General features: G+C 40.3%; 2 protein-coding genes and 2 pseudogenes across 12 annotated transcripts; 3 read left to right on the top strand and 1 right to left on the bottom strand.

Annotated features, from left to right (window-relative positions):
* Nucleotides 1–7,894: 7,894 nt before the first annotated feature.
* LOC114697313 lies at nucleotides 7,895–8,592 on the top strand (annotated as a pseudogene).
* Nucleotides 8,593–21,464: 12,872 nt separating this feature from the next.
* Nucleotides 21,465–127,033, top strand: Rictor (RPTOR independent companion of MTOR complex 2). Of its 9 annotated transcripts, XM_037209412.1 has the most exons (40): nucleotides 21,465–21,570; nucleotides 21,780–21,827; nucleotides 56,956–57,053; nucleotides 64,784–64,848; nucleotides 65,852–65,983; nucleotides 70,270–70,333; nucleotides 74,915–75,041; nucleotides 78,269–78,438; nucleotides 82,308–82,375; nucleotides 83,201–83,268; nucleotides 86,421–86,503; nucleotides 87,723–87,810; nucleotides 88,572–88,662; nucleotides 88,756–88,822; nucleotides 88,944–89,024; nucleotides 90,936–91,036; nucleotides 92,695–92,860; nucleotides 93,489–93,590; nucleotides 93,716–93,762; nucleotides 95,181–95,316; nucleotides 96,209–96,408; nucleotides 96,778–96,904; nucleotides 97,413–97,577; nucleotides 97,741–97,817; nucleotides 98,752–98,830; nucleotides 103,489–103,598; nucleotides 104,023–104,110; nucleotides 104,855–104,947; nucleotides 105,377–105,483; nucleotides 105,836–106,065; nucleotides 108,013–108,087; nucleotides 108,343–109,021; nucleotides 109,298–109,369; nucleotides 111,192–111,372; nucleotides 112,453–112,534; nucleotides 113,408–113,641; nucleotides 120,460–120,627; nucleotides 120,924–121,047; nucleotides 122,381–122,519; nucleotides 122,654–127,033. In XM_037209412.1, exons 1-40 carry the CDS (start codon nucleotides 21,522–21,524, stop codon nucleotides 122,726–122,728), a joined length of 4,956 nt encoding a protein of 1,651 aa, XP_037065307.1. In that variant the 5' UTR covers nucleotides 21,465–21,521; the 3' UTR covers nucleotides 122,729–127,033. The 9 variants fall into 9 exon arrangements, 7 of the variants coding, with proteins under 7 accessions (XP_037065307.1, XP_037065305.1, XP_037065303.1 ...); XM_037209410.1 differs by having other exon boundaries at nucleotides 108,013–109,021; nucleotides 113,522–113,641; XM_037209408.1 differs by having other exon boundaries at nucleotides 108,013–109,021.
* LOC114697367 lies at nucleotides 97,052–97,203 on the top strand (annotated as a pseudogene).
* A 4,048-nt stretch (nucleotides 127,034–131,081) lies between the features above and the next one.
* Nucleotides 131,082–192,177, bottom strand: Osmr (oncostatin M receptor). Of its 3 annotated transcripts, none has more exons than XM_037209407.1 (18): nucleotides 191,702–192,177; nucleotides 179,674–179,758; nucleotides 171,034–171,203; nucleotides 165,621–165,792; nucleotides 162,556–162,834; nucleotides 161,061–161,196; nucleotides 160,252–160,403; nucleotides 152,885–153,027; nucleotides 152,098–152,251; nucleotides 148,854–148,930; nucleotides 147,345–147,570; nucleotides 144,763–144,939; nucleotides 143,656–143,760; nucleotides 141,635–141,805; nucleotides 140,540–140,713; nucleotides 134,487–134,568; nucleotides 133,978–134,050; nucleotides 131,082–133,387 (listed from the first exon to the last, which is right to left on the bottom strand). In XM_037209407.1, exons 2-18 carry the CDS (start codon nucleotides 179,744–179,746, stop codon nucleotides 132,830–132,832), a joined length of 2,922 nt encoding a protein of 973 aa, XP_037065302.1. In that variant the 5' UTR covers nucleotides 179,747–179,758; nucleotides 191,702–192,177; the 3' UTR covers nucleotides 131,082–132,829. The 3 variants fall into 3 exon arrangements, with proteins under 3 accessions (XP_037065302.1, XP_028731432.1, XP_028731433.1); XM_028875599.2 differs by having other exon boundaries at nucleotides 144,763–144,942; nucleotides 191,702–192,176; XM_028875600.2 differs by having other exon boundaries at nucleotides 144,763–144,942; nucleotides 179,674–179,754; nucleotides 191,702–192,176.
* Nucleotides 192,178–212,945: the final 20,768 nt, after the last annotated feature.

The raw sequence follows: 212,945 nt of genomic DNA, 5'->3' as shown, positions 1-212,945 counted from the left end.
TAGACATTTGCCATTCAGCTCTCCAAGATGCCCCTTCCCAACCTTCTTGCTACTGTTGTGTGCCCTTTGAGCCTAACCTTTATCAGCTCCCTCCAGAGGGTCACTTGACATCTAGCTTCTAGTATCACATGTCCCATGGAGAACAACAGTGGTCTACAAGAGATACAGAGAGTGAGGGTTCTTCAGAATCTTTCTGGAGGAGTCTCCGTAGCTGCTTGTGTCCTTGCTCCCCTGAAGTTCCAGCTCACTCAGACAGACCTCTCCACATGGTACTGGCTGTCTGATTTCGTTGCTTCCCCCTCATCTGGCTCCTCCAGGATTGCAGATGCACACAGGAAGTGTCAGTTGAAGGAAATCCCTCTTTAGTTTATAGTTTCCGTACACTGTCTATCCACTTTGAAACAAGCGCTTTACTTTTTTTCCCTCAGACATCTCAGTTTGAGCTAACCATTTGTTTTCCGCCTAAGCTCCAGGGATACATGACTCCGTTATAACAGTGTATGAGTCCCATGTCACTAAGGTTTTCCAGAATCTAGATAGAAAGCCAGTTTCCATGTTTCTTAGTCATGAAAGAAGCAATTAGAGAATATATTATAGGAAAAATGGGCATTAAAAAGTAAAATTATGGATTCTGGAATGATGGCTCTGTGGTTACAAGCACTTATTGCCCTTCCAAAGGGCCCAGCTTCAGTTTCTAGCATCACATTGCATGGGTTACAACTGCCTTCAATTCTAGCTCCAAAGGACCTGGCAACCTCTGCTGGCCTTTTTGGATGTCTGAACTCATATGCACACACCTACACACATAATGAAAAATAAAAAAACCTATTTTTAAAAGTAATATTGGTGTTCTTATGCTCTTCGATGTCTAAGACATTGCAAATGCCATGGCCTGAAACCAAGTAGAATTCACATATCTTTAATCCAAGCATTCAGAGGTAGGATCTCTGTGAGTTCAAGGCCAGCCTGGTCTACATAGTGAGTTCCAGTATAGCCAGGGATACAACAGAGAGACAATGTCTCAAAAAAAAATTCTAAAATATAACTGTGGTTTGAGACATGTCCAATTGAGCATAGTACTCAGTAGCTAATGGCCAGGTTCTTACCAATGAAGAGCAAATAAATGACTTCTATGACACCAGTGTCAATCCCTTCACCTCAGGCCTTTGAAATGGGCCTTTGAGATATTGTGATAATTTTCAAAAAACTTTCTAATAAGTTAGTGAGTTTTATTTAGACACATAAGCTACATCTTCCTTTTTAACTCGATGATCTCAATACACCTACAATCAAATGTGAAAGCATTTCCCTATGCTAGCAGCACTTCTTAAAGTAACCCTTTCTAAAGTTAGGGTAGAATCCAGTTGTAATGCTTTAGCTAGTACAATGTGCTTTCCGAGCCCCACCCTAAGTGGGAGAAGCTATGTCGGGTGAAGCACTGAAATCCTATAACCTCCCACACACCTCAAGGGACCAGAGTTTTCTAATTTTTAATATGTAAAGATCTCAAAGAGACGTACTAAGCTACAGCAGTTACCTAACCCTCGAGATATAAATAAATATGCAATGCTAGAAAACCAGATCTCACAGTAATAATAGACACATAAAGCTTATTGTATATTCATTTAGAAGAGAAACAACAGAAAGAAATCTCTTCTACTTGGAGAAGTAGACAGTAGGAAAAAGTCTTGGGGTGTATTGGTTATTTTTCTTGTTGCTATAAAAGTATCTAACAAAAGCAATTTAAGGAAGAAAGATTTATTTGGACTTCTTGTGGGGTATTCACCAGAGAAGACTGTTCCAACATGAGTTTAAGCCAATAGACAGTCTTTATTAGCCAGACAGAGACTACATTGGATGCTGGAGATGATACCAGTGTAGCCTTGAGCCTTTCTCGGGGTGAGCTTGAAGCACAAAAACCATTTTCTGGGTTGACATACTTCAGTTAACAAGAACAGTTAACCTGAAGTGGAACTATAGAGGCCAAAAGGAAGTGTTAGTACAGTTAGAGACTTCCCCAGAACTATGGACTTTGATAGATTAGGCCCTTGTTTTTGTTTTAGCAGGGGGTACTATGTGCTGATTTTATGGCCTGAATAGTACTTCTATCATGGAGTCAGTTGTGCTGAGGTCTGGGCCCTGTTACAGACTCACAGTTTGAAGGTGTAATCCACCATGGTAGGAAAGACATAGCTGCAAGGGAGTTAGTTGTTCAGATTTAATCTGTGATCAAGAAGAAGGAGAAAGAGATGAATCTTATTCTCCCTAAAATTTCCCCTGCCAAACTAAATAGCCTATTACTTTTAAATTCGGCCTGACTCGAGTTCAGAGGAGATGCAAAGAATTAAGTCATATTCCTTGCTACAGTATAATATGAATGGTCCTTAGTTCAGGAATATAATGTGAATGGCCCCTAGTCTTGTTCCTGATAGAGTCCTTTTCAATGACTGCGATCAAGAAACAGAAAGATACGGATGCTGGTGCCCAGCTCACTTCCTCTCCTTTTTATTCCGTCTGAGACCCCAGCCTACGGAATGAGGCCAAATTTAGGGTTAGTCATCCCACCCAATACAGACACTCTCTCACATACAGAGGGAGTCTAGATCCTGCTGAGTTCAAGATCAATGGTAATCAATCATCGGTCAGTATCTTAGTTCAAGCTTGTACTGGCTGGTTTTGTGTCAACTGGAGTCATCAGAGCTAGAGTCATCAGAGGAAGGAGCCTCAGGTGAGGAAATGCCTTCATGAGACCGAGCATTTTCTCAATTAGTGAGAGTTGGGGAGGGCCCAGCCCATGGTAGGTGGTTCCATCCTGAGCTGGCAGTCCTGGGTTTTATAAGAAAGCAGGCTGAGCAAGCGATGGGAAGCAAACCAGTAAGAAACACCCCTCTATAGCTTCTGCATCCGCTTCTGCATCCACTTCTGCATCAGATCCTGCCCTGTTTGAGTTCCTGTCCTGACTTCCTTCAGTAATGAACGGTAATATGGAAGTGTAAGCTGAATAAACCCTTTTCTCCCCAACTTGCTTTTTGGTCATGGTGTTTCATCGCAGCAATGAACTTTGTCTTAGTTGGGTTAGATAACCCTAACTAAGACAAAGCTGCCGTAATAAAGCACCATAGACACTGAGTGTCATATCTACCATAAATATTTCGCATGGTTCTAGACATAGGAAGTCCAATATCAGGGTACCAGTATGGGTGGATTCTAGAGAACCTCTCTTTCAGGTTGCCCACTGCCAACTTCTCCTGTGTCTTTTTTAGCAGAGCTCTCTCTCTCTCTCTCTCTCTCTCTCTCTCTCTCTCTCTCTCTCTCTCTCTCTCTCTCTCTCTCTCTCCTCATAAAACCTCTAATCCCATCTGTCAAGATTCCACCTTCATGACCTAGCCATTTCCCAAAGGCCCCGTCTCCAAACACCATCATGGTTCGGATTCTAGTTCCACATCAAAGTTTGTGGAGGAGCATTCAATCCATACCAGTCAGGTTCCTCAGAAGCAGGGTTTAATGCAGAGTTTCTGTGACAGTTTTCTTGAGAGAGTACTCTCGGGAAAAATTTCCAAGAATCAGGAAACAGGGGACACAAGGAAGAAGCTGAACAAACTTATATGAGTTCAGCTAAAGCTCAGCGTCAGCCTTGTCCCGGAGCAAGAACAGCACTGACTAGGCCACCCTGAGCTCAGGGAGCTGGGAGTGTGTTTGCTCCATCTTAGTCACTGGCTGGTGGAGGCTCTTCTCTCCACCCTCAGTTCCTACGGACCACTTGGTGGCACTGCTCTTTTGGGCTCCATACACATCTCTGGAATATTTGCAGGTGCAACAGACTTAGCAGCCAAGTCATACATACAGTCATACAGCTGAGGGATAGGATAGGTTCTGCTGGGGACACCGGCGATAGGCCAGGGACAATCATCAGGAATAAGTCTGCAAATGTCTGCAGGGATAGTGATTCACTGAGAATGAATGGGGCATAAAAGTGTGTGTTTCATGGACCAGACCTTATAGCCAGCCCTCTCTACATCACGTACGTGGCTTGAGTAGGTCCTGTCAGCATCCTTAATCACTTCAGCTGCAACATCACCTAAGTAACAGAATCAGGGCTGAGTCCATTGCGGGGCACTCTCAGTTGAACTCTTCACCCAAACACAGACCCAAATTACTTTTAAAACACAAGGCTCTGCTGGATGTGGCGCTATAATTCCTGCGCTCGGAAGACTGAGACAGGAGAATTAAGAGTTTGAGCCCAATTTCAGAGCTCTGGTAAAACCCATCTATCTAAAAAAAGCTCAAAAGTCATAAATCAAAACATAAAAAAATTAAAAATGTACACAAAAGCAAGTAAACAACAAAGTGCGTAAGCCTTTAGCTAAGTGTGGAGGAGGCACCTACAGTGCCAGCCGCTTACTCACAAGGCTGAGGCAAGAGGCAGTCACTCAAGCTTAGAAGCGTGAAACCAGCCTAGGCAACATGGCAAGATCCTGTCTCAAGACATAACACAGTTACGGGGCAGGGACAAACAAACAAATAACAGCAAAGCCCTATGGAAGGGTCTGGGGCATAAATATTCCCCAGTGACCTTGAAAAATCACCTGAGCTGCAACTAGCCATCCTACTTTCTGGCTTTGTCACCTTTGGACCCCAGGGGATCCCACCCCCCTTTTTCTGTGAGATCAGCTATGCATTTAAAGAAAAGCATATGGTCCCTATGGTGGTTTTAATGAAAATAATTCTATAGGCTCATATGCTTGAATACTTGGTCCCCAGTTGGTGGAACTGTTTGGGGAAGATGAGAGGAGGTGTACCACTGGGGGTGAGTTTGGAGGTTTCAAAAGCCTACATAATTCCCAGTTAGTGTGCTCTCTCTCTCTCTCTCTCTCTCTCTCTCTCTCTCTCTCTCTCTCTCTCTCTCTCTCTCATTCATGCTATAGATCAGATGTAAGCTCTCAGCTACTGCTCCAGGGCCATGCCTGCCTGCCTGCTGCCATGCTCTTTGCCATGATGGTCATGGACTCTACTACCCTCCGGAACTGTGAGTCTCAATTCAATGCTTTCTTTTTTGTAAGTTGCCTTGGTCTCTTCACAGCAGTAGAAATGTAAATAAGCTGGTCTCCTATCCTGAATTAATAGGGTTTTTTGTTTGTTGTTTGTTATTTATAGCCCAAAGTCTTTTAGGTAACATTTCCACCAAAGAACACAATTTGGAAGTCTGAATGGCTCCTTGTCTTAGTGCTTATCTCATGGGTGTTTAACTTGGCAACTCGGACAAGACCATAACCATCCATCATGGTCTTTCTGACCATATGAAACTAGAATAAGATGCAAGCATGGCCTTCTTATACTCATTGTTTTGATACGTCTAGATCTGTTTTCTAGATGGAATAAGTTAATTTTATGGACCCTTTTAAAAGTAATAATGTTGCTTCAATAATATTTTTAAAACTGACGTCCATTTTCCATGGAAATAAAATAAAGGGCAATTTTCAAACAGATCAAGCTTCACCAGGAGTAAAAATCAAAAAGGAAAAAAAAACCAATTATTTATGAAAGACATAAAAAACAAGGCAGGGCTCTAACACAAGAACATAGCAAATTACCATTTATGCTATGAGCTTTAGATTCATCAAAAGAACCTGATATTTCTTTACTTACTCTAAGATGAAACACATTTGAAAAAAAATTTTAAATAGCCCTCATTTTTTAATAAAGGTATTTTAGGGCTTATTCCACTAGTATTGGATAAGGTCCATAGGCAAGGAGCTAGGTACAAAATCCTTGCAGAAACTGCAGCTGTGTCCTGGCCCCTGTGTCTCCTGGTCACCAGAATGCGCTTTAGTGGTTTAAACTTCTTGAAGCAGCTTTGGAGTTCGTCCCATCCTGCCAGAAACTAAGGTGCAAAGGAACTTCCCAACTGCCACACATGCACAGTCTCATTCTCAAAAAAAAAAAAACAAAAAAACATTGACTGCATAATAATATCCTTTGCACTATGGTTGAGACTCAACCACAGTCCCACTGGGCTTTTCAAGATGATCATGGGAAGAGGGTCATCTCACCTCATGAATATTCTACAAAGGTCATAAATATTCATAAAATGTATTTAAAATCCATACCACAATACACAGTGGGCTGCCAGCTCCCTCCCTCCATCCCCACATCTGAGTGAACCCTCTCCAATCTCCATCCAGAGTAGAGTATACTATCCTTTGCTTTGCTAAATGAACTCCTGCTTCAAGCATCTGTGTCTCCGCTGAATCCTTTCCTTAAAGAAGACAAGAAGCAAAAACACAGACATAAACAAAACAACAGAAAAGGCTGGTCCAGCAGATAAAGGCCCTTGTCTCCAAATCAGACAGCCTGAGTGCAACCCCTTGAGCCCAAATGGTAGAAGGAAAGAACAAACTGTTCTCTGCCCTCCACAGGTATGATGGCATACATGTGTGCCCATTTGTGTGAGTGCATGCACACAAAATAAATAAGTAAATGTAAAAAGAAAAAGAGATGAGAACTAAGCAGAGCCCTTTGCCTGGTAACAGCACCCATGTGGGAAGGTATTGTCAAAGAAGAGACATTGCTTCTCATATTATCACTAGATCACGGTTGAGCCCCTCATTTTTTATGCCTATGCCCCAGCCTCCTTTTGGGCTAACAGTGACTGAACTCATGATGTGTGTGGTTTACCAACATATCTGCCCTGCAAAGAGTTGGTTTTAATCACAGTGCGCATGAGAAGGGCAGCTACAGACATTGTTGCTTCAACCTTTCTTGAAATAACTAAATTCTGTCTCCTAGCCTTTGTAGGCAGACAAGAAGGTACAAGACTAATATGTGTCTCCTGAACATGATGTACCCTTCATAACTTTCAGGAAAAATGAGTGACATCTGGCAAATGGTTGCAACTTAGTGGGTATATAATCATCCCTGTGAAGACTGATGGATATGTTAGTTATCTTTAAGCAACTGTGATGATTAATCTTAATTGTCCACTTGAGCTCTAGAGTCAACGTGGAATGGAGCTTCTATGAGAGAAGCCTGTGGGTGTGCCTGAGAAGGAGCTTCTCGACTGAGTTCACGGAAGGGAGAAGATATTCTAAGTGTGGGCAGTTCCGTGAGCTCGGTCCTGGATGGCATACAATGGAGAGGGAGAACTGAGCACAGAAGCAGCCACAGTCCTGTTCCTTAACTGCAGGTGGAATGTGACCCGACTAAAGCTCCTGCCCCTCTGACCTTCCCACAATGATGGACGACAACGTCAAACGGAGAGGAAATCAATCCCTTCTTCCTAAGTTGCTTTTGTTGGGATATTTTCAACACAGCCATGAGAAAATTAGCTAACATAGCATCCAATCACTTTTCCTATGTCTACTTTAAGTTTGGCAATAAAACACCTGTTAAGGCTCTGTAGAAAAACAAGTTACAAACACAGGCCTGAGACCATTAAGTACTGTTGGGAAAGCTAGCTTGGGACTGGGGTGAGGCCTTGAATTTAGAGAGAATTGTAATAGAATATTATTTCAAGGTGTGTTACTTTTGTTTATGTTGCATTTGTTTAGCTCTGTGAAGCTGTGTTACTGTGCCTGTCTAAAACACTTGATGATCTAATAAAGAACTGGCCAATAGCAAGGCAGGAGAAAGAATAGGCGGGGCTAGCAAAGAGAGATGGAGGAGTGAAAGGAAGAAAGAGCTAGGAGCCAGAGAAGGAGGAAGACTCCAGGGGCCAGCCACCCAGCTACACAGCAAGCCACAGAGTAAGATTTACAGAAGCAGGAGGATGGGAAAAGCCCAGAGGCAAAAGGTAGACAGAATAAGTTAAAAAAAAGCTTGCAAGAAAGAAGCCATTGAGTTCCATAGAGACAGTGGCGGGGCCAGCACAGCCGGACAGGCACTGGGCGACTCTGCCTCTCGGAAGAAAATCAACTAAACATGGGCAAAGGAGATCCTAAGAAGCCGAGAGGCAAAATGTCCTCATATGCATTCTTTGTGCAAACTTGCCAGGAGGAACACAAGAAGAAGCACCCAGATGCTTCTGTCAACTTCTCAGAGTTCTCGAAGAAGTGCTCAGAAAGGTGGAAGACCATGTCTGCTAAAGAAAAGGGGAAATTTGAAGACATGGCAAAGGCTGACAAGGCTCGTTATGAGGGCGAAATGAAAATCTACACCCCCCCCCCCTGCAAAGGGGAGACCAAAAAAGAAGTTCAAGGACCCCAATGCACCCAAGAGGCCTCCTTCTTGTTCTATTCTGAGTATCGCCCCAAAATCAAAGGAGAGCACCCCGGCTTGTCCATCGGGGATATGGCGAAGAAGCTGGGGGAGATGTGGAACAACACCACTGTGGACGACAGGCAGCCCTGTGAGGAGAAGGCTGCCGAGCTGAAGGAGAAGCACGAGAAGGATATTGATGCCTACAGAGCTAAGGGAAAACCTGATGCGGCGAAGAAGGGGGTCGTCAAGGCTGAAAAGAGCAAGAAAAAGAAGGGAGAAGAAGATGAGGAGGAGGATGAAGAGGATGAGGAAGAGGAGGAAGAAGAGGAAGACGAAGATGAAGAAGATGATGATGATGAATAAGTTGGTTCTAGCGCAGTTTTTTTCTTGTCTATAAAGCATTTAACCCCCCTGTACACAACAAGGCTCGTTATGAGGGCGAAATGAAAATCTACACCCCCCGCAAAGGGGAGACCAAAAAGAAGTTCAAGGACCCCAATGCACCCAAGAGGCATTTTAAAGAAAAAAATTGAAATGTAAGGCTGTGTAAGATTTGTTTTTAAACTGTACAGTGTCTTTTTTTTTTTTTTGTATAGTTAACACACTACCGAATGTGTCTTTAGATAGTCCTGTCCTGGTGGTATTCTCAATAGCCACTAACCTTGGCTGGTACAGTTTGGGGGCTGTAAATTAGCATGGAAATTTAAAGCAGGTTCTTGTTGGTGCACAGCACACATTAGTTACATATGGGGACGGTAGGAGTTTTTTGTCTGTTTGTTTTTATTTTTTTGTTTTTGTTTTATTTTTTTCATCTTCAGTTGTCTCTGATGCAGCTTATTACGAAGATAATTGTTGTTCTGTTAACTGAATACCACTCTGTAATTGCAAAAAAAAAAAATGCAGCTGTTTTGTTGACATTCTGAATGCTTCTAAGTAAATACAATTTTTTTTTATTAAAAAAAAAGAAAGAAAGAAAGAAAGAAGCAAGCTAAGGCATTCATAATTGAGAATAAGCCTCTGTGAGTGATTTATTTGGGAGCTGGATGGCAGCCCCCCCCCAAAAAAAAAGAATAAACCCAACTAACAACAGAGAATTCTGAAACCTTTTCCAGAACAAATAAGCATCACTACGCTCAAATCCATTGTATGAACAATATGATTTGCGAACATTTGCTACTCTCTGGAAGTTTGGAATTTGGGATTTGGGTACATACTAGGTCCACATAGAATCAGCCCTCAATTAAAAAAAAAAACACTTGGACACTAAGTCTCTAACAAGCTTCCCTAGTCAGTTCAATTTCACATGTGTCACAAACCATTGCTGGGGACATGACACATAACCCTACTTCCAAACTTACTCTATGCTACAGATTCCATCCAGAGGGAAGAAGGATGGAAGTGAGCATTCACTCCTCCTTTTAAGGACATTTCCTGGAAGATTCAGGCCATCATGCATCTTTACTATCCCAGTGATTAGAAAATAGTTAGTTGACCACACCCACATGCAAGAAAGGCTAGTAAATACACTGTATACTATTGATAGCATAAACTCAGCTAAAAAGGAAACATATATCATCCAAGGATGGAAATTGGCTATTGGAGGTAATTTTTGCTTAAGAAGAAAAGTTATTGCAGATATTGCAGTTATTGCAGAGATCTCATTAAGATGATATAATTGGAGACCAGGTCTGAAATCATTAACTATAATTCACTAATATGACATCTTTGCACAACAGAAGATTAACAAGACAGTCTGCTCATTGCTTCATTGAAAACAAGCCAGGTATTGGTAGTGTCATATTACCATAATCTACCCAAAAAATAGCTAGGCATGTCTTTTTTTTTTTTCTTTCTTTTTTTGAGTGTCTTAGTTTGAGTTTTTATTGCTGTGAAGAGACACCATGACCACAGCAACTCTTATAAAGAAAACATTTAATTGTGGGGACTTACCATTTCAGAGGTTCTGAAATGGGGAACCTCTTTATTATCATGATGGGGAGCATGGCAGTGAGCAGGCAGACGTGGTGCTGGAGCTGAGAGTCCTACATCTTGCAGGCAACAGGAAGTCAACTGACAGTCACACTGAGGGAAACTTGAGCAAAAGAGACCTCAAAGCCTGCCCTCCCCCCCCCCACACACAGTGATGATATACTTCCTCCAACAAGGCCATACCTACTCCAACAAGCCCCTTCCTTTGGGGACCATTTTCTTTCAAACCACCACATTGAGATAGGGTTTCTCTGTGTGGGTTTGGAGCCTGTCCTGTATGTAGACCTGGATGACCTCACACTCACAGAGGCCAGCCTGCCTCTGCCTCCTCCTGAGTGCTGGGATTAAAGGCGTGCGCCACCACACCGTCTTAGCACTCAGGAGGCAGAGGCAAGAAGCCTCAGGAGTTCAAGGCCATCCTTAGCTAAGTAAGGGATTGGAGTATGGCTTGGGTTATGAGATCTTGTCTCAGGAAAAAAAAAAAAAACCCTCAAAACAACAAAACAATAATAGGTCGTGACACAAGAAAGAGGACCATGAGAGGAGAAGGAGAGATCTTAAGTGGGAGGAGGAGATGGTGGAATGCTTGTAACATGCTCATGCTGGGACTCCTCTTCTGCCTCATACCGTGCCTTCTGTTCATGAGTTTCCCCCCCTGCTCTTTACTCTCTTCTTGTCTTTTTCTGGAGACTGGCTTATCTCTTCATTGATGGAACTGATCCTAGCCTCCCCTTACTCACAGGCAAATTCTACACACCATTGCTTCTCTGTGACTGCTTAGCCTTATATTTTTTTTCTTCATATTTCATGAAATTTGAAATTGATCAGATATCTAACGTTTCCCTCAAAACAACAGATGAGATATGAAGTAGGGTGGTTTGAATGAGAATGCATATATATATATATATATATATATATTGTCTCAGAAATGTTTCTCATATGCAACATCATGATGATTTTCTACTGTTTTCTTTTAGACATTTGTAGTTTTAGGTTTATAATCCATTTTGATGCCATTTTTGTATAAGGTCTAAGGTATAGATCAATATCCATTTATTGTAGATGGAAATCCAGTTGATCCAGCACCAGTTGTTGAAAAGCTTCTCTTTGCAATAGATTGCTTTTAGCTGGGCGGTGGTGGAACATGTCTTTAATCCCAGCACTTGAGAGGCAGAGGCAGGTGAATCTTTGTGAGTTTGAGGCCAGCGTGGTCTACAGAGTGAGTTCCAGGACAGGCTCCAAAAAGCTACACAGAGAAACCCTGTCTCGAAAAAACAAACAAACAAAAAAACAAAACAAAACAAAAAATACATTGCCTTGTCATATTAATCAAAATGTAATGGCATACAACTTTTTTCTGAGATTTTTATTTCTGTGCTATTAATTTATGTGTCTTTCCTTTCTCTGAAAATGTCTGGTAGCTTTAAATAAGTCTTTAAATCAGGGATTGTGAGCTCTCTAAATTTATTTTTCTTTGGCACTGTGCTGGCTGTCACAGAAACTTTCCCTTTATCTACATGAGAGTCATTTGATATATCTATTAGATAACTTGAGAGCAAGCTTTGGCATTTTCTATCTTTCAGTGAGTTGACTCATTTCATTTAAGAAGTCAAATTCATTGGCACAAAATTAATATTTCCTTCCTTGCTTTTAGTATTTGTTATAATATCCCATGTTTCATGCCTGATGTTTTTAATCAATAATGTTTTTCTTTATTTTCTTGAACAGTCTGGCTATAGGTTTATCAATTTTAGTTGTGTTTTTTTTTTTTTTTCAGAGAAAGTGTTTTTTTTTCCCAGAGCTGAGGACCGAACCCAGGGCCTTGTGCTTGCTAGGCAAGCACTCTACCACTGAGCTAAATCCCCAACCCCAAGATATTTTTTAAAAATTATGTGTATGGGGGTGTGTGGGGATGAGGATGTGAGTGCAGATGCCCCTGGAGCCTAGAGGAGTCAGGTCCCAGCAGAGCTGGGCTTACAGGTGGCAGTGAGGTACCCAGTCTGGGTGTTGGGACCCAACCTGGGCAAGTGCAGTGCCCACTCCTAACAGCTGACCCATCACCCAGCCCCGGGTAAACAGATTCTGACTTTACTGTTTTCCTCTTCTCAATTTCTACAATTAATTTCCTTTTGCTTGACTTTGTTTCAATTTTCTGTTCTTTCCCTGACATAGAAGCATAAACCATTGGTTTTAGACTTTTCTTCTTGGAAAAAAAAATGCATTGCACTATCTAATGCTCAGATCCATCCCGACAATTTTGGTATGCTATATTTTTATTTATATGTAATCCCAAACATGCTCTACTATACTCATTTACCTACTTTATTTTATGTTATTTGGGTGCTTTTGCTGTTTAACTTTTACAACCTGGGAATGTGTCAGGCTTCAAAAATACCATTGATTGCTAATTTAACGTTGTTGTTACAGGGAACACACGTGTATTTATTATTATTCCAATTTCCTAAAGTTTGTTTTATAGTCCAAGTTACTCTCTGCCTCGGTGAGCAGTGTCCGTGTGTTCAAAAGGAATGTGTGGTCATTCTCTGCCAGATTGTCCTCTAAATGTCATTTAGCCACATGGCTGATAAGGTTGTTCCTGTTTTCTATGCTCCGTGTCTTAGTTACTTTCCTATGGCTGTGCTAGAACACTGCAACAAAGGTAACTTATTAAAGAGAGCATTTAGTTGGCTTTACGGTTTCAGTGGGTTCGAGTCCATGATGGTAGAGTGAAGGCATGGAGACAAGAACCACTGAGAGCTCACATCTGGAACCTCCAAGCAGAAGGCAGACAGCCGTGGGTACTGCACTGTGGCTTTGAGGCCTCAAAGTCTGCCCCCAGTGACACACCTCCTGAACCTTCTCAAACAGTTCCACCAACTGGGGAGCAAGCATTCAAATATATGAGTCTGTAGGGGCCATTTTTTTTCATACACCACCACACTTTGATTTTTAAACTGTTTTTATGGATTACTGGGACAGGGGCATCGACATTTTCAGCCTACTGGATATTTGTCTCTACTTCTTGGCGTTTTTATTATTTTGTGATTTGGAGGCTTTTATTACTGCACATACATTTGGATTGGCTATGTCTCCTTAGTGAACTGATCGTCTTACTAACATAATCATTTCTCCCTGTCCCTCATCATTGTTCTTCTGATTTGTCTGATATTAATGTAGTCATAGTATCCTTCATTTGATTACTGTTTTTACAGTGTATCTATCCCCTTATGTTCATTTTTAAACTAACATGAATTAATTGTAAATATTAATAAGGTCCAGGGTAGTATTTCAATACAAACATACTACATGGACTGATTAAATCCAGCTTTTCTTTATCTACTGTCCATTTGATCCCTTCCTGATCTCTAGTAATCACTATTCTGGATTTAAAATAAAATTATAGGACTGGAAGATGTGGCTCATAACAGCATGTGCTGCTCAATTATAAGTATATACACTCACACAGACACATATATCCAAACATACACATACACACACACACACACACAAAATTAAATTAAAATGCCAGGTGATGGTGGCACACACCTTCAATTCCTGCAATCAGGAGGCAGAGGCTGAGTTCAAGGACAGCAGCAGGTTCCAGGACAGCCAGTGCTACCCAGAGAAACCCTGTCTTGAAAAAAAAAATTAAATTAAAATTAAAAACAAACCATATCATTTTCATGTAGATCACAAATCATTGACTGTTATTTTCTTGGAACAAATTCTTTTTGTTGTTGTTGTTTATTCTTTTGTTTTTAATCCCAACCAAAGTGTCCTTGTCCCCTCCCAACCCCACACACACCCAGTTCCTCTCCACCACCTCCCCACCCCCACCCACTCCTCTTCCTCTGTTTCTCTTCAGAAAAGAGCAGGCCTCCCATAGATATCAACCAGCCATGGTATATCAAGTTGTAGTGAGACTAAGCACCTCCTCTTCTGTTAAGGCTAGAGGAAGCAATCCAGTAGAACAATTTTTTTTTTAACATGGCGATTTACCTTCCCTGCCCCCAAACACACCAACATATTAGATCTTAAAAATCCTTCAAAAACATATATAATAGTAAACCATGCCAAGCTTCCCAGAGCCCTGCCTAAAGCTTTTTAAAGTTTAAATTCGAGTAAATAAGCAAGAGGGTGTCCATGTGCAGATTTCTGAGTCTCTGTCACAGTAGAAGTCCCTCATCCCTGGTACCCTGCTCATCAAACATAAAAGGTCTCATTATCGTTAAACTTTGGTCATTTTAGTTCCTAGCCAGTGAACCTGCTGTTGTGTTAGTTTCCACAGCTTTGTGCTGTGTTTAAAAAAGAAAAATCCCAGGCAGAAAGCCAGAGAGAATGTGGATCACTTTGTTTCTTTTATCTCAAGGTTGCAGTATCCATTGTCCAAACCTAACAACAGTTGCTTTGCATTTCTATCTCGATTAGCAGTTCTGCACTGTGGGAAGGACAGTCCAATACTCCTCCATCATGGATGGAGTAAAAAAAAAAAAAAAATCATTTCACTGTCCAATGGATACTTTATATTCTGTTTCTATAGTCAATACCTAAAGTCCAATATCACTCAACTTTACCTATAAATTGTCCTAGAAATGATACAATTCTGTCAGTTCTGTCCTTCAATTCTTATTTGTGGTGATTTCCCTGTGATTTCGATAATGTTAGGATATTAACTTTTCTTTATTGAATCATGATATGTGATGACTCAATTTTTCAGTAAATGCCAGACGACTTGTCTCCCAAAAGAATTTGTAGTTGCTGCTGATGAAGGGAAGGGTTTGCTAACAACCTGGGTTCATTTTGGTGCACCTCCTAATTCTGAACTCAATGGAGAGTTGGGCTCTTCTGCTTTGTGTTCTACCTTAGTCCTCTCTCAGCCATGCCAATGGTATTTCCCCTCTGGACCCCCACTTGCCGATTTTCCTCTTTCTATTTGGTTACTGTTCTTTACTCTAAGTTTAATGTACTGTGCACCCCACTTCCCGATGAAGACCAACCCCAGACTTTTCGCTTCCCACGAAAGCACTGTACCACTGAGCTATGTATCTTCAATCCTTTATTAGGTTTTATGTTTTTTGTTTTGTTTTGTTTTTATTGTGGAGGACTTTTGAGAAGGGTCTTATGCCTCCTTCCTCCAAGCAAGAAAAAGTAAACTATTGATATTATGCAGATTCACAATTTATCTGGTGTTTGATTAGCAGGTTAAATTAGTATAAGTTATTCTGAGGTGGAGAAGAATTAGGGATTCTATAGTTCCCAGGAGTGCCCAGGGAAGTCTTCCACTTTTGCATATGCCCATATAATAAGGTAAGTGAATTTACGGAGACTGTTATAAACTGTGCGTCACAAAATGTCTACATGGTCTAAAAACAGTCTTACAGAGCCAGATGTGGTGGTCCATGCTGTAATCCCAGCACTCAAGAGGCTGAGACAGAAGAAATACAGATGCAAAATCAGCCTGGGTTACATAGAACCTAACAAACAAAACACACACACACACACACACACACACACACACACACACACACACACCAAAAAAAGAAAAAACCTTGCAAAGAAGCTATTAAGTATATAACAAAAACTATGAAAGCACAGCACAGAGTTTCCATAGCAGACAAGTCTGATGGTTCTGATTTTAGTATTTTAAGAGCTTTCTTATAAGAAAAAAAAAAAAGCAGCCAGGTAGTGGTGGAATACACCTTTAATCCCAGCATTCTGGAGGCAGGTGGATCTCTGTGAGTTCAAGACCAACCTAGTCTACAGAGTGAGTTCCAGGATAGCCAAGGCTACAAAGAGAAACCCTGTCTCAAAAAACAAAAACCAAACCAAACCAAACCAAACCAAAAACCAAAAAAAAAAAAAAAAAAAAAAAAAAAAAAAAAAAAAAAAAAAAAAAAAAAAAACCAAAACAAAGAAAAGAAAAGAAAAAGAAAAAAGCAAAAAAAGAAAAAAGGAAGGAAAAAGAACACAAGAGCAATAATGGCGCAGTTAGCAATGGTAACAGACCTTAGAGCAATTAACAAAGTAATTCAGCCAATGGGCTCTCTACAATCTGGAATTCCTTTGCCTACTCTGTTACCAAAACAGAGTTTGGTTGACTGTTCAATATGCTGAGCATTTAACTGTTAGCTGTGTCTAAAGAAAGACTGAAATTATTACCATTATGTGAAATAAGAATTTATCCTATTTCATTACCCACTATTACTCAACTCTTCAGTATAAATTGACCCATGAAATGTTAACCAATGATACTACAAAGCTAGCTGATTAGTAAAAACATTTTTAACCATCAGCAGATTATGATCATAATATCTGTATGTTTTTAGTCATGTCAGAAGTTGCAGAATATTGACTTCAGTGCTTTCCAAAAAGAAATTTTTCTTTCTAGCCATCGACAGAAAGTCACATTATCTTCAGGGAATATAGTGGTATGTCTTGCTACAATTAAAAAAAAAAAGTTGCTGAAGCAAACACAGAAACAAAAGATCTGTTGGTGAGCTGAAATGCAGCTCCACTGATAAAGGAAGGCAGAGAATATCTAGCAGTTATGGAAGTTTTGCCGTGCAGTTGGCCAGAAGCATAGCTGCTTGGAAACACGACAGCTTATGGTATCAGCTAGAATTCTCTTTAGTACCAAAATATCTAAGTAATTCCTCCCCGAATCCCCGTGTCATCCAAGTAAAAAAGTATCAAAGGACATGTATCCTTATCAGCAAACAGGTGCCTTCATAAGAGCAATGCTCTATGAACGTCAATAAAGCAGCTCCTGTGGATGAAATTTTAAAAGAGATTCCAACAGAAGTATAGAGAGTGTTTAACCTCTGATTATTTTGTCGATACAAGACCCTCATCACAGTTTAATTTCTTCACAGTTTGAGATTAGAAGAAGGGGAAGGACTATAAAAATATTTTGTTTCATGCAAACATTTGGAGTCCTCTGTCCCTTGATGGCTAGTGGCTTCCAAAAGCATGCCACCTATCTGATTTTTAAAATTTATACTTTCCCTTCTGGACAAATGTGGCAACAATAACTAAGCACATTTTTGCTTTCAATAGACTTGGGTCAGGGCAAGAACATTTATATTTCACAGTGCAGTTTTTTTTTTTTCTAAAACGATTAAAATAGAAACATGTCACATAGTTTTACATATTTTCACTCTTACAAATGATGGAAATAGAATTTTCCTTTCTGTGTAAATATCTTTCAGATGAATTGTTCTGAAACCATGCTGTTATCTTTTGCTGAAAATTTCTAAATGTTCTTTCTTCTAGTTTCTTGGGGAAACTAGTCAAAACCAAAGAAAATGGACATTGATTAGTGAAATTACTTTTTGAAAATCTTGGTATAAATTCTGATGAAACTGGAAAATAAGGGTTAGAATTTAAAAACTTCAGTCAATAGAATAGTTTTCTACCATTAGCTTTAATTGTTGTGAGGTTTTATTTTTTATTAAATTTCATTTTTAAAACCAGACTTTTGAATTACTGTATCACAAGGTTCAACAAGAAATATAGAATGGTCCTATTGCTACCATCTCTACTATTAGTAAAGCAGTAAATTTTAATAATTTTTAACTTTATATTTTATTTTTAATTTAATAAAAGGTAAATATATACGTATTGGGATACATGTGTGAATGCTTTTCTTTTTATTGACAGTGATAAAAATTTCAGTATGTTTAGTACTAACCAATAATTAGTATTATAAACAAAAGTTTGTGATTTGACTTTAAAACAGCCAAGAAAATTTCTCTAATTTTCCTTACAAAAGATTATTTAAGTAAAAAATTGTTTTAGCATAAAGTAAGAAAAAGAAAAATGTCACTCAGCTCCCCATAGTCACTATTGAAATCACAGTGTAGATGCTTCTAGATGATGTAATGAATGCACATCTATTTCCCTTTCATCAACAGAAGCTTATCCTCCATTTAAAACTGTTTCTGTAGGGGGCCCTTATGCCTTACAGAATTATTTAAAATAAGATTTAAATAATTTTTGGACAGAGTAAAAATGTAAAGGAATTCTCCAAGTGTGTAAATCATCCTTAAATCTAACTTTGTTTTGATGTGATCCAAGACTGCTCTCCACAAGCCACCTGGAGAAGGATGGTAACACTGGTCTCACAGACTCCACTATTTGTCATTTTAATTGTCTTTATCTAGATAGTAAATGTGTGGCTTGACAACAAAGAGAAGTTATCAAGGAACAGTCTCACCAAACTTTGTGGTTTTCGGCTTGATTTATCTTCATATGGCCTATGTAGCCAAGCAGCTAGAATAAGGGAACCAAGAGTTTGGCAAGGAAGCTTTTGTTTCTGTTCAGCACTGTAACTGTGCCTCAGAGTGAGAAAACATAGTTTTAGAATTATTAGCTCTGTGCAAAAAGATAGAGAACTGAACCCAGACAGTGACTCTCAGTGGAGTCATGGTATCTTCAAATTCAAGTAAGCTGTCATTTAGAGGTGTGGTCTTGGACTCCATCTCATGTAACATTTTTTTATGAATGACTAATATTAGAAAAAAATTCATTGACACAATAAACGAAACCTAACTGGGAAATGAAAACTAAGAAGAGGAAGTCATATTCACAGTGACTAGATCAGAATCAAAATAAAATTACAGAAGTAGTAAGATGTAAACAAAATGAGTAAGTCTTTGGGGTGGGTCAAAACAAGGGAAAAAAACAAGTTTCAAGGGAAACTTTTAACAAATAGCACAAAAAACAATCAGCTTGAAAAAACAGAGCCTATGTTCTGGGGTCAACTATAATTGATATTATTTAGAAACCAAAACTAATATATAATGTACCAAAAATTCCCCATTCCTAGTTGAGTGCCAATGCAAACATTTAGACCTTGTTTTTTTGATCAGAAATGCTATCCACTTTAAGAATACATGTGAAGAACATAACTCACGTAAATGGCTGAAGTAGTAAAAGGAAACAAACAGTATCATTCATTGCTAAATTGAAAGATGAGTGTGTGTGTGTGTGTGTGTGTGTGTGTGTGTGTGTGTGTGTGTGTTTTCTCCCTCCTTGAAGAGATAGAGTAAATAATACTGGTCTTCAAAGAACACACAGTTACAAAGATAATAGATTCAGAAGTTCCTCAACTAAAATGGATCAGTTGTACTTACTTTTGGGAAATACTGAACAAGAAAAGGAAGTTAAAACAGGTTAGGAAATAATTTAAAATAGGTGAGGATAAACAATAGCACTAAAAGGATCATTTGAAAATCTGGTAGAATTTTCATTGACAGATTTCTACTCTTTTGTTTTTAGTGATGGTGATGTAGGAAGGGATGAAAGATAAAATTTTAAATGTCCTGGCCAGACCTCAAGCTTTGTGGTTGTCGCCTGAGTCAGGAAATAGAGTAAATAGCTTCCACTGAGACTTGAAAGCTATAAAAAAGGAAGCAAGCTTGCTATTATCAAAGCTTGTACTGATAGTGTCAGGAAATATTTCTTTAGAGCACTTATAACTGTGTTAGATCCTTAAATCTAAGTGCAGCAGCAGATGCCAGAATGCAGACCTCATACTGAGGAACCTGGAATGTGTAGTCGTGGGATAGTCCCCAAGAAAGCAGCGATCCGAGTTCATTTTCCTGATGTTCTTTTATTTTTCTTTTAAAAACTTGTACTTCAACAACTGTCCTCGGTCAACTATCATTTAAAAGGTGTAGGTGACCTAGCAAGAACAAAAAAGGCAGGTGTGATCCCACAATTGGAGAGAGGAATAGCAGTTCACATTCGGATACACACCTTGGATTTTTTTCTACATACATGTATGTAAAACTACCTTACAATGGATCCTTTTAATTTTATATGTATTTCAAACATTTATTAATACAGGAAATTTGTAATAGCTTACCTAGTATCATAAATGATTAGTACAGTGGATCAACAGTTATTTTAAATGCTACTACATTTGCATAAATTGCACCTTTGGGCTTTTGTTTGCAATTATTCACTCTTATGAACAAGGGGAGTTTCTCCAATATTTTTCTTTTCCTTGGTGTTTTTGGAGGGATTATGTTTTTGTTTGCTTGTTTTGTTTTTATTTAGAACATTATAACAGTGAAGGAACCGAAGGTGTTTACTCCTCCAACAGATATTTTGGTTTTGACATTTGTAGTACAAGAGAAAAGGTAAGATAAGATCTCCACTTTCACCTAACTTTTAAGTCTGGAGTAGAGAGATGAGGAATTCGAGGAGACAAAAACACCCTCATTTAAGTAAGCTAGTTTAAGAGAGTTGTGGGTTCAGGGCTAAATGAGTACGTAACAAACCGCTTCCAGAAACCCGTACAACTAATAATTGTTACTTGTATGCATTAACACAAACAAACCTATCCACGAGGACGTCTGCATTAGCCAGTGATGGAGGAGTAACAGAAAACCAGGACGGGGCGCCCAACCTCCTCCCCGGGGCTCCAGGCGGGAAGGAAACCCTCCTCGGGGCCTCCTGGCGCTGGCGCACACGCCCGGGAACGGTCCCGCGCCGGGACGACCGCCCTGCACGCCCGCTTCTGCACTCCTTACACGTCCGATCCCAGGCGGCCCGAGAGCAAACCTCCTCCATCCGGTCGCCTGCTCTCGGGAAAGCCTCCCGGCCCGCCGAGGGCGGCTTCGCCTAAGATCAAGCGCGGAGCCGCTGAGCTCCACGGTCAGAAGCGTGGGTGGCCAACAAACTTTGCTACGTGTGTGCACTTGGGAGAACCACCGCGGTTCTGGGAAGGGATCAAAGCGACCTTCCTAAACCGTGCGCAGCGCTTCTCCCCCCCAACCCCGCCCGCCCCAACCCCCTTTTTATGTTAAAGAAAAATCATTCTAGCCGATGAGTCAGGAAACGGGCTTTAAAGCCACCGCGGGGAGTGCAGCGGGGAGGAGTTCAGCAGGTGGCCAGCCGCCCGCATCCCCCGCCACCGCCGCCGCGCCCGCGCGCTCTCCCGCGCGCGCTCGCCGAGGTCCGGTCCCCATCAATGGGAATCCCCCGTGGGAAAACGCGCCTCCCACCACGCCTGCGCTCGCACGCGTCCGGCCCGGGTCTCCGCGCGCCCCGGGGGGCTGCCGCCGCGTCCCACCCCGGGTCCGCCGCCGCGTGGCTCGCTCCACGCCCGCGGCCGAGTCTCCGTGCCGAGGGCGGGGGCGCTGCCGCGGCTTGGCGGGGGCGGGGGGGGGAAGGAGAGGAGGGAGCGGAGGTGGCGGGCGCGGGAGGGGAGGGGAGGGGAGGGAGACGGGGAGACGACGGGGGCCGGGAGCGGCGCGGCGCGCGGGGAGGGGAAGGGGTTCTCGCGCGATTGGGCGAGGTTTCCGGTGTTGTGACTGAAACCCGTCAATATGGCGGCGATCGGCCGCGGCCGCTCTCTGAAGAACCTCCGAATACGAGGTAAAGCCCGCCGCCGCCGCCGCCGCCTCGCTGCCCTCGCTGCCCTCGCTGTCCCCCCTCCGCGCTCTCGGTGGCCGCCGCCGCCGCGGTGCTCGGGCCTGCCCCGCGGGGCCTTGGGGTGAGGCGGGTGGGGGACGAGCTGGGTCCCGGGCGCCGGCGGCCTGCGATGCTTCCTAACTGGGGTGTTTGTGTGTGTCTGTTTCGCGCAGGGCGGAATGACAGCGGCGAGGAGAACGTCCCGCTGGATCTGACCCGAGGTAACGCGGGGCGCGTAAGCCGGGGAGGCGCGGGATCGGGAGCGGGGTCGGGGGTTCGGGGGCGGGCCGGCCGGGGAAGCGACCCGCGCGGGGGCAGCGAGGGGCCCAGCCCGCGCCCATCCCCCTGCCCCGCGCCCGCTTCCCCCCGGGCTGAGCCCCTCCGGGGCCTCGGGCGGCTGCGGGAGCGCTGGGCGCGGGGCAGGACCTGAGCGCAGCCGGAGAGACCCGGGGCTCTCCGGACGGACACCCCTCCAACCCCCGCCACACGCCGGACCGTTCTTGCTCCTCTCACCGCTCCCGGGCCTCCCCGAATCCCGGGGGCGGCCCGGGAGGTGTAGCGCGGGGTGGGGGGTGGAGGGGGGAGGTAGACGTTGTTATTTAGGTTACTGGAGGATGTTGGAGGGAAGAGCGACCACATCCTGCCCTCCCCGTCCCCCGGAGCAGATGGCTGGACCGGCTGGGTTCTTGCTGACTGCTTTTCTCCGGGTCGCGCGGTCCTCCGGCGGACCCGGAGCTTTTTGCTAACTCGGCGGTGCAATGGGAGAGAGCCGCTGTGGACTGACTGCTGCTAAGCGTCTTGGTTTATGCTGTGTGTGTGTCCCTGCTGCTTGCTTCCCTTTCTCCCGGGCCCGCTGGGTCTGGAGTTGGCTAGAGACCGCCCCCTCACTCTGCCGCAGGTTCATTGTGTACCGTCTGCAGTGGCGTTGGGTTTGTTTACACCTTCTCTGCAGGCAGGGCAAGCCCCGGTTATGTTTTTAAGAACTATATCCGCCGAACGATCGGCGTCGCTTTTTCTTCGGTCACCGGCCACCGTACTGGTGGTGTTCGTTCCACAGTATTTCGCTGAAGCATTAGTAGTTACATGCAAGAGTCTTTTCTCTTCCTCCATAAACAGGATTTGGTCTACAGATTTCAACGGTCATATTCCACAGCGCTGTAGTTTAGAGCGTAACTGAGTAGTTCTGCTGTACAGAATCACTTTTTGAGATCCGTGAAGCGCCTTAGGAAGTTTAAAAAAAAAAAAAGTCGTAAACGTTCTACAGACCTGAGTTTGTTGTTGCTGTTGTTGTTTTACCTTGTATTGTAACTCAAGTATTTGGTGATTGTGAGGTTTAGGGGATCCATCTCTGTATTGACGGCATAATTCATTCTTAGTTTTGTTTCAGTTTTTGTATTGTTAGGGCTCCTGTGTAGGCTGAAAGACCAGTTTTGATTTAGTTGCATGAGTACATATTTACTATTTAGTATTTGGTTCTGATAGTTCAGGAAGTTAAGTTTTGAGTAAACAAGTCCGTTCAAAGGCAGAAACTTTTCAAAGATACAGTGCAGTGGTGTGTAAGTCCTGGAAATGGCAATTAATTAATTCAGTGATTTGGAACATTTTTTTCCCCAGGGGCTGGGTTTGAGAATCAGCTTAGAAAAAGATCAGACTTTTGGCATTTATTTTTTTTTTTGCAAATTTGTAAACTTAATATAACGTAGACATGAAAAATTTATACAAAGTAGGTTTTCCAGAAAGCGTTCTAATGAGGATCATAATACAGACCTGTGATTTAGCATTGCACTTTTCTAACTATGTAGTAGGTCAGTGATTTAATTTGTATATAAGCAATTGGGTGGAAAAAGCACTTAGGTAAACTTGAGCCTACTACGTACAGCAAAAACTTGCTTGGGTGTGGTGTTAGAAATAAATTGGAATTGTAGTTTGTTGACTTTGTTATTAAGCTCCTTTATATACTTACTTTTGTGGTTGGTGTCAAAATTTGGGAGTGTATTATTAAAAATCAATTCTCTGAGACTTCAGTAAATATCTATATAATATAGCTTTCCAGGATTATATAAAATGCTCAGAAAATGTTTTACTTGCCCAGATAAAATGTACTAGGGTTCCAAATAAGTATACATAGCTGGTTGACAAGCTGATTATAAAAAGGAGTTAGATTGACTGTATGGTGAAACTATTGACTAGAGAAAGGGTTATTTTGATGAACATTTCATTGTTCCAAGGCTTGTGGATCATGCATGAAGAAAGTTCATGAAGAATTAAACTTTGGTAATAATTTGAGACTGGTGAGGCAGTCTGGGTTGCAGCTGAGGGACAGCTGCTTGTGGATTGGATTACAGTTTGGAAAAAGATAAAGTTTGAGCAACCAGATTTTTGTTTGGCTTCATGCTGCGGCAGTGTTTGCTCTGATTCCAGTTGTTCTGAGAAGTTCGTTGTGTAGGTGGACAACCATGCTCATTGTACATAGAGGTTATGGTCATAGTAATCCCTAAAGGAGACAGCCATGTATAGTTAGAGTGCTGTTTTAAAGTCAAATAATTCTGGATCGTAATCTCGGGGCAACAGTAGTTGGGGGATTTGGGACAAGTTGTTTGACCTTGCTTCCCTCCTGGTTTCTTCAACTGGGAAAAAGAAAATGACTTTAAAGTGTTAGTAAGAATGTAAAAGGTAAATGAAGGTGGCTCTTAATTACTCAGCATAAAATTTTGTAGTTTATGAGTACTGTTTAGTGTTAGTTGCTTCCTAGCATTGTGAAGCTGGGATTCTGTAAGTCATACTTTAAAAAAGCATGGCAAGTGATTGTGTGTTTGCATGTACATGGGCAAGTGCAGAGGCATGTGTGTGCATGTATGTGGGCAAGTGCAGAGGCACATGTGTGCATGTGTGTGGAAGCCAGAGGACAGCCTAGGGAGCTGCCCCTCAGGAGCACTTTTTTTTACATGGTTTCTGGGTATTGAATTCCTTATGCTTCCGGATAGCACTTCTCTGACACAGCTGTTTCCCCAAGCCCCAAATTATTGTTTTGAATATTACAAATTCATTCAAAGAATCACAGAATTCCTTTTTAGATAATCTGCTTTATTAATTGGGTGGATCTAAAATGGAGTATTTGATGATAATATGTTTTTGAAAAAAAAAAAAGATATTTTTCATTTCAGAAGAGATCTCCAGCCAAGCAAGGTAGTCCATGATGGTAATATCAGCATTTAGGAAGTTGAGACAGGATTGTGAATTGGAGGCCAGCCTGGGTGAGCTACATGAGAACTGCCTCAAAAAAAAAAAAAAAAAAAAAAAAAAAATTCCAACTAAGTTTAACCAAAGTACAGTTTGTTTGTACTTAGGATTAGGTATAACATTGTATTTTGTGAACCTTAGAAATGTTCTTAGTTACAATGATTGACTGTATTCAGAGTCTCCTGAGGTCCAGAAGATTTTGGTTTGGGTACTGGTGTTTTATTGCTGTTGCTCAGACAGAATGCCTCTATTAAAAATTGTTGATGGATTCATTTTGATCTAGGAACCCATTTAGTAAATCTTAAAGTTATTAGTAATTCTTGCTTTCAGTTTTGTTCAGAAACCTACTCTACTTAATTTGTGAAAGTCCCCAATTTGCTACTGATACCATTAAATACTCCCTATATTTCACACCGAAATATGTTTTTTAAACAAATGCAAACACCCAAATGTTTCCTTTAGCTACTTCCACAGCAAGCATAACCTTTTTCTTTTCTTTCTTTTTTTTTTTTTTAATAGTGCATCCTTTTCTGGTACTGACTCAGACTTGAAAAGACACAGTGTTCTTTCAGAGTAAGACCCTGTTAATGTAGTGTTCAAAATTATTCCCAGAAAATGGACAATTCTGTATTAGTATTCAGAAGAGCAGGAAGGCTATCTGAAATAGTGTGAATTTGAACATTTTTTGTTTTCTAATTTCCCTTAGTTGGGAGGTTAATCATTTGTTTAATTGCTCACTTGAGTTAAATCAAACAAACATTGATAGAAATCTATTCTGTATCAGAAACTGAATTAGATGCTGGAGGAGTAGGAATGAGGAGGATGTTGTTCCCTTTGAAGAGTTTAGTGGAGCTGACATAAAGGAGTGATTGTGGTTCGGAACAGTAAGTACAGACTGTGCAAGGAGCAGAATTAGTGCAACAGCAGTCAGAGGAGAATGTGATTATCTGGTGGTGGATTGGTGACCAGAGACGCCTCCTAAAGGGTACACTTCTCATAGAAACGGTGGCACCGTGGAAGGAAATGTGGGCTGTCTGGAGAATAAACCACACTTTTGGAAAGGGAAAGTCAGTAGATAGAGCTGTGTAGAAGGCTCCTAATAGAATCAGAGAAGTGAAGAAGGAGTAGACCAGGGCTTTAGCTACAGAAATGGAAACAGAGAGATACAGAAGAGTGAGGAAATCAGCTGATTTGCGTTCTCCCATTGAAAAGCGACTTTTTAATTGTTAAACACCACCCCCACTCTTCCACCCCCATTTTGGAGAAGTCTTGCTGTATATCCCTAGCTGGCTTGGTACTGACTAGTACTGGTCTAGGCTAGCTTTGAACTTGGAGTAGTCCTCCTGCTTTGGCCTCAGTGCTGGGATTACAAGCATGTGCTAGCACAGCTTTATTAACAGACCTGAACTCTGAATTCCCTCATCACTTCAGACTTACTTTTGCCTAGGGTCAGACTGCACAGCATCTGTTCCTTTCCAGGAGCGACTATACTCTTGGTAAGATTTCCTTCAGGAGTCTGTGTGGAACTGTTTTCCTTTACTTTTGTTTCTTCCTGTCAACTCAGTCTCCACATGCTCAGCAAACGTTTGCTGTCCCTTCTCTAGTGGATGTGGGCCGAGGCTGAAGACAGAAAGAGAAGATTGGAAATGTTACTTTTCGGAAGACTTTAGGCGGATTAGTTTATCTTCATTCCACAGTGTCTTCGTTACCTTGGCTCTCCCCTGTAGTGCAGATGCATGCATGTGAACGGCCTCTAGCAAAACTCACTGACATTTGAATTTCTACAGTCTACTTCTGCTATGACTACTGTATTACTAATGTTGTGTCAGGTACTAAAGTATCTCCGTTTTCGCCAACTGTTTGCTATGTTCATCCTAATTCAAAGAATAAAAGCTTTGAAGTTCTAAAGCAATGAGACTTAGATGTACTTCAACCAGTGTCGTAGGGCCAGTGAGTGTTGTCTCTCTAATAATCCCTTTAAAGTTAGAATGTGTAAAGCTTTGCATCTGAAAGTGTGTCTACTTTCTGACTTAGAGGAACTACCAGTGTCTTCTGTTGTTCAAACTATAGACCAGCTCTTCATCCATTTAGTGCTGTTGACAAACTGCTTCAAGTTGCCTTTGAAATATCTGTTTGACAGTCTGTTCCCTGTTGAGTAACACAAAGACTTTATTTCTGGTTTTACCTCTTCTTTCCTGCTGTACTACAACCAGAATCATTTTCTTATAAATGCAGATTTGATTTTTGTCATCCATTTAAAATTAAACAACAGCAAAATGAGGTTTACTTTTGCTTCCAGAATAAAGTCCAAATTCCTTAGCTTGGCATCCAAGGCCCTTTATAATTTATTTATGTATTTTCTTCTGTGCTGCTACAGCTGTAATAGTCAAGGTCTGTCTTCCTGTTTGCATAGCTCCAGTGTGTGGCACACTCCTTCGTGCACAGAACACTTCTCATAGGAAATTAGGGTTAGTTTACTGGTCTAAAGCACTGACTCTCCCTCCATTCCTCTTCTTTCTCCTTGTAAACTATGTCTCTATTTGAGAGTACTTGCCTGAGTCAGAGAAAAATGCTGTTCCTTAAGTGTGGCACGTAATTTTATATTTACTTATGCAGTTTCCTTTACCTGAGAATGCATTCCCAATACTCTGTCAGTAAAAATCCTAAATCTTTCAGGTTAAGGGATAGAACTGAAGGACCTTGCACATGCTAGCAAAGAACTTTATCACTGAGCTTGTTCCCAACCCCTGAAGTGATGTTTTGAGTGAAAGAATGGAGAAGGAAATGAGCAAAAGTAATGTAATGCTATATTATTAAAGAGAACAGAGTAAAATAATGCTTTGAAGTTGCAATCCTGTGGGGCAACCAAATCGGTAGTGCTATAAAATAGAGAAGTCTTTCTGCAGGGGACAGTTATGAGTTCAGTAGGGTTTTAAATTTCATGTGATTGATGACACCAGCTACGTGGAAGAAGTACTATACCAAATGTTGGAGTGGATGTCTAGTAGTTGTTACTTTGAATTTAGTATTTTTTGTGTAGGGTGTTGGGAGAATGGAGACACAAACACACATGCACACACACACAAAGTGTGCGTTGGGATTAAGTATAGGAGCTTACATCTGCTAAGCATGTTCACTACTGCTGAACTCTTTTCCCCCCTCTCCTACATGGAGAGTTAAAGATTTGAGCATTCCAAGACAATGTGATAAGACTGCATATCATAGGAGCCTTAAGAAGAGGCCAAGGGGTGAAAATGAAGGTTATAATCTAGGAGCATTTTTCAGTTGAAGAGGCTGAAATCTATAGTGTTGAAGTGGGGTTTGTGGACCTTAGTTCTGCTCTGAATGTGAGACTGGTTTGGGCAGGGTGACTGACCTCCGGGCTTCAGTTACCTTTCCTCTGAGATGCACACTACTTTTGCATACAGCACTTTCACCTGCCGTCTGTGTGATTCTCAGATCAGCTGGTGAAAGGTTAAAACGAGGGCACTCAGAGCCTTGTTAAAATCATGGGGGGAGATATAGTCCCACACATCATAGTGAATAAGTGTTGGAGTGATGGTGTTTCATAGCCCTTTGTATGTTTGTTACGTTCAAGTGACCCATTGCTGTGACTGGCCCCCTGCCTCCCAGGTCTCAAGCTCCAGAAAATAGGACTGTGAAAAGCACAATGGGGCAAGTAAATGAATTGCATGCCTGTGTTTCTAGCCAGCCCATCTAATTACGGTCTACTTTCTCCTGCACTTAGAAAAGTGATGATAGGAGAGTGTGAAATCTATATTCCTAATACTTGTTTTTATGTGTAGTTTGGGAAGATTACATGTTCTTTTTCCCTCTAGGAGGTTTTTAGCATAATTTTTATTTCCTGAGCAAATGACTCTCAGAATAACGGAGAAAGGCAAACAGGTTAAAATGCTTATTAGGTAACCAGTACATGAATGATCAAAAGGTAACTGTTAAACTTTTTGGATCATTCATTGTTTTGATATTGTTGTACTTTTTTTTGTTAGTGTGGCCAGGTTAAGCAGAATTGCCCCCTGAAAGTTATATCGGTACAACAATTATGTGTGCCAGCTAAAAATAACATTCATATGTTCAGTAAAATGGGGTCAACAAAGAATCTAAACATGAGTGCATTCTTCATGTCCCTATGAGTCGTCCACCTAGACTTGTGCACTGTGCCCTGCACCTAGTAATGATGAAATTGCTATAACATTGAGAGTATGCTGAGACCTAAATGTACCCGTTTCAGGAGCCAGGTGAATAGAATAACAGACACTTTAAGAAGACTTCATAAACCCAAATTAACTTGTATTTGAAAAGCTTATCTTAAATGTCTTCCATTTTTGACTTCAGTATACTGAAGAAACTGGATGTATAATGGTTTTCTTGCTGTCATCTTGTGCCACCACAGCAAGCTTGAGGCAGTTTCAAAATCAAAACAAATTTGAGAACTAATTTTTTTTTTTCAAGATAGGGTTTCTCTATATAATAGCTCTGGCTGTCCTGGAACTCAGTTTGTAGACCAGGCTGGCCTTGAACTCACAGAAATCCACCTGTCTCTGCCTCCTGAGTGCTGGGATTAAAGGTCTGTGCCACCATGACTGGCTGAGAAGTAAAATCATACTGGCAAGTCATTCATTCACTATTTCAGATAGTATTGGGGGAGGTTGCTGACAAGTGTTTTCCTTTTTAAATGTTGAGGACTGATTATATTTTAAGCTTAGGCTTGTTTGGCCTTTGAAAGTAATGCTGGACTCGACTGAGAGATTTGAAGCATACTGTGAAATAATTGCATACTTGTGACGATGAGTATGCAATTGCTCACATTCCAAGCTCAGTCACAAGTGACTTTTCTCCCGTGACTGTGTAGTGCATATGGCTTTCCTCTTCATTAATATGTTATTGACAGAGGGTAGTGTGCACGTTCAGGGGGCTCTGTAAGTTTAGCAAACTCAATTCGAAAGAGATGGCAACCTGGAAATGAGAGATGAAAGTAGGGTAGCTAGTGCTTTTGTTATTTTCTACACTGAAATGACCATTTTCCGATCTCAGAATTTAAGCATATGAACTACCAATGAGATAGATGATATGAAATTAATATCCTGAAGGGCTGGCAAGATGGCTTAATGGATGAAGGCACTTGACTTGCTGACAAGCCTGAGTTCCATCTTTGGAACTCACATGAAAGAAGGAGAAGACTCATCCCAGTAATTTGTCCCTTGGTCTCCACAGTGTGCTGTAGCATGCACATGTACCACTCCCAACATACAAAATAAATAAATGAATGAATGAATGAATGAATGAATAAATGAATAAATAAATAAATGCATGTAAGAGACATTTATCTTGAAATATCAATGTTTCATTGTGAATTCCAGCGACTGCTTAGCCCTATTGGATGGTAAATAATATTTGGTGAATCAGGGTACTGCTGTATTAGGGTACCAAAACAAGACTTGGATTGTCACTTGCAGAGATTTTAGTCATCTTGCTCTGAATCCAGTACAATTTCATGTGTTTCTCATACTGAATAGAGAGTGAAGAGGCACAGGAACTGTAAACAAAGGAGATTGCCAAGTAACTTAGTTACTTAAAAAGGAGCAGTTTGCCAGAGAAAGGGATACTTAACTGCTTTAAATGTGGGCATGTATATATTTTTTCAGCAGTTATATAGATCTAGAAAATCACATCTTAAAATAGTAGTGCTAATTATTTCCGTGCTCAGTCCATCCCTAGTGTATTAAAACTTTTAATTGCCCTGTTCCCCCGCCCCCACTAATAATCCTCTGATGTACTCCCTAACATTGTACCATCCCCACCACCTGCCTCCTGCTAGTGGGAGGGGGAGAGAAAAAGTGAGAGTTGTATGGAGAGAGACTTCAGTGCTGGAAAGATTTTGGGTGATAGGAGCTCCAGCATTGAGCTGTGTTGTAGATTCTGTGTGTGGCCAGGGGACAATAGAATATTGTAAACGTTCTATTCCCCATACATCTTGTAAGAGGTGGTTGTGTTCTTTTAAGTCACATTTGTCTCCTGTGATGCTGGGTTAACGTGGTGGTGGTGGAGTGACCGAATACTGGAGCTGTTGGATACACTCTGTCAGGTGATTGTTCATGCTTAAGAAGTTTCATATGTATATGGGATTCTTAGATACAATTTTAGTTATTTTTGATGAATTAAATTTAAGAGTACATTAGCATTAAAATAGTTGTTATTATATGTATTTTATTCCCGCCTTTGCCATTTTTTCTTTCTGATAGGAGAATTTGGTGTCAACTGTTTTAGCTTTGTTTCCTCCCTGGCAAAAAGAGAGAAATTACTTGGAAAAAAGAAAAAGCTCTTGGTTTTTAAAAGGCAACAAAAATATATTGAGAGCCTGGGTTAAAACCACTGACAGTTGCTTTTATTGTTTCTTCTCATAGTTTGTTTTTAATTCTGTGTTTCATTATTGAGGATTTTTTCACATAAATCAGTAATTGTTTTCATATTATAAAAGTACCACATAGAAGCCGGGCGTTGGTGGCGCACGCCTTTAATCACAGCACTCGGGAGGCAGAGGCAGGCGGATCTCTGTGAGTTCGAGGCCAGCCTGGGCTACCAAGTGAGTCCCAGGAAAGGCGCAAAGCTACACAGAGAAACCCTGTCTCGAAAAAACAAAACAAAACAAAACAAAAACAACAAAAAAAAAAGTACCACATAGAAAAAACATAATTTCTTTTTTCTTTTTTTGAGATAGGAGCTAACCTCAAACAGACTTCTGACTCAGTATCCTAAGTGTTGGCATACAGGTGTACATCACATGTAGCTTTATGTTGCAAACAAATACATATATTTCCATGAAATGTATGGATTGGGGTAAGGTATGTCTTATCTATGAACCTCAAGTTTATTTAGTTTTTGTGATATTGGGACTTGAACCCATGACCTTGTACTTGGTAAGCAGTCTACTACTGAGCTACATGCCTAGTCTTTTTGTTTGTTTGTTTTGTTTCTCTGTGTAGCCCTGGCTGCCCTGGAACTCAACTTTGTAGACCAGGCTGGCCTTGAATTCACAGAGATCTGTCTGCCTCTGCCTCCTAGAGTGCTGGGATTAAAGACACACCACACCAGCACCCCCCACCTTTTTTTAAAGCATGCATATTTTATTGATAGTAGACACATGTTCATACATATTAATTTCTCCTTGGTCTTCTAAGGTATACATTACTTATATAATGCCATCTAGTCATAATATGTAGGTTAAATGCCAAAACCATTCTGAACTGATAAGAGGAAACTTACATCTGAAAAGTGAAACACAGACAAGGAATTTCAAAACAAGGAAGATGGAGAGGTGGCTCAATGGTTAAAAGCACTGGCTGCTCTTGCAGAGGACTCAGGCTTAGTTCCTCACACCCACACAACAGCTCACAAGCATCTATAACTCCAGTTCCAGGGGATGTGACACTTTTCTGGCCTGTGCAGGCACCAAGCATACATACACACAGTGCATGTATATACATGCAGACAAAACAGTCAAACACATAAAAATAAATCTTTGGCAAGATGAAAGTTGAACCTTGGATCTCTGAATAAGCATGAGGGTTCTATTACTCCTCCTGAGTACCTTCAGTTTCTAGCTGTGGCTATATACCCATGAAGAGCATTGTGAATAATTGATAGTCAGTGTATGGGAGAAAAATTCACAGAAAAGCCATTTCTCTTCATAAAGGGCTCTGATGAGACAAGATCAATGAGTATACGAATGCCACTAGAAGAACAGCTTGTTAAAAACCGTGCATAGATTTTCCGGAAGTTCCCCCTTCCCCCAAGCACTGAAGCTGTCAGATCATGCAGACCCTCACACTTGAAGGGGAGGACTTGTCACTGACTGTGCTGGGAGATCACTGGAGGAAAGAAGACTCAGAGGGTGGTGACCAGGGCAGGAGGTATCCCATGACAGGAGAGGAGAAGCAAACCCAGACTTGTAAACAGTCATTTCCACAGGTGGGGCTTCACCTTATTCGTAGTCTAGTCTGGCTTCCTCCTTGACCTTTGCACCTTGCTGTGTCCTTCACTTCATTCCTGCCTGCTTAGATACGAAGTCATTGTCTCTGTCTCAGCTCATCCCAGTGCCCTTTCCTTTGATCCAGACAGGTAACCAAGTATGGCTTCGAGGCAGTCAGATCTGCTTTTTGGAAAATGAAGCATGACCCTTGCTTGGACACTTCTCCCAGTAACCTTGATATATCTGCCCCCCTACCGTGTTTGGTAGAGAGAGGGGGCTCTTGTATACTATTCTAGAACATTATTTGTCCACATAGACAAATGAGAATGCATTTTCAACTTGCAGAGTTTGAGCTTCACTTCTGGCTACTACCAAATCAAAGCTAGAATTATTTCTTCAATCCCAGTACTTGGGAGCCAGAGCAGGAAGGAAAGTTCAAAGCCAGCCTCACTATATAACAAGTTGTAGGCCAAATTGGATTTTACTACTGAAGTTAGGGTGTATATTACCTACAGAAAGGGGGGAAAAGAGAAAATAAAAAACAGGAACATTTTATTATCTGCCACTCGCACCCCATTTTAATTTTTTTTATTTTTTATTTAAAGGAGGAATCTGAAAGTCATGCATGTAAAGCAGAGGCTCCCCTGTGATACTCTTCAAAGGAAAGAGACCAGTGTCTGTAGTAGTTCGTGTTCCTCACCTGTGGAGTTCAGGTTTCTGCAGTTCTTCAGTGTCACTCCTTATAGAAACTGTACTGTGCAGGATCTAGGCATTCTCGGTCCTCTGGAGTGAAATTGGTGACTGTGTTTTGGAATGTCTTCGGGTCCACAGAGGTTCCCTTTTTTTCTCTCTCTCTCTCTCTCTCTCTTTCTCTCTCTCTTTCTTCTTTCCTTCTTTCTTCCTTCCTTTTCTTTCTTTCTTTCTTTCTTTCTTTCTTTCTTTCTTTCTTTCTTTCTTTCTTTCTTTCTCTTCCCTTCTTTTTCTTTCTCTCTTTCGTCTTTTTCTTTCTCTCTCTTCCTTTCTTTCTCTCTCATTCTTTCTCTTTCTCTTTCTATCTCTCTCTCTTTCTCTCTCTCTCTTTTTTTTTTTTTCGAGACAGGGTTTCTCTGTGTAGCTTTGCGCCTTTCCTGGAATTCACTTGGTAGCCCAGGCTGGCCTCGAACTCACAAAGATCCACCTACCTCTGCCTCCCAGGTGCTGGGATTAAAGGTGTGCGCGCCACCACCGCCCGGCCTCTTTCTCTTTCTTTCCTTCTTTCTTTCTCTCTCTCTCTCTTTCTTCCTCCCTCCCTCCCTCCCTCCCTCCCTCCCTCCCTCCCTCCCTTCCTTTCTTTTTCTCCTGTGCTTGGAAACAACACAGAGGAATTTGAAATTACTGTGCTTCTGTGGGATGTCTTTCTGTATACTGTGAATATGTGTTGCTCTGATTGGTTGATAAATAAAGCTATATTGGCCTATGGCAAGGCAGCTTAGAGGCAGGCAGGAAATACAAGCAGATGGACAGGAAGAAGAAAAGAAAGAAAGAAGAGACATCAGCCACTGCCAGGAGAAGCAAGACGTGAAAGTACTGGTAAGCCACGGCCATGTGGCAACTTACAGATTACTAGAAATGGTTTAAGTTATAGGAGATAACTAGCAAGAAGCCTGAGCCGTTAGACCATAAGTTTGTAAGTAAAATAAGCCTCTGTACTTGTCTGAGCAGCTGTGGGATGGGTGGAACACAGGAAAACTTCTGACTACATTGTGCACCCTGATTTTCTGGGTGTTTCAGGTTTTCTGTGTGTATCTACCAGCACTGTGGTGGGGGGGTGTCTAAAGACCATATCTAGTTTGTAAATTTTTTATTATTTTTAAATTTGTGTATGTGAGTACATGTGAGCACAGGTACATGCATAAATCAGAAGTGTTGGATTCCCTGGAGTTAAAGGTAAACCACCTGAAAGTGGATGCTAGGATTCAAACTTAGGTCTTCTGGATAAGCAGTACATGTTCTTACCTACTGAGCCATTCTCCAATCCTCCATTTCTTTTTCAAATTCTTATTTTTGAGACAAGATATCCTTTGCTATGTTGCCCAAACTGGCTTTGAATTTATAATCTTCCTTCTCCAGTATCTTGAATAGCTGGAATTATAGACAAACAGTGACATGCCTGACATCTAATGTTTATTTTTAAGCATGCTTAAGAGAGATTTGTTTGGTAGATGGATTGATTGAGACCAGGTCTCTTGTAGAACTCTTGATTCTCTTGCCTCCTCCCAGGTGCTAGGATTAATGGTATATGCTACCACACTCAGCTGGTACATGTTTATAAATCATTTTATTAATCTTCCATCTTAAATCAGGAGTCTGCTTTAAAATGTTTTGACAATCCATCATTATGAAATCCTTTCATTGCATAGGCTATTCATAGAGTTTATTTCTTTGTTCATAAAACTTCATATTAAATGAGCTAGAATTATGTAAGTAATTTCTGGTTAATAGCTTTAGTTATTTCTGTTAAGTAAATGAATTAAGGCTTTGTTTTATTTATACATAAAAAGTAGTAGTTGTAATACTCAACTACTCTACAATTTCAGTGAGACTCTTAACCCATTTTCTCTTGTCTCAGACCAGTTGACCATTGAGTATTTGCTGAATATTGGTTATGTTCTAATTGGCATTGTTCTAATTGCTTAGTGTACAAGGCAGTGCTGGTGATTAGAGGAAATAGCAGAAGCAAATTAATGTTATGTATTGGGAACTGAGGGGAGGATTACTAGTTGGGTCTTATACGTGCCTAGGAATTATGTCCTAGTATACTTAGGTGACTGCAGAGGAAATGAGGCAGTGAATAACTGGCTCAAAAGGTCACGTTGGTATTGAGAGAGGAATGATATTTGAATACCTTTATTGTTTCTCATGCATTTAACCTTTTACCATCTTTCTTTTTTTAAAGATTTATTTATTTATTTATTTATTTATTTATTTATTTATTTATTTATTTATTATGTATTCAGCATGTATGCCTGCAGGCCAGAAGAGGGCACCAAATCTCATTACAGACAGTTGTGAGCCACCATGTGGTTGCTGGGAATTGAACTCAGGACCTCTGGAAGAGCAGTCAGTGCTCTTAACCTCTGAGCCACCTCTCCAGCCCCCTTTACCATCTTTCTAGAATTAACACTAGGGATAATAGAAGATAGATCATAACACTGGTTAGAGTATGGATTTGGAGCCCTTTGGAAGTAAATTACATTTTAGCTTTCCCCCTTAATATTTTCTCCTTAACCATTCCATCCTTATGGATATCACTTTGTTTTGGGGTGGGGACAAGACAGTTCTTTGCAGCCCCTTTGATTTTGTATGTGTTGCTTCATTTCTTTTGTTACTCTACAGTACAGTTGTTTGTGTATTTAGCAGACTTAGTTTTTTCAGATTTTCACTTTGTAGAATGGTGAGATTATAAAACTGGATGTTCAATGTTATTATATGTAAAATAAGAAAAGTAGGTTGTAATTATAAAGAATAAAAGGGGCCTGATGCTGTGTTTGAATAAGAATGGACCCCCTAGGCTCGTATATTGAATGCTTAGTCACCAGGGAGTGGCACTATTTGAAAGGATTAAAAGGATTAGGAGGAAGTGTGTCACTGGGGGTGGGCTTTGAGGTCAGGGTCTCTCCCCCTCCTTCTCTCTCTCTCTCTCCCCCTCCCCCTCTCCCCCTCTCCCTCTCTCCATCTCTCCCCCTCTCCCCCTCTCCCCCTCTCCGTCTCTCCGTCTCTCCGTCTCTCCCTCTCCCTCTCCCTCTCCTTCTCTCTGCCTGTGGCTTGGGATATAGCTCTCATCCGCTGTTCTAGCACCTGCCTGTCTGCTTCCTGCCATGATGATAATGGACTAAACCTCTGAAACTGTAAGCGAGTCCCCAATTAAATGCTTTCTTTTGTAAGAGTTACGTTAGTCATGGTGTTTTTTCACAGCAGTAGAAAGAGACCAAGACAGATGTCAAAAACACATGATTTGTACTGAATACACTTGTTGATGGTATGCACTTGGAGTATGTAGGGCAAATCCTTTCCCTTTGGGAGGTTCAGTGATTGTATGTTCTAAAATAAAGACACAGTCTGACATGGTGACACACGCCTTTAATCCCAGCACTTGGCTGGTGTGTGTGGGGGGCAGAGGCAGGTGGATCACTGAGTTCTAGGCCAGCCTTGGCTACATAGTGAGACTTTCTCAAAAGTTAGAACAAACAAACCAATAATAGACTGATTACCAGGGAGAAAAGGTGTTGCAACTCTTAGAAGAATAGGTGTATTACTAGAGATGAGTGAATACCTAGTAAGGTTTAGCAATTTACGTACTCTATCCAAGAAGGACCAGGGGATGGGAGATGTAGGCCACTTTAGAGTAAGAGTACATCCTTACAGGGGAAGCAGTGGTCCTGAAGGATGATAGTGGCTTGATGCAAAGTTTTTCTGCGTTCTGAGTGTGATGGTGCCAGTGTTGGCCTGCCTTCCTGCTTGTTTTTTAGTCCACTGCTCAGTTCTCCATTAGATATCTGAAGGGGTGGTTGCATGTGTCCTGGAGGAGTCAGCCTTTAAGAGAGGCAAACATCAAAGAAAATCCTTCACTCATCAAAGAAAATCCTTCACTCATTTGCTGCTTGTCAGGTGCGCTCATCTGAGTGTAAAGCTGCATACTTTGGAGTATCATTTTCTGATCCTCTACAGATTTTATTTATAAAAATTTGTTTAGAGCCGGGCAGTGGTGGCGCACGCCTTTAATCCCAGCACCTGGGAGGCAGAGGCAGGCAGATCTTTGTGAATTCGAGGCCAGCCTGGGCTACCAAGTGAGTTCCAGGAAAGGCGCAAAGCTACACAAAGAAACCCTGTCTCGAAAAAACCAAAAAAGAAAAAAAAAAAATTGTTTAGTTCTTTTACATCCTGGTATATGCTGGTTGTGCTCCCACTTACTGCCTCATAACATAGTTTGAAATAGGTGAAGTATATGTTGATACAGAGTTGCTGTTAATGTTTGAATATGGACCATAGGAGTACATGTAGACAGGAAAGAGCAAAAATATGACTCCCAGACAAAATAAAGTCTCCTGCTGTAACTGTACTGTTTGGAGGATCTTTAGTATGTATAACTGTGGAGTCCGGCAAGTGAAGAAGTGAAGATTTGACTCTTGATTCTACCTCAGTAAGGTTGTAGCTTTGGGCAAGTTGCCTTTTCTAAACATGTTTCTTTTCTTTTTTTTTTTTTCTTTTTTCCTCTCGGAGCAGAGGACTGAACCCAGGGCCTTGTGCTTGCTAGGCAAGCGCTCTACCACTGAGCTAAATCCCCAACCCCACCTGTTTCTTCATTAACATTAGAGACTGAGACTAATTTGAGGAGTGAACTGTTTGTAAAATATTATAGTTTTGGCACATAAATACTAATCTAGAGTAGACTGTAGATTTTCTTATTGACTAATCAATAAATGCAAAAGAGATGACCATTTCTGGAAAAAAAACCCCAAATGACATAATTTCAATTTTGAATAGGTAGAATTAATTAAATCAAGAGGAAATAGGGTGTGAATAAAGTCATGAAACACAACTGAAGGAGGATGGTAGGATAGAGAACTGACCCTCCTGTGACAATGAATCTTTACTTTAGTAGACTTGTAATAGGTTTTAGCCAATTAATATATTTCAGTATGTCATCCTGCACTGGAACACACACACACACACACACACACACACACACACACACACACACACACATTTTTTTAAGTGACTGTAAAGAAAAAGGATCAGTTTGCGTAGAAAGTTAAATAATTAGAATTTCATCATACCCCAATAAAATTGGTAGGCTGATATTTCTGTAGAGAAAAAGGAAAGATAATAAACAATATTTTGTTCTTAAGTCAGTAGTACCCTCATGTGGCACTGGTTGTGGTACACTCTGTCATACTGGCATTGAGACAGGAGGATTAGAAATACCAGGCCAACCTGGGCTACATAGTAATACCCTGTCTTTTCCCCAAATTGTATGTTTCTTTGGAAGTAACAATATATGCTAGCATTAGACAGTTGTAATTGCTCATCAAAGTTGAAAAGTTAAGAGCAGAAAGTAAAGATGCTTCTCCTTAAAAGCTCATACATGATTAAACATCTTATCTGATTCTCTTTCTTAAGATTGCAAAGGGATCATCCTAATTGTCTTTCTTACCATATTCCTTCCAGGAAATCATAAAATAATGTCAGATGGCTCCCACTCTCTCCCTCCATTGGTTTTTCAAGACAGTCTCATCCTGTAGCCTGGGCTGGTTTCAGACTTGTAGCCACCCAAGGGCTGCGATTGCAGGTGAATCAAGCCTAGTGATTTTTTTTTCATGATTTCTAATAGACATATTAGAACTTTATGAAAAGGAAAATGTCTAAAGTTGCATTGGTAGTTAACAATGTCTTGTATTCTGTTCATTTATTTTCTTGTTTCTTCCTATGTCTTTCATTGACTTCTGTTTCTCTTTTGCCAGTTTTTATTTTTCTGGTGTCTCTAATAGAATATTCTATAGAGACTGATTGCATTTTTTCCTTAGCAATATTTGATAGTACTTATCACTGGTTTACAGTAAATTTAAATTAGTTTTCTGTAACCATTCATTATTCTCTTCAAGTTGGTGATGTGAAAGTTGGTGGTTAAGATTTTGCTGGCTAGCATTTGATACCTGTTAGAACCAAGTATTTCATAGATAACTAAACATTTGAGACAATTTGTCAGGGCATGGGTAATTTGTCTTTTAGAATAAAGAAAAAATTCTTTATTTGGTCATGCAAAAGCAATAGATTAAGTGTGCAAATGAAACAAAACATTGAACTACACTGTAGGTAAGCTTCCATTTGAGTGCATAGAATTCTAAATGCTGATAGTTCGACCATGCGTGCATCCCTGCCTGATTTCCTTTCTCTCTTACCCTCCCTCCTCTTTCTTTCCTTTTTTTCCCCAAGACAGAGTTTCTCTGTGTTCCCCTGGCTGTTTTGGAACTGGCTATGAAGACCAGGCTAGCCTTGAATTGAGAGATCCACCTCTCGAGTTCTGGAATTAAAGGCATGCACCACCATGTAGTCTCAAATGTTTATGCTTGGATTTCCCTGATGGTCGAAACAGTAACCTTGAAAGATCCTTGCTGTTTGTGAGTCTGTAGTACATTGAACAAGTGTAAATGCAATATAGATTATTAGCCCAAAGGACAATTGTTTTTAGGGATGAATTTTAAGTGATAGATGCTGTTAAGAATGACACAGTGCAGTTATTTATTTACTCACTTACTTATTTATTTTGGTTTTTCGGGACAGGGTTTCTCTGTGTAGTTTTGGTGCCTGTCCTGGATCTCGCTCTGTAGACCAGACTGGCCTTGAACTCTCAGAGATCCGCCTGGCTCTGCCTTCCCAATGCTGGGATTAAAGGCATGTGCCACCACCGTGCGGCATTAAATCTATTTTTAACCACTGTATTATTTTGAGATAATGATACTATTTGCTCTAGTGTGTAGTTGTTGTCGGTGGCATAGAGTTTAATGTCCAGCATAATCAGAACTTGGTCGCAAACAGTATTTTAATTAATAAGACAGTAACAGTGTGGAAGACTTATCAAGTACTACTGTATTTTAATTGATATTCCAGAAATCACATACTTTGAAGTAGATGTTCCTCCTATGCAGGGCCAGTGGAGATCAGGTACTTCATCCAGTGATGTTGCTGCTGTCAGACCCTTTAAAGATTCTGCTTGGGTAGGGTCGATGGCACTGGTAGAGTGCTTGCCTAGCATGTCCTGGGTTCCCCCTCTCCTACCACCAAATAAACAAATTTCCAAAAACTACTTTTGAAGAATACTAAAGGGTATTTTTAAAAAATTGTTGTTTGGATTGTCTTTTGGAGATGAACTTTGGGATGGTTAAGTATAATTTGGGTCCAAATTTGAAAAACCAGTTTGTTAACTAATTAACTATTATAAAACAAATACATTAAGTATCTCTATTTAGTACCATATTGAATACTGAGATATGAATGTAAGACAGACAATTTTGTTTTAAATAGCTAGCACTCTGATGACTGCCATTACAGACTGGTCCCTGGTTATCCCTAAGACCATTTTCTGTAATAGCTATTTTCACATTCTGTTTTCATTCTTATTTGCTGTTTGGTAAAATGGCTTCCTTATCATTTCTAATATTTTCTTCGTAGAACATATGTACCTTGATTATACTATCTGGATCATTGATAACAACTTTCTCCCTTACTTCACTTAATTTTATTTGCCATGATAGGCAAAGGAGCCTATCTGCATCTCTTTTTATTTTTTTCTATTGTTGATTTTTTTCTCCTCCCCCTCCTCTGCCTTCCCTCCTTTCCTTTTTTCTCACTCTTCTTACCTCCCCTATCTTTTTTCTTTTTTTCCTTCTTTTCTCTTTGCTTGGCTGGGATTGAACCTAGGACTTCACAGATGGTAGGCAAATGTTCTACCACTGGACTATAACACATCTTGTTCATAGTCCTTGCCATTGGTGCCATTAGAGTGTGTACTTACTGTTTGTTTTCTTGCAATGGGGATTTTGTGAGTATAAGTATAAGTATTGCTTTGCTCATTATTGCATGCTGTATGTGCCTAATAAATATTTATTGACTGAGTAAAAGTGACCATCAGATTTATGTTCAGTTTGAGGGCTTCAGAATAGTTTTGTATTGCTTACAATATCTTAATTATGTAGTTAAGTACACCAAACTTAATGATTTAAAATTACTAAGTATCTTATTCTCACTTTTTTTCGTATTTCTCATCTGGGTTAAGAGCAGTACTTTAATTGGGCCAAATCAGATGCCCTGAAGCCATCTTATCCTTGTTTCTTGTCCTTGTGGATGGTGGTACTGATTTCTGTTTCTGAAATACTTTTAAAGTCTGGTGCTTTGTATCTGCTGCCATACTTTACTCAGGGCCTTGTTTCTGTTGGATGATTGGATAGTTTTATAACAACTCCTCCATAAGTTCTATCTTTTCCCAACCTCTTCTCTTTCCTGCAGCAAACACATTTTCTGAAAAGTCAATAGTAACTTCCCAAATGGGGTAAGTTCTTGCTTTGGGATTTAATAGTATATGTTACCTTATGCTATGCTTTAATTTATTCACATGTCTATCTTACTAATCAAAATTAGCAAATATTTATTGACATTTTACTGTGCCCTGGACACTGATCTTTGACTGTGCCTGATTCAATGATGACAGAATGAGTCCCTGTTCTTGAGGGACACAAACTGTAAACGTGTGAACATGGAATTTTAGCTACTGTTAAATTTGGCATGTGGAAGAATGTTGATTGATGGCTGGGAAAGAGAGGCTGAGAACTGCGCTTTGAGGTGTAGTATTTAGGAGACACTTCCAAATAGAAGCAGCAACTAGTACAAATTCCCAGAGATAGGGAACAACTGGAAAGGCTGCTGATGAATGTAATGAATGAGAGGGAGAGCGGAGGTATGTGAGATCAGAGGAGAGAGGCAGACAAGTATTAGCTTGGGTGAGATGATTGAGGGAGTCATGTGATCAGACTTAGAATGATCACTGTTTGGAGAAATGAATGTGCCCTTGGAACAGTGTACCAGGCCTTTTCTTTTGGGTCACCAGCCAGCTCCCAAATCATGACATGGAAACTTCTTATTAGCTTTGAATGCTCAGTCTAGCTCAGGCTCATTCTGGCTAGTTCTTTTAACTTAAATTAATCTGTTTTTCCTTATCTACCCTTTGCCTCGGGGCTTTTTACTTTTTCTTTCTTCTGTATATCTTCCTGCTGCTTCTGTCTGGCTGTCTGACATCTCCCTCATTCTCTCCTCCTCCTCCTCCTATTTTTTCTCTATCCCTGTCAGCCCCCACCTATCCTTTTCCTGTCTAGCTATTGGCTCTTCAGCTTTATTAGGCCAATCAGGTGCCTTAGGAAGGCAAGGTGAAGTAAATGTAATACATCTTTACGTAATTAAACAAATGCAGCATAAACAAAAGTAACACACACCTTTACACAGTTAAAGTAATATTCTGCAGCATAAACAAATATAACATATCTTTGCGTAGTTAAAATAATATTCCACAACGGAGCAGTTTCTTGATAGACACATATCACTAAATTAATACTAATTGAAAGAATTAATCCATTTATTTTGATCACAAGACAGGTATGATTTTTCAGTTTGAATCATTTGAGACATGTATTGTCTTTCAAGAAAACAAATCAAAATGGATTTGGTGTAATGATGGATGAATTAGTAAGCTATGGATTTGTAAACTAATTTTAATATTTTAAACGATCAAGGAATACCTGAAACATTATTTCAGTGAGGTTTTTCTGTTGTAGGTAGAAATGCTACATTCATTCCTTTACTCATTCATGTATTCAGGTAGTTACTGCATAGAATACCATAGACAGAGTATTCTGCCAGATTCTGGTTGAGGTTAGAAGATAGTGCTGACCATACTCAAGATTGTATATAACTTTTATAGAAGTAATTGTGAAAGACTAGTTAGGCTAGGTGACAAAGCAGGGGGCATGAAGGGCATTGGCTGGCTCGCTTGCTCTCCTTCTATTACAATCTATCCATGTGAGTCTATTAAATGGGTAACAGAATTTACTAAGATATAAATTGAGGAAATATACTCACAAATACAGACTAGAGTAGACAGCAGAAGTCTTCCTCTGATCTGATCAGGAACGAATCCACCTCTCAGGCAGGAGCAGGGAGAAGGGGCATGTGACCCTTCTCCAACTCCTCATAAGAGGTCACATACGTCGGCAGGAAGCACTGCCTCCTTTGGGCTGTATAGCCCAAGGTGATGGGCAGAGCAAATGACTACATCCCCCCCATCTTGGCTCCCACTCAAGGAGATGACGTTCTGTGTCACCCAGAGCCATCCAACCTATCCATCTACCATGTAGAGTTCTCTGTCCTTTGAAGGCAAAAGTATTGTGATGTGATGCTGTCTTAATGGCGGTAGCTGTGGTATGTGTGTGTGTGTGTACATGTGGATGTGTGACTTTCCCAGTAGTCCCTCCATGACGACAAACATTCCCCCACAAATCACAGGGAAAGCCAAGGATAAATATTGTCACTCCGGAGTACATTTTTAACAATAAAATAGTGTCAATGCAAAAAAAAAAAAAAAAGGGGGGGGGTTGGGGATTTAGCTCAGTGGTAGAGCGCTTGCCTAGCAAGCGCAAGGCCCTGGGTTCGGTTCTCAGCTCCAGAAAAAAAAAAAGAAAGAAAGAAAGAAAGAAAATTTTCCCAGGTACACAAAATCACACATGCACACGTGCACGCAAAACACACACACACACACACACACACACCACAGAGAGAGGCATGCACCTGAAAAGTCTGGTTTTATTCACATGATCTCTCTTGCTGTGTTGCTGCTGCTAGGTGCTTTCTAGATATTGAAATTAGCCTTGGGAATATGGTAAAATAGGCCAAAAAGAAGTTGATGAAATCATTGCTTTTATAGTCTTAACTTTTTTATTATGTCTATAAGTCCAGAATAATTCTTTCTTGCTCTTGGCAGTCCTGCTTGTCCCACGACTGCTCCCACCTCAGACCTGTCCTACGGTCACTGCTGACTGCTGTACTGAAGTAGAGCTGTTTGCTTGGAGGCCATGCAGAATAGTTCATACACAGTCTGAAGGAAATCCTTGTCATTCATTTCACATGTTTTATTTCTGTGTGGGAAAAAGCTCCAGATTTATAATGTGGTAATAGTAATTATATAGGCTCATGATCACTTTACAACCTTGGAAACCCCAGGTCTCTGAAAAAAATTTTTCTCAATTAATAACCTGATAAAACCTGATCTGACTTAAACTTACTGGTTTTGAGTCTGACTAGAATTTTATTATTAATGTTGATCTCCTGTAGTTATCTAGTTCCATGTTTCATCTCAAACAGAAAATTATACTTTGTGAATAAGCAAGGCTGTTCCTAATACTATTTTGGAATACTCTGATAAATTACATTTTAGAATAATAAATGAATTTTAAAACCTGTGTAATTACTAAAATTCAGATGAGAGATTACAGACAACAGTAAGTATGGGAAACAAATGTGTCAAAAGCACTGTCAGAATATATACACGTAGAAATGTTAGCAGCATTTCTTAGTTACTTTTCTATTGCTGTGATAAACACCATGACCAAGGCAACTTAGAGAAGGAAGGATTTATTTGGAGCATATGGTTCCAGAGGGATAGCAGTCCATCACCATCATGACAGGGGCTGTGGCAGCATGTTGGCCAGCATGGGCACTCGAGCAGCAACTGAGAGCTCACATCTTGATTCACAAACAGAAAGCCAACTGGAAATCAGGCTGCTTTTGTGACCTCAGAGTCTGCCCCAGTGAGACATACTTCCTCAACAAGGCCGTACCTCCTAAGATTGTTCATATAATACCACCAGCTAGGGACCAAGTATTTAAATGCTTGAGATTATGGGAGACATCTCATTTAAACCACCACACAGTATATCATGTTCTAACCTCCTATACTTGGAAGGTATACCTAGAAATGTTTCATAGTGATTCTATTTGTAATAGCCCAAAACTTTTGGATTGCTAAAATTTTGGATTTTTTATTATTAAAGCCATGAAGTTGTTAGGAATGTCCAAGTGAAATGTAAGAGAGAAAAACAATAATTTTGAAATATATGGACCAACTTGCATTCATACTATACAAATTAATTTTGAATTACACTTTTGTTTTTTTACTGATTTAAGACTGTCATGAAAAGGCTTTTTACCTGTTTCCTTTTAATCCTTGGGGCTTGAGATTAGCCAATATATTTTTGTTGTGATGCTTTTGAGCATGCTATGTCTTCTTTGATGTACATTAATGATTATGCTTACCCAAAAGACATCAGCTGGATACTAAATAGGAAAGCATCTACAAGGCGTTTATCAGAACTTAGAGTATGAAAACAAGACATAAATTATGATTGCAGGCTTATTAACGATGATGAGGATATATGGAGTAAGGTGTGTGTCAGTGAGACTTACAAACTTACATGCATAGATGTAAATAGACTCTATAGAGCCCAGAAGTTCCACTAGTCATATTACATAAGAAAAGACATTTTAGAAAGCTTTTTTTTTTTCTTTTAGGATGAATTACTTTGATCATGTTTTTTTTTTTTTTTTTCAAATTAAAGTTGGCAGATCCTGCAACTTACATACCTGAGATATATTTCTTTAATTGAAGATACAGTTAAAAATTGAAGTTTCATGGCATTGTTCCCCTCCATGTTAGAATTAATCTTCTTGTTATTAGAATTTGTGGAGACAGTTCGAAGAGAACTCTGAAGGCAGAGGCTAGGACTTGAGACCATGGCAAAGAATATGGGCCAGGAGGAGGGGAGTATAAGCCTTTAAGAGAGGAACACTTGGGGCAGTGAAGAAATAGGTGTGAAAAGAACTCCAGGAGAGATGTATGTAAGTAGCATTTCCAGTACAGTAAAGTCGGGGTCTTGAAGAGCTAAGGGGAAATGGAGTGGAATATTATTTTAAGGTATGTTACTTTTGTTTAGCTCTGTGAGACTGTGTTACTGTGCCTGCCTTAAACACCTGATGGTCTAATAAAGAACTGGCCCATAGCAGGGCAGGAGAAAGGAGAGGTGGGGCTGGCAGGAAGAGAGAATATATAGAGGGAGAAATCTGGGAGAAGGAAAAAAGAAGAGGTGCCGGAAGGACTCCAGAGGCTAGCCACCCAGCTACAAAACGAGCAACGGAGTAAGAGTAGGGTTTACAGACCTAAGAGAACGGGAAGAGCCCAGAGGCAAAAGGTAGATGGGAGAATTTAAAGTTAAGGAAAGCTGGCGAGAAAGAAGCCAAGGTAAGGCTGGGCATTCCTAAGTAAGAATGTCTCCCTGTGTATTTGTTTGAGAGCTGGATGGCAGACCCCCAAAAAAGCCAGAAACAACCAACAGGGAAAAGCCAGCAAGCAGCCTTTGAGCTGAATAGATAAGGAACTTGAGAGTTGCTTCAGCAGACTGGGCAGAGAGTGGTTGATAAAGTTTAGGAGCTGAAGAGGAAAGAAGTCATTGCGTCCATGTGTGAGTGCAGCAAAGAGTGATGTTTCAAATGAAACATTGTAAAAAGAGATTTAAAAGTCAAAGAGACTGAAAATCTGTGAGAAAGTGAATAATTAATACAAGTGTAAGAATGAGAGTAAATTAGGAACCAAGAATACATGGAAATAATAGTAGACTATAGCATGGTAACATTTTTCAGGTTTCAAACCATACTCAGATGAAGTAGAGCTGAGGTGTATTTGTATCTCCAGTCTGTTACTAGTTTTTGAGAGTGATGCTCCTCCTACATTCATAGATGCCACTTGTAAGACACATGGTTTGAGTGCAGCTTTGTTTCATAGAGAAAAACAAACGTGAAAGTGGGTGTATATATACAAGATGTGCAAAAAGCCCCTAAGTGATTCTAGTAGAATTAGAATTAGTTTCATTAGGTGTAGAATTAATTTCATTTTCGGGGTGTATATCACAGTTAATTGTTTCTGCTTTTAGACACAAATGTTCTATTCTTTCATGGGGTTCATTTAAATTGTGAGTTATTTCAAAGGCAAACAATTTTTCTCTTATAATAAAGGGTTCCTAATTAGGGGACTGTGGACGCCTAATTACTTTACAATTATCATTGTGAGATATAATAGGTTGCCACAGAAATGATAGCAGGACATGCAGTAATTGGAATCCTTAAGCAAAAATTGCATTTTTTTTCCATGAGAAAAAAAAGCATTAAAACTAGTGTCTTACCAGCATTTTTTGAATGACAGCCACTTCTGTAGCCTGAAAATTGGCCTTTGTAAATTTCTTAGTGTATACTTGAGCATAAAATAAAAGTACTTTGTGGGGTTTGGTTCAATTCTGTTATAGTTGTCTTTGTTTTGTTTTTAAACTGGGTCTCATGTAGCTCAGGATGATTGGAACTCACTGTGTAGCGAAGGTTGATCTTAAACACCCACGCCTTCATTGCCCAAGTTCTGAGATTATAGGCATGTGCCACCATACCTGGGGACAATTCATCTTTTTTTTTTTTTTTTTACAGGGATTTACTCAGTAAATACTAAGTACTTTAGAGTACTTAGGTGACTGTACTCATTCTCCTTTACTTTTTTTTTTTTTTTTTTTTTTTTTTGGTTTTTCGAGACAGGGTTTCTCTGTGTAGCTTTGCGCCTTTCCTGGAACTCACTTGGTAGCCCAGGCTGGCCTTGAACTCACAGAGATCCTCCTGGCTCTGCCTCCCGAGTGCTGGGATTAAAGGCGTGCGCCACCACCGCCCAGCGTCTCCTTTACTTTTATTATGACCAGAAGGAGTCAAAATTTAAGAAAGGTCTCAATTATTTTTTCATCCATTCAGCACTCTTTCTGCCTTAAATACCTGTGCCAGAAATGCTACTAAATTCACTACTTACTGTGTAAAAACAGAAAAGTATGGAATGATTGGAGGATTGCCTTACATGAGAGATTTGGCTCAGTTCTTCAGGTAACTCTAACTTGAGACTGAGTTAAAGAAGGGTCAAGGATCTGGTGTGTGTGTGTGTGTGTGTGTGTGTGTGTGTGTGTGTGTGTGTGTACAAGTGTGTTACTTACAAGGAGAACATTGGTATCTTTCTCTTTTCCTTATTTTTTTTTGAGACAAGGTCTTTTCATCTATTCTACTAGGCTGGCTGGTCAGTGGCCTCCAGGGTTCACTTGTCTTCTTCCTGCCCTCAAGATCTGGGATGACAGACACATCTGCCACACCTGGCTTTTGTGTAGATTGTACTGGAGATCCAAACTAAGGTCCTCCTGCTTGCATGGCAGGTGCCAATTCAGCCATCTCTTCAGGCCCAGGAGTGTGGTATTCTGAGGGAGATATAAAGCAAAATTTTTAGTCATTTTCTTTTTATATTCCTAGGAACTGCTATTTAAAAAACAATTGGATTTGACAAATTTGAGCAAATGAGGCCCATTACATTGTTAATTATGTTAAATAGATTTGTTCTTATCTGAAGATATGAAGCTTTTTCGGTGTTGGGAGAATTTTATTTCAGATTTTGTTGCCTCTTAATTTAGAAAATGGATGAACTTTGAAGTAGTATGATTACTTTCATTGTTCCTTTTTTACATACACACTGCAACTGTCATTATAACTAATAAGGTTAGTTTCTGTTCTGTTGTAAATTCTTATATTTTAATATTCATAGTTCTGACCAGAAATCTTATTTTTGTTTTGTTATATAAGTGCCAGATTGTAAAAAGCCAATTTAGAGTAACACATTCCTGTGTACTGTAAATAGAGAATAGTAGTCACTGGTATCTGACAATATAACACAACCATATTCTCATTCTTGTTTTTAACTGCTTACTTATCATCAGTGTTCAGATCTGTGAATCTTTATACATTGTCCCATTCACCAATGAAACCAGAAACCAGTAGCCAGTCCAGGAAACAAAGCTTGATGCATTTTATTTTTTCTGAATTTATTTATGGTAATATATGCACTTTCTAAAACTTAGTGACTAGTGATGCTAACCCCTTATATTTTTAGATATTTGTTCCTGTTTCTTTGTTTGTTGCTTGCTTGTTTTCTGAGATGAGGTGTTTTTATTTTTGTTCAAACTGTTTCATTTTAGACAGTTTCTTAGTGTGTGACTCAAGCTGATCTTGAACCCACTATGTAGCTTAGATTGGATTCTGAATGCATCTAGCCCTCCTTCTCTGTCTCCCAAGTGCTACGATTACAGGTATGTGCCACTTGGCTTCCTGTGATTTTTATTTTATTATATTTTTATGTATGGATGTTTTGCCTTAATGTACTTTTGTACACCATGTGTGTACCTGGTACCTCTGGAGGCCAGGAAAGGGAGTTGGATCCTCTGGGACTGGAGTTACAGAAAGTTGTGAGCCATCATGTGGGTTTTGGGAATTGGATCCAGTTAGAAGTGCTCCTAACTGCTGAGTCATCTCTTCAGCCCTCTGTGGTATCTTTTTTTCCCTGTAAACTAATGTTTCTTTTTATAATTATTTCTTTTATGTTTTGAGAGTATATCTTTCCTCTTCTCTCTCCCTTCCTCTAAACCTGCCCATGTACCCCTTTTTTCTCTTTTAGACTCATTCTTGTTTATATATAGTCTCCAGCAATTGATCAAATGCAGTTTCTGTTTTCCACCGGTTAAGATGTGTGACTCCCTCGATTCATGGCATTGTCTCTGGTCTTGAGGTGATGAAGGCTCTCCTTTTGCCCTTACCTCTCTTAGGAATTCAAGAGGGATTGTTGGATTTTCATTCTCTTAGCTTTTACTGGGAAAGCAGTGTGGCCACTTAAAACTCCATATATATGGAACCAGTATTTATGTAATTTATTTTTAATTTGGCTCCCAACCAAGTATTTAGAAATACTGTAACTCAATAAACTAACTTACCTGCAATTATGATTGTAGGCTTTTTTTACTCTTTTCCATCCCTGTATTTATAATGTGAGAGGAATTCAAAGGTTATTACTGCTAGTTTTGCTTGAGAGAAAACATTGTTTTCAGTATGCAAGGTTATTCTGCCTTCTAAATGCTGATACCAGAAGAAACACATCAAAATTAATAATGATAAACTTTTGGAATTAGTATCAGATTTTGGCAAATAGTATAATAAATTTTCTACTTCTCTGTCCAAAGATGGACTAGGGCATATCTGGCAAGTGCTGACTTTCCTCACACTAGTTGTGTTTTAGCAACATTAGAAGGCTTCCAGGGTGCTCTCATTGGTTCAGATCATTTCTTTACTAAGTTGTATAACTCTTTGAAATTAATAATTGTTAGACTCTCAGAATCTGTTAGAGAGATGGTTTGAAGAATTCCTTCTCGATATCTGATGCACAGTTTGCAAAGAAACTGCCATATGCCTTTAGCCATTTAAATTTGTCCACAGGATAATGGATAATATTGAAGACATAGGAACATGCTGCTACCATAAGGTTAAATTAAAAATTAGCCCTTTTGTGGGGCTGGAGAGATGGCTCAGAGGTTAAGAGCACTGGCTGCTCTTCCAGAGGTCCTGAGTTCAATTCCCAGCAACCACAGGTGGCTCACAGCCATCTATAATGTGATCTGGTGCCCTCTTCTGGCATGGAGGCATGCATGCAGGAAGAACACTGTACATGTAATAAATCTTTAAAAAAAAAAAAAAAAGATTAGGCTTTTGTTACTTCTGCCATCATTTATATTGAGGTAGAAGAGTTGAAGTGTAATGGTGGAATAAAAAGAAGGAATGATTATCAGAAAATTTGAAAGTGGGCAGAGTGCAGCTCTGGTCATTTGAAGGTGAGAGATCAGGTAAAGGAATAAGCAAAAATAACCTTTTAGGAGAAAGTTTTCTGTGTGGTGGGAAATGTCTTAATGAACTAGAACCACCCAGTTTGCATCTAATTCCTTCTGCCTCTTTAGAGCCATTGTAAACAAGCTTGGTCTATAATTAACTAAAATATTTACTGTTGCTGAACAATTACAGATTGAGAAGATACAATTAGAAAATTGTTTTAGAATTCTGGTCAGCCTCCAACCCTTGAAAAAAAGTCTTACTAATAATTTAATTAAAAGGAGCCCATGAATGTCTGGAGCTTTGCATAGCGCCTTGAACATTAGAAATACTAGGAGACACTAAAGCCTTCTTTAGGTCTTTGCTACCTTGTGCATTATTGTGTTACCTTCCTTATTTATAAACCACTTTCCACATCCCTGCACTTTTATTTTACTCTTGTTTCATGGGGCTACGAGAAGGAGTAAAACATGTAGTACTTAGAATTAATATATGAGCAGACATATAAATACCGTTAGGTCCCCCACCCCCCACTATGATTTCTTTTACCAAATAACAGCCTAGTTTTATCAAAAATAATGAATTCCTACTTCCTCTGCCCTTTTCCTCCTTCCACGTGTCCTCCCTCTGAAACTCCTTTCCCTTGGTCTTAGCTTTTCCCCTCTGTCAGCAGCGTCTCTGTAGCCTAGGCATGTCTCAGCCTTGCAGCAATCCTGCCTTAGCCTACCAGTGGTTGCAGTTTCTAGGCGTGAGTCACCATGATCAGCTGTTCTGTAATACAGACAATAATTCTTGAAAACCTATGTGATCAAGACTGTACTTGGCCTTTGATGTAGTTGTAAATATGTTACTGACCTTGTGAGACTTGAAAGCCTTTCTAAATCCTTATGTGTAAATGCTCGCCTGGTTTCTTACTCTCATTTGTATTGGAAACAGCATATACAGATAATGCTCTAATACATGGAACAACTCCAAAATAGTGAGTTTAGGTAAAAAGAATGTTGAGAAATTAAAAGCAGGGTAAACTGTAGGATGGTAGATTAAGAATTGAATCTTTAAAGTATTCTAGATGCTGTTGAATATAGTCAAGGATATAGTTAATGACAGCACCGGGGTCTGCTCACTTACCCTGTTCAGCACCATTAAATTTATGTTATGTATTCTTCTAACACATACATCTCTTTAGAGGTTTGTTTGAAGTTTTATTATGTAATAACTTTTAGATTAGATTTATTCATATAATTACTATATTCATAGAAGCAAGTATTCCTTGCCTATTAAATAAATGATTTCAAATCATTCACACTAAATAGAAAAAGAATATTATTATTTTCTAATGCTCATACAGCATTGTGATTTTACTATTTCTGTATGTGCTGTATAATCACTAATACAGCTCTGAAAGGTAATTGTTTCTACTTTAAATATGAGCAAATCTTGGATCATGAAAGTAATGCATCAAAGTACTCTGTAATAAAATCCATTAATTTAAAAAGTCATGAATGAAACATTTGCTTGGACTAACCACATAATTTTCACATGATTGGTCCATAAAAGTTGTTATTGCTAAGCAAATAACTTTTAATTACAGTATTTATGGAGTAGCCGTTACTATTTTCTACTGTAGATAAAAGATGGATTCCTGTGAAGTTAAGTGATTTAACCAAGACTACATGGTTTGTAAGTGCATAAGCTAAATTTGAATATAGTTTGTTTTTATTCCAAAGTTCATTTAAAAATAAAATTTGTTATGCATTTATTGATAGATAAAATATTAGCATAGTTAATTGCAGCAAGTTATAATAGAGTGTAAAACAATTTAAAAATTAAATGTTTAGTTGTATATAAACATTTATAGGTGTTTATGTGAGAATACATGGAGAATTGAGCAAATGAATGAAGTACAAATGAATGACTTGTCTTGTTTATTATTTTCTCTTAGTGGTTTTGTGGATCTGTTCACAGAGAGAGAGAAAGAGAAAGAGTATACAGAACCAAGGGTAACTGAATTATTTGTTTTGTTTAGTTATCCTTGGTTTTGTTAGTTTAATTCAGTCAGTTTTGGTTTCTTAAGTATAGATTGAGCTTTCCTAATCTGGAAATTACCACATTTGACCTTGTGACAGATTCTAGTCAAAACACAGGTAGTGGTACATGATAATCTTTATACTGTGTGAATAAGGTGTGTATGACATAAGTGGATTTCAGGGCTCTCCTCCTAAAGAGATCTCATTTTATTATATGCATGTATTCTAGAATCTGATGACATCTGAAATCCAGGCTACTTCAGGTCCCAGGTATTTCAGATGAGGATATTCAGTCTGGAATATGTTTATGGCACAGAAAGAACTTTGTGCTATAATTCACACAAAGCAGAATGTATGTGTCTTAGTTAGGGTTTCTAGTTCTGTGACAAAACACCATGACCAAAAGTAACTTGGGGAAGAATGGGTTTATTTCAGTTTATAGTTCCACATCACAGTCTGTCATCAAGTAGTCAGGGCAGGAACTCAAGGCAGGAATAGATGCAGAGGCACTAGAGGAATGTTACTTACTGAATTGCTCCTCTTGGCTTGCTCATTCTGCTTTCTTTTATCAACAAGGACCACCAGCCTAGGGATGGCCCCATCCACAGTGAGCTGAGCCCTCCCATATCAATCATTAATCAAGAAAATGCTCCACAGGCTTGTACAGGCCAATCTGGTAGAAGGCGTTTTCTCCATGGAGTGTCCCTCAGATGACTCTAGATGCTGTCGGTCTGACACAGAACTAGCCAGCACAGTACCTGTTTGAAGTATATTGGTGTGCACCACCAGTCAGACACAGATTTCCATCCCTAACCCTAACCTTTCTGTCTGTTTTCTATTGGTTACTTCATCTCTCAGCAGCCACCATTATTTTACTTCATGCTTTAACTCTGTGTGACTGGGGTGGCACAGTGTGGACGTTGTCTGCTGGCTTCTTGTAAGATTTTGAGACTGATCTGTATTGACCTAGGTGTTTATTTTTGTTGGTTAGTAGTTCAGTGTCTAACTACACTATAATATAGTAGTGGAATGGAACTTCTGGATCAGAGTTATAGTAGCAGTGTAACTTTTTATATTCCCTCCAACAGTGAGTGTATAAGGGCTTTAATGTCCTCTTTCTCTCTAGCATTTGGTGGTGCCAGACTTTTCTATTTTTTTTTTATCTTTTTTAAGTGATTACTCCTTTATATTCATTTTGTTTCCTCAGTTCTTGTTTTGGCTTAGTGCCTGGCCAACTGGATAGGGCCTTATGTTTGAGGCTTCCAGAAGAGCTGTGAGATGATATTTTGGTTCATAAGACACCTATCCAGTGTTTCTGTTTCATGGCAGTTTGGACTAAAACACAAAACCATTTTTACTTATTTACATACCAAGAAATTTTATGATCTACAAAGTCTACTTTGGCTTTTATCTGAGACTTCTACAGGAAAAGCTGGCCAAAACCGAGTCCAACAGGGAAAGAAGAAACTAGATATTTCTCATTTGGTTACCAGGGAATCTTTGACCCAATATAAGTTAGTGTTCCCTGATTGCAACATTGTAGCATGTGAGTGTTAGATAGTATCTCAGGATCTGAAAAGGCCTTTTTACTGTTTTTAGCTGGCTTGGGAAGTAACATGGTATCTAGGGGAACTGTGTTTTCTGCAACTATTTACAGAGAAACTGAACTTCTATAGTTTGAGGCCCTTGTTGAATGCAGCCCTTCTCCCTCTTATTTGGGAAGTATGTGTATGAGAGATCTGACTTTTGTACACGATGTGTCCCTAGTGCCTGAGATGGAACCTGAGAAGAGTGAGCTCTCAGTTGATTCTTGTTGATGAGTGAAGGGGGGGGGGGTATTTCACTCTTTACAGCAGATGGCACTTTTACAATGTCAACGGTTTCAACCTAGAAAGCTTGGGATGCCCCTCTCTAAAGCATTCCTCTTAAATCTTCATCCTGAGAGCTTGTTAGGTAGGAGTAACTTGTCACTTGAATTCTTTGGATCCTAACGTTTTTATGGACTTTCCTCTTTGACTCTGAAAACTGCATAGGTTCTAAATTATACTATCTTAAAGGTTGTTATAAAATTTTGTCATCTCTCAGACATTGTTAAATGATTAACGTGTTTTCCTCCCTCATTCTTTATAGATAGAATTTAGAACAACAGAGTGGTATTTCAGAGCATCAGCAGTGACCTACATCAGGCCTTTATCATTTGTTTAAGGATCTGATCTTACTTAAAGCTAGGCTTTCATTCTACTTTTAAAGTAGATGTGTAAGTCACTATTACGGCCCATTGCCAGCCCACTTAAAACTAAATTGAATTTATAAGAGGTGAAGGTAGAAATGAAGGGGATGATTTTATCAGTTTTTGGTACTGTGCTTATTGGGGTATCAGCACTCTCATAGCCAGTACCAAATATTAGAGTGAAGTGAGGTACAGTAGAAGCTAAATGCAGAGCAGGACAGTTTCATTTTGTAAGGAGAACACTAATTATAACAAATAGTTGAGGTTTTTTTTTTTTTTAAAATTTCAAATGAAGTCACAATGGCTGTTAAACTAAACTATGAACAAAATTATAATGTAATTAAAGATTCTGTTTTTAGGACAAGATGTTAAAAATATTAGTAGCTTGAGAAATTGTGTTGTTTTCAATGGATTGATAAACCACTGCAGAACGCTATCTGGCCATTGGCCTGTTCTTGTAAAGCAAGTGAACTGTGATAAGTTTTTCTACTCTTAGGCTTTCAGTGGATTTTTATTATTGTGTATGCACTTGGATGTGTATGCTACAGCATACATGTGGAGGTCAGAAGACAGGTTTGTGAAGTTCGTTTTCTCCTACCTTTACATGGCGTTGGGGACCAGACTGAGGGCAACAGGCTTGGTTACCTGCTGAGCCATCTTGCTGGCCCTCTTTTAGCAGTATTGAGCAATTTAATTATGAAATGTCTTTGTCTAATTTCTTCATGTTCCCTCTGCTTGGAATCTTGAATTTACTGATTTACTGTTTGTATTAAATTGGTACCATGCACTTCATGTAACATGGTGCTTTTTAACCTTGCTGTAAGGAAGGGCACTCTTCCTCCAGGGTTGCTCCTGATCCGTGGCTTATTTCCTCACACTCCTGCAGTGATTGTTGCTCTGCAGACTGTCCCTCAAGCCCTTTGCCAGGTCTTCAGTGTTCCTTTTCTGGGCAGTGTCTTTTTCTAGTAATTCACTGTCTTTGGACTCTTAGCTTCGTGTCTTTAACTCAGTTTGCCTAGATTTCCCCTCCCTGTTACAGTGCCTGGAAACATTTAAGGCAGTTAGCCAGTACAAGTGTAGGGCTACAAGTGTAGGGCATGCATGGGTGTCTCTCAGTTTTCAGGGACCATTGTTCTTTATTGCATATGTCTAATGTTGTGAAAATGATACCTAAAAATGTTTCATCTTATGCTTTGGCTAATTAAAGCTGGACAGTGTACTTAGTTTCTGTTGCTACCTAACAACCAAAATGAAAGTTGTTATGTTGAGATTTATGATTTTGTGGTTGAATAATTCCAGGTGATACACAATGTTGAACAATAGGTATATGTGAGGGCAGTGGGAATGTCAGGGAATTGAACTTTGAAGTCAACTAAATTTGTGAATTTTGGGGTGAAGGGTTAGACTATACACTGAGAACCAACATCATGGAGGTTTGACACAGCATATTTTCTGTGTTTGATTACATTAATCCTTTTAAACATATTAAATTGTTTTGTATTTTTTACCAGAACCTTCTGATAACTTAAGGGAAATTCTCCAAAATGTGGCCAAATTGCAAGGGGTATCAAATATGAGAAAGTTGGGCCATCTGAATAACTTCACTAAGGTAAGTAGCTTGAAACTATACTGTCACACTTTTTCTTGACTCGGTAAACATTTCCTAATGATCACTAAGAAGAAATTTTTGAATACCAACTTACTGAATTATTGAATTATTTTTTTTCTGATTTTTCTCATTGATTTCATCCTGTTTTAAGTTTCTATACCAGAGTTTTAATTGTAATATTTTAGATGGATAAGTCATTTTTCATTTTAAGTATGAGCTTTCGTTGTAACTAGCATTTGTTTTACTATTAAGTATAGCTTTAGCTGTTGGCGTTAATGGTGCTAATGTTGTGCAGGGTAAACTTCTTTCTTAAAACCTCATAAGCCATGGAGAGAGGGAGCTAGTGATGTGATCTTTTCATCATGTGAATGCCACACACCATGCTTACTCTCTGACATCATCTCACTAGATACAGCAGTGTGTATAGCAGACTGATGATGAATATAATCTTAGTGTTCTATTTTTAAGACAGACAGCATGTTCACAATTTAAAGACTGCCTTCTAAAGATCATGAGAATGTTAGGCTCTTTCCATTTAAAATTTTTTAATGAGAGCATCTTTATTTGATATTTTTTAAAAACAATTTAAGGTATGTGTGTGTGTGTGTGTGTGTGTGTGTGTGTTAATTATAAAATGTGAAAATGGTATAAAGATTTTATAGGACAGAGTGAAATCTTTCTCTCATTTGCTACCCTTCCCCCTCCAAAGCACTCTTCCCTTTTTCCAGAGGTTATGGCTAGAAAGTACTGACCATTTTTCTGGTAACAAACAAAAATATGTGAATATGTTTATGTGAGTGTTTTTGTTTATATTATAAGAAGTAAACAAAGTGTTTTATAAAATGCTCCATTTTATTTACAATTTATTATGTATATACATTGTATTTTTAGGTGAGTTTAAGATAAAAATGTGTATAAATACAGGTTAGTATGTGCCTGTCTATGTATATTTATTTGCAGCTTACATTTCTTTTCACATTGCAGTATACCATAAAATGCTTTCCTTCTAAATATACCATTCTAATTTTATATTTGTCTCTGTGTCTGTATGTGTAAATTACCTTCTACGAGTTAGGCTTGGTGGTGCATCTGTAATCCCAGCTACTTTGAAGGTTGAGGCAAAAGGATCTCAAGGCTTAGGGCTAGTGAGATGGCTGACTCAGTGGGTAAAGGCATTGGTGCTGAGCCTAATGGCCTGAGTTCAGTCCTAGGGAACCACATGGTGAAAGGGGAGAACTGACTCCTGCAAATTGTCCTCTGACTTCCACACACTTACTGGTGGCACGTGTGTGTTCACACATCTACACACATCCTATAAGTAAATGAGAACATATACATGTAATTCAAACTCAAAGGTCTGTCTGGGCACTTAGGTCACTTTGTAACTGTCTTACAAAGTTAAAGAGTAGGGAAGGGGTGCCTGGAGTGTAGCTCTTGCCTAGCATGAGGAGACTCTAGGTCCAGTTCCACAAAACAATAAGGAAGGGCTGGAGGGATGGACTTAGTTACTATCTATTACTGTGGTGAAACACCATGACCAAGGCAACTTCTAGAAGAAAGAGCTTTTGGGGAGTTTAGGATTACAGAGGGTTACAAGTCTATGCATCTGTGGGGATATGAGTCTGTCTATCTCTGTCAGGGCAGCAAACAGCAGGCATATTGACTGCAGCAGCAACTGAGAGTTCACATCTCAGAACTGCAAACAGGAAGCAGAGGGCCCTAACTCTAAATGATTTAAGGCTTTTGAAACCTCAGAGTCGGCCCACAGTGACATACTTCCTCCATCAAGGCTCCTAATCCAAATAACCACCAACTGGGGACCAAGTATTCAAATGCCCGAGATTTGTGGGGGACATCTCATTCAAATCATCACATGTGGCTCATTGATTAAGAGCACTATTCTTCGAGAGGACTCAAGTTTGGCTCCCATCACCCATGTGTAAGCCTATAGCCTTCTGTAATTCCAGTTCCAGCGAATCATACCCACTTCTGGTCTCTGCAGGCACCAGACATGCAAGTGGGACATACACATGCATTCAGGCACAGCATTCACATACATTATCTAAATAAATAAATAAATAAATAAATAAATAAATAAATTCCCTTTACGACTATACTATAGAATTCTACTGTGTGTAATAAAAAATTTTTAAAGTTTGAGTTATTCTGTGTTCCTGTAAGATAGAGCAGATATTCATTTAACTCTGGTTCTAATTTATTATTATACATTAAAAAATTGGCCATGATAGTAAGCATCATAGAAATATTTCTATTCATTGCTGGAGAAATGCCTCAATGTTAAGAGCATGTGCAGCTCTTCCAGAGAATCAGGGTTTAGTTCCCAGCACCTGAGTCATGTGGCTCATAACCATCTGTAACTTCAGACCCAAGGGAACTAAAGCCTCTGGTCTCCACAGGCCATTGCAGATATGCATGTGCAGATGCATGCACCCTCATGTGATTAGAAGTCATAAAAATCAATTTCAAATTTTAAACATTTTTTAATAGGAAAGCTTACATTCCCTGGGAGATGATTTGCAAGTGTGTCTTGACCTTTTCCGAGGTAGCGCTTAGTGACTATTGTGGTGATTATGTGAGGAAGTCATAGTGATCTGCTAAAACTAAAACAGGTTGGTGCACCAATGATGGGCATGGATTTTTATATGCAAGGAAGCCAGTGACTTGTTTATGAGAAGATTATACGTTTCTAATGTAGTTGAATGGTATTAATTTTATTATAAGTAGGTGACTAATTTAACAAACCTAAATTAACTTGACTAAAATTTCATTTTCTTAATAACTATGAAGAGAAAATGTTAGGTCCTGGTTTCAGGCAAAACCATCCATGTTGAAAATGTCACTGATTCTTTTTGTTTTTTTCTCTTTTTGTTTTAGATTCACTAAAATTCATACATGTGTATGGTGTTTACGTGAATTTATGTATGTGCACCATGTGTGTGCTTTTTGCCTGCAGATGACCAGAAGGGGGCATCAGATTACCTGGAACTGAAGTTCCAGACGGTTGTGAGCTACCATGTGGCTGCCGTGAATTGAACTCAGGTCCTCCACTAGAGCAGCACGTGCTCTTAATTGCTGAGACATTCCTCCAGCCTTAACCCACCCATACCCCACTTCTTGGTATTAGGCTGTAGAATAATCACACAAAATAACTCCCAAACCAGCGCCAGCTTGTTCCCTCTTCATTTCTTGTGTGTGTATATGTGCATGTGTTTCAGTTTTAGATGCTTCCGTATGATTAAGTTGTATCATCTTTACCGGCTTTCAGTCTTAAAGGGAAAGGGTAGCCTTCTGGGGAGGGCAAGGGAACTAGTAGAAACTAGGAGAGCAATGGGAGAGGTGACTGAGGAAGAACCAAGTATGACATGTAAGTGTGAAAATAACCAGTTACTTTGTATGCTGCTTGATAAATTAATTTATAATGAAAAATGAAAATAAAGCTTAGATTTTTTTTAACTAAGAAGTATTTTATTTTTTTTTCTCATGATTATAAATGGCAAGGTATTAATAATGACTGTATATGGTACTTTCATTAGAATTTTGTGTCCAAATTTTAAATTTTTTGAGATCATGATACTATTACATCATTTGTTCCCTTTCTTCCCTTCAAGCCTTCCCATGTGGTCAAGCAATCCTCCTAATGCAGCCTTGCTGGGTAAAGCAAGCTCAGATCTCACTAGGAAACCTTTGTGGGCTCCACAGACTTTACAATTTTTCTCCATTTTATATTATAAGCATCTATATTAACTTTCCAAATGAAGTTATTCTGAATTGTCCTCCCTAAATGTTCTAAGTTCTAGTCTTTAGGAACTTAAAATAGGAATATATTTGGGGATTAGGACCCTTAGAACAGTAAGTGAGGGAAAATGATGAAATAATGCAGTATGACTGCTGCCCTTAGAAGAGATGAAGACACAGATGTGTACGGAGGAAAGACACAAGAAGATGCAAACATCCATCTGCAAAGCCAAAGAGAAAGCCCTTTACAAGACAGTACTTCTGCCCATATCATCTAGACTCTGGGTCTGTAAATCACAAGAAAGAAAGTTTCTGTTGTTTTGGGGGCACTGGCAAACTGTAAGAGAGTCTTAATTTTCTATATTTGCTGAAGTCTCTTCTTGTGAAAATAGAGTCCCATGTAGCCCAGGCTGTAGCACCCATAGAGACTTCCTGCCTCTGCCTCCCAAGTACTGGGATTACAGGTGTGCTACTACCATGCTTTATTATTAAAAATTAATAGCATAGATATAATCCTTATAAATCTACAAAAGTAGATTTTGTTTCTGATGTTCTTTCCAAAGTTTGCAAAGTATTTTTAGTTATATCCTCTTGTAAATATTTTTTGACTTAATATGTTACCTTCACTTTTAGGTATATAGTTGACTTTTTAAGGTACAGAATATTTTCCTATGGTCTTAAAACTTTAAAAAAAATCTTAATCGTTTTACAGATATATGTATTTATTTAAAAATTGTTCTTTAGTTTTAAGTACTTGGAGAATTATATGTTAAAACAAATTAAAGAAAAAATTCTTATTCTTTTGAAAACCTTGTTGTGGAATATTAGTTTAAGATGTGTTATTCGTTTATGCTGTGAAATATTTGTTTAATGATGCAAAAATGTGCTGCATTCTTTTATGTTAATTTGCTTAACTCTGTAAAGCTGTGTTATTTCCCCTGCCTCAAACACCTGATTGGTCTGATAAAGAGCTGAACAGCCAGCAGCTAAGCAGGAGAAAGGATAGGTGGGCTGACATACAGAGAGAATAAATAGGAGGAGAAATCTAGAAGAGAAGGAGGGAACTAGAAAAGGAGAAGGAGAGGAGGACTTCAGGGCCAGCCACACAGCCACACAGCCAGCCACTGAGTAAGAAGGGAAGAAAGACATATAGAATAAAGAAAGGTAAAAGCCGAGAGGCCAAATGTATTTAAAGAGGAACGGGAATTTAAGTTAGAAAAGCTGTCTAGAAACGAGCCAAACTAAGGCTGGGCATTCATAAGTAAGAATAAATCTCCATGTCTTTGTTTGGGAGCTGGGTGGCTGGCCCCCAAAGAGTAAAATGAAACAAAACAAACAAACAAAAAACCAACCTCAAACCTGAAACCTCTCTCCATCACATTGCCAACTTAAGGATTCTATAATAATGCAGTCACTAAGAATAGCTATTCTGTTTCTATCTTCACCTATTCTATTTTGAACTTGAAATTTTTTTTTTCCCTGGGAGTCTACCTTATCCTTTCTTTTCTATCTGTGAAGAAATTGTGAGGGCGTTTTGCACGTGTGCTGCTGCAGGAATAGTAAACTTGTCAGCTTGTTCTTAGGGGCTGTTCTTTTCACAATAACTGATACCAAGATCACCTAGGGTTTTACCTTTCTGGCATCATAATGTGGAAGATTAATAACACTTTGGAGACCTTTTTGAGTTATTAGTATTAAAGAATTTACTTTCTCTTTAACCTGTTTCAGTTAGTCCCAATATATATGAGGAAGTTTTATTCAACTTCTGAGTAGAAACCAGTTTGCAAATTTCAGTCCTATATTAGAACCACATGTAGCTCGTAAACCAGTGTTCTCAATAACAATAACCAAAGCAGTTTTGAAGACAGCAAACTACTTGGCATCAAGAGGTACAAGGGCCAAAGTTGCAGAGAGGAGACTCTAGAGAAGCAAGCTTCCTTTTCTGAATCTTATACTCATGGAATTCTTGCTGTCATGCATTGTGGATGGAACCTGAGGGCCAAGGGTAACCCTGAAGAGTACTGTAGGTGGAGGATAGAAAAGACAGCTCCAGGAGGTCCGCCTTGTGTGGTTGTTGAGTCCTTGGGCAATTTAAGAAGAGAAAAATACATTATCTAAAATTAAAAATTTCTAGATGTGCATAGTGCAGTGTTTCTCAAGCTTCCTAAATATGTGACCCCTTAACAGTTCCTCATGTTGTGGTGAACCCCAACCATAAAATTATTTTCTTTGTTACTTCATAACAGTAATTTGCTACTGTTATGAATCATAATGTAAATACCTGATAGGCAGATAGTCTTAGGCAACCCCTGTGAAAGAGTCATTCAATCCCAAGAGGGGTTGCAACTCATAGTCTGAGAATCACTCCTATAGTAGAAGATAAACATATTAGAAGATGGAGTCAATAGAAAATATGCAACAATTGAAATAAGAGAAATTGGAAAAAAATGAAAAGATGACTTAATGAAGGTGTGACATGCATATACCCAGATTACCAGAAGAAAAGAATAGAATTGGACAGAGTGATTTGAAGAGATAATATGTGGGATGTCAAAACAACAACAAACTGATAAAATACTCAACACTAGAGAGCCACATGTAGTTTTTGTTTTTTTTTTCCAAAACAGAGTTTCTCTGTGCAGCCCTGGCTGTCCTGGAACTCACTCTGTAGACCAGGCTGGCCTTGAACTCAGAGATCCGCCTGCTTCTGCCTCCCCAGTGCTGGGATATAAGGTATGCAACATCACTGCCCAGCCTTTTATCTTTTGTAATATGCACTGGTGTTTTGCCTGAATGTATATCTGTATGGGAGTGTCAGGTACCCTGGGACTGGAGTTACAGACAGTTGTGAGCTGCCATGTGGTTGCTGGGAATTGAACCCAGGTTTCTGGAAGAATAGTCAGTGCTCTTAACCACAGAGCCATCTCTCCAGCCTGCAAAGTTTTATTTATCTTAAGATAGATACAAAGGAAACTAGCTGAACAAATCAAAGTAACACTGCTGAAGACCAGTGATGAGAGAGAAAATCTTTGTAAGAGTTTGAGGAAAAAGGACTTGTTTCCAAAGAGCAGACAGCAAAACTTAACCAAGTGACATGAAACTTTAGGAAGAGAATAGCAGCTAACCTAAACTTCAGTATAGTCACCAAATTAGCATCAAAAATGAAAATAAAATCCTTTCCAGACAAATAGAAACATGGAGAATTGTTAACTACTAACCTAGGCCAAAATCTGGTCAAACACCAGGAAAAGATGTCAACAGTAACAACAGCTTTTGACCAATGGGAAAAAAGGTGACATTCAGGAAGAACAATGAAGAGTGAATATAGGTGTGAATATAAATTATTGACTTTGTATAGATTGAGAACAATCACCAGTTAACAGTAGTGATAGCTGATGCATCTTGAAAGATAAAAAGAGAAACTTATGGGAGTGAGGGCTAAGGGTAAATGAAGTCAAGTACTGTGAGCTCCCAACATTGAGGATGTGGTGAAGAAATCACGAGGTAGAGTAATCAGTAATGCTTGGAAACACAGTGGCAACCACTGAGAGTGGTGAATAAAACGTTGAGAAAGACAGAATGAGAGACAGCAATTAAAAATGGAAAGGAGAGCCAGGCCGTGGTGGTGCACACCTTTAATCCCAGCACTCAGGAGGCAGAGCCAGGTGTGATCTCTGAGTTTGAGGCCAGCCTGGGCTACAAAGTGAGTTCTAGGACAGGCACCAAAGCTATACAGAGAAACCCTGTCTCAAAAAACAAAACAAAACAAAACAAAAACAAAGGGAAGAAGAGTTAAATCTAAAATTGTGGTTAATGAAAGTAAGATGATAGAAATAATGCAGCATATTTTTATAATAAAATTAGATTTTTCAGAAATTTATTAAAGAAAAATACCCTATTTTGAGCCTAAATTGTGCACATAGATATGTAAATCTGATTCATATGCAAGGTATTTTTCTGTTTCTTCTAAACAGCTTCTTTGTGATATTGGCCATAGTGAAGAAAAATTGGGCTTTAATTATGAAGACATCATAATTTGGTAAGTTTAGTTCAGTCTTCTCTCCCTTATTTTAGCAGTTTCCATTGTAAAAATTTAAAGTAAAGGTAGGATAATGGCAACACATGCTTAATTCTGTAGAAATGGTAGTTGGCCAGAAGAAAAAAAATCAGGATCTTCAGTGACTTTGTTGTGTTGGAAGCCTTAGTTGAGCTTTTGTGATTGCTGGATACAAAGAACTAGTTACTGTTCAAAATGTCTGGACTTCTTTAAAGGTTAAATTTAAAAATTAAATTTGTAGACTGAACTTCTCTCACTCTTCCCAGGAATAATATGAACCAATAAATCTAGATTTTACTAAAGAAAATCTGTACCTATTGCAAATTTGTTGTATGCTAATAGTTATTGATCAGGCAGCTTCATTACTGTTTGATGTTCTTAAAAGTTAAGATTACTAGTAATGTGTGTTTGCTACTGTTAAAGATCTTGTTATTGGTTTAAACTAATCTTCCTTTGGAACTTGTGGAAGCACAGATACAAATAAAGGATACATTGTAGAAACATAGCTGAAGATAGACTTGGAGAAGATTCTAAGGGATCTCCTTATAGTTTTACAGTGTGCCAGAACAGGATTAAAAGTCAACATTGGCTGTATAAGTGAGACTGTTTGGTGCCAGAATGGGTTAACATCATTAAGTGAAATTCTTTACTTTGGAGTAGTTTTTTGTTTTGTTTTATGCAATTAACCATACATAGCTGAAAGTTTGGGATATCCTCAGCTGAGGAAGAAGTTGATCTGGGTGAATGCTCCAAAGTCTGAGACTTTGTTAGTTATCTCAAGTGTTCAAAAGTTTGGCGCTCTAGATTTTCAGATGAGAGATGATACTCCGTTTGGCATAGCCTTGAAAGTAGTCCCAGTTTAAAAACACCAGGAATGAGAAATACTTCTCATCCCAAGCATTTCAGATGAGGGCAACGTAAACTATACTGATACCTCTGTATGTCTTTCTCATAATAACAAAACTTTTTGTTTGTTTTCATGCAGTTTGCGCTTAGCTTTATTAAACGAAGCAAAGGAAGTGAGAGCAGCTGGGTTGCGAGCGCTGCGCTATCTCATCCAAGATTCCAGTATTCTGCAGAAGGTGCTAAAATTGAAAGTGGACTATTTAATAGCTAGGTAATTCTCATAGAATGGCTTATGTTTCATATGTTTTTAAGGTTTTGTGTAGAGTTTTAGCATAGTATCAAATGTGTACAGATTTTTTATGTGAAGTTTGATAATGTTTCCAAACATACAGGATCATGTAAGACTAAGGGCATTTTTAGCATACCAGGGAGGCAATTGTAAAATAGTTTGTTCCTTGTAGACAAGTTTGCTAGCCCTTGCATTTCACATTATATATTAATATATATCTAATCAACATACCTAAGTGTACATCAGTTATTTTTTTCTTATCTGTAAGCTTCTTCCAAGTTGATAGACTTTTTGTCTTTTCAATGTAGTTTTGCTATGTAATATTTAAAGATTAGAACACAATGTTATCTGTTAATTCAGGAATAGTGTTCAGTGTTGAGTTACTTGAAAGAAGCTGCCTGAAATTTTTGTGCAACTCTGAGGCTCTCATTTCTTACAAGCGTGTATACAAATAGGAATGTTGGAACGTGATGCCTGTGTTTAGCCTTGGGAGATATTGGTGTATGAATTTTTTTAAGAAATGGCACTAATACTTAGGAGGCCTTGACTGGTTTGTGGGTTTTATTTGTATTTACTAGATTTCGGTGGTTGTTCTTGTTTTTTTAATGTTGTAGGTTTGTTTATTTATTTATGTTGTTTTGTTTTGACGGGGTCTCATTACATGTACCTGCCTGGCTTCAAACTTAAAATTCTCCTGCCTCAACCTCTTGAGTGCTAAAGTTTCAGACATGTACCAACATATGTGCTTAGATTTTATAATGGTATCAATGATTAATGTCATTAATCTTTTTCTTTACTGTTTTTAGCTGCTAATATTTAGAAAAATAGGGCATGTTGTCTTCTTCCATTGCACTAGTTTGCAGATTGTATTATCCTATGTACATAAGCATTAATGGCAAATGATGACTTATTTCTTCCAATACTTTTAACCTCCTTACTCTTGCTTTACCACATTGCTGAGAACTTTACTGAATTGAAATCTTCCTGAGTTCAGGTGGAAAGTGTTTCGTATTCCAGTGTAGCTTTCTGTAGCTGTTTGGTAAATTACCTGTGTTCTTGCATTGTTGCAGTAAATACCATTTCCTCATGATAACTTGTCGTTTTTATATAAACTGAAGGCGTTGGCCTTTATTTTTCAGTTCTAGGAAACAACTGAGTTGTTGCCCTCTTTATTCTTTGAACAATACTATGCAAATCTTGTGAGTTGTGTTAGTGTTTTCCTCTACATGGTAAGAATAAACCAGTGGATCTTACAGGGTTGGATTTTTTTTTTTTTTATTTTTAATTGTGTTTTACTTTCTTTAGTGGGTACAAGCACCATGCTGTATCGGCTATTTGTCTGTTTGGAACTCGCTAAGGCTTGGTTTTGAGCTCAGCCTTTGGTAATCTTGAGAAGTCTGTCTTCTTAATACTGCTTTTTCCTGAGTGCTGATCCTGGAAGTGCCAGCCTTTCTCTTGCACATTTCCTTGACATATCTTTTATGGGGTTTATATATTCAAGCTTGTTAACTTGTACATGTGGTGTTTTGTCATATCTGTTCTCTGTCTTTTTCTTTTTCTCTCTTTGTGGTTTTTCTTCAGTTTTGTGATTTCAAGACAAGGTCCCAGGTAGCTCAGGCTGGGCTTGATTCTGGTTCTCCTACCTCTTACCTTCTAAGGCCTGGGGTTGCAGGTAGCCACCGCACACAGCTGGCTTCTTGAATTTATATTTGATTAGTTGGTTTGCTTTTAATGACCAGGGTCCTTTTTCAAGAGTGTCTCAGTTCTGAAGTCTTTTCTTTTATAGGAGTTGCTCTGGAGGTTGTTTTCCATCCCTGCTGTGTTCAAGGCTGCCGTTCTTCCTACCAGCAGAGCAGTGTAGCCCACCTTCTGCACTTTGCTGCTTTTTGTTTCTTGTTACAACTTAACCCCTTACATGTTGATTAGCTCTACCAGGAGTTGATTGATTGATTGATTGTGATATTTTGCCTGCATATATGTATGTGCACTGTGTCCCTGCCTGGCACCTCTAGAGGTCAGAAGAAGGCACCAGAACCTCTAGAACTGGAGTTACTGATGGCTACAATCCACCATGTGGGTGCCAATAACTGAACTTGGGTCCTTTGCAAGAGCAGCAAGAGCTTTTAACCACTGAGCCACCTCTCGAGCCCCGTCTATTAGTTATTTTTCAGTGTGTGTACGTTGGTATCTTCTGCCTGTTTTATAGTGCCAGTCTCTTCTTTCTGCTACTTTTGCTCCCATCACTCTGTGGGGCTGTAAAGGTTTTGTGTGTTATATTCTACCTTTCCAGGGCACTGCATATGCACTATGTTGAATCATCTTTAATATCACCCATTATTGTACTTTTGTCTGGCACCCTTACTGTAGTTTTCAACCTTTGCTGGCTTTTGTTTGTTTATTTTTATAGTTTAAGGCTTACTTTTTACTTTTATTCCACTCTATCCTACCAGTAAGTCAGTCTCTTTAATGTTTTGTTTCAGTTATTGCCTTATGATTTATTTTACTCTTTAAAAATTAGTTTCTGCTTTATTTCCCCATCTTTCTATTTTTATGAATATACTAACCATAACCATAGTTTTTTGGAAGTCTGACAATTCTTAATATGTAAACACTTGTATTCTTCTTTCTGTTGTCAATGTCTTTTGATTTGGAGTTCTTGGAACTTTTGTTTGGTTATTTGTTTTAAATCATGGCTCATAACAACCATTAGTGTTTAAAATTGCCAGCACTGTATCATGTTTTCATTTTCCTTTGAAGAGAGTTTTATTCTAGAGTCTTACCTGATTGCATTGAGTATATTAAACTAGTTTAGGTTTTGCTAATGTCCAAGGAAGTAATTATTTGGAGTCTGAACCTAAAGTGCAGGCATTTAGCTGAGCTGCCTCCTTGGCCAACTGCAGCCCAAGCATCTTTCTTAGTCATGTATTTAGTGGCATCTCTGCTCTGTACCACGCTTCTCAGAGAAGGTTTTTACTTGGCCTCTAGGAGCCTATTCTGCCCTTACATGACACACAACCTGACAAGTGTTTTGGTGAGAATACCCCATGCAGATTTTTAAGATCGTATTCCTGTCCTGTCCTCCTTTGGGCTCTTATCTGCCCTCTAGTTAAAATTCTTACCTGCCTTACATGCGGGGCTGACAAATGTTCCTAGTGGAAAAAGCCTGCTTGAATGTGGAGCTCCTTATGTTTCTCTTTTCAGGCTTATTCTCCATTTCCTTTTAGTAGTAGTTGTCCAAAGAAAGTTTTTCAGTCTTTATGGTTGGCTTTGGCAGGAGGATTGGATATGATCCAAGCTTCATGGTAATAGCCAAAAATGTAAATCTCATCTGCATGATTGTGTGTGTGTGTGTGTGTGTGTGTGTGTGTGTGTGTGTGTGTGTGTTTTGCTGGACTTGAAAAAGCAGCCATTCTAGTTCTCCCTCACTTTTTAGTTATATTTAGACAAAACAGGAATGCTTTTGAATAGTAACTTACCTACCTATATGAAATATTGGTTAAAATACTGAACTGCCTAATATAAGTATTTGAAAAATAATTTTGTTATGTAAAACCAATTAATTTTTCAAATTTTATAATTTATTACATTTTACAAGGCGATGTCAACTAAATGATAATTTGATCAAATGTTTTTGAAGGGAATTCTGAATTCAAATTATTTAGTAAAATAGAATTCTTTTTTCTTTTCTTTTCTTTTTTTTTTTTTTTTTTTTTTGAGACAGGACCTCACTGTATAATTCTGGCTGTCCTGGAACTCACTTTGTGGACCAGGCTGGCCTCCAACTCACAAGAGATCCACCTGTCTCTGCTTCCCAAGTGCTGGGATTAAAGGTGTACCACTATGCCAGGCTAAAATAGGAGTCTTACATTGAATAAGATAGTCATTATAGACATAGTTTAAACCTGGATTAAAATAACAAACTAAAACAAGATGAAAATATTTTCATATATATAGTTTATATATATATATATTACTGTGATTTTTTTTAATCAGGTAGGTAAAATTTTTCAATATGTCTGTAATACTTTGCTCTGTATGTTGTGATTCTTTATAGATGCTTTTTTTCCTTTGATATTTTAACTGATGTTTCTGGTAACACTTATCACTAGACACATGTAATTAAATATTTGCTGTTACTAGGAAAGCATGTACTATAGTTTTTGAAGTTTTAATTCACTGTATTGGATTACGAAGATAAATCTGACTTAATATTCTGTGAGGTTTTGTTACATAGGATTTCACAATGACTGGTGTTTTGTATTATTTAGGTGCATTGACATCCAGCAGAGCAATGAGGTGGAGAGGACACAAGCACTTCGCTTAGTCAGAAAGGTATGCGCCATGAGTGAGAGCATAAGGGCAAATGGGTGCCTCCGTGGGAAGTGCTTCCCCAGTTACATGATCGTGGGATGTTTTTATTAAAGTTTGAAAATTAAACATTTCAGTTTTCTTATGAATTTGTATGAAGTAAGTAGATCTGTTGAACATCGTGATAAGTATGAATACTTGTGTAATTAGTCTATGTGATTGAGGATAGCTTCTTAGAAAATGATCATGCCGAGGAGTATTTCTGTCTATAGTGGACATGTGAATGTAATTACTGCTTTGTTGTTAGGGAAAGGATAGTTGCCCCCAACCGTATCATCCCTTCAGTGTGTGGTTCTTCCTAGCTAGTTGTATAAATATCCCAAACAGGAGCTCACTGCTTTCAAGATAAATTTGTACACAGCCTATGGGAACTTGGAATAAACTATTTGGGTGGATAGCTTTGCTATATAAAATGCCACAGTTTAAGCTGAGGAAAGGATTTGATTAAAGGCAATCCACAAAGCTTCTGGTTTTCCTTTACAGGTTTCTCTTTCAGTTGTTAATGATGTGATGTTCTTGTGACTACCCAGGAAAGTGAAGAGAAAGTAAATTTGATTGAGACACATCTCTCCAGCCCAGGTTTCACTCTTTAAGCGAGACTGTGCTTAAACTCCTGGAGATCCTCTGGCTAGCTCCTAAGTGCTAAGATTATAGTCGTGAGCCGTCATTGCTATCATGTACATGTTAAAATTTAATATATAAAGAGGTCCATAAAATTAAACTCTTAAAAATAATTCAATGGCAATATAACACAGAGACAGTTGGTTTTCAGTGTCTCTGGAGATGTAGAATCATTAGTGTCTGGTATTACTTAAAAATGCAATAGTCAGAAAATTACCAGTACTTGATATTAACTATAGGCTAAGTGAAGGAACTACAGTGTTTGGTTTCTCCTTCATTTAGCTGAAAGTGCTAAGAGTAAAGCATATTTGATGAATAAATGTTCTTTATGGGCCATAGAAACTATTCCTTTTCTTAGTACTTTTAGCATCAGAGGTATGTGTTTCCTTTCTCAATAATACCCAGCTACTGAAACCATTCAGGTGTGTCTGTTCTTTCTCTTCAGTTGCACTCAATCTTGTCTCCTCAGGTTCTCTCCTTGAACCTGGAGCTTCTCTTTTCAACTAGACTGGCTTGCCAATAAAATCCAGAGAGCCACCTTTTTTGGAACTCAGCATGAGAATGGGCTCTATTGCACCATATAGCATGGTTGCTAGGGATCCAAACTCAGGACCTTATGCTTGCATAGTAGGCTTTTTACCGACTGAGCTATCTTTTCAGTTCCCCCTAAAGTTAATTTTTTAACAATGTATTGACTTGCCTTGATTGTGTGTATGTTCGTGTGTGTGTGTGTGTGTGTGTGTGTGTGTGTACACTGTGGCACACAGGAGGCTATCAGAGGGCATCTTGCAAGAGTGAGTTTTCTTCATCCGCTGTGTGGGTCCCAGGGTGTGAACTCAGGTATTCAGGCTTAGCTGCAACCACCTTTACCTGCTAAGCCATCTCACTGCTTCATTAATTTTTTTTTTCAAATGTTTATCTTATTATTACTTTGTTAGTTTTTAAGATAATTACTCAGGCTTTTTATATGCATTAAAACGTTTGAAAACCTAGCGTCTTCTGGCTTTAAGGTAACTTAGTCCACGAGTAATTAAGGAACACTTACGTTTCTTTCCCTTTTCTTTTACCTATCTCATTTATTTGAAGGGATTCTATTTGGGTTTTTCTTCAGTGTCTCTGTCTTTACTCTTTCCGTTCTGGTTTTGTTATACATATCTTCTATATAGTTTTGCCACCGGTCAACTGTTCCTACTCTTTTCTTTTTCTCATTTAAATTCTACTTAGGACTGGCAAGATGATGGCCCAGTCAATAGAGTACTTATTGCACAAACATTAGGACCAGAGTTCAGATCTCCAGTAAAAAGTTGAATATAGTGGCTTGCATGTGTAATCCCCATGCTGGAGAATGGGTAAGGCAGATCCCTGTGGTTCTTGGCTGGCCAGTTTAGCTGAGTCAGTGAGCTCCAGGTTCAGTGAGAGACCCTGTCTCAAACCAGAAGATGGAGAGTAACTGAGAGAAACATTCATCATAGGCCTCTGGTTTCCACATACTGGGACATGTACACATATACATACCCATGCACACACACAATACAATATACTCTACTTCTTACGATGTGAATTTATCATTGCTATATTCATATGGGATTTCTTTATTCATAAAATAGGAATTAATACTGTCAGGAATTAATACTAGTGTTTTCTTTTCTTTGTACTTGTAAGGCTTTCATTTGGTGGAATCACATGCCCTTGATATACTATCCTACTAGATAGTGGGATAGCCAGAGTAGGAACCCAGTGTCCAGATATCTAAGGCTACATTGACTAGTGAGTGTTAAGGACAACCTGCTTGCCTTGGTCCTTTCAACCATTTCTGTCTTAAGCTGTCATCTTACAACACCATACATGTAGGCAAAGAACCACCATTCTCACAGTGACTGTTTGCTTCTCATTTCATTTCCTCCTCTTTCTACCCTCAATTAACCTTCCGGTCACAGCACAAATTTCAGCTGTTTGTCTTAGAGCACTGTTGTGTAACTGCTTGTGTCAGTTGTGCAGATTTATTGCCTAGTCTTGATCCTCACTCTATATGTCTGTTTGTGCCAGAAAAGATGGTTGTAATAGTGGCCACAAAGTATAAAACATTTTATGGCTTTTCCTTTATTGAGTATTCATAGATCAGTGAGGAAAGCATCCTTTGATCCCATTGACTTTAAGAATCTCTCTACGTGCATCTCCCTGGAAAATGCAAACCATGATTTCATTTATAAAAATTTAATTCTATGTCTTTGGTCCATAGTATAATCTATTGAATAGATAAGTGTATGTTTAGTAGATATATATAAGATTTGTAGAGTAGAATTTCTTACTGTACTTGAAATTGTTGCAACTATTTCATTGTTTACATCTTCACTTTCCTATAAGCAATCTCATTCAAAAAGGATTGATGTGCCGGGCGGTGGTGGCGCACGCCTTTAATCCCAGCACTCGGGAGGCAGAGCCAGGCGGATCTCTGTGAGATCGAGGCCAGCCTGGGCTACCAAGTGAGTCCCAGGAAAGGCGCAAAGCTACACAGAGAAACCCTGTCTCGAAAAAAACCAAAAAAAAAAAAAAAAAAAAGGATTGATTTGTCAAAGAATATACTTTATTACTTAGTAGTCTATCTAATTTGGAAAACTAAATTGTCATAGCTCTTTAAGACTATATCACATGAATTTTGTTATTTGGGTAATTCCTTTAGATTTTTCTTAATTTTTAAAATTTACGTGTATATGTGTGTAGAGGGCAGGTGCTATGTGCACATGGTTGCAGATACAGACGTCAGAGGTGCCGGATCCCCCTGGAGTTAAGAGTTACAGGCGATTGCTATCCACAATGGATCTTAGGAAATGAGTTTGGGTTCTCTGGAAGAGGAGCTATACTTGTAACTCCTGATCCATCTTCCAGTTCTTTGGTGGAAGTTTTCTTAGGAACATAAGAACTATGTGTAACATACTAATGCACCAGTAAAAATTAAAATATAAACTAGGAGAGGCCTAGATTCCTTCGCCCCAGGGTAGAAGATCTCAGATTGTTCCTTTGGTTCTCATAACCTTACCTGAGTGTCTTGTTTTAGTCATCTTGTACCCCATGTCAGAACACAAATTTTAATTCTTCTAATAGGTTTCTAACTCCAGTAACATCCAGAAGTTACTTTTCTCTCTGTCAAAATCTTCTCTTCTTTTCCTACCCTAGGGTGTTATTTTGAAATAGTTTATCTACCAGATAGTTTATATTAAACAGTATTTTGTCACCTGCTTGATTTTTCTTCCTGCTTTTTAAGTCAAAGGTAGACACTCTTGCCCTATTTCCAGAATTGCAGTTAATGAGATTGCCAATTTAACCTTTGATTTGAGGTTCACACAGAGTTTTATCACAAGGTTTATATACATATGGTCTATCTCAGAATTTTTCACATATTAAAAGATTCTGGATTAGTCAATCTACCTTTTGGCATAGCAACAAGTAACAGTAGCTAAAGATTATTGAGTGGATGGAGTTCAAGTCAGTTTGGTCAGGAGGGAGGAGCCGAGGTGGCAGGGACATGGTGGTGATGGAGCATCTCAGTTGGATGTCCACCACCGTCTGTGTCACTGAGTGACATTGTGGACACTGAGGAGTGTGCAAGATGCTGCTCCTATCTACTCAGGAGGGACTTAGAATCTTAGAAACAGTCTTGTTTAGCAACTAGTTTAGTTGTAAATTATGGGGGAAAAAACCAGAAATATTTCCATAGTAATTATTGTTAATATTTACTGTTAGTTCTAATAATAGCAATCCTTACAGTTAAAACAATACTTTGGGATGTCCATACAAAACTGAATGTTAAAATTGGTGCCTCGGCCTTGTGAGAATTTGTGCCCCTAACTATCTCTCTCTGAATAAAGTAAAATTTACAGTGTACTAAAAAGTAAATGACTTACCTTGTGATCTTCTCTGTTACAGATGATTACTGTGAATGCTTCCTTGTTTCCTAGTTCTGTGGCCAACTCATTAATTGCAGTTGGAAATGATGGACTTCAAGAGAGAGACAGAATGGTCCGGGCATGCATTGCCATTATCTGTGAACTAGGTCAGAATTTTCTTGAAGTAATGAAGTGTTTTATAAAGTACACATAACATTCCCTAATGTCTTTACAAGAAAAATGCTTTAATTATTGCTACAAAAATAAGAAAATGTTCATTTCTGAAAGGAAAGTAGAAAACGTGTTATTTAACAATTCAAAATTCATATTATTGTATATATTTTCAGATTATTCATCATGAAATTTGATTGATACTATATCTTGATATGGTTTGAAGTAATAGTCTCTACAGTGCAAAAAATGAATTTTAATAAACCCCCTTTTTATTACAGACCAGAGATTAGAGTGAAAAAAGGGAGAGTGAAAACACGAATGCATGTTTATCTGGGCATTGGAAGGAAAGTAGATCATACACAGATTTTAGTAGCTGGCGTTTACTATAAGGAACCAAAAAAAAAAAGACTGTTGGCAGATCAAACAAGCAAAATACCCCATATAAAGTAAAAGAGTAAATACAAGTAATCTCCACATGCCCACATGGCTAATTTGAAAAGTTCAACTTCATTTATTGTCAGTGGAATATAATTTTAAGTAATAATAAGATGATGATTTTTTTCCTATTACCAAAAGTATAAATTGTGGAAATTATATTTCTTCTTGGATAGTAAATAAATTAATAAAGTTTTAAGTTTCAAAAAAGAAGAACCACTCTACCACTGAAGACTCAAAAAAACTGCCTGTAATACCTGGTGTAGAAAGAAGATCAGAAATATGATTGGGATTGCTAAGAAAATTGTAAAATTTTACAATATAACCATGTATTGGATACCTAGAAAATTATATTGATTGATGTGTATCATAAAGTAAAGCAAAATATAAATGGATAAGCAAACCCGAGTAGGAAAGAAGGGAAATACCCAACAGCTCCACAGGCAGAGTGAAAACAATTCCAAAATTAACAGAAAAAAATTTAACATAATATGCTTGGAAAAAAAAAAAAAACAAACGAGTTTTTAAAATCAATGTTAGTACCCAGTTGCATGTCAGTAGATCACGTGCTGGATCAAAGCCACAGACGTGATTACAAATACTGGTGAAATTATTGGCTCTGAAAAAGCTGACCGATGGACATTTGTAAAATAATAAAGGAGCACGTCATTCCATCTAGGAACATTTAGATAATTAGAAGGCTACTCCATTGATAGTCTAGATGGAAGTCATAAACGTTTTATGGACAAAAACTTTTGCTATATGCCAATGCTTGGCATACCTGAAAAGCTATACTTCAGGTAATGTAATGTGTAGTTCTAAAGTGGTATTGAAAACAGAGAAGGAACTAATCTTAAATTTTGTCATTCACACAACTGAAGAAACCATGAGAACAATTTTTGTAAAGAGTCACGGAAGAGAAAGAAAAGTTCTTATTAAATCAACACTTGGTGTTAACCTTTTTTCATGGGCATGCATGATGTATGTGTGTGCGCATACATGTGAAGGCCAGAGGTCGATATTTGTTACCGTCTTTAGTCACTTTGTACCTTACATTTTGAGACAACACTCTTAGTAAACATTGTAAATTAATACATGAAGTTTAAATACTGGAAAATAGCTAGCTGTCACTCTAAACATATATTGACAAAACTGAATCAAGTGAAGAAATGACCTATGTGATTACTACTATGGAATTATGGGAAAATTTAAATTTGATGTTTTTCAAAAGTAATCAGAATAGAATAGACAAAATCAGAATAGAATAAACACATCAGAGATGTGTAGGAAATAGGGTGATGTGTGTGAAGGAGATACCTTTGAGTGTGTCAAATTGAGTTTCAAGAAGGTACAACTGGGGACACAGGATAAGAATAGCGACGACAGTGCAGGGGGCGGGGGGGGGGAGCATATTGGAACTCCTAACAGTTCAGTTCTATGTTGAGCAGGCTTGGGCAGTCAGTGTAACTGTTTGCATATCACTGACCCATACCATTCAGATCTGTGCACTGTGTTTCTGAGTGATTTCATCTAACTTTAGAACACAGGAGGAAACCTAATTCTAAAATCATTCAGGAGAATAAACATGACAGATAAAACTATAGAAACATTTTGAAAAAAAAAAAGTGGAGGAGAAAGGAAACTTTCTTTTCATACCTTTTTTTTTTTTGTCCCCCGAGACAGGGTTTCTCTGTGTAGTTTTGGTGTCTGCCCTGGATCTTGCTCTGTAGACCAGGCTGGCCTTGAACTCACAGAGATCCCCCTGCCTCTGCCTCCTGAGTGCTGGGATTAAAGGCATGTGCCACCACTGCCCAGCCTCATACCATGTTTAAGAACTAATTAACATCACTCTTATTTTTTAAGAGAAAAACTTTTTAAAAGTTGCAGATCGTATTTTGAAAAACATGTTGGCATATCATTAAGAATAAAAGCCAAAGCTAGGCATGATAACACATACCTGTCATCTCAGCCCTTGAGAGACAGAACCAGTAAGATACCAAATTCAAAGCCAGCTTGCAAATATAGCAAGACTGTCTCCAAAAAAGGAAGAAAAAAGTATAAAAATCAGTGTGAGAAACATGCTAGGATAATTAGTAAAGTATTTGTGGGGAAAATTGAGTTTGCTATCTCAATGAACCTCAACATCATGACAGATTGAAACAAAGGTAACTTAAGTCATTAAGATGGACACGTGTTGGGCCACATGGCGATAAGACACCTGTAATACCAGCACTCAGGACACAGACAGAATCGTGCAAGACAGGCTGCCTGAGCTCTGTGCTGACTTCCAGGCACTGTTTCCAAAACAAGTTCCACAGCAAAAAGCACAGCCTACATGCAAGGAACAGTGTTGGTCTTCAAAGTAAGAGAGTTTTTCATCTTTAAGTTACAAAGGGGTGTGTGTATGTTTGCACTCAATGTGTACCTTTTTTTTTTTTTAATAAAAGTTAATATACATCATTTGAAACAAATTTTGAAACAACAAATCCTATAAATTATTTGAAAAATCACTAAGGGGCTAATGTCTCCACAGTAAAATGAACTTTGAAATTGAAGAAAAATATTCAGTAAAATATGTCTAAAGAATATGACAAAATTGTTCAAAGACATTTCAAAACTCAGGCTTGTGGAAAAGATAGTGAATGATTCTTAGTTGATATCTTTTACTTGTAAATATAGTTAATAAGAAAGTTTTCAAATCCAAGAGGAAACTTAAGATTTAAGTACAAGTGTAGGTCTTAAATACTTAGTACTATGAATATAATTAGTTTTTCTTTCATTGTAGCACTTCAGAACCCAGAGGTGGTAGCCCTTCGAGGCGGACTAAACACCATCCTGAAAAATGTGATTGATTGCCAGTTAAGTCGAATAAATGAGGCTCTCATTACTACAATTTTGCACCTTCTTAATCATCCAAAGACCCGACAGTATGTGCGAGCTGATGTAGAATTAGAGGTACGCACTTTTAGTGTTTCTAATTTAAAATACAGTTCTTAAAAAATTGAGCCGGGTGGTGGTGGCGCACGCCTTTAATCCCAGCACTCGGGAGGCAGAGGCAGGCGGATCTCTGTGAGTTCGAGGCCAGCCTGGGCTCTCAAGTGAGTTCCAGGAAAGGCGCAAAGCTACACAGAGAAACCCTGTCTCGAAAAACCAAAAAATAAAAAAATAAAAATGTTGCTACCAAGAAGATTTCAGCAACATGCAAAATAGTCCATTTTGTATTAGCCCTAAGAAATTTCCTGAACAAACTAAAGGATGAATGAGATTACACTAAGACATGTGCCTGTATTAGAAATTCATTGTGTTAATATTGTCTATCTTCTGCTAACTATGTTCTGTTTGTTCATTAAACAATACAAAACTTTTTCTAACATAACTACTTTGGGGGCTGAAGAGATGGTTCAGAGGGTAAAACCCTTAACATGTAACCTGACAGCAGCCTGAGTTTGGTTCCGGGACCCACATGAAAGCTGGACTTGGTGTGGCTCAATCCTGTGATCCCAGCACTCCTGGAAAAACATAAGAACTGTCTGGAAGCTTCTGTGGGGAAACTCAGGGGCAGAAACAGCAAGAAGAAGTCTGCCTCAGAAATAAGGTGGGAGGGAGAACAGATCATAGCATGTGTGCACCCATACATCACATATCCCCCCCACACACACACATACACACATACATACTAAATAACGCAAAAGAGAAGAAAACCACTTTGTTTGGCACTATCTGTAATGAATGTATTTTTTTAAAACATGAATATATCTTTAAACAATATGTCACGTGTAAAGTATTTTGCTAATTGAGGTGGAATTTGTATCGTTATCTAAAATAGTAAGGCTACTATATACTTATTATAAGGCGGTATTAACTGAGGATGGCGGCAGCTGGTTATAATCCTAGCATTCATGAGGCAGAGGAGGAATAATGGACTTAGAGGCCAGCCAGGGCTGCTAGTGAGACTGCATTGGAAGGACAGAGCAGCTATCAACCAGTCAGAGCATAGCCCTTTGTTTTGAATATAGCACATTGTTGTTTGTTGAAGATAGCATCCAAAATAAGTTTAAATCAAGGATTTAAGTATAAAATTATCTGTGACTTAAAATGTTTATCATTTTCTAATTATCCTCACCATTTTAGGAAAGGTGCCTTATAAATGTTGTGGTTCTGATTTTATTAGGATCCCACCCCCACCCCCACCCCTCGTGATGGGGTCTTGCTATGATCCCTGGGCTGGTCTCCAGATTGTAGGCTCTGCCTCAGCCCTTCATGTAGGTGGACTATAGGCAGCACCAACATTCTTGGCATTAGGACTACTTTTAAGAACATTACAGATCATAAAACTTCATCAGATTATCATTACTAACGAATATAATAAGCACATTAGTCTCTTAGTGATTTTTAAATGTATTATTCATTGGAGTCTTCTGCCAATGGATATTATTGATCTTTCATAGGATGCTTAGCCTTAATTTTTATCAAGTAGAATAATTAATATTAAAAATTAAAGATTTCATATTTAAAATGGGATGACTCGAAGGTAGTAGCATAGATTCTTTAATTCCATACATTATAAAGCAAACTAGCAAACCTTTACGTAAATGAAAATAGCCTACAAAGACTATGGTAGATTTTTGAATGAACTGTCTTTTGTGCTTACATCATAAATGTCTTTCATATTCTCCCTTAGTAAGATGTCACCCTGGTTTTCAAAGTTAAAAAATTATTTTGAAAGTTAAATGTTCTAAATAACAAATCTTTTTTTTTTTTTTTTTTTTTTTTTTTGGTTTTTCGAGCAGGGTTTCTCTGTGTAGCTTTGCGCCTTTCCTGGAGCTCACTTGGTAGCCCAGGCTGGCCTTGAACTCACAGAGATCTGCCTGACTCTGCCTCCCGAGTGCTGGGATTAAAGGCGTGCGCCACCAACGCCCGGCCCTAAATAACAAATCTTAACAATAGTAACTGCAGTACTTGGCAACCATATAAGCTTACATTTACTTACATATATTTTCTCTATATTCTGCTCTATTTAAATGAGTTGCATAGTTCTTCACATGTAATAAATACTGGCTTCCTTGGCTGTTTATCACTGTCTTCTGTCTTCACCACCATGTCTTCATTGTGGAATCAGTTCAGAGAATGTATTCATTTTATTTATCATATGGACTTTGTTTTCATTCTAAATCAATACCTGTTTTCTATAAAGAACTACTTATAGTACTCTTGTCTCTGCTGCCAGACATCACCTTCCTCTGTTAAAAATAGATGTGCGGTTAACTTAAAGTTTTGTGTCGCAATTTTTAGTTTACCCTAGTATTCATTTGCAGTGAATTTACACAAGTTCTTATGTAAGAGCTTACATTTTTCCTGGACAATTGCTAGTCAGAGTATGTTGGTAGGGGAAATTCACATATGCTTGAGATTAGAAAAATCAAGAGCTTTTGGTGAGTGTGTAGTGCTAAAATAACAAACTGGATAATTTGTAACTAATCCCTTGTTCTTAACATTTACCAGATTCTCAAAGTTGTCAGAATAGATAATGGTCTCAGTTTAAACATAAAAAATAAGTCTTAAAAACATCATTCTTGGGATGGTACATGCCATTAACCTAATACTTGGGAGACAGAGGCAAGCAGATCTCTGAGTTCTAGACCACCCTGGTCTACATAGTGAATTCCAGATCAACCAAGGTTATCTGGAGTGAGACCTTGTCTTTAAAAAAGAGACAGAGAGAGAGAGAGAGAGAGAGAGAGGAGGAGAGGGGGAGGGAGGGAGGGAGGGAGGGAGGGAGGAAGGGAGGAAGGAAGGAAGGAAGAGGAAGAAAGAAAGAAAAAGAAATATCCAATTCTTGGGACTGGAAAGATGGTTCAGTGGTTAAGACCACTCTCTGCTCTTCGAGGAGATCCCAGTTTGAATCCTATGTACCCACCAGGCAAACAGCTCACAGTCTTGTGTAACTCCAAATCCAGTGAGATCTATCTCCTCTGGCCTCTGTGGACACCTACACTCATGTGTGTGCACTTAAATACACATAATTAAAAATAATAAAAAGAAATATTTTTAAAATCCCATTCTCATTGTTAAGGACTAAATAAAGATACCTACATTCTGTTGTAAACCAGTAGCTTTCTGAGACATGGAAACCAAACTGCCAGCTCTCATTAGACCAAGGAATTAGAATTTCGTTGTGGGCAAGGAGATGTCAATAGGAAACTGAAAGAAGATCAATAAAAATAACCAGAGTAAATCACGATGGGGGTGAGTAGCACAGGACACAGCACATGAGACAAAGCATGTCTGGGAAGAGAAGATTGGCAGAAGCAAGGATCCAGAGAAACAATGACTGAGATTTAGTTTCTAGATTTAACTACGTTTTGCAAATAGAACATAAAAGAAAGTAAGTTATTAGACATTCCTTTTTAAGACTGCTAAGTCCAGATCACGTAAACTCTGAAGAGCAACTTGAGAAGAAAAAACTGACAGAAAGACACGTTGCTTCAAAGAACAAATCTGACAGCTGATTCCTAACAGAAGAAATGGAAACGCATACTTGGTCGGGAGCATCACATTGAGTGCTGAAGGAAGACGACTGCCAGCCCAGTCCAGAATCACTCATGTCTGTGTCTGTTTTGTTTTAGATGCATATCATACCTTAGTTTATGAATTAAAAATTCAGTTTGTACCTCAAAGTACGCCACAGTTTTAAAATGAATTTGAAGAACAAATGTCTTAAAGTTAATCCACTTAAAGATATAGAGAACTGGAATTTTGTGTTATAGAAAAAAATGCTTTTTATAATAAAAATTCTTTGTGCTTCTCTTTCCTTTTCTAATTAGCGAATTTTAGCACCCTATACTGATTTCCACTACAGACACAGTCCGGATACAGCTGAAGGACAGCTCAAGTAAGTACCGTGGTTTCCGCTAGGGCGGGAGGGTGTGCGTCTATTTTGTGCCGTTTACACTGCTTATGTACAGAGCTAGGGCAGTGGGAGTAGAAGTGAATGTCCTGTCTCACAGCTTACGGTGTACTTCTCAGAGTTACACGGTACAAGTGCAAGGAAAGCCTTGTGAAACTTTACCGTTCATTCGTCATCTCCAAAGTACCACAGTGCTGGGTTCCTCCTAGTAACTGTTTGGTGACTGCAGGTTCCTGAGCCTGCTGTGTAGAAAAGCTGAAGAGAGTGCAGGTTGACAGCTCCCTCGGCAGGCTCGTGGTTCCAGAGCATCCCTGCCCCATGGCTGCTTTCTCAGCTGCCTGTGCTCTGCTGCTCATTGAAGCACATCGAAGTAGTTTTCAGGAGGTCAAGATTCACAACTTAGTTATAAATCATGGTGTGGATTTTGTTTCTGTTTATTGATTTATTTAGTTTTGCCTTACTGTGTTATCTCTGGCTAGCCAGGAACCTGCTATGTAACCCAGTCAGTCCTTGAACCTGCAGCAATTCTCTTGTCTATCTCCTAAGTGCCGAGGTCACAGGTGTGCGCTGGCACAGGTGTACACTGCCACACGTGGCTTATGTTGTCAATTTAAAATTGAAGATCAGTTTATTCTAATAGTTGAGTAATAGGCTTTAGAGTAACCTGGTCTTTTTAAAACTTCTTGTTTTGATTTCAAGTATAAACACTTAACATTAATGATAGATTTTCCTCTGATACATTACCAGCGAAAACTTACCTCATTTTAAATCTTGTGTCTTCACTAATTCCCCACCCCAACCCTCCAACAGAGAAGACAGAGAAGCACGATTTCTAGCCAGTAAAATGGGAATCATTGCAACATTCCGCTCATGGGCAGGTAGGTTCATATGTTGCTCAGTGATGTCAAAGAATAAGCCTTACTTAGTTTTTCAAGTGTTTAATTGTTGTAGCATCTAATTTAAATACAAATGTAGTTTTACATTTATGGTATTATAACCAAGGAGATTTACACAAAATGATTAAAACACAGTGAAGAAAGTTTATAATAAGTAGGATATTGCATTCTGTATATACACACTCATTACATTTGCAAGTCACTGTACTAATGATTCCCTGGACACTTTAAGAAAAATCCAGCATGGTCTACATTCCCAATGAAGACTCCCAAAGTAAAAGACAAAACTCATGGGTCATAATGTATTGCTGAAGCTTTTACTTAAAAATGGTGTAGTAATGTCATTAATAGTAACTATGTTAGGCTGGGTGTTAGGAGTCTCAAACTTCGTTGTTACTTGTTTTGAACCCAGGGCTTTCTTTGTGCATGATAAGCAAGAGCTCTGTTCTCGAGCCTTGTCTCCAGCTCACCAGATTTTTTTAGTATAGGGATTATACATGTTTCATCTTTCTATGGAGTAAAAACCAATTTTTTCATAAAGTAATATGGCCATTGACTTATTTTCTGTCAATGGTTACCTTCACAGTATTACTGCAGAGAGAGCTTATAAAGGAACATTAACCATAAGCAGAACAAGGAAATGTACTTAAATATTTCCGTGTACTTAAGTAATCCTACCTTACAAATATTTTTTTCGATACAAGTATTTATCCTAGCCACTTGGCTTTGGCTAGTGTGTTTCCAGTGTGCTTCTTCTGCTCTCTTAGAACCTCAATGAAAACCTGCCCTACCTGTTAACACTTACCTTCATATACAGCTGAAAGGTTGTATGTGAACCTGAGAGTAAACGTAGTATTTTTCATACTTATTCTAACTCATTTTTTAAATTGCCAAAACAAAATACCAAAAAATAGGTGATTTATTTTAAAATGAAGATTTATGTAGTGTCTACTTCTGGAGGCTGAAATGTTCAACAATGTGGCATTAGCATCGTGTGGAGAGAACCATAGGCTGCAAGCTGTGGTCTTTGCTCTCAGAGTTACTTTGAGGATTTGTTAAGATGGCCTCATCTAGTCCTAATCACCTCTCAGAAACCGTCAACGTGTATTTGGAGCTCGGTTTCTGCCATATGATCATTGAGGTGCCTCCATGCTAAGTGTAGAGCAGTGCATCACTAACCCCCAGGTCCTCTTTTAACATAGACACAACTTAAGTCATCCTCTTTGCCCTTACTCCAGGATGTTTTTTTTTTCCCTGTCATTAAGTACCCTCTATTATCCCTTGGCTTTACCGTGGATACAGCTGTTTTTGTTTTTTCAAAACACGTTGCACTGTGCTTTAACCATCAACATAGCCCAACTGCTCGCTCCTCCGCCTTCCTTTGTCTAGACTCCACTCTGTCAGTCTCTTTTTAAAATTCATCTGATACATTCTTACTAAATTTCTTTCTCCAAATGTCCTTATATATTGATTTGTGACTAGAAACTTTAAAAGTTAGATGCTTTCTACCCTCTACTGAACTAAGAAAAATAAAGCATTTCAAGTTACATCCTTGAAAATAACTTTCTAACAAAAATATTTTCCAAAATAATGTTTAGATTCTGTGACAGTATTTATGAATTAAATAAAGTTTTGCAGTGTTAATTCAATGGTAGATTTCAAGTTCCACATAACTGATGAAGCAGTAATTTCAGCAGCTCAGATTTTCCACAAGTGTCAACAGTGAGGAAGGTTTATATAAACCCTTACCATAGTCTCGGGTTTCTCCAACCACTGTCAGATAGCAAAGTGTGAGAAGTGCACTTCAAGAACTCAAGCACTGAATTCTGCTTACTGTGTTGAACTTGAATTCTGATTCTAAGTCCAAAGAGAAATTATAGATTGTTCATGCATACAGACATACAAATTGAGCATCCTTAATATGAAATCCAAAATGCTACAATACCTGAGATTTTTTGAGCGATGACATAAATAGAAAATTCTACATGTGAGCTCATGTGATTAATTGCACTCATAACACAAGAACATTGAATTTAGTCTCTAGGATATGCATATAAAGTACATATGAAGCATTTATGTTGGGTCCATAGCTGAGTTGTCCCATGACACATGTGCAGGTATTCTGAAGTTTGAAAGAAAAATAATCAGGATCTGAAACATACCTGGTTCTAAAAGATTTTGTTAATGGATACTCAGCCATTGCAGTGGTGACTGAGAGTTACAGAATCCTGTGTGACTATTCAGAATCATTTCCCCTGGCATTTTAATACAAAATGTTGGAAAGAATTTTGAAAAATGAAGTGGTTAGCATGTATTCCCCCTGTGTAGATTTTGTATCTGTCTCCACTGTTTGTGTGTCAGTCTTTCTGTGTCTCCATCATCCCATCTAAGTTTCTGTGATGGACTGTGAAGAAGCTTGCAGATGCTGCCAGCGTTTTTTAGTCCTGAAAGAGGTGTACGTGTGTCCTGTTGGTTACCGCTCAGGAAGTACAGAGGCACTGCTGTGCACTGTCATCGGTCTGTGTGAGCTCAGTTGCTCTGCATCCTTTTCAGTGCTGCTGTTGCAGTCTGGTGTAGTGTTAGTGGCCTCACTGATGCCTTTTGCATTTCATGGTAATTAATGATACTGAGCATTTTATGCTTGCTTATCACCTATGTACATACCTTGTGACATAAAATTTTAGTATGTACAAAGTTCTGTAACTTAAACTCTTTGATCCATGAATTTTATTTGGAACATGTTACTTATATGTGCATTCAGTTGATTTTAGAATTAAGTTTGACAAATGTCGTGGGTTTTTTTTTTTCTTTTTTATTATAGTCTGAGGAGTATTAGATAGAGAAAATACCATTTTTTTTTTTCTTGTGTTCTTACTTCCAGAGAAGCATTCATTTGTAGCCACTTTGTTGTTTATCAGCTTCTGGATATGAAATAGAAATTGGTGAGGAATTTAGGTGATGAAATTAATGACAATTTCCAATTTTTGGAGATACTCTGAGAATACTTAGTATTCTTTAGTTATATATCAATTATAATAACCAAATAGTATAATTTAACTTGGAAAATAATCACAGATTTTATAATATATTATTGTAGAATTTCTTTTTTTTTTTTTAACTTTTATCCTCCTTAGGTATTATTAATTTATGTAAACCTGGGAACTCTGGGATCCAGTCTCTAATTGGAGTACTTTGCATACCAAATATGGAAATAAGGGTAAGTAACAGTTAATGTAATTCTTACATGCCTGGACCCTTAAAAGTTACATTAGGGACTGGAGAGAGGGTTCATTTTTAAGAGTGGACTATGTCCTGCTCTTGCAGAACCCTCAGCCTCGGTTCTCGGCACACCTGTCATAGCTGCCTATGACTACAGTTCCAGTAGAGGCTAATGCCTCTGGTCTCTGCCATCATCTGCACTCATGAGCACACACACAGATTGTCTTAGAAATCCTTGGTGAAGTTCTTCCTCAAGTTGGTAATTTTTAGTTTAGAGCATTTTTCAGTATGTGACTACTTAATAGTAATATTTGAATCACTTAAAATACTGTTAGGAGTGACAATTTTATTCAAATTTGAGTTAAATATAAATTATTAAAACAATGCAAGTAAAACAGAAGGACATTCTTAATTTTAAAAGAGTCAAACAGAAATACACATAACAAAAAGTAGATGTATATTTATGTAGTCATGCTTTGTAATTTATATATTTTTGATACCACGTTGCCATGATTTTATTTCAAAGATGGTGGTTTTCACTAAAACTAAGTTACTTATGTGTTGATTAGATATATTCCTAAATTATTATAATTAGGACATTCATATTAAGTAACTAAAACCAAATTGAATATGGAGGGAAAAATACATTAACTCTTAAGTTCTCTTTTCCTTAATTGTTTTTGTTTTAATTTTGTTTCTCCATTTTACCTCCTAGTTTTTTCTTTAAATGAGCTGTACCTGTAGCTGAAAAAAGCTGTGAGAAAACATTGGCTAGCTATGCTTCGCTTAAAATGTGAAATAAAACACACTAAATCATGGAAGTGGGAGGGTACGCTTATAAACTGGAACATCTCTGATCAAAGAACAAAAGGAACAATTTTATTGATCCTTTTTGAGGTGTTGGGAATCTCAGACCTTGGGACATTGTAGGCAAGTAGTTTGTCGCTGAGCCACACCCCTGCCCATCACCTGACTTCCATCTCTGTACATGGAAAGAACTGATATCTGTTTTCAGAATTGCACAATGGTGATAAGGAAACAGTTTTTTGAAAAAAAATTAAATAATTTATTAAATATTTAGTAATTATCCCTTTCCTAATACAGTATTGATAGAATGTGATAGGTATCTTTTTATTACTTTTGTTACGCTGTGAACATGATCTTTTTAATCAAATACTTTTTCTAAAGAAATAAGTGAACTGTATTTGCTTTTCTAGCGAGGTCTGCTTGAAGTGCTCTATGATATATTTCGTCTCCCTCTACCTGTTGTGACAGATGAGTTCATAGAAGCCCTGCTCAGTGTAGGTAAGTACGAGCATGCACTGGGATCTGTGGCTTACTGGAATGTAAGTGACTTGATGGAAACAAATACTAAATGGTAAATACTAACCACTTTCTTTTTTTTTGGACGGTAGAGAATTATCAAATTCATAAGATACCTAAGTCCCCAAATGAAGGAAGTTACAACTGCATACACTTTTTTTTTTGGTTTTTCGAGACAGGGTTTCTCTGTGTAGCTTTGCGCCTTTCCTGGAACTCACTTGGTAGTCCAGGCTGGCCTCGAACTCACAGAGATCCGCCTGGCTCTGCCTCCCGAGTGCTGGGATTAAAGGCGTGCGCCACCACCGCCCGGCCTGCATACACTTTTATAAATAGTTCTATGTCATGTGTGTGTTGCATGTGAGTGCACAGGTGTGTTCACTCCATATGGGGAGGCCAGAGAAGGCCATCAGGCATCTTCCTCTGTCATCCCCTTATTGCTATGGGATAGTCTTACTGAACTAGGGGCTGATTGTTTCAGCTAGTCTGGCAGACCCTTGAGCTCTCCAGATCTGCCTGTGTCCACTCTTGTATGCCACTGTCACAGGCACACACACTACTTGACAAGCCGTGGCATTATACAAGTGTTCATGTAACAGACCCAAGTAACCACACCCTTGCCAATCATGACATAGTCTCTACCACTGATTATTTTTAAAACCCCTTTGAAGTTTTTTTGTAGCCTGAATAGCTGATAGTCCTACACTCATCTGTTTCACTGTTACTACCTATTTTAACTCCTTTAGATCCAGGAAGGTTCCAGGACAGTTGGAGGCTTTCAGATGGCTTTGTAGCAGCTGAGGCAAAAACCATTCTTCCCCATCGTGCTAGATCCAGGTAGAATCTAGATATAAAAATGACTCATTTATTATCATTACTGCTTTAACGTTATGTAGAACATTTAAATTGTTTATGTGTTTCTGTTTCTAGGCCAGACCTCATGGATAATTATTTGGCACTGATACTTTCTGCATTTATTCGTAATGGACTTTTAGAGGTAATATTTACAAACCTTTATTCTGTCAACAAAATTCTTTAGAGTGAGAAACAGATCTGCTAAAGAAATGTGTCCAAATATACCGTTGTGCAGTGGTGATGCTTTCTTCTTGCCTTCATAGGGCTTGGTTGAAGTGATAACAAACAGTGATGACCACATCTCAGTTAGAGCGACCATTCTTTTAGGAGAGCTCTTACATATGGTAAGTTAGTGACTTCTGGTTATGTGGTTTGAACTTTGAGGATTTTAAATGATAAAACAGGTTAGTTAACTGGCATTACTTTTTGATAATTCAGACAGTACATTTTCATTTTGCTAAAGCCTTTAGTACATATTCCTGATAGAGATGTATGTGTCAATATTAACTAATTTTGTAAATGTAACAAGTACTGAATGTTGATTTTTTCTTTTTCTTTAACCTCTTTTGATGTTGATATTTGGATCCTGTAAATCTTGATTACATTCAGAAAAGCATGAAGAAAACAAGAAATAAAAATTATAAAACCATGAATTTTATTTCAGTCTTCTAGAAATGTAATCCATATATTGTAGTGATTTCTTGACCTTCAGAAAGTTTAGCGAAAAAGTTCTAAATATAATTGTCATACCTGAGTATCACAGGTTTTCATAAACTAATAGTTTTAGGTTCAGAGAATGAGATTCTTTGGGTAGAAGCCTCAGATAGGCTTCCATGGTTTTTTGACCTTACTAACTACTAGAAACTAGAGGCTATGGGCACCTTTCTGTACTCTCAGTAAACTGAGTTAGGAAGGAATTGTGCATTATAAGAATTTGTACCTGTAGGTCACTAAAAGTTGATAAAATACTAAATAAAAAGGACTTTGAACTCGTTTAGGAAGAAGTGATTTTTTGGCAGATCTTTTCATATACATCATGGCCTGCTTTTATTGGCAGAGTTATTTTTTGTTTGTTTTTTGTTTTTGTTTTTTAATTGTTTCTGGCTGGGCATGGTAGCACACAATCTTAATCTTAATCACATCACTCTGAAAGCAGAGGCAAGTGGAGCTCAGAGCTTGAGTCCAGCCTGGTCTACATAGTGAATGTCAGAACAGCCAGAGCTACATAATAGACACTGTCTCCAAAACCAAAAAAGTGTGTCTGTTTCCTCCTTTTTTCCCCCAACTCTTTATCCCTCCATAGCATCTGAGCTGTATATGGGGTAAAGAATTAAACAGTATATAAACTCTGTCTTTTTATCAATGACTTAGTCAGCCACGTTCTCTGATCTCATTCAGCACTAAACAGTACTGCAGATTCTCAAGTCAGATGAGCTGTATGTTGGGTCTCAAGACACCATTTCCTATAAAGATACCAGTATTCATTTCTTTTTTATGGAGGAATCTTTTTATATGAATTTCATCTTTTTCCTCAAACCTCAGGATTCTGTGATTCTCATTGAATATAAAAGGTGGCTATATTAAAGGATAGCAATATGAGTTCACTGCTTATTATCATATCTTCTCTCATTTATATTTACTAAATGTATTTACTGGTAGGAAGCTAGTTGGGTAGTGAAATTTTGCCTAGCACCAGAAGATAATGTTTCTATTTAAGTATTGTTGCTGTATGAGACCAGCATGTTCTGAGAAGGTTGATACTGCTTCTGGTCTTTTCTCAAATATGATGCTTGGCTACATAATTCTCATTTAAGAAGTGAGTTTGGTGCCTTTTGGAAGCCATATTTAATAATAAAAGATATTGTTTTTGATATATGAAAATTGGTTGTATGATTAACTTTTGTTCTTATTGTTTTAAAAAAATTTTGTGTGTACCTATGGGTGCATGTATGCAATTGTGACATGGTGCATTGGGGGTTAAAGGACAACTTTGGAGGAGTTGGTTCTCACTTTCTGCCATGTGGGTCCTAGGATAAAACTCAGGTCCTCGCATTTAATGGCAAATACCTTGTCCTGTGGAGCCATCTCACTGACTCCAACCTGTCCTCCTTACTGGAATTCAATGGGATTAAAAATTATAATTATGTGTGGGTGGAAATAAGTCCATGAAAAGCCTTGAGTTTTATTAGTCTTACAAACATATGGTTATTCTGTAGGAGACTAAATTTGTTTATAAAATGTCATGTTCTGTATAGGCAAACACAATTCTTCCACATTCGCATAGCCATCATTTGCACTGCTTGCCAACCCTTATGAATATGGCTGCATCATTCGATATTCCCAAGGAAAAGAGACTGTAAGTACTAGAGCCTTATCAAAGTGTGCTTAACATATTTGATACCTTCCTAGATAATCTTCTTTTTAACCAGGGAGAGAAAACAAGCAGTGTGGACAGGTTATACTTGGAAATTCCCTTTGCAAACCTCAAGAAGGGAAAGTAACAGTTCTCAAAATATTTAATAATTTGTATTTGAGACTAAAATCATTAGTAAATGATATATTGACCCATTTCTTCCATGTTTCTGAACAAAGACAAAGGTTTTCCTGTATGACTGAAGTGGTGAGTTTTTGTTTTTGTTGTTACTGTTTTAATTTGTTTGTGTTTATGATCTGGAAAAAGTTACATATGTCAAGCACATTTTCCCCTGGTAATGTAAGTGAAATGTAGTTCATTAACTCTTTGGAACTATGAACTTTTCTTTAAAATTAAACATTCTTCAAAAGTTTAATTACCTTTAGTGAAATAAATGCTTACAAATGGACCAATAGTTAGTTGTTTTAATTTTGCCAAAAAATAGACTGGAGACATATTGTTCAGCTGAACATTGTAGTTCTAACTGGAGGCTTACAGTGTACTGAAGCTTTCAAATTCCTTTTGTCGTTCCATGATGGAAGTGAATGCTTTCTTAAACCTGGTAGTTCTAAACCCTCTCAAATCAAGGTCAGATCTCAGAGATCATTAGGAATAAAAAATTATGCTTAAAATAACAGAATAGTAATAGTCCTAAGTTTCTCTTTTTTAGCTTCCTAAGTCCTCTTTACCTAAGACAGATTAAGTACTTGCCAACCTGAACTGCATCCTAAGAGTTTTAAACTCTATGTATCAAGAATTCTAGAGTTGAGACTTAGTTGCTGCCAAATTCTTCAAAACTGTACTTTTCCATATAACATAGAAATCATTAAATAACTCTAAACGATCCTAGTTATGGTCGTTAGTCAATGCTGAAGATAGAGATAGTTCATTTGCTACTAGGATAATTGATTATATTGATGGGCAGTGAAGTTCTATTGCAACTTCATGTAAACAAAAATCAGTCTCAAGTAGAAAATAGACTATGTGAAAAACAAAGCTTTACAGCATTAATAAGAAAACCGGGTTCTCGACTTTATGTAAATACCTGTGAGTACATATGTGTTTTGGGGGCGGTGCACTTGGCATACATGTAGAAGCAGGGTGTTTTACTCTTATTTTCTCCACCTTACATTATGAGGCAGGATCTCTCACTGAACCAGGAGCTCAGCCTTTTGGCTAGGCTGGCCAAGTAGCCACTGATTTTCAGGACCTGGACTCTGCTTTTTTTCACCTCAAGCACTGAGGTTACAGGTGCACTGCAGTGCCAGCTTTTTTGTGGGTACTAGGGTTCCAGATTCAGGTACCCCTGATACTTGCAACTGTCTTGCCAATACTGCATAAGGACTTCTTAAAACCAGTACACAAAATGAGCCCACCGCCTTAGAAGAAAAGACTAGGAAGTGAAAGTTTGAATCAAAGTGAGAGTCTTTATGTAAACCGGCAGTACTGATGTGTTGTGATTATGCTCCATGCTTGAGTAAATGTTTCAGTTTGCTTAGTAATCTCTATTCTTGAATTTATGTAAGTTTAAGTAACTTCGCAACCATTACTTTAAAAGTATGCTAGTCTTGCTCTAGTGTTGATTTTTCTTTCCTCCTCAGTCGAGCCAGTGCAGCTCTGAACTGTTTAAAACGCTTCCATGAAATGAAGAAGCGAGGACCTAAGCCTTACAGCCTTCATTTAGATTACATCATTCAGAAAGCCATTGCAACACACCAGAAACGGGATCACTACCTTCGAGTTCAGAAAGATATATTTGTTCTCAAGGTACCTACAGGAATGTTAGTTTCCTAACTCTCAACACCTGGATTGGAGTGTGCTTACACTTGTCTGGGTTTTCAATTTCATTCAAGCATATGGGTTTTCAAATTGGTAGTTTGACCATGCAGAGGAACCTGGAGCTGGTTTAGGTGTATATGAAGGTAAAGTTTGTGTTGCAGATGTTTGTGTGAGACCAGAGAACAACTGTGTGCTCTTCCTCAGACACCACGTACCTTGAGTTATTTGTTTTTGTTTATTTTTGAGACAGAGTCTCTAACTGACTAAAAACTCACTGCATAGGCTAGATGGGCTGGGCTGGCCAGCAGCCCAGCATTCCCCATTGTACCTTCTTCCACCGTGCTGGGGTGACAAGTGTGTGTCACCAGTCTCAGCATGTGTGGGTTCTGGGGATTGAACTCAGGTCCTCTTGCTTGTAAGGCAAGCACTTTAGTAACCATCTCCCTGCCCTAGGGTTTTTTTTTTTTCTTTTCTTTTAATTTTTATTAGCTTTTTGAAAATAAATAGTTATTGAGAGTCATTGATGATGCCCCCCTCCCCTTCTCGTTTTTAAAGTTAGTTTTCTGATGTGAGCATAGATTGCTTCATTGACCTTCTTACTATCTGGTGATTGTAGGACACAGAAGAAGCTCTTCTAATAAACCTTAGGGATAGCCAAGTCCTTCAACATAAAGAAAATCTCGAATGGAATTGGAATCTCATTGGGACCATTCTTAAGGTATGATAGAATACTTCCTGAAGATTGCTAAATTGTCTTCATTTTATTGCTTTCATTTATTATAGTTATATGCTTAGGAATTGTTAAATATATATTATTTAATGTAAGATATTATGTTTTTCTAGTGGCCAAATGTAAATCTAAGAAACTATAAGGATGAACAGTTGCACAGGTATGTAAATGCTATTGTGCCTTTAAATTTGAAGAACTGAATTTATATTGTGGTTAATGCCTGCTGAAAGTAATCATTGATTTTTTTTTAAAAGATGCTTATATTTTATGTTCAGTCTTATAATCAGATGCACCAGCTAATTTTCTTGTTACTTATATTCTTCTTCCAGCTATGATCTTTATCATAAGTTACTTAGGCTGGGGTAGCTTTATATGGGTCATGGTCTTAATCCTGACACAAGGATGGCAATAAGATATGGTGTCTGTTTTTATTGGAACACTTGTGCTTGCACGCACCTCATCTTCTGAGAGCTGTCTCTCCTTCCTAACTCTGCTTATCGGCACTATAACACATGCTGATGTCAGAGCACAGAGCATGGAAATCCACTTCACTGTAAAGCATGCTGACTTCATGGCACTCTCAACACATGAAGCTGCCACACTGTAAAGCATGCGGATGTCGTAGCACAGAGCAGGGGAAGCCACCATACTGTAAAGCATGCGGACTTCATGGCACTCTCAACACATGAAGCTGCCACACTGTAAAGCATGCGGATGTCATAGCACATGCAGCATGTGAAGCTGCTCTTTGCTGCACCTGTGTGCTTTTACTCCTGAATGACTAAACGGCTACTGTTTCCAATCTCCTTGGATAAAAAGGCCTTTACTTTGTCTAGAGAAGTCCATACCATTTCTTATATTGTATTCAAATTTAATGATACATAACTTAATGGTTATATCAGGTTTTGAAAAATATATAGAATAGACAAGTTACAGTGAAATTAAGCATGTTACTCATGATATTCTTTAAGTATAAAATAATGATATCTTAGTAAATTTGCTTTGTAACTCTTGTACATAGCTACCTCTCTGGGTTACACTGTAGTGGATGAAGTTACGGTGAATTATATTAAGTGAGCACAACAATGAAAGTTAGTGGAAAGTATGAAAGTATGTCATAAATTGAGTTAAGTCGATGTCTGTAGGAGGCTTCCTTATATCTCTCCAGCCTTTCAGTCTAGATGTGTTATCTCAGTTTACAGTTTTGTTGCTGTTGGGGATGTGGTGGTGGTTTTTAGTTTTGGACTTTTGAGGCACAGATTTGCTATGTAGCCCAGGCTAGCCTGAAACCCACTAAATGGCCTATCCTGGCTTTGAGCTATTGCTCTGTCTGCCCTTACCTCCTGACGGTTGAGGCTTTTAAATGTATGCCCATGTCTGGTTATGTCTGCCCTTTCCCTACTAGGTCTCACTGTAAAATTCTTATTCAACCAACATGTTTTCCAGTGATTCCTTTTTTAAATGTTGTGAAGTGTACCATACCAAGGTGCTTAGCAATTTTCCTTACCTGTGCTCAAGATTCTTGTCAAAATAATTGTTTGATTTCCTACTTTGTTGCTAATTTCATCTTGATTTTAGGTTCGTGCGTAGACTTCTTTATTTTTACAAGCCCAGCAGTAAACTGTATGCTAGTCTGGATCTGGATTTTGCCAAGTCCAAGCAGCTCACAGTTGTCGGTTGTCAGTTTACAGAGTTTCTTCTTGAGTCTGAAGAGGTAAGCCTTCCAGAGACTTTGACAGCACATAGTTTTTGTTGACCCTGCCCCTTCTTTTCCCCCTCTATCACCACCCTTTAATACACACTTTTTTTTTTTTTTCTTTTTAAAGAAAAGCCATACTACATAGCTCTGGCTGGCCTGGATTCACTATGTAGGCAACATTAGCCTTGAACTCAACAATCTGTCTGTCTTGAGCGCTGTGGTTAAAGTGTATACCATCACTTCTGCCCTGTTTTACTTTTTTTTCCTAGTTGGTATAGGCTCTGTTTGAAATACAAGCTTAGGCCTTTAATCCCAGCACTTGGGAGGCAGAGGCAGGCAGATCTGTGAGTTCGAGGCCATCCTGGTCTCCAAAGCGAGTTCCAGGAAAGGCGCAAAGCTACACAGAGAAACCTTGTCTCGAAAAACCAAAAAAAAAAAAAAGAAGAAGAAGAAGAAGAAGAAGAAATACAAACTTAGACCTATATTTGAATCCCAACTTAGTTCACCTAGATAAGAAACTTTAGGGAATTATCCACGCTCTAGATGGCCTGGTTTACTCTCAGATAAGATGGGGAAATGGAAAAATAAAGAGAATCTCCAGATAGTTTTTTTTGGGGGGGGGGAGGGGTTGTGGGGGGGAGACAATTTCTCTGTGTAACATTCCTGGCTATCCTGGAACTTGCTTTTTAGACCAGGCTGGCCTGGAACTCACTGAGATCTGCCTCCTTCCACCTCCCAAATGCTAGGAATAAAGGTGTGCACTACCACCGACTGGCTACTTACTTTTTTTTTTTTTTTTTTTTTTTTTAATTCAAAGGCTTAAACTCTACAAATTCAGTGTTTCTGTTACCAGTGACTTCCATCACTAAGATTTCTATGGCTATAAGAGATGACTTTCTAATTACAGGATGGGCAGGGATACTTAGAAGATCTCGTGAAAGATATTGTTCAGTGGCTCAATGCATCATCTGGGATGAAACCTGAGCGAAGCCTTCAGAACAATGGTTTGCTGACCACCCTTAGTCAACACTACTTCTTATTCATTGGAACACTCTCCTGTCATCCTCATGGTGTTAAAATGCTGGAAAAATGCAGTGTCTTTCAGTGGTGAGCAGTCTCCCATTGTGTGGCAGAGTGAACCTAAACTTTGGTCTTAATGAGTCCAGATACACAGTATGGTTTTTATTTAGTCTGTATATGTGGTAAATACTTTTCTCAGAAATATTTATTTATATAGGATTTAAAAAATGTATGCTGAATTATTTTCACATGTCCATTTCCTAAAATAGTAATCATCTAATGGATTCATTAATGAATGAATCACCTGATGGGTAGCTGTGTATCTAATCAGGTTGTCTGTTTGAAAATGCATAATTTTCTATTTGTTAGTCATATTTCAGTTAAACTGGAGAAAAATTTATTGAAATTGTTAATGAATCAACACAATAATTTGTAATACATTTTCTTCTTTTTTAGTCTTCTTAATCTTTGCTCCTTGAAAAACCAAGATCACCTGCTGAAACTCACTGTTTCTAGCCTAGACTATAGCAGAGATGGATTAGCCAGAGTGATTCTTTCAAAAATTCTCACAGCAGCTACTGATGTGAGTATACCATGGGAGATAAAACTGCAGTTTTATATCAGTCCATTCCAATATTTTAGAAACTATAGGCTAAGTCACTGTCAATTTTATACTAAGTAAACTAAGAATATGGCATGGAAATTGAGTTAACCCTAACTTTTAGTTGCTATACTTAGCTAGCAAGGGACATTCTGTGATCACAAAAATGGTTTTTCTAGGGTCCATCATTCTCAATATATGCTACCCCTGTGATTTCCCAAAATACAAGAAATTTGATGCATAATTTGTGGTAGTTTAGGATTGCACTCACATATTCTGTTCAGTAAACATTTTTTAATGCCTCTGAGGAACTCCATATAGAACCCTTTTAAGTTAAAAGAATGAGGCTGCTAGTTAGAAAAGGAATGTTAATATCAGATACTAGCTGTACCCTGAATTCAGTCCTTCTGTCCTTTGCAAGTAGAAGAGCTTTTTCAAAATGATACTAGATGTCTATGATGACTTTTAATGTGTTCCTTTATCTCTCTAGGCCTGCAGACTGTATGCAACAAAACATTTAAGGGTTTTATTGAGAGCTAATGTTGAATTCTTCAACAATTGGGGAATTGAGTTACTAGTGACTCAGCTACATGATAAAAACAAAACAATTTCTTCTGAAGCGCTGGATATCCTTGATGAAGCTTGTGAAGACAAGGTAAAGTTGAGTTGTATTGTTGTTATAATGAAACATTTAGGCCGAAGTTTATTAAAATATTCCATTTTAATTGGCAATATCACAAAAGCACAGTATGGAAAAGTGTTTTGTAACAGAATATGCTGTCCTTGCATAATTATTAACTTGATGATCATCCCTTTAGGCCAATCTTCATGCTCTTATTCAGATGAAACCAGCCTTATCCCACCTTGGAGACAAGGGCTTGCTTCTCCTCCTGAGGTAAGTATTAAGTACATTTTCTTATGGTGATATTCTCCTGGTCATGTATATTAATGTTAGATCCAAATCTGACTAGGAAATACTCTGAATTTATTTTAAATTTCTGAACCAGGCCTATTTTAGAATTGAGCTGTTCCTTGTTTTGTTTGTGTGCTTGTGTTTAGTATATGTCTCATGCTTTTCGTGAAGTTTTCTTTATTTTTATCAGGTTCGGTCTTTTTGCAAAATTTATCTGTTTATTTATCTATCTATTGTGAAATTTATTTATCTATTGTGAAATTTTATCTGCAATTGAAAAAATAAATTGGAAGGTCAAGGACAATTTTGTTAGAGTTTAAAAGAGGAAAAACCCTAGGGCAGACAAACTGAAAAACCTCAGCAGCTGTCCAGAGGCAGACAGTGGAGGAGAGAAGAACAAAAGGCCGTACCTTAATCTGGCAAGGTGGTCAGATCACCCCCATCATGGTGGGGAGGGAAACTAGAGAGAGTAAGGAAGCCTAGAATGTTGGGGAAATGCAAAGGTTTAGGAAAGAAAGAGAAGAAAGGGGAACATGGGCTTTTCTCATTCGGGTGGACATGCAAGCTATGTGGGTGCAGTGCTATGGGCTGGAGACCCAGTAATGGATTTGCGTGCCGGCTGACCTGGCTTCTTCCAGCTGAAAGGGGCGTCAGTGCGGTGGTGGTCATGGTATCCCTAAAGCATGTCTGTCTAAAAACCATTCCAGAAATGCGTCAGTGGTTTTATTTGTATAACCGTCAGATGTAGGGAGAAATGGAAGTCCTAGTGTTTGAAATTTTAATAAAGTATAATTAACCTTTTTATTTTAGACGGGAATATTCCACACTCTGTTTGTTTCTTAAGCATATTTATGTTATTTTAGATCTTTTTTTTTTTTTGACTCAGTGTTCAACTATGATTGTTCTAAATTTACAGATTTCTCTCCATTCCAAAAGGATTTTCCTACCTGAATGAAAGGGGTTATGTAGCAAAACAATTGGAAAAATGGCACAAGGTAACTTCTTATTAAATAATAAGATTTAATTTGTATACTTTTTTCTTTATGATTCAGACCAATCGGTACTACATGAGACCTTATCTTCAAACAAACAAAAACAAATCTATTCATATTGTCTTAGGCTTTCTATTGCTATGAAGAGACACCATGACCACAGGCAACTCTTACAAGCAGCAAAACATTTAATTGGGGCTGGTTTACAGTTTCAGAGATTTAGTCTATTATCATCATGGTGGGACATGGCAGCATGCAGGCAGACATGGTCCTGGAGAAGGAGTTGAGAGTCTGCAGGTAGAAGAAGCAACTGTGTCCCACACTGGGCATAGCTTGAGCATATGAGACCTCAGAGCCTGCCCACACAATGACACACTTTCTGCATCAAGGCTACACCTACTCCAACAAGGCCATACCTCCCAGTAGTTCCACTCCCTATGGACCAAGCATGGGTCTATGGGGGGCCATTTACATTCATATCACCACACATATGTAATGCTAAATTCTATTAATTTTATACTCATAATATATACTTAATCTACTTCCTAACTGTGATTTATTCCTTCCTTCCTTCCTTCCTTCCTTCCTTCCTTCCTTCCTTCCTTCCTTCCTTCCTTCCTTCCTTTCCTTTCCTTTCCTTTTCTTTTTAAAGTGCTGGATTGATTGGTTGATTGATTCTGTGTGTCATGAATGTTATAGCAGGCACATGGACATCAGAGGACAACTTGTGGGAATTGGTCCTCTCCTTCCATCATGTAGATCTTAGGAATTAAACTCTGATCATCAGACTTGGCAGCAAGTACCTTTACACGAGCCATTTTATTGTCCCTGTTTATTTTGACTGCATTCTGTTGAATTTAACTTTGATTGTGTGTTTTACTGCTCGGATTTCTTTGACACCAGTCCTTTTGTTCTTGGATCTCTTATACAGAGATATTGGTTGAAATATTAAGGCCACTGCACGTAGTTAAAAGGGAGGTTTATTTTGTGGGATAACTTACAAGTGAAGGGGGATAGGTTACAGGGTCCGGGAAAGGTAAAGTGCAGTCCAGCAGTGTTCTCTGGAGAACTCTACTTAGTCTACCTCAAGCGTCCAGGATCCAGGAACCAAGAGAGCCATTCCATCCCGATCTCGGGTCTTCAGGGGTCGTCTCCCAGCCCCGCCTTGTAGGCGTGACAGTTACTGAAGCCTTAATGGAGGTAGTACTTCCAGGTCATAGCTGGAACAGCTACCCACTACACAGACTGACTTTGCTTTAGCTCTTCTATGCAAAAATGAATTTTTCTAAATGAGGCAAGGTTGAAAACAGTTCTGTATAAGCAGATATAATTATCTACTTACACTTCATTTTAGGGTGCTACCTTTGATGAATCTGAGAGCAGACTTCCTCTTTCATAGTTGTAAGTGACAGCACAGGGAAACCATTGAACTATAGCACTCCATGATTAGAAGGAAGGTTGATTTGGAATTATGTAGCTGCCATGTGGCTATCTTTCCAGTGATAGATTGAGAATAGCCAAAGACATTCTGGGGGAGTCCAACGCTGCAATGGCTACCTCTCAGGAGGCAGAGAGGATAGCAAAAGACTGGGTAACTACAGGGTCTGGAGACATGCCATCCAGAACAGCCTGGAAGAAAGTGTGGGGGCTTGGATTTTTGTTTTGGTATGAGCTAAGAGGGAAGTAGACATCTGCCTCATTTGCTGGAAGTGGGGAGATAACGGAAGTAGCTCTTCCTCAGACAACTTAATTCAGCCCGTTTGACAGGTTTCTGAGGAATGCTGAGTGTTAGTTTTTGTCTCTCCTCCATCAGTCCTTCTGTTTAACCATCAGAGCTGAGCCCAGACTGTCATTTAGGACATTGTCAGTGGCACTGTCATTTTGGGGGTTTGGAGTTTGAGGGGATTGGGACCAATAGTGACATGTATGGCCCACAGAAGCTGAAATACTTACTCCCGGGTATTTTATAGAAAAGTTTGTCTGCTTTTCATAAAAATGGTGATTTTTGAGAGGAGAGGTATGCATAATAAATATATAGGCCATACTTTATTTCTCCAAACCTTGTAGATAATTACTTAATTAATTAATCCAGCTATTGAGTATTAACTTTCATCACATATGTCATTGACTCTTCTAATTATGATGTAGCAGCTGTTTTTGGAAAGCATTCTACTTTATAATTGCCTTTTTATTTCTTTGGTATTTTAGCTATTTATAACTGATTTTCAACAAACTGGATTTAGAAGCATAAAAGAAATTCTCTTCTCACGAGCACTGTGCCTTTCAGCCTATTTTAATTGTGATCATTTCTTCTTGCTCCTAGATGAAGTGTTAGGCAGATCCGACAGCTTTTCTTGTCAGCTAGTAAACAGTTTATCTGTTTATAAGGTTATACAGTATCCAAGTTAGCATACTATTGAAATTCTCCTCATGCAATTTTACCGTTCTTACCCAGCTCAGGCCTACTGTTGGCTTATATCAGTGGAGAAAGGACAGAGTTCATTCTTTATCCCCACCCTCATTTCCTTCCTCTATTTTTGTGTTAATTATTTTTATTATGTATATGGGTATTTTGCTTACATATATGTATGTCTGTGTACACATGTGTGCCTGGTGTGGGCACCAGATCCCCTGCAACTGAAGTTATAGATAGATGTGAGCCTCTATGTAGGTGCTGAGAATCAAACCTGGGTCCAAACAGCAGTCATTGTTTTTAGCCAGTGAGCCTCTTTCCAGCCCTTTCTTCTCTTTTTGGATTGTAAGTTTCATACCTCTTTAGGTTTGGAACAGGAAGAAGAAGGGGTCAGGAACATTCTTTCTCACTTGAGATAATCTTATGGGCTTGTTAGCTCTAAATGGGCTGATTCATAATGTTAAGTCAGTCTTAGGGGCTACTTTCATGGACCTCTCATGTACAGCTCTTGACAAGGGAGTGTTTTCTGTCCTCTGGCTGCCTGTTTACATCTCCGAGTAGTAGATGTCCACACTTGACATGGAGGGGTGTGTCTCCTTGCCTGTCCATCTGTCCTCTGCCTGTTTACATCTCGTAGTAGTAGATGTCTACACTTGACATGGAGGGGTGTGTCTCCTTGCCCTTCCAGGTCAGTATTTTTGAATTGAATCCTCGAGATAATGCCTATCAGAAACTCCATCTGTTTCCTGCTTTTGGCAATGGTGCTGACTGTTGCTAGTGTTTCCAGTTGTCACTGGAAGAGATCACTGAGTATATACCTCACAGATAATAATTAATTCTGTAAGAAGTTCAAATACTTGCCTTAATGAGGTTTTTTTTTGTACTGACGTTTTTATTAGAGGCATATATAATGATAATATTTAATTAAACCCTTGTTACTGTTATAGAGAAAATACAAAACTTCATGACCAGGAAGAGCTTTCTATGCACCTCGCAGGGCACTAAGTTAAGTGCCTGACCGACATAGTCTGTGTGGTTTACAATGCAGTTTTCTCTCCCCTCTTACGGAGTCTTCTCGGAAGATGCTGTCCCTTCACAATTTGTTTTGTATGCACTTGGTTGTGGTGCCCAGCTGTAAGCATACATAGATATATTCTTTATTCAAAATACAAAGGGATGAATTCAGTTTGCAAATGTAAATACAACAAATTTTTCATTTAACACTTTATTTTAACTTTCCAGAGCAGTGTATTCAGATCTACCTCATTCTTTTTTTAAACTGTGTGTGAACTCTGCGTGTGTGTATTTTAAGGCGAGGGAGGGAGAGAGGGAGGGATGCATGTGCTATGAGCCATGTGTGGTAGTCACAGAACGGCTTGCAGGAGTCATTCATCTCCTTTTATCATGTAGTCTCTAGAGATTGAACTGCTTGTCAGGCTTGGTAGCAAGTGTCTTTACCTGTTAAGCTAACTCACTGGCTACTACTGTATTTTTTTAGTGACTGTGTAATGTTGCCAATCCTGTTATTAATATATATTTAGATTGTGCCCAACACAACCTAATTTTTTAAATAAATGGTACTTGCTCAATATTATTACATAGAGATATGTGTAAAGATATATATATTTCATACTTCTGAAAGTATATAAGTTGGATTAAATTTTAAAAATGCAATTGTTACCATAAAAAATAATCAGAATTTAATTTCTAATAAATACGGCTGAATTGCCTTCCAAATTGGATTTACCAATTTTTGCTGACAGCTTGAAATGGAAAACTTTTGTAATAAAGATAGCAATATGATATACTCAGCCTAAAACATTGAACTGGAATTTTTTTTTTAAGGGTATGTAGGAAGTAAATTTATTTTTGACCTGATTTAAAAATATAAGATAAAGAATTTAACTCAAAAACACTGAAATTATATAATACAATTAATTTTCTTTTTTGAATTTATACTGAATATCGTCAGAGTTTAGTAAGAAGATAACTTTTTCAAGGAAGTGAGAATTCAAATATTACAGAAACCATTATTTGTTCACTTACTTGGAAAGATGGAGAAGCTGGGTAGAACACTTAAATGGAGTAGAACATTTGCCTTTATGACTCATGTTTTTCCTTTTCCAAAAATTTATGAACATACTTTTTATTTTTCCTGTATTTATTCTCCAAAGATGTGCTAAATATCTGACACAATGTAGTGATGGCCATTATGAAACTGTAGAATTAAAACAATGCTATCTTCTAGGAATATAATTCAAAGTACGTTGACTTGATTGAGGAACAACTTAATGAAGCACTCACTACATACAGGAAGCCGATTGACGGTGATAACTATGTTCGTCGGAGTAACCAAAGGTACAGTCCAGTCAGTGGGTCCATGTCCACTTTAAAATCAGCTGTTCCTAGATCATTTTAAAATGATGGAGGATTTCTGTACACTGATAGAGGAAAATCTCTGCACAGCAATGCTCGCTCCAAGTTTCCAGTGGTGTGTATTGCATGCTGTACATGCTTCGTTTTGACCCATTTAGATACACTCCATGTTCTCAGCCTAGTCTGCTTTTCTAGCTCCAGCTTGCTTACCATAAACTCTGAGACCTGACAGAACTATTATTTTTTTTCAGCGAAATCCTCATAAGTTCATACCTTTATTGCTTTATTAGAAATCATATCTTATTAATAGCTGCTTATTATTAAATCATGCTTATTAATATTTGCTTACTTAATTAGCATATTTAAGTTTGCTAGTGACTTTCTCAGTCATCTTTTATCGTACTAGATTACAACGACCTCATGTCTATCTGCCTGTACACCTTTACGGACAACTGGTACACCACAAAACAGGCTGCCATTTACTGGAAGTACAGGTAAAAACATAATACGCATTGTAAATTGTAAAAGGAGTAAAAGAAAAGTCTTAATAGTGCTAAAATAAATATCTTTGCCAAGGTTTCTTAAAAGCTGTCTTGTACAAAGATACCTGCTGTCTGGCTTCACAGTCTGTTTGGTCCACAGGAGCCATGTGGTAGAGGGAAAGATGTAATTTGTGTGGGTTTTCCTCTGCTATCTCTAAGTGTGCTGTGGCATGCACATGTGCACATACACACATAAAATATTTTAAAAAATAATATCTAAGACTTATACTACTGGATACTAAGTATTTCATATGTAAAAGATTAACTCACGAGACCTTGTAAGGCAGGTGCCATTGTCCCTTAGAGATTAGGAATTCAGGGCATGGGGAAGTTAAGTAACTTTTCAGTGGCTGATTAGTTGTGTAGAGTTAGCTTCAACTCAGGTCTGTATTCTTCACAATTTATTGAAGAAATTATAATCACATATATGAAAAAATTAAGTTGCTTTCTTCCTTGCTTCAGAGGTTGAGCTGAACCTTAATGCAGATTTGTTAGTGACAAGTCCAGAATATGTACTCAGAACCTATGCACTAATGTGGCTTCTAAATAAGCTGTATGTAAAGTCACTCTTGTAATTCTAAATGTTCACAAATGACCAAAGCAAACCTTTGGTTGACTTGTGGTACAGTATAAGAAAATATTTTAGAAGCCTAATATATTGTTATTTATTTATGTGGTACTTCTTTCTTTCTCCAGAATGTCATCACAGAACTCTGTCACAGTGTTCGTACTCCAGACTTGGATAAATGGGAAGAAATTAAAAAACTGAAAGCCTCTCTTTGGGCCCTGGTTTGTAATAAACACTTCATCTTTGTAATGTTATAGGTTTTGTTTTTTAGGTTCTTCCCACTAATAATCAATTAAAATTATTTTACTTTGGACTTGTTCTTAGATTAATATTCAAAGACCAAGGTTGTTCTTACCATTTAAAGGTTATTCTTATGCTGAGGAAATAGATGATTAAGCTATTAGTATTTTGCCTTTGTTCTCCTTCTAAGACAAGCAGCATGTTTGCTTACTCCTAGCACACCTTATTTAAGGTTTTGTTTTTACCTTGGATAGTCTGTCTCTCTCTCTCTCTCCCCTCCCCCTCCCTCCCTCTCCCTCCCTCCCTCTCTCTCTCACTCACTCACTCAGTTGGATTTAAATTTGTTTCTTGGTAGCTTTTAAAATTTCTTCACTATATTAGTCATAAATATTTGATATTATTTCTTTTAGGGAAATATTGGCTCATCGAATTGGGGGCTTAATTTGCTACAGGAAGAAAATGTGATTCCAGATATACTAAAACTTGCAAAACAGTGTGAGGTTCTTTCCATCAGAGGGTATGTTACGTACCTGAGAAGTCTTTCTAGTGAATATATTCTTATTCACAAATAGGTGTAAGGCAAAGTAGCTCATGATTCATAATTGTTAATTTAAATATGCTTTGTTAGGATCCTTTGTGCTGCCTTCATTTTGTTTTAATTATTTTTATTAAGGAGATTTACATGGTTTTTACTGTGATTCATTTATTCGTCACTAGATTTAATGTATTTTAAATATCTTCTTAAGGAACATGTAAATACCCATATAGCAGATTATTTTATAGTTATTTAAGAAATCTCACCTTGTAATTATAAACTGTTTTTACTATGTGTTTTTTTGTTTGTTTGTTTGTTTGTTTTTAACCTGTAGGACCTGTGTATATGTTCTTGGGCTCATAGCTAAAACCAAGCAAGGCTGTGATATTCTAAAATGTCATAGCTGGGATTCTGTGAGGCACAGTCGCAAGCATCTGTGGCCAGTGGTTCCAGATGATGTAGAACAGCTCTGCAATGAGCTCTCATCTGTCCCAAGCACCCTCAGTTTGAACTCTGAGTCAACCAGCTCTAGACATAACAGTGAAAGTGAATCTACACCATCAAGTGAGTATCGTGATGCATTCCCGTAAAGTTAATCTATTGGCATTTTTATTTGTGATTTCAAAGCTTACTTTGTTTGTTACATTCTAAGTTTACATTTCTCTTTTCTACTTAGTTTTTGGACTATTTGGAGATAGAGTATTGTATGACCTGGAACTTGCTAAATAGCTAAAGATTATATTCTTCCTGCCTCTGTCTTCTGAGAGTACAGGCATGTAGCTACACTCAAGCCCAAGTTTATGTTTTCAAAATAATGGTTTGATGGTGATACCCTATTAAAGGCTGCTCTCTTCTCACAACAGAGATCACAGCCTCCAGCCTAACTAGTTCTCTCCCGTGCTTTTAAGATAGCTTTTGGGAATTGTGTGCTCAGAGATCATGATAAGTCACATATCAGAGAAATAACTTCTATTTGTTTTCAGAACAAACAGATCTAGCAAGATTTTACCTACCTTCGTTTACTTAATACTTTCCTTTTTATTAAGTATACATAACTGAAGTAGAATATATTTGCTAAGAGAGTCATATCTTCACTAGATGTTACATAGTGTGGGAGCCACAGATGTAGCACAGTAGTAGAGTACTTTCCTGTTTTATGTGAAGCTCTGGGTTTATGCTCCAAACTGGGAGAGAAAAGGAAATTGGTGGAAGTGTTAAAAGATAGGATGTCAGAAATAAATGGTGCGTGAAACAAATGATTCAAGAGTTGAATGCTATATTCCACCAAGAAAAAAACATAAAATCTTGTCCATTATACTACTCCATATTCTTTTTTTATTGTAGAATATTATTTTTTATAATTCAATTTAATTTTACATATCAGCCACAGATTCCCTTGTTTTCCCCCCCTCCCACCTTCCTCCCAGCCCGCCCCCCATTCCCATCTCCTCCAGGTCCATATTCTTTATTACATGATGAAACTTGATTTTTGAGAGATTGCATATGAAAAGATACATCTTAGGAGTTCACAGATATAGAAAGCTAATGTAATATGCAAGTTCATTTAGGATTTCACTTTGTCTATTTCAAAATATATTTAAAATTCTTAATGATTACTCAGCAGAACAGTTACAAATAGAATAAATCTTATTGGTACCATTAGACACCTGAGTTCACTGATATATTACAGGTAGACACTAAGTTTGAGTTTTAGCACATAAGGCAAAATGGACAGTAAACATAATAGCTTTGAATATGAAGCTTACATGTGTGCCTTTGTTTCCTGTAAATGTGGTTATCCTTTCATATCTGTGTGAGATCCCAGATTCCCACCTCTATACCCAAATCCACTGTTCCTAAAAGCCTTTGAATAAAGTGACAAGGTTCTATATTTGACTTATATACAAATCTTCTAAATATTTTATATCATCTTTAGATCCTTTAATACCTAATCTAGATGCTCAGTAGTTAATTTTATTCTTAATTGCTTAAGAAATAACAGCAAGAAAAATATTTGTACATATTTAAGCACCTTTCCATAAATATTTTTGGTCTCTGGTTAGTTAAACCCATATATACACAACTCATTGATATAGAAGGCTGCAGTATGTTTAAAGTTTAGAAATCTATTTCTTCTAAGATGAATGTCTCCTGCCCCTGTGATGTGAAGAAGAAACCATACCCATTCTGTACCAATAGAATGAGCAACCATGCTCAAGGGATGGATTTTTCCTGCTTTCTCTTAAATTTTATCCTGAGTATTTGGAAAAATCAGAAGAAACTCTGTATATGCTGTATCAGGGTGAGTCTTATAGTTTTTCTTTAGAAAGAACAGATCCTCACATGACACAATCTTCTGTTTTATTCATATTCTAACTCTGCGCTTTAGGGGAGCATTTTTATCTTTGAATAAAGTTCCCCCAGATGACTGCTTATAAGCCGGGGTAGCACTAAGCACTGTGATGAATTCTTCGTGTTTGCGTGCTTTGACAGCTGGCTCTCCACTTACAGGCATGTTCATACTGGAGGATGAGCGGTTCGGCAGCAGCTCCACCAGTACATTTTTCCTGGACATCAATGAAGATGGTGAGCCAGCATTTTATGACCGACCTGGACCCATAAAGGATAAAAACTCATTTCCCTTTTTTGCCTCCAGCAAACTTGTAAAGAATCGTATCTTAAATTCACTTACTTTGCCCAATAAAAAACATCGCAGTAGTAGTGATCCAAAAGGAGGTAAACTGTCATCTGAAAATAAGACAAGCAACCGGCGAATCAGAACACTTACAGAGCCCAGTGTTGACTTTAACCACAGTGATGACTTCACCCCTATCTCCACAGCACAGAAAACATTACAGCTGGAAACTTCCTTTGTTGGGAATAAGCACCTTGAAGACACTGGCAGCACTCCAAGTATTGGAGAGAATGACTTAAAATTCCCCAAGAGTTTTGGTACAGAGAATCACAGAGAAAACACAAGCCGAGAAAGGTTGGTTGTAGAAAGCTCAACAAGCTCACATATGAAGATCCGCAGCCAAAGCTTTAACACAGACACTACAACAAGTGGCATAAGTTCAATGAGCTCAAGTCCCTCTCGAGAGACAGTTGGTGTAGACCCTACAACTATGGACACGGACTGTGGAAGTATGAGTACTGTGGTAAGTACTAAAACTGTTAAGACAAGCCACTACTTGACACCACAGTCTAACCATCTGTCTCTCTCCAAATCGAACTCAGTGTCCCTGGTACCACCAGGTTCTTCTCATACACTTCCTAGAAGAGCACAGTCCCTTAAAGCACCCTCCATAGCAACAATAAAAAGTCTAGCGGATTGCAACTTTAGCTACACAAGTTCTCGAGATGCCTTCGGCTATGCTACATTGAAAAGACTGCAGCAGCAAAGAATGCACCCATCCTTATCGCACTCCGAAGCTTTGGCATCTCCAGCAAAAGACGTACTGTTTACTGACACCATCACCATGAAGGCTAACAGTTTTGAGTCCAGACTGACGCCAAGCAGGTGAGCAATACATGCTTAAAAATAAGTCAACGTGATTGCGTTTTAACAGATAGAAATGTAAGACATTAGTCAGGGTGAGCACCACAGAAGCCAAGTCTCAGAACTGACCCATTTACCACAGTAGGCTGTGAGCTCCTTGTTACCTGATATGATTTGAAATGGATTCTTGCAGCTGCGAGGGGGGAAAATAAACTCCATTAGGCCCTGAAAATAAACTTGGTTGCAAGGTTACACAAGTCACAAGCTTTTTTTTTATTTATTTCTCGCTTCTGCAAGGATCGATTTTAAAAAGAAGCATGTCGGGGGAATCAGGAGCTTAAGACCTACCGTAACAAACAACCTTTTCAGGTAGGTCAATTTAAAGCTCCAAAAGTTGACCTCTTACTATTTTTTTTAAAATAACTGAAAATTTCAGTTAAATTATTTTAATTTGTTTTAAGTACATGTAATTATTAAATAGGAACCTAATAAACACTAAATGAATTCCTGGGTCCTCAAGACTACACAAAAATTTCTATTCATATATTAAATATTCCATATTTAGGTCATGCCAAACTATTAACAGTCTACAGTTTAGGCTTTTCTTTTCTTTTTTTTTTTTTTTAAATGATACACTTTGAAATTTGTTGCAAAAGTTCCCCACTTACGTTTTTGTTATTGTTGTTGGACTTCTCATAGTTGAATTATATTCATTTAAATGATTTTCTTTAAACAGATTACTAGGTGTCAAGTAGTTAGACCACTATCTGATAAAAAGTAAACACTAGCTTGCGGGATATTCTCACTATCCGAATTGGGAGTTATTTATATAATTCATCAGTCTCTCACATCTGATTTTTAGGAACATATTTAATAAAGAAGGTCCTGGTAGCAGATAGTGAATTTTGTCTCCTCTTAGTTCTAGTTACATCAGTCATTATTGTACCTCTCTCTGGCATTTTTGTGAATCCATAACAGAGCCACACTGCTGTCAGCAAGCCGTGGTGCAGAGCTACAGCCAAGCAGCAGAGCTGACAAGTTAGGCTGCTGGAGGCGAGGCTAGATCAGTGGTTTTCAACTTATAAACTCTTACTTTTGAAGCAGAGAATTTTTTTTCTTGAAGGTTTTCTCTAAAAACCCAATAAATAAAACAGTTCATATGGAGCTACAGCTGATTGAAATAGAATTTGAAAGTGAAACGCCCCCATAATTTCTCTTACACCAGTAGTCCTTAGAGAGTTTTATAGATTCAAAGAGATAGAACCATACCATTTGAAAAACATTGACTTCTTTAATAAAATTCATAGATTTCAGATACGAATATTCTTGGAAATTAGGAATTGTTTTTACTACTATAATCTTAATGGCTACTATTTAAAGTACATTTCTTTGGTGTGTTTTGTGTGAAATAATCCTTAGATTTACATTTGTACGTTTTATAAGACTTGGTTTTCCAATTAGTAATGTGAGACTTTGTTAGTGTTTCTAATATTTGACAAGGTATATAGAGAGTTAACAGTGTGTCTGTTGCATGAATAGTAATCTGTATGAAAAAAGCACATCCTATGGAGATGTCCATATGCCATGGTTATGGAATCCTTTGCCAAGAGCCCTATAAAGAAAGACTAGTTAGTATTCTGTGAGATATTCCTTGTGATATTTACAAATGATAGGATTTTACTATGGTATATGTACCTTATGTGTTATATAAATCTGGTATGATAAGAAAGCATTAATTAGCACAGAAGATTGATGAGTAATTTCATTTTTCATAAATAAATTACTTGGTGTTAATAGATACATTTTTAGCTGTCTATATTATAGCAAGTCCAGCAGACTCTGCTGACTACAAAGATAGTCTTTGAGCTGTGCCTGTCTTTAGATTAGTTTCCTTTATTACTTCTGCATATTGACATTGTTCTTACTGCCAACCTTTTCATCTTCACCTGGGAAAACATAACAATTGTTCTTTTGGTGACATTCAATATTATTGGTAATCTGTGTATATGTTGGGCAATAGCAGCTAATGTTAAAGTTCTTATCTATCTATTCTCAGCCGACTAAACTGCTTCCTGTTTGACTAGCTACTTTGATGGTGGTATAAAATTAGGGGTTTGTTTGTTTGTTTCTTTTTAATATACTTAGTAGTACAAATGAAGAAGCTAATTCAAGGTTTTTTGTGATGTTATAGGTTTATGAAAGCTTTAAGTTATGCATCATTAGATAAAGAAGATTTATTAAGTCCTATTAATCAAAATACCCTGCAGCGATCCTCCTCTGTTAGGTCCATGGTATCCAGTGCTACATACGGAGGTTCTGATGACTACATTGGACTTGCTCTTCCAGTAGACATCAATGATATATTCCAGGTATCATCCAGAGTACTACTGTTTTCCTATGAGCTGGCTTCCTGCTGTTTTTGTTGTGTTTTAATGTTCTGTAACTGCTTATTAGAACTTGTAATTTATAGTACATACACTTTTTATGGGAAAGATAGAAGTTTTTGAGGTGATTTTTCGTCTAAAAGTATGTTAACAAAAATCACACTTTCTTAGCTGCTCTGTACTCTCGCTCAGCTCTTTTGAGTAAGACATGGTTTAGTCTCAAATCTCTGGAATGTTAACCTTGTCTGACCATAATCAATTAGCATCTTGTCTGATTTATCTGTAGTCTATAGAAGTTTAGTAAATCCCTAATCATCTTTTAGATTGATGTAACTTCTTGTGTTTTAGTCATTGATCCTTTTTCTCACACAGAACAGCCACATGTGATATCTGTGTACAGTAGCCTTGCTCCCATAAGATAATACACAATTTCTAGTGGATTATAATAATACTAAGGAATATATATTCTTTTACGTAACTAAGTATTTTATTATTTATCAGTCTATTTTTCTTTGTGGGTATGTAGAGTGTGTGTGGTATGGGTGCATATGGGTGTGTGGGTCTACATACCTGCAGTGGCCAGAGGTGATTGTCAGGCATCATGCTTTTGTACTCTTTGGCTCCCTCTTGAGATGGCATTGCTCATTGAATCTGGAGCTCAGATGGCAGCCGGCAAGCCCCGGCTGGCCATCATCCTGTCTCCATCCTCCCCAGTCTTGTTTTACAAGCATGTGCACACATGGCCTTGCCCAGCATTGTCTGGATAGTAGAGGTTCTCATGCTTGTACAGCAAGCACTCAGAACCCACTGAAGCATCCCTAGCTCCTAGATACTCTACATACACACTAAAGGATTTGACTACCTCATTTAATTCACCAAGAACATGGTTAAGAGACTAGTTATTTGGTTATGTTTTGGTAACTTTAATCTTCTTTAGTAAACTTTGCCTTAGAGATTTGTATGCGACAGTAATTCTATTTCTGTTGCATTTCCCTGAATTTTCTTAACCTTCATAAGATGACTTTCTCTGTATGATGAAACTGACTGTGCTTTGTATGCATTTTAGGTAAAGATATTCCTTATTTTCAGTCAAAGCATGTGCCTCCTCCAGATGACCGAGGTGCAAGAGTGTTTCCCCACGATGCAGGAGGTAATGTGTGTTCTTGTTCTGCTGCAACTCCTTACCTGAAAAATGAAGTTCTCTTTTCTGCGAGCTAACCGTCAAAATTAGGCGCACTAAACGTTGGGGTTAGCTTAAACGTTAAACCAAAATAACTCAATCAACTGAAAATTAAAACAGTTTTTCCAGTGAGGCTTCCAGCCTCTCAAGTTGATAAAGCCCAGAATAGGTTTTTCTTTTCTTAAAGTGCAAGAGGAATGTTAAAACCAGTTTCGTGGGTCAGAGGTATAGCTGTTTACAGTGAGGGAAGATTGGGATTTGCTTACTTATATATGTTATTCCATGCCGTGAACTGTTATATTTTAGTGAATGTATGCATATGAACCATAGATTGATGGTTTTATAATCTTGTTTTAACATATACCTCTTAGAATTACTGATTTTGTTTAGGCAATTATTAGGACTAATTGAAATGATATGTTAATATAACCTGTTTGTTTTTTTTTCTATTTAAAAAAACAAACTGATGGGGTGGTGGTTGTGCACGCCTTTAATCCTAGCACTTGGGAGGCAGAGCCAGGTGGATCTCTGTGAGTTCGAGGCTAGCCTGGTCTACCAAGCGAGATCCAGGACAGGCACCAAAGCTACACAGAGAAACCCTGTCTCAAAAAACAAAAAACAAAACAAAACAAAAACTTATTGAAATAATAAAGGTATATGTACTATCTGTTTTTATTTTTATAATTTAAAACAAATTATTCTCTTTATTTCCTAATTAAAATTAAATGTTGGGTCATAAAGAGTTCTAAATTTCCACCTTAAAAAGTATTATTTTAAGACATCATGAAAAAGATACTAATGGTGTCTTTATTGGATTGTATTTTTATTTACTTAAACACGCAGGTCTTCCATCTGGAACTGGTGGTCTTGTAAAAAATTCTTTTCACTTGCTACGTCAGCAGATGAGTCTTACGGAAATAATGAACTCTGTCCATTCGGATGCTTCTCTGTTTTTAGAGAGCACAGAAGACACTGGACTGCAGGAGCACACAGATGACAATTGCCTTTACTGTGTCTGCATTGAAATTCTGGGCTTCCAACCCAGTAACCAGCTCAGTTCGATATGTAGTCACTCAGGTGAGTGATGGTGTCCTTGGAGATGAACCCGCTCCAGTTACAAGCTGTTGGACAGCCCTCTGATGAGGCCCTCTTACTCCATCTCACTGCCTCAGACGTCGTCTTCCTGTTGCGCCGTTAGTATTTCAGCCTCTAAGTTTATTCTCCCCACTTTATCTTTTAGTATATTATTTAAGATTAATCTGTTTTGAATTCTTTATTGGCTCTGTAGCCCAACACATAAGATTCTTTGTGCTCTGTGGTTTTCATCATTCTCATTCTTGTAGTTGGTAGACCATGCCTGACTTGAAGTTATCAACAGCTGCTGGGAATGACAACTAGTTTCCCTGCTCCTCTTCCTTATCCTTTCGGGTCCCCCACACAGCCTTGCTCTTACATAAACACACATAGTCTCTCTGGAGCATCTGCCTCATCCTCAGTCTCATGTCTGAGAAGTGTCCTGATTCCTAAGCCAAGGGTGGAAGCTCCTTCCTCTTGCTCTTCCTGTCCTTTGTACAGAGGTTTCTTGTAACTATGGTTGTTACTCAGTCACCTTCTGACCTTACCATGGCGACTTCCTCAGAGCTTGTTCCGTCCTCTCTTCATTTTCGTGTCTGACATAGCTGCTGCCTTGTGCACTGGGCTCTCGGTGTACATTTATTAGAGAGGGAATAAATAAGTGGTCAGTTTCCTAATATGAATCACACAGGTGTAGATATTAACAGTTTCAATTGGTGTTTTAGTGTTCGTTTATGTACCTTTTCTTGGTAAATATCAATCAGCTTCCCTCAGAGTTCTTAGTGAAGACCAGAGTTCTCTGATAACTCTTCTGAAGTTCCCCTAGGATTTCATAACTTCCCAACTGTGGACTATGCCAGCTGATGGTGCTGGAGAGACACCTAGTCAGGAGTGTGCTTGCTGTGATTTGCCACCAATAGGTTGAGATTGTGCTTAGAAACTGATCCACATTCTCAGTGATTCCATGTCTCAATATGGGCCTGGACTTGACAGGTTTCACCCTCTGAACCCAGGGCCTCCATATGCTCAGATTTTTTTTTTAAACAAACTTGTGTTTATTGGATTATTTTTTTGAGAGTGAGTTAGATGTGCTACACACCATACTACTACACCATCTTAGATCAGTTGGCAATATTGTTTATGATTTAGGGCCTTCAAGTTCTTTTTATTTACTCACTCAGTAGTGTGTGTGAAGCACTTAGTGTTGAGCTCTGAAGTTATAAAAAACACAGATGGACCAGCCACCAAAACTGTCTTAAGCGAAAAGAACAGAGCCAGTACAGCCAGAATTACACACCTGACATCAGTCCTTACACAGCTGTACTGATCCTAGCAGCGTATGGTCAGCATTATACACAGACACAATCAGTCCTGACAGAGCTGTACTGATCCTATTAGTGTATGGTCAGCATTAAACACAGACACAATCAGTCCTTACAGAGCTGTACTGATCCTATTAGTGTATGGTCAGCATTAAACACAGACACAATCAGTCCTTACAGAGCTGTACTGATCCTATTAGTGTATGGTCAGCATTAAACGCAGACACAAAAACTGGAGGAGCTAGAACCCATCTGTGTACCTCCAGCTAACTGATCTTCCACAGAGGTGCTAAGAATGCCTGCTGGAGAGAGGACAATATTTTTGATAAAGGGAAAACTGGATAGCCAAAGTAAATGGGATTAGATGTCTCTCATTCTGAACAAAAGTCAACTCAACATGGGCTGTAAATGTGAGCCTGAAACTGAAAGTGCTGAGGAACTGCATTGGAGTTGTCAAATGGGTGAGGATTTCTTGGAATCCTACCTGCCACCCACTACATGCTCTAAAAAAAAACAAACCAAAAACTATAGGAAAGAAAAGTTAGGATGTCCAAAACTATTAATAAAACATTTTTTACAGAGAAAAAGAAATGAATGAAAGAACATAGAAATTGAACAAATACTTGCAAACTACATATCTGATAAATTAATATACAGGTTGAGTGTAATGGCACACGCCTTTACTCCCAGCATTTGGGAGGCAGAGGCTGCTTGGTCTACAGAGTGAGTTCTAAGATAGCTAGGGATACACAGAGAAACCATGTCTGGAAAAGAAAAATTAATATACAGGATATAGGATTAAAATTTGCAGTAGACTTAAAAACACTTCTCAGGACACAAAAGTAGTCAAATGTAAAAACTACCATGAGCTATCAGCTTACAATAACTAGAATACTTGTCAAAATGCCAAAGGGTAACACATGCTGGCAAGGACAGGAAGAAGAAGAAATCCTTGCACATTGTTGGGTGGAATGTAAATTACTACAGCTACTAAAGAAAGCAGTAAGGATCTCAGAAAAACAAAATGAAACAAGCCATACAACCCAGCAGTCCCATCACTTAAGAGAGAGAAAGGAAGTGAAATCAGTATGCCAAAGACACAGCATCCTTAGTGAACTGTAGTACTCTTCACAGTAGCCAAGAAGTGTAAGCAAATACCTAATTGATAAATGAATGGATAGAGAATGTGGAGTGTGTGTGTGTGTGTGTGTGTGTGTGTGTGTGTGTGTGTGTGTGTGTGTAAAAAACCAAACTGAAATAACTAGGTAACGATATAGGAGGACCAGTTGTTAAAACTGGAGGAGTACCTAAGACTGCAGCTGAAGGACAGAGGAGCCAAGAGACTGGCTGGTTGTTAAGTTATTTGCCTCTCAAGAATTAAATGCTTTAAATGTTAGAAGACCAGTGCTGTATGAAGGAGGGTGTTGAGGAAGCATGAGGCAGAGCTCTGTCCACTTGACCTTCTTCCCAAAGGTACAGTGACTGAGGGAATGCCAGGAAGTCCAGGATATCCAGCCAATAAGAGCACAAGTGTAAATAGCAGAGGCCTGGGTCTCAAATACCAGGGAGACTGGTACAAAAACCAGGCTGTTGTCCTTGTTGGACAAGGGAAACCCATGAGGCCTCAACCCTACACCAAGAACTACAGGCAACTGAGGAATGCTGAGATCAGGAAAAAGAGTCTTCCTCAGGGAGAACACACTGATTGGTTGTTATCTAATAACAAATGGTCAGCCCTGAAATATGTACATACAATTAGCATTTTATGAACTGAGCAGTTAAGGGTGTGTGTGAGTTGTGTGCACATATGCATATAACAATGAAAAAGAGGCCATGAATTTCAAGCAGAGTGGGGAGGGGTAAATGGAAGGATTTGGAAGGAGGAAAACAGAAAATGATAAAATTATAGTCTCCAAGATTAATCTTAGGCTTAATATCTGTACTTAATACTTACCTGTAATACTTTAGTTTGGGTTCTAGTTTAAGCCTCTGAGTGAGAATAATACATTACAGTATTTTTTAGTCAGACTAGGAATCAGTAACTATTCCATGAATGGTAACTTGTATAAAACTTACTTAGTTCTGATAGTTAGTGATGGTGATCTAACTGTAGTCCTCACACATAGCTTCCATCTGTAAGAAAAGTTGAGCATCTCCATGTTCCTTTCCTCAGTTCCAACAATGTATAGTTCTCTGTTTTGCTGGTTGTCCATATTTTGTCTGAAGTTTCCAGTTAACAGCAGTCATGGTCTTGTTTAAAACTTTATCCGCATGATTCTGCACATTTCACAAGTGACATCCTACAGAGTCAGAGCACAAAGTACTTTACATCTTTAGAAAGCAATGCAGTATTTTTAAACCTTGATTACCTAGAGGAATAAATGCTTAATTAAAATCACTGACCTCTTTAAAAATAGGGTACCGTTCCAACAAGATAGGGTACGGAGTTGTCACCGGTTGAAGATCAGGCTGGGCTAAATTAGTTCATTACTTTTCAGAAATATGTCAGCTGGAGGAAGTGTTGCTTTCTTACTGTTCTTTATACTGTAGTACTTACCACCGAACCCTAAGTAGCTCATCAAGTGAGTGTAAAATATGTATATGCCTTTTTTCATTGGGACTGAGGAAAACAACATGAAACATTGTTTTAAATTACATCTTTGATTCCAAAATATTTTCCTTGTGGGCATGGCCAACCAATGACTGGTCAAAAGAGACCTATGCCACGAGAGGGAGCCCATGACAGACACTGCTTGGAGGGCCAGGACTCAGATTCTGGATAGCCCACAGACCAAGGATAGATCCAAATATGACTGGAATGGGGGGAAAAAGTCAATGAAATGACTCTTGGTGATACTCTGTTATACTCATAGACCAGAGCCTAGCATAATCATCATCAGAAAAGCTTCCTCCAGCAACTGATGGGAGCACATGCAGAGACCCACAGCCAAACATTAGGTGGAGCTCAGGCTGTGGTCTTTTGACCAGTCATTGGTTGGCCATGCCCACAAGTTCTGTACCACCTTTACCCCAGCACATCTTGCAGGCAGGACAGATTTGTATGTAGAAGGTTTTGTGGCTAGGTTGGTGTATCCCAATCCCTCTACTGGAAGTCTTGCTTGCTTACAGGATATGGCCGGTTCAGGTTACCTACCCCCCATTATTAGGAATCTTTGCTAGGGTCACCCTTGTGGATTCCTGGGAGTTTCCATTGCACGTGGTTTCTACCTCACCACTGAAATGTCCCCCAATTCCGGTTGTCACTCCCAGTACTCTCTCCTCCACCCACCCATCCCTCATGTAATCCATCCTGTTCCCATTCCCACCTGCCCCCAGTCTACCCACGAAATTATTCTGTTTGCCCTTCCCAGGGAGAGCCATGTGTCCCCCACTTGGGCATTCCTTGTTACTTAGCCTCTCTGGGTCTGTGGATGCTTATCCTTTACACTTATAAATGCATACATACCATGTTTGTTTTTCTTGGTTTACTTCACTCGGGATGATTTCCTGCAAATTTCATGATTTTTTTTAAACATTGTATAAATGTACCACATTTTCTTTATCCATTTTTTGGTTGAGGGACATCTAGGTGGTTGGTTTCAAGTTTCTGTCTGTTACAAATAAAGCCACTATGAAATAAACATAGTGGAGCAAGGGTATATGCCCAGGAGTAGTATAGCTAGTCTTGAGGTATATCAATTCACAATTTCCTGAGGAATCTCCATATTGATTTCCATAGTGGTTGTACAAGTTTGCACTCCCACCAACAGTAGAAGAATATTCCCCTTGCTCTGCGTCCTTGCCAGCATGAGCTGTCACTTAAGTTTTTTATCTTAGCCATTCTGACAGGCGTAAGATGGAATTTCAGAGTCATTTTGATTTGCATTTCCCTGATGGCTAAGGGATTGAACAATTCTTTAAGTGTTTCTCAGCCATTTGAGATTCCTCTGTTGAGAATTCCTTGTTTAGATCTGTACCTCATTTTTAAATTGGATTATCTGGTTTGTTAATATCTGGTTTCTTGAGTTCTTTATATATTTTGGATTATCAGCCCTCCGTCAGATGTGGGATTGGTGAAAATCTTTCCCCAGTTTGTAGGTTGCTGTTTGACCTGTGGCCAGTGTCCTTTGCCTTACAGAGGCCTTTCAGTTTCATGAGATCTTAGTTTCTGTACTATTAGTGTTCTGGCCTAAGCCCAATCTTATGGAGGCATTTTTTTTTTTAATTGAAGTTCTCTCAGATGACTTAGTTTTTATCAAGTGACACAAAACTGTCTAGCACAGCAGGCATGGAAGTAGTAATCTGAGACATGCTTGGAAGTGGAGTAAAATGTAGGGCAAAGGTTATTTTGGGGGAACCAAGGTTGAATGAGGTTGAACCTCTTTTCTTCCATGTTGGTATCTGGGGAGACAAGCCAGCTTTTAGAAGTCTTACTTTCTTTCTTTCTTTCTTTTTTTTTTTTTTTTTTTTTTTTTTTTTTTGGTTTTTCGAGACAGGGTTTCTCTGTGTAGCTTTGCGCCTTCCTGGAACTCGCTTTGGAGACCAGGCTGGCCTCGAACTCACAGAGATCCGCCTGCCTCTGCCTCCCGAGTGCTGGGATTAAAGGCGTGCGCCACCACCGCCCGGCCAGAAGTCTTACTTTCTAGCTGAATGTTTATCTTCTCTGTCTGAGTTATACTTTTTTCATAAGGGGAATGAATACTTAACTAACTTCCACTGTGTTGTATAGTACTAAGCTTGTATGATTTTTATAGGATGTCCAATGTTCCTTCCTGAAAGGATAATCAACAGCTTTTCCCATTTGTTTTCATCATTGATTTTAATACCTAGGTTTTTTTTTTATTTACTTATTACATTTTTTTATTTGTTCATGTGTTTGTGTACTGTGCATGCACATGTGTGCCAGTGTGCATGTACCACAGGACCCACTTGAAGATCAGAGGACAAATGATTGGAGTCAGTTTTCTCCTTCCACCCCGTGGGTCCTGGGGTTGAATGTAAGACCATCAGCAAGCACCTTTTTAACCCATTGAACCATACAGCTGGTCCATGCCCAGGGCATTTTTAAACCAAAAAAGTATTTTAGCTTAGATAGTAGGTTGACGTCAAAATCCCACCATGGGATCCTTAGGAGTGCATGGAGAGAAGAAAAAGAAGGAAAAATTAAAATAGGAAGAGGTCTGAAATAACCTTATGCTTTTAATTGGATTTACTGTTGGGTGAGGCATTCAGATAGAGGTAGAAAGGATAGGAGAAGAGAAGATAAGGTGTGTTCATCTGTACGTATTTGTTTGAAATTTAATGACATAGTCACACATTAGTACTAGGAAAATCAACTCTCTAGAACATAGCAGGTTCCCTTGTTTGAATACTCATCTAAACAGTTTGGATTTACTTTGAAAATCTTCATGAAAAGAAATTGTTAGAACAGGGAAGTTCTCTTAGAGTGTGTATTCCTAGCACAGGAATGGAGCTCTAATCAAATGCTTTTACCTTCAGACCTTCAGGATATTCCATATTCTGATTGGTGTGAGCAGACGATCCACAATCCTTTAGAAACGGTTCCTTCGAAGTTCTCGGGGATTTCTGGGTGCAGCGATGGTGCATCTCAAGAAGGCTCAGCCAGCAGCACCAAAAGCACAGAGCTGCTTTTGGGTGAATCATCAGGTTCGGTTTCTTCATCCGTAATAGAACTGTGTTCAGTTGATTTTGCTTGTTAGCATATGTACTATAATTCCTAGGAGCTATGACAGCAGATCGGTGTTAGAAGTGTAGTAGACTGCACCTGTGTCAGCCATTCACAGGTTCTCTCTCAGTGGTCTACTTCTTCTAGGTGATTGGCAGATTATGTGCCGTTGATTGCAATTTTAGTTGCTTATATAGTTTCAAAACAAATACCATGAGTTGTTATTGTTCGATGTTGTGATATGATAAGTGATCTCATACTGACATCTTCATTTCAGGTGTGAAAACCATTCCAGATGATACACCAATGTGCCGTATCCTGCTTCGTAAAGAAGTGCTAAGATTAGTCATTAATTTGAGTAGTTCAGTTTCTACCAAGTGTCATGAAACAGGGCTTTTGACGTGAGTACATTGTAGCTAGAGTTTTCCTGCCTTGCCCACAGTCAGGACAGATCTTTGTCACCCGCCAGTCCCACAGCCGCTCAGACCCAACCAAGTAAACACAGAGACTATTATTGCTTACAAACTGTATGGCCGTGGCAGGCTTCTTGCTAACTGTTCTTACAGCTTAAATTAATCCATTTCCATAAATCTATACCTTGCCACGTGGCTGGTGGCTTACTGGCGTCTTCACATGCTGCTGGTCATGGCTGCGGCTGGCAGTGTCTCTCCGCGTCAGCCTTCCACTTCCCAGAATTCTCCTCTCTCCTTGTCCCATCTACTTCCTGCCTGGCCACTGGCCAACCAGTGTTTTATTTATTGACCAATCAGAGCAATTTGACATACAGACCGTCCCACAGCAGTACCTACCTGCCTGAAGGTTGACAGCTTGTTCTACTGTGTGAGGTGCAGAAAGATACTTGCACTGCTCAGAGTTGCACAGTAGTAGCAGTCACAGACTCCGTTTCCATCTGCAGAGCAGGGCTTAGGTGCTATGCTGTGGTACCTCAGTCTGAATTGCAGATTGAAGGCAAAGTGAGAGAGAATCCATCCAGACTCTGAAACAAATCTGCAAAAATGGGAAACTATCTAAAGCAGGGCCACTCTTGCCCCCTTTTTTAGCCTTGGCAAACTTTGGGGTTGTTTTTAATTAAATAACTTTTTAAAATTTTTTTAAATTTAAACATTTTTTTTAAATTCCCAAATTCCAGTTTCTGGTGTAATTATTGGTGGCTATAACTCAAATACAAAAACCAGCTTTTTAGATTTCTCAATCATTTTTCAAGAAAGTGAGGAAGACCTAAGACCAAACATGTGAGAAGCAAGTTTAAGTTATAAACTAGTGGGATTTCCTGATTTTTATTGTTTTTCTAAGTCAGAGCAGCCTGATAAATGAAAAAAATGATTTTGAGTGAATCATCTTTATTTGCACTGTTTAAAGTAGTTGTTCTTAAAAGAAGTGTGAAACAGAAGTGGTTTACAGTAAGCCAGGTGTGCAGGCCTAGGCCTGCAATCCTGCACTCAGGAGGTCGAGGCAGGAGGTTCTGGAATGCTAGGGACATGGAATCATGGTCAAGCTGGCCTGGGCTATGTGAAATCCTGTAGCAAAAAGGTAAAAAGGAAGAGACAAGCTGACTGACTGACTGACTGTTGTATATTATTAAGCCACCACTCCTGACATTCCATCCAATCAATATCTGTAGAAAAAATTAGCAGAACATGTCATTTTGGAGGGTCAAATGAATAAATTCTGGTTATAATTTTTATCACAACATAGTCTGTCTTTTCATTTTAGGATTAAAGAGAAGTATCCTCAAACATTTGATGACATATGCCTTTATTCTGAAGTTTCTCATTTGTTGTCACACTGCACATTTAGACTTCCATGCCGGAGGTTCATACAAGAGTTATTTCAGGATGTACAATTTTTACAAGTAAGTAAGACTCTTTTTCTGGAGTTTGTCTCCTAGAATTATTCTATACTTGAAGTAAGTTAAAAGAAAGTATATCTACATTATATGCCATTTTTATTTTTTAAAAAAATTAACAATTTACCACTTTTTCCTAGATGCATGAAGAAGCAGAGGCTGTGTTGGCAATTCCACCAAAACAACCTGTAGTTGATGAATCTGACGAATCCTGACCTCATATTTATGATGTTTATAGCTAGAAACTATATATTTATCCATCCTTGTGGATTTCCTAAAGGCCTCACAAAATACTGACTGGCTGTCAGCGAGACAGGAGTATCTTCTGACGCTGTCCCAGCAGTCACTGGTACAGAACAGCTGTAGCTGCTGACGTCCCTAACCAAGCCAACTTCCTCTTCCCTGTTGGAGATTCATTACCACAATTTTAATTCAGTTACTATCATATGCAAGAGCCAAGCACTGAATACCTACATAGGTTTTCTATTTTTTTAATTTGAAAAGCATAATGGCAGTGGAACAAAAACAGGACATGAAGAAGCACCCTTCACACAGTTATTTCTGAATGCTTCTTAATTAAGGGTAAATCTAAAAGATGCCTTGTTTGTTAACTAATTCATGGAAACCAGGAGTCACCATCTCTGAGGCTGCATCCTGTTATCTCGTAGGCTGTGATGTAACTGCTGGGATCAGAGGGCTTTGTTGGCCCTTCCACATTTCCTTAATGTTGTAACACTACTTCAGAGGTTTCTGACCTCAGAGCAAAAGAAGAGCCTCACCAATTGGAACTGAAAGGTTATTTTATGTTGCTAGACTGCATAAAGATGCTTATTTGTCTCCATCTCTTCAGGTTTGTTGCAATACGTTGTTGAAAGTTACTTGTACCAATTAAGGTTTTTCACTACAGTTGATCAAAATAAATAGTTCAGTTGAAATACTTCCCATGTCTAGAATGCATGTATATGCCCAGTGGACTTCCATCCTCATCAGCTCCTCTCATCACCGCTTGAAACTGATTGAGCAAGTATTAGTAGTTTGGACCCAAAGCAAAGGAAAGCATTAAATGATACTTCCGACCTCTTAAAGAAAAGACAAGTTTGCATGAAATTTACACATTCCATGTAAAAAAGAAAAGCCATATTTGCTTTTAAAAAGTTATTGAGTCTCATTAAGATTCAAAATTGTGGTGAAAAGCCTTAATTACTAAATGTTAAAGCAGCGATAATGTAATTTTTGTTAGTGTTCGTGTTTTGCACAGAATAATTGCAGTTATAGGTGAGTTGAAGAGTAGTCATTGCTTTTATCACATTTGTGAAGTTGATGAAGGCAAGGTTTTGTCTGTCTGTCTGTCTAATTTGTGTATGTATAAAGATATTTGGAAATCTTTACAGAAATTAAACATATATGCAAATTTGTACATAAAGTAGCATGAACATCATTACTAGATGCTTGTAAGTGAAAGGGTTGTCTTTTTTGAAATCATATATCTAGAACAAAAACATCCAGCTGGACTGACTAGGACCCTTTTGTAATGCTTTGTGTAGCCCATTTTTTATAGTTACACATCAGCTTTAATACCATCATAGACATCAGTCCATATTTTCCCATGTTGTACACCCTTTTCATACCGGGCTTGTTTGCGAGGTCTCTGTAAAGTACCCTGTGAACAAGGAAACATAACTCACAGAGAATTTTTTTTTTTTTTTTTTTTTACTGGCACTGAAAGTTCCCACTAGGATGAAGCATTTCATCTCCTTCCTAACTCCTCTTTGACTGCACTTCAGCAAGTTGTTCTTACATGCACTGTGTAGCAACTTCCATGATGATCAAGCAGACAAGGGCTCGAAGCTGCTGCTCACATTACAACACAGTTCTTCTCATATGCTCAGAAAATACTTTATCACTGAACCCAAGTGTTTATCTAAATGTCAACAGTACTTCTAAGAGCATTGCCTGTCACCTTGGTCTTTGGTCTTGGATAATAAAACTGCCTTTCCAGAGAACCAAATGTCAGAGATACTAGACCAAATAGTGGTTACAATTCCAAAGGACATAATGTAGTCTTACTCATAATGGGATTAACATTTTAGACATTCATTTTAAACACTACCTCAGTTAACATAGAGTATAAAATCTGTGGTTTCATCCCTCAAAAGTAAACAATAACTAATTTGTTTGTTTTTCATCACACAAAACTATCCCCATCCTTGCGCACCTAAGTCAGCCATCCTGAAATGAAGGCTGTGCCTAGTGTCCTAAGCAGGTGTTTTGTTTTGACTTTTGACTGTTACTTTGAAAGGGGTGTGTGTGTGTGTGTGTGTGTGTGTGTGTGTGTGTGTGTGTGTGTGTGTGAGAGAGAGAGAGAGAGAGAGAGAGAGAGAGAGAGAGAGAGAGAGAGATCGATCATATCTGCCTATAGCACTTACTTTGGGAAGATATCAGAGCTTTGTGATTTTCAGTATATTGGAGGAAATTGTCAATGCTTAAATTTATAGTGCTGTCTGGTTTAACCATGGTTTCACCAAGACGTGTAATACATTTCCTTTAAGTACTTACTTGTATAAAAGTAGACTTTCATGATGAAAACTACATGCAGTGCCAAGTGATTAGCATAGGTGTTTAAGACTATTAAATTATAGCAGAAAAGGTTAGGAATGATGTCAATGGTAATAGAAATCATTGAGAAAGTTATCTATAAATAATAGATATTACCAAAATAATGTCAATACTGTAGTTTTTCAAGAGTTTAGAATTAATCTTAGTCATATAAATTTGTACTATTGGTAATTATTTAATAATTTGGAAGGGTTTGAATAGTTAAGCTGGTTGTAAACTGTGAATTTCTAATTGTAAATTGTCATTTCTAATTGAATTTTTTTCAAGAACAGATTTCAGTTTCACCTACTAAATAAATACTGACAAATGAGAAATTTAGTATTTATAAGGAAATAGGCTCTAAAATTTCTTAGCCTTTTCTTTTCTGTTTGTGCTTAGGGTGTATTGGAGGAGAAAGTGTTCTCCCTAACTTAAGTGTTTCTAATACAGAGAAATGAATAGACATCCCGTAAGACAGTGGTTTTACAAGGCTGTTAGAAAGTGCGGACATTGTTGCTGTGGTGACGTATCCAAGTCCTAGGAGCAGTGGCTTCAGCAGCATTCTACTCTTGTCCAGAGCTTGAGGTGGTTAACACTGGATTCCATGTCACCATGGCCAAGTATTCAAAGTGGGATGTCACTGTTCATTTAAACTTGTCTACTGCTATTTATAACCTTTTTATTTCATTCCTTTCAGAGGATGCCTTTTATGCCCCATATCAAAGCACAGATCATTAAGCAATAAGAAACAAAATTGTCTGTCATTCAAATTATAATTGCGATTATTCTCGTGTGGTAAGAGTGAGGTGCTAATTTTGTGTGAGAAGAATTTGTGACCACTTTGGAAATGTATTCTGGAAGTAAGGTTTTTTTTGTCCCTCCTTTAGACTTTTACTTCCATTTTGTCTCAGATTCACAGTCCATGAAAGAAAAGTAGAATTGTTTGAAAGACTTCTAAGAAAAGCTGCTTGCAATGAACATTTCAGATTTTCCTAAGTGTGGGCTGGCAAAGGGCTCCATTTTCTCCATATTGACAGAGTCTATTGTTCCCATCTTAACTTCAAGAGTGTCACTACCCCGAGTCCCACATCCAAACGTGCCCGTGAACTTGAGGGCAGTGCTTACGAAGGACACACAAGTCTGCGCGAGGCTTTGCAGGAGCCATTGTCTTTTCATGACAGGTCCCCAGGGGGTTCATTTCTAGCACATTTGTATGACTCACCGAATGTGGGACTCCTCCTCTTTGGAGTATTTTTATAGTTAGGTGGATGACTGCCACAGATGCATGGATTGCACATTCTGACTCGATAAGATACTTAATGTGAAAATTTATGCCAAAAAGGAAACATACCTTACAACTTTCCCATTTAACTAAGCTGGTCTAGCACAAAATGCTAACTAAGTCTTGGGGCAGAGAGGGAGTAGTGAAAATTTTTTATGTATGATTGTTGAAAACTCTTCCATTACTGGCCTGTCAGAAACCCTAACAATGCATTGTGAAACAAATGATGGAAATTCAGTTAGCTTTGAAAAGTGGTAAGGGATCGAGAAGAGAATCTCAGACTCAGTGCTCTCTGACCACATGACCTTTTTTTATTTAGTAATACGCTGCTACATTTTTGGAGGTTCTAGTGTTTGTAGGTCACTGAACAGACATTGAAATCTGATTTATATTGTATAACTGTAACATAGAAAGAAAAAGTATTTATATATTTTCCTTAAGAATATTTCATTGAGTTGTGTATAATTTAAATAAGATTTGTCCCCAAATGGTTTTGCTCACCTTGATTTTTTTCGTTGTTGTTGTTGTGGTTTTATTGTTTTTGTATAATGTGTACAGTTTATGTTAAGGGCATTAAAGCCTCCTGAAACATAATCTTATCAAAGGGATTCATTCTTAATAAAATGTACTTAAAATTCTTAAACTTGTGGCGATGTTGCTTTATTTGAAAATGGGTGTCGCTGGGCCTTGACTTGAATCACATGATACTGGTGTTGACAGGTGTGATTTCCAATAAATGTGACTTTTCCATCCTATAGATGGGGATGGTCTTGTGCCGTGAAAAGGGGCTGCCCCCAATTTTAAAGTAATTATACTTCCTTGGCATTCTTCAGAATTTAACATACTTACATTTTTTTTTTTTGGTTTTTCGAGACAGGGTTTCTCTGTGTAGTTTTGCGCCTTTCCTGGAACTCACTTGGTAGCCCAGGCTGGCCTTGAACTCACAGAGATCCTCCTGCCTCTGCGAGTGCTGGGATTAAAGGCGTGCGCCACCACCGCCCGGCTCATACTTACATTTTAATGTCAAATAAGTATTGTAAAGGATTTGGAAATAGAAATGTCTTTAGAACAGCTCTGGACTTCCTGAGGTAGTAAGGAAATGACCTGTAAGTGGAGTGTTGCTCAGTTGTTCACACACTCTGGCCTGAGCAGAGGCCAGCCTCGTTCTACCTTGTGGCAGGATAATGCACCACAGGAAAAGAGCCAGCTGAGAAATTCAGTGTGAAAGCTTAGGTCTGTTAAAGGTGTTAAAATATATTCCCCACCTTAAGCGAACTTGGTTCAGGTATTTGGCCTGTGGACACCTGTTTGTGTGTATCATTGTTCTCACCCTGTACCGTGTTTTTATCAGAAATGTAAAATGAAAAGCATGCCTAATTTATCATAGTTGAATAAGAAAATGATAGTCTATATTTTTTAAATTTTCCATACAGAAATATTCAAATAGCTGAAGAGAGCTCAGTGATTAAGAGCACTGGCTCTTTTCAGAGGACGTGGGTTCAATTTCCCAGCACACATGTGGTTTTTTTAGTGCTTATTTGGAGTCCTAGGCCAACTTTACACTTAGTCCTCCATGTTGGAGATAACTCATTTTACAATACTGTTCAGTTCTACATAACAGCCACAGATTCCCTTGTTCTCCCCCTTCCTGCCCCCCTCCCCTTCCCCCCAGCCCACCTTGTTTGCTAATTCTGAAGACTTTTCATCTCTATTTTTATCTTTTAGGGTTTTAGAAGCACTCCATGAAGTGTCTTCTAAGCCCTTTGAGACAAAGCATGCATAACAGCTTGTAGATGTGACCTTAAGTCTAATTCAGTTTGGTGTTCTTATAAACACACTTTGCAAATGAGAGTAACCATGAGAAACAAACACACACACACACACACTGACTACACGGACATCTTTGTACATGTGGAGGCCAAGGTCAAATATCAATCATTCCACTCTTTTTTTTTTTTTTTTTTTTTTTTGAGATGGGGTCTCTTGGGTGAACTTAGATCATATTAGGCTATGGCCGGTGAGCTCCAGGAATCCTGTCTCTCGGCTGATTGTTTGCTGTGCAGGGGCATGTAACTCATGTAATTCCATCTATCCGTTCGTGGAATCGTCTCCTCTGCTGTCGAGTCCTTTTCAGAAAGTGCTTGCCAATGCCTCTGTCTTGAGGTGTCTTGTTGATGTCTACTAGCAGTTCCAGAGTTTCGGGTCTTCCATTAGAGTCTTTGACCTGTTGATTGATTCTTGAACAAAGTGAAAGAGATGGGACCTAATTTCAATCCTAAGGATGGGAAACTCCAGTTTTCCCAGCACTGTTTACCAAAGAGTCTGTCTTTTCATGTGTATTTTTTTCAGGTTTTTTTTATTATTATTTTATTTTATTTTACAACACTATTCAGTTCTGCATAACAGCCACAGATTCCCTTGTTCTCCCCCTTCTTGCCCCCCTCCCCTTCCCCCCAGCCCACCCCCTATTCCCACCTCCTCCAGAGCAAGGCCTCCCCCGAGGACTGAGATCGACCTGATAGACTCAGTCCAGGCAGGTCCAGTCCCCTCCTCCCAGACTGAGCCAAGCGTCCCTACATAAGTCCCAGGTTTCAAACAGCCAACTCATGCAATGAGCACAGGACCTGGTACCACTGCCTAGATGCCTCCCAAACAGATCAAGCCAATCAACTGTCTCACCTATTCAGAGGGTGGGAGCAGTGAAGGGCGAGGGTCGAGGGAAAGAGAGCAGGAGATCCCAGCTGGATCAAGAACAGAGAGGGAGAACAAGGAATAGGAGACCATGGTAAATGAAGACCACATGAGAAAAGGAAGAAACAAAGTGCTAAAGAGGCCCACAGAAATCCACAAAGATACCCCCACAAAAGACTGCTGGCAATGGCCGAGAGACAGCCGGAACTGACCTACTCTGGTGATGGGATGGCCAAACACCCTAATAGTTGTGCCAGAAACCCCATCCAAGGACTGAGGAATCTGGATGCAGACATCCACGGCTAGGCCCCGGGTGGAGCGCCGGGAGTCTAATTAGCGAGAAAGAGGAGGGTTTATATGAGCGAGAATTGTTGAAACCAAGGTTGGATAAAGCACAGGGACAAATAGCCAAACGAATGGAAACACATGAACTATGAACCAAAGGCTGAGGGGCCCCCAACTGGATCAGGCCCTCTGAATAGGTGAGACAGTTGATTGGCTTGATCATGTGTATTTTTTATGCCTTTGTCAAATATTAGGTGGCTGCAGCTGTGTGGGTTTGATTCTGAGTCCTCTGCTGAATCTCAATAGTCTGTGTCTCTTTGTGCCCACATCATATTGTTTTTGTTTATTTGGCTTGGAGTATATAATAGTTTATGGTCAGGTATTGTGGTAGCTCCAGCTAAGACTTGCTTTGGGTATTCAATCTTTTTTTTACATCCATATGAATTAAAGGATTATTTCATTCTGGTTCTTGAAGAATGTAGTTTGAATTTTGATGAGAATTCCACTGAATATGTAATCACATTTACTAATGGCCATTTTTACAGTATTTTACTAATCCAGGATAATGACAGGTCTTTCTCTTTCTATATCTTCAATTACATATTTGAGAGATATTTTACTCCCTTGGTTATGTTTATTTTGAGATTTTTTAAGTTAGTTATGAAAGGTTTTTTTTTTTTTTCTAATTTCTTACTCTACTAGTTCACTATTGGAATATAGGAAAGCTGCTGGATTTTTAGATGTTGAATTTGATTCCCACAACTTGCTGAATGTGTTTATCAGATCTAAGAATTTTCTCCTGGAGTCTTTGGAGGTTAATATCTAGAGTATATAAGGAACTTCAAAATTAAATCATCTAGTCAATAAATGGGCTGATGATCTGAGTAGACAGACATTTCTAGAGGAGGGAAAAACTACCTGAAAAAGGATACAGTAACCTTAGCAATCAGTACAAGGTGAATTAAAAAGCTTTGAGATGCCATCTCAGGCCAGGCAAATTCCTGCTATCAAGAAAGAAAAACACGTTGAGTATGAGGGGGAAGAGGAACAGGATACAAAATCGTTTGTATTATTAGTGAAAATGTAAATCTGTACAGCCACTATGAATGTCAATGTGGTGGTTCCTTAAATTAAAAATAGACCTGCCATATGACCCAGCTTTACCACTTCTGCGTGTACACCTGAAGGACTCTTAAATCAGCATAGCACAGTATTTGCACATCCACGTTCATTGCCGCTCTGTTCACAATAGCTAAGCTAGGGAACTAGCTGAGAGCCATCAACAAATGGATAAAAAAAAAAAATGGACTTGATCACAGTGGAATTTATTCAGCTCTAAAGAGTATAAGACATTTGCAGGAAAGTGGATGGAACTGGAGATCATTATAGTACATGAAATAAGCCAGACTCGGCAAAATATCACCTTTCCTTCAACATGTAGGTTTAGTGCTGTTGGAGTTTATAGTGTTAGAGTAAGGACTGATACAGGAACATAGGAAGGGGACCACGAGAGGGAAAGAAGGCACCTTCGAGCATGTGAATCTGTCCAGGAACTGATGAAATGTGTGGATTCCAAGTTAGTGCTGAAGAGACCCTTTTTAGCTTGAAGGGGTACCTAGAAGTTTACATTTCTGTTAAATTTGTGAGGTGATTTATTGGCTACACTCAATAATGTAAGTTTTCATTCTGTTGAGGGAATTAAAACAATGTGATTGTGAAATGTTTCAAATTAGGCTTTATTGAAACAGCAAAAATAATGTTTTTTTTGAATTTATGTTTTGTGGATTATCTTTTAAACAAACAAATGAAAGAGAACCTTTACAAATCAATGTCATTAACATTTCTGGATACAAGTTTCCAGTGAGAAATACATTGACAGAAAAACAAACGGTATTGGCAGTACTGACCAAAGTCATCTCCAAGTAGACTCTTCACGACAGTGCCTGGTACTAGGTTAGGGCAGAACCACTTTCTCTATCAAAAGGCTTGGTTGTATGTAAAGAAAAGACTGGAGACCTTTAACAGAACATTTTTGATTGGTGTTACTATGTTCTAAGGCTACCTGCTATATGGCTATTGCTGTAGTATTGGTAACAGCCATGCATGTGCACAAAGTCGTCATTCCCACCGCACTCACAGCAGACAAGACAAAGGGACCCTCTCTATCGTATTTTACAATGTGACAAACATCAACAGGAAGAAAGTGATGAATTGAACATCTGTGTTTGTCCAGCTACCATAGAGCATCTTCCAGAGATTGTTTACAGGAGCTACGCTGCTACCAAGGTCCATGGGAGTTCAGGCCTTACCTAAAAATAATATTGTGTATAGTGGGTATTGTGTGCCATGTCCTAATACCTGATGCATGTAAGTGCTATGGAAATTGTTAATACTGTATTTAAGTAATCGATGAGTTTGGTACAGACATTTTTTTTCTGATTTTTTTTTTCCTGGAGGTAGTTGGATCTTGATGTTATCTTAAAAGACCTACTTTGGGGCCAGCGCCCAACTAACTTCTAACTCCATGGAACATTTTAAAGTTAGCGATAAATTGAATCCAGTCCTGAGGCTTTATTACTTTAGCATGATAGGAATGTGAGTGAGACAGAATTCTCTTGAACCAGACTATGTGTGGAAATAGGTTATTTAGATACAGCTTGGGATGGGGCAACGAATGCAAAAGGAACCACTCAATGAAATGTCCTGTTTTCTATTCTGAGGTAGTCAAAAAAAAAAGGAGGAAGACTGGAGTCTACTGCACAGGCTACTGTCACCTGGATACCAAGTCTGGAGCTTTTTGCAATCCTGTTTTACTATAGTAAGCTAGATGGCAGGAGTCCTGTGAAGACTATTCCTGTCTCATTCCTACATCTTACCTGTTGGTTTGGTTCAGTGTAGACACCAAGAGAAGTTTTTTTTACTGTATCAGTGACTACAAATTCTCATTTCAAGGTAAGGCCAAAATCTAGTTTGTAACCTTTCAATGAAATGTGGTAAGTCTACACAATAGGAGTAATAAGTCTCTTGTAGCGTTAATCAAAACATTTGATCCAATGGCTTTACCCTTACATATTATAGATTAGGTCAAGTTTACATGAAGATGTTTTCTCATTGCAAACCAAAATCCTAGGACACAGCCACTTTGTCAGTCCTGAGTAGATAGAGTTTGTGAAATCAATGATGAATATCCTATGTCAAGGTCAGGGGTACTCTGATAAGGGTGAGCCTGGAACAAATAATAACAAGGTCAGCATGCACCATTTCTAAGGAAGCCTTCAGGGCAAATGCCAAGTTGCACAGCTCCGGTCTTTAGTCTGTCAGCCTGTAATGATCTTTTATAAATCGGTGCTGCAGATAGTGGATGTTCCTGGAATCAAGGGCCAGGGCACGTTGTGTTGGCATGGTACCAACCATATCCCCAAAAGTGCCTGTAGTGTATGAACTGGCTTGCTGCTAGTTAACATTACTGTTCGTCCTGACCTAAAAGGATCATTGAGGTCGGGCTGTTATCCTCACTCAGAGCAGGTGGTGCGAGGCTCCCCGGAACTGCCATTTGCATTTTATACTCTGAACAGTGCACTGGCATGGGTGGATTTGTGGCAAGACTGTCCTTGTCTCCACACATGGGTGAAGCCAGCTGAGACACATAAATCAAGCTAGTTTCTTCAGTCGGGCTTTCCTCCAGGGACTTCATGTAGTCTTTTTCTAGAACATTTAGTAACTTGTTAGGTGGGGTCAATAGTCCAAGTTGATGTGGTGTGTCTTTTAGGGGTCCTGAAACGAGCCCGTGGGAACCAGAGTCAAAAGCTGACTGATCGTAAGTAAAATTCTCAAAGAAGACGCAGGGCACAGGGCCAGAGGAACCGCTTTCTATTGGCACGGAGGGAGGCTTAATGGATACATCTTCAGCGTGTGGTTTCCCAGAGCCTACACACTGTGTCTTGGGGCCTTCTACCTTGTTTATAACTTCAAGGACATCTGGAATGCAGTCTTTGACGTTCATTATTAAGTGGGGGTTCTTCTGCAAAGGAATCAAATATACATAATATATAAATGCATATGTAGGAGTATCCAAGTGCATTGTGTATGTAGTGTGAACTGAGGGCTCCCCATTCCTTCCTGGCCACGGGTTAACTCAAAGGTTGTAACAGAAGCCAGACGATTCACCAGGACAGAACAGAGCATTTTTGTCTTAGGAGTTCTTGTCTGACTCCCCATTGGAGAAAGCCTTCCTGTCTCACCACTGACTTTTCTAGTAGCCCACGATGAGAAAGATGCAATCACCTTTGTTTGTGTGGCTATGTTGGGATCCAAACTGGGCCTTACTCATGCTAGGCAAGCAAGCACTCTGCCGCGGAGCCCGTACCCTAGTCCATCCAATTGCCTGTCCCGTGGCCTTGTTTGTGTCTCTAATGTATTGTCTTTTCCTGAAGAGGTCTAAGAACTATGTAGCATGGAGGCTTAGGACTAACTTTATAGACCAGACTAGCCTCAAACTCAGTAAGGATCCCCTTACCCTTTATCTCTCAAAGGTAGGGATTGCAGGCATGTACCACAGTGCGGGCTCGATCAGTCCTTCACATGTTACACATACCACATCCCCACATTTACCTTGGATTTTATCAGTGACAGGATGCTGCTCTTGTATGGATTTGGAATGTCAGGGTAGCACTTCTCCTTCACCCTGGAAGGACAGTGAAATTCAGACTGAGTGCACAATTCAGTAGAATGGTTAGGAGTGAGAGCTCTGCAGTATCCTCTGTGAAGCAAATGACTTAATTCTTCCTTGCTTTAATGCCCGAACCATGGGATCCATGAAGATAACTACAGTACTTAACAGTATTATTGCAGGCACTCTATGGCTCGTTCTATATAAACCTTGTGGAACGCTGCCAAGCATAAGGTAGCATAAATAGTAGCTGTGGCCATGGAGCAACTTTTGAAATGGTTCTTTTCCCCATCTATTGACCCAGAAGGCACAGTTGTCAACTGAATGACATATGCTCACCTACATTTCTTTAACCTTTGCCTTTTCAGCATTCTTTCCCCGTATTATTCCATATCATTTCTGTCCCACAGTTTGTTTCTAACTCTCGGATAAAGGCTTCCTCTGCACTTACCACTGGCTTTTCCAGTAGCACGCAATGATGATGAGCAAGACACAGAAAGTCATGGGTAATAAGATCTGCAGCAGCATGTGGGCTAAAGAGGAAAAAGGAAAGGAATTATTTTCTAAGATTTATGTATTTATTATGTATACAGAATAGGGTGCCAGGTCTCATTACAGATGGTTGTGAGCCACCATGTGGGTGCTGGGAATTGAACTCAGGACCTCTGGAAGAGCAGCCAGTGCTCTTAACCTCTGAGCCATCTCTCCAGCCCAAAGTTTATTTGTATTTATTTATTTATTTATTTATTTATTTATTTATTTATTTATTTGTTTTTTGAGACAGGGTTTCTCTGTGTAGCTTTGCTGGATCTCGCTCTGTAGACCAGGCTAGCCTCGAACTCACAAAGATCCACCTGCCTCTGCCTCCCGAGTGCTGGGATTAAAGGCATGTGCCACCACCGCCCGGCTGAATTATTTTCATATATGCATTGGCCTCCTTGAAAGGATAAAAGGTTATGGTAGTGAAGAATTTTCCATGCTTACAGCTCTTCAAATATATGTATTTATGCAAGACTCAGTATGAGTTTTTAAATGAGTTTAATTCTGAAAAATCACTTCTCACAAATAAATAGGTCTTATTTATTAGATTTATAGAAATTTAACTGGATGAAACTTACAGGGAAAGTTCATTCTGGCTCCTGCCTGACTCAGAAGAAAAAAGGCCAACTAAGCTGGGTATGATGGTACATGCGTTTAACACTCCTAACTCCAGGAGTTCAAGGTCATCTTCCACTACATAGCAAGTTCAAGGCCAGCCTGGGCCATATGTATGGGACACCAAGCAATGCAGGGGGCCTTTTGCTGTGATCCAGCATTCCATAGTTCCAACTCATTAAGTCTGATAGAATAGAGCATAACTGTCCAGTTCCTCACTCGCTACCCTAGCTCTGTGGTAGGTGGGAGTACCTTCCTGCCTCTTGCCTGGGAGCTTGACCACATGCCTGAGTTTGGCCAGTATGATGATGAATGGATGGGTCATAGCTGTGGTCTAAGTAAGGGGTTCATTATGCTACATACTCATCCTCTTTCATCCACCGTGAAAAGAATATGCCCAGTATACTGCTGCCCTTTAATAGGAGTGCAAGTGACTTTATATAAAATATACCGGCATCAGACCCAAGCCTGGAGGTCAGCGTGGCCCAGTCAGTCAAACCATGCTGACGTGGGACCCTTGATCAAAAGACAAATACCTGTTTGCCACTGAGGTTCCAGGGTTGCTTATCATACATTAAAAACTGGCTAGGTTCAGGAGTTCCTACCTCTTGATATTGTGACAACATCGTCACCTACAAAGTTCACACTCAGGAATTATTTTTTTGGAGTTACCAAAAAAAAAAAATCACATTAAAATGTCATAATATTTTAAGTAAAGTGTGCCACATTCAGAACTGCCCTGGGGTATGTGTGTGTTGTGGAATACTTAAGATGCGTTACATTTGTTTATCCTGTGGAATATTAGATTTAATGATGCAAAGATGTGTTGCATTTTTTTAAGTTGCATTTGTTTAACTCTGTGATGCTGTCTTACTGTGCCTGCCTAAAACTCCTGATGGTCTAATAAAGAGCTAAATAGCCAATAGCAAGGCAAGAGAGGGATAGGCGGGGCTGGCAGGCAGAGAGAATAAATAGGAGAAATCTAGGGTCCAAAGAGAAGAGAACGTGAGAAATGAGAAAAGGAGAAAGAGAGAACACCAGAGGCCAGCCACACAGCAACAGCCAGCCACAGAATAAGAAGAAAAGAAAGAGATATAGAATAAAGAAAGATAAAAGCCCAGAGGCAAAAGGTAGGTGGAATAATTTAAGTTAGCAAAGCTGGCTAGAAACAAGCCAAGCTAAGGCCAGGCATTCATAAGTAAGAATAAGTCTCAGTGTATTTATTTTGGAGCTGGGTGGTAGGCCCCCCAAAGAGTAAAAAACAACCAACTACACATGTGATTTGTGGACTGCAGACTGGACGTGGAGACAAGACTTCTAGTTAGTCCTACATTAGAGTATCCGTGTCCATCTTAACCTCCTTTAATAATTCTGCTTCATTTCTCAAATGTATCAAACACTACTATGTTTTAAAATACTTTGCTTGTTTTGGTTGCTTGTAATTCAACTAATCGATCACTCAGCTATGTATAAACAAACTCCTAAGCAAATGACTTGGAAGGCTCTGAGGACAGTATACATGGACACATGGTCCTATTCTACCTGTGCACTTCTCAATCCCTTCTCTCTCCTTACCCAGGACTTCCTGGACTAGAAAAAAACAACTGGATTTGGGGACATTGGATGTTGGTTTGGGGATACTGGGTCTTGGGTAGTGCTAGAGTTTTGGAAGGGAGCCTGCCCTCAGTAGAGACCAACACTGGTCTGGTGAAGATACCTGCTCTCAAGACAAGCCCTTTGAGTGTTACAATCAATTTTAAAATTTGGTAAAAGTGTGAATTTACGTATTTTTTATTGAAGAATAAATAGAGGACAAGTTCCATTATCAGAAATGCTTGGAGCCAGAGGTTTTTAGTGTTTCAGATTGCTTTGAACTGGGGAATATTTGCATATTCATAGTGAGATGTATGAAGAGAGTCTAATTACAAAATTCATACAAGATTCTTCTGTACTGCATAGCCTGAAGGTAATTTATGCAGTACATTAAGGGTGGCCAGAAGTTGAATTTTCCTCTTATGGCATGGCAGCCCTCAAAATGTTTTGATTTGGAATTTAGAATTTCAGATTTATATTCAACCTGTGTGTGTGTGTGTGTGTGTGTGTGTGTGTGTGTGTGTGTGTGTGTGTGTGTGTGTGTGTGTGTGTGTGTGAGAGAGAGAGAGAGAGAGAGAGAGAGAGCGAGGAGGAGGGAGGGAGAGGTGAGTGGAGGGAGAGACAGATTAGAATACAGCCCAATGAGTTTTCACTACCTAGACATCCCCATCAAATCAGTGTACAGATCAAGAGGAGCATCACCCAGGGAACTCAACCACTCTTTATCTCTAAGAATCCGTAGGCTGGTCTTTTCAGAGTGTGATGGCATTCTCTCTCTGCACTCTGTAGTAGGACCGCACAGCAGAACTCACACCTGTCTTTATTCCTGTGCAAGTTTCAGCTGCATTGTTTTTATAACTGTAGAGATTTTGTTTTCATTACTCTATGATACTCCATTGTGTAACTATAGCAGTTATTTATCCTTCCCCGTTTGTGAGACTCATGAATGTGGGCATTCTAATACTTGTCTGTAGGTGGCTTTTTTTTGGGGGGGGTATACAGATATTTCTTTAACCTGTATAAGAAATATATATATTTAGAATATGAATATATATACATATATATATATATATATATTTAGAATATATATATATATTCTAAAGAAAGTTTTATTTAGAAGACACTAATGCTACTAGTTTTCCTAAATTGCTTGTATCAACTTTTTCCCTACCTATGGACAGCCAGGGCTACACAGAGAAACCCTGTCTTTTTTTTTCCCCTGTTGTCTAATTTTTATTCTTATCATATTAGTAATACTTACACAACTGAGAACTAAGAAACCCTGTCTTAAAAAAACAAAAGAGAGGGGAGAGGAGAGAGGAGAGAGAATTTGATTATTTTTTCCATTTGTTGGAGTTCAACTACTTTCAGGTCGGTTTTGAAAAAAAAACCTTCAAAACATAACCTTTCTATTCTGAGTGCTGAAAAGTTACTCATAGTTCTGCATCCTGACAAACAGAACGTAAGTTCTAAGTGCTACAGAAGATGCATCCCATGCACTCGGCCTGCTAACAGCCAGGCTCCCGAGCAGCTACTGCAGAGTGTGCCACTGGCCACCCTCTGCATGGGCCTGGCTGTTGGAGCCGTGGCTCGTGCCACCATCCAGCATTTCACCAGCCTGGGAAAAAAGATCAAAATGCAAGGAACCTCTTCTTCTGAGCTTGTCCTGCTTTTACACCTCATCAATCCAAAGGAATCTGAAGTTGAACCATCATTTGTAGGGAAACACCTGAGGCCGGTGTGCTTGTTAAAGCCGGGGGAAACATGGCTCCAATGTCCAGGAACAGAGGCAGAAGTGGTAGCAGAGACTGGGCACCCGTGAGGTCTCCAAAAAGACTTCTCGACCACTCTGCCTCATCATCTTTATTTAGCAAGCCAGTTGTTGTTCAAAGAAAAAGGACCAGCTCACAACGAAAGGGACCTGCTGTTAAAAAGGTACCACAAAATGGGCAAAATTTCCACACAACTTGGAATTTCAACACTACGTTTCTTGGGGGTATTTTTGTTCATGTTTATTGTTTTATCACACCAGTCTCCTTCTGGCAAATGCAAGCATTTCTCATTCCCATTTAACAAGGACTGAAGTGCAGTTGACAGTCACACAACTTTCTATTTTGAAATGTACAAAGTGTCTGTCAGGGAAGTTGTAAATAGTTGAAATACTTCCTTATTAAAAACAACCAATGTAATTAATAAAGCTAAAGTCATAAGGTTTACCACAAAGATTAATAAAATCTTGAAAATATTAAGTTATTGTTTTGGGTACATGTATGTGCACAAACCAAATGAATTCTAAAGGTGGAAGAAGATAATATAGAAATGAATTTAAAGCTCACTCTAAGAGTTGGTCATGGTGATGCATGTCCACAATTCCAGCCCTGGGGAAGTGGAAGCAGGATCATGAGTTCAAGTTCATCCTTAGCTCTGTAGCCTGAGTTATGACACCTCCATCTCAAAAAAATCTCGCCATCCAGCAAAATTACTTCAAAGTGGTAACCATACTCAAGTACTGTGAACTGTTGACTCAAATCTTAATGTGATTTGAATTCTGGACATAGGCTTGGAGACATCAGATCATGTGTTAGTCCCTCAGGCAGTTATCACTGCTGCAGCTGTGTGTGTGTGTCTGTGACATCAATTAGGCACTCCAGGACTACCATCCTAACTAGTGTGACTGTCCCATCCCAATAGCTCAGATCTCAATGAATGGATGCTGCATGGAGGATGCTGGGAATTTCTAGCTTGAGCCCATTTCTTTCTCAAAGATGAGTGCCTTCAAGGTCTCTTCAGCCTCGTTCTTCTGTGAATTCTTGAATGGAAACCACACCCTCACCTCCAGCACACACACACTCATCAAATGCTCAAAATCTTAGTGCAGCAAGGGGTGCCTCCAGAAAGACTTCCCATCATCTTTTAGAGACCGCTCAAAACTGGATCTTAATTTCACATCAAGAAAAAATGTCAGGACGAGCCAGTTGAAGCAGAATTGAAGCTCTTCAGGTTATTTTATTATAGATTTTAAGCATTGGAATTAAAAAAGAAAAGTGTTTGAGAAGAAAGTAAGAGACACTCAAGAACGGTGGTGCAGGCTTCTCTAAGGGGAGTAATCCTAAAACATTCTCTGCTTCACCCTCTATCGGATTACATTTCCCCCCACCTTTCTGTCAGTGGCCGCCAGAGTATATGATGGAAACACAGTTCCTACTATGTCCCTTCCCCTTTTCCTCCTCTCTGTCTCAAGCCAAATGCATTTTAGAGAGACATATCTCTTCACCTGACCTCTTCCCCAACAGAATCCACAACCACAGAGCTGGTGATGTACTGGCCTGATCTACTGAACACTGCCAGGCTCAGACTATCCTTAGACCCCAGCAGAGCAGAAAGCCACCAGCCAAGCCAGGAAACCAGACAGAAGGAAGGCTGAGGCAGAAGGCAGCCCACGATCGCCCATGCTGGAGAGAGAAGCTCCAGCTCTTCTGATGTCAACTCTAAAATATGCTGTGGTTTTCAAGTCTCCCCAAGACTGACTTCTAGAGACAGACATCCAGGGTCAGTGAGAAAGATGAGAAGAAGGGTCTAGATTTTAATTGGTCGGTTACTGCTGCTTTTACCTGGAGTTTGGAACAGGATTCTAGATAACATTTATGTGTGGAGGAGAGAGGAAGGGATGGGGAGAAGAAATTATTAAAACTTGCTGATCTAGACAAAGTGTAGGAACTTGATCTCAAGGAAAACATTTGATTTGGAGAAACTCACAGTGTTCGTCCAGAGTCGTGACCTTCGTGAATGTTCCATTGGGGCCTTGGCCAGCACTGGTGTACGGAGTGACGAAAAACTCATAGAGGGTTTCTGGCTGAAGGTTTTTCACAGTGAATGTCTTTTGCTTGAGGTCTTTGATGTCATATTCACAGACCACTAACTTATCAGTGACTGAAAAACAATGTTATCAAGAAAATCATATTAAGATTATAGAAGAGGGACTGCATGTGGCCAGTTAGTGGATGCTTGCCTTGAATGCACAGGCCCTGGCTTTAATTCCCGACACTACACACACTGGACATGATGGCACATGCCTGTAAGTCCAGCACAAAGAGCAGAAGTTCCAGGTCATCTTCAGTTACATAGTAAGTTCAAGCCAGCCTGGGGATACATGGAACCCTGACTTAGTAAGAAAAAGAAAGTGTGTGGCAGAGACTTTGTGGGAAAGCCAGGAATGGATAGATAACCCAGCTGTCTCAGTACCATTAGCATTTTTAAACCAACCTCAAATCAAATTGTAATTTTTCTGATTTTCAAGATGGGCCACAGTCAACCAAACATCCACTAAATGGGGGATGGTAATCGTACAGATACAGAACTCTGCCAGATCCTGTGAGCACACACAAGGGAAGAAAAGATACCGATGCCAGAAATGAGGCTTACAGACAGACTTCTTGCTCATAATACGCAGAAGGCCCTGGGTTTGATCCTCAGCACGACAAACAAGTAAATAAAAATAACATTTGCCAAAGTTTTGTTGTTGTTGTTTTGTCTTGTTTTGTTTGTTTAAGGAGGGGCTGGGAAAAGCAAGCAAGTTTTCTAAGTGGACGGACGGACTTCTTAAGGGGCTGATGGCCAGGCCTGCATTAATTTTGAAGTGAATTAAAATACCAATCCCTATACTCACACTCCTTTTTGTTTGCCTGTTGATTCTAAAATGACATGGGAAGAGCATCAGCCTGGTCCCTAGCCTGGCCTGATCACATAAGGGACCTTTCCTGTGCTCTTCCCCAGCTCTGGGGAGCACTCGGCCTGGATTCCATTGCTTTCTGAATGGTGTGCTGAGTCTAGGTGAAGAAGAGCAAGCATCACCTGGAAGCCACGTCTTTTTCCCCTGTGGGTGGCACTGCAACTCCTTGGATTTCAAGTACACACGGTACCCTTCTACAAAAGCAGACTGGAAGTCGCTGGCATAATCCTGCCAGTTCAGGGTGATGGAGTTGGACGTAAAGTTAACTCTTACCTCTGGGTTCTCCAGAGGAGCTAGGAAAGGAAGATGGGATAAGAACAAGTTATGATTTGGGAATGGTCTCAGAGCACATATGCAGACTAAGCAGACCACAGGTAGGCCTGGACATGAACAGCTTCTGTCAAGTTAAGGAGTTGTAGCTTTTCCCTGATAATGTAGACCCAGACACAGGGAGAGAGCTGGGAAGGGGCTGTGCAGTTGTCTCCTGCAAGGATTTCATAGATGAAGACCTCCAGACCCAGAGAGATTAAACAGTTGATAGACAAGTCACGGGAGGGAAAGTAAAAACAAAAGGTCTGTCCTAATCTTGATTCTGGCCTTGAAGTCTCAACAGTGTCTTCTGAATCTGAGACTCTACAGACCGGAAGAGGAAGGGACAGGAGAGGCAAGATGTGTTCACAGATGTGAGCGGGGATTTGAAGAATCCAGTTCTCAGGACAAGGCAATGCATGTTTTCAGACACTCCAGGAATGTACAGGGTGAATCCTAACCCCTGTCACTTACACACACACACACACACACACACACACACACACACACACACGCACGCACGCACGCACGCGCACGCATAAACATTTTTGCCTACTGTCTGCACACAGAGATACATTCACAAATGACATGCCTTCTCCTTTCCTCTCCGCCAGCCACAAATACTGGATCAACTCCCCCAAATGATGAATTTTAGAGTCAGTCTGATTGGTGAGACAACCAAGAGCTTTCAAAGTCCAGAGACCTAAATGCCAAGCATTCCAGTGGGAGGAGTGAACAGCCCCATTCTGGTGGTGGGACAGGTAAATATCCAGAGAAGGTGATTTCACAGCAATTCTAAAAGAAACGAGTAGCGTATTTCAGAAGCTGGAGAAGCCCTTTGACCCAAGGATTCTGCTTCTAGAATTCATTGAAAAACCATCATCGCAGTCATGGGGTGATAGCTCACTCAGTAAATGCTTGCCTTTTAAGCATGAGAGTCTGAGTTTGGTCTCCAGAACACATGCAAAAAGCGGAGAGTGCTGGTGTTTGCTTGAAAGCCCAGTGTGTATGGGAGAGGAGACAGATCGATTCTTGGAGCTTGCTGGCCAGTCAGTGTAGCCGACTTGGTGAGCTCTGAGCCAGGGAGAGACAGATGCCAAAAGCATGGTATAGGGTATCCAAGGAACAATAGAGGCAATCTCCAGCCTCCACCTGCATCTGTGCCTGCACACACACACACACACACACACACACACACACACACACACACACACACACAGAGAGAGAGAGAGAGAGAGAGAGACAGAGACAGAGAGAGAGAGACAGAGATACAGACAATGACTTAGCTAAAATCAAAGTAATTCAGACTAAGCACAAGAAGGTGGACACAAAAAGAGAGATTTACAACTTAGACCTACAAGATATTTGAAGATAAAATTTACAGTTTCTCAGTGAAAGTCATTGTCATCATTCTAAATTGTCCAATGATAGGTGACAGGGCATGCACAGGGAGTGGGGGTGGGGCTTTCTAATCACAGAAGCAGCACTGTGGCCAATTAATATTTTGTGGCATTAATTAAGAAAGCAGTTAATACACTTTGTAGAGTAAGATCTTATTTTCATTTAAAAGTGTGTATCTGTATAGAGAAATGGGTATCAGTGTATAATAAAACACCAACTGGATATTGGCCTTTTGGGTGCTAAAATTAGCAATGATTTCATCATCTTCCATGTAACATTTTATAATTTAAATTAAAAACATTTAAAATTTTAATGTAATTTCTAAAATAAACGGGACCATAAAATTAAGCTTGGGAAGGAACTCTTCCTCAGCACAAAGCTCGGCTAACTCGGAACAAGTCTCCATGAGGCACACCAAACGCCGCCTACTTACCCAGTTCCTGGGTGTACCCTGTTTGTTTCTCTAGTAACTGAGCATTCTGTTGCGTAGATCTTCCAAAAATTCTGAAGTTGTAACGGACCCCTGGTTTAAAAGCATCTGGAGAAGAGAAGTCAAGGATTTTTTTAACAAGACAGAATGACATCATCATCTGAGTTGAAAAGAAAGAATGACCGACCAATGAGTGTGCACTCCCCTAGAAGTTTCTTCCTCAAGATCTTTCCTTTTTTTCCCTCTACTGCTTCCCTTCTTCCGCTAGACCTCAGAATCTTCCATGTTTCAAACATGGCACTGTCCGGAAAGTTCTATACAGACTGCCATGCACTCTGGAGCCAGGACCCTCAGCCTGCCCTCATCTATGTGCATGGAGCTGGTGCAGAACCAGGCCAGACTCACAAACTCCTCCAACGCTGTTTTGGACATTGAATGTCCTTACACTATTGGTCTTCAGTCTTTCCATTAAAACTCAGAATCTTGAAAGCCTGACTTCCCCTTCCTTTCTTCCTCTTTCCCAAGCAGCCCTGTAGTCTCCCTACCAAGCTCTTGGGCCCCTGAATCTTGCAGGGGCCTTCTATCACTTTCTGGATCTAGACAATTTCCACATCAGTCCTTCAGCCTAGTAGATGGTACACCTGTGCTTCCTGCTTAAGCAACTCACTGGAGCCTCTTTGACTTCCCTAAAGCAGCAGCAATCTTCAAGTTGTAGATTCAGTTAAGGAGGTAAGAGTTCATGCCTACAAGGTTATTGAAATTGAAAGCCAATATTTTGTTTCCAACAACTGTATGCCCTAAACATGTCCCAAATATGCGCTGTTCTCTGCATCTGCAAAAGCTTTCTGCAAACGGTTCCAACATCCCTCTAATTTGGGGGGGGGGATTATTAACATCTGTACTATGGGTGTACATTTACATACTTTGCTGTTGTAGGTTTTAAGCCCAAAGGTCAGAATCTATTCTCACAAAATCTGATCTCCAAGCAACCACACTGGATTTGTCATTTCAAAATCATTAACCCAGCACAGAGTACTTGTAGGTTAGAAGAGAAGTCTAAGTTGAACCTGCTGCAAGGGGGATGTGTAGGGGGAGTGTGGAAGTTCTCACCTGAGGTGATGATGGTGCTCGTGGTATTGGGACCTAGGTTCTCCCATTGCAAATCACAGTGTTGGTCCCGGGAATGTGCACACCAGTCCACAACGTAGCCTACAGCATCTCCAGATAAGGGGTCCCAAGAAATATGGAATCCATCCTTTGTCCCATTAATTCTTTTTTCATGGACCTCTTCTGGACAGAAACAAACAGAATAATACTTCTGATTCAGTTCACTGTATTTCTTTTACAATTTCCAAGGAAGAAAATAAACCAACATTTGCAATGTTTGTTTATAGTTTTGGTTTAAAATGTCTCTTAAAGGCTTCCATACCTAAAACCTTGGTCCCCAGATTGTGGTACTCTCTGGAAACAGAGAGACCTTTCAGATGTTGACAGTGGAAGGTGGAAGTTAGGTTACTGGACATACTATTAAAGAAGACATTGGCACTCTGGGTCTGTCCTCTCTTTGCTTCCTGAGCACCTTAGGTGAGCAGCTTTTGCTCTACCAGAAGCTACCCACCATGATTCTCATCCTCCTCACAACCCAAAAAGCACCAAGTTAGCCAACCATGATACTGGTCTCTACAACTATGAATGAGGACACACTTTATCTTCTTAAAGTTTGTTACTGTCATGTACTTTGTCCCAACAATGGGAAGTTGACTTTCTCATAGGTAAGAACCTCAAGTTGCTATATAGGATGAGTGCAGGTGTTCCTCACTATCTCCATTCTTCAAATCATGTTTGTGGCTTCAAGACACAGCTTGCTAAGCGTTAGGACCCCAAGTTTGGAATGTCTCCTCTAAAGGTTCATTTGTAGTGTATTTGTATGGTTCATTTTCAAAAGTGCTTCCAGCAAGCTTAGGCGCAGCTACAGTGAACAGACAACATTGGAACCTTGCTGACAGCCTGCTAACGACACCCCTCCCCACCACCAGCCAAACTAAAAGCATAGAGTAGCAAATTACTAGGAGGCAAGCTTGCCTGAATGGCCATCCACCTGATACATTTTAAATAAACAGTATGTAAAACACCTAGATGAATCCAGCACAGGTTTTGTTTGGAAAATGACAGGGGGAAATGTAAGACCCGGATGGTGTGTAGGATGGCTCCCCTTCTGCTCATTGCTCAGCCAAAGAGGAGACTTGTGTTAGGGTTACACAAACTGTTTCCATGCTCCATCAATGGCCATTCTGGGTTCACACCCAGTTTTGTAAAGTCATGAGATAAAGCGCCTTGTTCCCACCACTCTGAGTTCTCAGTGCTCTTCTTACGAAGCACATTTCTCACGTCTATGGATAAGTGAAGGGGAAATGTCAGTTTTGATGTGAGACAGATTTGTTTCTTTGATGGAGGAAGGCGAGAAAGCTGTGTGGGCAAACTTCTGGGGGGAACCAGCACCCTGAAGGAACCATCTCAACGACCTTTACCTTATGCTGAGAGCTGTACAGCCTGTTGGGTGCTCCTGCTATATAACAATGTAACCCAGGAGATGAACAGCACCTCAGTTTCATGCAATATTAACTAGTAATTAGAACTGCCGGCTGACACGGGATGCCCAGAGAATCTGAACTGCAGTCTTCTGTGTGATCCTGTGGAAATGGGTAGTTCTTCAGCCTCGAGGTCAACGTGTGGCCCCACTTCAGAGCGACAGAAGGGGTTTCACCCAGGACAGTCCTTTTTATAAATAAAATACCTTCTAATATGGTTCACTTAGCTTAAACTTCAACTGAACTGGAATGGAACCACACAATCTTTCACAGCCTTATGAGCCTGGCACCCTTAACAGCAAGAACTGAAGGATGGCATTGTTGAAAGGTACATGAATGACCTCAGCATGTCAACTGCTTTTGCCTCTTGTCCACATGTGCACCGTTTCAAAGCAGGTGACGGGGGATTTACTATGCCAGGATTTTTCTGTGGCTCAGTCAAGAAGGTCATTAACGTCACTCTTGGTTTTAGATGTGAGATCGCTTCCACTTGGCTCACTCTTTAGTTGGCTGAGAGACCTGTAGGTTATCATTGTTATTCGACAAACTTGGCCGAATTCCAGTGTCTCCTGAAGGAGAACATCAGCTCTCCTTAGGATGTCCACGGGCTCCTTTGTCCCACCACTGTTCTCCTCAACATAGTCTCACTGTGGAGCAGAGGCTGACCTCAAACTCATGATCCCCCTGCCTCAACCTCCCAAGTGTTGTGAATATAGGCATGCTCCATCAGCATGGCTTTTCCATAAACTCTTTACAGGTGATGAGACTGGGCAAATATTGGTTACAGCACAGTAAATATGGCCTATATCCCATAAGCCAAAAATCTCTAGGGTACTGTCTTGACTCTCAGAGTGAATTGCTGTGAGACTGCATTTACTCAAATAAATTTTAGATCATTCCTTAAGTGTGCATCCAGGGACAGAGTGTGCTGGGTCACTATGAAGGCACCATCACATTACAACCTGTGGATACGCCCAGCTCCAAAGGCAGTGCCTACGTGCACAAGGTTGCCTCAAGCTCTGGTTTTATTTGTTTGTCACTACTTGGAAACATCACCAATATTTTCCTCAAGAATGTAAGCCAAATTGACCAATGCTGACTCACCACGTCCAGAACCATCAGAGAGGGCTATCACTGACTCAGGCGATGCACCCACGCTGTTGTTGGCTGTGACGTGAATCTTGTAAGAACTCCTCGGATCGAGGTCCAGTTGTGTGCCAAGGGCTGGTGCCCAGACAGAGTAGTGTTCTGACTCAGTTGGCCTGTCTTGATTTTCTACAACTATATTATAGGATATGATTTTGCCATTGGCCTGTGATTTTAATAGTGGCTGGAAAAAAAATGATAACCCTTTGAAAATGAGCTTTACTCTAAAATTACTCTGTAATTACTTTTTTATTCCCTCCATCTCTTAGTTGCCCAATCCACATACACCTAAGAACATATCCACTCATACACATACACACACCTATGTGTACACACACACATACTAGCACATTCACACATGCACACATATAAACATATTAAAACAAATGTATATGTGTGTGCACACACATGCACACACATACCAGCACGTTCACACAGTGAAACAGAGAAATCATCTCAACACCAAGTTTAGAACTGGGTATTTCAATCTAACTGAAGAAAGCAGAGACAAAAACCACTCAGAGATTATATTAAAGATTTATAGTGTGTCCAGAGAGCAGGTACTGAGTCTAAAGTCAAGAGGAATAGAGACTCCTTCGATCTGGAGGACATAAAATTTGGAAGGCAGCTTAAAGAAGACCCAGGAGTGGAACCAGCACTCTGAAGCCCTTGTAAGAAGAACCTGCATCCTGGCCTCCCTTTACCTAGTCTTTTCTCACCCTGACCACTGCCATCTAGCCCATACTCCCTCTTTTAGAAGACACTCATGGTTACAGAGAAGTCCTTGCCCTTACAGTCCCAGCATCTGTCAGTGATTCCTGAGGTCTGCTCTCCCTGGGACAGGCTCTGTGTACCCCTAAATTGCACGCAGATCAAGCAGCAGCTGTCTCCTCGGGATGTGGAAAAAACTCAGACATAGGCTCGGTAGAGTCAACATGTATATGCAGAGCCCTGGAAAACTGTGCCAAATCAAGGGGAGAAGAAAAGCTGGAGGGCTGTGACCAGGGGCCAACCATCTCCTCTCCCATGTTTTGGTATGAGACATTGAGGAATCTCAGAACCCTGAATATAAAGCTGGCCTTCCAGGTTGTCATGTAGTGTACTGGTCCAGGCAGAGGGATAATGCTGATCTTCCATTATAATTTAACAGCTTGATTTGAAACTTTTGTATTTACATATAATTAGGAGTCAGGTATGTGACTATAGACATAGTCCCTTGTATTCAATCTTGCAAAATGTTGTGGCGGGCCTGAGTTGAACATACAGAGAAGGTTCTAGCAATCAGAACCAACCATCAGCCATCAGATGGGCTCAGGACAATTGTAGCCTGAGCACAAAGACACAGGTATGGAGTGGGTCCTTCTACCTGATAACCAGCCCTATGAGCCTGACATCACAGTTTCTCCTGGCTGGGCAGAACACTGCTGTGCAGAGGCAGCAGGTCAGACCTGGAGCTGCACGACTTACCTTCCAGTGTAAGTTCAAAACACGACTTCCATTCTCTAACCGCACTCGTCTCCATACATCAAGAGCCTGTGAGGGAGCTGAAATTAACCAAAGAAAAGTCCCTGGGTCATATTTGTGTGCAAAGCAGGCCGTACTTCCCATGTTCTTCTAAGACAGAGGTTCTCCAAGTTCCTAGTGCTATGCAACACCTTCCCTGTCGGGGGGTCATGACCCATAGGTTGAGGAAAATTATTCTAAGCCATGGCGATTACCTGTCCTTCCTGGGGCCTCTGTCTATGGGTCCACAGCCATACTGCTCACTAACCATTCATAGTGTGGGCTTTAAATATTTTCACTGTCTATATTCATAGTACATGATGCTATATTACATTGAGAACAGTCCCATGTACGTTTATAGGAGCTGCTTTAAAATCAAAGACCAACTGCTCTTGAACACAATACCAAACTAGAAACTTACGTCTTGGCCCAGAGCACTTGAAGCCACCAGAGAATTTTTATTTGTAAGAACAATTCTAAGAGGAGTTAGGTCAATCTCCTCCTCCACCCCCCACCCCCACCCCTGTTTCCTAGACAGCACCCATTGCCATGTGCAAGGCTGAGGTAGAGACACACTAACCTAGGCCTTGGGGGCAGAAAGCCTAGGGGCTCTTCCTGGCTTTCATGATTTCCTCCAGCTGGGCCCTCATTGAAGTCACAACCTGAAAATATTTCTTCCCTCTGCTTCCTGATCCTGTCAACTATCTCCTGTGGACACACAGGGGACCTATTGCCTGGTCCCCAAGTCATGGCACCATGTACTGCTTCCAAGAGTCCACGCTATGGTCTCTGAAAATAAGTTGGAAGATGAAATCAGTGCAGCCAGGTCTTGGCTCATCCAACTTTGAAACCCTAGTATCAGGCTCTGAGCCCAGGGTCTTAGGGCAGGCTCCAGAAACACTGTCTGAAGAGTGAAAAGTGAAATAAAACCCAGAAAGCAACCTGCTTAAGCATTCCTGCCTTGTCTTGCTGTACCTCGTTCAGAAATTTGTGTAAAGTGAGAGTTGACTTGCACTGCATCTGTGCTTACTCTACTGATGTATTAGGAGGACTCACTCTCTTTCCATATCTATCTATCTATCTATCTATCTATCTATCTATCTATCTATCCATCCATCCATCATCTATCTACCTATTTATCATTTATCTATCTATCTATCTATCTATCTATCTATCTATCTATCTATCTATCAATCATCTATCTATCATCTATGTATTTATGTGCCTTCAATCTGTCTATCCACTTTTTATCTATCTATCTATCTATCTATCTATCTATCTATCTATCAATCATCTATCTGTATTTTTTTTTTCAGTGTTGGGGATTGAACCCAGGTCCTTGAGCATACTAGGCAAGTGTTGCATGACTGAGCTGCACTCCCCCAGCTGGCTGAGCCAGTCTCTTAACCCAAGACCACTCTGGGTAACTCCCTAATTAGGGGCAGAACTAATATATATACAACAGTAGGTAAAATGTATAGAAAGGTAATTAGGTGTCATGCCCGTTCCAACTATTTTAAATATATTAACTCATCTGCATTCCTGTGGTGTAGGTGTTAATATTTACTCCATTCTCTCAATAAGGGAAATAAGGTTCGGAGAGACTAAGCCAACTGCTCACAACATGCAGAAGTCAGAATGAAGCCATTGGAACTTATGGCTGACAAGTTCTCAGCCATGACATTATTCAGGAAATTGATGGTCACTTTCAGGTTTAAGTTACCGGCCCAAGTTCAACAAAGATGCTCAAAAGCATGCCTCTGCAGAAAAATAACATCAGTGTGATTTGTTTTAAACTTTTAAAGAACTGCATTTTTCGTTGTTGCCTTTCACTTTTAAAAATGGATGGAGATGCTACAAATAGCTATGTCGCTTTTAGTTTGCAATTCATTTTGCTTGATATTTGCGTCAGACTGTGTACTCTACTTAGAACCAAACTTTCCATCGTATTTTTGCGGTCATATTTGGACATGAATAGGAGAGTAGAACAATAATCAAAAAAGAAAATACAGGCTCCCGCAACTCCAAGGGCTGCCAGGTATGTCTGCTGAGAGCATCGTTGGCATCTTTTTGGCTAGTTCCTGGAGACTCACAGGCGTGGCTTCATTCTATAGCGAGACCCTACAGGCACAACTCATACTCAAATGCATTCTCAAAAAACCTCTACAATCAGCCTGTGAATGGACTGGAATCCAATCTTAGCTGAGTTTTCCTCCTTTAAATGGTCCTTCTAAAATGGCACAGGAGATTCCCTGTCTACATCCAGACAGCAAGAAGGGACAAAACATACACATCCCACCTTTCTTTTGACAGTAACATAGCTAAGGCTCGAATCCACATGATATCAAGAGTGTAATGATACAACCAAGGAAGAGCATCTCTGCAGTCCTGGAGCTGCAGAGCTAGGCTGCTGGGAGTGAGTCCCAGTGCAAACACTCCCTTGGCCTCTCTGCCTTTGTGGTCTCCTATACAACATGAGAATCAGCACAGTTCCTGCATATGTCATAAGGAGTACGAAGCATCGCGAACAATCACAGATGAGCTGCTATTGCTTTATCGAATGTCTGCTGTTCATTAACACTAGAAACACAGCCAAATCCCTCCAATCCTCAGGTTCAAGTTGCCTCACCTTGAGAATGGATAACAGCCATGATTTACTATTTTGAACTGGAAAGGTCTGAGAGCTGGGCAGGCCATTTTATCTCCTGACACCCACCCAAGTCCTAGGACATAGCTCTTTGGAGAATAGCGATATAGACTCAGGACTGAAGAAACCTTAACTACCAAAGACAATCCAAGAGGACCCCAGTGTACTAGCACTGGGATGAATCCCTTACTAATAAAGATGACTGTCCCAAAGACCATAGTATTCCCAAGGACAGTCTGATGCTGTGTGGTATAAGGCCAGTGCTTTCCAAGGCACTGACACAGCTTTTTCTCCCCAGTCCTGAGTCAAAGATCCACACCCAAAGCCAATGCAAACCCAGCAATAGCAAAGAAACTACTTGAGAAAACATACACTAGAAATAACACTGTTATCAAATTTCTTTTCTTACTAAGCATTTAATCTAATTTTAAAGTATGACATTCCCTTTGTTTTAATACTTCCCTCTCAGCATTTGGCACAAATGGGAGCTCTGAAGGAAGTTGTCCCATGCATATTGTGAGACTTAGACTGTGAGTTCTAATGCCAGGGAGCCCCACATACCAGCCTCGGGTGTGCTGAACTCCTTTTGAGTCCAGTCACTCCATTTCCAGAAGTGGTTGGCATCTGCACAGCGCACACGAGCCTTGTACTCTGTGTCTGGCTCCAGATCACTGAAGAGGTAGCTCGCACTCATGTGGACAGAAACATTGTGCTCCTGAGTCAAGAAGGTGAAGAGAAAACAAAGACTATAGCTGCATCTGTGTTGCAAAGCCAATCAGAACACCACCATCTCTGACTTGGAGTAAGACTGGGTATTCTTCAGGAGGGAACGCTTTCTCCCTTAAGGTTTTCTTTTCAGTGTTAAATGTTTAAATCAATTTCAGGATCCCCTTTCAACAGATAATCCACACTATGAACTAATGTTGCAATAAGGACCTGATTGATCGATTGGTTTCTCTTATTTTTAGGTTGTTCTTTTTGATTTTGGGTAAGGTCTTGTAGCCATGGCTGGCTTGTAACTTACTATGTACTTGAGGCTGGCCACAAACTTGTAGTAATCCTCCCGCCTCTGCCTCTTAAGTGCTAAGATTACAGTTGTGCCCTAGGACGTTTGGTCTAAGATAAGACGTTTTTTTCCTGTATTTTGGTTATTTTTTCAGATAGTCTCATTATGCAGCCAAACCTAGTTTCAAACGTGTGATTTCCCAAGTTAGCCCCCTGAATGCTAGAATTATACATGTGTGACACCCAAGTTTAAAGAAAGAACAAAAACAAAAGCTTATTCAGCCATCTCTCTGATTTGGTACATCAAAAATGTTTAAGATAGGAGACAAAGCACTGTTCTTACCTGTATCCCTTCTCTTTCATGTTGGAGTTCAACCTGACACAAAAGTGTGTAGCTGTCTCCACGGGAGTGCACCTTCCAGGTCATGTTGGCTTTTGTAGCACTTATAGTTTCAAGGGTGACATCATGGGGAGCCTTTAGATGAACTGTCAATAAAAGGAAAAGGAGCAAAAAAGAACATTCAAGCAGATCCCAAACAGAGTTCAGTAACTAGGCAATTCATTTTGTCACTTAGCTGTTCACCAGCACTTTTTGTTTGTTTAAGAAACATAACATGCAAACAACGCCAGACTTGGTGACAATATGTATTATGTCAAGTAGACAATCTTTTTCACTCACTATTGCCTTATATATTTTGTATGTATTAGACACTGATGCTGTGGATATCACTCTGTATAAATAAACCACTGATTGGCCAGTAGCCAGGCAGGAAGTATAGGTGGGACAAGGAGAGAGGAGAAGCCTGGGAAGGGGAAGGCTGAGTCAGAGAGACACTGCCAGCCGCCACCATGACAAGCAGCATGTGAAGATGCCGGTGAGCCACGAGCCATGTGGCAAGGTAGAGATTTATGGAACTGGGTTAATTTAAGATATAAGAACAGTTAGCAAGAAGCCTGAGCCATTAGGCCAAACAGTTTAAATAATATAAGTGTCTGTGTGTATATTTTATAAGTGGGCTGTTGGACTACCAGGGCTTGGCGGACCTGGAGAGAAAACTCTCCAGCTGCACACTGAAGTAAAATACAAAAAATAACTACACATGGACTCTTAAAATTACATAGTAGATAGATCAGTCAGGTTGTGGAGGAAGAGTCAAAACTTAAAGAAGACAGCTAATGGAGGAAGGCTATAATGCACCCTAAGTCTAACTACGATAATATTAACAGTGTCAAGGAAATAACCCTAAACAATCCAATGTACAAAGCATCCCAGAATAATGTCACCAACTGCCGAAGGCAGATGCCTCCAATGACCCGCATGATACAACTGCTACACACGAGTTTGAAATAGGTCTATGAGCTAAAGCCAAACGGATGAGATGCACAGAAGGAAAACAGTTCTCAGCAGATGAACTGAAACTAATAAAGGGGAAAATGAAAGAGGGAACAGTGCAGATAGAGGAAGGTGTAAGTGAGAAGAGGGATGCTGGGGTATGACCGGGGGAGAGCATGGTGGAGAGTTAACTAAGGATGTTTGAAAAGCCATATAGAAAACCCTATCTTATAAGCATCATACACACATTTTTTAATTTAAAAGAGTTTAATTGGAGTTACCCTACACAGGGACTATTCTCATTCCAGGCACCATACATTAGCAAATAAAATGTCCAGCATATCCACTCAAATTGTTGATCAGAGGTGTCCCAGAGACCGTTAAAATAGTATAGGCTATTGCCAGCAATCTTGGTTGTCCACTAGAACTTGATGGTAAGACCTTATTGCTGAAGACACCACACACATTAGTCACAGGATATGGTGACAGGAAGCTTCCTACTGCTAGAGAGCTTTCTGAAAGGTGCTATACAGACTGTCATGGGAGGGCTGGAGTCAATCAATAATCTTACCAACTGTGAACCCTGTGAACTATAATAATGACCGGGATGGTAAGATGCTCATAGCTACAATAGTGGTATGAAGACTACAGGGGTAACCAACAACTTTTTACTTGGATTTATGGCCCACCACAGAGGAAAATCTAGCCAAAAACAATCACTGCAATCATGGGACCCAGGAATAAACTCACTACTGTCATTCTGGGAAATGAACATAGTATCAAACTGCCCTTTAAATGTCTATCTCTCTGCTTATAGAATAATGTTCAGAATGAAGGGCAAACTAAATAATAATGGCAAAAAGTAAATAAAGAACTAATTGAAAATTTTAGAACTGGAAAGTACACTATGGAAAATGAAACCCTGGCTTGGAGTCAGCTGAGAAACATGGAGAGTGGCTATAGACTATAAACATCACATGGAAAAATCAGAAAAATTTAGACTTTTCTGTGGTGTTGGACAGTGGACCCCATGGCACAACATTTCCTGGTTGCTTGAAGAACAACTAAAGCTGATGACCTCAGGCAGTTAAAGAACACAAGTGATCCCTGGTATTCATCTGTTTATATGCCTCTGGGTCATGCCATTTTACTGTTGGGCATGTTATAGACAGAGGAATATGGACCACTCTTAGCACACAACTTTACCTCCATCTGTGAGGAGTGTCCCCATCACAGCTGAGACTTTGAACCACAGAATGGACATGTCTATTTGTGCCTGTTGTCTGAGTTATAGATTATTCAGTGAGCACTGTCCTGCATAGGGAGTGGAGAACAAGACATTGCCTTGTTTATATGGGACTTAACACAAATTAAAAAACTGTTTCAAACCGCCCTGTGACAACCAAGTCAACTGCTCAAAAAGCTCTTTGTTGTTGTTTGAGACAGCGTTTCTCTGTGTAGCTTTGCGCCTTTCCTGTATCTCGCTCTGTAGACCAGGCTGGCCTCAAACTCAGAGATCTGCCTGCCTCTGCCTCCTGAGTGCTGGGATTAAAGGCATCAAAAAGCTCTTCTGAGCATAAAGACAAACAGGAGATTTCTAATAGCAAGTCAAATTCCAGGACCATATAAGCTAAAAGTCAAAGGAAAATCTCAGAAAAAAAAGTGGTTGTTCGGCCTGATTAGCCCAGTAATAAGAAGGAGTTAAGGGACAGGTGAGTTTCTCTCAAGACAGCATACACACAACCTCTGTGTCATTTAGGCCCTCTGCATCAAGGTGATGAACAATGCCACTGACTGTAAATGGAGTTTCCTGCCACAGGATGCCTTGGAAGCCATTCACCAAGTCATGATCCAACCCTCACACCCTCACTCCCAGAACCTTTAGAGTCTCCTAGCCTCACGCAGTCACAGATGTTCAGAACCTCTGAATGTACTGAGTAGAGAATGTGACGACGGAAAACTGCCACTAGGTATACACGACTCTCAGATTTGAGGCATGTGAATTGACACACACACACACACACACACACACACACACACACACACACCCCGTCCCACTCTTTCTCCTTCCTTCCTTCATCCTGAGGTCTTACTGGATTACAACAGCTAGGCTCAAACTCATGATCATTTGTTTCAGCTCCCCAAGGGATGGGACTACCAGCATGGGCAGCTCCTTGCTTGCTGCTGGGCACTGCTCTCAGACCAGGCATCAGATAACCACAGCTTTGCATGTGACACTATGGTGTGAGCTACCAGTTCTTACTTGGATTCGTGCTAATTATTATTACCAGTAAAATGGGACTGGGTTAACAGAGCTTGATAATTCAATGAAATTGTACATCTAAGATAGGAACCAATCACCCCATGAACAAATGCCTCGCTTACCAGAAGGTCAAGTCACCCACTCACCCATCAGTGATGCTTAGGCTCTTCCCAGGTTTGTATGGGGAATTAAAGCTTCTGATTGACCATTTAGCAAGGTTTACTGATAGCTTTGTCAAAAAACAATGGAATGAGGGCCGTGGCTGCAATCTGGCCAGTAGATGGCAATCTTTTGACTAAAAATGGGCATGGATAGTCCAATCTGCCCTTAGGCCAAAGTAGGCACCTTGGTGATAGTCACATGGTCTCTCCTTGCCACCCTTTCTTACTATATGAAGACAGAGGTGGGGGCTGGGGCTGGGGCTGAGGCTGACACCTGCCCTGATGGTCTGTTTGCTACAGGGAAGGGTGATTAATTACAGTTCTCTGGGGTGTCTGGGTCTCTATCCTCAGATTTTCCTCACTTTAGGATTTGAGCTGACAAGACCGGTGTTGTTCTTTCATCCTTCTCCTGACATTGACGGCCCAATAACACAGTAGATGCTTGCCGAGGGATTCAAGTTCGTGTGCTGAAGTAAGGAGACAGCCAAGCCTCATAACTTGTCAACAGAAACTCAACAAAGTGACTTGTAAAGCAAAGCAGCAGTGGTATTAGAACCATCAGACCAAGACCTTTAAATAATTACAAGAAACTTCAGGAAAATAAAATCTTACTATTAGTATACAGAACATGCAGCAATTTTAGATGTGAACCTGATTTTAAAATCCTCAAGCTATATAAAGCAATAGAAACACAATGAGAAATCAAACAATAGTACGTAATGAGGACTCATCAGCCAACTCAAGGATGTATAGGTCCAAAGAACACAGCTAACACCCTGAACTAACAGACACAGTTAACCGTTCCAGTGTTAATCAATTCCATCCCTAGATTATGTTCCCCAAAGCTTCAGGTGGCAGATGCTTTCATGCAAGACAACATGCTGACAGTCAGGTTCAGAACCCTCAATCCAACCACAGAAAGTTTAATGAGCATGTATGGAATAGACACTGATGATTAGAATAAGGTTCTGTCAGAAATTAATATCCCCAAATGTCTTCTATTTGGGAAATTTGAAACCCAAATAATCTGTGGATTAGTTTATGGATGGTGTTGGGAACATCCAAAATTCATAGTGAATGCATTAACATGTCAAAACTTTCTAGACCGTTTTGGATGTCCCTAACTGACTTTTCTCTGGGGGTTTGGCTTTACATATCTTATTTGTGGGATGGTCAGAAAATAAAAGGAGCAGCAGACTAAATTCAAGAAAGTAGAGGAAATCAGGTTATAAAGGTAGGGTGAAAAATCAACAACACACAAAGGATGTCATCAGACACAGGGCACATGAAAAACCAAAAATTGGTTTTAAAAACAACCAAGATAGTTGAACTTCTAGCAAAATTGAACAATGAGACAAAGACACACACAAACTTAGAGTCACAGGAGTGAGTATGCATGACAGGTAGCTTCTTGAGCAACTGGGAAGTAAAAGGAATGATCTTCTAAAGTAAGAAGAATTCAAGATGAAGCGGCACATAGTGAAGACATGGCATACGGATAACTGGACCTTCTGAAGAACACTGTAGAAGGGGGCTAACAAGACTGTGCTTCGGCCTTTAATCTTCCCTAATGCTTATTGTCTGGCAATAGGACAGATCCTTGAGCAAATATGGGAAACTGTAACCCAAAGATCTTTCTTAAAAATGTTTTTCGGAACCACATGCTCAAAAAACATACCATGATACTGAAAGTATCAACCTATAACAGACAAACTCTCATACAATTGGTGGACTTTAAAGAAAAAAAAAACCTATGATAACTAGGCCAAAAGATCAAGTGTTTAATAATGGGAAAAGGCACATAGCAAGTGCCTTTGGACATTCATTTGTGTTCTTTATGTGAGTAGGGAGTGGAGCAATGGAATTCATTAAACTCAAGGGAGATAGCGTTAAGTGATTTTATACCCACTCAAGCTGACTTTTAAATACAAAGGTAAGAGTCCAACTTTGACATTCAAAGAGTCATGCGACTACTGTTCCATCAGCCATTTCTAAAGAAGCCCCTAGAGAGACAACTCAAATAACAAGCCTGTGTAGACAAACTTTGGCAAGAGAACTAATGGTGAACAGTATAATATAGTTATTCATAAGCTAAGACAATCCACCAATGTTTTTAAAAGGGAAAATAAAACATGCAAACATAACACTGCAAAATAAAAGGAGAGAAAAAACCAGAAAATAAAACATAAGCCAGTTTTAGAAATGGCTGGAGTGCTTATGATTTCTTTAAATGTTCAAGGAATATACACGAGAAAAATGTAAAGTTTTATGAACAAAGGCCTAAATAAATGTAAGAATTACCATGTTCCATGCATAGGAAGACTTAGTTATCACAAAGACACTGATGTATCCAAGTTACATTTGTAGATTCAATGTAAATCCAAAAATACCAGGAGAGATTTGCATGGAATTTGGTAAGTGAGTCCCAGGGTTTATATAGAAGAGTATAACAACTTAGAATGATAGGAATCCACCTGGAAAAGGGCAGCAAGAGACTTAGCTTCATCCAGACCCACTGCAACTGAAGTCCACGAAATTAGAGGGGTATTAGTATGAAAAGAGACAAGCTGCGCAGCTGCACTAGGAGTTTGTAACTCCAATACACTGTCGTAACAGGAGGGGTTGGCGTGTTAAATCAGTAGGGAAATAAGAGCTACTCAACAAACAGAAATGAACAAGTGGTTCTTCCAAAAACAAACAAACAAAAAAATCCTCAATGTTACATCCCAACTTTATTTGGTATATAAAAATCAGAGATTTAATTTTAAAAACACTTTAAAACTCATTAAAAAAAACTTATGAATGACTGCATTTCTGATTTTGACCTTGGAATGAGAAAGGATTTCTTTAAAGGATTTGGGTACAGTTTTCTATGTTAAAATTGAGATCTCTTGTTGTCAGTCGGCATGGATGAAATTAAGAACTACCAACTGGGTGAAGATATTGGCAGCCTAGGAACCAACAACAAAGGATCTGCATTAAGAATGTATGGAAAACTCTCACTAATGGGAAAACCATAACAACCCACAGGAGAATGAATGAATAATAGGAGCAAGCACATCATAAAAGAGAGAATGGATGTGTTTCCAGTACAGGCAGAGATTTTTTTAATTGGTAACCATCAAGAAATACCATTTTATGCCCAATTCAATTGGCAAAAATAAAAAAAGTGATCCAACAACATTAGGGATAATAAGTAAATCCATTGAATGGGAGTATAACTGGAAAACTACTTTGGAACACTGTTTGAGAGGTAAGCATTCAGGAAGACTATGTCACCACCAATTCCATTCTTAAGTACATACTAAAAAAGAAATGGAAAATCCTAATATTAATTAAAACACTACCCAAGTAAAACATGATACAACTTGCAAGCCATTGAAAGAGATGAATGAATAAAACAGTGTACATTTCCATGAAGTGCTACATAGTATAAAAGAGACTATATCAGTGTTCCCCAGTACAAGCACATCACGGCAACTTAGTATGATACAAAAAGTCACTACTAGATTGCTACAGATGGCTGAGATACAATAAGGCCCGGATCTTTAGAACAAATAGGAAATGAAAACATAAATCCACAATCTTACTCACAATTTAAAACAAGGGACCATTTTGGTAGAAGAACAGAGAGAGAGAGAGAGAGAGAGAGAGAGAGAGAGAGAGAGAGAGAGAGAGAGAGAGAGAGAGACACTGGAATAGACCATGAAATAAGTATATGTCAGGATGCTAGTTTTAAAGTTTGTTAGAGAGCTCATTGATACTTGAGATATGATCAAAAACAAGTGCTTGGGAATGCATGCATCCATGAGAGTAAGTGTGAACCAAGAAAAGTACAAAGATTCGCTTCACTTGGGCTGTGAACTAGGCCACCATCCACAGAGCGTTCACGGAGTCTCACTGTATAAAATGGTATGTGATGGCCATCACGGGCTTATTCGTCGCTGTCTCACCTCTGTGGGTCAGGTTGAAGATGATGTTGACACTTCTTTTCCTTAGCTTGTTTTCAGTTGTGAGTGTGAAGTTGTATGTCTCCTGTGACTCTTCAGTGATTTGCCAGGTATGCGAGTTCCTGTGGTTAGAAAGCTCATGTCTCCCAGAGAACCTTAAAAAACGGAACAAAACAAGACAGCACAGACAGGGTTTAAACACTTTCATCAAAGCAAATGTATCCTGATCTTTTGGAACTTTTAAGGCACGAATCCATTATTCTGTCACCAATGGATACCAATAATAAAAACATTTCAGTGAATTTTCTGAATGTGATGAAGGGTGGTATAGACATCAACTAATCTAGTTGAATATTCTTAATAATTTAGAAAAATGAGGGAAAGTCATATCAACAGATAAGACTATGATAATACAAAGATACACAATCAATTATTCTTATTTTTATTGTACATGTTCTTTCAGAGCACAGTAGGTTGAAGGCTCTATACCCCTGCACTAAAAGATTTTCTTGTGATTCCAGCAGGCAGTTGTGAAATAATTGTATACATTTTCTGCAATGTCTAGGTAAAGTTCTCCTTGTACTCCATGTGTTCTTTTGTGAAGCGGAGTTGGACATTTTCTAAAGACACTTTGACATATGCTTAACTCTGAAGGGTAGGAGAAAGAAGTACATCCAGAAGAAAGAAGACGCACTCAAGAGGATGTGTGTCTTCTCTAAGGGGGGCGGGGCGCTTCTCTAAGGGAGAATGACTTGTCACGTGATGATTAAACAAGAAAGAACCTGGAGATGATGTAACCAGAGTAGACTCACGATTCATATAAAGTGTAGTTTTGAGAAGCTTGTTGAGACCAAGCCAAAGCAGTGTCTACCCCAGGTTCCCACGAACATTTCAAAGTCTTAAAGTCTTGGGTTTCACAGGAAAAACTCTTGGGCTCCTCGAGTACTTCTGTCCGTACAAAGGAAAAGACAAAAGAGCTAATTAACCCCTTTCATTGAATGATAAGTCAAAAAGGAAGTTTTGCTTGGGGTCTTAAGTCATAGTCCCTCAAACCAAGAAGGGATCAGGAGGTAAACGTCAGCAGATCAATAGCCTCAGAGATGCACATTTCAGGGGCTTCCCATGTGAATCTTTCCCCATTCTGGGATATCTTGGGGATGGGTAGTCAATCTTATGCATGAGGTTGGCACCTATGTCTATATGAAATAGGTTTGGTGTTCCATTTTGAGTCTGTGGCTTGCATTACAGCCTAGGGATGTCAGCCAGACTATGAACTAGCTCAGTTCTGCAGTGGGGAGCAGAGAGTCCCAGGAAGGGCAAAGCTCCTTGAAGATGTGGGGCCACTTCTGTTCCCAGAGCCTACAGTAAGGGATTCATGACAGAGGCATCCAGGCCTGGAATTGCCTTCTTTGGCAGTAGAGAGTGATGTTTCAGATACCTTCCTGTGGTTTAGGGTGATGGAAACCAGAGGGCAGACATAGAAGGCCACAGCATAGGAACACTGCAGCCTACAGAAAAGTCAGCATGCTCCCACTCCACTGAAACAGGCCTAGGAATTAATTCTCCATCCAGTTAAGAACAGTATTGGCCACCATTGTTGAACTAATACATTGGGGCTAGAAGCCACTCATATTCATAGGTCCTGTAAACAAGCACTATGCTCGCTCACAGAAATGACCAAGAGGACAGGCCTAGCCAGGAGACAGGGTCAACATAGGACTTTGGACCTCTGTGAAAAACCCTTCTGTGGTTGGCTGGTCTACAGCACCACCCCCCTCTCCATGATTCTGACAGAATTCCAGCTCAGTTGAGTTGAGGGAAAGAATATTTTCTCAGTGGTCCAGGTCATATCCTGAAATTTCCCTCCTTTAATACTATTAGTTCTAAGAATAAAACTGTTAGCAATAAAGCAGGAGCAACAGGGAATCCTGGGAGTATTGCTTTGGGTATTATTTTCAAAACCTCTTTTGGAAGACTTGTGAAATCGAAGAAAACTAAAACCACATGTAAACATATTTCCTTGCTTCCTGGTACATGAGATCCAAGGTGTCTCATACGAAATGAGAAGAAAGGAGACCTAGCTCTTTAATACAGTGGTTCTTAACTTGTGGGTCACGACGCCCACAGGGGTCACATATCAGATATCCTACATGCCAGATATTTATATTACAACTCAAACCAGAAGCAAGATTACAATTATGAAGTAGCAAGGGAATAATTTTATAATTGGGGGTCACCACAACATGCAGAACTGTATCAAAGGGTTGCAGCTTTAGGAAGGTTGAGAACTGCTGGGCTAACACTTACTTGAGACAAAAAGAACAGTACCAAATGGTTTTTTAGTAGCGTTCATGGCTTCACAATTGATGTTTGTCCCTGTGTTGCTAAGGAACACAACATTATTCAACTTCATTAATGACACGTGTGAATCAAGCTGTTCTCCATGGATTGGCTCATCTTGCAACTTACAGGACACATTATAGAGATACTGCCCGTATACCAAACAGATGGTGACGTTGGAGCCTTCTTCCAACAGTTTGTTTTTAGGAAATATTGATAATGCATTAGGTTGAACTGAAACTTGTACTGCAAGACAAAAAGCCTTGGTTAGAGTCTTACTCAGATTTCAGGACAAATCCCCTCCCACTCCCTGTAGTTATTATAGTTTTATACTACCTTGTTGGGAAAATGGCAGCCTAAGCTTCCACATGATTCCCGGACCTTTTGGTGGGTCCAAACCAATCCTTTCCATATCACCTTTTGTCACACAGCCTCACTATCATCACTTCCGGCTATTGTGATGCTGCAATTGTCTGTAGCTGCTCTTTGTAGAGGCTCCATCATGCAGGAGGCACTACATGAAGCGTTCAGGTTCCTTATCTCAAGTCAGCCTCAGGACCTCTCAGCAGTGGGATCCGTAGGGAGTCTGAGCTGAGTTTGCTCAATTTGTCAGCAGTAAAACCATCTCCTAGGCCTCTGTGATTGTCAACTTGAGATTCAGAGTCCTAGGAGATGAGTCTCTGGCCATGTCTATGAGTGATCATATTGATTAAGGTAATCAAGATGAGAAGACCTTCTCACTGTGGGTGGCACCAGTCCCTGGCTAGGATCCTGAACTGTCTGAAAAGGAGAATGTGAGCTGAGCACTAGCGTTTCTGTTTCCTGATTGGGGGTGAGATGCAAGCCCCTATCAACCTGACCATCCATGCCATCGTGGACCGTGCCCCTGACTTGAGAGCCAAAGCAATCTCTCCCTTGAGTTGCCTAAACACAAACTAAAACTTGCCCGGCTCCAGAGTCATGTGTCTCTCCATCATACCGAGTCATGTCTCCTGCCCCTTCCCAGGGATGCTGCTCATTCAACTTCCATCTCCTTCTGGTCCAGTCTTTCTCTCTGTGTGACCTCTGATATATCAAAATCCTGAAGACTCTCCCTTTTTGAAGGAACTTCCTCCACCCTGCCACCTTCTCCAGTGTCTGCTTCTTGGTGGCCTTCTAGAAGCTTCCCCCTAACTGCCACTCAGGCTTTACTACCTCACCTTTATCTTCAGCCTGATGTAGCCTGGCTGGTCACCTATCAGGACACTAGATATTGCTGACACTGGCCTTACCTGTGCCAAGTGCCATGTGCATAGCTCTTCTGAAGGCTTTCAAGACCTCTAGATGAATCTACTGAACAAGCTCTCCGAGGATCAGGATTTTCATTTATTCTTGTATACATTTTACAGTTACAGTCTTAAGAAGTCTAGTCTATTTTACCAAAGTTGTTTATGACACATTTACTTCTTTTTCTCTTGCTGTTGTTTGCTTGTTCTGAGATGGGATTGCAATATATACTCTTGGCCAGCCTTGAACTCGGCTATATAGTACATTCAATTTATACAATGAATTTATATTAACCTCGGACTTGTCTACTGAGCACTGATTATGTGATAACAAGCATGGCTTTTTTAAAAACTATTTTTCTACATTTCCAGTTTCTTTCTGCATATATACATATCTTTCACCAGTAAGATATAGTTGTAAGTACAAGGCTTATGTAAGTTCTTTACCTTCCCTGGACCTCATTTTCTGTATCTGTGAAGTAGGAATAAAAATAAAGCCTATTTTTTTAGGATTAATGTGATGGCTAAACCAGTGTCTAGTGTTTAAAACATTAGAATGTCTACTTAATTTTATTACTGTCAATGTATGCATTAAGTAAGCTATTCCTGGGCTAATAGGTTGCTAGTTTCAGTTAATAAACTTGCATCGATGCTTGGCAAAGGAATGGTTACATTAATAGAATTTCATATAATATGTCTGGACATATAGTGAGGAATAAAAATACTATTGCTGTAGATCTGACCTGTAGCCAAGTAGAACATGAGAAGCTATGACAAAGCCCACTCTAAATTTCACCTACAACAATGCTCAATGATTAAAATTAAAGGATAGTTAAAGTTATTTGTCCACAATTCCACACTGTAATGAAAAGCTGCTTTCCTTGTCCCTGTATTGCTCCCGGCCTCTAAATTGAGAATTGGTGAACCACAGCCCATGAGCCAAGTCAAGCCTGTTTTGTAAATAAGGTTTTATTGACACACAGCTGCCTTCATTTGTTTACACATTGTCTAAGGCTGCTTTCTGAAGACATAGTACCATAGTCTCATAAGAAATTGTTGGGCCCTTTACAGAAACATTCCCAATACCTGTTCTATATATATATATTTGCTGTGGATATCACTCTGTATAAATAAACACTGATTGGCCAGTAGCCAGACAGGAAGTATAGACAGGACTAACAGAGAAGAGAATTGAGGGAACAGAAAGGAGAGGGGAAGACTGCCTGGAGCCGCCGCCAGGACAAGGAAGATATAAGGTACCAATAAGCCACAAGCCACGTGACAAAGTATAGATCAATAAAAATGGGCTAAATATAAGAGTAAGAGCTAGACAATGATAGGCCAGAGCTAATGGCCAAACAGTTTAAATAATGTAAGAGTCTGTGTGTTTATTTTATAAGTGGGTGGGACTTGGTGAGAGCTGGAGAGAAATTCTCCAGCTACATATTTGTGCTGCTTTAATAAAAACACATACACAACTTTAGAGTAAACATATTTTTGCATATTTGGAAAATGAATACAAAATTATCTGACTCACATAATTAAATCAAAGAAGGTATTCAGGGGTAAAACTTCAGACATCTAGATCTCCATGGGGAATTTCAAAACCACTTTTTAGTTCTCTTTTGACCAAATGAAAATAATGCCAGTGTTACCTCAGAGGCTTTCAAAGGGAACGGACTATCCTTCAGTTGACTACTAATCCCTGAGTTATACTAAATCTGATTATTCCGTGACCACTTCATTTGTAACCATTTCACTTCTTACCACTAACTTCTTTCCAGGAACTCCAGTTGCTCCAGGAACTCTGGGGAGGGTACTTGGCATCATTTACCATAGCCCTTATTCTTAGGAAATGTGTTACACATTCCAAGGGGATCTCAGACTTCCAGTTCCAATGCAGAACTTGGTTCCACTTCACAGTGGTGTTGTAATTCTCCTAAAAATGAAGGAAATGTTTGGAGATACACAGTCATTACATCCTGGAAACAGGTCAACCTGAATCATTCTAAAGTACAAACTTCTACCCGACTTTGACTCCACCACGATGCTAAGTCCCATGGCTCCCTTGCTCTGATGTCTTTGCATCGGCAGCTATGGCCTCCTGACTCCTCAATCCCTGTGACTGTCACATTCCCTGGGGGCCCATATAGATCAAGTGAGTGAAAAGAGGTCATTCAAGCCTTGAACCAAAGATCTGAGACAGATATTCATCCATGCTGGATTACTTAGACTCTGCTAAGAAATTCTAGAAATCTAATTAATTGAATGGTCCTTTTAGAAGTAAGCTGTGTCTACTGGTATTTTAAAATATTCATTTTAGCCAGGGTTAGATCAGACTAAATAAATTTGGGCAAACATGGCAATCTTCCATGGCATCCTGGGAATACCAACATCTCTAGAAGTGGCTATTGTTTTTCTCTCGTCTTTTCAGATGTGGTGGCCAGATGGACCACATTCCTCCACCAAACCTCCTCTGTCAGAGTCATTGACCCTAGAGACACCAAATAGCATTCCTCACACTACTCTTTGAGGCCCCTACTCAAGATGAATTGATCTTTCTAAGACATTGGCATCTCTAGCCTCAAATTTGATTAACTTCAATGGTGCCCTGACATCTTTCTCTACCTTTCAAGGCTTCCACAGTCTGGTTTCCACTAATCTGCAGGATCTCTCTCTGGACCCACTAGTCTACCCAACACTTTTGCCGGTGTTCCAGCATCTCAGTGTCTGCTCATGAGGCATTGCTGGCTTAGTGTCCTCCACTTCACTCTGCGTTATTGAAGTCCAGGTAATACTCCATCTCGAGACTTCATGAAGCCTTCAGTGTTGAAGATGGAACCCCGTGCTTTGCACATGGTTAGTGAGAACTCCCCTGAGCTACACCTCAGGTTCCTATGAGATTTCCTCTGCTCTTTCCTTCAAGTTCTTCCCATCTCCAACCATTCTACCTGTGACTCTGGTATGGACCCAAGAGAGCAGAGACCGTGTTTCCTTCTTCTTTGGATAGCTTCAGGAAGTCACTTTCTTTAGTGTGCCCCTCCAGAATCCCTGCCCTGTCCCCAAGTCTGTGCTGGATAATTTTATGTCAACTTGACACAAGCTAGAGTCATCTAAAAAGAGGGAACCTCAACTGAGCGCCATAAGATCAGGCTATAGACAAGCCTGCAGGGAGTTTTCTTAATTGGTGGTTAATGCAGGAGGGTCCAACCTGTTATGGGTGGTACCATCCCTGGTCTGGTGGGCATGGTCCTGGGTTCAATAAGAAATAAGGCTGAGCAAACCATAGGAAACAAGCCACTAAGCTGAACTCCTCCATGGTCTCTATATCAGCTCCTGCCTCTAGGTTCCTGCCCTGTGTGAGTTCCTGTTCTGACTTCCTTTGATGATAAACAGTTAACTGTTTATGGATGGGTAGCAAACAAAAACAAACAAACAAAGAAACAAACAAAACCCTTTCCTCCCTAAGTTGCTTTTGGTCACAGTGTTTTCATCACAGCAATAGAAACCCTAGCTAAGACACATTCCTTACAGCACCTTGAGTTTCCTGGGGAGGCTAATGTGAGTGTGACCCATGCATGTACTTTAGTACAAATGACAAGTCCTCAGTATATGGAGCCCAGCAGTCGCATGTCACACTTGTAGGCAACAACTCTTCACCCTGCTCAGATCACCAATCTTAAATCACGGAAACAACAGATACACACAGCTGTGGAACAAGAACACTGTGGTCCACCCAGGTACATTTAATTGTGGGCCTCCTTACTACTCCATATAGAACAGAAGTTTTTTTAAAAGTGCTCATATTTTATATCAGCTTATTATTTTGCTTTATTCTTGGATCACAAACCATCTTTCTGTCTGCCTGTTTTGATGTCCTGACTCAGGTAGCTTTCATTATTGAATGAAGAGCCTTAAGACATTACATTTGAATATTGTTAAATACCAAGTAAACACTAGACAACAAAAGAAAAAAGAACACTGAAGTAGACAATGATGGTGAACTCACTATGCTGTCAAACAGGCCACGCAGTTGGGGTTCCCCTGTGAATCTCCCCAGATCCACCCATTCCTGCCCTGGTAGTCCCCTGCAGCCAACGCTCACATCTCGCCACACCCCTTTATCTTACTGCTCTCGGGGTAAATGCATCTGATTGTTCTCCCCGTAGCCCTGGGTGGTCTTGCCCTGCACCTGCCTGCCCCAACCTGTCTGCCTGTGCTCTGAGCCCACACACTGTATCCTGCCTTCAAATTTGGTAGCTACCCCACACCCTTCTCTCAAGGCCTCTGATGGCTCCCATTGGGTTTTCCAAGAGATCTCGGTCCCACCTTTCATGCTAAATTAACTCCAACTCCTCTTTCATACACTGGCTCAAAGAATCTTTCACTCAAATTGTGGGAGAAAATTAGGCCTAGTCCCAACATTCACAAGTGACCCTTATCCCCTACACACACTTAGAACATCCCATTTGTGTGCTCAGCTTTTAAATCCCCACACTTTGCACACCCACAGTCCAACATTCTAAGCTAATTTAGTCACTTGATTAATATGCAGTAGGTCATATTTCCCTAGACACTGAATTTGATCTAACCTCAATTTATGCTCTGCAGTCTTTATAGCCTTGTCAATGAAGAAGATTAACTTTGAGTATGTCAGTCAAATAAGTGATTTTAAAAAATGTGATAAATTTGATTTTTTAAGTCATTGAAGTGGAAATTTGAATATAGCCCTTGCAGACACCAGTAGGTCACAGAACTGGCATACACACTGGCATAGAAATACATCTGAGGTCAATGACTCATTGCCGAGGCATGAATCCTATCCCTAGATGATTCACGCCCCTGGCATCTTTCCAAGCTAGAGCTGCTATTCTGCTTCTCTTGCTGTTAACAAAAGAGTACAGAAAATGTCCTAGAGGAAAGAGCAAAGCTTGGCCCCGGGCAGCATCATGTAGTGTGGTTGTCAGCAGGGCTCTGCGTGGCCAGCATTGTCAGGGAGGGGTCCTATTCTAGCTATGAGCACCTAGGTCAATGTGCGTTTCTCCTGGCTTGTTAGAAGTACAGTGAATGATGAAATTGTATGCTGTCTCCCTCAGCATAAGTGGTGATGGGGTTCCTGGCTTGCACTACAAGGAACTGTCCAAGCAAAGAAGAATTTCCAGAAGGAAGTGTGTTCTCTCCCTTAATGGAAGGAAGATCTCATGTCTCTCCTCAACTTCAGGTACAAGAAGAGTCAGACAAGGGTGTCTCCTAGCCATAGCATGTGCCCATCTTCCCTGTCTGGCCATGGAGGTGAAGAATGAGGATATTCCGCTGCCTCTCTCTGACTGAACTGCAAACAAGTATCTGTGCGTTGGTTGTTGTCATGGCTGTACTGAGGCTGGAGCTACATGTTTTGAGTTCAATGAAATAAATGGTTGGTGTAATCATCCACCCTTGGGGATCTTAACCCCTCATCAATTACAGAAATGATTTCCACATGCTGCTTTCCCATTCAAAGAGATGACATTCCGTGACTCTAATAGGGAATTGAATTTAAGAAAACAAAGAATGGGATCCGCTTGTTCCATGACTAACACTACTTGCTTTTCCTGACATGAGAACTGATAAGAATTGTCTTTTGGAGAACTACAGAATAGGATTCCCTTGTTCTACACTAATGCTATTTTGTTATGGTGATAAGTATTAATGCTCCAAATTCCCCCTAGTACTTCTCCTGATCTTAGGACCTTTGTTGAATGTTTCCCTAGGCCCAAACCACCACCGATACCCATCACAATCCCAACAATCAGGTTTCCTAGTGTAAGGTGGAACAATGGGAAACTGTGCTGACGATGGGAAATGGACAGCTAATTATCACACATATCTGTTACTAAGGTGATGTCACACATTCAACAGCTACCACTGTGGGAGACTGCCCTTTAGAGAGACAGCCAAGCAACAGACCTGCTATAAACCCTAATGGACTTAGTCAGATTTTAGTTACCTCAGGCCGCTTGCTCAGACCTCATATGTGGTAACGGATATGGAAAAGAACTGAAGACATTAGTGACAGTCTTAACTGGAAGGACAGACATTCTTGATGCCTAAGAGAGAAGGGGGACCTCAATGGGGCTGATGGGTCCTCATCTCAGTTCTCTGTATTCTTTGCCTCCAGAAGATTTCTAAAGTGTCTTGATAAACTGTCCTGAGACATCTCATAACATTATCTAATCCTGGGTGATACTGTCGGACACAGTAGACACATCCATTACCCAAAATCAAGATGAGTGAAAATATACCCCAAATGAGTCAAAGCAGAAAAAAAGTTGAGGGTTTTCTTTCATTTGGTTTGATGCAAGGGCTCATGTAGTCAAAGTTGGCCTTGAACTTTTTCTGTAGCACAGGGTGTCTTGAACTCCTGATCCTCCTGCCTCCACCTCTTAAGACGGACTTAATCAATTAATCTATGTATTAGCAAACCCACATTCCAGGGAACAGAAGACACTAAGTTATTGTCCATTGCAGTCCATGGGAATGTCTGTGTTGGCCAGATAGTAAATGCCGGGACTTGCTTCTCTGTGTACTCACACAGGGCAAGTAAAGGACACATAAGAGTCTTTATTGTTTTAATAAGTCATTCTATCTTATTGAGGACAACCCAACTTTCCTGGGTGATCCTGGGTAGACAGAGGAGAAAGAGTGAGATAACTCATCTGCAGGGAACATGCAGACCCAAGTGTCTACAAGGACAGACCCTGTGACTGTCTTAGGGCAAACAGCAGAACACGGAAAACTTTCTTAATAAATCCATCAAACCCAATGGGCCATATTACTTGGGTTTAACTCAGCAGTTCTCAACCTGGGGGTCGCGATCCTTTCACAGGGGTCATCTAAGACTATCAGAAAACACCGATATTTACATTACAATTCACAACAGTATCAACATTTCAGTCAAGAAGCAGCAACAAAAATAACTTTAGGGTAGGGGTCACTACAACATGAGGAACTTTATTAAAGGGTCACAGCTTTAGGAAGGTTGAGAACCACTGTCCTAACTGAAAACACAGGGATGCAATTATTTAGGAAACCTGTATTAAGAGGGAAATGTTCTGGAATAATAAGATTTCTTGAATGGTATAAAAAACATATCATGGCACAGAAAAAGAATTTTTAAAATATTAAGTCAAAAAATACTTACCACCCAGATGATGTTGGATGTTTTAACTCTACTGATCTCTATCTGAAATGTCATTTTTAATTCTTGATGAGTAAGATTTGGAACAGTCCATTGTAAAGTTACTTGCTGAAGTTTAGACTGAATAGAGACAGCAAGTATCTCAGGCGTCAACTGGAAAGGCTCACCCAGGACTGAAAGACCAAAAACAGGTAAAACTCTCAAGGGGGCATGATTGAATAGCCACACATCTAATAGAGAGACTGTTCACTGTGTTCACGGGGAAGCTTTGGAAAGTATGTTTGCATGTGCATCCCATCACCAGATACTGAGAGGATCTGGGAAGGAGTTAGAAGTTACATCAGCAAAGGAAGAAATTAAGACCCTTTAATTAAGAAATTAATGAAGCAGAAAACTTGCTCGGCAATGCAGAGCTTATTAATAAGCTGGCCAAAACCTGCATAAAATGTCTTTCCTGGGTAATCTAACTGATTTTAATTCATAATGGAGAGAAAGAGATTTTATCCCTAAAGGTCTCATATTCTAAAATTTAAAAATAAAAATCAGTTTTTTTGGAAATTCAAGGTTCCATGGCTTATTAGAAGATCTGAAAGTAGAAGCATATCATATATAGAGACATGGTTCCCTGTATTTCAATGTGCTGAGCTTAAATACCTCCATCAAGAATTCGCTGAACTCTCTGGATGAGACAGCAATAATTATAGGCACTTAATGTGAACTATTAATTGGACAATAACTAATAAATAAAGGCACAACAAAACACTTGTGACAAGGTGCCCCAATCAGAGAAGAAGCCTAATTGGAGAGACACAACAAAATCATAGAAATAATGGAGTTTGCAATCTTAGAGCAACGAGCAGTGTTGAGTCTGTAGAAGAACAGGAATTCAAACATGAACGGATTTGTGCAGGTCATTGACCCCTAGGAGTGTCCAGTGTCCCTCAGGCTGTCTTTAAACCCTAAATACCGTCACAACCATAGCTTGCACACAGAAGCATCAACTATGATACACTCTGCTACAGGGGAGAGTATGGGCCTGGGCCCACTTGGGTTACTGCCAATTCCAGAGAATAAATTGCTGACTGCCACTCAAGAGAGGGAAACACCATATGGAATTGAAAGGAATTGTGTATTGCTAGTTCGGCTCTTCCAACTGTTGGGCCGAGGGGGTCTGAAGTAAACTGGGGATGTTACAAAGGTTTTGAAAAGATAAAGACTCCCTTCATAAATTCAGGTGGTGTCTGCTGAACCATCTATAACAGACATCTGCTTCTTGGCATTCATTTTCCTAGTTTTTATGAAATTGGTGATCCCAGAGCTTCTTGTAGCACATTTAAAAGGCAAGAAAGTGTCTAAGGGAGGAGTAGCTTGGTAACAAAATACACACTTAGCATGAATAGAGCCTTAGTTCAGTTCCCCTCCAAACTCTCCCCTCCACTAAAGCAAGGGAGTATCTTCCTAATAAAAATGTTGCCGGGCAGTGGTGGCGCACACCTTTAATCCCAGCACTCGGGAGGCAGAGCCAGGCGGATCTCTGTGAGTTCGAGGCCAGCCTGGGCTACCAAGTGAGTTCCAGGAAAGGCGCAAAGCTACACAGAAAAACCCTGTCTCGGAAAAAAAAAAAATGTTAGCAATCGGCAAAATATGAAGGTTCCCCAAATCGCTGAGCATAAGATAATTTTTATTATAGATAAGGAAATTGAAGCTCTGTGAGATTAAATCACTTACAAAAGCTCTGTGAAACTTAAACAGAGATCTCCCTGACATGTGTCCCCCTTTGTTACACTGTTTCATGACATGGGAAGATAGAATTGGTCATCTGACCCATGCTCTCCATGGGATGGAATGCCTGAGAAGTATGCTTCATGGCCTCAGCAGCATCCAGGATACAGCCTGGAGAGTCAAGATGGAGCCACAAAAGCTGAAGCGAGAATGAAGTGCTTTCATGTGACTTTTCCACAGTGGGGGACTTCACATCCAGATAAGGCATTGTCCTCAGATGGCAGGAGACTGCAGATATAGATTCTTTGGAAGTAAGACTAATAAGAACACCCATAAAATGAAAACAGCCATTGACAGGTTACCCATCCTGCGTGACATTTTCACAGATACACTGTGGGAAGGATGGATGTGCTCATTGCGGGCACCTCAACTTTGGATTTGGCAGTGGGTCCTTTCATATAACATGAAAAGCATGAGTAACAATAGGAAAGACAGATAAGCTAAACTTCAGCAAAATTAAAATTTGTCTATTTAAGTGTTGCAAAGAAGATAAAGACTGAAAAATGGGGGAAATATTTGTAAGTTGTGTGTTAGATAACTTTCTAGTATTCCCACTATATAAAGAACTCTTACAAATTCACAACAGAAAAGCAACACAGTTAAAAATGGATGTATGACTTGGAGGACATTTCTCCATATAAAATAAGCAAGTGGCCAAAAAAGCAACATGAAAAGATGCTCATTATCCCTAATCATTAAGAAAGGAAGATCAAACCCAGGTTGGCATGTCAAATGAGATTCCACTGCACACTCTCAGGGAAGGTTTCAGTAATAGTAAAAAGCATGGGAATAGCACACATGGGCAAGGTGTGGAGAAATTTGCAGTTCTTGTACACTTCAGGTGGAATGTAAAATGGCCTGTCACTGTTGGAAACATTTTGGTAATTTTTCAGAAAGTTACAGTAGAATATAGTGCGACCCATAATCCTATTTCCTAGGTCTTTATCCTGCCTACATCCTAAATTAAACCAGGGATTCAAATAGATATTTGCCAAAGAATGTTTGGAATAGCCCCATTTACAATCATCAGAGGGTAGAAACAACTCAGAGTCATCAATGGATGACATTCACATTGAATGTTGTGATTTCTACATACAGAGGACTATTTGTCAGTGGTAAAAAGGAATAGCGTGCTGATCCATCCTACAAATTAGTTAGAACTCAAAAATATGAGAAGTAAAAGAATCCAGACACAGAGTTACATATTGTATGGTTTTACTTATGTGAAATATTCAGAATAGGTAAACCCACAGAAACAGTAAGTGGTCTGGTAGTTGCCAGCATGGGGAGCGAAGAATCAGGAACTATTGCATAATAGATATCAATGTTTTCAGCAGCCAGAGACTGTGTTTCTGGAGTTGTTAGGTTGTCTGGGCCCTGGCAGCATTAAAAAGCAAGGCTCTACCATTCATCCTCAGTAGGTCAACTAAATATGTGAATAATAGTGTACAGCAGAGAAAGCAGACTTATTTAGTTTGTCTACACTGGGAAGAGAAACAAAGAGGCCCAGTGACTCTCTAAGTCTATCTTGAAATGAGGTACAGGTTTAAATAGAAGGCAGGAGGCATGCATCATCATAATCCAGCAATCCCAGTCAAAGTCTGGTCCTGTCCATCACTGTCTCAGCCCCAGTCTGTTATGGAATATTACTTCAACTATGTAAAGATGCATTACATTTGTTTATGCCATGGAATATTACTTTAACTGTGTAAAAGTGTGTTACATTTGTTTCTGCTGCACTTCTTTGACGATGTAAGGATGTGTGTTTAATTATGTAAAGATGTATTGCATGTGTTTCACCTTGCCTGCCTAAAGTATCTGATAGGTCTAATAAAAAGCTGAATGGCCAATAGCTAGGCAGGAGAGGGATAGGTGGGGCTGACAGGTAGAGAGAATAAATAGGAGGAATCTTGACTTGAGAGAAGAAGAAGAGGAGGAGGAGGAGGAGGAAGAGGAAGAAGGAAGAAGGAAGAGGAAGGAAGAAGGAAGGAGGAGGAGGAAGAGGAGGAGGAGGAGGAAGAGAATGATGGAGAAAGAGAGGGACATGCCTGGCAGCTGCCACACAGATAGACATGAGAAGCAGTGAAAATAAGATATACAGAAAGAAAGAAAGAAAGTTAGAAAGCCACTAGGCAAAAGGCAGATAAAGAGAAACAGGTTAATTTAAGTTAAAGAAAAAACGCTAGTCAGAAACAAGCCTAAGCTAGGCCAAACATTCATAACTAATACTGTCTGTGTGTCATTATTTAGGGGGTGGTTGGTGGCCCAAAAGAAAAAGCCTGGTACACCAGTCTCTCCTGCAAAGAGGTTAAAACAAGTTGTTAGACCAGGGAAAGCTTCATCTTGGCAAACAAGCTTCTTCTCTGGCTGACACTAAGCTTCTTTTCTGTCCTCTGCCCTGTGACTCCCAGGGAAATTCCAATTCCTTGGGGAAGAAATAATCCCACAGATAAAGGGAGGGGCACAAATTTAGAATATCGCCACTCCCACAGGATAGTTACAGTAATATTACAAAATATTAAATATTACTGAAGATTGTCTCACTGTAACCATAAGGATACTTAATTTTATGTTATGTAACTGTTACCTCAAAATTTTCAAGATATATGGTTATGATAAAAAAAATAATAAAAAGCTGAGCTTCTAGAATCCTGTCAACTCCACGCTCACTACACTGTCAAGCTTAAATCATGTGTTTTGACTTTAATTCTCCCACATTGTTGTGATTTGTATATGGTTTAAGTGTCCGACAGAGGTTCTTGGAAACTTGATTTTGGTGTGGGGATGGTCAAAGGTGGTAGAACTATGAAGAGGTAGGGCCTGAACAACATGCCAGTGGGAATCAACAGCTGGCTGATGAGATGTAAGGCCCACTGGAAAGGAGGAAATCACACCTGGTATGGGAAACCTAGCCCGCCTCCCAGGGCTAGTGAGGTCATGGGCATTAGAAAAGAATCTATTACAGCCACTTTGCTACACCAGCATAGTTCTTTACTCCATTTTAATGTATCCTATACCCACAGATAAGTGTATCTGCCACCCTGCATCAAAGAAGCTTCTATTCAGAGCCAATGAAGACCATCACAGAAAAACACATTCCTGGGGAGCCCAGCCCCGATGGGTACATCTACATCACGGCGCCAAGAACATCTCAGAAGAAAGGGTGGGTCTACTATAAGAGGTGTAATACCAGGAAGTCTGTGGTGAAACAGTCTTTCCTAGAAATGGGTGCATAAACAAGACGGGAACAACAGCAATATTAATGGACAAAATAACGTGGAAGGGGGAAATTTCATGGGCTCCTACCCTTAGACCAAGAACTACAGACAACTAATGATTGCTGGGAGAAGGGGAATTAGCGTTCCCAGGGAACTAGGCTCTCCCAGGGATGAGCCCCTTATTGGTGGCCTTCCCTGAAACCATGTACACACAAACAACAAAAATGGACTCAGCACATTGTATTTATATGCTTGTGCATACACACACACACACACACACACACACACACACACACACACACACGTATGTGACAATAATAACTCAAGAAAAAGAGGCTACCAATTTGAGAGGAGGGGCATGGGGGAGTCGGGGGAAGGATACCTGGGAGAGTCTTGAGGGAGGAAAGGGGAAGGGGCTGGTGGTGATGTAATTCTATTCCAATTAAAAACATTTCTAAAAATAAGTAAATAAATTAAAGGAGGTAGGGCCTGGTGAAAGGTGGTTAGTCATTGCCATGACTACTCTTGGATGGTATCAATGTGTCCTTTGGAACCCTGGTTAATTTTCCCAGTTTGACTGGATTTAGAATCAACACAGAAGCACAGTACTGTGTATGTTGATGAGGTGTTTCCATAAAGGTTTAACTGAAGAGGCAAAACCCACCATGAATTTGGGCAGCAACATCAATGGGTTTGTGGCTTAGATTGAATAAAAAGGACAAAGCCAGCTTCTACCGATGCAATGTGACCAGCTCCACCACGGTCCTGCCTCTACACCTTCTCCACTCTGGCGGCCTGTGTCTCAAGCTGTGAGACAAAACAAAACCCTACCTTCAGCTGCCTTTTTCAAGTATTTCACTTTAGTAACTTGAAAGTAAATAATCCCCTTGCTCTCTCTCTCTGTCTCTCTGACCCATGGCTTTTCTGATCCTAGCAAGTTGTAGTAGGCTTCTTTTCTCCTGTGGGTTGTGACCGAAACAAGAGCGTGACTAAGTCTTACTTAGCTCAGGGAAATCAAGATGAAGGACACACTGTGAGTATAGACATTCTACAGCTGATTGACAAATGAATGAGTCAACTCCCTGTCTAACCTTATTTCTGGAAGCTCTACCCACTTGCCCTATATTGTCTCAACCAAAGGGAAGCTCCTGAAATTAGCATATGTTATCAGCAAATGTGGAATGACTCAGGAATTTGAGTAACACCAGTTAGAAGTAATGTCGAGGGAAGAGCTGAAACTCCAGGATGAAGTCAGAGAGATCAAAGGGACCATGGAGATGAATACATCCAAGCCCGCTGTTTTTTCAGAGAAGCTAGCTGAGGGAGGTTGAAAATGGAGATGGAGGACTGTGGCAAGACTACATACCAGACCAGACCCAGGACTCTGGCTCCCAGGCCAGCTCTCATGCCATAACACTGGAGTGTGGCTCAGGAGGCCATCGGGGACTCCATTCTGGGCTTAGTCACAGACACCATCTCATTTTTCCCACAGTTTCTCTGACCAACCCTAATACTGCTGGAGGAAATAATGTGTGGTTAATTCCCAGAATGGATACCATGTAATAGTAATTAAAACAATGTGATTCCAAGAACATTTGACATCCAAAGGAAACATTCATCCTACTTAATGACTTAAATTTAAAAAAAAAATCCCCTGGAGATAGATTATTCTCTGTTTGTATATATACATAGATGTAATTATATTTTTCTCTATATAACACAATTTAGCCTTTATTAGAGTGTATATTGGAGGAGAGCAAGGTGGCTCTGTGTATAAAGGTGCTTGCTGCCATGCCTGATCATCTGAGTTCCATCCCTGGAACCCACGTGGTGGAAGGAGAGACAGACTCACACAGTCTGTCTTCTGACCTCCACACATGTATTGTGACATGTGTGTGCATGTAATTTCTATACACACCCACCCCCACGCACATCTAAATGAATGTAAAAAAGGTAAAAATCTCCACATATTTACATTTTGTATAAATGCCCAAAAGACAGAAAACTACATCAGAATGTTGCACTCAACTCCTCTGGCTGAAGGAAACATGTGCAGGGCTAATGGAAGGGTCTTTCGTATGTCCTAGTGCTTGGAAGAAGGTAGGTCGGGTTATTTGAGATGCAGTCTCTGACCTGAGCCTGGCTAGTTGATGAAGTGGTGAGCTCACTAGTTTGAGGGAAGGTGTAATAGGCAGCAGACATTGAAAAAAGTCCCCCACAGTTCCAGTGAAGACAAAGATCTACCAAGGAAGCCATGTTTTGTAAAGAAAGTTGGAAGCAGAAATGGAAATCTGGTTGCCAGGAAATTAGGGAAACATGTTTGATCTGAACAAGAGAAACTAAGCTATAAAGACTGATGTGAGAGCAGTATGTTTCACCTGCAGAAGACACACTATGAACAGTCAGGTTCCTATGATTTGACTCTGCTAAGGGTACAAGCTAAGGCAAAAGCGGTGTGAATGCTGGGGAGTACCTCCGCACAAGGACTCGGTGCGTTAGGCTGTCTCAGAACCAGAGGCTCTGACCTGGGCCGGAACAGTCTCGATGCTCAGCCTCCCTAATTCGCTGCAGCTGATTGACTCCAGTAGCAAGAGAGACTGAGGGAGCTACATATGCCACCAGGGAGAGAGCGTAGTCACCTGGCAGCCCCAGCTCATGAAAGAGCTCAATTAAGTGATATTTCAAAAGCCAGAAGAAATAGTATATTCCCACATTCCCAAACCCAGATCTAAATGATGTAAGGCAGAACCTGAACTATCAGCAGACCTAAATCTCCCCCTTTTTCCACCTATCTTTTCTTGCCGTTTTAAGAAATAAATGGGGAATTCTATACATATTCTTTGCAAATGTCATTTTCACAAATTCATGCATGGGACTATATCTGTACTCTTTGTTAAAAAGCAAATGCAGAAAAGAATAAGTGCAGGAAGAAAAATGTAAAGCTTTATACAGTACGGACAAATGCAGGGAAAATTCATGAGTCAATAGAAATTCTTTCAAGTCTAAGACTCTATGTTTAAATAAGTTCAAAGTAATAAAGTATCCATATATATTTTGATGAAGTATTCACATGCACGCACATTTACAAAGTTGATTTGTTCCAAACTATGGTCTTCTGGGGGGAATTAATTGACAAACCTTTTTTTTTCCTCTGACTGTAAACAGATTTAAGCACTTAAGACGTTACCTTTTACAGACTTGAGAGAGTTTCTACGGCTTCATAGACTCTACTTGCTTTCAGCCATAGTTTATGAGCCTAACAGTGCTCAGTAAGTGTGCCTAAGGGGCATCAGAACTTGTTCTAACCTGGCCACCAGAACTAGTCTGGGCTGTTCCATCTCACCCAGCAGGGTTCAGAAGGAAATACCTTGGCAACGATCTAGGTAAAACAGAGCAATCCTGAAGCTCTGTGGTCTCCGCTCCACTTACAACCACACCAATGAGCAGAGCTCTGAGCAGGAAACCAAGGCTAAGGTTTAGTAATGGTGCCGTCAAGATGAGGGAGGCCACGCCCAAGGCAACTGTGGCTTCCAGAGATTTACCACATCTCATCAACGCCAAGGGAAAGGAAATTGTTCAGCTTCTCTCCAAAGCACCAGTTGTTCATCTTTATGTGTTCTTCACTTCTGTTCCAGCCTCTTACCTTCACTTAGGGATGCTCTCAGGGGCAGTACTGCCAAGATGAAGGCTGGATGAAGGACCGCAGAGAGAGCCATTGGTCTGACTGTCTGAAACAGATAAATTATGAGAAAGGGGATTTTAGTGAGCTCTAACTCCTAGTAGGTTTCTCAGGCCAGCTGTGGTCAGTGAAAGGACTAAAATCTCTCATTCTTCTTCCCTTGTATCCACGTCATTGGCCTTTGGAGGAAGAATTCACATTTCCTGTCTTATGAAATGTTCCTTAGGTCATAAATGAGGTGCAACTGACAGAGTCAGAAGCCTAGGCCCCCAGGGACCTGTGTGAGCCCTGAAGACTTCCTCTATGTTGGGTTACTGAGGCGTGGGGGGCAAGAGCTCAATGGTTAGCCAGTTCATTGGAATCATCTAAGCAAAGCCAGAAAAGCAAAAAACCAACTTGAAAATGAAAAACGCTGATTAGAAAAAGGACAAATCTAATCTCAAAAGGGCTAGAGAGATGCTTCCAAGGTTGGGAGCCCCTGCTGCCCTGCCCTTACAGAAGACCTGGGTATCATTTCCAGCCCCCACTTGGTGGCTCAAAAGCCCTCTGTAACTCCAGTTCCAGGGATCCAGCACCCTGTTCTGACCTCTGCAGACACTAGGCACAAATATGGTATACAGGCATATCTGCAGGCAAAATAACTATACAAAAAGTAAAAGAAACAAATTATTTAATTTTTGTAACAACTAAATTAAAAGACTAAATAACCCAAGCCATCTCCACACTTCCCTTTTCCTCTCACTAACATTCAACCTGGGAAACGTTAGCATATTCCAGGAGACAGTCATTCTCATTGTTCAATACAATTTCCACTTTGTTTTGGTTTCAGTGTTTTTTTGTTTTGCTTTGTTTTGGCATTTTGCCTCTGAAGAGAGTTGCAGATTGCAGGCCAAAAGAGTTCCACTGATTTGTAGGGTCCTTTGATCAGAGGACAATCTGAAGGAAAAGAGAGTAAGGATGGATGACCTCAGAAAGACCAATTCGTTTCTAATTTAATAGCAAGCCCATTAGTCAGGGGAAGCGGTACTTTTCACTTTTCTCTTCAGGACTCTGAGTCAGCAGGGAGATTCACAGAACCATTCATAGAAAGTCGATTTCTGTCCTGGTCCTGTTGCCCAGATCTCATCCAGAGCTAGAAATTCTGTGAGTCTGTCTATGAGTTCTCCCTGCCACCGTCTCTGTTCATTTTCCAATAGTGTGTTACAGGTAAATTGGAACCACAGCAAAGACAAGGACTGGGTAAAGTAAACGACTCTCTGGTGGTCAACAGTGCCTGTGTGCTGAAGTAGTGGGCAGCCTTCCTCCACAGTTCCTGTCAGCGCTGTGTTCTGCTCTTGGCAAACACATCAGTTCATTCAAACCTGATGTCTACTTAGAACTGCGTGGTCTGACTGAATGCCAAAACCAGGGCGAGAGGGAAGTCAAGGAGAAACTGTACGTGCGTGCGTGCGTGCGTGCATGCGTATCAGGAAGCAAAGGAAGAGGCCCATTGGGAGGTGTCTGCCACTCTGTTGAGAGTGACTTCAGTCCTGGGTCCAGACTCTTACCACTGTCTCCTCCCACTCACTCTTGGAACACAAAAGGGGCCACCACAGGCAAGAGACCTCTCTGGAGTTGGTGGGCACATCAAATGGTTTCTCCATGACTGGGCTATTTAAAATGTTTCCAAACATATGACGTTACCTCAAGAAGTTAAAGCCATGGGCACAGAAATACTCGGCCGAGAAAATCAGAAATAATGTTAAGTAGAAATCAAAGGCTAAAAGTAATGCAAATGGAAGCCATGAGTAGTCACAAAAGGCCACCATGTAGGTGTCATAGGATTGTGCAAGCAGCTCCCACCCGCTGCTCTCCCATACCTGTTGGCTTGAGAAGCAACAGCAATGATTCTCATTTCTTGTTATCTACCTGAGGCCCATCACTTAATGCGCACCAGACAGGCAGCGATTGTGACGCAGCGATTGTGACTCAGCAGTCACTGTCCCCACCTGAGTTCAGTGGCTATAGTAATCCCCTTTTCTACTGTTTCGCAGTCCTCGCCTTTGGGTCTCTCAGCCAGCCACTGTCTGACAATGCAACTGGGGACATTCCAGAAATGAATTGTACGTTTACATATGTATTTACAATTATTTAGTGTGTGTGTGTGTGTGTGTGTGTGTGTGTGTGTGTGTGTGTGTGTACACTCAAACTGTGGTGCATATGTGGAGGTCAGAGAACAGGCCCAACCATGTGGGCTCCAAGACCAAGCTCAGGTTGTTAGGCTCTACCCTGGCTAATAAGTTATAAATGGCTTCTACTTCAGTCTGTTGTTACATTTGTTCTGTGCCATTGGGGCCGTCAGTGTCTTACTGTACAGTCAGTCACGTGCAATACAGGAAAAGACAGCACATACAGAGTATGCCTCTACCATGCCTTGGGTTATCCTAGACTGTGCTCTCGGCAGATATAGAGGACCCCTGCATAGATTGTAGTGGCTTCACTGGACCACCATCATCAACCCAAGGACCATGGGCAGCAGGACCATGACTCCTCACTGTTGTCTGGAAGCCTCCTGGCAAAACCAATAACGTTCTTGAAAACGGGCCGAGTGGGAGTTGGCAGCTGTAATATCTCAGAGACTCAGTGGAGCATTTCTTCAGAAACCACCCAGGAATAACAGTCCAACAGCCAGAAGCTGACAACGTGTGGAGAAATAGACACCACTTACTTGCACACTCTGGGGGACAGCATTATGCGGTGTAACAGGGCCTGCTTGAGTTACCCTAGGCTGAGGGTGTCACCTGTTTCTTGATGGGACCATGAAGAGCGAGAGTACCCAGCAGATTCAAGAACCAAAAGGAGGCAGGTATGGCTGAGGGGAGGGGAGGAGTGGGGAGGAAGCCCAGGGATGAGATTGAGGGTTTGTGGAGAACAGAGCAGAAAGAGCAGGCATTATATTTGAATAGCTTGGACTGCCATGGTGAAGCCCTAGAGAGATTTCACAGTATACTGAGTTGATGCCCACAGAACAGAGCCCAGAGATGGGGAAAGAAAGTGGGGAGAAGTAGAAGGAGAGATGGAGTCAGAGCCAACAGTCCAGGTGAGAACAAAGGACAGGGTGTGGACTGTGAAGGCAGTGAGGTGTGGTGGGGTCCGTCAAAGATTTCAAAAGCAGAGCTGACGAGCCAAGGAATGGTGACCAGATGAAACATCAAGAATTTCAGCTCAAGCCCTTTGAAGAGCAGAATCACCATTTAGCAAGGCAGAAGCCTGGGTTAGATGGCTTGGGAGTCTATCAAATGTAACACAAATTGCTAAACAGCCTTATTAATTAAAAAAAAAAACGGAGCCGGATATTGGGGTGAATGCTGAAAGATCAGAGAACCAGAACAAGCCACAGCCAACCTCACCTCGCCAACTCCTCATCTGATCCTGTCTCCTCAGACTGAAAGCCTCTGAGTCCTCACCAAAAGGTTCTTAGTTGAACTGCTGCTAAAAGCCTCTAGTTCCTGCTCCTCATGCTTCTTTCTGCTTCCTGCCTTCACTTCCTGGGATTAAAGATGAGTGTCAACACTGCCTGGCTCTGTTTCCAGTGTGGCCTTGAACTCACAGAGATCCAGATGGATCTCTACCTCTCGAGTGATAGGATTAAGGCCACCGCTGTCTGGCCTCTATGTCTAATCTAGTGGCTGGCTCTGTCTTCTGATCCCCAGATACCTTATTAGGGTACACAGCATATTGGGGAATACAACATATCACCATAATCAAAAGCTCAGCTCCATACAGAAGTGTAAGATACTTGTTTGATCTGCAAGAAAGACCTTAAGAAGCCAGCTGAATACATGAAATTCCTGTCCATCAGCAGAAGAATGTTAGGTGCACATGGGACTATGTGATGGCCCAGATAGGAATAAAGACAGAAAAAGGACAAGTCCAAGCCCAGAGCTTTGGGATATTCCACAGACTACACTATCTCTCCTGATCACACATGCACCATACAGAGACAAATGGAAAAATGGGGGTAAGCTTGGCTTTCAAGCACTCTCAAGGATGAGGGCTGTGGGTGGGTGAGTGGGCTGGTAGATCAGTATCTACCTATGGAGCGGAAATTTTCCATTCCTCAGGACACGTCATGTCCAGGCGCCCAGCCTCAAATCCACTCAGCAGCCTCAGAAGATCCAAGGCTCTTAGTGAGCAGCATTCTACTCCTGATTTCCAATAAGAAAAGGAAGGCAGGGGTGTGTGTCTGTCTGCTCTACCGAGTCCTTTCCCCAAATCGGTTCTTACCCGCATCTTATCATCATTGAATAGACTCTGGGCCACTAGCGAACACAGATCTGAGTCTCAGATACACTGTGCAGAGTCCCAGGACATGACTGCCACCCAGGAAACATCTGGGAAATGAAGAAAACTGGATACCAGTGTTCACCTAATCTCTCCTCTTTGCTTTCAACTTATTTTAATGGAAACACAAATTAATTCCCTTTCAGGTGTTTCATTTGTTTTTGTTTTTTTTTTCCTGTCACCAAACATTACCCAGTTCATAACCTTTGGCACAAGTGGAGTTGGGGAGCTGGCGAGAAAAACTGATACCCGTTTTGTAATTTATACTCTACTTGTCCACTCACTCCTGCCTCTCCACTTGTTTGCTCATCTCTGGGCTCCATTCGGTGTCTATCAACCCAACAGTCCTCTGTGAAAATCTTGCTTGCTTCACTGTATTCTTTGAATGTCATACCTGCTCATTAAATCTGGCCTGCAAGCTCCTATTCTCACAGAAGATCCTCTGACTACCCTTCAGCATGAATGTTACATGCATAATAAAATGCACTTCTAAGGAACATGTAGTGAGCCTTCCCTTACCGGAATTTCTTGTTCAGCCATGACTAAAATATTTATTCCTGGGAAGTCTCTCTACCACAGATAATCCTCATGAGACAGTCAGAGCGATAATGGCGTGCTTCCCTAAACCTGGGTATGTTGCCAAATTCTTCAAAACTGGCTGGCTGACCCCTGCTATCATAAGCCAATGACATTTAAAGCAGTTTGTGGATGGTGTGTGTGTGTCTCTCTCTCTGTGGTGTGAGTGTGTGTGTGTGTGTGTGTGTGTGTGTGTGTGTGTGTGTGTGTGGTGTGTCAAATAAAGTTCTGTTTTTAGAATTGAACAGTCTCCAAGAGAGGTTATGGTAGACCACATGTCTCAACAAATTTCTAACAATTGAAATCATAGCAAGAATTGTTTTCAACCTCAATGAGGAAAAACTGGAAATCAATAACCAGAGCTCTGGGCTGCAGTGTAGAGGGCCATGCATTTGGGCCGGTTCTTCATCATCTCCTTTTTCAACTGCCATTAGGGTTGGCGAGCCCCTCTGAAGGGTTCTCACTATTTCTGTATATGATCTCCAGTTTCCCTCAGGTTCCCTTCTCCTCAGGTTCCCCCACCAGGCCAAACGCCTCTTGAAGGTTCTAGCATTTCTTCCCCATCCCAACTTTGCATCCCTCCAATGGATAACATGTGTCCACCAATTTCATAAAGCAAATCCTGATGTAAGGAGTTGAATCAGTTCCTGTGCAACTGATTTCATTTAAAACAACGTTCAGTTAAACGTTTCTGGGATGTGTGACCTCAGTTTCAGTTAAGGTTTAGTCTCTGAGTGATAGCTGAAGCCCAAAAAGGAAAAAAATGGTAAAATCAAATGCAAAGAATATTTGTGATTAAAAGAGATGCAGAAATATCCTGTATGCTAAAGGTTGTATCTGAATCATTTGATAAGAGATATATTGTTCCTATAAATGATACTGGAACAATAACCTGGGCCTCATGGGGTGTCTAACATGCACTGGACTGTGATAGGAGACTTGGGGTCAAGCTCCACTCTGGTAGTTAGTTGCTATATAACCAAGCACTAGCTCTTTAAGCTGCCTCTCCCCTAGGTGAGAATGGAAGAGTCTGTCAGAGTATAGGCAGGAGGATTAGAGAGATTAAGAGCAGTCTCACACGGTAAATATAGTGAGTCTTATCATCATTGCTACTGCTTTATCCCTTCAAGCAAAATATAGTCCAGATACACACAAATTCGAAATACAAATCACCAAAAGCACCTTAGTAAAACATAGTTGCAATTTTTTAAAATGTAATCTGGCAGCTATGATATAAAGCCCCAAAGCAGAAAAGATAAAAGTTGCTATCCTGACTATATACACATTTTTTTTTTTTTTCGAGACAGGGTTTCTCTGTGTAGTTTTGGTGCCTGTCCTGGATCTCTGTCTGTAGACCAGGCTGGCCTTGAACTCACAGAGATCTGCTTGGCTCTCCTCCTGAGTGCTGGGATTAAAGATGTGCACCACCACCGCCCGGCCCTATATACACATTTTAAAGAAATTTTAATACTAACTAGAAATATGTGGCAAAGAGTTGCTGTCCCCAGTATATAAAAATCTGCTAAAAATAAGATTAAAAGGCAAATAGCTATAGAAAAATATAAGTATGCAGTCCAGCAAAAGAAGAAAAAGCACATACTGAAAAAGAAAAAAGAGATTACTTGGATTAATGAAACTCAGCTTTAAAGAGCTTTGTGCTGATGTCTGTTACACCTGCACTTGGGTGCTGTTCCTTGCGAGCTGTCCACCTTATAGTCTGTCATTAGAACCAGAGGTTAGATGATGTAGGCTAGGATGGCTGGTCAGTGAGTCCCGGGGATCTGCCTCTTTCCACTTCCCCAGCACTGGAGTTAGAAGCCTTTGCCATCATGCCTGGGTTTTTTCTTTGCTTGTTTTATATTACATGAGTATTGAGGACCAAACTCGGGTACTCATTCTTTCTCAGCAAGCTCTTTATTGACCGAGCTGTGTCCTCAGCACATACCATGTAACAGTCCAAGAAAACGACTTATACACCATATCAATCACACACATGGCAAGTAGAAGGTATGATTACTGGCAAAATAATTTAAAGTATGGACAAAGGACTGACACTAGCTGATAGCTTGTTGGAAATCATGGAAACCATGCTACTGTTTGTTAGGAGTGAAAAGTCTCTGGACCACATTTTAAACTTAATAGAAAAATCTGCACGCACACACACACACACACACACACACACACACACACACACACACACACAAACCTCCCACATCCTCAACTGATTGAGTAGCACGTGGATGTTTGAGAATTACATGTAACATTTATTATGTACTTGCCTTTCCTAGAATACTATCAGTAAGTAAAGGCAAGGGTGGGTTAGTTCCCACTCTCAACAAGGCACTCGGAACAGCCCAAGGTAGGATATACAGGGAAGTGTGAAAATAATCACAGGTTGTGTGTATTGGAGGGCAATTTTCTTCCTGGTGCTTTGCTGCATGGCTTATAATTGCAGCTGAATTTTTCAAAAGCCTTCTGGAAGAGAGTTCATTACTATCCCTGGAGGCAGAGGAGGACACGAAGGGTAGAGTAGGTCGAAGGTAGCTTCCCCTGTGACACAGCCAACCTGCTGTAAAGTCAGTTCTCGAAACCAGGTGAGTCACTCCAGTCCAACCCCTTCCCGTATGGCATTGCCTCTGCTGTGCTTGGACGGCGAGGAAAACCCCATCACTGATAACTGCAAACTCAGGAGAAACCTAGATGGAACTTCATTACATTAGACAAGTTAGAAACGTCACAGGGAAAGTAAAATGTAGAAGCATTTTTAAAATTTGTTTTTAAAAAAGTGTGAATATGTATTTTAGATCCTAAAGCATACTATTAAGGCCCCAACCCTTAACGTCATGGTATTGACGTGAAAGGGACCCCAAAACCAATGGGAAGAACATAGACCAGGGATGAAGAGGGATTGATTTTGTGATGGAGACCAAATTTCATCTTGAGTGATGGTACACGCCTGAAATCCCAGCACTTGGGAGGGCAGGAGAGTTGTGAGTTCAAGGCTGGTCTGGGTTACATGGTGAGCCTTGGTTTTAAATACTCCTCCCCAAACAGTATAAACTGAGTTTCAAATGATAAACCATTAAATAAATGAATAGGATCAGTCATGTAAAAATTTAGAAAAAAAAAAGTTGTATCTCTACCTTCACTTTATTTTTCTTAGAAATGTGATGTGTAATGTTATGATATTAAAAACCAAACTAGTAAAAGCATTAGCAGAAATAAGACAATTTAATGTAGATGACCAAGACTTTCCCAGATTAGGCAAAGTACAGAAATCGTGAAATCATGCTGACGACACAAGTATTTAGAGTTTCTGTGCAAAAAAAGGATGGCTAACGCCAGAAGCATTATGAGTCAGGAGATAGGATATTCAGACAGTGGAGTATCTCCATTCTCAAAAATGCAGGGATGATGAACAGCTGCTCCAGCAGGTTTTTAAAAATATGACACTAGCCGGGCAGCCGTGGTGCACGCCTTTAATCCCAGCACTCAGGAGGCAGAGGCAGGTGGATCTCTGTGGGTTTTAGGCCAGCTTGGTCTACAGAGTGAGATCCAGGATAGGCACCAAAACTACATGGAGAAACCCTGTCTCGAGAAACAAACAAAAAAAGACACTAAGTGGGACAGCCACAGGAACACAAATACTGTGTGACTCCGCTCATACGATGGGCCTTGACCAGTGCAGTTCAAAAGACAGAAAGTAGACCAGCTGATGCAAGAAAGGGAGACGGGAACAGATGTCACAAATTCGTGACACAGACTTGCAGTTCTGAAAAGTGGAAAGAACTCCAGAGTCACTTGCGGGAGAGTTGTGAGTACACTCAATGACACCAAGCTTTTTACTTACAGTGGTTTCGGTGGAAACTACTATGATAGGTCCCTCACTCCACAATTGAAAAAAAAAAAAAATGAGAAAAGGCAGCATTATGGGAGAAGTGGTTGCATTACCTGTTACACACAGAGTGTTACGATTTGGGACAGGACAGAGTTTCTGCAATGCATAAAAATGAAACCAAACAACCACAGACCAGAAAGATAGCTCAGTGGCTAAAAGTGCCTGCCTAGGACACCCACATGGTAAAAGGAGGGTACCAACTCCCCTAAGTTTTCCTTCAAACTTCCCCTGCCCACTGTGGCATGAATAATGCCCCCCAATGCATAAATGTAATAAAAATCTATTGAAGAATAAGAGAGACCAACTCAATGTAAGAACAAGTAACGTCATGAACAGGTCGTTATAGAATGATGCCTAAATATATAGAAATATTAAATTGTGGTAGTAATTAGCAAAATGCAAATTAAAATGCTGTACTGGATCTCAGCCACTTGCAAGTTTGAAAATGCATATATTTGTATTAGCCATGGTGAGGGGTGTCAGAATTTCATACATTGACTTGTACATTTACCTACGAAGTAGGGGTGTGTGGTAAGCCTGTTGCCCCCAAACAACTCTCCTGGGATTCTACTCCCAAGCAATGTTCACATTTCAGTTCAAAGATCAATTCATTATCTTCCTTGAGGCATTGTTGCTAATTCTAAATAGTTTTTTAAAGCACAATACCCATCAATAAGGGAGAGGGTGGATCAATTCTGTTCTGTTTCTGCTTTAGGTTAACATGAAGCCCTTGACCAAAAGATCTATGTACAGATATAGAAAAAGCTTTCCAACCTGGATGGTAAGGAAGGAAGCTGCCCACTACAGATAGCAAACTTACATATTTAAAGATACTTCAAATACTTTGTGTGTGTTCTTCCAATCTTTATAAATGAAAGTATCTTATAGTGATATCTATCATATGCTATGACTTGAAAGTGATGTTGGGGTGTCAAGCTGGTACATGGTAAACTCATGAGAGCTAATCTGCGTTGTCAATGTGACTGAACTCAGAATCACTTTGGAGACGCATCTCTGGGCATATCTGTTCAGGGTGTTACACCAAGGGGCAACTGATGAGAGATGACCCATCGTTAATGTGGGTAAGACTATCCCGAGGCTGGCCTCCCATATGGTATGAAAATGAGAGGGGCTTGAGGGAGAGAAGCTAGCAGGGCAACAGCTTTCCTCTCCCTCCCCTTCCTAATTGCCAACACATGACCAGCTGCCCTATGGTAGACTATATCCTTTCAAACCATGAGCCGAAACCAGCCTTTCCTTTCTTAAGCTGCTTCTTGTCCAGTGTTAGTCCCAGCAGAGAGAAAAAATCATACACCATCCTCCATGTTCAATCTAGACTGGCAACAGCTGATGATGACAGACTACATGTCTTTGTATCCACTTCCCTCCTGTTAGAATAACAGCAGCCGGTTGTTGTTGGGTTACTTCAAAACTTCACAAATCAAATGCAATGTGAAGTAAGTAAAACCTGGGACAGCAGGATAATCCAGTGTGGAGGGAAGGGAGACTGTGAGGCGGGGGGGGGTCAGCCACTGGGAAAGGAAACCTCAGGTAGGGAGGGACAAGGAAGTTTGCTTCAGGGAGGGGCTTGCTCTGGAGAGATCCTGATACGCGGTGTGTTTTGTTTTCGATCTCACACGCTATGCTGTTTGTTTTGCTTTTTTCCCCTCCTCTTTAAGAAAGGTTTCCTGTCCAGAGAAGAGGGCCAAAACCTGCTGTTCCCATAAATGAGTTGGAGAACGCACGCACACTGTGATTTCCTTCCAGAGGCTGCAACCACCCAGCCCAGGTCATACACAGACCTTTCTCAGTCACTCAGAACCACGGCGGTGGGCCTGACTCGGTTCTTTTCTCGTACAAAGGAACACAAAACGTCAGCACCCACGCACCTCTGTGTGCTGGGGATGATGGGAAGAGGCAGGTGACAATGGCGTGGGGGTAGAGGGATGGGAACGGGATGCCTCTGGTCACCTCCAGCCCCACTCCTAAAAACCTCTAGAACTGGAAGTACAGCAGAGACTCTGAAGTGAAATCACTTAACTACTGGATCATCATCCAGTCACTTTCTCTCTCTGAACCTCAGCTTTTCTCATTGATAAAATGAAGCACACAGTTCTTCATTAAAAGTAGTAGGAAGCATTATTATTATGCAAACAAGGAAAGTGAGACTAAGCCATAAAGTGTAACCTGCCCCAGGTCTATTTACACCAGGGTTTGGACCCGTTGCTGTTGCTCCGCCCCCACCCCCGACTCCGCCCCCTTTAGCAGGGTGCCTTTGGCCTGCACGGAGCTTCCCCTCTCAATTCTATTTGCTCTGCCTAGGTCCACTCTCACATTCAGGTGTCTTGAGGGGAAACAGCTTGATCTCCACGTGCTTTCACAATGTGTTGCAGGCAGCTGCCGCATCCAGCCTCTGTCTGAGAGCAATCCCCATCCAGCGTGCCTCTGGTCACTCACATGCCAGGCAGGGCAGGGGGCAGCCCCGATGGACAGTGGGGTGGACAAGCGGCCAGTCAAGAACTGTTCAAGGGAATCGCTGTATCAAGGCTCGGATGTCAGCATCCCACTGCTATCTCTCTCCAGTCTCAGAGACACTGACCCATAGAGCCTTAGAGCGTATAGCTGGGCATCCTTGACTGTGAATGGCGCCGCTTTCATCCAGCTTGGGAAGAGGTACCTGCTCTCTCCACCATCTCATCCAGGTGCTCTCCTCCGAGTGGAGAGGGCAGCCCCTCTTCCCAGAGAAATGGCAGGCCGGGGTGGCAGTTAAGGGTTAGAATGCAAGAGAATGAGGGCAGCCCTCAACTCCTACAGGATATTTTGGGAGAGAAGCCAAAACGGCCCAAAGGGGAATCCTAACTCAGTAAACATTTCCCTAACCACTGGAGAGAGAGAGGCCCTGGGATGGTGAAGCTCAAAGCAGGCCTGGATTCGGTGGAGCTCCAGGGACTTGGACTCCGAGAGGATCTGGTGTTTTCGAGTTAGCCACTAAGTAGGCGGCACTGGTCTGGCACACCTCCCGTGGCTTGAGAGTGCCGTCTCGGGAGGCAAAACCAACCCAGGACAGGACGGAGGCGGCTGGGCTGACCGGGAGCCCGGAGGCTGCGGGTCATCAAAGCGCGGGGCTCGCCCGTCGGGGAAGCGGAAGGAGACCGGGGCGCAAGGGCTCCTAGGGTGCGCGGGGCCGGTACTCACCCGCCTGGCGTCCTGCTCTCCGGAGCCCGGCCGATCTTCGGCCTCGCAGGGGCGCGGGTGCGGACGTCTGTCCCGGCGTGTGAAGGCGGCCCCGCGCCCCGGCTATGAATCAGCTGCGGGGCAAGTGTCCAGGGGCGGGAGTTACGGGAAGGCGGCCGAGGGGAGGGCCGAGGGGCCCGCACTGTTGCAATTTCCCGTCTCGCTGAGCACTTTTGGCACTCCTGGGACCCACAGGAATCTGCCTCCTGGTCCCAGGGGTATGTAGGGGGGACAACCGGGACCCTGCAACGGGCGCTGTTCCCGGGACGGGGTGGGCGGGACCGGTAGGAAGGGAAGTGGGAGAGGCCTGGGAAGGAAAAGCTGCGCCCGGAGCACCCCGCTACTTTCGGAGGGACACGGGAGTGGGGGGTGTTGGGGGGAGCCCGGACCCTGTGCCCAGGGCCAGGTGTTTATGCTCGGAGCCACCTGCGACGCCTGCAAGACCCAACTCCGAGCGCGAGCGCGCTGTCAGAAAGTTGACTGAAAGGACAAACTCGTGAGTCAAACTTCTGATAGTGTTCAGAGCAAGACAAACGTGTTGGAACAGCGGTCTACCCAGCGTCTTTCCCCTGAACAACCTGGAAAACCTCCTGTCTGACCATGCCTCCTGCCTCTACAGACCTGAATGCTTTGTCCACGGAGAGCCGATTTGCTTTCTCTCCTTAAAATGCGGTCCGATCTTTATCTGCTCAGGCGTTTGAAAGAGATTTTTTGACCTCTCTTTGTGGTTATATGGTAGAATGTCGGTAGCCAGATTGACTTTGGGAATTGGCATGAAGCGATCGCCGCACGTGTGGCAACTTGTTCCCTTCTGGCCAGGCCCAGAAGATGGGAGTACCGCCCACCTGCACATTACACCTTGCTCCTGGGCAGCTAACACCAGTTCAGTGTGCATTTGGAAACCACCTAAAAGTCACACATGAAAGGGAGCTGAGGGGAACTGTGATAGATCAGGACGCGTGGACCACGAATGAGCTCTTAGAATCAGTAACTGAGTTAATGGTACGTCTCAAAACAATGTAAGAAATATTAGTTATTACAAAAACCTTTCTTCCATGTCCGTGCATGCTTTTTCCTCCTCCCTAATGACACTTCAGGGAAGAATAATTTTTTTTTTTTTTAAGATCCAAATCCTCTCATACCTAATACCTGATGGTGCCCCAGAGACTGGAGTGCACAGTAAATATTTGAAGACAATCAGGAAAAGGTACAACAATTCCAGTGAATAAATGTGTGGTCCTTTGCCACACCTTTCATTACTTAGTTTTAAAGAGTCCATTAGTGTGGCCGTGTGAACAGCCTTAGGAATACCTTCAAGCCAAATTCTCACCCACTGAGAAGGCTTTCTGATCTATTCAACTAAGAAAAAAAATGGTGTGTGGGTGTGTCAGTACCTCCTTTATAGGAAGAGTTGAGGGAGGTGTCTCTTACAGCAGAAGCCATATTAAATAAGAGCCATCAGTGTGGAGAATGCTTTTAGTTTCCACTCACGTATGTGGAGCACATTCTCCCTAAGATCTCCCCTCCTTCTGCCATCCACCAGTGTCCCCCAAGCCAGTTATAATTCTACTTCATGGTCATATATGAATGCATGATTTTATGTATCTGTGTAAAAAATGTAGGAACCACAAACAAGGGGGGGGAAAGCTGGTGATATTTGTCTTTCTGAGATTGGATTAATTCACTGAGAATTACTATTTTAATTTGTAGTCATTGTCCTGTAAGTATTATGACTTTGATTGTGTGTGCATTCACACTCCTTTTCCTCACCCGTTCCTCTACTGTTGGACATTTGTGTTGGTTCCATAATTCAGCCACTGAGAAAAGTGCTGGTATAAACATTGACATTCAAGGATTCCTGTGGGATGCTGACTTTGAGTTCTTTGGGTAAATACCTGCTTTATTTGGGCTCCTATTAATAGTATTGTTGAAAGAGACTAAAATGTCAAATTTTAGTAATGATGTATGCTTTTAATCCCAGTACTTGGAAGACAGGCAGATCTCTGATCTTCACAATAGCCTGTTTAAAAAAAAATAGTGACTACATATAATTCATTTACTTTTGTCACATTCTAATTTCTTAAATATGTGCCTTTATTGAACATTCTAGTTCCATACACATTATACATTTGTGCTTCTACTCAGAGAACGGGTGTAGTGAGTTGAGTCTTATCCTCCCCAAATTCACATCAAATCTCAGAACGTGACCGTATGTGGAAACAGTGGTCTCTTGGGTTTAATTGAATTAAGATAAGGTAACTGTGGATTAACACAGCAATGGCTATGTTTATAAGAAGATGTAAATCTGGACATAGATAACCAAAATGAACACTGTATGCCTGTGAAGACAGAATCTGAACCTATTGCATCTCATACCAAAGACAGACGGGATGGCTGGCACCCACCAGAGAGAGGCGAGTAACAGATTCTCCTGTGAGCACCTGAGAAGGAACCTATATGCCAGCCACACCTTGGCTTCATTCTCCTGGCCTCCAGAGGTGTGAGAAGATGGACTTCTGCAGATAAACGCTGTCCAGTTTGTACTGCTTTAGCAGCCTAGGAAACCTGTTTGCAGGTTATGTGTCAAAGATTAGGTTTTTTTTAAGTGGCCTGAAAATAGCCGAAAAAAAAAAAAATGAAAATGCCAGTGATGTATTACGTTGAAGGTTGTAATCACCATCCTTGCTTAGCACAGATACAGATATAACTGTACTGCAGAAGCACCAATTTTTCTTCTCTTGGTCCTCTGGCTACCTCTTGATTTCTGTAGGGAAACCCTCCCTGCTCTTCATTTACTGTGTCTCTGACCCTCTCACCCATCTTTGATTTTTTGAAACAAGGGTTCTCTGTGCAGCCCTAGCTGTCCTGGAACTCACTGTGTAGACCAGGTTGGCCTAGAACTCAGAGATCCACCTGCCTCTGCTGAGATTAAAGACTTGTGTCAACACACACAGTGCTTTTCTCTTTATTGCCTTGTTTGGTCTCTTCTCACTTGCCCACAAGAACTTGATCCCCTCCCATCACTGATGGTTGCCTCTTCCTGCACAGTTTCATAAATTACCACATTCATGTGTGATATCAGGGAACACTTGTGTACAGACGACCCTACAATATTCTTTTCCATTGCGATGACTTCATCTGCACTTCAGACCAATTTGTTTCTACATCACAGTCAGTATGCTCAAGTTCAAATTCTGCATCGTTTCTCACTTGGTTTTTACAATAAGTGAATGTTCCAACTTTCCATCATGGTTGAAGTAAGAGTCCAGCCTTAATTTAATATCTCTTGGAGCCAAAATCCCTACAATGGTCCTGAACCTATTGTCTGTCATTGATTGTCTCCATTAGAGTCATCTGAGGAACTGTTATAAAGGAAGCACACACATGGAATGGACTGCTGCCATATTCAACTTCCCCGAAGAAAAGCAGATCTACTGCTATTGAATTACAATATAGACATGTGTATTTCTTTTATATATATAAATTTATATATATATACACATACATACATATATATATAAATTCATGTAAATTGTAAAATACTGCTATGATTTTTTCAACTGTTGTAAATACCTATAATCTCACATTGGATGATATGTCACCAAACTGATAAATTTGAAGGAATTGAGAGTTTTCTGAAGAAAGTACCTTAATGGTTGATAATTACCTTCATCTATAAGAATTTATTGTTTTCACTTTTGATATCGCATAGATTGTCTTTAGGGTTTCAGTGAAGCATACTTCTATATTTCTGATCAGTGGTGATCTTGACTTTTTTTTTGTAATAAAACTTAATGGAACTTAAATTATGATTTCATCAATGTATCTGTCTACAGTGAAAAAATAATTAGGCTTTCTCCAAATTTTAAAATCTTAATATATGGCATAAACTGTAGCTATAGGACATCTACCTCTTCTAAATATCCAAGAGAAGAGCTCCATATGGCAAGGGAAGCTGTTGGGTGGGAGGAGGCCACACGGAACTTCTTAGTCTTTCTTCCAAAATTTCCCTACAGAAACCAAGAGACAGTCAGAGGACCAAGTCTGAGGGCTGAATAGAGCTGAGGTAAATTTAAATGAGGGAGAGCATTACTTTGTAATTCTCAAAAAGTCCCTCTTGTAATCATGCTCACATCTTGTTTTAGAGATCACTGGAAACAAGACCATATGGAGAACTTTCTGATATATTTCTGTTCTTCTCCCATTACCTTTAGAAAAAATTGTTAACTAGATGTTTAGACAGCTGTGTCTATGCTGTAGGCCTTTAATTATGCGACTTAATAAATAGGAGTTCAGTAGTGAATGCTGGAAGACAGGTCAGTGGTACAAAAAAAAAGAAGTACTTTTGAGAGAATTAGTTGGGACCTCAGGGGACTTGCAATTTTGACCTTAAATTTTTCCCAAAGACCATGTGTTGAAGACTCTTTACCAGCCAGTGATGCTGCTGGGAGGTAGTGGAAGCTTTAGAAGTTGGCATCAACTGAAGGAAAGGAAGTCACTGGTGCACACCCTTGGACTATTGGGACCCTGGTCCATTCCTCTCTCAACTTTCCAGTCGCTATGAGATGAACATAGACCTTCTCCACCATGTGTTGCCATAGTAACATGATGTACTGTGCCACCAGAGCCCTGAAGTTAACAGGGCCAAGTCAAGACTGAGCTCTTTGAGATCCAGAACCAAAGTGAATATTTCTCTTTTGAGTTGTTGATTTCAGGTATTTGTACCAGCAACCGAAAGCTTAAAAACACAGGTCTACAATCAAATTTTTGAAATCTGTCTCTCTTATAGACAATATGTAGTTAGGGCTTTTACAAACATCTATTAATAATCTCTGCAATTTAATTTGATAAAGATTTTATTACTCTTATACTTAAGGCCATTGTAGGTACACTCGTATTTTGCCCACTATCATTATGTGTTTCTTTTCTTTAATATTTTTCATTTGTTTTATTCTCTCTGGTTTTGTTTTTCTATTCTCTCCTCTTTTCTTCTCTTAAATTTGAATTAAAATTTTTTTTCTTTCAGAATTCCACTTTACTTTTTCAATATGCCTTGTTACAACATGTATTAGAATTTCTCTACAGATTATAGCATATCGTCTTCATGTTCACTGTCTGCTTTACATAGTATTGTACTGTTTCACATGATAAATACATTTACTCACACCCTGTATCCTTTACACCATAGTTGTAAAATGTGTTACCTCGATAGACAAGATAAAACAACACGTCAAGTTTTTAAAGAAAATGAAGGCGGTAGACAAGATGGCTCAGTGGGTAGAGATGCTTGTTGTCAAGCCTTACACCTGTGTTAGGTCTCTGCAGCCCACAGAGACTCTCAGATAGCCTGCTGTTGCCCCGAGTCACGGGGATCCTGCAGCTATGGGTCTGGAGAGACAGCCCTTTCACGTGCTCTAGCACCTCCCAGATGGGGAAGATGTTGGGATAGGCCAACTCAAAGCCCTGGATCTGGACCTGGGTGGTAGCTGAGTTGGTCAGCCTGCCAGCTTTCCTGCACCCAGGCCACCAGAGCTGGCTCTCCCTCTGGCCAGGCGAGTCGGGTTTGGGGAGGTGGGGATCAGCTCTCTGGTCTCCCATGCCTGTGCCTCTGAGGCCAACTCTCCTGCATCCTCATAATAGAATGGTCTGTTTAACAGAGCTGTCCAGCTGTGACTGGGGTGCCCCTCCCTACACTGTAATTTGATTTATTAAGCATCTTTTAGTAGGAAGGTCTAGCTCTTTCCTCTTCTAGGTTAGATTTCCTTTAAGTCAGTTTTTTGACTTAGTCAGTTTCCTATTACTGGAACAAAAATCTGAGGTAGTCAACTTATAAAGAGAAATAATTTGGATGTTTTAGTCTAGTATCAGTGGGTTTAATTGATGATAGGTCCTGGTGGGAATGTGACTAAGCAAACCTCTCCCATCTGGGAAGAGATTGAGGGGAGGGAGTCCCACAAGGTCGTGTTCCCAGTGAAGTAAAGGCTTCCTATGAAGCACTAACTATTACAGGTCCCAGTATCCCAATACTGTGGAATCAAGCCTTTAATGCATGGATTTCTAGGGGACATTTAATATCCAAACAATAGCAGGAAATAATAGCCTAGCTTTCTCTTTCTTTTTCAGACATTGGAATATATTTACCTTGTACTTAAATATGAAAGTAGATCAGAGCAAACCAAACAAAAACCTGCTGAAATCATGTAAGGTTAAATCCATATAGCCAAACAGCCCATTGCAATGAAGATTAATAAACATTAAAAGCACTGTATTATAAGGGAAGCACTTTAAACAAAAGAGGGGAGAATGAAGCAGGTCCCATTTTCTCCACTGAACTCTGTGTGAGTGCTGAACAGTGCTCAGGGAGTCACGAGCTACCCCTGATCTCTGTGATTCCGTTTATGATTAAGTTCATTAGGCTGCAATGCAAGCTTGCTGAAGCTGTTCCACTCTCTACTGCATCTTATCCGCCTCTTTTATCCGATGTGAACACAACAGCAACTCTTGTCCATTGCAGAGTATTGCTATGTGATGATGCGTTTAACTTTGATGTTACCTTGGGTAATTTGCATACTCTCAGCGGAAGTGTGTGGGAAACCAGCCAGGGAGAAGTGCTAGAATTTAGCGTGGTCCAGGCTAAAAAGGCACACCCAAGAAAGAGGAATGCCAGGCCATCCATCTTCTTAGCTTTTGCAAAACAAAGTGATCCTAATGTTGGTTATATAAAGAGACAGCAGGAATTAGGGGTGGGGGCATGGAGGATGGACCTTTCCCTTATAATCAACTTTGCCCATCCTTGAGATTTAAGATACCAAATGAAAAAGTGGAGACATTAGGGCTTTGTCGAGGTTCATTAAGGGAAAGATACTTTTTGATCAAAAGAAAAAAAAATAAATCTGAATTCTACTTCTGGCCTTTGGTAGAGAAAGGACATTCGGAACTCTCAAGATTACTTAGTTTTATCCCCTCTCTTAAGAGTTAATCCAACTGAGGCCATCATTCACTTGACCATGAGACCACCTTTAAGGAAAGCTCATTCACCTAAAGACATGCGAAGGAGATGAGAGGATAGTTATCCCCTTAATTTGATGATCTACGTTCACCCCTTTGACTCCCCCTTCAATACAGCTGCTTACAAATCTTCATTAAGGTTGCCTGCTCTGCGTTCTTACTCGAAGGGGGCAGGTCTTCCTTTTCCCCTTCCTCCCTCTTCTTGGTCATGAGACAAATCCTTAGCATTCTTGCCCTGACACTCAAGACTCTCACTCTTTCTCCAAAGCCCAGCCACCTACCTCCTCCAGTTGCTTGGTGACCTCCATTGCTGAACCTGCCTGTTATTCTTGGATCCTAGTTGAAAACAGCATGACTTTTTCTTTTTTTTTTTCTTTTGCACTGAACATTTTTTTGTTTTGTTTTTACCTCCCAAAGTTTCCCCTCCGTTCCCTCCTCCCAATTCCTCAACCCCCACATCCCCATCCACCCCTCCTCCACTGCTTCTTTTCAGATACAATTAGGCCTCCCATGGATTGTAGGAGCCAGAGGGGTCAAGGATACCACAAGAAAAACCACAGAACCAACTACCCTCGGCTCACAGGGGCTCATAGAGACTGAACTGACAATAAGGGGGGCTGTATGGGTCTGACCTAGGCCCTCTGCATATATATTACAGTTGTGTAACATGGTCTTCTTGTAGAACTCCTAACAGTCGGAGGAGGGGCTGTCTCTGACTCTGATGCCTGCTTTTGGGATCCATTCCCCCTACTAGATTGCCTCATCTAGCCTTAATAGAAGACGAGGAGCCTAGTCTCACTGCAACTTGATATACTCAGGCTGGCTGATATCCATGGGAGTTTTTCTCTTCTTATTCACACCCCTTCCAGCAGTTGCAGAGATTTATAGCTTGCTTGCCCTGTGGTTTCTCTCTCAAATGCCAATACAATGGTCCTCAAGCTTCCTTCTGAGTCTGTTTTTAAATTCTTTGACTTAGGAGATTATGAATCCACAAACTGGAACACAAATTCCTTGTTAACAGTAAGAACATGTCTTCCTAGAAATTACTGGACCATGAGCCTAAAGATCAAGACCTAAGTGTTTCCAAAAAGCATGATTTTCTTCCGAATACTTTCCTTGTTCTCAGAAACAAAACTGAAGAGTTGTTTAGTTTACTGAAGATTTAGGCTTACAGGAATTCATGCTTACCAAATCACAGCTTTTACATGCACACAGGTGCTTATCAGAATAATGTTGTTTATAATAATAACTCAAAACAGAGCTTCTGAGCTTCGGGGAGAACACAGCATCCCAGCACAAACAGTGCTATGGTCCCCAAGCCTGGAGGCAGATGGCACACCTCAGCTCAGCAGACGTCGGTGTTAAATGGGCTCTTGAGAGCCAGAGAAGACCTGGAGAATCCTCTTCAACTCTTAGCTAGAGGGGCAGCCATTCCAGGCCCAGAGAAAGAGCCAAATTCTGTGAAACAGAATTTACTGGAGAGGCAAACCCAGGCCTGGCTGAAAAGCCCAGGTTTTTGGAGAGAATGAATAAACTTTCATAACAAACAATGTTTTGGTTTCTTACTTTTTTTTTTTTTTAAACTCAACAATTATATTTTAAAGATTTGAACAGTTTTTTATTTATTTGTACATGTGTGTCTGTGTCCACATGGGTGCTGGTACCTGTGAGGGCCAGAAGAGGACACTGGGCCCCCTGGAGGTGGAGTAACAGTCATTTGTGAGGTCATGAAAGTGGGGACCAGAAACCAAAGTCAGTTCTTCTACAAGAGCAACAACACTCTGAACTTCGGAACCATCTCTCCAGCCCTCAGAGATAGTAACTTTTCATTTGAGGGATTTCCTGGGTAATTCTGTCACTGCCCATGGACACCCCCTCAGTTTCTCCAAAGAGGAAGTTCAAGATTTCTCTGCAAGATAGACCATTTGAAGAGAATTGATGCTTAATCCATTGAGCTATGCTATCCATTGAGCTACACTATCAGGCTACATTTGTCTTGTTTGAGCTTCTTTATCTCTGCTTAAATTAAGGACTTATGGAGGGCAACTTCGAAGTGCAGAGGTGTCCAGGGTGGGTGGACTACCTGCCTCAGGTGACTGGAGCTGCAGGTCATTGCCCACCCACACCTGTGAAATGAGGCTGCAGCCTTTGAAGCATGCCTGAGTTTCCCCAGTCCAGCAAGTGCAGTCTTGGGTCCTTACTGGCAGAGAAAGTGCTGGGCACCAGCTTCACCTGGGTCAAGCTGATGGTGGAGAGTGCCAATTCTAGGGTACCAAGAGCACTCGGCTTCTGGATGGATGGAGAGGAAAGCCCGCAGCGTATACAGTAACCACCTCAATCTTCCCACCCTAGCGACACCATCAATCTATCTTGTGCTCTCTAGGAAAGGACCGCCAGCACACAGCTGCTCCGGGGAGACCCAAGCCATTCATTCCTCTGCCGATGTCCTGAATGATGCTCTATTTAATAAATATCAGGATGAGATGGTGATTGTGAAGAAGAATAATATTTTTTCATGTGTGAACACTAACTTGCTCCATTTGCTGCACGGATCCCTGCGATGGCTAATATCGTTTGTTAATTCACTTAGATCTGGAGTCAACTAGAGACGTGCTTCTGCGCAGGTCTCTGAGGGCATTTCTAGGAAGGAGACCTAACCTCTCCCAGGGGTCACCTTCCTGAGGGTGGCTCAGATACAAAAAGGTCTGAGAGAGCCGTAGTGTTGCTTGATTGCCCTGCTGTGGCATCTGGTTGCTGAATGCTTCTACATTGATGCTGCCGCCGCCAACCCGCCGCCATCAGAATCCAGCTTCTTCCGCCTCCTTCACCCCGTTTCGGTGTGAATGGGAACTTAATTCCTAGCCGTGGAGTCTGTTCAGACATCCCTTATAGAAAGCCAACTAAAAATAACTAGCCAAGGGGCGAGCCCTCTTGTCTTCTTGGCACATTTCAGTGGCAACATTAAAGTGAACTGCCGGCCGCATAAGAAATGAACACCCACAGCCACTGGGACGACCGAGGTCACTGGCAAGGAGTGACTGCCACCCTATGGTCATCAGTTTCATTAGCAGAGGCGCATGGGGCGCCGCACTGTTTCCCCCTTGCAGTGGAAAGGGTGTGATGTTGTCGGGGTTAAAAAGGTCTGTGCAGTGTCAGCGTTACTCTGTGAATGCCAAGTCCCCCAGGCTGGGGTTGTTTATTAACCTCCAGTGACATTTTATTTTGATGTAGTTCAGTTCTCAACTGCTTTGCAATAGCATTAGTGTCCAGGGGATAGCTGCGTTTTAATTTTATTATGAGTAAATATATATATATATATGTATATGTATATATACATATATATGTATATATATATGTGTGTGTATATATATATATCTTCTCTTCATTTGTAAAAAGAGAGAGAGGGCTATTTTTTGTTTTCTTTTGTTTGTTTTTCGAGACAGTGTTTCTCTGGATCTCGCTCAGTAGACCAGGCTGGCCTCGAACTCACAGAGATCTGCCTGGCTCTGCCTCCCGAGTGCTGGGATCAAAGGTGTGCGCCACCACCGCCCAGCCTGTTGTTGGTTTCTAATGTGGGTTCTAGAGAGTGAGCTTAGGTCATCACTGAGTTTCCCTAGAGACTCTTCTACCTCTCCAGCACCCTCCATCTTTTAAAATTCAAGTAAGGGAATCAGTTCTGAAATTGTTAATGAGCTTCTCATGTCAGCATACAGGGAGGCAGGCATCTGACCCTTGGTCAAACTACTGCACCGTTTTGATTGTGCGTGCCTCAGCCTTACTTAACACCACTGTTTTCCCAACAGGGGGCTCTTTACTGACGCTGCAGATAACTTAAGTCATTTCATTTTCCTTTCAGAAGTTTCCTGGGACTTTGTGTGCTACGTGAAAATGCCTCACGTAATTTCTTTTTCTTATATTAAAAAATAATTTTCTCAGTAGTTCCAGCAGCTTTTGAGGGCACCCATCTCTTTCAGGTCTGCAGATCCCAGCTTCCAGGGGCCTGAGAGAAGCCAGCATGAGCTGAGGTGGCTAGCATCAGGGTTGGGTCCACTGGTAGGGACAAGCTGGGCTGTAGGTTGTGTGTGAAAATGCACTAGGGTTTCATTTCCCGCCTGGCCCACATGGCTCCTGTCTTCAGTTAACCCTGTTTGATGGTGTAGACACTTCACTCCATATAGCTATTGCTTCATTAGTATTTACCTAAAGATTCCCTCCAGCGGCATAGTGTGAGCTAAGTTAAAACGTAACAGCCCAACTCCTTCAGGAAAGCAGATGATTATCCCACAGACTGAGTCACTCGGTTGACCCAGTGATCTTCACATGTGCTCCGAACTGTACAAAGGCTTAACTGCAAGGCTTGCTCTGACTGTGCTTGTCCTATTTCTACAGCTTGAATGCCAGTTATGATGGGGGAAGATGGCAGAGGTGGGTCCGTTGTCTCCGTTCTACTCCTCCTTGGCATTTTCATAGTTGGCATTTCTATGGTATTGTGGTGGTTCATTTGAAGCTCCTCTTACAATGTAACCTGGCATGAACATTAACTAGCCCCTTCATATTCGGATGTTTTCCTGTAGAATCCTAATCATCCAGCTTACGTTTAATATTTTCAAGTGAAGGCAATCACGGCCATTCCATCAGAGGGTCAAAGGTATTGTGAGCTCTACACTCACCGCTTTGAGACTATTTACAATCTGTTGGAGCACCCCCCTGCTCTGTGCCGTCTAGAAATGGTGGTCTTAAAATGTCTGGTGTGTCCACAGGCTACAGTCTCGTTGGTTCGTGAAAGTAGCAATAGCACCCCTGTCCCCTGCTCTTCTCAGCTACAGCTCCATATCTGTGAAACGGAGTCCATTTGGGAGAATTCTTAAGAATTCGATATACTCCAACACACAATTTAGTTACTTTTTTTGAACTTTGTGTGTGTTCTTGGGATCCATTCTGTTTTAATTACTGAAGTGTAGTGTTTTGTTTTTTTTTAAGTTTGATGCCAGCCACTCCAGCAGGTCCTGAATGCCATCTGAACAGACGGCACTAAATTCTGCAGGAAATGTGACAAGCTTGCTGTGTCACAGAGCATGGGATTGTTTTTAGAAAAGAAGGACAGAGTATACGAACGAATAAAACGTTACTGAGTGAAGTAAGTTAGTTTTCTTTGGAGAGGATCGTGGATGACTAAAGGTCAGGGGACAGTTTCAGTTCTACTTTTTTATCTATTGAATTTTGATTCACGTGAAAATAATTTTAAAATTATAATCCAGGCCTGGTGTAGAGATGTAATTTGGTGTTAGCATGTACAAAGCCCTGTGTTTGAATTCCCAATATCACATAAACCATATGTGTGCCACATGTTTGCAGTCTCAGCCCTCAATACTCAGGAATCAGAGGCAGGAGAATCTGATGTTCAAGGTCATTTTCCACTATGTAATGAGTTTGAGGCCAACTTGAGACCCTGAGACCCTGTTTACAAAAAATATTACTCTGGCCCTAGATTCTTAGTTGGCTGAAGTGAGACAATTGTTAGTTTGAAGGCAGCATGGACTATATAGTGAGATCCTGTCCCTAAAACTAATTAAACCAAGCAAAAGCAAATTTGATGGTTGTCAAAGGCCGGGTCTGACTTACAGTGTTATATGCTGCATGGGTAGACTAAGTTTACTGACAAGTGGGTTCCATGTGACATAGGGAGATCTTGGGTGTCAGAGAGGCTAAGGTCACATCTGATGTGGGGACCTGCCCCACCAGGAACTTAGGTCACCTGTGAAGAGGTGGCCTGGAACCAAGGAAAGGCAAGTGTGTGCCACGCTGCTCGCCCGTTTCCCAGCCTCCCTCTTACCCGAGATGATCAGATGCAGCGGGGACTCAAGTCAAGCAAGAACTCGTTTATTGATAGGCAGTAAGCTTCTTTTATACCAGAAAACCTCCAAATCCTAGGAGGGGGTGAAGGAACAAACCAATCATTTTAAAGGGCACCCTATTTACAAGTTGTTTATGCCCTGACACTATCTCTTGTTTTTTAGTATCTTATCTTAGCATAAATAACTTGAGCTGACTTTCTTTCTCACCTTTTGTATCCACTCTCTGCCTAAACACCGTAAAGCTTAAGCTCTATTTATCTGAATTTCTCTCAGCACCCTCTTTGCAGCCCATGTATGCCCCACAATCTGAGCTGTGCAGCAGCAGTCCGAAGATTCTGGCCCCAGGTCCCGATCACAGTTCTAGAAATAATATTCACAGAGCATGCTGCATCATAAGGGACCCACTGCCCGAAGCTTCGGAGACGCTCACTAGACACGTTTTCTTGTCTCTCTCCACTTCTATAGCAGTTTTTTTTAAAAACATATCTCTGTAGAAAATGATAAAAGTTTATGAAAACAGAAAGAGGAGAATAGTAATTTTTCACTCAAAATAGGAAAAAACAACCCAATTACTTATTTATCCTAGCACCCTAAGTGGAAATAGACAATGCAATACTATTCATTTATGACAAGGAAGGTTTGGGGACGGCTTACAGGACGTCCATGAAGTAGATTGACATTACTGGGCTGGGTCAGCAGTACACAGACAATGTCGCTTTCTCAGGGTAACGTCTGATGTCCTCTGGCAGGTGGTGGCTGAAGGAGCTAGTTGCTTCTATACTTATAGACATACCATCTAGAACAGGTGGCCTTCAGAGTCGGGAGCAGGAGGTGAGAGGGTAGGAGGCTGGCAAGAGTCATCTGAAGGCTTGAGTCAGTCATTGTCCCTCGTATCTCATTGACTGGAGCACAGACAGCTCCAACTGAGCTGCAAGGGAGTCTGGGAAATGGAAACTTTCTGTGTACCCCCCAAAAAACCAAAAGTAAACAGAGTGAGTGAACACACTGTCTAGACAAAGATGGAGCTTTGCTAGAATTAGTGATACATTTTTAGTAGTACAATATAATTTATTCATAAAACTATGTTTCTGAAGTGTAGTTAATGACAGAAAAATGTCAACAACAATTGAAAAGAGCAAGAAATAGACTCCTGTCATTCTAATTTTGGGAAAGAAGAGTATCTTACCTGCACATGCATGCTTATTAATAAGAAATAGGATAGAATATAAAGCATACAATTTATGCTCCTTTAGATGGTGAGGCTATATGCTAATTTATGTATTTTATGCTTCCAAAGAAATTGCTAAATTTTCATGAATAATCACATTTCTTTGAAGAAAACCCAGATTTTCTTTACTTACAATTATTGTGGTGTATGTGTGTGTGTGTGTGTGTGTGTGTGTGTGTGTGTGTGGTGTGTCATTGTGTATAGAGGCAATAGGACAAGTTGTAGATGCTCCACTGTGTGGGGTCATGAGATCGAACTGATGTTGCTATGCTTTATGTCACTTGTCCTTATCACTGAACCATCTTGCTGACCTCCAATTTTTGCTTGTTTGTTTTGCTCTCCCCCCCCCTTCTTTTCATCTACCACACACAGGAATAATTGGCCAATGCAAAACAAACTCGATATTTTTGTGGACTTTTTGTTTCACTTTGCTTTGTCTTGTTTTGTTTTTGTAAGTGAAGAATAAATCCCCAGTGATCCTGGAAGCCCAGCTGAGCTGACTTCAAACTCCTCTAAGTAGGAGGTAGGCATTTAGCTAGATTGAGGAACTTCTAGGCAGCTGGAAGTGTTCCGTCAGCAGAGGGCAGCACTTAGCTTCAGCGCTCCTCTTTCAGAACGTATCTGAATTAACTTGTACACTAACTGTGCTAAGAATCACAGATTAGACGCATTCCTCCAGAAATTGAAGCCAAAACCTACGCAGGTCACCGTCAGGGGCAAGAGTCTGGATTGTGTACATTTTTTTCTGAACAAAGCAAGTAAGCAATCAGGTCTGGCCTTTAGCAGGCTTTAATTGAAAGCAGACAAGAACCAACCTCCACACTGGGAGCATACAGCATAGGAGCACTGTTTTAGCAAGGAGACAGCCACGTTCTGATTGCAAGAGAACCAAGGACCAGGCCAAGGGGATTGTATAGTCCAATATGGAAGTGCTTTCCAGAAACCATGTTTATTTGCAAATTGAGACTGCTGATTAAAAAAACATTAAGTCAAAATTTCTATACCGGGCAAAGAATTGTGACAGATTCTCAGCAGGCAAACTATAGTCACCTGATTAAAACCAAGAAAATTTGCTAAAATTGTCTTCATAATTCAATGTATTGGAACAATTTCTAAAGATGACCATGTCTAATGTCGAAGAGATCCTGTGTTGGCAGTTAATTCTCCAAAGCAACAAGTAGGAATATGAATTAGTCAGCCTTTAATCAACTTACGCTTTTAGTGTGTACTTATTTTAATGGGGAAATTGTGCACTTCCGAAGCTCCTCTGCTCTCATTCAGCAAAGATACTGTGGGCAGGGTAGAGAAGCCCCTGTTCCCCCCCTCCCCATCTCACAGCACGGAGAGCAGGGGATGGAAGAGGAGAGGAGAAAAGAGCCCCCTAGGGGCTGCTTTTTAGAAAGCAGGCTACTGAAGGAATTTGCTTTAAACCTGATTATAGAGAACAATGGTGCTTAGCCACCTATCTCAAGCCCCTACTCCCAGGGACAGCCTCTGGCTTGACTTTGCCCCATAAAAAAGCATTCCTGGGGGAGTATTCTTCCATTTCATTTTGATTAATTGTGAAAGAACTACATACTCATTGATATTTGCTGGTGAGTAAAGACAACAGTCCCGAATCATCAAGACAGGAATAGGGAGCTGGGCAATGGGACTATGCCCTGCAGAGGAGAAAGCAGATTCAGCTCCTAATACAGCATGGAGAAATGGAGCTCCGCGGCTAAGATGAAGAGTGGGGTCAGTGGATGGAAAACTCCTGAGGAAATAGCATAGAGTCTTGCTAGACTCTCCTCACAGTGCTCTTGCTGACGACAAACCTGGGTGAGCAGCGTTACCTGGCAAGGAAGAGACAGGCACGTGATCAGATAGCCAGGCACATGATCAGATAGCCAGGCACGTGATCAGATAGCCAGGCACGTGATCAGATAGCCAGGCAGATCAGCTGCCGAGAGTGGGCTGTTGTGCTACAGTAACTCAGCAAGATTCTTTGGTCAAACTGGGTTTTGCAAAGAAGTACACATGTGCCAGGGAGAAGGGCCATGGATTTGACTAGAGTTTGTCTAAGAGTCTTTATCACAGTGCATGGATACAGGTAGTCAAGGACCCAGGCACACTCCTCACAGACGGCATGTTATGTGGACCCTCTCCCCTATGAAAAACAGAATGCACACCCCAAATTAACTTTTAAAATGACCTCGAGTTGTAAAAGATTGGGCAAACATGGAGAGTCACGCAAATAAAAGAGAACTGAGGTCCCCGAAGCAGCCTCTACAGCCGTGAAGTGCTTATTGTGTGATGGTGATGACCATTCCAAATGACAGCGGCAAATGCTGGGCCACTCAGTTCCAAGGTACCTTCATCAATGTTAGCAACTAGTGGGTGCCAGGCTCAGCGTGAAGACAGAGGCTTCACGGTCCAGAAATCCCGTTTTCCTATGCGTGCAGCTGTAGAGACACACTACATACTAACCTTGGTAGAGGTGCCCACAACCACTGGGCAACTGGGCAACTCTGAGTTCTTGCAGCTTATCAAGCACCTATCAAGGAGGATGGATGCAGGTAGAGGTCTAGCCCTTGCTCCTCTGGCCGAGTTCTAAGCCTAGGCTGTTCTGGAAGTATGGTCTTGGTGTAAAAGGCACAAAGGTACGTATGATGGTTAATTTCCAGCGTCAACTTGAGAGCTGAAAGATGAGTCCCTGAGCATGCCTGTGAGGGATCATCTTGATGGAGTTAGTGGATGTTAAGAGGACCCACTCGCTGTGAGTGGCACCAATCTCTGGGATGGAATTCGGGACTGCATCGAAAGAGAGCTGAGCATCAACACTCATCATTTTCTGCTTTTTAGCTGTGGATGCAATGTGGCTAGTGGCCTCAAGCTCCTGCTGCAGGACTTTCCCTCTGTGATTTCCCTCCATTGTTTAAGTTGGATATTTTATCACAACAACAAGAAAACTAGCAATTATGATACTTAAGTGCTGGTGGCCTTGTGTGTGGTGCATCACCCCCTAATAGTGCTGTGAGGTAGGCACAACAGGATTTACTGTGAAACAAATGACAAAGACTATCCCGAGATCCAAGGAGAGTCCCAAGGCTGGGTTCACACGGTTATAGTTTGTCCTAGAGATATAACATTATAATAATATAAATAGTCTACTTAAACTTATTGTTATAGCAATGTACAGGGACAAGTGCAATTATTACCACCGAGGGATGGAGACACAGCATGATTGGGAACAGCAGAACTTGGATCTGTTATAAACTCTCCGACTCTAATGGCAGATCATGGAGAAGAGGTGTGGTGGTTTGAAAGAAAATGGTACCCAAAGGGAGTGGCGCTATAATGAGGTGTGACCATGCTGGAGGAAGTGTGCCACTGTGGAGGTCTCCTGTGCTCGGGCTACACCTAATGAGACAGTTCACTTCCTGTTGCCTGCAGATCAAGGCATAGCTCTTTCTCCATGCTCAGCTCCTTCCCAGCATCATGTCTGTCTGCACACCACCATGTCCTGCCATGAAGATAATGGACTAAACCTCCCAAAGTGTAAGCCACCCAATTAAATGTTTTCCATTATAAGAGTTGCTGTGGTCATGGTGTCTCTTCACAGCAATAGAAACCCTAACTAAGACAATAGGCATATTTTTTCTAAGGGGACAAATATCTCAGGAACACTCCAAGGCACTGTGTAGTCTTGGTCCAGTGTCTCCAAATGTCGAGGGACACCAATAATAAATGTTTTTAGATGTGATTCTAGTCAGAGGAGACTGATATCAGGCAGAGGACAAATTGTGGAGGCCATACTAGGGCACCATGGTTACAGTGAAGTCACCCTGAGCTGTGTGGAGCAGTCAAGGGCAGCAGGGTATCTTGTGTTCATTGTATTATTTAAGGTTTCATCTGTTGGGGAGAGAAAGATTTTCCACTATATCCTCAGGTTCGTGTATGGAGGACTATGAGTTACACTAACAAAAGGATGGACCAACAGGAGAAAAAAACATATAGCTTTTTAAGATTGATACTTACAGACAAAGGAGTTGTTAGAAAAGAAGCAAAACTCAAAGACCTGGCTAGACCCGGGAATTGTTATACCACTTCACAGGGTCAGGTCATGAAGAAAAGACCAGGAAGTGCATGGTGGAAGTGGCTGGAAGATGAGGGCTATTTTTATAAGGTTTATTTGTGTAGATTCCTGTCCATGTCAACTCTCCATATCTGGTGGTAGAGAAAGGGGGCCCTTTACGAAAGGAACTTTATGCATCTATGCCTTGCCTTTAAGCAAAGAAAGGGAGGGCACAGACCTCTTCCTGCATCTGTGGATCTACTATTGGCTTCAGCTCAAAACACTTGCTTTACTTAGCATGTGCAAGATTCTATCCCCAATACCCCAAGGGAGAAAAAAATAAATCTTATGTCAAAGTGGCATATCCTGATCCCCTTCAAGCCTAAAACAAGATACTAGAGCTTACATAAAATCCAAATTAATTGGAGTATATGCATTATACATACACTGGGTTCACATGAAAACCTTTTCATGTAAGTATATACTACACTTTGACCATATTCTCCTCAATATGCCCATCCTCTTCCTTTTTTTATTTCCTCATTCCTGCTAGCCTACTTCATTCCTCTCTTCAATTTGCTTTTAGTTTTATGTAATTAATAAACACATACATGATTTTATGTTTTATGTAAAATCTATGATCCACAAATAGTAGAAAATGTGTGATAGTTGTCTTCCTGAGTCTGACTTAATGTTCCTAATATGATCATCTCAGGTTCATCTATTTTTCTTTTATTTTAATCGTCCGGAGCAGAGAGGTTGGGCAGTTCCAACATGCTCAACATATGTTTCCCAAGGTCTCTACAGCTGGCTTCAGAAGGAAGCGGGTAGAGTGAGAGCCTTCTGGCTCAGCCCTAACCACACAGTCCTAGCTACTTGCATGAGAAATTGCTCTATATAGATGTGTTTTGCATTTGTCCACCAGAATTTTTTATTTTTTTGTTATGGAAACTTGGTGCCCAGTAAAGTATTACTGGGAAGTGGTAAAACCTATTAGGTATGTCCTGATCACACGATGCCTCCCCTAGAATGATTTAATGTATACTCAAAAGATACTTCTTGCAAGAGAGAATTATTATTATTATAAAAAGTACAAACTTGGCCCCCAAATCTCTCCCATGTCATTTTCTGCCATTTGATTGCCCCTTTATGATATCATAGGGCATCTTGTGATGGAGCTAAATCACCCCCTGTGATGTCATAAGTCATCCTGTGATGGAGCTAGATAACCCCTGTGATGTCATAGGCCATCCTGTGATAGAGCTAGATAATCCTGTGATGTCATATAGGCCATCTTGTGATGAAGCTAGATCACCCCCTGTGATGTCATATGCTTCTTTGTGATGGAGCTAGATCACCTCTGTGATGTCATAGGACATCCTGTGATGAAGCTAGATCACCCCTGTGATGTCATAGGACATCCTGTGATGAAGCTAGATCACTCCTGTGATGTCATAGGACATCTTGTGATGAAGCTAGATCACCCCTGTGATGTCATAGGACATCCTGTGATGAAGCTAGATCACCACTGTGATGTCATAGGACATCTTGTGATGGAGCTAGAAGTCTGTTGTGAGTAGCTGGACAGGAGAAGTTTCTTGATCTTCAACTTTCAGTCTTTAAATAGTAAGGTAACTAAGTTTCTTTTCTTTATAGCCTCCAGTGCTTTGTTACAGTGATGGGTGATATTGTTCTGTATGCTGTGAATATGTGTTGCTCTGATTGGTTGATAAATAAAGCCTTTTGGCCAATGGTGAGGCAGAATAAGGTTAGGCGGGATGTTCTAACTAGAGGGAGAGGACGGAGAAAGAGCAAGGAGACGCTGCCAGCTGCAGCCAAGAGAAGCAAGATGTAAAGGTACCAGTAAGCCACAAGGCATGTGGCAAAGTACAGATTTATAGAAATGGGTTAATTTAAGATGTAGGAGCTAGCTAGCAAGAAGCTTGAGCCATTAGGTCATATAGTTCATAATCAATATAAGCCTCTGTGTGTTCATTTGGGTCTGAGTGGCTGCAGGACTGTGGGACCTCAGGTGCTGGGCAGGACCAGGAAAACTTCATCTACTTTACAGCAATAGAAAAATGAACCAATTCAGAAGTCATGTGGACTGGCTAGTTTTGTGTCAACTTGACACAAATTAGAGTCATCAGAGAGGAAGGAGCCTCAGCTGAGGAAATGCCTCCATGAGATCCAGATGTAAGGCATTCTCTCAATTAGTGATCAATGGGGAAAGGGCCCAGCCCATTGTGGATGGTGCCATCCCTGGGTTGGTGGTCCTGGATTCTATAAGAAAGCAGATTGAGCAAGCCATGAGGAGCAAGCCAGTAATTAGCACTCCTCCACAGCCTCTGCATCCTCCAGGATCCAGTCCTGTTTGAGTTCCTGTCTTGACTTCCTTCAATGATGAATAGGATAAGCCAAATAAATCCTTCCTCCCCAACTTCTTTGGTTATGGTATTTCATCACAGCAATAGAAGCAAACCCTCACCAAGGCACCATGGTATTTTAGTTTGTTGGTGGGTGAGACTTAATTTTTTTTCTTCTTTTTCCTAAAAACTGAAAGGAAAAATGTGTGACAGTGAGCTTGGCTCAGCTGGTAAAGGTGCTTGCCACCAAACTAGATGGCCTGAGTTCAACCCCTGGAGCCCATATGGTGGAAGGAGAAAACTGACTCCCACAAGTCATCCTTTGACCTCCACATGTGTACCATGGCATACCTCACCATACACAAAATAAAATGAAAAAGTGTAAGTCTAAATTTTTTGAAGAAAGTCAAGATGGGTATTGGGAGAGTACTAGCACTCTCAACCAAGTTCATGGAGCCAGGAATGGATTGAACTAGAAAAGCTCGAGACCTGATAGTTTTGAGTACAATGTGAGCATCAACATGAACTACAGGACAAAGAACGTGCCCGAGAAAGACAGACCTGCTAGGGACTAATGAGATATGGGGTTGCATGAGGCATAGAGCAAAGAGGAGTACAGATAGAGGAGGTTTGGGAAACTCTCGCACATGAACTGTGATGATCCCACAGCAAGAAGACATAAGAAGAATCT

Source organism: Peromyscus leucopus, chromosome 11 (assembly GCF_004664715.2).
Source record: "Peromyscus leucopus breed LL Stock chromosome 11, UCI_PerLeu_2.1, whole genome shotgun sequence".
Classification (NCBI taxonomy): domain Eukaryota; kingdom Metazoa; phylum Chordata; class Mammalia; order Rodentia; family Cricetidae; genus Peromyscus; species Peromyscus leucopus.
This window is presented reverse-complemented; position numbering and strand designations above follow the sequence as displayed.

What these genes read in the sequence shown, in the direction of transcription:
- Rictor (XM_037209408.1), top strand. Translation starts at nt 21,522, where the DNA reads ATGGCGGCGATCGGCCGCGGCCGCTCTCTGAAGAACCTCCGAATACGA. An exon ending in AAGGATGAACAGTTGCACAG is followed by an intron (nt 93,763 to 95,180) that starts GTATGTAAATGC and finishes TCTTGATTTTAG; the next exon opens with GTTCGTGCGTAGACTTCTTT. An exon ending in TTCTCACAGCAGCTACTGAT is followed by an intron (nt 96,905 to 97,412) that starts GTGAGTATACCA and finishes TTATCTCTCTAG; the next exon opens with GCCTGCAGACTGTATGCAAC.
- Osmr (XM_028875599.2), bottom strand. Translation starts at nt 179,746, where the DNA reads ATGGCTCTCTCTGCGGTCCTTCATCCAGCCTTCATCTTGGCAGTACTG. An exon ending in TACTGTTCTTTTTGTCTCAA is followed by an intron (nt 161,197 to 162,555) that starts GTAAGTGTTAGC and finishes TTGTACGGACAG; the next exon opens with AAGTACTCGAGGAGCCCAAG. An exon ending in TTTTGAACTTACACTGGAAG is followed by an intron (nt 147,571 to 148,853) that starts GTAAGTCGTGCA and finishes TTTTTTTTCCAG; the next exon opens with CCACTATTAAAATCACAGGC.